The following is a 288,358-nucleotide window of genomic DNA, read 5'->3' as shown; positions in this document are numbered from 1 at the left end:
TCGAACGACAAGTGTCTACGGACTGTGCCGTGGGGACTTAAGGCTTCCCCAGCCTACCGCTTGCCGCCGACAGACACAAGTGTCTACGGTAAAGCGCATCCGTTGATGAACGAGAGGTGGAAACACTTTTGACTACTCCGTCCCACTCCGGATCTTATGGTTAACACGGGTATTACGGCACAAGAATCACTGGCGACATTTGTTGTTTAATCCTAGATGGATATAAACCCTTGCAATGGAACCTCCACTGGTGGAAAAAGGGGCTTTGGTCGCGGTTCGCAACTGCCATTAGTCGCGGTTGCGCAACCGCGACCAAAGTAGCGCGACTAAAGGCCCCCCCTTTAGTCGCGGTTCCTTACGAACCGCGACTAAAGGCCCGTCCACGTGGGCCGCAGGCGAGCGCCAGGGCGGAGGACCTTTAGTCGCGGTTCTTCTGGCCAACCGCGACTAAAGGCCTCCGCAGGGTTTAGGGTTTAGCCCCCCTCCCCCTAAATCTGGTTTCTTTTTAATTTGTATTGTTTTATTTCTTTTGGGTTTTAATTTTGAAGGAGTTTCACATATTGTACGGTACTGTATACATACATGCATATGAATGTACAATTTCAAACAAATTTGAAATTAGAACCAAAAAGAATTCAAGAGGAATATACAATATATATTCAATATCGGATGACCATATACAATATATATTCAATATCGGATGACCATATACAATTTTGAACAAGTTAGTTACAAATTCTGGTGCATATAAAGTTCTACGTCATCGTAATAGTGTTCTCCTCTAGGATCGATGACTTCCCTCGCCAACCATCCAGCTAGTTCCTCTTGAAGTGGTCGGAAGCGAGCTTCTGGACTAAGCGTCTTCCGGAGGTTATTCCTCAGGATGTTGTTCTCACACGTCTGGTCCCGCTCATTGCAGTATCTCCGGATCCTCTCACAAACATAGTATCCACATAGATTGGTCCCCGGTGGCTGAATATCCCCAGTCGTCCGCACTGCCATTTTAAAATGTAGCTCTTTTTTGAATTCACCGAACTTGGTATCTACGAACCGTCTCCAAACCCTACGAGGCAAAGAAAATTAAATAAACAAGAGAGTTATTAATTAGTTACTTGATATTAGGAAATGATGAACGAAATAGGCCGATCGATATAGAGCGCAAATGAATGAAAATAATTACTTTTGCATCATTTTTCTCATGTCGGCCCAAAGCGCCGGATCCATATTCAGAGAGTCGTGGACGAGAACTGAGGAGGTCTGAACTTGAATTACCATAAGAATCCAGTGGAACCTGCGGACACGATACATGCACAGTCATGCATAACTCATCGATTAGCCACATACCATGCATGGAGTAAACAAAAGAGAATGTGCTCAAGACAGAAACACTCACCCAAAATGGTAAGGAAATAGAATATCACTTTTCTGTTGCTGTTTTCTAATAAACCGCCACAGGTCATCCTCCACGTCGGCGGGGTGGTGTTCTAACACATGTGAATTAACGATGTGTGGGTCAATGAACCCAACATCATGGATGTTCCTTATTCGCATTTCCCGCTTCTTCATTCTGCATAATAGCGTACACAACAAGATAGTTAGGACAGTGCAGGCAATGAACGAGATGGGGTAGAAATTAATAAATCACTTACAGAACGTAGCAACTGATGATAGATTTGTCGAGGTCGCGCAGATTGAACAGCTGGAACAATTCACTCAGATGAATTTGTACCCAGTAATGTTTGAAGTGATGCTCATATCTAACTTCCGCATAGATATACTCTTTGGCGTTTTTATGTTTTATGTAACCCTTGTACCAATTTAGCAGACCTAGCATTTGTCGAGGTAGATCCCCTTCCTGCGCAGGCTCGACGAGAGGGCCATTCTTCACATATGTAAATACCCTCATCAAGGCCTAGCAGTGCACGAAGAGTGATACCTAACTCGGCCGCTTGTTCTCTGGCACTCGTTACAGTCAATCCATGTGCTGCCGCAGCTGCTATGATATCGGGGGCATCCGGATCGGCGGCTTGCACTATGAGCGGGGCGATCGATTGTTTACTTTGTTCCCCGAGCTGGGCAACTTCTTTCCCCCTTTCTAATTTTGACTCGGCCTCATCCTTCAAGGCTTTCTTCTCCGCCAACTCTTTCCTGTTCTTGAACGCGAGTGCTTGCCTACGAAGTTCACGTAAATAGTCGTCAGGCAGATTCTTCGCGGCTTGGGACGGTGTGTTCAAAAATGACTTAGCCCACTGCTTTTCCTTGTCAGAATATACTGGCTTGGGCTCGCCCTCTATTTTCTTCTTGACGCTCGCCTTCCATTTCTCTAAATCAGCAGCCGCGCCCGCCTCGACTTCCTCGGCACTACTTTCCCAAGGCCTCGTGGGGAGAGGCTTCAGTGATACCTCCGGTACCTTTGTTTTCTTAGGTACGTAAGGGTCCGGGTTAATAACCCAGGACTGCTTCTGCTTCTTCGCCGGAGGTGGATTGGGGGGCGGTACCGGTGTCTGATCACCCGCCGGACGAGGATCGGGGGCGGCGTCGGCTGACGTGAATGAGGTGTATTAGGTGAAGCACCACCGCCACCGTCACCGCCACCGCCACCGTCACCGCCACCGCCACCGCCACCGTCACCGCCACCGCCACCACCATCACCGTACGGGGGTGGACTTGTTGGCGCCTCGCCTGGAAACTTGATAAATTTCTTCTGCCATAGAATGAACTGGCGCTTGACATCTCCAAGTCTTTTCACCCCTTCAGGTGTAGCAATGTCAATGTCCAGGTTTTCAAACCCTTGGACTATCTCCTCCACCGTGACACGAGCATAGCCATCTTGAATGGGGTTGTTGTGGTGGAGTGCTCCAGGTGGCAAAGCACTGCCGATGGCTACCTTCATGGACATGTTCCCGATAGGATAATACAGATGACATGCTTTCATCTCCTTTATATCGTCCACGGGGTAGCGAGGAGGCTCCGGTGCAGTAATTTGGACCACCAGAGGCTCCGATGCAGTAATTTCTATCGTCGGTGCACCAGCCGGTGAGGCCTCCGTGGAAGCCACGCTGCTTCTTCTCCGCTGCTGGCTTCCGAGATCCATTGGATGATCTTCAGCATGTCGCGCCCGAGCTGCATCTCTTTCGGCTACTAGTACACTCACGGTTTCCTTCAGCACATCCATTTCCGTTACCAACTTCGCCACAACATCTGCATCCCGATCCATCTTTCTCTTACGGCTTCTGTAACCGTACGGGTCATCGTTCTGGGGGAACCCTACTTTCCACGGAATGGGCCCCATGCCTCGTATACGTCCTCCGTGTTCAGGATTCCCGAGGGCTTTTGTCAGGGCGTCGTTCTCTCTGTTGAACCTGATCCTCCCCTCTTGAGCCTCCCTCATTGCCTCAATAAGCTTTTTGGTGGTTGTAATTATTTTGCCCTGGTAAACACACTCCCCTGTCTCCGGGTTCAGCGATCCCCCATGCCCGTACCACCAGCTTTTGGCCCTTGGGTCCCATCCCTCCGTACCTGGACGGATTCCTCGCGCCCTCAGCTCGTTCTCCATCTTCTCCCACTTAGGCTGCCAAAAGCGATACCCTCCTGGCCCCATTTTATGATTGTACTCCTTCTTGGCCGCATTTTCCTTATTTTTTTTCGATAGTTCAAGGAACTGCTCCGATTTCTTTTGCTTCACAAATTCTGGCCAATCATGTTGCAGTTTCTCATATTGTCCTTTGAAATCCGGAGTCTTGCCCTGGTTGACAAAGTCATGGGCTAGATTTTGCTTGTATTTCCGGAATGCGTTGGCCATCCTAGAAAGAGCGAACTGTTTGACTAGCTTGCGCCTCTCCTTGTTTTCCGCAATCTTGTTACCCTCCTCATCGTATTTGCGGTATTCCGGAGGTAGAACGAAATGTTCCATAAGCTTGTTGAAGCAATCTTTTTTCTCTCTTATCGACAAAAGTGAAACCAACACGTGCCTTCTTTGGCTCATTCCACTCCTGGCGGGTGATCGAGACGTTGTCTCTAACAACGGCTCCGCATTGGCTGACAAACTTGGTGGCGTTCTTGCTGGGCTCCAGCGGCCTGCCGGTTGCTTCGTCGACAACATCGATGGTGCATGTTTCTCCTGGTTTCATCGTCTTGGTTGCGCCACGCTTTGACGACGTACTCGATATTTTCGACGATCCGGCCGAGGGCTAAAATAAGAAAGAGAGTCGCGCGCGTTAGTACACACACATTTATTCAAATCAGTTAGTTTGTATCACCATACGCTCAATATGTATATATATATACCTCGGCGCCGGAGGTGGTTGCTACTTCCAATTGAAGATCGTCGTTTATCGACGTTTCTTCGGCATCATCTGCTTTGACGGCGCCCTTCATCTTCACACTCAAGGTTCAGATAAGAAGAGATATCATCTTCTTCTTCTCCGGTCGGCACATATGGAATATCGCCTTTTATGATGCCGAACATATGGTCTTCAGCGTCCGGATCATAGTTGTCCAGAATCGGGTCAGCTCTATCGTCCGCCATATGTCAGTCCTGAAAACATGTAGTCAAAACAAATTAATTAAGTGAAGAAGGGGGGCGGTGGCGGTGGCGAAAGGGCGGTGCCAAAAGGAGGGGGCGAGGAAAGGGTGGGAGAGGGTGTCGCGGTATATGCGGGGTCGCGGTGGCGAAAGGGGGGCGGCGGAAGGTAGGCGCGCGGTGGCGGTGGCGAAAGGGCGGCGGTGGCAAAGCGCGATGGCGGTGCCGTGTGTTCTCCTGTCCCCATTACCCCATCCCTGTTCTTGTGGCTGTGCGGTGGTGGGATTGGCCGACTAGTCCGTCGTTAGCTTATATATGCATGATGCAACCCACCGGACTTCTTTCGTGTCATGGGATTGCCCGTCTCCTCTAACATGTAATTCGTTTTTTGTTGGTTCATCAAACATGTTTATTTGGTTCACCCACTTTAGTTACATATTGTGATGAAACAACAAGTTACATATTGTGATGAAACAACAAGTTTATTTGGTTCACCGCCCACTTTAGTCAAATTTTAGTTTTTTAGTCAAATTTTAGTTTACAATTTTAATTAACAACAAGTTTATTTGGTTCACCGGCCCACTTTAGTCAAATTTTAGTTTTTTAGTCAAATTTTAGTTTACAATTTTAATTAACAACAAGTTTATTTGGTTCACCGGCCGCCCACTTTAGTCAAATTTTAGTTTTTTAGTCAAATTTTAGTTTACAATTTTAATTAACAACAAGTTTATTTGGTTCACCGCCCACTTTAGTCAAATTTTAGTTTTTTAGTCAAATTTTAGTTTACAATTTTAATTAACAACAAGTTAATTCGTTTAAGTCAATTTTTAGTTTTTTTCCAAAATCTTTTGAAGTCAAATTTTAGTTTACAATTTTAGTTAGCAAAAACAAAAAAACAAAAAAAATGAGATCGGGCGGCGCCAGACGTGTGTGGCGGCGCGCCCGCGCCCTCTCTCTCCATGCGGCGGTGGGCGGCGGCGGTTCGAGAGGCGGCGACGTGCAGAGGGTACTGCGGCGGAGTGTATCTTGCGGCGGCGGCGTGTGTGCAGGCGCGTGTGCGGCCGGAGAGTTCGCGCGGCGCGGCGAGTCGACGACGTACGTACGGGGCGCCGGGCGGGGCAGCGAGGTCGCTCGAGGGCGGCGGCGGCTGCGGCCGTTGATGGCGGCGGGCCGGCGAGGGCGGCGACGTGCAGAGAAGCGCGGGGCAGCTCGACGGCGCGTCGAGCGACGGCGAGCGAGGGCGGCGACGTGCGAGAGAAGCTTCACGAGATCGACGGAGAAGACGAAGGCGAACCGCCGTCCGCGGGAGCGCGGTATTTATACCGTCGGGGCTTTAGTCGCGGTTGGGGTTACCAACCGCGACTAAAGGGTACCCTTTAGTCGCGGTTGGTAACCCCAACCGCGACTAAAGCCTTTTTTCGCACCTTTTGCGGTTCATGAAATCGACCTTTAGTCGCGGTTGGCCTGGCCAACCGCGACTAAAGGCTTTTTTTCGAAATTATTTCGTTTCAAAAATGTTGAGAGTACATATAATATATCAAAAAATTCATAAAAATAAAACTAATTCAATTCAAAATGTTAAAAATACAAATTATATATCAAAAAATTAAGAAAAATAAAACTAATTCATTTCAAAAATGTTTAGAATACATATAATATATCAAAAAATTCATAAAAATAAAACTAATTCAATTCAAAATTTTAAAAATACAAATAATACATCAATAAATTCAGAAAAATAAAACTAATTCAATTCAAAATGTTAAAAATACAAATTATATATCAAAAAATTAAGAAAAATAAAACTAATTCATTTCAAAAATGTTTACAATACATATAATATATCAAAAAATTCATAAAAATAAAACTAATTCAATTCAAAATTTTAAAAATACAAATAATACATCAATAAATTCAGAAAAATAAAACTAATTCAATTCAAAATGTTAAAAATACAAATTATACATCAAAAAGTCAAAAAGTAAAACTAATTCAATTCAAATTCTTAAAAATACAAATAATATATCAAAAAATTAAGAAAAATAAAACTAATTCATTTCAAAAATGTTTACAATACATATAATATATCAAAAAATTCATAAAAATAAAACTAATTCAATTCAAAATTTTAAAAATACAAATAATACATCAATAAATTCAGAAAAATAAAACTAATTCAATTCAAAATTTTAAAAATACAAATAATACATCAATAAATTTAGAAAAATAAAACTAATTCAATTCAAAATGTTAAAAATACAAATTATATATCAAAAAATCAAAAAGTAAAACTAATTCAATTCAAATTCTTAAAAATACAAATAATATATCAAAAAAATCAGAAAAATTCTTCCCGCCACTTTCTTCCCGCCACTTTCTTCCCGCCTCTTTCTTCCCGCCACTTTCTTCCCGCCACTTTCTTTCCGCCTCTTTCTTCCCGCCACTTTCTTCCCGCCACTTTCTTCCCGCCTCCTGTCTTCCCGCTCCCATTTTTCCCGCCATTTGTCACTACATATAGGTAGCCCGGCTTGGCCAGCATTATCACATCTCTACAATCTCTCATCACTCTCTCATGGCTTCCACCGCACCCACTCTAACCTACCAGCAGGTGGAGGAGCTTTGCGCCTCGAACTACCCTTGCCCACCGGGCTACCGCGTCCCTTCCGGCTGGAGCCTAAGCGCCGGCGGCGTGCCGGTCCCTCCCGTCCCTCAGGGTACTGCGCGTCGGGCGGCCATCACGAACCACTACTACCTCGACCTCACGCCGGAGCAGCGGATGAATCCCGGCGGCATCCCGATAACCAGCATACTTGGGACGCCTTCTTCATCAATCGGCGTGAGAGGGCGCTTGCCGTATGAGGAGGACGGTCCGCCTCCGGAAACTTCCACGAGGCCGGCCGTCGGCTATGGTGGTACGGCCGGACTCTGCAGAGCGTCATGGACTACATCACGGCCGGCGATATCCCCCGCCTGCGCTACCCTCAGTTCGAGCCACGAGCGCCGCCCGACGACAGCGACGACAGCAGCGACGACGACGCCGGCAACTTAGAAGGCGACGACTACCAGTACAACGGCGGCGGCTATGAAGACTACGAGTATGCATATTATACGCCTAGGCAGGAGTATGACTAAATCACTCCAAATTTCATGTATGCAGGAGTATGACTTAGTCACTCCAAATTTCTTGTATGCAGGAGTATGACTTAGTCACTCCAAATTTCATGTATCATCAGTGCTATCTCGAGTCAATTGAATCATTCGAAAATGGACACCAAACACATCACGGGTAATATAATTCACATGATCCATTCAACAAAGTTTGGTACAATAAATTATTACACATCATTTCTTTCCTTGTGTCCCTGCTTGCTTACGATTGTGCCGTATCCATGGAGCATCCTCATCATTTAACTTAATGCTTGGGTCGGTGTTCACTTTGAAGGGCGGAATTTCAGCAAACATATTATAATCTTCTGACATGTCTGTCTTCTCCTCCACTCCCACGATGTTTCTTTTCCCCGAAAGAACAATGTGGCGCTTTGAATCATCGCATGATGTACTGATCGTTTTCTTATCTTTCCGTTTCCTCGGTTTGCTACTCATGTCCTTCACATAGAAAACCTGAGCGACATCTTTCGCTAGGACGAATGGTTCGTCAAGGTAACCAAGATTGTTGAAATCCACCATTGTCATTCCGTATTGCTGGTCCACCTTTACCCCACCTCTGTTAGCTTGAACCATTTGCAGGAACAAAGGGACCCTAAAGGAGGGTCCATAGTCAAGTTCCCATATCTCCTCTATGTAACCATAATATGTGACCTTTTGCCCATTCTCGGTTGCTGCATCAAAGCGGACACCATTGTTTTGGTTGGTGCTCTTTTTATCTTGGGCGATCGTGTAAAATGTATTCCCATTTATCTCGTACCCTTGGAAAGTCGTTATAGTCGAAGATGGTGTCTTGGCCAACATGTACAGCTGATCTACAACCTTATTGTCACTCATTAAATGTTTTCTCAACCAACTGCCGAAAGTCTCCCTGGGGGCCGTCCTAATCCGGGATTCAGGCTTCCCGGGGTTGTCCGAGCGTAAAATATTCTTGTGTTTCTCAAAGTACGGAGCCACCAAGCTGGAATTGGTCGAACCGTGTGGTGTGCTTCGATCGAGAGAATGGCCGTCCATACATATCATTGATTTCCTTCCGATCGTGCCTTTTCCACTTAGTCTCCCCTCGTGCCGCGATCGAGGAAGACCAATCGGCTTAAGGTCGGGAACAAAGTCAACACAAAACTCAATTACCTCCTCATTTCCATAGCCCTTGGCGATGCTTCCTTACGGCCTAGCACGGTTACGAACATATTTCTTTAATACTCCCATGAACCTCTCGAAGGGGAACATATTGTGTAGAAATACGGGACCGAGAATGGAAATCTCATCGACTAGGTGAACCAGGAGGTGCGTCATAATATTGAAGAAGGATGGCGGGAACACCAACTCGAAGCGACAAGACATTGGATCACATCGTTACGTAACCGTGCTAGAACTTCTGGACGGATTACCTTCTGAGAGATGGCCTAGAGTCATGCACCTAGCTTCACAATGGCTACTCGAACAGCTTTCGGCCGGAGCCCACTCCAAGCAATCGGAAGCAATTGCGTCATAAGCACGTGGCAGTCGTGAGACTTCAGGTTTTGGAACTTTTTCTCCGCCATGTTGATTATTCCCTTTATAATGGACGATAATACTGAAGGGACATTCATACTGCTCGGGCATTCAAAAAAGATGACCTTCTCTTCTTTGGTCGAGAGCGTAGCCGGCACGACCTTGAAACCGTTCCGGATGCCGGTCATCGGGGTCTTTCAAACTTTGCTGGTCCTGCCGTGCTTCCTTTGTATCATTTGACTTCCCATACACGCCCAAGAAGCTTAGGATGTTCACGCAAATATTCTTCGTAACGTGCATCACGTCGATTGCAGAGCGGACTTCTAGGACTTTCCAATATTCTAGCTCCCGAATATAGATTTCTTCTTCCACATGGCTACGTGCCCGTCAGCTCCCTTCGGAACTGATTGTCCGCAGGACCCTTTCCAAAGATGACTTTCAAACCCTTGACCATATCAAATACCTCAGCACCGGTGTGTTGCAGCTTCGGCCGGTGATCTGCCTTGCCGTTGTAATGCTTGCCTTTCTTTCTTCTTGGATGACCTTTCGGAAGAAATCGACGATGCCCAAGGTACACGTTCTTCTTACAATTTGGCAAATGTACACTTTCAGTCTCATGTAAGCGGTGCGTGCATGCATTGTATCCCTTATTTGACAGTCCAGAAAGGTTACTATGAGCAGGCCAATCGTTGATGGTTACTAAAAGCAACGCTCGTAGGTCAAATTCCTCTTCTTTGTGCTCATCCCACACACGGACACCAGGTCTGCCACAACTAATGGCCTTAGGTACACATCGATGTCGTTGCCGGGTTGCTTCGGACCTTGGATGAGCACTGGCATCATAATGAACTTCCGCTTCATGCACAACCAAGGAGGAAGGTTGTAGATGCATAGAGTCACGGGCCAGTACTATGGCTGGAGCTCGCTCGCCAAAAGGATTCATGCCATCCGTACTTAGACCAAATCTTATGTTCCTTGCGTCAGCTGCAAAATCTTTGAACTCTCTGTCGATCTTTCTCCATTGCGTTCCATCTGCGGGGTGTCTCAACTCCCCGTCCGACTTACGGTCCTCTTTGTGCCATCGCAACAACTTGGCATGCTCTTTGTTCCTGAACAGACGTTTCAACCGTGGTATTATAGGAGCATACCACATCACCTTGGCGGGAACCCTCTTCCTGGGTTTCGGCCCTCAACATCGTCACCGGGGTCATCGCCTCGATCTTATAACGCAATGCGGTGCATACCGGGCATTCATTCAAATTCTCGTATTCACCGCGGTAGAGGATGCGATCGTTGATGCATGCATGTATCTTCGTAACCTCTAAACCTAGAGGGCGGACAACCTTCTTTGCTTCGTACGTAGTGGCGGGCAACTCGTTATTCTTTGGAAACATATTCTTCAACATTTTCAGCAAGTTTTCAAATGCCGAGTCAGCTACACCTGCTGTGCCTTCCATCTCAGCAAATCCGGTGTGCAGCCCAGCTTTTTCGGACCATCATCGCATCCGGTACAGCGCCTTCCTGTGATCCTCTAACATGCGATCCAAATTCTCCCTCTCTTTTTCAGTTTCGCAGCGTCTCCGTGCATCAGCAATGGTCCGACCAAGATCATCAACGGGATCATCACGTGCCTCTTCTTCACCTTCCCCTTCACCTTCCCCTTCACCTTCAGCATCCTCCATGAAAGTATCACCGAAATGAGCAAGATAGCTTTCATCGATGAAATCATCCCCTTCTTCATCTTCTTCCATTATAACCCCTCTTTCTCCATGCTTGGTCCAACAATTATAGCTTGGCATGAAACCGTGCCGAAGCAGGTGCATGTGAACATCTCTTGAGGAAGAGTAACCATTCTGATTCTTACATTTAACACATGGACAGATAACAAAACCCCCGCTTGTTCGCATTAGCCACTACGAGGAAATCTTTCAAACCCGCACCGAACTCGCCGGAGAGTCGGTTACCGTACATCCATTGTCGATTCATCTGCATTATTATAATATAAAATATATAATTAACCATCATATGCATTTGTTAAACTAACTAGCTACAAACAATATAAATTAAACAATGAACTACACACACATGCACATTTTATCAACGACACATCAAAGGTTCAAGTTGCTAACCGCGATCGAGGAGGAAAAAATAAATGAGAAAGCTCAAGTGTGGCTCCAACACTTCATATCATGTTTGTTTCATGCTCTTGGGGCATTTCATCAAACACCTTATGTGCATAAGAGGAACCAAAAGCAAACCTAACACCCAGTTGTGAAGCTTGTGAAGAGAATGGCACCAAATGGCTAAGTGTTGGCTGCTGGGTGGGTATATATAGGGGAGGGGCTTTAGTCCCGGTTGGCCTGGCCAACCGCGACTAAAGGCCTTCGGGCACCTTTAGTCGCGGTTGGCCTGGCCAACCGCGACTAAAGACCCCCCACGTGCACCGGCTGGCCACCGAGCGCCCTGGGCCCAGGCCTTTGGTCGCGGTTCGCCACACGAACCGCGACTAAAGACCCCATTAGTCGCGGTTCCTTCACCGTCGCGACTTATGGGGCTTCCCGGAAGCCTGTTTTTCCACCAGTGCTCCACCATATCAACACAATCCATGGTTCCATTGCCCACCACATAGTCATATTCATAGTTATGAAAGTAGTGGTTTTGATTTTTGTGCAATAGTGATAACCATAATACTTTGCAAGTATTTGATAAAAATACTCAAATGACATGAGCAAGTGATGAACTTGCCTGAACACTGCAAAGTTTTGCAGTTGGAAGGTGTGGACTGACCCTTGTCCTCTGTTTCTGAAAAATAGCATCATTGTCCGATAAGGGCAATGGTTAAAGAGGCAATTATGCATGATTCCATTTTTAGGGTTTGTTCCCCCCTTCCGATGTCGTTATTATTTCATGTAAGAGGTTAATACTAAGAATAATTTGAGGATACTCCATTCCAAATAAAATACAACCTTGAAATGTTGTCAAGGTGTTTTTAAAGTCCAAATACATTAATGGACTTAATTTTATTTATAGAAAATTAGGTGTGTGATTTAAATGTTTATTTAAATCATCAAAATAGGACTTATTCATAATTGTCTTTCAAAATTCTCTTTGACATTTTATTTAAATAGAGAATTTTATGCTGATCATTTTTCATATTTTTAAGTTATTTTTAAGAGCTTTTAATAATTTTCTATTGAATTTCAAAGTTTCATACTTTTGTTAAATTGTAAAAGGTCCTTTTTGCCCCTGGGCCCACCTGTCAGGGTGGCCCAGTGGGTTAACCCTAACCCGAGCCGCTCGTCCGGCTCGGTCGGACGCACCCGTCCCCTTCCTCTCACGCACGCGCTAACCCTAACCACTCTGAGCTCTGGCGACACCCGCGTCGCCGCCGCCTTCGCCGATTTTCTCCGGTCAACTCCGGCCATCGCCGGCGGTGAGATGGGTATCAATCGAACCGCTGTTCGACGGCGCTTCGATTGATCCACGTCGATCTGCTTTTCCTCGCCGCCGCCGTTCTTCCCCAACACCCCTGTGACATGGCCGCGGGCGAATCGCCGCGATCTCGTCGTTGCCGACGAGCCTGGCGCCTTGGCGTGGCCGTGTGCCCCGCCGTGGTTGCGCTGGAGTCCCCGCGCCCCGGCGACTGCCTGGCTTGGCCATGGCCTGGCGCCGTCGTTCGCCCGACGTGTGCCGCCGTGCCGCCATGGCCGTGCTTTCCTCCGTTACTGGTAAGCTCGCACCGCCTCCCTACTGCTCTACTGCTTGTTCTTCCTCTCTCCCTTTCCTTCTAAGCTAGCTCTGGCCACGGCTTTCCTCCTTGTGGAGGTCTGCCATGCTGTTGCTGCTGCTCTGCTGCGCTTAGCTCGTTGTATGTGCGTATGTTGCTCTGCTGCCGCCTTGATGCCTATGCTGCTGTGCTGTTCATGTGGCTCTCTGCTCTAGCTAATGCTTGTGCTACTAGGCCTATGCTCCTATTCATGCTAGTTCTTCTTCTGTGCCGCCTCCATACTTGCTCATGAGCAAGCTGTGATGCTCATGGCTTGCCATGTTGCTCCAGTTGTTGTTACTGTGACTGGATAATCATGTTTGGCCCTGGTTTCTTGCCCCTGGCTTGATTGTTGTGATTAATCCTTGCATATTTGCAAGTGCTAGTGCCTCTGGGGCTAGTTCATTGTGTTCAGATTCATAATTATGCTCAATTGAGCATTACTGTTGGCTTATCAGTGTGATTCAGTGATGATTTGATATGTGCCTTGCTTGTATATTATGATCCAGTGGTTCATCAAGCCTTTGATGTGCTTCTGGATACAATTATAAAGTCATTAATTCAGTTATCTAATTATTCAGTTATAACTTGGTTGAATTTCTTCAGTAGCTGGTTAATTCCTGTTGTGGTACTAGGCTATGGCAATCTGTAGCAAGAGCTAGCAAGCTCTGATGATCCTCTGATCATCGTTTGCTTGATAGTTAACTGCTGTGCTCCTTTCTGTGACTCTCTGGGGCTCACTCTGTGCTGTTTATGCATCACACAGGCTTGGCCTGATGTGTGTTGTTGCTTGCTTAAGCATCAATTGATGCCTGCCATGATCCATTTGATCATTTGCAAGACCCTGGTGCATCAATTGCTTGTCTGTTTCATTTATCTGTTTATCCTTGCTTGGTTATATGGATAAATGATGTGAACTGTGATTCAGTGATGATCATTTCAATGAATTTGTTAGGGCTAGTTGGATGACAACCACTGGTTGGTACCCTAGCCCACTACTGAACCCTACTGGGTGATGATGTGGTGGCTTAAGGTTTTGGTTATGGGTTGAGGTGGCCCTGGCAACTCTTTGATGCTGCCATGGGTAGCTCCCCCCTCTCTGTGGCTTGTTGTGGCTTGGTGGGTACATCTCTGGGCAATCCCTGTTGGATTACCAGTGCTCTTTCTTTGTTGACAAACCAGAATAGGCACAAGTGCCTATCTGTCTGATGGTTAGCAAACCATATAGTGCTAGGTGAGTTGGAATGGCTAATTAGGATCAAATCCATGATGGATTTCTCTGGTTATGTCACTGTGTTGACACAACCAATGTTCCCTTGGTTATTTTCCTTCTAGCCTTTGCTTTATTTACTGGCACCAAATGGTTTTGCAACCAAATGATGATACATCCAGGGTTTCCTACCCTTATTTGATTCTGTGATGCATGTGTATGCTTATTGATGAGCAAAGCATGTGTTTGCTCAGGTTCTTTTGTGTATACCTCACTCCAGCTCCTAGAAAATGAGTGTTGGTGTAGAGGATTGCTTCTGTGTTGTTCTTGTGGTTGATTTACTTGCCCTGCTCCTCCTGGTGATCTTGTGGGGCTTGATTCAGTGTTGTGGTGAGTTAGCAGATTGAACAGCAGTGGCTGTTCATGTGTTCTTGAGTTCTTGTGTTCTTACCAATGAAGCCTGTCGATGGATGAAGCAAATGGCTAGGGTTTGGCTCAAAAGGTTATATATGGTGCTCCCTTGCTTCCTCTCGTCGACAAACTCTTGCTTGTCACTTTGGTGACTCACTGTGTGTGTGCTGCATGCACACAGCCCTGTGAGCAGGTTGTGTGTGTGTGTAAGCATGTCTTGTGCACCTGGACCTGGAACTTGACTATGGCTTGGATCAGCTCGGCCACTTTGGTCCTATCTGCTCATTTCATATTTCCATTTGATTTCTAACCTGCCAAGTGGCTATGCCACTTGGCATAACTTCTTTTTGTTGTGATTTTGTGCAGGGATCAACAATTGATCAAAATGGACATGGAGGTCATCAAATCCAAGATCAAGTGAAGATGATCTTGTAGTATTTAGACTAGGATACATCCTTGTATTTTTTTTTTTTTTTTTTTTCAATTTCACCAATTCTTGTAATGTGTTGTAATATTCATTTATTTCCATTATGAATATTGTAAAGACAATGTATCTTGTGTGTTAATCAATAAAGCTCAAAGTTTTCTCTAATGAGCTTTACTTTATTATAATTGTTCATATTGTTTATTATTATTTAATTACTTGATGAATTTCCTCATATTTGAATTATTTGGTTATTATTTAATGTTTGAATTTGAGATTCAAATTCAACATTGGTTTAAATTCAACCATTTCACTTTTCAAGAATTCAATCATGCAACTCTCCCCTCTCTTCTTAAAACCCTAAACTAGTTGAGTGAGATGCAAGTTTGTCGCACTCTCGAAACCCTAACCCTGTAAGGTGTCGAGAGAGAAACTTGTCCCCCTTCGATGTAGTTTTTGTTTAAAAGCGCGAAATTTCCCCAGAATTTACTATGCAATGCACATCCCTTTCTAAAATCTACCCCTCGATCGTCTCTAAACCTGGGACATTACAGCCTTTCCCCCTTAAAGAAAACTTCGTCCCGAAGTTGTGGTTGTAATACCTGAACAATTCGGGGTATGTTTTCCTCAGGTCTTCCTCTTTTTCCCAGGTGGCTTCCCTCTCGGGGTGATGCTTCCATTGTATCTTGCAATACTTGATCGCTTTATTTCTGAGTTGTTTCCAGCTCTCCTCGAGAATCTTGGCTGGCTTCTCGATGTATGTCAAGTCTGGTTGTAACTCGAGCTCATCATGTGATATTGGTTCATCTGGGGTCTTCAAGCATTTCCGGAGTTGTGACACATGGAATACATTGTGAACTTGAGCTAGCCTTCCAGGTAGATCCAATTCAAAGGCTAAACCTCGATTCTGACTCAGTATCTTGAAAGGTCCTATATATCTAGGGCTGAGTTTTCCTTTTACTCCAAACCTCTGGAGTCCTTTCATCGGGCTTACCTTAAGATAAACCATGTCTCCAACTCGTGGCTCCCATGTCCTTCTCTTCTGATCGGCATAACTCTTTTGCCGACTTTGAGCTATCTTAAGCCTGTCTCTGATAATGTCAATGATTTGTTGTTTTTCCTTGACATAATCAGGGTTGAACTCCTTGCTTGCTCCGACTTCATACCAACATATTGGTGATCTACACTTCCTTCCATACAGAGCTTCAAATGGTGCCATCTTGATGCTACTTTGGTAACTATTGTTATATGAAAACTCTGCTAGTGGTAAGTGTTCTTCCCATGATCCTCCGAAGTCTAGGGCACAAGCCCTAAGCATATCCTCTAAAATTTGGTTGGTTCTCTCGGTTTGTCCACCGGTCTGGGGATGATAAGCAGTACTATAATCCAACTTGGATCCTAAAGCTTCGTGAAGCTGCTTCCAGAATGCTGGTGTGAACACGGATCCTCGATCCGATACTATCTTCTTAGGCACTCCATGCTTACTCACGATCTCTTTGATGTAAAGATCGATAAGTTTCTCTCCTTTATCCTGCTGGTTTACCGCTAAGAAGTGTGCACTTTTCGTCAACCGGTCCACGATTACCCATATCATGTCCTTCTTTTTATTAGTCATGGGTAGTCCGGTGATGAAATCCATCCCTATTTCCTCCCATTTCCACTCCGGAATAGGTAAAGGTTGTAACTTCCCTGCTGGACTCTGGTGTTCAGCCTTCACTATCTGGCAAGTATGGCATTCTGCCACATACTGTGCTATCTCCCTCTTCATGTTATTCCACCAGAATAGTTCCTTTAGGTCCATGTACATCTTTGTACTTCCCGGATGTATGGAATATGGTGTTTGATGAGCTTCCCGGAGTATTAATTCCTTAATTTCAGCAATATCCGGAACGCAAATTCTCTTCTGGAACCATAAAGATCCAGATTCTCCGCGATGAAATTCTGATGGTCTTCCCTCATCTATTCTTCTCATCTCTTCTACAATAAATGGATCGTCCAACTGACCCATCATTATTTCATTCTTCAAGTTGACATTCAACTCATCGGCTACTTGCAACGCCGATAATCCTTCATGGGCTTCCTTCTCCCAAAGTTGTATTTGGGCTTGACTTATTTCCTTCCTCAACTCCGGTGATATTTCTTGTTCAACTCCTCCAGTACTCTTTCTACTCAGGGCGTCTGCTACAACATTAGCCTTCCCTGGTGTGTAATTGATTGTCAGGTCATAATCCTTGATCAATTCTAACCATCTTTTCTGTCTCATGTTGAGTTCCTTTTGAGTGAAGAAATATTTGAGGCTTTTATGATCTGTATAGAGCTCACACTTAGCCCCATAGAGAAAATGTCTCCAAGTTTTGAGTGCAAATACTACTGCTGCTAATTCCAAGTCATGTGTTGGATAATTCACTTCATGAGGTCTGAGTTGCCTCGATCCATAAGATATCACTTTCCGATCTTGCATGAGTACGCAACCCAATCCATGTTTGGATGCGTCACAGTACACGGTGTAGTCCTTGCCAACTTCAGGAACCGCTAACACCGGTGCCGTGGTGAGTTTCTCTTTTAGAGTTTGAAAACTCTTTTCACACTCCTCGGACCACACGAATGGTGTGTTCTTCCTTAGCAACTTTGTCATAGGTCCTGCTATCTTAGAGAATCCTTCAATGAATCTCCAATAATATCCTGCCATTCCTAGGAATCCTCGGATTTCCTTGACAGTCTTGGGTGCTTCCCATTCTAGAACTGCTGCTACCTTACTCGGGTTAACAGCTATTCCATCTTTACTGATAACATGACCAAGAAATTCCACTTGATCTAGCCAAAATTCACACTTACTAAGTTTGGCATAAAGTTGATGTTCCCTTAGTGTTTGCAACACTAACCTCAAATGTTCGGCATGTTCTGCCTTGTTCTTGGAGTATATCAGAATATCATCGATAAATACGATGACAAACTTGTCTAAATATGGCATGAAGATCTTATTCATGAGATTCATGAATATTGCTGGGGCATTGGTTAATCCAAAAGGTACTACAAGGTATTCATGGTGTCCATACCTTGAGACAAAGGCAGTTTTCGGAATGTCTTCCTTCTTGATCTTTATCTGGTGATAACCCGATCTTAGATCAATCTTGGAAAAGACTCCCGCGCCTCTCACTTGATCAAATAGATCTTGTATTCTAGGAAGTGGATACTTGTTCTTGATTGTGACGTTGTTCAAATTCCTGTAGTCTCCGCACATCCTTCTTCCTCCATCTCTTTTATCCACGAAGATCACAGGTGATCCCCATGGTGAAACACTCTCTTGAATGAATCCTTTTTGTTCCAAATCATCCAATTGCTCCTTAAGTTCTTTCAACTCCTTGGGCCCCATCTTATATGGTGCTTTGGCAATCGGAGCTGTTCCTGGGATTAGGTCGATAGTGAATTCTATCTCCCTATCTGGTGGCATACCAGGTAATTCCGCAGGAAACACATCCTGGAATTCATTTACTACAGGTATATCTTCTAACTTCACCTCTTTCATGCTATTCAGCTGTAGCTCAACTTCAATCTGTGTATGTTTGTCGCCTTGGTAGATCATTCTACTTCCATCGGGGCTTTTCAAAGACACCGTTTTGTTCACACAGTCGATCAATGCTCCATTAGCTTCTAACCAGTTCATACCAAGAATGACATCAATGTCCTTCATCGGTAAAATGAACAGGTCCGCGTCAAACGCGCACTTATTGATCATAATGACTTGTTTTTGTTTGGCATGGGTTACTACTATCGTTCCCCCCGCAGAAAGTATGGTTATGGGTGTATCTAACTTAGTGCAACTAATCCCATGTTTGGTGATGAATTGTTGAGAAATGAATGATGTAGTTGCACCAAGATCAAAAGTACTTTGCCAGGATGAGTGAGTATCTGGAGCGTACCTATCACCGCCTGGTCAGAGTTGACCACCTCCTCCAGACTGGTACAGTTCAGCTTGCCGAAGGGCTTCTTATTCTTCCAGTTGCCTCCGGTGTTTCCTCCTCGACCTCCACCTCCTCCAGACTGACCTCCTCCGGTATTTCTCTTGGGGCAGTCCTTCAGCATGTGCCCCTCCTGGCGACAACCAAAGCATATAATCCTTGGCTTCTTACAGTCCTTGGCCAAATGCCCTGTGAATCCACAGCTTCTGCAAATAATTTGATTTGCAGTCTGGAACGCTTGGTTCTTCCTACTACCGTAGTAGTTGCTGTTGTTGTTGTTGCTGTATCTGGGCTTGAAACTCAGGCTGGTATTAGGCTTGTTACTAACAAACCTCTTAGGCTCAAACTTGGCCTTTTTCCTCTTCTCCTCCTGTAGTTGCTTGAAATCATCTTCTAGAGTGATGGCTGCATCCACCAACTCTTGAAATTCCGTCGCTCTCATCATACGGAGCTGAACCTTGAACTGGGGACTTAACCCCCTCAGAAATCTCTTTTTCTTCTTGTCCTCGGTGTTGACTTCCTCAACAGCGTACCGGGACAATTTAGAGAACTCCCTGACATAGGTCAGGATTGCCTTGTCCTTCTGCTCGAGACTCTCAAACTCTCGACGCTTCAACTCCACAATACTCTCAGGGACATTGGATTCCCTGAACTTCCTCATGAATTCCTCCCAGGTAAATACCTTTCCAGCCGGGTAAACGGCTACAATATTGTCCCACCATGATGCGGCAGGTCCACACAGCAGATGGGTAGCATAACGAACCTTCTCTTGGTCGTTACATCCAACGGTGTTGAGCTTTCGCTCAGTATCCATCAGCCAATCTTCCGCGTCCATTGGCTCGGGCGCGTATGCGAAAGATATCGGCTTGGTGTTTTGGAAGTCCGCTAATGTGACTCCCGGGTTCTCAGGTCTCTCCACCCTGTGTTGCTGCAACAAATCCTGAAAGAATTTGTTCTGCTGCTCCAGTGTTACACGCTGTCGCTCCTCCACCAGCTGCATGTACTGGATGAAATTTTGCTGCGTCATGGGTGGTGGTGGTGGTGGAAACTGATCTCTGGCTGCACCCTCAGCCTCTTCCTTTTGTTTTGCTTCGCGCTCCATGCGCTGCGCTTCAGTCTCGTTTCCTAACGTTCCCGACATAATCCCCCTAGTTCTGCAACACAAGATGATACTCATAATTACTCCATGCGCAAGTTTTCTGAGCTCAACTTTGTGCACAGAACTAGTCACGCAATGGAAATCAAGAAGCAAATCCAAATCATACAAAACATATACCCTGTATATACATACATAAGTGGTCTTATTACAATACTCAAGTCGATGTGAGTATGCAAACTCACTTATTAAAGTATATGTACAAATTTATACAAATATTACAAACTATAATACACGAGGTACTTGTGTATTATAGCCTCGCCTCCCTTGGTGGACTCTAGTCGATCTTCACTCCCGGTACATCCCAGGCTTCCATCCGGTCGAACGTGTCGTCCTCCTGATAGACCCTGGAACATAAGGTCTCCCCGTTGGCTTGTAATCCGAATCCGATGATGATCCTAGGGAGAAATCAGTATTCACAAACTGATCGTTGAGTGCATCATAGTCCACCCATCGGGTGTACTCTCCTGTAGCCCCACCATAAGGGTTACCAAAACTCATACCCGACTCAACTTGTGTCGGATATCCTCCATCCACTCCTTCATTACTAGGATAGCTGCGGTTCCGGGTTGTTGCGTCATCATTCATCTCTCCATCATAATACACAGAAGTACTATGAGTTCCAGTATCCGATCCCCAACGCCAACCCCTGGAATTCTCGATAGGAGTCTCGGAACGCTGGTTGTTTCCGGATTCCTCTCCGCCTTCGTATCCCCCATAGGAACTACCCAGGTAGTTCCCAGGTGTAGCAGGTGTGGTTTCACGTGCAAGTGGATCAATACTGATGTAGTCACCAGCTGAATAAACTGGTGTGTGCACCATATTCTCCATAGGTTCTTTCCCCCTACTCTCCTCCTTGGGTTCAGTGAATTCCTCAAGCATCGTATCAATTGCTCCTATCAGATGATGATTCAGCTGAAAGAGTAATGATATGAAGTTACGGCTATTATCCATATACTTTGCTGCTGCTATGGGTTTGCGTTTGGCGTATTTGTAGTGGTTGAGCACGGGATCTTCTTCCTCCTGATTGTGAGGAATATGGGAGAACTCGGAATCCATAAGCTCTTTTGTCTTATGTTCCCGTATGTCGGTTATGGCTCTCATAACAGCTATATGGTAAGCTGTATTGGTTGTCCTAGCTTCTCCAGCTGGCATGACTACGCTCATTCCCAAAGATTCGGGAAGTCGCAGTCCTACCCTGCACTTGGCCAACACCGGTCCATCATAGAACATGTACTTCTTTACTGGAATCTGGGGATCGCACCCAAATTCCAGTAACATGGCTCGTAGGATATCAGCAAGTCCTCCTTGGTATTCGTTCAGTGTGGAATCCATAACTTTCACGTTTCTTCCCGGTCGTGAACTTGCCATGTTGGCTGTAGAAATAGAAAGATTATAAGATTAGTAATAATGCATCATAATAGGGATAATAAAGAATTATCGCACTAAAAGATATGATTGTTGTATTCTCAATTGAATATACACCATATTTTTAGAGAATTCTTTACTAATCCTATTTGACTCCTAACGTTTGGTCCCATTTACTAGGTTCCAACCTAAGGTCAAAGCTTTTGCTCTGATACCAACTGTGGTGACCCTGCATACCACTGCATGTTGTAGTATGCCAGTCGTTGATATAACATTCACGAAGTACCATTCCGCAAATGTTACATCCCTCAGAGTAGTACAACAGAACATAGCAGGTCCATAACTCATTCACATATTATTACAAGTAACAAACACATATCGTCTCGGAGCTCCTCTTGGGTCCTAAGAGGATCACTCCTGGGTTCGAGGCGAACCCAACTTAACTTACAATACAAGAGTCTCATTAAACTAAACATTTATTTCATTGAGCAGCTAAATACTAAGAGTTCGGGCTGCTCGGTTACTACTACTCATCAGATATCTCTAGGCTTGTTCTCCTCCGGAAGCCTCCCCGGATCCGTAGACTATGAGATAGTCTACGCCTTCAACTCCTCCTGAGAGGTCTGGTTCCTCATAGCCGATGATCTCGGCTCCTTCATTGCTGTCGTAGTCCTCCTCCAGATGATTCGGACAATCTAAGCATGGGATTTAAGAGTGGTATGAGTACGAGCGTACTCAACAAGTTCATTATAGATAAGAGGTGTTTAATGCACTAGCTACGATATTAGACCAGAAAGTCCAATACAAATGCAAGTTTTGATAAACATTTCTTCAAGAGATTGCTTTTATTTCAAAGAGCTATGTCCGTCAGCCTTCACCGGTTTACTAGAACTTCATGGAGCTCCTTTCCGGCCGCGTTCGCAGTTCCTCAATCCCGGAACAGGGAGTGACAGGTCACAGTTCTTTACACTCTGCAGAGGTGTGTTGCTTTACCCATAAGAGATCTTAACCTTGATGCCAACCGGGCAGCTTTCCCGTCCACACTTCCTTTGGTGTGAGGCCCGGTATAAGGTCTAGCCAATCATGTTCCTCCGCTACCTCGAACACCCACCCGTTGTTGCATGCGCCGACCCTGGGTCCACGTCGGTCCCATTATTCCCGTAATTTCAGGGTGGACCCCGACCACAACAACAGTGCTGGGCTCTACCATACACTCCTACGCCGGTGGCTGCAACCCATCATAGACCGCAATACCGTGGGGAATTAGAATGGGATCCCCACCCTACCGCTTGTTCTTCGAACGACAAGTGTCTACGGACTGTGCCGTGGGGACTTAAGGCTTCCCCAGCCTACCGCTTGCCGCCGACAGACACAAGTGTCTACGGTAAAGCACATCCGTTGATGAACGAGAGGTGGAAACACTTTTGACTACTCCGTCCCACTCCGGATCTTATGGTTAACACGGGTATTACGGCACAAGAATCACTGGCGACATTTGTTGTTTAATCCTAGATGGATATAAACCCTTGCAATGGAACCTCCACCATATCAACACAATCCATGGTTCCATTTCCCACCACATAGTCATATTCATAGTTATGAAAGTAGTGGTTTTGATTTTTGTGCAATAGTGATAACCATAATACTTTGCAAGTAATTTGATAAAAATACTCAAATGACATGAGCAAGTGATGAACTTGCCTGAACACTGCAAAGTTTTGCAGTTGGAAGGTGTGGACTGACCCTTGTCCTCTGTTTCTGAAAAATAGCATCATTGTCCGATAAGGGCAATGGTTAAAGAGGCAATTATGCATGATTCCATTTTTAGGGTTTGTTCCCCCCTTCCGATGTCGTTATTATTTCATGTAAGAGGTTAATACTAAGAATAATTTGAGGATACTCCATTCCAAATAAAATACAACCTTGAAATGTTGTCAAGGTGTTTTTAAAGTCCAAATACATTAATGGACTTAATTTTATTTATAGAAAATTAGGTGTGTGATTTAAATGTTTATTTAAATCATCAAAATAGGACTTATTCATAATTGTCTTTCAAAATTCTCTTTGACATTTTATTTAAATAGAGAATTTTATGCTGATCATTTTTCATATTTTTAAGTTATTTTTAAGAGCTTTTAATAATTTTCTATTGAATTTCAAAGTTTCATACTTTTGTTAAATTGTAAAAGGTCCTTTTTGCCCCTGGGCCCACCTGTCAGGGTGGCCCAGTGGGTTAACCCTAACCCGAGCCGCTCGTCCGGCTCGGTCGGACGCACCCGTCCCCTTCCTCTCACGCACGCGCTAACCCTAACCACTCTGAGCTCTGGCGACACCCGCGTCGCCGCCGCCTTCGCCGATTTTCTCCGGTCAACTCCGGCCATCGCCGGCGGTGAGATGGGTATCAATCGAACCGCCGTTCGACGGCGCTTCGATTGATCCGCGTCGATCTGCTTTTCCTCGCCGCCGCCGTTCTTCCCCAACACCCCTGTGACATGGCCGCGGGCGAATCGCCGCGATCTCGTCGTTGCCGACGAGCCTGGCGCCTTGGCGTGGCCGTGTGCCCCGCCGTGGTTGCGCTGGAGTCCCCGCGCCCGGCGACTGCCTGGCTTGGGCCATGGCCTGGCGCCGTCGTTCGCCCGACGTGTGCCGCCGTGCCGCCATGGCCGTGCTTTCCTCCGTTACTGGTAAGCTCGCACCGCCTCCCTCGCTCTCTTGCTTGTTCTTCCTCTCTCCCTTTCCTTCTAAGCGAGCTCTGGCCCCGGCGTTCCTCCTGGTGGAGGTCTGCCATCTTTATTCTTCGCTCGCCTGCGCTTAGCTCGTTGTATGTGCGTATGTTGCTCTGCTGCCGCCTTGATGCCTATGCTTCTTTGTCTGTTCATGTGTCTCTATGCTCTCGCTAATGCTTGTGCTACTAGGCCTATGCTCCTATTCATGCTAGTTCTTCTCCGGTGCCGCCTCCATACTTGCTCATGAGCAAGCTGTGATGCTCATGGCTTGCCATGTTGCTCCAGTTGTTGTTACTGTGACTGGATAATCATGTTTGGCCCTGGTTTCTTGCCCCTGGCTTGATTGTTGTGATTAATCCTTGCATATTTGCAAGTGCTAGTGCCTCTGGGGCTAGTTCATTGTGTTCAGATTCATGATTATGCTCAATTGAGCATTACTGTTGGCTTATCAGTGTGATTCAGTGATGATTTGATATGTGCCTTGCTTGTATATTATGATCCAGTGGTTCATCAAGCCTTTGATGTGCTTCTGGATACAATTATAAAGTCATTAATTCAGTTATCTAATTATTCAGTTATAACTTGGTTGAATTTCTTCAGTAGCTGGTTAATTCCTGTTGTGGTACTAGGCTATGGCAATCTGTAGCAAGAGCTAGCAAGCTCTGATGATCCTCTGATCATCATTTGCTTGATAGTTAACTGCTGTGCTCCTTTCTGTGACTCTCTGGGGCTCACTCTGTGCTGTTTATGCATCACACAGGCTTGGCCTGATGTGTGCTGTTGCTTGCTTAAGCTTCAATTGATGCCTGCCATGATCCATTTGATCATTTGCAAGACCCTGGTGCATCAATTGCTTGTCTGTTTCATTTATCTGTTTATCCTTGCTTGGTTATATGGATAAATGATGTGAACTGTGATTCAGTGATGATCATTTCAATGAATTTGTTAGGGCTAGTTGGATGACAACCACTGGTTGGTACCCTAGTCCACTACTGAACCCTACTGGGTGATGATGTGGTGGCTTAAGGTTTTGGTTATGGGTTGAGGTGGCCCTGGCAACTCTTTGATGCTGCCATGGGTAGCTCCCCCCTCTCTGTGGCTTGTTGTGGCTTGGTGGGTACATCTCTGGGCAATCCCTGTTGGATTACCAGTGCTCTTTGCTGTTGACAAACCAGAATAGGCACAAGTGCCTATCTGTCTGATGGTTAGCAAACCATATAGTGCTAGGTGAGTTGGAATGGCTAATTAGGATCAAATCCATGATGGATTTCTCTGGTTATGTCACTGTGTTGACACAACCAATGTTCCCTTGGTTATTTTCCTTCTAGCCTTTGCTTTATTTACTGGCACCAAATGGTTTTGCAACCAAATGATGATACATCCAGGGTTTCATACCCTTATTTGATTCTGTGATGCATGTGTATGCTTATTGATGAGCAAAGCATGTGTTTGCTCAGGTTCTTTTGTGTATACCTCACTCCAGCTCCTAGAAAATGAGTGTTGGTGTAGAGGATTGCTTCTGTGTTGTTCTTGTGGTTGATTTACTTGCCCTGCTCCTCCTGGTGATCTTGTGGGGCTTGATTCAGTGTTGTGGTGAGTTAGCAGATTGAACAGCAGTGGCTGTTCATGTGTTCTTGAGTTCTTGTGTTCTTACCAATGAAGCCTGTCGATGGATGAAGCAAATGGCTAGGGTTTGGCTCTGAAAAGGTTATATATGGTGCTCCCTTGCTTCCTCTGGTCGACAGCTCTTGCTTGTCACTTTGGTGACTCACTGTGTGTGTGTGCTGCATGCACACAGCCCTGTGAGCAGGCTGTGTGTGTGTGTAAGCATGTGCTGTGCACCTGGACCTGGAACTTGACTATGGCTTGGATCAGCTCGGCCACTTTGGTCCTATCTGCTAATTTCATATTTCCATTTGATTTCTAACCTGCCAAGTGGCATAGCCACTTGGCATAACTTCTTTTTGTTGTGATTTTGTGCAGGGATCAACAATTGATCAAAATGGACATGGAGGTCATCAAATCCAAGATCAAGTGAAGATGATCTTGTAGTATTTAGACTAGGATACATCCTTGTATTTTTTTTTTTTTTTTTCCATTTCACCAATTCTTGTAATGTGTTGTAATATTCATTTATTTCCATTATGAATATTGTAAAGACAATGTATCTTGTGTGTTAATCAATAAAGCTCAAAGTTTTCTCTAATGAGCTTTACTTTATTATAATTGTTCATATTGTTTATTATTATTTAATTACTTGATGAATTTCCTCATATTTGAATTATTTGGTTATTATTTAATGTTTGAATTTGAGATTCAAATTCAACATTGGTTTAAATTCAACCATTTCACTTTTCAAGAATTCAATCATGCAACTCTCCCCTCTCTTCTTAAAACCCTAAACTAGTTGAGTGAGATGCAAGTTTGTCGCACTCTCGAAACCCTAACTAAGGTGTCGAGAGAGAAACTTGTCCCCCTTCGATGCAGTTTTTGTTTAAAAGCGCGAAATTTCCCCAGAATTTACTATGCAATGCACATCCCTTTCTAAAATCTACCCCTCGATCGTCTCTAAACCTGGGACATTACACCCAACGAGCCGAGCCGCGCGCCGGGCCCGGGATCAACGGCCGGACACCCGGAGCAAGCACTCGGAGGCGGCCGGACCACGCCGCAGCGAGGGGGTCGGGCCTCACACGAGGAGACCCAAGGCCCTCACTGCGAGAACCGCGGAGGCAGCACGGGGCTCCAAGGCAGAGAGGCCCGCGCGACGGAGAGCAACAGCGGCGCGGCGCACCAGGAGGCCGGCCGTCGGTGGCGCCGAGCCCAACGCACGCAGGGGGAGCGCGGCCCCGCAGCAGGAGGCCGGAGTAGGGGCCACACACGCTGAGGAGAGGCCGGCGGAAAAAGGTCAGGCGCCGCCGACGGAGATGGCCTGGCGGCAGGAAGCGCACAGACGAGTAGGAGCGATTTTGGTGGCCAGGATTGGTTGGATTTTGGGAGAGCGACCGGAGGAGACCCCCGCCGCCGCCATCCGCCGATGGACGGCCTCCTCCTCCGGCGGCAGCGAGGGGCTGAGGGGGAGGTGCAGCGACGGTTTTTGGGGGTGGCGCCTCGGAGTCGCCCGAGAGCGACCCGGTGGCGTTAGGGTTTCTCCCGTCCATGCATGCGAATTAACACCCATAGTTCCATGTCACCAAGAATCTTAGGTAGCACCTCTTGCACACAACCGACATCACGAACATCATGGACCAATGCCCCAGTCCTGACTTCAGCAGCCCCCGCCCACCCACGTTCAAAAATTAAATGAACACATCAACGACACACGAAGCCTGCGACCGAAAACACCGAATACACGCCGGCGCCGCAATATCGGAAGAGAAGCAAAAGGCGCCTACGCAATCTGGCCGCCGGTGTTGACGGCGCCGACCCGGATCCCTCCGCGGCCAAGGAGTCGGATCAGCTCCGACCTCCGAGAAACCGGCCGCGCTCGTCGGCACGCCGTCACTTCTTCTCATCGTTGCAGGCGGCAGCAGCCTCGGCGGCTTCGATTCAATCGCCGCCTCCATCCATCTGGATTGGGTACTTTTTTTTTGATTTCGCTCTTTTTGAAAAGAATTTGCAAGCTGCTAGTTGATTCACTCTTTACTGTTTTCTCTAGTTTGAAACCTTCAGATTAGCAGTTATCATTTTTTTCTTATCGACTACTACCGTTAACTCTGTCGCCGCACTGCATACCACATAGGTTCGTTTTGTTTTTCCACATAGTAATAACTTCTGTTTTTGAATTAAGGAGCTCCCGATTTAATCGAAAATGAAACCCATAAACATGCAGTATTTTTTTTTTTGTGATAACACACCCAGGACTTGTAAATCATGAAATTATCAACAACTACCGCGACCAGATCATCTAGGTTCTAGGACTCGGATGGAGAGATCGTCGGAGTGCATGTAAGCGCCGGCGTCGAGCCCAGGCAAGTACCCAGGGTTCCCGGACGGTAAATCCGACTCTGTCTAGGAGAAACAACCGTAATTCTAAAAGGACCATTACAGGCATCATATGGTTTTTTTTAAAACCTCGAAACATAATCTCCTGAGGGAACTCTACCACACTTGTGATCCTCCCATCTTCCAAAACCACTTTTTCAATTGTTTCTCTTAACCTACACCAATTCTTTTGTGCATAAGGTAATAACTCGACATGTCATGCTTTGAACATAATAATATATAACTTGATGTGTCATTGTTTGTTCACGCACCATTTGTCATATTTCTGCTACGTACAGATATAAGAACTCTTTTTAGAGGTAGATATAATAACTTGAGCAGTGTTCTTAACGAAATTTCTTGATGCTAGGCCGCCAGGGACATGGGACTCCTGGAGCTCTTCATCACGGCATGTGTGCCTGTTCTCAACATGCTCTTGGTAACTGGCGTCGGATCATTCCTGGCAACCGACTTTGCTGGGATTCTAGGCAAAGAAGCAAGGAAACATCTGAACTATGTAAGTGGTAGTGACTGTCACAAGTTAAAATGGCAGTATGATCAGCTAACAAATTATTTATCCTTCATGTTTCCGTCGTTATTTCGTTTTAGTAATCTCTCCACTTGTGTCTGGATCATTTGCTTTCCGCAGGTAGTGTTTTATGTATTCAATCCATGCCTTGTCTCCACCTATTTGGCAAAAACAATCACCATGGAAAGCATGGCCAAACTGTAAGTCTCGCTTCTTCGCTTCACCACCTGTTGGGCAAAGTTCGTTGTATTCATGATCTATGGTACAGGTGGTTCATGCCAGTGAATGTCCTCTTCACGTTTATCTTCGGGTTAATCTTCGGTTGGATCGTGATTAAAGTCACCGGAGCCCCACCCAAGTTAAGAGGCCTCATCTTGGGTTGCTGTTCTGCTGGTAAGTGGTAAACTACGGTACCTGTTCTTCCAAATTGTCAGAAATATTAAATACTCTCGCTGTTATGCATGAACATCGTACAATGATTGCACACATTTACTTTTGCAAAATTTATCATGTGGTGGTAGCTTGGGCCTGGGCAGATGCATCCATGTCCGTTGCAACACAGAAGGGTACCCATAGTACTCAACCATTGATGACCACATCTACCCACCTTGCACCATTCCATGACACGAAGTTGAGAGTGTGAGATCATGATACAAGTTCATGGTAACTCATAGAGAAAAATCTAACGTTCTACCGTGATGACAGTTAACCACAGAGATATAAAAGTTATTATGCAAGTTTTCTATTATGTTGTTGTAGAAAAGTAGCTGGTGCGAATTTAAAAATTCCAATCACTGTCTAGACATTTGGAGTTACCTTGGTGAACTGGTCGAACTTGGCCAGCTCCACCTTGAGTACAACCCCTCGTTAGTGTTGCTTCTTTTTCTACGCTGACAGTTCATCGAATTGTTTTGGTTAACTTGGTTGTATAAATGGATGCAGGTAATCTCGGAAATATTTTCCTCATCATCATTCCAGCTCTTTGCAAAGAGAAGGGAAGCCCGTTCGGAGCACCTGATATTTGTCAGACTTACGGACTAGCCTACTCATCACTCTCATTGGCCGTAAGACTAATTGTACACTCTCTGTTTTTTTTTTTCAGTATGTTGTCCACATCAGGTTAGCCTGATCGTGTTTGCTTGTTGAAGAAAATAATACAACTTGTCACTGTCGTTAATGACTTATTTTCTGCAGATTGGTGCGGTATTTCTGTGGACAGGAGCGTATAATATTATCCGTGCAAATTCAGAAGTCACTGAAGGAGACGGCAACTCTCCAACAACTCAAACAAAAGCCTTGGTTTCTGGAAGCACTACGGGTGTGGTTACAGAAGAGAATTATCCGATATTGAGGGATCACGTGGACGAATGCGCTCTCCCATTGATATCCAATACAACAACCAAAACTAAGGTTTCATTTCTTCAAGTTTTTTCTACACGAGTCATACAGTTTATTCATAGTTTTGGCAGCACTCAGGAATCTAGATTTGTATATATATATAGGTACCATTGTCAGAGAGAGCAAAACGAATTGTATCATCAGTTTCTAGCACAGTTGATCTGAAGAAGCTGTTTGCTCCTTCGACTATTTCGGTGGTATGCTAGTTTCAGAAACGACCATTTCCTGCATGGCAGCCTCAGGTTGCAATAGACTAGCACCAACTTTCTTGATTTGGATCGATCCTTTTTGTAGATTGTCGGTTTTATAATTGGAGGAACACCTCTGCTTAGAAATGCTATGATCGGAAAAAGCGCTCCACTTCGTGTCCTTCGCGAGTCGGCTGAACTAATCGGGTAACACATCCACATTTGTTAACATAGTTTCTCTAACATAATTCGTGTGGTTTCAACTTCTAGCCCTTGAGTACTAGATGGTGCTGATGATGTAGATGAGTTGCTTTGTTTGAATCATTTTCGTGGGCCTTTTCCTGCACAGCGGAGGAGCTATTCCATCTGTTACGCTGATCATGGGAGGAAATCTCATAACTGGTAAGCTTTTTTTTTGGGGGGCCTGGAGCAACAGGCTCTGCTTGTATATTCATTTAAAGAAGAGGAATTCTGTACATGTCTAAAAAAGGCAGAGAGACGACCAAAAAAGAAAAGAGAAAAAAAGAGACAAGCGAACAGCCTTCTATTTACAGCAGACAACTGATCATGGGAGGGGATCTCTTCAGTCGTTACCATTGATTTAAGTATATGAAAGGAGCATGTGAAGGGATGAGCTGAAAGTAACGTGGAACATATCTTCCAGGATTGCGAGGAGCCGCGAGCGTCCCGCGGTCGGTGATCGCCGGTGTGGTGGCTGTCAGGTACATTCTGCTCCCCTTGCTTGGCACCGTGCTTGTCAAGGCGGCGGTCCGGTTTGGCATCATCCAGCCAGATCCTCTGTACCAGTTCATCCTCCTATTGCAGTACGCCGTCCCACCCGCCATGAACATCGGTCAGACATCTGGACTCACGTCGCATGGTCGTTTTCTTCCGTTCACAGCAATTTTTCGCCGATTATTTTGACTGGCGATTGGTTTGGCTTCTATTTCAATTTTGTGTTCTGGGTTTACCATTTGCAGGGACAATCACGCAGCTGTTTGGCGTGGGGGAGAGCGAGTGCTCGGTGATCTTCGTGTGGGTGTATGCGCTCGCGTCGGTCGCGGTGACGGTATGGTCCGCGTTCTTCATGTGGACCCTGTCGTGAACCTCTCTCGTGTATTAGTACGTCGATCGGAACCTCTGAAGCTGCGAGATAGAAACGAGAGAAATGCCGGCGAGCCAAGCTGCCGAGCTTAACTGAACACCTACAAGTTGTGGAAGATTTTTGCTTCCGAGCTTAACTGAACACCTAACCGCTGTATATCACGACTAAACTCTAAGTTGCATACAGTTGTTGCTAGGTCGAGGATGATCCAAATTTGAACTTGGGGAGGTTGAGGAGTCCACCTTGTATTACCCCATTAGTGTCTGTATACTCATAAATTCATTGCCATATTCTGCAAAGCCGCTTTTTTTATTCTTTATACACATAGAAATAATATAAAAAAAGGTTTTGCCACCTGATTTGTACTTGGAAATAAGTAGGGCTGCTGTTTGCCATTTAAAATGGAATTTGAGATTTATTGAATCACAAAATTCAAAGAGAACTTGTGTTATCAACCAATACAACCACCTGGTCCACTAGTGAAACACGTATCCCTTGTTGATATCAGGGTTGAAATCGGTTACCTTGTAGCAGTCCATCCTGTCATTTAGAGGGATCATAGTAGCTCCAATTGGGTCGTAAGGGTGACCATTGGAGTGGTATTCCTTAATACGCAGCCGATTTCTTATCGTTTTCATCAGGAATGTGGCCGCTGCCCATTGGAGGACCGCTTGTAGTGTTGAAATAATTCACGAATGTGGTCAATGTTTGTATTAGCAGCATTTAGGGGCAAAGCTTCACTGGGAAATAACCCAAGAATGACAGGGTTTCTAAATCATGTCAGTATAACACCCAATCTCAAGAGTTTGGATCCTGTAGGATGGAGATGTCCATTTTTCATGCAAAGCAAGAGCAGAAAAACTTGGAGTGAACAATAGACTGGGGTGAAGTGCGCCTATTTAGATTCCTAACTCACATTTTGATACTAAAACACCATATTATATTACTTCTCTCTACTAATATAAAAAGACCCAGAGAGTCCCATCCAAACAATCAAGACCGTTCAGATGCCTAGATCCTATGCATCCACCTCCAGCGTATTGGCCAATACGCCGCAGTCCGAGATCCCGAGAAAGGTAGAGATCCAGTGCCATGGTGAGCTCCAGCCTCGCCAACCCCCCGGCCGATTCCACTCCACCGCGGCCTGAGATGACTTCAGCGACGGCTGGGCCACCTCATCCTCCGCCTATGCCATCTTTCGCCCCCATAATGGTGTCACCCTCCTATTCTACGACCACGACTAGATGATTAGCATTCATCTTGGTGGAAATCAGCATGCTGAATCTTGGCATTGGTTTGCTGATTTTACCTGAGCCACCCGTCCAGAGGCCAAGGCTGTGGCGGACGGACGGGGATTCAGTGACTTGTGAACAGCAAGTCACAACGTGCCCGCCCCCCTCCCATCCGGCGTCCACTGGCTATCCAACGGCTGAAACAAAGCAAAGGCAAAGTCTACACGCAGATACTGACCAGCTACAGCGCCTCGCTGCTTTTCCCTCGAGGGCGGGCAACATTGAGACTTTTCGCGGGCCTTCTCGATTCAGCTCGGTCGTTCCCGCCGCGCCGCTGCAGAGGAGAGAAGGGGCCGTCGCGGCGGAGAAGCAGCGCTCCGGCGGGAGAAGTGGAGGGGAGCCGCGCCGCTGCTGGGTTGAGAAGATTTCCTCGCGGCGGAGAAGAAGGGGTCGGCGTGCAGTGCCGCCGCGGAGGACTGCCGGCGCCAAACCAGATGGTCTTCGCGGCGCCCCGGAGGAGGCCAGCGCCACCGCGGCCGTCCTGATGATCTTCAACGCGAAGCCCTGAAGGATCAGTCCGTGGATTCAGTTTTTGAAGCTGGCCACCGAGAGGTAATCTACCAATTTTCTGTACTGTGATTTATATCCGTGAATAGTGTGCAGTCTTGATTTTTAGTTGAATCAAAGAGTAATTTGTTATGTTGATCTGAAATTTTGCAGAATTTGAGTGATAAACTATACATTTGGGTGTTGTCTGTGTTAGTCCAATTTGACTGAATTTGAGTATTCTGCTGTGTGAGAGGGAAGCAATGACAGAACCTGATAAGTGGATACATAAAGTTGGTTTGAGATTCAAAACTCCAGATGATGCTTGGCAGTTTTGGCTAGCATATGGGGGTCGAGCAGGCTTTGATGTGAGGAAAAGAAACACTAATTTGAGCAAAATTGATGGTAAAGCGACTTCATGCAAATATGTTTTTTCCAATGAGGGCGTTCGAAAAAAAGGGCAAACTGATCATGTGCCGAAGCTTTTTAGAGCTGAAACGAGGACAAAGTGTGATGCTCAGATAATTGTTTCATTGGATCAGATGACTGGAAATTATGAAGTCATCAAAGTTGTGCTACAACATAATCACTTACTTCATTTGCCGCAAACCTGACACTTGATGGCATCAAAAAGGAAAATTTCGGAACTTCAAGCTTTTGAAATAAAAACCGCCGATGATGCTGGAATTAAGCCAAAAGCTGCACATGATTTGGCTTGTCTTCAAGTTGGTGGGCCACTAAACCTCACCTACACTTGTCGTGACCATAAAAATCATCTACGGTGCAATCTTTTACTGCTACAAATGAACCAAGCAATGGACAGGAAAATGTTGACCCAAATGTTGTGCAACAAATAACCGATTTTCTGAATGCCGCACAACTAAAGAAAAAGGAGGTTCAATCCAAAAACTCAAAGAGAGCCAAAAGTTGGATTGATAAGTTGCAGAAGGGAAAGCGCAAGTCAACTAAATCTTCAACATCAACAAAAGGAGTAAATGTATGTTGCAATCTACAAATTACTACATGATACTGTCATTCTTGTACACTGTACACTGATTATGTGATTTTTCATTAGCAGAAACAAAAGAAGAATGATGCTCTACAACCTCATGTAGAAGTGAAGAATGATGCTGTACAACCTCATGTAGAAGTGGAGAATGATGGCAGCAAGAAAGGAGCAATTGTGGTGCATGATGAATACAATGTCATTGGTAGTTTTACCCAGCTCTTGACAGCTCCGGGTTGTGATGATGATAGTCTCTATGATGGAAATCTATTCTAGTATAATTGGTATATAGGATTTTGGGGCTAACTTTTGGTAGACTGTGAGTATTTTGGAGACTAACTATAGTTTTTTAGGATAAAGTGTACAAGTGTAATGGCCTACTTTAAGTATGCAAATCATTGTCAATGATAGCACTTCTTGCTACAGATTTGACTGTTAAGGGTTTTCTCCTTCAAATATAATCTCTGTTCAGTTTGAGTTCAGATTTGGTTCAACTAAGCTTTATGTTTACTTCAGTATACGGTTCAGATTTGCTTATTCTTTATTTCAGTTTTACATCATTAACTCGTTTAAATTTTACATAAGTGTTTGTCAGAATGTTAAGACTGAAAACTATCTAAAATACTGAAAACTGCAGTCTGTAGCTTCAGTGTTGGTTCAGATTGGAGCAAACAGCAGTACTGCATTCATCTTTGCCTTTGCTTTGTTTCAGCCGTTGGATGGCCAGTGGACGCCGGATGGGAGGGGGCCGGGCACGTTGTGACTTGCTGTTCACAAGTCACTGAATCCCCGTCCGTGGCGTACTGTCCGTGCCGATTTTTGAATTTACTTTCGCTTTTTTTATGTAGATTTTGTTGTCTCTTATTCCTATTCTCCTATCCGTGCAAATTTGTACACAGAATAATTCCTCTGTTGTATAATTCCTAACCCTAACCAGAAGTTGCCTATGGCAATTTTGGGATTCAGCTCACTCAAATATGGTCCATTTCAGGTATACTTCTCATGGTACCTGTCACTGCCGATCGTGCTAACGATTCCTCAAATTTTGACAACTTGATCAAGTAAATTCACAGGGAAAGTTGGCTGAGAATAAATTTGGAAGGGGTAATCATCTGATGAGTTCTAGACTTCTTTCAGCAGAACAGAAGGAAATGTTTATTTTCCTGCTATTTTCTAACTGTGTGATCTGCATAACCAGTATCAGATAAAGATAAAGTGTGAGCCGAGATCAGGAGAGTTTGCTCGTGATCATAGTTCAGTCTTAGGAAGCCTACTCTCCCAAATAAAATTGTTTTTTTTACGAAAAAAGTGATATCAGCATGTGACGCTCCGTCGGCGTTCCCCCCCAGGATGCTGCACATGGCCGTGACGCTCCGTTCGCGGCGATCACCCCCGGCGGCGTCCCCAAGCACTCAGACATCCGCGTCGGCGCCTGTGGTCGTTTTCTGCACTTTGTCGTTCGGGGCGAGGCGAACGAACTGGCCTACTTCGCCGTCCCGCGCGACATGGCTTCCCCTGGAGTTGTCGGGCTGCGTGGCTTGGCGCACGTGCATCTGGTGTCTGGTGCCGTCGGCATCATCGACCAGATCGTCAGGGCTCCCGGCGTCGCCTCGAGCTTGTCGGTGAACATCCTCGCTGATGCTGTGATCTGCCCCTCGCCTCTGGAGCTGGTGCCACACCGTGGCGCGGTGACCACCTCCTTCGAGCCCGCTGCGGCGGCCAGGAACCTGTCGCCGAAGCTCCGCTCCGCTGCCCGCTCCGGAGATGCTACCAAGCTGAGTGCTGCTGGCGCGGACGTTGATGTCGCTCCCGCCCCGGTGCCGCTCCCTCCCCGTCGACGTGGCCGCCCATCCAAGACGTGCTCCGCCCGCGCCCTGGTCGCCGTCCAGAACACCGCTGGGGTGAAGCGCAGCGCCCACGTGCGCGAACAGGGCGGGCACCTGTTCGAGACCGTCATGGCCGTGATCCGGCTCAAGGCGATGAAATCTGGGGGTGGCGGCGACGCCCCTTCAGCCTCCGTCCCGCCTCCGTTCCACACTGATGAGCTCATCTCCATGGCCCGTGCATGCCAGCTCCCTGAAGAGGACGTCCGCGACATTGCGTCCGCGTCCGAGGCGCCGCGCGCCGCGCCATGAGTTGCTTCTCCACCTTGCGTCCCTGTCGTGGTTGCTTCTGCTCCTGTAACGTGCGCCCTCGTAGAGGTGTATAGCGTAGACCCGCACGTTTTGCTATCTATGTTACTGCTCGACGTGGAGCCTGTTCCACTCGCTGCAGTTTTTAGCCCGGCTGTGGAGCCTGTTCCACCCCGGCGTTTGTGTCCCGCTGGTTTGTTCGATTTGTCTGGTCGTGTGTTCTCCACACCTCCCCTCCGTCCCCGTTCGCTACGCCTGGTGCCTACCCCCGTGCGATGGATGTGACCCGCTACCTACAAATCCTCCTCTCCTCCTGGAACGTTCGCGGTTTAAACGACCCCGACAAATGCCTTGATGTGAAGATGAATCTCTCTGCACAACCCCTCCATATAATCTGCCTCCAAGAAACAAAGCTCTCCGCGATCACGCCCCAAACAAGAAGTCGACTAGGTGGACTGGTCCAAGTGAAGAGAAAAAAAAAAGCCATACAGAACTCAAAATATTTTCCGGCGATATTCATTTTCCTGAAGAGGCAGATAAGGTATTAGGCGGCTGTTTGATACCACCAGAAAGACAAAAAAAGGATTCTAAGGAATCAAAAAAAAAAAAGCAAAAATTGGGTCTATGTTCAACGGAAAAAAATTATCAAGAGCAAGGAAAAGTATTTTGTTTCCATTCGCCCTGCAGTCGCATATGAAATGGACGAAGGGAGAAATTTAGCAACACTTTTCCCGCAAGATCTCTTGCAAGAAGAAGATAATCTCCAACTTCGACTTGTCAATTTTATTTCTCATGAAAATAGCAAGTTAACTCAAAGAATTTATCACACAAATAGTCAATTTGTTAGAACTTGCTTAGTAGTGAATTGGGAACAAGAAAAAAAAAGAGAAGGCTGGTGCTTCCCTTGTTGAGGTAAGAGCTCAAATTCCAAATAAAATAATTTGAAATGATTAAAGTAAAGGGTATATTTTACCCTGAAACGGATATCTTTGTATCTTTTTTTTCTTTATTGTTATTTCTAACTCATATTTATGAGATAATAAAATATGGCAAAAGCTATACCAAAAATTGGTTCACGTAAGAAAGTGTGTATTGGTTTACGTAGGAATGCACGTTTTAGTTTACGGAAGAGTGAGCGTAGAATAACAAAAAGGGTTATTCATGTTCAAGCTAGTTTCAACAATACCATTATAACTGTTACAGACCCACAAGGTCGGGTGGTTTTCTGGTCCTCTGCGGGTACTTGTGGATTCAAAAGCTCAAGAAAAGCATCATCTTATGCTGGTCAAAGAACAGCGGTAGATGCTATTCGTACAGTAGGTTTGCAACGAGCAAGTTATGGTAAAGGGTGCTGGTAGTGCAAGAGATGCCGCATTACGAGCCATTGCTAAAAGCGGTGTGCGATTAAGTTGTATACGTGATGTAACACCTATGCCGCATAATGGATGTCGACCGCCTAGTCATTAACCTTTGGATATGCTTGACAAAGGGTACTGTTTATATCATAATCTACATGTAGCGGGTATAGTTTAGTGGTAAAAGTGTGATTCGTTCTATTAATAAATGAATTTGAAATGATATACTTAAGGCATCCTTAAGTTTTTTCTATTCCGATGAAAAGGCGATGACGTTCCTGCCGCTAGGCTTCTCGGCGTTCTCCTTCTTACCGTCCGTCGGCGCGTCCGGGGGCATTATCACTGCCTGGGATCCGCGACAAGTTACTCACCTCTCCGACCGCCAGCTACAATTTTCGCTCTCCTCATCCTTCGAGATTGCGGCTGACGGCACCCGCTTCACTATCAGCAACATCTATGCGCCGTGTGACCGAGAGCGACGCGTCGACTTCCTCACCGAACTACAGTCCCTCTCCGACCTGGACTCCGACCCATGGCTTCTTGTAGGGGACTTCAACATTGCCCGCTACGCAGAAGACAAGAACAATGACAACTTCGACCGGCGCGCTGCTGGATCGCAGATATACCTGGACGAACTCTCTGGATGAACCAACCCTTGTGAGGCTTGATCGCGCTTTAATTAACCTCGCTTGGGGGACCCGTCTCTTCAACTCAACTCTTCAGTCGTTGATTCGCACCACCTCGGATCATGTGCCCCTTATGCTCTCGGCGTGTCGCGCGCGCCGAAAACACAGATCTTCCGGTATGAAAGTCTGGGCTTACTCTCCTGATTACAGGGCCTGTCTGGGCTCGGCCCCAGAACAGGCTGCCGCCCCAGGCCTCCATGCGGCTTTGCAATGCTCTAAAGTGGGTCCGGGCTGAATCCAAGCACTGGGCAAAACAGCGCCGCAAACCTGCCGAAGTCGTCTCCAACTGCAGAAAAGTCCTGAAGCTCCTCGATTTAGTGGAAGAACTTCATCCGCCGTTGGCCCCTGAAAAACTTCTAAGAGAACGCGTCCGTCTGCACCTCTCCCAGGAATACAAAGTCATCAATGTGCCAACACAAAATTCTTCCACGCTTGTGCCTCCACACGCCTACGGAAGAATCAAATCAAAGTTTTACATGATGGTAACAGAGTGCTCTACAACTATTCTAAGAAAGCTGAACTGCTGCGAGACTTCTACATCAATCTTCTTGGCACCTCCACCCCGCCGGTTTGGGGCTTTGACCTGCACGCAGCCATGCATGGCGTTGCGGGGCTGCAGGACCTTGATAAACCTTTCACCTTGCAGGAGGCCAGAGAAGCCGTTTGGGCTAGCCCTGGGTCGGATGGGTTTGGCCCCGCCTGCTTCCGTACTTTCTGGGATATATCAACCCAGACATTATGGCCTTCCTCCACGATTTCTACGACGGAGTGGCCTCCCTTGATGGCCTCAATAGAGCTTTTATTGCTCTGATCCCAACAAAGGACGAGGTGCTCACGGCCAATGGCTTCCATCCCATCTCGCTCCAGAACTGCGTTATGAAAATGGTTACCAAGATCCTCATGACCAGGCTCCAACATTTTATTGAGAGGCTTATTTCCTTTGAGAAGTCAGGATTCGTCAAGGGGCGGAACATAGTCGACAACTTCCTTTATGCTACCGACGTGGTCTAGAGTTGTCACACACGTAAAACACCTGCGGTGGTGCTCAAGCTGGATTTCAAGAAGGCCTTCGATTCAGTCAACTGGGCTGCTCTGGACGCCATCCTCGATGCGCGTGGCATCGGTCCCCTCTTCCGGTCATGGATTACCGCCATTCTTACCACCGGGCGGACTGCGATTCTGCTCAACAGAGTCCCTGGGCGATGGATTTATTGCAAGAACGGACTGCGCCAGGGCGACCCCCTATCCCCGTACCTATACCTCGGCGTCGCTGACTTGCTCCCATGCCTCATCGCCATGGAGGGTGCCGAGGAGCGCCTCTTGCATCCTCTTGTGGACGACCTCCCTTGCCCCGTAATCCAATATGCTGACGACACCCTGCTGATTCTGCAAGCCGAACACTCGCAAGTCCGCCGTCTCAAGGTGATCCTGGATCTCTTCTCTCAGGCGACTGGGCTACACATCAACTTTCACAAGAGCACCTTCGTCCCCGTTGGCGGAGTTCCTAAAGGCCTTGCCTCTGAGCTCGCCGGCATTCTCGGCTGCCCCATCTCGTCCTTCCCCCAAACCTACTTGGGGCTGCCTCTGTCAGACAACAAATTACCTGCTTCGGCCCTGGAATTCCTGTCGGTCAAGATCTCCAAACGCATTCCGGGCTGGCGCACGTCCCTCCTCCCCATTGGGGGGCGTCTCACGCTCACCAATGCGGTTTTGTCCACCCTCCCGTCGTTCGCTATGTCCGTCCTCCCCATCCCGAAGGGTACTCTCGCAAAAATGGACAGCCCCGACGCGCGATGTTCTAGAAAGCGAAGGATAAATGCTATGGGGGCGACTGCCAGGTCGCATGGGACTACGAATGTCGGCTTCGGTCCGAGGGTGGCCTCGGCGTTACTTATCTGGGCCTACATAGACCGCTATCCAGCATGGCCTCCCGCTAAAAGTTCTGCATGGCCTCTTCTCTGGGCGCGACTCCCCCTGGACCAGATGGGTGAAGCGCAGCTACCTTGGCGACCACCCCCAGGCGACTACACCTACTTGGAGGAGCTTTCAGGCGCTTATCCTCCTGTATCGCTCTATTACTCGGGTGGAGCTCCGGGACGGGCACTCAACCTCCCTCTGGCACGATTCCTGGTGCCTCCTAGGTCCCCTCTCTGTGGCCCTCCCAGCAGCTTACTCTCACTGCCGCCGCCCCCTTGCCACTGTTGCTGATGCCCTTGCGGATGGAGGGGTTGATGTCCCCACCACGCACCGGCTGACCACGGCTGCCGTCGGAGAACTGGACTTTCTGCGAGTTTGCCTCTCACGGATCTCCCTCAGCGTGACACCCTACGTCTGTACCATCACCCTTGGCCCCTCTGCCAACTTCAGCACCGGAGACGTTTATAGAGCCCTGCACTCCTCTAGGTGCATCGTCCCTGACCAGGACATCAACTCGGCCTGCTTCGCACCTGATGACGCGTAGAGCACACGCCCGTTGGGAACCCCAAGTGGAAGGTGTGATGCGTACAGCAGCAAGTTTCCCTCAGTAAGAAACCAAGGTTTATCGAACCAGTAGGAGTCAAGGGCCACGTGAAGGTTGTTGGCGGAGGAGTGTAGTGCGGTGCAACACCAGGGATTCCAGCGCCAACGTGGAGCCTGCACAACACAATCAAAATACTTTGCCCCAACGTAACAGTGAGGTTGTCAATCTCACCGGCTTGCTGTAAACAAAGGATTAAATGTATGGTGTGGAAAATGATGTTTGTTTGCAAAGAACAGTAGAGAACAATGATTGCAGTAGATTGTATTCAGATGTAAAAGAATTGACCGGGATCCACAGTTCACTAGTGGTGTCTCTCCAATAAGAAATAGCATGTTGGGTGAACAAATTACAGTTGGGCAATTGACAAAACGAGAGGGCATAACAATGCACATACATATCATGATGACTAATATGATATTTACTTAGGGCATTACGACAAATTACATAGACCTCTATCCAGCATGCATCTATGCCTAAAAAGTCCACCTTCGGGTTAGCATCCGCACCCCTTCCAGTATTAAGTTGCAAACAACAGACAATTGCATTAAGTATGGTGCGTAATGTAATCAACACAAATATCCTTAGACAAAGCATTGATGTTTTATCCCTAGTGGCAACAGCACATCCACAACCTTAGAACTTTCTATCACTGTCCCAGATTCAATGGAGGCATGAACCCACTATCGAGCATAAATACTCCCTCTTGGAGTCACAAGTATCAACTTGGCCAGAGCCTCTACTAGCAACGGAGAGCATGCAAGATCATAAACAACACATATATGATAGATCAATAATCAACTTGACATAGTATTCCATATTCATCGGATCCCAAGAAACACAACATGTAGCATTACAAATAGATGATCTTGATCATGATAGGCAGCTCACAAGATCTAAACATGATAGCACAAGAGGAGAAGACAACCATCTAGCTACTGCTATGGACCCATAGTCCAAGGATGAACTACTCACACATCAGTCCGGAGGCGATCATGGTGATGTAGAGTCCTCCGGGTGATGATTCCCCTCTCCGGAAGGGTGCCGGAGGCGATCTCCTGAATCCCCCGAGATGGGATTGGCGGCGGCGGTGTCTCTGGAACTTTTTTCGTATCGTGGCTCTCGGTAATAGGGTTTTCGCGATGGAGAGTTTAAGAAGGCGAAAGGGCAGAGTCGGGAGGCGCACGAAGGGCCCACACCACAGGCCGGCGCGGGCCCCTCCTTGGCCGCGCTGCCCTGTGGTTTGGCCACATCGTGGCCCCACTTCGTATGCTCTTCGGTCTTCTGGAAGCTCCGTGGAAAAATAAGACCCTGGGCGTTGATTTCGTCCAATTCCGAGAATATTTCCTTTGTAGGATTTCTGAAACCAAAAACAGCACAAAACTAGAACTGGCGCTTCGGCATCTTGTCAATAGGTTAGTGCCGGAAAATGCATAATAATGACATAAAGTGTGTATAAAACATGTGAGTATTGTCATAAAAGTAGCATGGAACATCAGAAATTATAGATACGTTTGAGACGTATCAGCACCGCTCAAAGTTCGCGTTTTCTTCTGGATTTTACGCCTCCAGAAAACCAGAACTCGCTCGCTTCTACACCGCCTCGGCTGTGTGCCCTCCCCCGACTGTCCATTTTGCCCCGGGCATACAGAGGACGTGTCGCACTTGTTCATCTGCTGCCCCCGCCTCCGTCTCCTATGGAGCATCATCTCCCCCTCAGGGAGTCTGCACGCCGGTGCCGACCTACCATCTCTCCTAGATGGCCTCTCCGAAGACCTGCCCCGGATGCACGTAAAGGCACGGAATACCGCCATCCTTGTTCTCCTGTGGTCGGTGTGGAAATATCGGAATAGGATGGTCTTCGATGCGGATCTCATGTCTACTACCCAGGTGGTTGCCATGGTCGTTGCCCACCTCCGCCTGTGGATTGTCCGTGCCTCTACAAAAATCGACATGGCCCCCCTTCTAGCCTGGTGTCAGTCCATCTCCTAGCTTCTCCCTGCTGCCCCTCTCTCCCTCTGTAATATCCCCATGTAATCCCCCCTCCTCCCGTACCTCGGGCGCGGTATGCCGCCCCAGACCCCCAGAGTGCTGAGGTGAGGTTCTCACACTACTGCGGGGATCGCCTTCCCTGTAATCTGTTTGGATTTTTATGGAATATATGAGTTCAGGTGGGCAATCGCCTCCCATTGTTTTCTCAAAAAAATATCAGCATGTGAATGACTTATGGCATATCATTCTTTTTCAAGCTTGTGTTGCTCACAGTGTTTAGTGTCTGATGCGATGTAGTCTCTTTTTGGACTGCTACTTATCTCGGTTTCCGAAAGTTAAAACAGGTCTTTTTAGATTGCTCCACGGGTGTTTAGTGTCTGTTGCTGCACATTTTTATCAGCTCCATGTTTCCACTTGAAACTTACTGATCACTTTGATTCTTAATAAATTAAATAGCTTGGCTGTGAGTTCTTCTTATACAATTGTACTTTGGATGGACTAGTGATACGTCTCAAACGTATCTATAATTTCTTATGTTTCATGCTACTTTTATGACAATACTCACATATTTTATACACACTTTATGTCATTATTATGCATTTTCCGGCACTAACCTATTGACAAGATGCCGAAGAGCCAGTTGCTGTTTTCTGCTGTTTTTGGTTTCAGAAATCCTACAAAGGAAATATTCTCGGAGTTGGACGAAATCAACGCCCAGGGTCTTATTTTTCCACGGAGCTTCCAGAAGACCGAAGAGCATACGAAGTGGGGCCACGAGGTGGCCAGACCATAGGGCGGCGCAACCAGGGAGGGGCCCGCGCCGGCCTATGGTGTGGGCCCCTCGTCAGCCCTCCGACTCTGCCCTTCCGCCTACTTAAACTCTCCGTCGCGAAAACCTATTACCGAGAGCCACGATACGAAAAAAGTTCCAGAGACGCCGCCGCCGCCAATCCCATCTCGGGGGATTCAGGAGATCGCCTCCGGCACCCTACCGGAGAGGGGAATCATCTCCCGGAGGACTCTACATCACCATGATCGCCTCCGGACTGATGTGTGAGTAGTTCATCCTTGGACTATGGGTCCATAGCAGTAGCTAGATGGTTGTCTTCTCCTCATTGTGCTATCATGTTAGATCTTGTGAGCTGCCTATCATGATCAAGATCATATATTTGTAATGCTACATGTTGTGTTTGTTGGGATCCGATGAATATAGAATACTATGTCAAGTTGATTATCAATCTATCATATATGTGTTGTTTATGTTCTTCCATGCTCTCCGTTGCTAATAGAGGCTCTGGCCAAGTTGATACTTGTGACTCCAAGAGGGAGTATTTATGCTCGATAGTGGGTTCATGCCTCCATTGAATGCAGGACAAGGATGTGAAAGTTCTAAGGTTGTGGATGTGCTGTTGCCACTAGGGATAAAACATCGATGCTATGTCTAAGGATATTTGTGTTGATTACATTACGCACCATACTTAATGCAATTGTCTGTTGTTTGCAACTTAATACTGGAAGGGGTGCGGATGCTAACCCGAAGGTGGACTTTTTAGGCATAGATGCATGCTGGATAGCGGTCTATGTACTTTGTCGTAATGCCCTAAGTAAATCTCATAGTAGTCATCATGATATGTATGTGCATTGTTATGCCCTCTCTATTTGTCAATTTCCCAACTGTAATTTGTTCACCCAACATGCTATTTCTTATTGGAGAGACACCACTAGTGAACTATGGACCCCGGTCCATTCTTTTACATCTGAATACAATCTACTGCAATCATTGTTCTTTGCTGCTCTTCGCAAACAAACATCATTTTCCACACCATACGTTTAATCCTTTGTTTACAGCAAGCCGGTGAGATTGACAACCTCACTGTTAAGTTGGGGCAAAGTATTTTGATTGTGTTGTGCAGGTTCCACGTTGGCGCCGGAATCCCTGGTGTTGCGCCGCACAACACTCCATCACCAACAACCTTCACGTGGCCCTTGACTCCTACTGGTTCGATAACCTTGGTTTCTTACTGAGGGAAAACTTGCTGCTGTACGAATCACACCTACCTCTTGGGGTTCCCAACGGACGTGTGCTTCATGCGTTATCAAGCTAAATTTCTGGCGCCGTTGCCGGGGACGTGAAGGAAATTACACCACAGAGATTTCTAACTCCCACGTCAACTGCACGCCAGCAAATAAATTTCTAGCGCCGTTGCCTGGGAGATCAAGACACGCTGCAAGGGGAGTCTCCCACTTCCAATCTCTTTACTTTGTTTTTGTCTTGATTTACTTTATTTTATTTACTGCTTTGTTGCTTTCTCTATATCAAAAATATAAAAAAATTAGTTACTTGTTTTACTTTATTTACTGTCTTGTTTGCGTTCTCTATACTAAAAACACAAAAAAATTAGTTACTTGCATTTACTTTATTTAGTTTGCTTTATTTACTACTGCTAAAATGGGTACTCCTGGGAATACTAAGTTGGGTGACTTCACTAGCACAAATAATAATGATTTCCTATGCACACCTATTGCTCCACCTGCTACTACAGCAGAATTTTTTGAAATTAAACCTGCTTTACTAAATTTTGTTATGAGAGAGCAATTTTCTGGTGTTAGTTCTGATGATGCTGCTGCCCATCTTAATAATTTTGTTGAACTTTGTGAAATGCAAAAGTATAAGGATGTAGATGGTGACATTATAAAATTAAAATTGTTTCCTTTCTCCTTAAGAGGAAGAGCTAAAAATTGGTTGCTATCTTTGCCTAAAAATAGTATTGATTCATGGACTAAATGTAAGGATGCTTTCATTGGTAGATATTATCCTCCTGCTAAAATTATATCTTTGAGAAGTAGCATAATGAATTTTAAGCAATTGGATAATGAGCATGTTGCCCAAGCATGGGAAAGAATGAAATCTTTGGTAAAGAATTGCCCTACCCATGGACTGACTACTTGGATGATCATCCAAACCTTTTATGCAGGATTGAATTTTTCTTCGCGGAACCTATTGGATTCAGCTGCTGGAGGTACTTTTATGTCCATCACCTTAGGCGCTGCAACAAAGCTTCTTGATGATATGATGACCAACTACTCTGAATGGCACACGGAAAGAGCTCCACAAGGTAAGAAGGTAAATTCTGTTGAAGAAACCTCCTCCTTGAGTGATAAGATTGATGCTATTATGTCTATGCTTGTGAATGGTAGATCTAATGTTGATCCTAATAATGTTCCTTTAGCTTCATTGGTTGCTCAAGAAGAGCATGTTGATGTGAACTTCATTAAAAATAATAATTTCAACAACAATGCTTATAGGAATAATTATGGTAACAACTATAGGCCATATCCTTCTAATAATAGTAACGGTTATGGTAATTCTTATGGTAATTCTTACAACAATAATAGGAGTGTACCCCCTGGTCTTGAAGCCATGCTTAAATAATTTATTAGTACACAAACTGCTTTTAACAAATCTGTTGAAGAAAAGCTTGGTAAAATTGATATTCTTGCTTCTAAAGTTGATAGTCTTGCTGCTGATGTTGATCTTTTAAAATTGAAAGTTATGCCTAACGAAATTAAAGATATTAAGTCATTTGCTACAGCAAACGCTATATATCCAAGTTAGAATTAATGAGAATATTAGATTGATGGCTGAATTGCATGCTAGGTGGGAAAAAGAGGAAAAATTTGCTAAAGAGAATAATGTAGCTAAAGTTTGGACTATTGCCACCAATAATAATGTTGATACTTCACATGTTGCTAAAACTCCTACTATCAATAGTAAAATAATTGGTGTTAGCAATGTTTCTACTCCTAATGCAAAGCGTGCAAAACTGCCTGAAATTGCTGAAATTGCCAAAACTGCTGAAACTGCTTGTGATAAAACTGCTGAAATTTTTCAGAATATTGGGGAAAATGATCCCATTGCTGTAGATCATAATGGTTTAGATTTTGATGATTGTCACATCTCTGAAGTTATAAAGTTCTTACAAAAACTTGCTAGAAGTCCCAATGCTAGTGCTATAAATTTGGCCTTTACAAAACATATTACAAATGCTCTCATAAAGCTAGAGAAGATAAACTAAAACTTGAAACTTCTATTCCTAGGAAGTTAGAAGATGGTTGGGAGCTCATCATTAAGATGAAGGTCATTGATTTTAATTGTAATGCTTTATGTGATCTTGGTGCAAGTATTTCTGTTATGCCTAAGAAAATCTATGATATGCTTGACTTGCCACCGTTGAAAAACTGTTATTTAGATGTTAATCTTGCCGATAATGCTATAAAGAAACCTTTGGGGAGGATTGATAATGTTCGCATTATGGTTAACAATAACCTTGTCCCCGTTGATTTTGTTGTCCTTGATATTGAATGCAATGCATCTTGTCCCATTATTTTGGGAAGACCTTTTCTTCGAACTGTTGGTGCTATTATTGATATGAAGGAAGGTAATATTAAGTATCAATTTCCTCTCAAGAAAGGTATGGAATACTTCCCTAGAAAGAGAATGAAGTTACCTTATGATTCTATTATTAGAACAAATTATGATGTTGATGCTTCATCTCTTGATAATACTTGATTCACACTTTCTGCGCCTAGCTGAAAGGCGTTAAAGAAAAGCGCTTATGGGAGACAACCCATTATTTTACTTCTGCACTTTTGTTTTATATTTGAGTCTTGGAAGTTGTTACTACTATAGCAACCTCTCCTTATCTTTATTTTATTGCATTGTTGTGCTAAGTAAAGTCTTTGATAGTAGGGTTGATACTAGATTTGGATTACTGCGCAGAAACAGATTTCTTACTGTCACGAAATTGAGCAGCCCCTTCTGTAGATAATTTAGAAAAATCTGCCAATTTACGTGCGTGTTCCTCAGATATGTACGCAACTTTCATTCAATTTGAGAATTTTCATCTGAGCAAGTTAAGTGCCCCAGAAAAATTCGTCTTTACGTACTGTTCTGTTTTGACAGATTCTGCCTTTTATTTCGCATTGCCTGTTTTGCTATGTTTGATGGATTTCTTTGTTCCATTAACTTTCAGTAGCTTTGTGCAATGTCCCGAAGTGTTAAGAATGATTATGTCACCTCTGAATATGTGAATTTTTGATTATGTACTAACCCTCTAATGAGTTTGTTTTGAGTTTGGTGTGGAGGAAGTTTTCAAGGATCAAGAGAGGAGGATGATACAATATGATCAAGAAGAGTGAAAAGTCTAAGCTTGGGGATGCCCCCGTGGTTCATCCCTGCATATTTTAAGAAGACTCAAGCATCTAAGATTGGGGATGCCCAAGGCGTCCCTTCTTCATTGACAACTTATCATGTCACCTCTAGTGAAACTATATTTTTATTCCGTCACATCTTATGTGCTTTACTTGGAGCGTCTGCATGTTTTTATTTTTGTTTTTGTTTGAATAAAATCGGATCCTAGCATTCTTTGTTTGGGAGAGAGACACGCTCCGCTGTTGCATATGAACACTGGTGTTCTTAGCGTTACTTTTAATGTTCATGGCGAAGGTTGAAACTGCTTCGTTCATTATTTGGTTGGAAACAGAAAATGCTTCATGTGGTAATTGGTATAATGTCTTGAATAATTTGATACTTAGCAATCGTTGTTCTCAAATAGATCATGTTTAAGCTCTTGCATCATGTACTTTGCACCTATTAATGAAGAACTACCATAGAGCTTGTTGAAATTTATTTTGCATGATTGGTCTCTCTAGAGTCTAGATATTTTCTGGTGAGGTGTTTGAACAACAAGGAAGACAGTGTAGAGTCTTATAATGCTTGCAATATGTTCTTATGTAAGTTTTGCTGTACCGGTTCATACTTGTGTTTGCTTCAAACAACCTTGCTAGCCAAAGCCTTGTATTGAGAGGGAATACTTCTCGTGCATCCAAATCCTTGAGCCAAAAACTATGCCATTTGTGTCCACCATACCTACCTACTACATGGTATTTCTCTGCCATTCCAAAGTAAATTACTTGAGTGCTACCTTTAAAATTCCATTTTTTGTATTTGCAATATATAGCTCATGGGAAAATAGCTTAAAAACTATTGTGGTAAAGAATATGTAACTTATGTATCTTATTTCTTATAAGTTGCTTGTTCAGCGGTAACCATGTTTCTGGGGACGCCATCAACTATTACACCTTTGTTGAATATCATGTGAGTTGCTATGCATGTTTGTCTTGTCTGAAGTAAGGGTGATTTATCATGATCAAATGGTTTGAGTATGCATATTGTTAGAGAAGAACATTTGGCCGCTAACTAAAGCCATGAATCATGGTGGAAGTTTCAGTTTGAACATCAATCCTCAATCTCTTATGAGAATATTATCTGTTGTTTAATGCTTATGCATTAAAGAGGAGTCCATTATCTGTTTTCTATGTTGTCCCGGTATGGATGTCCTTAGTTGAGATCTATCAAAAATGAGAAATCAAATGCGATCTATCTCCTTGGACCTTTGTACATCCGGCATAGAGGTACCCCTTTGTACCTTTGTGACACTTGGTTGAAACATATGTTATGCAATGATAATCCATGTAAATCCAAGCTAATTAGGACAAGGTGCGAGCACTATTGGTATTCTATGCATGAGGCTTGCAACTTATAGGATGTCTTATGCATAACACATATGAATTATTACTACCGTTGACAAAATTGTTTCTATGTTTTCAAAATGAAAAGCTCTAGCACAAAAATAGTAATCCATGCTTCTCTCTGCGAAGGGCCATTCTTTTACTTTATGTTGAGTCAGTTTACCTACTTCTTTCTATCTTAGAAGCAAACACTTGTGTCAACTGTGTGCATTGATTCCTACATACTTGCTTATTTGTATTCATCATATTACTTTGTGTTGACAATTATCCATGAGATATACATGTTGAAGTTGAAAGCAACCGCTGAAACTTATATCTTCCTTTGTGTTGCTTCAAAGCTTTCTACTATGAATTTATTGCTTTATGAGTTAACTCTTATGCAAGACTTATTGATGCTTGTCTTGAAAGTACTATTCATGAAAAGTCTTTGCTATATGATTCAGTTGTTTAAATCATTCTCTTTACCATTGCTTCGAATCGCTGCATTCATCTCATATGCTTTACAATAGTATTGATCAAGATTATGATAGCTTGTCACTTCAGAAATTATCTTTGTTATCGTTTACCTACTCGAGGGCGAGTAGGAACTAAGCTTGGGGATGCTTGATACATCTCAAACGTATCTATAATTTCTTATGTTCCATGCTACTTTTATGATGATACTCACATGTTTTATACACACTTTATGTCATTATTATGCATTTTCCGGCACTAACCTATTGACAAGATGCCGAAGAGCCAGTTGCTATTTTCTGCTGTTTTTGGTTTCAGAAATCCTACAAAGGAAATATTCTCGGAATTGGATGAAATCAACGCCCAGGGTCTTATTTTTCCACGGAGCTTCCAGAAGACCGAAGAGCATACGAAGTGGGGCCACGAGGTGGCCAGACCATAGGGCGGCGCGGCCAGGGAGGGGCCCGCGCCGGCCTATGGTCTGGGCCCCTCGTCAGCCCTCCGACTCTGCCCTTCCGCCTACTTAAACTCTCCGTCACGAAAACCCTATTACCGAGAGCCACGATACGGAAATAGTTCCAGAGACACCGCCGCCGCCAATCCCATCTCGGGGGATTCAGGAGATCGCCTCCGGCACCCTGCCGGAGAGGGGAATCATCTCCCGGAGGACTCTACATCACCATGATCGCCTCCGGACTGATGTGTGAGTAGTTCATCCTTGGACTATGGGTCCATAGTAGTAGCTAGATGGTTGTCTTCTCCTCATTGTGCTATGATGTTAGATCTTGTGAGCTGCCTATCATGATCAAGATTATCTATTTGTAATGCTACATGTTGTGTTTGTTGGGATCCGATGAATATGGAATACTATGTCAAGTTGATTATCAATCTATCATATATGTGTTGTTTATGTTCTGGCATGCTCTCCGTTGCTAGTAGAGGCTCTGGCCAAGTTGATACTTGTGACTCCAAGAGGGAGTATTTATGCTCGATAGTGGGTTCATGCCTCCATTGAATGCAGGACAAAGGATGTGAAAGTTCTAAGGTTGTGGATGTGCTGTTTCCACTAGGGATAAAACATCGATGCTTTGTCTAAGGATATTTGTGTTGATTACATTACGCACCATACTTAATGCAATTGTCTGTTGTTTGCAACTTAATACTGGAAGGGGTGCGGATGCTAACCCGAAGGTGGACTTTTTAGGCATAGATGCATGCTGGATAGCGGTCTATGTACTTTGTCGTAATGCCTTAAGTAAATCTCATAGTAGTCATCATGATATGTATGTGCATTGTTATGCCCTCTCTATTTGTCAATTGCCCAACTGTAATTTGTTCACCCAACATGTTATTTCTTATTGGAGAGACACCACTAGTGAACTGTGGACTCCGGTCCATTCTTTTACATCTGAATACAATCTACTGCAATCATTGTTCTCTGCTGCTTTTCGCAAACAAACATCATTTTTTCACACCATACGTTTAATCCTTTGTTTACATCATGCCGGTGAGATTGACAACCTCATTGTTAAGTTGGGGCAAAGTATTTTGATTGTGTTGTGCAGGTTCCACGTTGGCGCCGGAATCCCTAGTGTTGCGCCGCACTACACTCCGTCACCAACAACCTTCACGTGGCCCTTGACTCCTACTGGTTCGATAACCTTGGTTTCTTACTGAGGGAAAACTTGCTGCTGTACGCATCATGATACGTCTCCAACGTATCCATAATTTCTGATGTTCCATGCTTGTTTTACGACAATACCTACATGTTTTGCTCACACTTTATAATGTTTTTATGCGTTTTCCGGAACTAACCTATTAACAAGATTCCAAAGTGCCAGTTCCTGTTTTCTGCTGTTTTTGGTTCCAGAAAGGCTGTTCGGGCAATATTCTCGGAATTCGACAAAACAAATACCCAGTATCTTATTTTTCCCGGAAGACCCCAGAACACCGAAGGAGAGTCGGAGGCGGGCCAGGGGGCCACCACACGCCAGGGCCATGCGGGCTCCACCCTGGCCGCGCCGGCCTATGGGGAGGAGGACCCAGGCGCCCTCCTGCGCCGCCTCTTCGCCTATATAAGCCCTTTCGACCTAAAAACGAGACACCAATTGACGAAACTCCAGAAAGACTCCAGGGGCGCCGCCGCCATCGCAAAACTCCAATTCGGGGGGACGGAATCTCTGTTCCGGCACCCTGCCGGGACGGGGAAGTGCCCCCGGAAGCCATCTCCATCGACGCCACCGCCTCCATCATGCTCCGTGAGTAGTTCCCCCATGGACTACGGGTTCTAGCAGTAGCTAGTTGGTACTCTCTATCCCATGTACTTCAATACAATGGTCTCATGAGCTGCCTTACATGATTGAGATCCATCTGATGTAATCGGTGTTGTGTTTGTTGGGATCCGATGGATGATACATTATGATTAGTCTATCTATAAAGTTTGTGAAGTTATTGTTGCTGCAATCTTGTTATGCTTAATGCTTGTAACTAGGGCCCGAGTGGCATGATCTTAGATTTAAGCTCTATAATTATTGCTTAGATTGTATCTACAAGTTGTTTGCACATATTGCTGTCCGGAACCCGAGGCCCCAAAGTGACAGAAATTGGGACAACCGGAGGGGAAGGCTGTGATATGAGGATCACATGTTTTCACCAAGTGTTAATGCTTTGCTCCGGTGCTCTATTAAAAGGAGTACCTTAATAGCCAGTAGATTCCCTTGAGGCCCGGCTGCCACTGGCTGGTAGGACAAAAGATGTCATGCAAGTTTCTCATTGCGAGCACGTATGACTATATATGGAAAACATGCCTAAATGATTAATAATCTTGATGTTCTGTCTTAATGCTATTTCAATCCTATCAATTGCCCAACTGTAATTTGTTCACCCAACACTTGTCACTTGTTATTGGAGAGTTACCACTAGTGTAGATCGCTGGGAACCCCGGTCCATCTCTCATCATCATATTCTCGTTCTATATGTCATTGGAAGTAGTATCAACTATTTTCTGGTGCCATTGCTCCTGTGTTACTGCTACTGCTGCTGTGTTACTGTTACTATTGCTCTCATATTACTGCTGCTTTCACATCACCCCTGTTACTAGTGCTTTTCCAGGTGCAGCTGAATTTACAACTCAGTTGTTAAGGCTTATAAGTATTCTTTACCTCCCCTTGTGTCGAATCAATAAATTTGGGTTTTACTTCCCGCGAAGACTGTTGCGATCCCCTATACTTGTGGGTTATCACACCACACCTTCCTCTTGGGGTTCCCAACGGACGTGTGCTTCACGCGTTATCAACTAGCACAGTACCCGTGCGTTGCTACGAATAGATTTGAGTACATGTATATCGAAAATAGTTTGGTAGTGGTGTTTTGGCACGCGAAAGCATATACTCCTTTTATTTTGAAATGCTTGTTACACATACTTTGATATTGGAAAAAATTGAAAAGGAAAATTCGCACGGAATTCTTCACGTGCTACGTGCTGACAAAGTTATTTCATGAAAAATCAATTTATCGTGTGACGTGTGTAAAAACGAAAAAAATCAATGCTAAATATAAGGCTTTTTAGAAGATAAATTTTCTTTTTCTTACATAGATCACAAAAAATATTGGTTCCTCGCAGAACTTCACGAACACACTTATATTGTGGAGATGTACATGTAGAACGTTTTGTCAAAATTTTCGACATTTTGAAATATAAATTTTTACACATACCTTGTGACATAGGCATCCCCAATGGGCCTGCCGAAGTTGGTACCCGAGGTTTACTGAAGGCCCACGACTCGATGGATATGAAGATTCGGAAGCCCAAGTTAGTATTGAGGAAAGCTAGAGTTGTATTAGGAAAGATATATTTGTAATCTTGCGGGATGGGTTGGAAACCCTCCCGGACTCTATAACTTGTGTATTATGAATCCCTCGACTCCACCTCCTATATAAGGGGGAGTCGAGGGACAAAAGAGCATCGATTCATTGTTTCACGCAACCCTAGTTTTCACATCGTCGAGCACTTTTCGGCTGAAACCTTCGAGATTTACTTGCCCTCTACTTCCGACTAAAACCCTAGTCTACAATCTGTAGGCATTGATAAGTTAATCCCTTGTCAATTGGTGCCGTCTGTGGGAATTAGAGGTGTCAAGGATCTGATCTCGATGGCACATTCAAGATCGTCGACTTCGTCAACTGCAAGCAACGTGATGGACAGAGGTAAACAGATCGAAACTGGTCTAGTTGATTTTGTTCCTCACCCGCCCTCCCATTTGGATGCATATGCGTATCTGGAGGAGCCCATGGAGATGACGTTCGGAAAGTTCCACTTCCGCGTCGAGAAAGAAGGAGTGTATCGTCTCGAAGTTCCGATCTCGTCTGGATTATCAGCGGTTGATGACGCGTCAAGCACACGTCCGTTGGGAACCCCAAGAGGAAGGTGTGATGCGTACAGCAGCAAGTTTTCCCTCAGTAAGAAACCAAGGTTTATCGAACCAGTAGGAGCCAAGAAGCACGTTGAAGGTTGATGGCGGCGGAGTGTAGTGCGGCGCAACACCAGGGATTCCGGCGCCAACGTGGAACCTGCACAACACAACCAAATTACTTTGCCCCAACATCGTGAGGTTGTCAATCTCACCGGCTTGCTGTAACAAAGGATTAGATGTATAGTGTGGATGATGATGTTTGCAGAGAACAGTAAGAACGAGTATTGCAGTAGATTGTATTTGATGTAAAGAATGAACCAGGGTCCACAGTTCACTAGTGGTGTCTCTCCGATAAGATATTGCATGTTGGGTGAACAAATTACAGTTGGGCAATTGACAAATAAAGATGGCATGACAATGCACATACATATTATGATGAATAGTGTGAAATTCAATTGGGCATTATGACAAAGTACATAGACCGCTATCCAGCATGCATCTATGCCTAAAAAGTCCACCTTCAGGTTATCATCCGAACCCCTTCCAGTATTAAGTTGCAAACAACAGACAATTGCATTAAGTATGGTGCGTAATGTAATCAACACAAATATCCTTAGACAAAGCATTGATGTTTTATCCCTAGTGGCAATAGCACATCCACAACCTTAGAACTTTCTATCACTGTCCCAGATTTAATGGAGGCATGAACCCACTATCGAGCATAAATACTCCCTCTTGGAGTTACAAGTAACGACTTGGCCAGAGCCTCTACTAATAACGGAGAGCATGCAAGATCATAAACAACACATAGATGATAGATTGATAATCAACATAACATAGCATTCTATATTCATCGGATCCCAACAAACGCAACATGTAGCATTACAAATAGATGATCTTGATCATGTTAGGCAGCTCACAAGATCGAACAATGATAGCACAATGAGGAGAAGACGACCATCTAGCTACTGCTATGGACCCATAGTCCAGGGGTGAACTACTCACACATCACTCCGGAGGCGACCATGGCGATAAAGAGTCCTCTGGGAGATGATTCCCCTCTCCGGGTGCCGGAGGCAACCTCCTGAATCCCCCGAGATGGGATTGGCGGCGGCGTCTCTGGAAGGTTTTCCGTATCGTGGCTCTCGGTACTGGGGTATTCGCGACGAAGGCTTTAAGTAGGCGGAAGGGCGGAGTCAGAGGGCTGACGAGGGGGCCACACGCTAGGGCCGCGCGGGCCCCCCTTGGGCCGCGCCGCCCTAGTGTGGCGGTGCCTCGTCGCCCCACTTTGTTTCCCTTTCGGTCTTCTGGAAGCTTCGTGGAAAAATAAGCCCCTGGGCGTTGATTTCGTCCAATTCCGAGAATATTTCCTTACTAGGATTTCTGAAACCAAAAACAGCAGAAAACAGCAACTGGCTCTTCGGCATCTTGTTAATAGGTTAGTGCCGGAAAATGCATAAATATGAGATAAAGTATGTATAAAACATGTAGGTATTGTCATAAAACAAGCATGGAACATAACAAATTATCGATACGTTGGAGACGTATCAGCATCCCCAAGCTTAGTTCCTACTCGTCCCCGAGTAGGTAAACGATAACAAAGATAATTTCTGAAGTGACATGCTATCACAATCTTGATCAATACTATTGTAAGCACATGTAATGAATGCAGCGATTCGAAGCATGGTAAATACAATGGTTAAACAACTGAATCATATAGCAAAGACTTTTCATGAATAGTACTTTCAAGACAAGCATCAATAAGTCTTGCATAAGAGTTAACTTATAAAGCAATAAATTCATAGTAAAGGCATTGAAGCAACACAAAGGAAGATTAAGTTTCAGCGGTTGCTTTCAACTTGTAACATGTATATCTCATGGATAATTGTTAATGCAAAGTAATATGATGAATGCAAATATGCAAACATGTAAGAATCAATGCACAGTTAACACAAGTATTTGCTTCTGAGATGGAAGAAGTAGGTAAACTGACTCAACATAAAAGTAAAAGCATGGCCCTTCGCAGAGGGAAGCATGGATTGCTATATTTGTGCTAGAGATTTTATTTTGAAAACATAAAGAGAGCATAAAAGTAAAGTTTTGAGAGGTGTTTGTTGTTGTCAACGAATGGTAATGGGCACTCTAACCCCCTTGCCAGACAGACTTTCAAAGAGCGGCTCCCATGAAAGATTTTTATTTTTGGGTGGCACTCCTTCCAACCTTTGCTTTCACAAACCATGGCTAACCGAATCCTCGGGTGCCTGCCAACAATCTCATACCATGAAGGAGTGCCATTTTATTTTAGTTTTATTTAGATGACACTCCTCCCCACCTTTGCTTTCTCAAGCCATGGCTAACCGAATCCTCGGGTGCCGTCCAACAATCACATACCATGGAGGAGTGTCTATTTTTTTGTAAAATTATGAAGGTTAATTAATTTGGGGCTGGGAACCCCATTGCCAGCTCTTTTTGCAAAATTATTGGATAAGCGGATGAAGCCACTAGTCCATTGGTGAAAGTTGCCCAACAAGATTGAAAGATAAACACCACATACTTCCTCATGAGCTATAAAACATTGACACAAATAAGGGATGATAAATTTTGAATTGTTTAAAGGTAGCACTCAAGCAATTTACTTTGGAATGGCAGAAAATACCATGTAGTAGGCAGGTATGGTGGACACAAATGGCATAGTTTTTGGCTCAAGGATTTTGGATGCACGAGAAGTATTCCCTCTCAATACAAGGCTTAGGCTAGCAAGGTTGTTTGAAGCAAACACAAGTATGAACCGGTACAGCAAAACTCACATAAAAACATATTGCAAGCATTATAAGACTCTACACTGTCCTCCTTGTTGCTCAAACCCTTACTAGAAAATATCTAGACTTTAGAGAGACCAATCATGCAAACCAAATTTTAGCAAGCTCTATGTATTTCTTCACTAATAAGTGCAAAGTATATAATGCAAGAGCTTAAACATGAGCACAACAATTGCCAAGTATCACATTATCCAAGACATTATACCAATTACCACATGTAGCATTTTCTGTTTCCAACCATATAACAATTAACGAAGCAGTTTCAACCCTCGCCATGAACATTAAGAATAAAGCTAAGAACATATATGTTCATATGCAACAGCGGAGCGTGTCTCTCTCCCACATAATGAATGCTAGGATCCAGTTTTATTCAAACAAAACAAAAACATAAACATAAAGACGCTCCAAGTAAAGCACATAAGATGTGATGGAATAAAAATATAGTTTCACTAGAGGAACCTGATAATGTTGTCGATGAAGAAGGGGATGCCTTGGGAATCCCCAAGCTTAGATGCTTGAGTCTTCTTGAAATATGCAGGGATGAACCACGGGGGCATCCCCAAGCTTAGAGCTTTCACTCTCCTTGATCATATTGTATCATCCTCCTCTCTTCATCCTTGAAAACTTCCTCCACACCAAACTCAAAACAACTCATTAGAGGGTTAGTGCATAATCAAAATTCACATGTTCAGAGGTGACATAATCATTATTAACACTTCTGGACATTGCACAAAGCTACTGAAAGTTAATGGAATAAAGAAATCTATCAAGCATAGCAAAACAGGCAATGCGAAATAAAAGGCAGAATCTGTCAAAACAGAACAGTCCGTAAAGACGAATTTTTTAGGTGCACCAGACTTGCTCAAATGAAAATGCTCACATTAAATGAAAGTTGCGTACATATCTGAGGATTACTCAAGTAAATTGGAAGATTTTTCTGAGTTACCTACAGAGAACCCTGCCCAAATTCGTGACAGTAAGAAATCTGTTTCTGCGCAGTAATCCAAATCTAGTATGAACCTTACTATCAAAGACTTTACTTGGCACAACAATGCAATAAAATAAAGATAAGGAGAGGTTGATACAGTAGTAACAACTTCCAAGACTCAAATATAAAATAAAAGTGCAGAAGTAAAATCATGGGTTGTCTCCCATAAGCGCTTTTCTTTAACGCCTTTCAGCTAGGCACAGAAAGTGTGAATCAAGTGTTATCAAGAGACGAAGCATCAACATCATAATTTGTTCTAATGATAGAATCAAAAGGTAACTTCATTCTCTTTCTAGGGAAGTGTTCCATACCTTTCTTGAAAGGAAATCGATATTTAATATTACCTTCCTTCATATCAATAATAGCACCAACTGTTCGAAGAAAAGGTCTTCCCAATATGATGGGACAAGATGCATTGCATTCAATATCCAACACAACAAAATCAACGGGGACAAGATTATTGTTAACCGTAATGCGAACATTAACAATCCTCCCCAAAGGTTTCTTTGTAGAGTTATCAGCAAGATTAACATCCAAATAACAATTTTTCAATGGTGGCAAGTCAAGCATATTATAGATTTTCCTAGGCATAACGGAAATACTTGCACCAAGATCACATAAAGCATTACAATCAAAATCATTGACCTTCATCTTAATGATGGGCTCCCAACCATCTTCTAACTTCCTAGGAATAGAAGTTTCACGATTTAGTTTCTCTTCTCTAGCTTTTATGAGAGCATTTGTAATATGTTTCGTAAAGGCCAAATTTATAGCACTAGCATTAGGACTTTTAGCAAGTTTTTGTAAGAACTTTATAACTTCAGAGATGTGACAATCATCAAAATCTAAACCATTATGATCTAAAGCAATGGGATCATTGTCCCCAACATTGGAAAAAAATTCAGCAGTTTTATCACAAGTAGTTTCAGCAGTTTTACAATCTCAGGAAGTTTTGCAAGCTTTACATTAGGAGTAGAAACATTGCCAACACCAATTATTTTACCATTTATAGTAGGAGGTGTAGCAACATGTGAAGCATTAGCATTACTAGTGGTGGTAATAGTCCAAACTTTAGCTATATTATTATCTTTAGCATTTTCTTCTTTTTCCCACCTAGCACGCAATTCAGCCATCAATCTAATATTCTCATTAATTCTAACTTGGATGGCGTTTGCTATAGCAAATAACTTAATATCTTTATTTTCATTAGGCATAACTTTAGATTTCAAAAGATCAACATCAGCAGCAAGACTATCAACTTTAGAAGCAAGTATATTAATTTACCAAGCTTTTCTTCAACAGATTTGTTAAAAGTAGTTTGTGTACTAATAAATTCTTTAAGCATGGCTTCAAGTCCAGGGGGTGTATTCCTATTATTGTTGTAAGAATTCCCATAAGAATTACCATAACCATTACTATTATTATAAGGATATGACCTATAGTTGTTACTAGAATTATTCTGATAAGCATTGTTGTTGAAATTATTATTTTTAATGAAGTTAACATCAACATGTTCTTCTTGGGCAACCAATGAAGCTAACGGAACATTATTAGGATCAACATTAGTCCTACCATTTACAAGCATAGACATAATAGCATCAATCTTATCACTCAAGGAAGAGGTTTCTTCAACAGAATTTACCTTCTTACCTTGTGGAGCTCTTTCCGTGTGCCATTCAGAGTAATTAATCATCATATTATCAAGAAGCTTTGTTGCGGCGCCTAGAGTGATGGACATAAAAGTACCTCCAGCAGCCGAATCCAATAAGTTCCACGAAGAAAAATTCAGTCCTGCATAAAAGGTTTGGATGATCATCCAAGTAGTCAGTCCATGGGTTGGGCAATTTTTAACCAAAGATTTCATGCTTTCCCATGCTTGAGCAACATGCTCATTATCCAATTGCTTAAAATTCATTATGCTACTTCTCAAAGACATAATTTTAGCAGGAGGATAATATCTACCAATGAAAGCATCCTTACATTTAGTCCATGAATCAATACTATTCTTAGGCAAAGATAGCAACCAATCTTTAGCTCTTCCTCTTAATGAGAAAGGAAACAGTTTTAATTTTATAATGTCACCATCTACATCCTTATACTTTGGCATTTCACATAGTTCAACAAAATTATTAAGATGGGCAGCAGCATCATCAGAACTAACACCAGAAAATTGCTCTCTCATAACAAGATTTAGTAAAGCAGGTTTAATTTCAAAAAATTATGTTGTAGTAGCAGGTGGAGCAATAGGTGTTCATAAGAAATCATTATTATTTGTGTTTGTGAAGTCACACAACTTAGTATTTTCAGGAGTACCCATTTTAACAATAGTAAATAAAGCAAACTAGATAAAGTAAATGCAAGTAACTATTTTTTTTGTTTTTAATATGGAGAACGCAAACGAGATAGTAAATAAAGTAAAGCAAGTAACTAATTTTTTTTGTATTTTGATATAATGCAGCAAACAAAGCAGTAAATAAAATAAAGCAAGACAAAAACAAAGTAAAGTGATTGGAAGTGGAGACTCCCCTTGCAGCGTGTCTTGATCTCCCCGGCAACGGCACCAGAAAACAGTCTTGATGACGCGTCAAGCACACGTCCGTTGGGAACCCCAAGAGGAAGGTGTGTTGCGTACAGCAGCAAGTTTTTCCTCAGTAAGAAACCAAGGTTTATCGAACCAGTAGGAGCCAAGAAGCACGTTGAAGGTTGATGGCGGCGGAGTGTAGTGCGGCGCAACACTAGGGATTCCGGCGCCAACGTGGAACCTGCACAACACAACCAAATTACTTTGCCCCAACGTGACAGTGAGGTTGTCAATCTCACCGGCTTGCTGTAACAAAGAATTAGATGTATAGTGTGGATGATGATGTTTGTAGAGAACAGTAAGAACGAGTATTGCAGTAGATTGTATTCGATGTAAAGAATGGACCGGGGTCCACAGTTCACTAGTGGTGTCTCTCCGATAAGATATAGCATGTTGGGTGAACAAATTACATTTTGGAAATTGACAAATAAAGATGGCATGACAATGCACATACATATTATGATGAGTAGTGTGAAATTCAATTGGGCATTACGACAAAGTACATAGACCGCTATCCAGCATGCATCTATGCCTAAAAAGTCCACCTTCAGGTTATCATCCGAACCCCTTCCAGTATTAAGTTGCAAACAACAGACAATTGCATTAAGTATGGTGCGTAATGTAATCAACACAAATATCCTTAGACAAAGCATTGATGCTTTATCCCTAGTGGCAACAACACATCCACAACCTTAGAACTTTCTGTCACTGTCCCAGATTTAATGGAGGCATGAACCCACTATCGAGCATAAATACTCCCTCTTGGAGTTACAAGTAACGACTTGGCCAGAGCCTCTACTAATAACGGAGAGCATGCAAGATCATAAACAACACATAGATGATATATTGATAATCAACATAACATAGCATTCTATATTCATCGGATCCCAACAAACGCAACATGTAGCATTACAAATAGATGATCTTGATCATGTTAGGCAGCTCACAAGATCGAACAATGATAGCACAATGAGGAGAAGACGACTATCTAGCTACTGCTATGGACCCATAGTCCAGGGGTGAACTACTCGCACATCACTCCGGAGGTGACCATGGCGGTGAAGTGTCCTCCGGGAGATGATTCCCCTCTCCGGCAGGGTGCCAGAGGCGATCTCCTGAATCCCCCGAGATGAGATTGGCGGCGGCGGCGTCTCTGGAAGGTTTTCCGTATCGTGGCTTCGGTACTGGGGTATTCGCGACGAAGGCTTTAAGTAGGCGGAAGGGCGAAGTCAGAGGGCTGACGAGGGGGCCACACGCTAGGGCCGCGCGGCCCCCTTGGGCCGCGCCGCCCTAGTGTGGCGGCGCCTCGTTGCCCCACTTCGTTTCCCTTTCGGTCTTCTAGAAGCTTCGTGGAAAAATAAGCCCCTGGGCGTTGATTTCGTCCAATTCCGAGAATATTTTCTTACTAGGATTTCTGAAACCAAAAACAGCAGAAAACAACAACTGGCTCTTCGGCATCTTGTTAATAGGTTAGTGCCGGAAAATGCATAAATATGACGTAAAGTATGTATAAAACATGTACATATTGTCATAAAACAAGCATGGAACATAAGAAATTATCGATACGTTGGAGACGTATCAGCGGTCGATCCCGATTTTTCGAGTTCCACATCGTCAATCGAGTCAGGCGACGAGGAGATTTCGTCGCCGCACTTCATCAGCACTATGGCAAGTGAAAAACTCGCCAAGATCTTCAGCGACATGTCTTTCGAGTCATCTGCGGACTCCGATATAAGCGATGACTCGAGCAACATCGACAGCTTCAACTTCATCGACAGATCCACAATTGTTGGAGAGGTCTTCACCAATCTCTATGATCGTGTCACCAAACCCAACAAGGTTCAGTATCCAAAAATATCATCAGATTTATGCCATCGGAGAACCAAGTCGCGATCAGGAGGAAACATCAGAGTCTTTCGACGATGTGGAAAATCCATACGTCGATCCCGCTGACATTAGGCATGGTTTAGGCACTAAATATGTCGGGCCTACACCGCGTTTAAGGGTTCAACTTCCACAAGAAGCGTGGGATAGAGCCGCAAGAGCTATGGATGGTACAGAACCAATGACTACAACTGCTACGTCGGAAGAATTGCAAGCGTACCAATATAGACTCGCCCGCGTTGGAAGAGAATTGGAAAAACAGACAGCTGCTCTAAATAGAAGAAGGGAGGTAGCTTCCGCGTCAAGCAGGCGAGGGGCGGAGTTAAGCCGACATTCAGGAACTTCGGGAGATAGTCACAGAGAAGCTCGAAATAGAGCAAGATCTCGGCTGCAAAACATACATGAGGCTGATAGGGAGAATCTGGTCCAAAACCTCGACATGTCCTTTATGTCGATAGATACGAGGGGGAATATTATCCCTAAGATACCGAAAGCTGGGTATATGGCGACACAAGCTTTCATTCTCGCATCCAAGCCACCTCCCGGAGATCCAAGAGAAGCATTGTATAATATGGCCATGGCAGGAGTCGGAGCCATGGGAACGGCGTTTGTAAATTCACCTCCCGAAGGAGCAACAAGGCAAAATAGTCCACGACCTACTGCAGCAGCACCAGGCCCCGAGAGAACAAGTGGAGCAAGAGACACATCAGCACAAGCACGGGTGGACAGAGCACGACAAAATAGAAGGGAACATCGGCATTCCCCAGAGATAGATGACGAGGATATGTGTGGGCTCCCGTGCTTTACAAGGAGGGTCCGGAAAACTCGAGTTCCTTCAGGGTTTAAATTACCCGATAATTTCAAAAAATTCGACGGCCTGCAAGATCCAGAGGATTGGCTAGTTGATTATCCCGAGACGGTGAAGCTGATAGGAGGAACCAGAGCAACAACCATGCAGAGCATTCAAGTACATCTGAGAGGAGCCGTGCGATCTTGGATAAAGAAGCTTTCGCCAGGTTCCATCGACAGCTGGGACAGTTTTGAGGACGTGTTCGTCAAGAATTTTCGATCCACCTGTAAAAAACCCGCATCACTAGAAGAGTTGAGATCGTGTCGACAAAAGCATGATGAATCAATGAAAAAGTACATCCAAAGGTGGAACATTAAAAACTCGGCAGAGAATATATCTGACGAAAGAGCGATAGATGCGTTCATAGCAGGAATTCGACGAGGAGACTTTGTCGAAGACTTGGGGAGAACCAACCCAAGGACAGTATCAGCATTGATGGAGATAGCAAACAGGTGGGCAGAAGGAGAGGATGTTTTTCACAATAAGCGGCACAGGTCGCCCGAAGAGGACCGCAACCGAAATTTTCAAAATAGACGACGATTTCCTCGGCAGTTCTCGAGTTATGATGCTCCTGGCCAAATATCGGATGGTTTCCGAGGAAATACCGGAGGAGGCAATAGAGATGAATATCAAAGGAGTAGCGAGCAATGAGGCGACAATAGAGATGACTCCCGAAATAACAGGCAAAATAGTGGACCAAGGTTCTAGAGACCTTTCGTGTCTCCCGAGGATATGATGAACGGGCCGTGTCAAATGCATTTTTATCTCGACAGCAATGGGAAGAGACAGTCAGGACATCTGCAGAAGGACTGTCGAAATTTTCAAGCAATGTTGAGGTTCCCGGGGCAAGCCAATGCTCAAGCAACAAATAGAAATCCCCAAGGGCCCAGGAGCGAGATCCACTTGCCACCTCCTCCCGCAATTACGGACGAAAATCAGCACCAGCTCAGAATAGCGGCAGCACCACACCCACCTCCATATGTCGATCCCAATTCCAACGGTGCGGTCTCAATGATTCAGAAGGTTAGGCCGTTCAATAGAGCTCAGAAAGTAATCTCGCGACAAGTGTTCATGGCAGAAAAGATGCCTCCACCAACGATTGAGTACCTGAATTGGTCGGGACAGGACATTGGCTTCACAATAGCGGATCACCCGCACCTCGACCAGGGCAGTCAGCACTTATCTTACCAGCAGTAATTGCAGGATTCGACGTATCTCGTGTATTCATAGATGGAGGCAGCAGTCTAAACCTTATGTACGCAGATACACTAAGGAAGATGAACATATCCCTAGCAAATCTGAAACCAACTGACACACATTTCCACGGTATCACGCCAGAGAAGCTGAGTTATCCGTTGGGGAAGATCAATCTCGACGTTCAGTTCGGGACCCGTGAAAATTACAGAATAGAAAGGCTGGAGTTTGAAGTCGTGGATTTCCCGTTGCAATATCACGCCTTGTTGGGACGACCAGCGTATGCCAGGTTTATGGCGGTACCACACTACACGTACCTGTTGTGGAGGTTACCTCGACCCAAAGGACCAATTACAGTCAAAGGAAGTTTTGCGTTAGCCGATAAATGCGACAAAGATTTTCATCGACTGTCAGAAACTTTCGGGATGCAAGTAGAATACATGGCGTCAAGGCTTACGACTGATTATGATGTGTTTCCAGATGTAGGAAGGCCTCTCAGGGAGCCAACCTTTAACACTACCAAAGATTCCAAGGAGGTGCAGATTCACCCGACAGATCCAAAGAAAACGATGTCCATCGCGACAGACATGGACCTCGCATAGGAAAGCGCGCTCGTCGAGTTCCTCCGTGAGCACTGGAAAATCTTCGCATGGTGTCCAACTGACATGCCAGGAGTACCCAGGTAACTTGCCGAGCACCACCTAAACTTGGATCCAATAGCGAGACCAATTAAACAACCTTTGCGGCGTTTTTCGGAACCAAACCGCAAAGCTATGCTGTCAGAGATTGATCGACTCAGAGAAGCTGGTTTTATTAAAGAGCTGCATACAGAGGCCACGTGGGTAGCTAACCCAGTGCTGGTCCCGAAGAAAAACACGAAAGTCCTTCGCATGTGTGTCGACTTTACGTGTCTCAACAAACATTGTCCAAAGGATCACTTTCCCCTCCCAAGGATCGACCAAATCATCGACTCCACGGCAGGGTGTGAACGTCTTTCCTTCTTGGACGCATATTCTGGTTATAACCAGATCAGACTAAAAGAAGAGGATGAGGTCAAGACAACGTTCATTACACCTTATGGTGTGTTTAGCTACAAAACATTGCCTTTTGGTCTGAAAAACGCGGGAGCAACATATTAGCAGATGATGCAGAAGTGCTTGGCAACACAGATTGGAAAAAAACGTACAAGTGTACATTGACGATGTCGTCATAACATCAAAAAAGGGGACAACATTGATCGAGTACTTAAAGGAAACTTTCGACAACCTTGACAAGTTTTGCGTCAAGCTGAACCCGACGAAGTGTTCTTTCGGCGTCCCTGCAGGAGAACTTCTCGGGTTCCTAGTCTCAGCAAGAGGAATCGAGGCCAATCCAGAAAAAATTCAAGCTATTGTAACAATGAGGAAGCCAACAAAGTTAAAAGAAATACAATAATTAAGCGAGTCGCAGCTTTAAGCAGATTCGTTGCCAGGCTGGGAGAAAAGGCGTTACCGTTCTATGCTTTGATTAAGCAAGGAGAGAAGTTCCAGTGGAATGAAGAAGCAGACAGAGCTTTCGAGTATCTCAAACGCACAATTTCGACACCACCAATCTTGGTGGCGCCTAAGGAGAAGGAACCCCTCTTGTTATACATTGCAGCCACACCTCAGGTGGTCAGCACAGCGCTTGTAGTCGAAAGAGAGGAAGAAGGAAAACTCCATGGAGTACAGAGGCCGGTATATTTCATCAGTGAAGTTTTATCGCCTTCAAAACAGCGGTATCCGCAGTACCAGAAGCTAGCATATGGAGTGTTTACGACTGCAAGAAAATTGCGGCACTATTTTTCGGCGCATCCGATAATAGTGGTCAACGAGGCACCTTTATCCAATATACTAAACAATCCAGAGGCTATGGGTAGTGTCTCCCTTTTGGGAATAGAGCTTTCTCCTCGGGACATCACGTTTGAAAAAAGAAAAGCAATAAAGTCGCAAATTCTACCAGATTTCATCACAGAGTGGATGGAGCTACAAAATACAGGACCCCCGGATTTATCGTGAACCTGGACTATGAACTTCGACGGGTTCAAGAGATTAGAGAGAGCTGGAGCAGGCGTGGTACTAATATCACCTGAAGGCGACAAATTAAAGTATGTCTTACGGATGACATTTCCAAACGCGTCTAACAATGAGGCAGAATACGAAGCTCTTATACACGGGATGAAGATGGCGAAGGCTTGTGGTGCAACTCGACTAAAAATATTTGGCGATTCACAATTGGTGGCTCAGCAAATCATGAACCAATGTGATGCAGTCAATGATAGTATGGTCGCATACAAAGAAGTGTACAACGAGCTAGAGAAGCTGTTTGATGGATGCGAAGTAAATCACATCAGTAGGCTGAGCAATGATGAAGCCGATGTTCTTGCAAACATTGGGTCGCAGTGTCTCGCGATTCCACCAGGCGTGTTTTGGGAAGAGATATCCGAGAGATCTACAAAACCGAAGAAAGCGCAGAAGAAACAGAAGGACGAGAAACCCTAGGGGGCTACAAAAGAAGCACTAGAAGAAGAAGAGGAACATGACCTAGTAATGATGGTGCAAATTCCATGGATGCAAGCATACATATCATACATCCTAAGGAAAGAAATACCCGACGACCCAGTTGAAGCAAGGCGAGTTATTAGACGATCTAAAGCCTTTACTGTGGTCAAAGGGGAGTTGTACAAGTGAAGTATTTCGGGAGTGTTACAAAGGTGCGTCACACCCGGAGAAGGAAGGCTAATTCTGAAGGATGTACACCAAGGAATATGTGGTCATCATGCAAGCAGTCGAGCTATCGCGGCCAAAGTTTTCAGAGCAGGATTTTATTGGTTGACAGCAATCGAAGATGCGAAGGAGATAGTTCGAACTTACGATGCGTGCCAGAGATTTGCCGCAAAACCTCATTCTCCGGCAGCAGAGTTCATGCCAATACCGTTGTCTTGGCCCTTTGCTCAATGGGGTCTCGATATGGTGGGAAAGTTACACAAGGCCTCGCCAGGAGGATACGAGTATATGCTCGTCGCTGTCGACAAATTCACCAAGTGGATAGAAGCAAAGCCGATAAACTCACCAGACGGAGCGTCGACAATCAAGTTCGTGAAAAGCATTGTTTTTCGGTTTGGAGTACCTCATAGCATCGTCACGGACAATGGCAGTAATTTCACATCCAAGGAATTCAAGGCATACTGTGCAGAGGTGGGCATCAAACTGCACTTCGCGTCAGTTGCGCACCCGCAGACCAATGGTCAAGTCGAGAAAGCCAATAGTATCATATGCAATGGTATCAAGAAGCGCTTGTTAGGACCATTGGAAAAAGCTCGACATACTTGGCCAGAGGAGTTGCCGAGTGTGTTATGGAGTATTCGAAAAAAACCAAATACAACGACACAGGAGACTCCATTTTTTCTGGTCCATGGAGCTGAGGCAGTACTGCCGATAGAAATAGAGCATGATTCTCCAAGAGTAACGGAATACGATGAAGAGGCATCAAGAAAAGCATTGGAGGATGATGTTGATTCACTTGATGAAGCTCGAGATGAAGTGTTATCACGGGTCGCTAAGTACCAGCAGGATCTGAAAAACTACCACAGTCAACGATTGAGGCCAAGATCCTTTCAGGTAGGGGACTTAGTTCTTCGGCTCAGACAAAAAAGCCATGAAAAACTCGAGCCGCCGTGGCTTGGTCCTTACATTGTCACGGAAGTAATCGAAGGAGGAGCATACAGAATCAAGGACAAGAAGACAGGAGTTGCCGAGCCAAATCCTTGGAACGTGGCGCAACTCAGGCGTTTTTACGCCTAGAGTCGAAATATAGTCCTCCTTGTAAAAATACAATGTACTGAAACGCCCGCGAGTTTTCAGACGCACTCTTTTCCTTTTAGGGCACCGAGTGGGGCTGAAAGGTTTTTAATGAGGCGGGCTCGCGGTGCTGCATTATAGTAAAAGATATTGGTGACATGCATCTATTTTCGTCGACAGGCTCGGGGGCTCATACCCGTAAATATAGTATACTCAATAAAATTTATTTGCCTTGGTTTAACCTCGCAAACACAATAAAGAAATTAGCCACCGAAACACTCTGGGGCTAGGGAAAAGAATATATATATATATATATATATATATATATATATATATATATATATATATCTGTCTTACAACATACATACAGAAAGTTATAATTTTCTTTCGACAACATAAGCTATTTACTGAAAAAATAAACTCAGTCATGTCCTAAAAGGTCGTCAATGTTTACTCTATCTTCTTCAGCAGAGGCACCCAGAAAATCAGCGTAATGGCCATCTGCAAAAAAGTCGGCATCCATCCGAAGAAGGTCGCCAATTATCTCTTAAGCTACTGGGGTAACCACTGCATCGATTTATCGACACCTCTTCGCTGTTGCCTCAGCTTGGTATGGACAGTTTCCACCACCTTGGTCATATCAAGTTTGGAGTGGCAGATCTGAAGCATAATAAGGGCAAACCTGGCGCCAGCTACCAGTTGAGCTCTTACAAAACCATGGATTTTGTGTGAGTCCTTAAATTTCTCCATCAACTCAGGAAGGACCTTTGGCTGAACATTCCGAGGGAACATAGAATTGTAAATCATGGATAAAGTTTTGGTACAAAGCTCAAGGAATTCACGAACTTGGCATGAGCGGTCCTGGAATCTGACAATTTGTCGGGTACGCTCCGGGGTAGCCCAGAAAAGAGAGCCATGGTCAAGTGCCAGATTAACAAGGAAATTTGACCTTGTGTCCACCCGTTGATCTTCGGCAGCAGCGTCTAGAAAGGGACCTATTTGGTGACAGCACAAGAATTACAAAGGAGAAAACAAGGAAAAAACAGAGGAAGTTTAGGTTTAAGAAGTATACCTTCCAGTTCCAAACTTGCTTCAGTCATCAACTCGAGCATAAAATTCTCTCGGGAGGTAGCCTGTGCAGCTTCAGCTACGACGGTTTCTTTTGCAGCTATAGCCTCCTGAGCCTGCTGTAGCGCAACTTTCTCCTTCTCTGATGATTTTCGAGACTGATCCATTATTATAAGTGCCTGCTTCTTCATATACTGAAGCTGTTGACGGAGTTCTTCCAAGTCTTGTGCTGAACCCTTACTCGAGGAATCTTCAATAAATTCATCATCAATAGGCGTTTTCTTCGAGTAGGAGGAAGCAGGAAAAGCATCGGAAGGACGAGGAGTTGAAGTGTAGTTATCAAATATCAACTGGAAATAAAATTTTCGACATCAATCATCAACCAAAATAGATTTCCATTGATTTTCAAAGTATTTACATGGCTATTACAAAAGGAGGGTTCCTAATGAACTAATAGGGTAGTTGTCGCCAAAGCTACTATGGCGACATCATCAAAAGAGAAACAAAACAAAAGAGAAGGCAAGGCAAGGTGGTCTACTTGACCTCCGGCTTCGATGAACTAGGAGCAGGAGTTGGCTTACATCCGAGGTAGGCGAGGATTTTCTTTGAGTTTGGCTTGGCAGCCTTAATCAACAACTGCCACCTCTTCGTTTCCATCTCCTTCGTATCGCCAACTCTCGCCCAGTCGACATCTTGTTGGTTGTCAGCAACTAAGGCGATAGTGCCTTCAACACCAACTTTCAAACCTTCTTGGCGAAGTTTGAGCCCAAGATCTTCTTGAGAATTGAAGCACTTGGCGAGAGCAGTAAAAGTCGTGGTTTCTTCCTTCTTCGTGAAGAAGTAGGGAAAAAGCCGCGACAGACCTGTTCTGGCTTCGGCAAGGCCTTCGCGTGCCTCATCTTCATGGATCTCATGGAGGAAAAGCGCGTTGAGAAGGCGATCACCTTCAGAATTTTCCAGATCATAATCTTGCTGCGTTTTCCCTAAATGAGTAAGAAGAAGTTTGTCAAGAAAAAGCGAGCAAAGACAAATATGATGACCCGAAGCCCAAGGATCTGAGTACTTACTAACAAAACGTCGACTCTGCGACTCCAAGCGAGTAAGGATTTCTTTTTCACGAGAAGACTGTTGAGCTATGTTGTCGCTCAAAGAAGTTTCCGCGTCATGAAGTCTTTGCCGAAGATCTTCGACAGCGGCAGCATCTGCTTCAGCTTTCTTGCGAGCTCTTTCGCTTTGCTCCAATTTACGAGCAAGAGCATCAGCGCGCTTGTTGGCTTCCGCAAGATTTGCTGGTAAAACAATCGATAGTAGTAAATGTCATGACAAAAGAATGGTGGGGAGGTCATTTATCAGAAGAAGCAGCAAAAATAGTACCTTCAAGCTTTTTAGCATGATCGCGATACCCGATGAATCGGGTACCGAGACGAATAAATTCCTTCATCAAAGGCTGCAAAGAAAAATAGAGCAAGAAAAATCAGCATATGAAGCGCAAAGTTCGACAGCAACAAAAGAAAAAGGGAGAAGCAAAAAACAGAGGAGAGTCGAAAGCATTGAAATATTCGGAAGAAGTGAATAACTTACATCATCCATTGAAGGAGTCGTGGAACTACCAATTATCAAGGTAGGCTCCTTGGCCGGCTCAACCCTAGCCCTCTTTGGCGAAGGGGCACGGGGGCTTGCAACTGGAGTTGGTTGCTCCATGTTTTGCTGAGGAGGCGAGGTTTCATCCCCATCAGGCTGAGCTTCAGAGACAACTAAAGTACGCGACGTACTCGTTCGAGCAGTCGCGTCAATAGGTGGATTTTCATCCTCGTCACCACTACAATAAAAAAAGGCGACAGGATAAGAAACAACATAGACAAAATATTGAGAGCAAAAACAAAGAGCAGCAATAACTTATGAGCAGGAGATGCGCCGGCTTTGGAGGCGCCAGAATCGGCGACTTCGTCCCTTTTCCTCTTGTTCCTTGGAGAAACAGCAGAGGGGAGGGAGTGTGTCGATGCGGTAGCCTCAGAGTCGACTTCTTCTTCAGAGGAAGCCGCAGATTTCTGAGAACCCGCGACTTCACTCTCAGGGCGAGAAGTACCCTGGTTGTCGTCAGTGACAACAGTCTGTTCTTCGACTTCTCCAACTTCAGGAAGAGGAGGAAGAGAAGCTAGAACTGGGTGGTTCTGCAAAAACAAGGAGTGTCGACAAAAAGTTACGCAAAGGACGCCAGCAAAATAGTAGTCGACAAATACTAAAAAATCGAGAGGACAAGATAGTAGTTGAGGGAAAAATTACCTCGGGGAGGGCGTTGGTGCCACTATATGGCTCGACGTGGCAAGAGGATGGAATAGTATCCTTCTTGCTGAGCGATGAAATTCTTCGGATCAGTTTCTCCAAGTCCTTCACAGGAAGGTCTTTGGAGAGCCTGTCAACATCTTCTTCACCAGCATACAACCAAAGGGGATTTTTGCGAGCTTGTAAAGGTTGCACTCTAATCCTAAGGAAGTAGGCTGTGATCTGTATACCCGACAATTCCTTGCCACGGGTGTTTTGAAGCTCATGGATACGAGACATTAGTGCCTCTGTCGCCGTTTTTTCTTCTTCGGTGGCTTCAACGTCCAAGGATCGGCGGCGAAGAATCTTGGCACCTCCATCGAAAGGAGCAAATTTGTACTCCACCGAGTCGGAGCTTTCTTCGTGCACGTAGAGCTACCTTTTGCGCCACCCCTGGACGGAGTCGGGGAATTTGACGTCGAAATACTCGACATCAGGGCGAACGCAAATGACAACGCCGCCTATGTTGTAGGCGACGTTGTGGGAGCCATTGCGGCGGAGGCAGACGATGCGCTTCCACAGAGCCCAATTAGGATGGACTCCGAGGAAGCATTCACAGAGGGTAATGAAAATCGAGACGTGGAGGATGGAGTTGGGCGTTAGCTGGTGCAGCTGCAGCCCGTAAACAAAGAGGAGACCGCAGAGGAACTCGTGAATAGGGGGAGAAAGGCCGCGAATAAGGTGGTCAACGAAACTGACCCGATATTCAATTGGAGGCGATGGATAGCTTTCCTCCTTGGGGAAGCGCAGTCCGTTGTCCTTCTTCGTGAACCCGAGCTTCTTCAGCAGGTTCATGTCTTGGTTGGAGATTTTGGATCTCTCCCACTCCAGATCTTCAGCTGCCATCTTCGACTCCGGGGTGCTGTGTCTAGTGAGCCGTGCGCGCGGTGGCATCAACAATGGCGTAGGAGAAAAGTGCGAGCGTGGTTGAGCTCAAGAAGTGTGGGGCGCAATGGAGGATTTTGGCAGAGGAAAGCAGAGGAGCGGCGCGAGCGAAAGGGCGAACGGAGGAAGAAGAAGACCTTAAATAGGGGTGCGGCGAATCGACGCACCGTTGGATGGAAAAAATGTGAGATGGATGATGTACACGTGGATAAGGGGTAACAATGTAATTTCACTATGAAGGAAAGGAACATGCGCTACAGTGCGTGCGCCAGGAAAAGTGGAGGACGTGTGTCCCCCACTTGCACGACGTGTCAACTTGATAAGAATTTTGGGCCCGCAAGACAGAGAGAGAGCGGTAACTCGCGTCTTCCCGATACAGTGATCGTGGCTATCGTCAGCAATGATGTCACCTTGGCAAGAGAAAATCTCGGCCGTGAAGATTCATAAAAATGGCGGTAGTAGAAGATTATTGATTATTTCGAGAGCCTTTGGTCAAATACAAGTTTTTGATCAAATGCTCGGGGGCTACTTTGGAAAAATGAAAAACTCGAGTATGACAAAATAGAAGTGGCGAGAGCCTATGATCAAACACAAGCATTTGCTCATAGCCTCGGGGGCTACTCCCATCGGGAGCGCTGGTCGCGCACCCGATAGATATGAAAACTTTGAGAAAGAAGGAAAATATAGCAGCATAAGGCGTTGAGCCTACAACCAAGCACAAGTCCTTGGCTGTAGCCTCGGGGGCTACTCCCATCGGGAACGCTGTTCGCGTGCCCGATGAAATTACAAAAAGAAGTGAGAATATTTCGAGTTATACAAATAACTCTACATATACTCCCATTGGGAAGGCAAGATAAGTCATCCATTTGACTCAATAAAATGTGTTATTCCATCAGCCGAAAAAGCACTCGACAATATATTCTCAGAGCGCCAAAGTCGCGAATAATCTCTGAATGCCGCAAAACTTTGCGAAGGTAAGACCCCAGATCCGTTCTGAGCGGCGTGGCACTGTCTCTGACGGCGGTTTGCTACTTTTTTCTGTATCAACATATACGAAGAAAAATCCTAATGGACGCGTTAGGTACCCGATAAAATATGACTGGGACTCGATAGATGGTAAGACCTTAAGCGGCACCTGTCGAAGTTTACACCAATATCCCGAGATCATGTCCAGGGACGTGATCTTGAAGTAGGTTTTTGCGGATTGCCACTAGAGCAGTTAACTAGTACCTGATCCGTCAGATGAACTAGCCCCAACTACCATTATCCCTGTACAATATATAATTGCGTATCCAAAGATATGTGATAAATTCGACAGAGTTATTGAATGACTATAAAGTTGGAGATTTTCCCTGATTCTTCGATTCAAGCAAAATCTCGGGGGTTACTAACATAGGCATCCCCAATGGACCTGCCGAAGTTGGTACCCGAGGTTTACTGAAGGCCCACGACTCGATGGATATGAAGATTCGGAAGCCCAAGTTAGTATTGAGGAAAGCTAGAGTTGTATTAGGAAAGATATATTTGTAATCTTGCGGGATGGGTTGGAAACCCTCCCGGACTCTGTAACTTGTGTATTATGAATCCCTCGACTCCACCTCCTATATAAGGGGGAGTCGAGGGACAAAGAGAGCATCGATTTATTGTTTCACGCAACCCTAGTTTCCACATCGTCGAGCACTTTTCGACTGAAACCTTCGAGATCTACTTGCCCTCTACTTCCGACTAAAACCCTATTCTACAATCTGTAGGCATTGATAAGTTAATCCCTTGTCACCTTGTTTCCCAATATTGCATTGAGGTAAAAAAATCCAGCCAAAAATGTCACTCCTTTTTTTTTGAGAATTTCCGCTACTAACTCTGTGAAAAAAAGTAAAGAAAGTTTGAGCCCATATGAAATTATAGCAGAGGCGAGTTGCTGCTAATTTCATTCCTGCAACCTAGTCCATTCTTCCTCCGCGTGCTAATCTTTCACCAAATCTCAGCCTAACGCGAGGGGCATGTTCCATGGGGTCACGATGCGCTTCAGCTCCTTCGCAGTGGGCGGCGGTCTCGACGCTTCGGGCGCTAGTCGCGGGTCTGTACCATAGTTGCAGGGTTCGGGATCGCTGCCGCGTTCCGCGATCCTGGGTCGATCGATCCGGATCGGGATCGGGAACGCGCCTGGATCGCTGGAATTCGTTTTTGGATCGCGATCCTGTTCATCCCGTTCGTCTTCCCATATTAGCGACCCTAGAATATGGTAGGCCCATTAAAAATAATGCGTAAAAACGGTAATTCCAAGCGTCATATTTAGGCTTATTAATAATCTTGATTCTGCTCCTCTTTTCCGGGGTCATCGACCCAAATCAAAGTGGATCGCGATCCACGATCCAACTTCGCGTACCAAAGATGTGTACCCCCGAGCGATCCTTATTCGATGGCTTGTCGAACCTCATTCCGCGACCCCGTTCCGCGATCCGAGCGTTCCGGATCGTCGGCAACTATGGTCTGTACTATGTTTCTTCCATGCATTACCATTATAGCGGTTTTATTTCATGATTTCCGAGGGACTAAACTAAAAAATGACTGGCGTACCAGACCGATCCGAATGAGATCTAAGGTCCCTGCGAGGCTGCAGCCAGATGGAACACCGTGCGTCCATGCCCACGCCTTGCCACGTATTGACTGCGGTCACGGTTGCAACCATCGGACCGGTGAGATAGGTGATGACTTTTCCGGAGATGCCTTGAACACAAATAGTTCCGTGATCTCCCTGCATTCAGTTTGTACTGCCACCAATCTCGAAAACCTTTTGAACCGTGGTATCGTGTCCTACAGATGACGAAGAGGGCGGATGGCCGCCGGCCGGAAGAGCGCCGCGATACCGAACAGACCCGGTGGTCCACGACAGTCACCGCCTTCTCTCCTGCCAAGGCCATAGTCGATTTCTTTGCCGCTGCCTGCTCGCTCTCCATGTTTGGAGTCTGCCGGCAACACAAGTACAGAGGTCAAGGAGTTATCCATCCGTGTGAGTGTGCTAGCCTGCCTGTTGTGTGCGCCGCTGTCCACACGTCATCATAGGTTCCTGAATCGAGGCGTGCTGATGGCGCTTGCTACTGGTCGCGTACGCGCGGGTGGTTTGGCGCTGGTGCAGCCGCCGATGGAGAGAAGGAAGGGGACAGGCGGGGTAGAGCAAATTTTTGTAGAGAACCGTTTTTTAACTTGGCGGTGGCACATGATGTAATTTCAGCGAAATATAGGGGCAAAATCTGACGGATGATGGAACCCCTTTTTTTTTGCTACGGATTGACCACGTCAAACCATTAAGTTCATGTTCTCTATTTCAACCTGTGTCTCATTCATGTCGCCTACGCATTAGGCAATATATTTGCAAATTTTATAATTCCATGATTTATCTCTTGAAAAAATGAGAAAGAGGATTGGATGTCCGTAATTACTCTCGCAGAGTATCAACTTAATTCAACTAATAATTCTTAATTTTTAACTATAAAGATTTTAGCACATTAATTCAACTACAAAAATAGTGGTGAGCCAATATACAAACTATTGCGTGTTGTAACTTGAAGGGGTGCAATATTGGAATCATTTGTTGGCCTTTGGCAAATTCAAAGGCAGAACAAGCTTAACTCATTACAGTTCAAAAAAAAAAAGTTTAACTCATTACTTTGCACCAAAGCTATTTGCTAGTATATTAACCCCCTTGAAGTCCATAACATAGGTCATTGCAACGATGCGTTGTTATCGCTTAAAGAGTAATGGGATCCCTCCATGTACCTACAACGTACTGACGAGAGAAACACCAAGCACGCCTTCAGACCTGGCTCGATCTACATCCACTTCCGAATCTTCTCAATCTTACACTGTAAGCTATTCTTTCATGGGCGTAGCACCGGGCAATTAATTTTTATTTTTACTTGGCAGCGGATAGGACCTAGGGAAGTAGAGTTGGCTTTCAGAACCAAACAAGCACGAAACCAGCGGAGCTGAATCCACTCGGAGACACTGTCTCCTTCTCGTTGTGGACATCCTGACATCCTCGCTCCCGGCTGAACTCGGGATGGCCTGGACAGCACGTTGTTTCCCTACAGACGAGTTAAACACGTACAAAAGAACTCTTAACATATATATGCATGCATATAGGAGCTTAAATACTGATTTTTTTTTGCAAAAAACATAAGGTATTTATTGCATACCCATGAATAGTTCTAGCTCCGCCCCTGCTGCCACCGCATTTGTGGAGGAGACGCAGTTGGCCTCAGGGAAGGACGTGGAGGTTGTCTCATGAATCAGGGAAGGAGAGAGTGGTTGGTACAGCCTACAGCGTTGTTCATCTTTTCCCTTGGAACCACCATCGAGCAGAGGCTGCTGCTGATGCAAGAGGACGACCCGCACAGGTATCAGGACAGATCCTCCACGCCGCATCTCCGACAGTTACCTGACTCCACGACTGCTGGCTCCGGTAGCTCCTGCCGCTTCATACTCTCCATCCGCCTCTCCAATGGCCCCACGATCGGGCGCGCTCCCCAAGCCCTTGAGGAGGCCTCAGATACCGGGCATAGGTTTCATGGTTGTACCCTATGGTTCAGTGCAGCCATGGTCTCTGACATCGGTGATGGCAGGCGGAGTCAACGGCAAGAGGTCGGAGAGACGACGACGGCGGCTGGAGCGGGTGGCGGCAGCCAAATCCGGAGGAAGCGGGGGCAGATTATTGTCCACGGAAGGTAATCACGGGAGGGGCTTGAACCGTTTTTTCACTCGTGGGTGGCAGCGGTGGGTAATTTGGAATAACTTTAGGGGTAGTTTAAAGTTGGACGGACGACCGAGGGAGAAACCCTTTTGCTTTTATTATTAGGTACTAGCAAAAGGGCCCGTGCGTTGCATCGGAAGAAAATAAGATTAATATACAGGTGTGTTCTAAAGGAGAAAAACACTTGATTTTATTCATGTCTTATTGTGACCGATGATTTTATTACCTAACTATATGTTTTTATTGGATCAACTATCAAGCACTAATCAAATCAACACCAGCATTGGGAAATGAATCAAAAACAAAAGGGGAAATAATAATTAACTAATTTACTCTTGTGCCCAGCACTTGGGAACCTGAATCAAAAACATATCACCAATCAGCTCTTGTACGTGGCATCGTACATTTGTACTTACCAAACCATCAGAAGACTACGGAATAAATAATAATACAAAGATTAAAGAGTTCTAGAAGAAATCTAAAGCATGCAAAGAAGCGTGAGAGCAGCTCGGCTAGGAAATCCCTGACCCAAAACTTTAAGATTTTCTTGATAGTTGGTATAAATTCGTGTCTCCAGTGACAGCAGATTCGTGTGCTTAAAAAAATTTCGCATGTTCTGCATCACCATCTTGAAACTTGTAACTTTCAAGGAGCTCATACCAAACTCAGATGGTAATTGCATATTTGCATTGTGATTAAACCTCCAGTGCAACTTAAGCTAATGCAATGGATTTCTGCTGAAACTACTCAACACAAAAACTCAATCACTAACTCCATGTAAACATTCACCAAACAGTAACATGGTGGCAGAAGTGCAGATTCAGACAAACATGGTGATCGAATTTTGTCCCATCGCTGAGGTTATGCAGCACGAACATGAAAAGCCCTAGCGAACATACAAAAACTACGATTCCACCAACTGCGTGCATTTTCTACTTTGTGTGCCAAAAAGGTATATAGCCTGTAGGGACGGAGGAGGGAGTATTAAAAATATGGACCGCGCAGACCAGATCAATTGACTCAAGACATCTCATCTATGCCATTTTTTCCGCACAAAGCAGCCCAAAACTATTGCCAAATACCTTTCGCATCTAAATCAAAATCTTCTCTTACCTTGTAGTAGGAGCTAAGTAGGGGCGTGTTAAAATCAAATCGTACAAACTGGATATCAAATCTAGGACACGCACATAGATGCAGAATAGAAAAGCAAAACAATACTCCAGATCGATACTATACTGAATCAGAGAAAAGCAATACAAGCACTCAAGCACTGACAGACCGAGGCAACCAGAGCTGAACAAATGCCGCTTCAGCAGGTGAGCAGGGTGGACACCGCATGGCCGGGGCAGTTGCTGTGGATCAACACGGCTTAGGGTCTCCAGGATATTGTGCAGGCACACCCGCATCGCCGCGGAGTCGTCGGCGCTGGTCGCTCCAGGCGCCAGATCGATCTCGCGGGAGAACTTGACATCCATGAGCAGGGTGGGCTGGACCATGGCGTCGTGCCCACCGCCGGCGCTGAAACATTACCTCCCCCTCGCCGTCGGCACTTGTACAGGCCTCGGCTGTCTCGCCAGTGACGTGCGGCAGTGCGCCAAGATTTTTTCAAACAAAAAAAAATCCACCATGATGAGCCTCGGAAGAACCCGGGTCTCCGCTCCCGATCTAGTCGATCCCCGAGCTGGAGAGCCTAGGTCAAGGGCGATGAAATCTCCAAGCGGCTTCACCGTCACGGCACTCAACCTCAGCCTCCGCTGCCTCGCCGTTGACATGCGGCGCTGCACGAGGCGGTGCTGCAGCTTTGGGTCAGCCATGGCAAGGGTGGCTCTCATGGCATGGCCGGCAGTGCAAAGGAAAGCTGGTACTGGAGAATTTTTCCCGTACCGAACCGCTCCGATCCGATTTTAGGAAATACGAATTATGAAGGCCGCTTCCTTACGATTGACAAAAACTACTTCAATCCGCTTTATTTTTATCGACGTGCGCAGGAAAGCAGGCCAATCTTGAGTTAAACAACCTTGTCGCCGGCCATGGCAAATCCGCTGGCCTGACGCCGTCCCTTGTCCTACATCTTTATTGTAGTAGTCGAATTGAGGATTGTGCGATACAGTAGGATGATTGGTTATTTGAGGAGGCTCGATCGATCGGTTCCAACCGAACTCCCGAGGCTCCTTACTCGGCACGGTTCAGCGGGGGACGAAAGCGCATTTAGGTTGGACGAAAGCGCATAATGACGGACCAAATCAAGAAAACGTTAGCTTCTTTATTATTAGGTATAGATAGATAACAAACTCAAAGCTCATCACAGAAATGCTATGAAAATTTTCAGGTAGGAGGTATTGTTTTTCGCGAAAGCAAAAGACTTGCGTTTCGATGCATTGATAGATAGAAACAAAGGTTATATGTACATGTTCATGAGAGGACGAACACCCCGCACTACAACTCGACCCAAGAAAGGAGACCTAGTCTAAGGGAGGATCTGGCGGACACCCCGGGCTCCCACGTTCGCCCACTATTGCGCTTCGGTCTTGATGTCGCAGAGCAGGGAAGGCACTGAAGGCTGTGCGTTGTCAAAGATCGCAGCATTCCGGTGCTTCCAGATCCACCATGCCGTGAGCATGATTATCGAAGATGTACCTTTACGCAACTGGCGAGGGGCGGTACGCACCACCTGCGACCACCACTCCACAAAGTCCCCCTCCGAAGGAGGTCCAGAGGTGGATCGGATCCACGAGAGGACCTCGAACCAGACCGTCCTGGAGAATGAGCAGCCAATGAGTAGGTGCATCATAGTCTCCTCGGATTGGTCACACATCGGGCATTTGGGCGCATGTGGGAGACCACGTCGCGCCAGCCTCTCACCCGTCCAGCACCTGTCGAGGCAGGCCAACCATATGAAGAATTTCACCATAGGGGGCGCCCAGGATCTCTAGTTCAGCTCCCATGAATGTGAGGTGATCCTCCCATGAAAGAGGGCCTCATAGCAAGAATGGGAGGTGTACTGGCCATCCGTCGTCCAAACCCAAGTCATCGTGTCCTGTTCCTCCGAAAGCTGGACATCCCTCAGCCTGCTCCATAATTGCACATATTGCCATAGTGCAAGGGCACTAGGTGCTCCAACTATGTCGGGGATCCAAGTGCGGTCTACCAGTGCCTGACGCACCGTACGCACCTTCCTGCGCCATTTAGGGACCAGCGCGTACACCTCCGGCATCATCTCCTTGATGGAACGACCGCCCAACCATCGGTCCCCCCAGAAGAGAGCGGACTCTCCATTGCCAACCCTCATCGAGGTGGAGGCCGCAAAGATGTCCAACTCCGCCTTCGAGAACTGCATGTCCAGCCCACGCCACGGACGCAGGGGGTCAGTGCGCATCCTCCACAGCCAGCGCACTCTAAGGCTTATGGCCATACGTGCCAGGTCGGGGATTCCCAGCCCGCCTAGATGCAACGGTCGACACACCCTTGCCCAGTTCACGTGGCAGTGACCTCGATTGGCCTCTGCCCGGGCCACCAAGAGGAACCCTCGCAGGATCTTGTTAATCTGCTTCAGAGTCTTTTTTGTTCAGGGCCAGAACCGTTAGCTGGTGCAACGGGATTGCCGCCAACACGGCTCGGATCAGCGCCAAACGTCCGGCTTGCGGCATCAAGGATGCCCGCCACGTCGGCAGCTTGTCAGCTAGCCTGTCCACAAGCAGCTGGAAGGTCTCGGCCGACAGACGCCTTGTAGACAGGGGAATACCCAACTACTTCATAGGGAAAGGCGCTAGCTGGCAATCCATGTGCACCGCAGCAGCCCCAGCCTCCTCCTCCGAACACGCAATCGGGGACACTCAGCATTTAGCGAAGTTGGTGCATAAGTCTGAGGCCTGTCCGAATAGCTCCAGGATGTCGTGGACCGCACTCAACTCTGACTCGTCTGGGTGACAGAAGATCACCACATCATCCGCATAAAGCGACACAGAGGTCGCCAGGTCCCGCCGCGCCAACCGTCGCAGCACACCCAACTCAGATGCCTTGGCGAGCACCTTGTTGAGCGATTTCATCACTAGGACAAACAACGATGGCGACAGGGGGTCCCCCTGTCTCAGTCCCCTCCGATGCCAGATCGGGGGTCCTGGCTCGCTGTTAAGCAGCACCCGAGTACTAGCCGTGGCCAGCAGCAGAGAGACAAGCTCTCGGAACCTCGGGCCAAACCCTAGCTTCTGGAGAACCTCCATGAGGAAACCCCAGGACACCGAGTCAAAGGCCCGAGCAATATCTAGCTTCAGCATCACCCTCGGCTCCTTCTCTCTGTGCAGGAAGCGAGCTGTCTGCTGGACCAACATGAAGTTGTCGTGGATGCATCTTTTGCGGATGAAGGCGCATTGGTTGCGGTCCACCAGCGACTCCATCCGAGGGGCCAGCCTAGTAGCCAAGATCTTCGCCACCAGCTTGGCAAAGATGTGGATAAGACTTATCGGCCTATAATCACCTAGCGCCGTAGCGTCCGCGCGCTTGGGCAGCAACACCATCAAAGCCTGGTTAAGGCCTTGGAATCCGCGCCCACACATCGTGTAAAGCTTGTCAAAAGCCGCCATGAAGTCAGCCTTGACCACTCCCCAGCATTTCTGCAGGAATTCAACCGTGAACCCGTTGGGGCCGGGAGCTTTGCCTGGCGGCAGGTGCTTGATCACCTCCCAAACCTCCTCTTCCGTGAACGCCACCTCGAGCTCGGATAGATCCTCTGGAATGACATCCAGAAAATCTATGTCCAGCGAGTGTGCCCTTGCCACCGAGGTGCCGAGTAGGCCCTCAAAGTGTGCGAAGGTAGCTTCAGCCATGGCCGCATGGTCGGAAACAACCGCGTTATCCACCCTCAAAATGTGGATCACGTTCTTCTGGCGCCTGTTTTTTTGAGGTTAAACAGTGGGAAAGGCTCCCACTGCAAATTTTTTATATATATAAAGCAGACTGTACAAGCATATTTACAAAAAGGAAGAAGAAAAGAAGAAGAAGAAAGAAACAAAAAACTACACTACAGAGGCTAACCAAGAATCATAACAAGCTTTGTGTTTCTTTTTCATCCTATGAGCAAGGAGCTTGAGTTCTTCCATGTAAATAGATTTCCATCCTTGAAAACTTGCACTCTGCCCTCTGAAGATCTTGTTGTTTCGTGTCATCCATAGTGCCCAGGAAGCCAAGATAATAATTTCCATCGAGAAAGGTAGCTTTAAAGAATCTTTTAAATTCTGGAAGGCTTCATTTACAGAGAGGTTTCTTTGTCGACTAGGGCAGATAAAGTTCCAGCATTCCTCTGCAAAAGGGCATGTCCAAAAGAGGTGTTGCAGGGTTCTTCTCTATTACATTCCAAGGTTGCACAGTTATAAGATTGCAAGACCATTTTCTTCCTCCCAATTAGATTTCTAGTATTGAGTCTATCATTAAGCAGCAACCAGAAGAAAAACTTATGCCTTGCTTGGCAAGATGATTTCCAAAGCCATGAGAGGAGAGGGACTGCTGGTTGAAATCCAATTAGAGCTTTGTATGCTTTTTGAGAAGAAAAATCAGAATTTCCCCAAATGTAGGACCAGGTATCTTTTACATCTGAGAGCACTCTCTCCATAGCATCTGGCGTGTGTAGGCCGCATGCTGGTGGAAAAAGGCCGTGTTGGCGTCCCCCTCCCGCAGCCATGCGATCTTTGCCCGCTGGCGAGCCATCGTCCGCTCAAGCGAGGCCAACCCTAAGTAGATCTGCTTAAGATGTGCCCGGAGTCGATGTTCATCGGGTGTGAGCTATCGGGATTCCATGGCTATGTCCAACCTCAGCACCACCTCCCGGGCGCTATCATTAGCTGCAGTTTGATAGATCCATCCTTTTTGTCGCTCCAGCTCATGAGCCGGCGCGTTGTGAGTTTCAATTTAGCAGTGAGCCGCCTGAAGGGGTCAGTGTCCCCCTGGACCACCTCCCAGGCGCTCTGAACCACCTCATCGAACCCGTCAAGGCGCAGCCAGAAGCGCTCGAACTGGAACCTTTTCCACCCTCCCAACTGTGTGGTGCAGTCAAGGAGGAGGGGGCAGTGATCAGCCACAACCGTCGCCAAGCAGCGCAGACTGCAGCTACTATGGAGTTCCTCCCAAGCCACCGTGGCAAATACCCGGTCAAGCTGAACGAGAGTAGGGGTTTCGCGTTCATTCGACCAAGTGTAGCGTCGGCCATGCATGTAGATCTCCTTCAGCTCACAGTCGTTCAGGAAGCGACGGAATCGTACCATCATCCTACGGTTAAGGTTACCGTTGTTCTTGTCCTCAGCCCGGTAGATCATGTTGAGGTCCCCGCAGAGGGCCCAAGGCCCCTGGTGGATTCTGCGGACATCACGTAGCTCATCCAGGAAGGCGATCTTATCAGCCTCAGCCTGTGGTCCGTAGACGCAGGTCAGCCACCACCATGGTTCCCCCCCCCCCCCAGGGGCGTCACCCTCGCAGTGATGCTACTAGCACCTATGTGGGCACTGTCGACAAATAGTGCATGTAGAGACATCTAACTTATATGCTAAAGACGCTTAATATCATCTCTACACGAGCGTAAGGTCCGTTAGGTAAAGCGTCTTAGAAACGTCTTGTTATGCATCGTCACAAGATATGTAGAGACGCTACGTGAGCGTGTTTAGTAGGCATTGAGACGCTGATAAAGCATCTTTAGAGTTGTATAGACATTTTATTAGATGCCCATACACATCGTCTCTACTCATGTGTTGAGCCGCTTTATTGCGTCTTAAATAACTGGAATGCGTGTTCGTTTTTTCATATTTTTTCTTTTTTATTTGGTACTGTCGATAATAATTACTAATTGCAATCTAGTATACAACTCACCGTTAGAAAAAAATCTTTATTTGTTAAGATCAAATGTATTTTACAGCCAAACTGTAGATCTATTACAAAGGGAAGATCAGACTCGACTGGATAAAATTCACTTAAATCCTGAATGCATTGTCCACCTAGTTGGCATCTATCTACCTATAAGATCTTGTATACAGTTAATAGTACATGAGCTTGCAAGCCACCATATTAACTTCTCCTTAGATATCCATCCACGACTTGAGAGGGCATGGTTTTGCATCAGAAGATAATAAACTTGATGAAACTGGAACTTTCACATCCATAACAGATATTTCAACTAGCTGCATGTCCAGTCCAGATGGCACGATACTGCCAGGGCTATATTTTGTTGGTTCATCCTCTCCCTCTTTGCTGTAGAGCACATATTCATGATATGTCGCGCAAACTGCAAAGAGAATTAATGGATTATACTAAACAACAAGGCGACACTGATCTTTGAAAATTGAGATTCACAGTGGTATGAAGATCTAGACCAAGGATTGGGCAAGGCAGGGTGGGGGTGTGATATTTTATTTACCTGATGAACAATATTATGGTAAAAGTGACTGAATTTCACGGCACAAAGAAGGCTTCCCCTAAAACCGCCGAAAGGATATTTTTGTTGTCCAACTTCAAAAAGCATCTGAAATGGTTGCCCTGTACAGAAAGTGAAATCAAAGTACGAGTAGATTAACTAGAACACTTCATTAGTAAGTCTCACTTTTGGATAGGCACACCAATAAGAGAAATTTACTATGTAGTATATGAGTATATACATTTGAAGAGTAAATATTGTTTTGAACATGCATTACATCATTTTCTGGAAACTAGTGACTCCTGAGAACTGTGGTTTGCTACCTTGTAAATTTTTGTTCTCTCCTCAAATAGAGCAAAGTTTAAAAAGGCTCCTATCAAACCATCAACATATCCTGCACTGGCTAAACAAGACAAATGGATTATACCGAAAGAATATGGAATTGCGTAGATATATTCCCACGCTCAACGACCAAGCATTAACACAGCAGCACCGAAGTATTTTACTATTAGAGGCAGTATCCATAACAAAGGAACACCATCTCTTCACTTCGATATTTTAGCTTGTTTTTTGCACAGCTCATATCTACAGGAAAAAAAAAATTAGTAAACAATATGCAAACATGATTCAAATTTATGGTAATAGTTATAGATCTTAACTAATACAGAGGGGCGAAGCATGTCCATCTACATCTAATAGAATCTCACTTGCGGGAGAGTGACAAACCTTGCCAAGCACTGATGTACATCATCATCAGCTAATAATTGATGCACAATCAAATTAAATCAAAAAATTCTAACACAGCCTGCAATACATATAGCATAGTCAGAGTTCACGAGCGGGGGATAAATCTGATGGAGGTTTGGTACCTCGTGACATCATTTAGAATTTCGCTCAGTAAAAAACTTCAGAAAAATAGCAGTCTAACAAAAATTTAAGCCCAACCTGATGCCATGTTGTAGCAGTTAACCGGAAACAGAAACACATTTATCTATGTAAAACTATCAAACACCTTATCTGTATGCATATAGTATGGAAGGCAAACGGTGATCTAACCTGAGGATGTATCCTTGCGTGAACTAGAATTCTGCAGGCTGCACAAATAAGCGCGCGGGGCCTTCACGAAGGAGAGGAGTTCGTCTCTAGCCACCGCGGGAGCGCCCTGAACGCTGGTGTGGGTGGAGAGATTGCCGGCTCCTGACCTGTATGTCCTTGGAAAGAGAGGGTCGAGGTTGCAGAGGTGATGCCGACGAGTGAACTAGGGATACCGGAAGAGAGGGGGGCGGCGTGGAGGAGCGGGAGGAAGAGCCGGCGGCGCTCTGAAGATCGGCGGCGCAAAAGAGGTCGCCGCGTGTGGATGGGACACGCCGGCGTGAATATATTTTCCCATCTCAGATCAGATTTGGTGGGATGAGGCGTGAGTTTCTTTCTCCAGGGTAGCAAACTATTAGGGTTACTAATCCTGGGGTACAGAAAACATGCGACGATTTGTCGATCGTCTCAAATAACGTCTCTTCGTGCCAACTGGTTCTGAAATTTAAGACGAATACGAAAACGTCCTAGTTAGAGCGTCCCTAGGTGGCATTTTTCTTGTAGTGCCATAATCATCCCACCCCGAGTATCGGTCGCCGGCAAGCAGAAGTAAGCATCAAAATCCGCACCAAGCGCTTCCATAACAATGGTAGGGGTTACAACCGCAAGTTTTGTTTCCTGGATACAGACGATAGATGCACCCATGGTGCCTACCACACTCCTAACAGCCGTACGTCTTGCACAATCATTGAGGCCTCGCACATTGGACATCATAATCTTAGGTTCGTATAACATTGGACCGACTACAAGACACACCCTAGATAGCGGACATCGGGGTCAAGCCTCCATGAGGCGACCACCCGACATCCCCAGCATCGGCGGAGAGCAGCCTCTGATCGTGGAGAGCGTCCATCCGTAGAACTCATCGATCGCCTCAATCATGTCGTCTGTCAAGGGGAGCTCGTACATCTTGTAGTAAGCTTCTAGGGCAGCCATCGACGGCGCCTCATCTCCAGTGAGTAGTCCAAGCTTGAGCATCAGGTTCCGCACCGCCTTCATCTCAGTGTTCATCCCTCTCGGTTGCTTTGCAATCCTCGAGCTCCATCGTGGTTGGAAGTTCAGCTCCACCAACCGTCGCCTGACAGTAGGGGTTTGTAGGATGGCATCCGAGCGCGATTTCGCAGCTTCAAGGAATTCCCCAAGCGTCCTTGGTCGCGCCAATGTCACCGGTACCCTAGGCACCAGTGTTTGTCGCGTTCTCTGAAACACCAGTGGTGGCGAGGCAAAGCGGCATACATACGGAGAGGTGATGCAAGGGGCTGGTGCCGTGCAGTCCTCCTCTACGGTGCGCTGTGGGCCCGGATCCGCCATTATCTCTTCATCCACTTCGTCGTCGTCGACCTCCAAATCCTTCCCTCCGTAAGCATCAGCCAACATAGGCGATAGAGTTAGGATTTTGCATTGTAGCACAGCATGTGAAGGGGACCCATTCTCGTCCTGGGCCAGGGGCCCGTCGTCCGCAGCTGCAAGAGGTGGGTTGTCGAAGGCGACAAGGCCCAGAAGTGGCCTGGGGATGAATGGCCCAGCCAGTTCTTCCAGCGTTGGTCTTTGGACAGAATGGGCCCCGTCTCCCGCCCGGTGGCGAGCAAAGACGCGGGAGAATCTCCAAACGGAACCAAAAGTCCACCAGCCCGGAACCTTCTGACGCTGGTCCCACCACCTGTCACGACGTTTGAAACCGCCGCCGATTTTGAACCGGCCACGTCCACCAGTGCCTGGCTTTCCTCTGGCCCCACCATGATATGTAGCCGGTAGCCTTGGAACGGTCATTGACCGCGACCAGGCCCACCAGCTGGAGCATCGGTGCATGGACCGGTGGGTCCACCACCGTCCGCGTCGGCGTGCGGACCGGTGTCACCGTGCCCATGGCGCTAGAAGCGGCCGACGCCTGTGTGTCCATGGCCATGACGGCGGCGCTCCTTGCGGCCATTGTCCGCTCCGTCGCGGGGCCAGCGGTGGTCTCCAGCTCCTTCCTCACGTTGGTGATACCCACATCCGGAGCATGCTCCTCCATGGCGCCAACGATCAGCACTGGGGCTCACCTCCCATCCTCAGCTTGCTCGGTCACGGCGCCAACGGCGGCCTCCCCTCGTCCAACCACGGCACCATCGGCGGCCTCCCCATCCTCAGCCACAGTGCCAGAGGCTTGTGCAGCAGCGCGTGCCCGCAGCTCGCGCACCTTGTGCCCTCCCCGTCTCCTCCTCTTGGCATGGCGCGACGGCGCGGTCACTGGCTCGCCCACGACGGCCCCAGAGGACAGGAGCCTCGTGGTGCCACCACGACTCCCACCACCTTGTCCGGAGGACGCGGAAGCTCCGCCAATGCTGCCTCCGCCCCTCCCTGGTAGGTCATCAGGCATCGCACGTGTGTAGTTGTACTGGCGCTGGGTCGGCCACGCTGGCGTTCCTCCATCTCCATCCTCAGCACGGCCGGTGGTGTTGTCGCGAGGGGCAGCCCGGCGGAAGTCGACGGTGGTGGTCACATGGATGATCAGCGGGTACGCAAGAGTGTTAATGTGTGGCGGCACAACCGCCTGCGCCGGCGCCGCCATGTCTTCGAGCGACGGTGGTACATCCGGCTCCACGACGTGAAGATCCACCTCCTTTGGAATCAACGCGGGGTCGAGGCACCATGCCGATAGATGATAGGTGCCCATGTCCGCGCGGCTCCTCGTGAGCGGATGCAACTGCTCCACCCATGCCGCCGGCGCCAGGATCGCCTCCGCCATCACCAAGTTCCATGCGTTGGCTGGCACCCCCTCCACTTCGATCTCTACGTGCACGCAGAGGCCGCCGGACGCCGCGTGCGTGCGGCGCGCCTATGGCCTGAGCAGCAGCCGGAAAAATGGCGACGCTATGACCTCGTCTGCTAGCACCCTATCGCGGTCTTCCCTCCGGGCGAAGAAGATGAGGAATTCTTCTGGGCGATGGCAATGCACCGAGAAACTCCCCTTCGGCAGCCAATGTGTGGTGACCCGGCATACCACTGCATGGTGTAGTATGCAAGTCTGATATAACACCAATGAAACACCGTTCCACTAGTATTATATCGCTCAGAGTGGTACAGCAGAAACATATGCGGGTCCAAGGCATGTCTATAGAATTACAACATCGACTCTGTTACATAAGATCATCACAACCTCCTACTTTACAATGAGGTAAAACTGCAAATAAACTCTAGAAGAACGACTCGTAGTCTAGTCTTATCACGAACGCTATTTGTAGAGTATTTCACTAACTATAGAGGCTAAGAATAGATTCTAGCTAAATAGGAGCTAGGTTTAGGAAACTAGTTCCCTTCTATGGCTAAACTAGGTTTTCTCCTTGTTGGGTGTGGTATCTGACTCTTCTGACAGGGTCCTGTCTCATGAAGTAGTTGTTGACTCCTCGGCCTTCGAGTTGTACTGTAGATCCTCCTTTGTGGCCTCCATATCTAAGCAGGGGATTTAAGAGTGGGATGAGTACGAGCGTACTCAACAAGTTCATTATAGGAAAGAGGTGTTTAATGCACTAGCTACGGCATTAGACCAGAAAGTCTAATACCAATGTAGGTTTTCATAATCATTTCTTCAAAAGGTTGCTTTTATTCAGAAGAACTATGTCCGTCAGCCTTCACCGGTTTACTAGAACTTCATGGAGCTCCTTTCCGGCCGCGTTCGTAGTTCCATATCCCGGAACGGGGAGTGACAGGTCACGGTTCTTTACACTCTGCAGAGGTGTGTTGCTTTACCCATAAGAGATCTTAACCTTGGTGCCAACCGGGCAGCTTTCCCGTCCACACTTCCTATGGTGTGAGGCTCGGTATAAGGTCTAGCCAATCATGTTCCTCCGCTACCTCGAACACCCACCCTTTGTTGCATGCCCCGACCCTGGGTCCTCGCCGGTCCCATTATTCCCATAGATTTCAGGGTGGACCCCGACCACGACGACAGTCTGGGATCGAACCAAACTCCTCCGCCGGTAGCTGCAACCCATCCTAGAACGCAATACCGTGGGGACTTAGGACTCCCCAGCCTCACCATCTTGCTCCTTCGGGCGACAAGTGTACTACGGACAATGCCGTGGGGACTTAGGACTCCCCAGCCTCACCAGCTTGCCCCCTTGGATTACAAGTGTACTACGGTAAAGCGCGTCCGTTGATGAACGAGAGGTGGAAACACTTTTGACTACTCCGTCCCACTCCGGATCTTATGGTTAACACGGTTATTACGGCAGAAGAATCACTGGACGACATTTGTTGTTTAGTCCTAGATGGATATAAACCCTTGCAATGGAACCTCCGCCATATCAACACAATCCATGGTTCCATTGCCAACCACATAGTCATATTCATAGTTATGAAAATAGTGGTTTTGGTTTTTATGCAATAGTGATAACCATAGTACTTTGCAAGTAATTTGATAAAGATACTCAAATGACATGAGCAAGTGATGAACTTGCCTTTCTTGACTGCAAGATTATGCAGGCAAGGTCTTCGATACGCAATAACTCCAAATTCTGAAATAGCATCATCGTCCGGTAAGGACGATGTTTAAAAGATTGGCAAGAATGCAATAATGCATAAGTATGAGATGCAATCATTCTAAGCGTGACCTAACCCCGATGATTTAGGATTAGTGAGTTGTAATGATTGGTTCAGGGTGTGTTGCAATTTTAGAGTGATTCACAAACAAGGTTCTTATTCAGGGTTGTGTTGTTTTAGAATCATAAGCAAGTGGTAAAATGCATAGTAACAATCATACACACCAGGGAATAGTAGTTGTATAATAAGTAAAGAGCAGTTGTCAATTTTAAGTCCTATAATGCATGGTTGATGATTATTTAGTATATAATTCAAAAGAATAAATTTTGAAGAACACGTTCTTTAATGAAGAACAAGTATGATAATTAGGTTTGTGGGGTTCTATGGTTTTCGATGGTTCTAATTGGTTTCTGGAGTAAGTAGTAGATGGATCCTAACAAGGTTGGATTCATCAACACCAAGGGCTTGTAAGGTTGAGTTAAGCCTAGGCATCTTGAGCAATTTATTATAAATAGTTGCTATCAAGGTTGGTATACCTTGCTGGTGATAGCTGGTTATTGGCTATAGGTCCTATTAGGCAGGATTGATGATGATTCCTTATTTTCTTCAAAAGAATAACCTTTGAAGAACATACTTCTTAAATAATAAGAAGTATTACAATTAAGGTTGAGGTTATCTTGTATTAGCCATTGGATCTCTAAGTAGAGAATAGTTGGTTCCTAAATAGGATGGTTCATAAGTATCTCACACTAGTAGGGTTTAGTGGAACAGGGTTATGTAAAGTAAAATAGTAGGTATGGTTGCTGTTAGGGTTTATCACAATAGTGTGATGCTATATAGGAATGAATAAGGATGATGGCTTTGATAATAGGATCTAGGGTTTACACTTGGTTGGCCCTACTTGATTATTTAGGTCTGATGAAGATGAACACATGGGATACCCATATATTAGTGATAGGTCTTCTACATTTTATGTGGCCAAGACAAGCTCTTAGTTGCTACTATGGTTCTATGCTTTGAAAGAAGGTACCATGATCACATGTTCTAACCTAGGGTTTAGGTTAGAAGTAATTTAGGGTTCACATGTAATAATGGAACTAGGGTTCCTAATGGAGTTAGGGTTTTAGGATTACACATGAAATGATAGGGTTGTAACATCATTTCATAAGGAATTAGGGTTTTCTATTTACCCTATGGTTTTATGATTAATAACTTCATGGTAAAATTGAAGTTATTAGTAACTTGGAAATAAAATAATATTGAATTTGGCATTTTATTATTTTTAAATAATTAATAATTTAGGGTAAATATTAATTAGGGTTTACATCTCTCTAATAATGATTTAATAGAATAACAAATAAAGAAAACTTAGTTTTAATGTTTCTTTATTTGTTTACTGATTTTTATCTAATTGGGACACTTTTCTTAATTACTGAATTTTAATTGCATTTTGAATAAAAGAAAAGACTTAATTATTATGTTTAAAACAATTAAATTTTTATTAAAAATGAAAATTCCAAATTATATTTTTATTGGCTAGAATTTACTTTTATAAGAATTTTGATGTCTTATTTTTATTTTTCTGAGTTAATATGGATTTTCTAGATTTATTTAAAGTTACAGTAATTTATGAATCTGAAATAGAAACTAAAATTTACTAAACACACCCGGGCTAGTGTTACCCAGGACACAGACAGGTGGGGTCGTGTCCACCTCATCTGCCACGCAGGATTTGACCGAGTCAAAATCACTGGCGTGGAGATGGACACGGTGGCCGGCGGGCAGACGGGGTTGGCGCCGGCGATTCGGCGCTCCCGCGCCCGAGCTGAGGTGCGGGTGGAGTACGCCGCGCTATGCTGAGCATTTGGGTGGCGGCGCCTCCTCCCATTGGTCACCGGAATAGCTCCGGCGAGCACATACCGCGGCGGCGGATGCAGCTAAACGGCGCGGCGAAGCTACGGTGTATAATCGACCGAGGCGAGCATGCGAGAAGCTTCAGCGGCTCACCAGGAGTACGCAGGGCTTGACGGCATGGTCGGGGATGGCCTGAGTCGCCGGAATCGACATCTCCGGCCGATGGAAATGGCGAGCTCGGTGAGGGTGTTGCAGAGGGCTTCGGCTTGATTCTTTGCGTAGGCTGAGCAAGAAGAGCACGACGGTGACGATGGTGGTAACGGCGAGGCTGGGGGTGGTCTCCATCGACGACGATTGGAGACGGCCGGGATGAACTAGGGTTGCGGTTTGGGGAAAAATGAGGCAGAGAGAGAGGAAAAATGGAGGCTAGGGTTTCGGCCAACTATTTATACGGTCCTCACGGTCGACGGTGGTCGCGGAAGTCCATCTTGGCGGCCGGGACGTGGAGCTCGCCGGCGCCGTGGCACTCTCCCGTGCTCCCAGAGACGAAGGAGACGGAGTTGATCTCGTCCACTTCGTTTTTATCCGAAGCGAAGGGGTAAGTGGTCTTGGGCCGATTCTAGTATTGGGCTATGGCTTGGGCTGCTGAGCAGGCTGCTGCTGGTGGGTTGGTGCTGGGCTGCCGTGGCCTGCCCAGGTAAGCACCCCTCTTCTCTCTTATTTTCTTTTCTGTTTTCTTTTTCTTTTTCTCTTTTTAGTTTTGCTTATTTGAACTTTGTTATTTTTGCAGGCTTCACAACTGGGTTAATTTCATCAAGTTATAGAACAAGGATTATTACACCATTCTTTCTATTTATAACAAGTATTTTATATTTGATTGCATTTCATACTGGTTGGCTTATTTAAAATAGCAATTAAACATGAGTTTATATTTTCATTTTATTTTCCTTTTTCTTATGAATCCAATACTTTGGAATGATTAGATTTGATACTTTGAACTCAAAGTATTTCAGAGATTGTTATTAGGGCTTGGTTTCTATTTTTAGGATTTTGTCACTTGCATAAGATTTTATGTGAGCACTGGTTTGTTAAGATCATGTAGGTTTAATTATAGCCCTATTTCAAGGTTAGCACTATTATTGTATTTTACTAGTACCTTGAAATACTTGGAGTAATTCTACTCTCATCATGGTTTGATCTTGGTTAATAGGTTAAGTGGTTGATCACCATACATATGGTTTTAATTATAAAGTGTAGCACAAGATTTTGCTTATGTTCAAGAATTGAAGCATAAGATTTATTTGATGTGCAAATCTAGGGTTCCAATGCTATTTAACTAATGACACATGGGTTGAATCTTAATTGTGGTTTAGGTTTTATTTGTGATCACCCAAGTGATACACAAACTAGGGTTGAGATTTAATTCTGGGTTGTAGAGATGAGATGACACCATATTGCATGTTAGGGTTTAATCTCCCCTAACTATGATAAGGTGGTTGCTTACTTAACATTTTATGTGCTTCCCTAATTACTAAGGATTTGAGAATTGGTTTTATCTTCTACCAATTAACTTCGATTATTATCCTCAATTTATCATTAAAGTAACTACATTGGTTATAGTTCTTTTTATGGTTAACTTTGGTCATATGGATGGATGGTTTCTCACTATATTAAGTATGGAGTTTGACTCTTAGGTTTTCTTATGTTTCTTAGGTGAAGAATAAGTGGAATGTAGATGTGGTAGGATTCTACTTATGATCACCAAGTGATTCACAAGTAAAGGTTGGGATATAAGCCTAGATTTGATTACTAGTGATCTCCCTATAATTTCATGTGGAAATGGGATCTACTTATACTAGTAGGGTTTAACTTATCCTCACATACCTCAAGTTCTTAGGGTTTATGATCATTCACCAATTTATAATGATCAAGGTTTGGCTTCCTAAAGTATCTCTTATGAAATGAGTTTCTCACTTCTATGATCAAGCATTGTCTTGATCAACTAGGGTATAGTACTTCTATTTCACTTTCTAGGATGGAACTTCTATGGTTGTCTCATTAGTTTATATCCCAGGAGAATGCCTGAGATATTCTGCTAGGGTTCTACTCCAACAATGATGATATGGTCATCTGGTTATAAGAATAGTTCTCTCCCTCAAATCCAGGTGTTGCGTCAACTATCTTGAGTGTAACCCCATAGCTTGAGTTCTCTCATATAGGAATGGTTTATTCTATGGTTTATGGTATACTCCTAATATTTACTTAGGTATCGAGGCTAAGATTCCACTTGGTTAACTTAGTTGGATTAGTCTCCTCCCTATTTCATCAACTCATGGATATTATCTTATCCAGTTGGATATTTGGTTATCTCACCCCTCCAAGATGAATTGGTTTACAAATCTAATACCTTAGTTCAAAGGTTTTCCCTGATTCTTTATTAAGTAAGGCTAGAGTTAGTATGATTGGTCTCTCTCATTTGGGAAGGTCTTTAATACTAACCTAAGGTTAGGCTCCATAGAGATTGATGTGATCATCAATGTCTATGTTAAATATAAATGGTTTATCTCTCTAGGAATTGTCTTGGATAATATCCTAGGGTTTCTCTTAGAGATGATGATTTGAATACTTAGATGTATATCCAAGGTTTTGCTCCAGGTTTGTTAATGCTTCTCTAATAATTATAATAGAACTCTCACCTCACTGGGTTTGATGCTTAACTATTTGGAATAGAGAACAATGTGTATTTCTAGAGTTGATCTCCTTGTCATGTTTCCAAGAATGAAGTGAAATGGATACCATGAGGTTCATGGTAAGATCAAGGATTAGTTTAAGACATGGAAAAGATAAGTGAAGAATAGTTTCTGCATTCATTGTTACTTGATTTACAAGTAGATGTATGTTCATATGTTATAGCGAGGAATATCATGTTGTGATCTTTAATAAGATCAAGTAGTTGATCATTGATTAATATGTTATTGTGTTTGTTGAAATTCCATTTGCTCTAATCCTTTAGATCAAATCATCTCTTCCCAAAACAAGGTTTTAACAAAGTCACATTGAGGTTTATAGCACTTGACTTGATGAGCTACTTCAATTCCACCAAGGTCAAGTGAAACATTAGTTACTGTGAATGTTTTACTTTAAAGCGCGAAAATTCCCCAGATTTTCTATGCATGAATGCAGTGCACACATCTGTTTCCTCTATTTTTGTAACCCCAATACCTGGGATATTACAGTCTCTACCCCTTAAACTAAACTTCGTCCTCGAAGTTTGATCTCTCTCACGTTTCGGAGTGTGAATCTGACTTGTGCAGACTAAATCTTTTCTCGAACTCCATGGTGATCTTACTGGATATAATTGAATATATCCCTTGTCCAGATTATTCCTGGAATCCATTAGGGTTTCTCTCTGAACATTAGTTTCTTATTCCAGTTCTATGATTTTTTTCTCTGGAATCTAATAATACCTGTCTCTGAGCCATGGCTTCTAACTTTAATTATTTGATTTCTTTCAACCCTATAGTCTTGTTTCCTTTCTCATTGAAGAATCAATGATGGGTCTTCTTCTTGTCCTGACAGTCTTAATTGAGGACTAATTGGATAACATTCTCCTATTTGATAAAATAGGTCTTTGTTTTCCCTTACTACCAAAACTGCAATAATGGTACTTGGTAAGGTACTGACCATGGAAATGGTCATGATGGTTTATTTTCCTAAGAATGGATTAGACTCATTTAGTCCATCCCATCATGGTTTATAGTTGATACCTACAACTATTTTGGGTTATTTAGGTTCCATGAAAGGAATCATTCTATTAGTCTTTGGTATTGGTATATTCTATCTTCTTCGGTCTTTGGCCTTTTTGGGCTGTATTTGGTCTATAGTATTTCCTTCATCCAACTTCATTAAACTTAGCTTACTTGAGCTTCCGTACTTCTGAGTAAATCTTACTCACTTTCTCAAGTTATAGTCCACTTCTTACTTCCTCGAGGTATGAACCTCGGCTTCTGGTCTGACATCTTTCTGAAAATAGTGCTCGATAATCTTATGAAAATAAGATCGAACTTCCTCTTGGTTCAGACCTTCTGCTTCTATCTTGCTCAAAATATTGAGTTATTGTACATCCAACTCAATCTTTACTCTACCCCTTAGAGTTTTCTTATGGTCTTCAGCTCCTATTCTTCCAATCATTGGAATTATGGTTAAAATTTTGGTCTAGGTCTAGCTTATGGTTTGTATTCTTCTAAGATCTTGCGAAGAATATCTGTGGTATATCCACTCAATTTGTGGACATCCAATGTGAATCCTTCGACTAAACGATTATAGGTCATTGTTATTTGGCTAACAAAATTTTATTTGTTCACAACTTCTTGGTACAAATAATCCAATGGTGGACTACTTGATACCAATTGTGGCTATTTGTTATCTAAAAAGGTACTCTATTATAGGTTTTGATCAACTGGACGAGACATCTTCTACCTTATCTCGGAATATTGATCCTATACCACAACTGTGGTCTTCTGATTCCAACTATGGTCTTCTTATCTCTGCTATGGTTTCATATATCATCTTCCTTCATTCAGGGTTTATTTTGCAAGAAAACCACTAGCTGACACTATGAATATAGTATCCTAAGTGATTTCCCATGCATTCCCTCTTCTATTATGACTATGGTTCTGCTTGAGCTTCACCATAATCACCAGATTTCTCACTTTCATGCTTCTTCCGTACTAAAGTACTCCTCTGTTGAGGCTAAGCATGAGTTTTTATTGGTACTTCCTTCCAAAGATTGTGGTTGCTTCCCACAACTTTACTTCCTTTTTCTGATGCAACTTTATCTTGTCTTCGGAATCTTCCAGAATTCGTCACTTCCTCACACGTTTACCATTACCCTCTAGATCTGTAACATCAAGTAAGAACTTGATATTGCAACATGCATTTGCATATCAAAGTCAAACTTCATGTATGGATCTAGTCAAACAATGAAAATCCAATAAAATCCAAGAAGATTCAGCTTTGTGCATATAATACACACCATCATAAGCCTGAATATAATAGTTGAGTAAGACATCTCTAAACATCAGGCTCTGATGTGTAGTATATAACACCACATAAGATAGGTTTGTATCGTGATACTTGGCATGAATATATGGAAGTCTACTATTTGTCTCAACCTTTACCTTAATTGCACAGTTGCAATAAGATAAACTTGAAACAAAGTGGTCTAGGGAGTTAAGGTTAACCTAATTTTCTCTGGAAATACAACTTAACTTCCATTTTGTTGAGGACTATCTCACATGATATGTCTAGGTTGTAACATGGCTACTCTATACACATAACTATTGGAATATAGTTGCTATATTTCCAAGTATTTCTACCATAAGACTATGGTCATGATGTGCTTGGCACACTTCCCATGGTTTTGAAACACAACTCTTGCACTATTAGTGAACACCTGACTTCTTATTGTACTCCTCCTAAGTATTTATGATGTTCTAGTCCATCACATAATGATTCTCAGGTGAATCATATATGATTAACAACTCTACCTTATAAGTCGACATATATTATTCTTATCACTCTTCCTTACTTCCCATGATTGAATCATCATGGTTTATACTACCTCGTATAACTTATATTCATCCCTTACTATCAGTTGTTTTACAAGTTTGGATAATTTACTTACCCATTACTTGTATTGGTTTACACCTTCTAATAGGATAATTTTCTTATACACCTATCTTCATTATTTGGTATTACTTCTAGTACAGGTCTGAAAAAATCTTATTTAACTATAACATGTGTTGGTACACATCTTCCAATAGGATATCTTCCTTATGGTTGTATCCTCTCTTTGGACTACCATGTATTGTATACCAACTGTGATCTACTCGTCTATTGTTTTAAGGACTTAATGATGTGCTACATGTTTGGGATTAGCTGACTAACTTTACTTTATCTTGGTAAGCTAGGTAAGAAATGTTGACTCAAGTGTGTCAGGATTATTCTCAAATGAATATCCATCTCAAGTCATAAGAATAATTTGGTTTACCTAGGACAACTTCCTATAGACACTAACAATCCTATAGGTCTCCTTTAAAGGGTTTTAATCCTAGGGTCAAAGCATTGGCTCTGATACCAACTGTGGTGACCCGGCATACCACTGCATGGTGTAGTACGCAAGTCTGATATAACACCAATGAAACACCGTTCCACTAGTATTATATCGCTCCGAGTGGTACAACAGAAACATATGCGGGTCCAAGGCATGTCTATAGAATTACAACATCGACTCTGTTACATAAGATCATCACAACCTCCTACTTTACAATGAGGTAAAATTGCAAATAAACTCCAGAAGAACGACTCGTAGTCTAGTCTTATCACGAACGCTATTTGTAGAGTATTTCACTAACTATAGAGGCTAAGAATAGATTCTAGCTAAATAGGAGCTAGGTTTAGGAAACTAGTTCCCTTCTATGGCTAAACTAGGTTTTCTCCTTGTTGGGTGTGGTATCTGACTCTTCTGACAAGGTCCTGTCTCATGAAGTAGTTGTTGACTCCTCGGCCTTCGAGTTGTACTGTAGATCCTCCTTTGTGGCCTCCATATCTAAGCAGAGGATTTAAGAGTGGGATGAGTACGAGCGTACTCAACAAGTTCATTATAGGAAAGAGGTGTTTAATGCACTAGCTACGGCATTAGACCAGAAAGTCTAATACCAATGCAGGTTTTCATAATCATTTCTTCAAAAGGTTGCTTTTATTCAGAAGAACTATGTCCGTCAGCCTTCACCGGTTTACTAGAACTTCATGGAGCTCCTTTCCGGCGCGTTCGTAGTTCCATATCCCGGAACAGGGAGTGACAGGTCACGGTTCTTTACACTCTGCAGAGGTGTGTTGCTTTACCCATAAGAGATCTTAACCTTGGTGCCAACCGGGCAGCTTTCCCGTCCACACTTCCTATGGTGTGAGGCCCGGTATAAGGTCTAGCCAATCATGTTCCTCCGCTACCTCGAACACCCACCCTTTGTTGCATGCCCTGACCCTGGGTCCTCGCCGGTCCCATTATTCCCATAGATTTCAGGGTGGACACCGACTGATACGTCTCCAACGTATCGATAATTTCTTATGTTCCATGCCACATTATTGATGTTATCTACATGTTTTATGCACACTTTATGTCATATTCGTGCATTTTCTGGAACTAACCTATTAACAAGATGCCGAAGTGCCGATTCTTTGTTTTTCTGTTTTTGGTTTCAGAAATCCTAGTAACGAAATATTCTCGGAATTGGACGAAATCAACGCCCAGGGTCCTATTTTGCCACGAAGCTTCCAGAAGACCGAAGAGGAGACGAAGTGGGGCCACGAGGCACCCAAACCCTAGGGCAGCGCGGCCCAGGCCCTGGCCGCGCCGACCTGTGGTGTGGGGCCCTCGTGCCCCCTCCTGACTTGCCCTTCCGCCTACTTAAAGCCTCCGTCGCGAAACCCCCAGTACCAAGAGCCACGATACGGAAAACCCATCGAGCCGCCGCCGCCGCCAATCCCATCTCGGGGGATTCAGGAGATCGCCTCCGGCACCCTGCCGGAGAGGGGATTCATCTCCCGGAGGACTCTACGCCGCCATGGTCGCCTCCGGAGTGATGTGTGAGTAGTCTACCCCTGGACTATGGGTCCATAGCAGTAGCTAGATGGTTGTCTTCTCCCCATTGTGCTTCATTGTCGGATCTTGTGAGCTGCCTAACATGATCAAGATCATCTATCTGTAATTCTATATGTTGCGTTTGTTGGGATCCGATGAATAGAGAATACTTGTTATGTTGATTATCAAAGTTATGTCTATGTGTTGTTTATGATCTTGCATGCTCTCCGTTATTAGTAGATGCTCTGGCCAAGTTGATGCTAGTAACTCCAAGAGGGAGTATTTATGCTCGATAGTGGGTTCATGTCTCCATGAATCTGGAGGAGTGACAAGAACCACTAAGGTTACGGATGTGCTGTTGCCACTAGGGATAAAACATTGGTGCTATGTTCAAGGATGTAGTCACTGATTACATTACGCGCAATACTTAATGCAATTGTCTGTTGTTAGCAACTTAATACTGGAGGGGGTTCGGATGATAACCTGAAGGTGGACTTTTTAGGCATAGATGCATGCTGGATAGCGGTCTATGTACTTTGTCGTAATGCCCAATTAAATCTCACAATACTCATCATAATATGTATGTGCATGGTCATGCCCTCTTTATTTGTCAATTGCCCAACTGTAATTTGTTCACCCAACATGCTGTTTATCTTATGGGAGAGACACCTCTAGTGAACTGTGGACCCCGGTCCAATTCTCTATACTGAAATACAATCTCGTAATATCTTTGTTCTATTGTTTTCTGCAAACAATCATCATCCACACTATACATCTAATCCTTTGTTACAGCAAGCCGGTGAGATTGACAACCTCACTGTTTCGTTGGGGCAAAGTACTTTGGTTGTGTTGTGCAGGTTCCACGTTGGCGCCGGAATCCCTGGTGTTGCGCCGCACTACATCCCGCCGCCATCAACCTTCAACGTGCTTCTTGGCTCCTCCTGGTTCGATAAACCTTGGTTTCTTTCTGAGGGAAAACTTGCTGCTGTGCGCATCATACCTTCCTCTTGGGGTTCCCAACGAACGTGTGAGTTACACGCCGTCAAGCTCTTTTTCTGGCGCCGTTGCCGGGGAACTGAAGAAAAGCTACACCACAGAGAATTGCCTCCCACGGCAATAGCTCTTTTTCTGGCGCCGTTGCCGGGGAGATCAAGACACGCTGCAAGGGGAGTCTCCACTTCCCAATCTCTTTACTTTGTTTTTGTCTTGCTTTGTTTTATTTACTACTTTGTTTGCTGCACTAAATCAAAATACAAAAAAAATTAGTTGCTAGTTTTACTTTATTTCCTATCTTGTTTGCTATATCAAAAACACAAAAAAATTAGTTACTTGCATTTACTTTATCTAGTTTGCTTTATTTACTGTTGCTAAAATGGCTACCGCTGAAAATACTAAGTTGTGTGACTTCACAACCACAAATAATAATGATTTCTTATGTACACCTATTGCTCCACCTGCTACTACAGCAGAATTCTTTGAAATTAAACCTGCTTTTTACTGAATCTTGTTATGCGAGAGCAATTTTCTGGTGTTAGTTCTGATGATGCTGCTGCCCATCTCAATAATTTTGTTGAACTATGTGAAATGCAAAAGTATAAAGATGTAGATGGTGACATTATAAAATTAAAATTGTTCCCTTTCTCATTAAGAGGAAGAGCTAAAGATTGGTTGCTATCTCTGCCTAAGAATAGTATTGATTCATGGACTAAATGCAAGGATGCTTTTATTGGTAGATATTATCCCCTGCTAAAATTATATCTTTGAGGAGTAGCATAATGAATTTTAAACAATTAGATACTGAACATGTTGCTTAAGCTTGGGAAAGAATGAAATCTCTGGTTAAAAATTGCCCAACACATGGACTGACTACTTGGATGATCATCCAAACCTTCTATGCAGGACTAAATTTTTCTTCGCGGAATTTATTGGATTCAGCTGCTGGAGGTACCTTTATGTCCATCACTCTTGGTGAAGCAACAAAGCTTCTTGATAATATGATGATCAACTACTCTGAATGGCACACGGAAAGAGCTCCACAAGGTAAGAAGGTAAATTCTGTCGAAGAAACCTCTTCCTTGAGTGATAAGATTGATGCTATTATGTCTATGCTTGTGAATGATAGGATTAATGTTGATCCTAATAATGTTCCGTTAGCCTCACTGGTTGCTCAAAATTCTAGGCCATATCCTGCTAATGGTAACTTTTATGGTAGATATGTTTCACCTAATGAGGAAAGGATGTTAGAAATTGAAAGATCTACCAAGAGTTTTATGCAATCACAATATGAGCAAAATAAATTGTTTACTAAAACTATAAATGAACAATCTACCTTGTTGAAGAATATAGGAAATCAACTTGAAAATCTGAATATGGAAATTTCTGGGTTACAAACTAAACTTGCAAATGCTGAAAACCGAATCTCATACATGTCTGCGTCACAATCTTCTTTAATTAATAAAATGGCTGCTAAACCTGAGGATATTGAAAATAAAATTGTTACTACAGCAAATGCCATCCAAGTTAGAATTAATGAGAATATAAGATTAATGGCTGAACTGCGTGCTAGGTGGGATAGAGAAGAAAATGAAAAACTAGCTAAAGAGAAGAATGTAGCTAAAGTTTGGACTATTACCACCACTAGTAATGCTAATGCTACATATGTTGCTGCACCTCCTACTATTAATAATAAAAGAATTGGTGTTAGCAATGTTTCCACTTCTAATGCAAAGCGAGAAACTGCTCGAAATTGCTAAAACTCGCCGAAATCGCTGTGATAAAACTGCTGAAATTTTTTCCAACATTGGGGATGATGATCCCATTGATTTAGATTATAATGGTTTGAATTTTGATGATTGCAACATCTCTGAAGTTATAAAGTTCTTGCAAAAACTTGCTAAAAGTCCTAATGCTGGTGCTATAAATTTGGCTTTCACGCAACATATTACAAATGCTCTCATAAAAGCTAGAGAAGAGAAACTAGAGCGCGAAGCCTCTATTCCTAGAAAACTAGAGGATGGTTGGGAGCCCATCATTAAGATGAAGGTTAAAGATTTTGATTGTAATGCCTTATGTGATCTTGGTGCAAGTATTTCCGTTATGCCTAAGAAAATTTATAATATGCTTGACTTGCCACCGCTGAAAAATTGTTATTTGGATGTTAATCTTGCTGATCATTCTACAAAGAAACCTTTGGGGAAAGTTGATAATATTCGCATTACCGTTAACAATAACCTTGTCCCCGTTGATTTTGTTGTCTTGGATATTGAATGCAATGCATCTTGTCCCATCATATTGGGAAGACCTTTTCTTCGAACTGTTGGTGCTACTATTGATATGAAGGAAGGTAATATAAAATATCAATTTCCTCTCAAGAAAGGTATGGAACACTTCCCTAGAAAGAGAATGAAGTTACCTTTTGATTCTATTATTAGAACAAATTATGATGTTGATGCTTCGTCTCTTGATAATACTTGATGCACACTTTCTGCGCCTAGCTGAAAGACGTTAAAGAAAAGCGCTTATGGGAGACAACCCATGGTTTTTACCTACAGTACTTTGTTTTTATTTTGTGTCTTGGAAGTTTTTTACTACTGTAGCAACCTCTCCTTATCTTAGTTTTATGTTTTGTTGTGCCAAGTAAAGTCTTTGATAGAAAAGTTCATACTAGATTTGGATTACTGCGCAGTTTCAGATTTCTTTGCTGTCACGAATTCCGACCTGCCTCCCTGTAGGTAGCTCAGAAAAATATGCCAATTTACGTGCGTGGTCCTCAGATATGTACACAACTTTCATTAAATTTGGGCATTTTCATTTGAGCAAGTCTGGTGCCATTTTAAAATTCGTCAATACGAACTGTTCTGTTTTGACAGATTCTGCCTTTTATTTCGCATTGCCTCTTTTGCTATGTTGGATGAATTTCTTTGATCCATTAATGTCCAGTAGCTTTATGCAATATCCAGAAGTGTTAAGAATGATTATGTCACCTCTGAACATGTTAATTTTTATTGTGCACTAACCCTCTAATGAGTTGTTTCGAGTTTGGTGTGGAGGAAGTTTTCAAGGATCAAGAGAGGAGTATGATGCAACATGATCAAGGAGAGTGAAAGCTCTAAGCTTGGGGATGCCCCGGTGGTTCACCCCTGCATATATCAAGAAGACTCAAGCGTCTAAGCTTGGGGATGCCCAAGGCATCCCCTTCTTCATCGACAACATTATCAGGTTCCTCCCCTGAAACTATATTTTTATTCCATCACATCTTATGTGCTTTGCTTGGAGCGTCGGTTTGTTTTTGTTTTGTTTGAATAAAATGGATCCTAGCATTCACTTTATGGGAGAGAGACACGCTCCGCTGTAGCATATGGACAAGTATGTCCTTAGGCTCTACTCATAGTATTCATGGTGCAGTTTCTTCTTCGTTAACTTGTTATATGGTTGGAATTGGAAAATGATACATGTAGTAATTGTTATAAATGTCTTGGGTAATGTGATACTTGGCAATTGTTGTGCTCATGTTTAAGCTCTTGCATCATATACTTTGCACCCATTAATGAAGAAATACATAGAGCATGCTAAATTTGGTTTGCATATTTGGTCTCTCTAAGGTCTAGATAATTTCTAGTATTGAGTTTTGAACAACAAGGAAGACGATGTAGATTCTTATAATGTTTACAATGTGTCTTTTATGTGAGTTTTGCTGCACCGGTTCATCCTTGTGTTTGTTTCAAATAACCTTGCTAGCCTAAGCCTTGTATCGAGAGGGAATACTTCTCATGCATCCAAAATACTTGAGCCAACCACTATGCCATTTGTGTCCACCATACCTACCTACTACATGGTATTTCTCCGCCATTCCAAAGTAAATTGCTTGAGTGCTACCTTTAAAATTCCATCATTCACCTTTGCAATATATAGCTCATGGGACAAATAGCTTAAAAACTATTGTGGTATTGAATATGTACTTATGCACTTTATCTCTTATTAAGTTGCTTGTTGTGCGATAACCATGTTCACTGGGGACGCCATCAACTATTCTTTGTTGAATATCATGTGAGTTGCTATGCATGTTCGTCTTGTCTGAAGTAAGAGAGATCTACCACCTTATGGTTAAGCATGCATATTGTTAGAGAAGAACATTGGGCCGCTAACTAAAGCCATGATCCATGGTGGAAGTTTCAGTTTTGGACATATATTCTCAATCTCATATGAGAAAATTATTAATTGTTGTTACATGCTTATGCATAAAAGAGGAGTCCATTATCTGTTGTCTATGTTGTCCCGGTATGGATGTCTAAGTTGAGAATAATCAATAGCGAGAAATCCAATGCGAGCTTTCTCCTTAGACCTTTGTACAGGCGGCATAGAGGTACCCCTTTGTGACACTTGGTTAAAACATGTGCATTGTGATGATCCGGTAGGCCAAGCTAATTAGGACAAGGTGCGGGCACTATTAGTATACTATGCATGAGGCTTGCAACTTGTAAGATATAATTTACATGATACATATGCTTTATTACTACCGTTGACAAAATTGTTTCATGTTTTCAAAATCAAAGCTCTAGCACAAATATAGCAATCGATGCTTTTCCTCTATGGAGGACCATTCTTTTACTTTCATTGTTGAGTCAGTTCACCTATTTCTCTCCACCTCAAGAAGCAAACACTTGTGTGAACTGTGCATTGATTCCTACATATTTGCATATTGCACTTATTATATTACTCTATGTTGACAATATCCATGAGATATACATGTTACAAGTTGAAAGCAACCGCTGAAACTTAATCTTCCTTTGTGTTGCTTCAATGCCTTTACTTTGAATTATTGCTTTATGAGTTAACTCTTATGCAAGACTTATTGATGCTTGTCTTGAAGTGCTATTCATGAAAAGTCTTTGCTATATGATTCACTTGTTTACTCATGTCATATACATTGTTTTGATCGCTGCATTCGCTACATATGCTTTACAAATAGTATGATCAAGGTTATGATGGCATGTCACTCCAGAAATTATCTTTGTTATCGTTTTACCTGCTCGGGACGAGCAGAACTAAGCTTGGGGATGCTGATACGTCTCCAACGTATCGATAATTTCTTATGTTCCATGCCACATTATTGATGTTATCTACATGTTTTATGCACACTTTATGTCATATTCGTGCATTTTCTGGAACTAACCTATTAACAAGATGCCGAAGTGCCGATTCTTTGTTTTCTGCTGTTTTTGGTTTCAGAAATCCTAGTAACGAAATATTCTCGGAATTGGACGAAATCAACGCCCAGGGTCCTATTTTGCCATGAAGCTTCCAGAAGACCGAAGAGGAGACGAAGTGGGGCCACGAGGCGCCCAAACCCTAGGGCGGCGCGGCCCAGGCCCTGGCCGCGCCGACCTGTGGTGTGGGGCCCTCGTGCCCCCTCCTGACTTGCCCTTCCGCCTACTTAAAGCCTCCGTCGCGAAACCCCCAGTACCGAGAGCCACGATACGGAAAACCTTACTGAGCCGCCGCCGCCGCCAATCCCATCTCGGGGGATTCAGGAGATCGCCTCCGGCACCCTGCCGGAGAGGGGATTCATCTCCCGGAGGACTCTACGCCGCCATGGTCGCCTCCGGAGTGATGTGTGAGTAGTCTACCCCTGGACTATGGGTCCATAGCAGTAGCTAGATGGTTGTCTTCTCCCCATTGTGCTTCATTGTCGGATCTTGTGAGCTGCCTAACATGATCAAGATCATCTATCTGTAATTCTATATGTTGCGTTTGTTGGGATCCGATGAATAGAGAATACTTGTTATGTTGATTATCAAAGTTATGTCTATGTGTTGTTTATGATCTTGCATGCTCTCCGTTATTAGTAGATGCTCTGGCCAAGTTGATGCTAGTAACTCCAAGAGGGAGTATTTATGCTCGATAGTGGGTTCATGTCTCCGTGAATCTGGAGGAGTGACAAGAACCACTAAGGTTACGGATGTGCTGTTGCCACTAGGGATAAAACATTGGTGCTATGTTCAAGGATGTAGTCACTGATTACATTATGCGCAATACTTAATGCAATTGTCTGTTGTTAGCAACTTAATACTGGAGGGGGTTCGGATGATAACCTGAAGGTGGACTTTTTAGGCATAGATGCATGCTGGATAACGGTCTATGTACTTTGTCGTAATGCCCAATTAAATCTCACAATACTCATCATAATATGTATGTGCATGGTCATGCCCTCTTTATTTGTCAATTGTCCAACTGTAATTTGTTCACCCAACATGCTGTTTATCTTATGGGAGAGACACCTCTAGTGAACTGTGGACCCCGGTCCAATTCTCTATACTGAAATACAATCTACTGCAATCTTTGTTCTCTTGTTTTCTGCAAACAATCATCATCCACACTATACATCTAATCCTTTGTTACAGCAAGCCGGTGAGATTGACAACCTCACTGTTTCGTTGGGGCAAAGTACTTTGGTTGTGTTGTGCAGGTTCCACGTTGGCGCCGGAATCCCTGGTGTTGCGCCGCACTACATCCCGCCGCCATCAACCTTCAACGTGCTTCTTGGCTCCTCCTGGTTCGATAAACCTTGGTTTCTTTCTGAGGGAAAACTTGCTGCTGTGCGCATCATACCTTCCTCTTGGGGTTCCCAACGAACGTGTGAGTTACACGCCATCACCGACCACGACGACAGTCTGGGATCGAACCAAACTCCTTCGCCGGTAGCTGCAACCCATCCTAAACCGCAATACCGTGGGGACTTAGGACTCCCCAGCCTCACCATCTTGCTCCTTCGGGCGACAAGTGTACTACGGACAATGCCGTGGGGACTTAGGACTCCCCAGCCTCACCAGCTTGCCCCCTTGGATTACAAGTGTACTACGGTAAAGCGCGTCCGTTGATGAACGAGAGGTGGAAACACTTTTGACTACTCCGTCCCACTCCGAATCTTATGGTTAACACGGTTATTACGGCACAAGAATCACTGGACGACATTTGTTGTTTAGTCCTAGATGGATATAAACCCTTGCAATGGAACCTCCACCATATCAACACAATCCATGGTTCCATTGCCAACCACATAGTCATATTCATAGTTATGAAAATAGTGGTTTTGGTTTTTATGCAATAGTGATAACCATAGTACTTTGCAAGTAATTTGATAAAGATACTCAAATGACATGAGCAAGTGATGAACTTGCCTTTCTTGACTGCAAGATTATGCAGGCATGGTCTTCGATACGCAATAACTCCAAATTCTGAAATAGCATCATCGTCCGGTAAGGACGATGTTTAAAAGATTGGCAAGAATGCAATAATGCATAAGTATGAGATGGAATCGTTCTAAGCGTGACCTAACCCCGATGATTTAGGATTAGTGAGTTGTAATGATTGGTTCAGGGTGTGTTGCACTTTTAGAGTGATTCACAAACAAGGTTCTTATTCAGGGTTGTGTTGTTTTAGAATCATAAGCAAGTGGTAAAATGCATAGTAACAATCATACACACCAGGGAATAGTAGTTGTATAATAAGTAAAGAGCAGTTGTCAATTTTAAGTCCTATAATGCATGGTTGATGATTATTTAGTATATAATTCAAAAGAATAACTTTTGAAGAACATGTTCTTTAATGAAGAACAAGTATGATAATTAGGTTTGTGGGGTTCTATGGTTTTCGATGGTTCTAATTAGTTGCTAGAGTAAGTAGTAGATGGATCCTAACAAGGTTGGATTCATCAACACCAAGGGCTTGTAAGGTTGAGTTAAGCCTAGGCATCTTGAGCAATTTATTATAAATAGTTGCTATCAAGGTTGGTATACCTTGCTGGTGATAGCTGGTTATTGGCTATAGGTCCTATTAGGCAGGATTGATGATGATTCCTTATTTTCTTCAAAAGAATAACCTTTGAAGAACATACTTCTTAAATAATAAGAAGTATTACAATTAAGGTTGAGGTTATCTTGTATTAGCCATTGGATCTCTAAGTAGAGAATAGTTGGTTCCTAAATAGGATGGTTTATAAGTATCTCACACTAGTAGGGTTTAGTGGAACAGGGTTATGTAAAGTAAAATAGTAGGTATGGTTGCTGTTAGGGTTTATCACAATGGTGTGATGCTATATAGGAATGAATAAGGATGATGGCTTTGATAATAGGATCTAGGGTTTACACTTGGTTGGCCCTACTTGATTATTTAGGTCTGATGAAGATGAACACGTGGGATACCCATATATTAGTGATAGGTCTTCTACATTTTATGTGGCCAAGACAAGCTCTTAGTTGCTACTATGGTTCTATGCTTTGAAAGAAGGTACCATGATCACATGTTCTAACCTAGGGTTTAGGTTAGAAGTAATTTAGGGTTCACATGTAATAATGGAACTAGGGTTCCTAATGGAGTTAGGGTTTTAGGATTACACATGAAATGATAGGGTTGTAACATCATTTCATAAGGAATTAGGGTTTGCTATTTACCCTATGGTTTTATGATTAATAACTTCATGGTAAAATTGAAGTTATTAGTAACTTGGAAATAAAATAATATTGAATTTCGCATTTTATTATTTTTAAATAATTAATAATTTAGGGTAAATATTAATTAGGGTTTACATCTCTCTAATAATGATTTAATAGAATAACAAATAAAGAAAACTTAGTTTTAATGTTTCTTTATTTGTTTACTGATTTTTATCTAATTGGGACACTTTTCTTAATTACTGAATTTTAATTGCATTTTGAATAAAAGAAAAGACTTAATTATTATGTTTAAAACAATTAAATTTTTATTAAAAATGAAAATTCCAAATTATATTTTTATTGGATAGAATTTACTTTTATAAGAATTTTGATGTCTTATTTTTATTTTTCTGAGTTAATATGGATTTTCTAGATTTATTAAAGTTACAGTAATTTATGAATCTGAAATAGAAACTAAAATTTACTAAACACACCCGGGCTAGTGTTACCCAGGGACACAGACAGGTGGGGTCGTGTCCACCTCATCTGCCATGCAGGATTTGACCGAGTCAAAATCACTGGCGTGGAGATGGACACGGTGGCCGGCGGGCAGACGGGGTTGGCGCCGGCGATTCGGCGCTCCCGCGCCCGAGCTGAGGTGCGGGTGGAGTACGCCGCGCTATGCTGAGCATTTGGGTGGCGGCGCCTCCTCCCATTGGTCACCGGAATAGCTCCGGCGAGCACATACCGCGGCGGCGGATGCAGCTAAACGGCGCGGCGAAGCTACGGTGTATAATCGACCGAGGCGAGCATGCGAGAAGCTTCAGCGGCTCACCAGGAGTACGCAGGGCTTGACGGCGTGGTCGGGGATGGCCTGAGTCGCCGGAATCGACATCTCCGGCCGACGGAAATGGCGAGCTCGGTGAGGGCGTTGCAGAGGGCTTCGGCTTGATTCTTTGCGTAGGCTAAGCAAGAAGAGCACGATGGTGATGATGGTGGTAACGGCGAGGCTGGGGGTGGTCTCCATCGACGACGATTGGAGACGGCCGGGATGAACTAGGGTTGCGGTTTGGGGAAAAATGAGGCAGAGAGAGAGGAAAAATGGAGGCTAGGGTTTCGGCCAAGTATTTATACGGTCCTCACGGTCGACGGTGGTCGCGGAAGTCCATCTTGGCGGCCGGGACGTGGAGCTCGCCGGCGCCGTGGCACTCTCCCGTGCTCCCAGAGACGAAGGAGACGGAGTTGATCTCGTCCACTTCGTTTTTATCCGAAGCGAAGGGGTAAGTGGTCTTGGGCCGATTCTGGTGTTGGGCTATGGCTTGGGCTGCTGAGCAGGCTGCTGCTGGTGGGTTGGTGCTGGGCTGCCGTGGCCTGCCCAGGTAAGCACCCCTCTTCTCTCTTATTTTCTTTTCTGTTTTCTTTTTCTTTTTCTCTTTTTAGTTTTGCTTATTTGAACTTTGTTATTTTTGCAGGCTTCACAACTGGGTTAATTTCATCAAGTTATAGAACAAGGATTATTACACCATTCTTTCTATTTATAACAAGTATTTTATATTTGATTGCATTTCATACTGGTTGGCTTATTTAAAATAGCAATTAAACATGAGTTTATATTTTCATTTTATTTTCCTTTTTCTTATGAATCCAATACTTTGGAATGATTAGATTTGATACTTTGAACTCAAAGTATTTCAGAGATTGTTATTAGGGCTTGGTTTCTATTTTTAGGATTTTGTCACTTGCATAAGATTTTATGTGAGCACTGGTTTGTTAAGATCATGTAGGTTTAATTATAGCCCTATTTCAAGGTTAGCACTATTATTGTATTTTACTAGTACCTTGAAATACTTGGAGTAATTCTACTCTCATCATGGTTTGATCTTGGTTAATAGGTTAAGTGGTTGATCACCATACATATGGTTTTAATTATAAAGTGTAGCACAAGATTTTGCTTATGTTCAAGAATTGAAGCATAAGATTTATTTGATGTGCAAATCTAGGGTTCCAATGCTATTTAACTAATGACACATGGGTTGAATCTTAATTGTGGTTTAGGTTTTATTTGTGATCACCCAAGTGATACACAAACTAGGGTTGAGATTTAATTCTGGGTTGTAGAGATGAGATGACACCATATTGCATGCTAGGGTTTAATCTCCCCTAACTATGATAAGGCGGTTGCTTACTTAACATTTTATGTGCTTCCCTAATTACTAAGGATTTGAGAATTGGTTTTATCTTCTACCAATTAACTTCTATTATTATCCTCAATTTATCATTAAAGTAACTACATTGGTTATAGTTCTTTTTATGGTTAACTTTGGTCATATGGATGGATGGTTTCTCACTATATTAAATATGGAGTTTGACTCTTAGGTTTTCTTATGTTTCTTAGGTGAAGAATAAGTGGAATGTAGATGTGGTAGGATTCTACTTATGATCACCAAGTGATTCACAAGTAAAGGTTGGGATATAAGCCTAGATTTGATTACTAGTGATCTCCCTATAATTTCATGTGGAAATGGGATCTACTTATACTAGTAGGGTTTAACTTATCCTCACATACCTCAAGTTCTTAGGGTTTATGATCATTCACCAATTTATAATGATCAAGGTTTGGCTTCCTAAAGTATCTCTTATGAAATGAGTTTCTCAATTCTATGATCAAGCATTGTCTTGATCAACTAGGGTATAGTACTTCTATTTCACTTTCTAGGATGGAACTTCTATCACTACAAGAAAAGTTCTGATAGACAACGTCTCAAAATCGTCCGCTAAGAGGTATTTTTCGTCGCCTATGGGCCTAACCCGACGATATGGGTTCTGTTGTGGAAACTGCGTCAGTCAAAGTCCTACGACGATTTTTTCGGTCCGTCGCGCTTGGGCGCCCTTCCACCACGGAAAATCGGACCGTTGCCCAAGTGTTTCCGGGAGCCCGTTGACTGCTGACGTCATGCAAACTGACACGTGGCAGACGCCGTTAACTGGCAGTTAACGGCGTTAACCGGCTGAAACCTCGTGGTAGATGGTAGGCCCACACGAGGCCTGCCACGTCTTAAGCGGGCCGGCCCATTAAGTTTACGGGCCGGGCCAGCTGACTTAGTTTGACCGGTCAACTATATAGCTGGGCTGGTCCATTAGTTACGTGGGCCGGGCCTAACCTCTAAAGTTGACTGGTCAAAACTTTAATGGGCCGGCCCACTAAGCATGTGGGCCGGGCCGAATGCACTCGTTTGACCGGTCAACAGGCAAAAGGGCCGGCCCACAAGACATGTGGGACCCACTTTCCTGGTATCGGGCCGGCCCATTTACAAATTGGGGTCCACATTAAGGCAACTGGGCCGGCCCAAGAAGTTATTGGGCCGGCCCAATTAGCATGTGGGTCCCACTTTCCTGCTATCGGGCCGGCCCATTTAGTACGTGGGGTCCACATTTGATCAAATGGGCTGGCCCAACAAGCCAGTGGGCCGGGCCAAAAGCACCGGTGGGTCCCACTTTCCTGTTAAAGGGCCAGCCCATTTAGTATGTGGGGTCCACCATATAGCAAGTGGGCCGGCCCAACAAGATAGTGGGCCGGGCCAAAAACACAGGTGGGTCCCACTTTCCTGTTAAAGGGCTGGCCCATTTAGTATGTGGGGTCCACCATATAGCAAGTGGGCCGGCCCAAGAAGATAGTGGGCCGAGCCAAAACACTGGTGGGTCCCGCTTTCCTGTTAAAGGGCCGGCCCATTTAGTATGTGGGGTCCACCGTATAGCAAGTGGGCCGGCCCAACATGCTAGTGGGCCGGGCCAAAACACAGGTGGGTCCCACTTTCCTGTTAAGGTTCCGGCCCATTTAGTATGTGGGGTCCACCATATAGCAAGTGGGCCGGCCCACCACGCTAGTGGGCCGGGCCAAAAACACAGGTGGGTCCCACTTTCGTCTTAAAGGGCCGGCCCGTTTAGTATGTGGGGACCACCACAAAAGCAATTGGGCTGGCCCAACTAGTTAGTGGGCCGGCCCAGTAGTGGGTGGGGTCCACCTTAAAGCAAGTGGGCCGGCCCAATAAAAGTGTGGGGTCCACAAGAATCAAGTGGGCTGGCCCAATAAGTAAGTGGGCCAGCCCGTTTAGTTGCTGTTTATATGCCGGCGTAAAAGGCGCTTTAGGATTTTGCGGGCCGGCACGTATGTGATTTCGCTTAATTGGGCCGTCTAAGGGATAGGAATTCGTGATTTAGATACTGAGAATATTTACGCAGCATTGATTTCTGTCGGATAGCCTCACTTACCACAAGCACCAAAGAAAAAATGCGCGAAAGAACTATAAAAACTAACTAAATATTACATCAGCTGCAAGGCTTTGAAAAAATATTACAGAACCCAGAGAAATTGAATGGTAATTAAACCTAGCAATACAATGAAGCGATCCGGCAATCTTTTAAGTTGTCCATGCAGCACCTATATCTGAAACAAAGACATTACAAGTTAAGACAACAACAATGGAAACGCAAAGACACTGCAATATTGTTTGCCAAAGAATTTGGAACTCATCATTTCGTCGTTATAACAAGATCATTGTAATGCGCACAATAAGCAAACAAAGAGTGCATGCCGCATACCAACAGCCAATATAACAGAGCATGTTAGAATGAAACAGCAGACTTACTCATCGCCGAGTCCCATGCAAACCAACATGTTCAGGGAGTACAAAGTTGGCATGAACAACATAGTAGCAAAGCTATAAATTTTGTAACAACGATCGAGCAAGATGAAGTTATGATGGCTACATCTACAGAGCAGTGAATGTAAACCAAAAATAGAAGTTACGATGGCAAAAGCTAAAGAGGAGGGAATGTGAACCAACATGTGCCAAGTGCAATTACTTCATTTTGGCCGTGAACTAAATAATACTCCTGAACTTATAGTGAAGGGGATGCAAATCAAGATGTTTCGGGATATAAACTTGTAATGAGCAACACATAGAGGATAGTTAATGCTGGAGCTTAGGATGGACCAGATACAGAATATAGTGGGATCACCTGTGAACTTGTATAAGAGGGAATGCAAACCAATATGTTCAGCTTTCCATATTTGAGCGTCATGCCAAGTCAGAGAAACAAGTCAATAATGCAGCTTTTGAAGAACAAGATGGCACGCAAAATTATTATCTAGTAGAATGACAAGTTTATTTGTACTACAAAGCTAGATAGCAGAGTGATAGCATGCCAAACTAAGTCCTTACTTTGTTAGCTTACAATGAACTAGATACAAAACAATGGCATCACCTGTAGTACAGGGAATGCAAGCCAACATGTTCATGGAGTAAAAAATTGGCACAAACAACATAGTAGCAGGCCATAATTTTTGTAACAACGACTGAGCAAGATAAAGTTATGATGGCTAGATATACAGAGCAGGGAATGTAAACCAAATATAGAAGTTACGATGCCAAAAGCTATAGAGCAGGGAATGCGAACCAACATATGCAATTACTTAAAATTGGCCATGAACTAAATAATAGCAGGATGTTACTATAATACCTATAATTTTTGTAACAACGACTGAGCAAGATAGAAGTTATGATGGCTACATCTACAGAGCAGGGAATGCAAACCAAAATGTTCAATCGCTTAAAGTTAGCAATGAAGTAGAAAATAGCAACGTGTTACGGTCATAGCTAGGAATGAACTAAAAGAGCTTCGGACAAACAAGCATCCGAACCCGAACATGGCGCTAAAACAAGGGACTTACATTAGGAGAAGCACTCTGTGGGAGTCACAGCAGATCTTCCTGGGGTTGATAGATCCGGTGATGAAGTACGCTACATGTGCTACTTGGGGTTGGAGAGACGGCCATTACACTTCATGATTACTCATCTCATCTGCAAAAACGTAACGACGCGTCGTTAGCACAAACAGGTTCCCCAAGATTAAACAAGAACTTGCGGGCAAGCAATAGAAAAGCGACAAGAGAAGAGTTTAGATCATGCAAGGCGCCGGTGAAGCAGATCCGGTTCATGCACAGCGGTGTCGGTGAGCAAGATACGATGCGGTGGACGACGGATCCGGCGAAGCGGCTCCGGTGGGGTGGACGATACCGCAGCTGAAGCGACTGCGGTAGACTGCTGGATGAGCATATGGTTTCGAGGTTCGGTGGGGATGATCCGGTCCGGTTGATGACGGCGTCGATGAAGCGGCTCCGGCAGGCAGCCGGATGACGAGGATCGCGAGGGCTCGGGTAGGCCAGGGAAGTCCGGCGGGGATGTTCCGGTGCGGTGGTCGTGGAGGTGGGAGAGAGGGACTTGGGAAGTTCCGGTGGGTGGTCTGAAGGAAATGTATTTTTTTGGGAGGGTTTCCGGGCTAGGGAGGTGGTGATCCAAAAAATGACGGGCAGACCCCCCCACCAACCGACTTTGCTGCCATCTCCACAGGGGTAGAATGGGAATTTGGAAGCGTGTGAAATTTTTGTATTTTGTGGGCGGGAAGTTTTGCCGCTATGAGATTTTGAATTTGTCCACCGTCCAAGTATAATGATAAAAAATTGTGAGACCGTACTAGTACCTCTGTTCATGGCCGAGTGCAAAATCAAATCATCATCACGTTGAAAATTTGTTACCAACTTACCATGATCATGATCTACCTCTGAAAATGGGCACATCCACTAAAACTTGCAAAGTATAATGATACAAATTTGTGAGACCGTACTAGTACTTATGTTCAAGGTCGAGTGCAACATCAAATCATCATTACATTGAAAATTGTGTTACCATGATCATGATATTTCTCTGAATTTGGCGCATCCGCTAAATCTCGCAAAGGATAATGATAAAAAAATGTGAGATTGTACTAGTTCTTATGTTCAAGGCCGAGTACAAGATCAAATCATCATCACGTTGAAATTTGTTACAATGATCATGACATATCTCTAAAATTGATGCATCCGCTAAATCTTGCACGTGGCGCATCTCGGTGCAGAGCAACAGGTCGGTGCTATCAAGGTTGAGGCGTCGGTAGCGTCATCGGGCTCTTCTCTCTTGATAGATCTTCTACATGGCGCGGCGCACCACCCGCCGATAAGCAGTCACATGTGAGACCGAGGTGGAGACGTCCCCGGCATCCTCGAGGCGCGGCCGCCCTTCTACGAGCCAGCGTCGACTCAAGGTATGAATCCATGTGGTGCCTTAGATTTATTGTTCTTCTCTTATGATTATTTTGAGCCGAACATGTGTGCTCTTTCTCTGAATATATTGCTTGAAAAGCTTACCAAGTTACTTAAATTCACTTCGTTCTTAATCTTGCGAGCTAATATTGTTATTTTAATGAACGGTGGTGCGCGCAAGCAGAATTATTTGTGGGTGTGTTGAGCTGTTAGGCATAAGTCGAAATCCTCATCTAAACGAGGCCTCATCTTAACACATAAAAAAGGTGTTCAATCTCGCCCACAATACCCTCTTCTTTCCTCTCCCTTTATTGGAACTTGTTTTGCAGACAAGGAAAGTGGCACGTGTAATGTGAGTAAAACCCTCTTAGCCAAAATCATCTACGAGCAAGATTTTCTATATTGTAGATGCCCCAATTGACTCTCATCCCCAAAGTAGTTTTTTTATGTCAGTATAGGCTTCTTTACTGGATGTATACTATCGTACATGGCATGCATTTGCCTAATGAGCAGCATTGTATTGCTATTCTAGCCAACCTGATCGATATGTCAAGCTTCATGCACGAGATGCCATGTTTAATTTACTCCCTCGCTCTGATCCATATTTCTTGATGTGAAATGAATGTGAATCGGAGGACGTACTTTTCTTAGATAGTACTATATCATTTCAAAAAAAGTACTACTACATCACAAATGCATCAAAAGAGTACTACATCACAAGACCACCACGGTTGTACTAGTAGAGTTTAATGCTGAACTTCCAAAGGGATTAAGATTACACATATGAACTTTAAACATGACCAGGAGCATGAGGGCCAGCAGCAGGGGCGTTGACGTGGAGCAAGCTAGGCCAGACGTAATTCGGGAGGACGAGGCCAGATGATGCGTGCTTGGCCGTGGTTGCGTGGCGGTGTTTCCCCTATGTACTTAGGCCTACACCCATCGCATGTTGGATCAGCCGTGGATGTCCTTCTAGAGAAATTTGCCACATAATGGGCAAAATAGCTCCCCGCGCATGCAGAAACGAATTTCACCACCCTTCAGCCGCTTGAGAACATAGCGGCTTTTCCGGTCCCTGCGCACCTTGTTGTTGTCCATGTCATCAGAATACTCCTATGAATTATTAAGTACTACATAATCAGGTTTTTTATGACAGATCGAATAAATACTCCACTAACATAATCAAACCTTAGAAACCCTAAAATTAAATGTGTAGAACAAGTAAATGGCAGAAGAAATCGTAATAAATCATGAGAAACCCGATGAACAACCATGAACATAAGCCACAACAATTGCAAGTCCACTAAGTATGAACACATAAATTGATTATATGACTACATGGCAGATTAGTCGAAATTAAACTAGAATCTGATCTTACGAATCGTAGAATCAATTACATCTACAAGAACAAGGTAGGATATCAAATCAATCAAGAACCAGGCTCGTGCAAACCATGTGAACATCAATATGACACAAAGAGGGTTGGGACAGTTTCGGTAAAAGAGAAGTACCTCCTCGTCATCACCCTCAACATCCTCCTGGAACTGAACGTTTGGGCCAAAATCGTCGTAGGGGTCGAGGTTCGCGTCCAGCATCGGGCCTAGGAAGACCTCGCCGTGGTGGCCTGCAACGCCGTGCACATCTTCGGCGGGATAAACAACATTGGTATCCACCTTCTGCTCGTCGGCCAGGACGCCCGTTTCGACCGAGGTCGAAGAACCAGACAAGCAGAGGAGACGAGCGGCATGGGTGCCCGGTGAAGCCTCACCCGTCGTGACGGCCAGGACGCCCATTTCGACCGAGGTCGAAGAATCCGACAAGCAGAGGAGACGAGCGGCCTGGGTGCCCGGTGAAGCCTCACCCACCGCGACGGCCACTACCGTAGAGGCATCCTCTGCGTGGGCGGTCGCCTATTGCTCCGCCTCGCATGCAATACCTATCTTCATGCTGCTGCGGTTGGAAACGGGAAAGTCGATGCCTCAGAGGTGCGGTGAGTGGATGGGGGGTTTTCACAGTGTGGGGGAGGCAAGTTGGGGGAGTGGAGAGGACGAGCTCGCGAGAGATGATGAGGCCGATTATGTTATAGCCTCTGACTCTTTGTATCCAGTAGTGGACGCGTGAAGTCATGCATGTACTCGACTTTCCACTTTCTGGGAGACGTGTACGAAACTTTTTTTGGGACCATTTAACTTCATGTGGGACTCATGTATACCAATACTTCCAAACGTCATAAGTAATTCAAAATCATTCAGAATAATATGAGACCTTAACATTTTATTTTTTGTGTCAGATATTGTCTATGAAAAATAACATCCTTCAAAAAATAAATCCCCTATGCCAATCCGATCATGCCCGTCTACTCCAACTAGCTTCCTCGAGTAATTTGTCACCTTACATTCTTAAAATGAACCAAAATTTGGCACAGGGGTGCATCATCACATGGAAAATGATGTTACCATTCTGTCTTCCCATTTTTTTTGAATTTTTCAAAATTGTCATGCCCTAACGGAAAAAATGTACTCCTTCTAAGAAGCATGTATCAGAATGGCATTACCAAAACCTAGGGGTGGGGTGGGGGAGGGGGCACATGGTGGTGTGATGATACATCACATTTGGACCACACAACACCATTTGGACCAACCAAAAAAAAACCACCCTACACAAACCCTGGTCAAAACTAGTTTGACCAATATTACAAAAGTTGTACGGAGTACATAATTCGTAGAAACCGTCGTAAATATACGAAGCATTCAGGAGTCCCCAAAGTCGGTGACTTTGAGTCACTTACAACCGTGGTCCACATATCAGTCACCCAAAGTCATGGCAAAGTCAGCTTGGCAAAGTCACCGACAGACAAAGCAAGCAAAGGAATGCACAACTCCATAGCACCGAAAGACATCTCACAGAAAAGGCTAGTACTACCTTTTCTTCCCGGATAAGCAAAAATAGCTGATCGGTACTGACGAAATGCACCAGGTCCACAATGTACTCCAGCTATATAAGTGAAGCATGCCTACCACTGAAGAGGAAATTCAAGATTCCACCAGATCCCCATATCACTCTTTTGCATAAAACACGGACATATCTTTTGCACAATTCACCACTTGTTGGTCTAATCTATCGCAGCTTCCATCGCTTGGTCATCCAATTAACGATTTAACGGATTAGAAAAATAAGCGGTGGAATTAGAAGTACTAGTAGCGAAATGTGCAAAATATACCGTCCTTCCCGAGGGGTTTGTCCGTAAGAGGGCCGGATGACAATGTCCCGGGTGCATCCAGAAACGAGAGGGGTAGTTTCTAATACATGTAAGAAATTATTTTACAAAAAGGTACATATTAAGTAGTACAACTATTAGTACAGTACTACTATTTCGAGGGAAAATGCCATGTCGTGTGACCTCTAATCAATGAGTAGAAGTTGTAGGTGCGCATAACATGCATTGCTGAAAGCTGGTTCCGCTGGAATTTGAGCTCAGCCGGGGCGGATTCTGCGAAGTTCGCCCGACGTCACTCATGTATCCCACCAAACTGCTCACTTCTTTCAATGTCTCTTCTCTTTCACTGCAGCTCTCCAACATCAGGTGCATCAACTTATCTTGTGCCTTCTCGCCTCTCGAGAAGGGCAAGGATGGCGATGTCGACATATTCAAGGTTCAACTTTTGGAGCTGTACTTTATCCCGAAGAACGATTTTGTACTCTATATCAGACTTGTCTCTTTCGAGGCACACAGTCTTGAGTATGCTGCTGGCTTTCTCCGCTGATGCAATGTTCCTCTCTTTCTGCTTAATCAGCTCGTTCTTCAACATATCGCGCTCATTGCGAAGGCTGCAAATGAGCTCCACAAGAGTTTTCGAATTCTTCTTCTTGGCAGCCAAATCGTCTCGGAGGCGATCACACTCTAAGCTGAGCTCCTCATTTTTTTCCATCAAGATGGCGACAGTGGTGTCGATAGTCGGCGCCGCTTCCTTCAGGGCGAAATCATCGGTAGCAAGTAAGCGCAAAGGAAGAAGAAGAAGATAACTACACAGTGCTTGGTGCTACCTCATTTCGCCGGGGTAGGGCCGGGTTGAAATCATCGGACGACGATGATTCCTTGGTCGTGGAAGTTGGTGCAGTACGGGCGTCGTTGGAACTTCCAACCCTTTAAGATGTATAACCATAGAGACTCTTAAAGAGCTTGAGCCCGGGCAAGAAGAAACGAAAGTACATGGCGAAGGAAACTAACCCGGTGAGCACAGCACGGACGCGTTTCGGCGACGGCGGCAGCGGCGGCGACGGCGAGCCCACTTGGTTTCTGGAACCGTCTCTCGAAATTTCGAGCCGGCGTTTTTTATCCGCGTACTTGACCGCCGGCGACCTGAAGTTTGAACACATTAATTGCTGGAGGAGAGAGCGACGAAAGAAACAAAAGTACATGGCGAAGGAAACTAACCCGGTGAGCACAGCACGGACGCGTTTTGGCGGCGGCGGCGGCGACGGCGAGCCCACTTGGTTTCTGGAAGCGTCTCTCGAAATTTCGAGCCGGCGTTTTTTCTCCGCGTACTTGACCGCCGACGACCTGAATTTTGAAGACATTGCTGGAGGAGAGAGCGACGAACAAATTTTTGTTAGGTGGAGAGAGGAAGAAAGTGAATGGAACGAGAGAGTTTAGCGTTTTGCCCTTATAGTCATAGTCTCTAACCGTGACGCGGGAATGTTGGTCGTCGGCGTTTAATGGTCTCCCGCGTGGAAACCGAGGCGGCCACGAGGCAGCGGCTGGCCATGCGGCGTCCAGTCGCCTACGCCGCCGTAAATGAGGGTAGTTGCCTACCACCACCAGGTGACATGCACCTTTTGCATGTCACCGTGTGACATGCGGCCTAAATTCAAATTTAAAACATTGCGAAAAAAATCATGCATCCGGTGACATGCCCATGGCATGCCACCGATGAAGAGTTCCGTGCCATGCACTCTGGCACTCTGCGCCGTCTTGGATCAGAAAATGAGCGAAGAACGAGGATGAGGCACTAGTTCAAATTTAGGATGAAGTTTAAGTTTTATTTTGGTTTAAATTAGATTAGAGGGAGTAGTACTCTTACTTTATTACTCGTACTTGTGTTAATGTAGTAGTATTATTATGGTGGTGTACTTGCGTTCATGTACTTGTTTCAGCTGTTTTGGTGAAGGAGACATGCATCACCTTTTTTGGTGATGTATCTAGTCGTCATGTAGCCCTTGTCAAATTCCTCTGATATACTGATGGGAGGGCTTGTTCACCCCATACTGATGGGAGCCCTTGTCAAATCGTAATCATAGCCAAAAGGCACATTTTTTCCCGATATTACTCGATGCTTAAGGCGCGGGTGGTTGTGGTTCGATTATCTCCCTAATTTGCACCTGCTTTCCCGTTTCCACTAGTCGAAAGTCGAAACCTGGCCACATTAACCCAAGATCCTGAAGCCGCCGCCTCAACCCTAGCCGCCTCCAGTTCTTCCTCCTCCATAGATTGGTTCCCCCTCCTCCGGTTGGCTTCGCCGGCGTCAGGAGGAGTGGGGAACCCGATCTATGCGTGGAGTTTCGAATAAAAGTATTGTTTTCATTAGATTATATTAGATTATGTTAGGATTTTGGTAGCCGCCTTCTTGTTGGTTTCCCCTCAATGGAGATGGCATCGTCTGCAATAAGTGATCTTCGGCCTTTCGTTCGGCGACGAGATCTTCTTCCCGGCGTCAATGGTGGTCTTGAACGATCACAATTTTCTAGGTATGGGCCTTTGGATCTTACTTCGCCAGATCGATTTTGGATCTTTTGTCTTTGTTGCCGTGGGGAGGATTATCCTCGCAGTTTTTGTCCCGGCTGCTACGTCCTCGACAATGGTGATTCGTACTCTCGGCTCTCCATCGACGATGACAAAGCTAGTCGGTTATTATTCCCTGATATACTGGTGTTGGTACTCTTGCCGATGTTGTATGACTGCTTTAATGGTTGCGTGCGTGCATGTAGCTTTGGCATTGCGGCTCAAAAAATCATGGGAGAACTTTCATCGGTATCTACAGGTCTATGGTTAGTTATCTATTTTTGGCTGCCTTCGGAAAAGTACAAGATTGTGTTCTGGAAGAAGAAAAAATTGAAGACCTCGAAGATTTGTTACTATCTTTTAGACTTTATTTTGTAATCGTTGGAGTCAGTTCATGTATCTCTACCATGTACTATTTGTTGCTATGAATATATGTGGTATTGATTGTCAAAAAAAAACCAAGATCCTGAAAAACTGTTGGTCTATCCCGAGAAACGAGGAGGTTTAAGGAAACGAGGAGTCCAGCGCGTGCGGAAGGAGCTTTAATCGTGCGAGCATGCAGGGGCAAAATGAGGAAACTAGCGATTACTTTCTCTCCTGCCAGTCTTATACCTTAATAAATGGGCAAACTGAGCACGTTGTAGCTAATCCTTTTATTAATTATAAGCAGCTATATTAGTCAATAAGATTGCCTTATGTTTTTCCTCAGTTTTTGCCAAGCCCTTATTTGTAACCCGCAGAAGGAGCTCGGACGGGAGGATTCCAGTTTAGTTGACCGTTCCGTGCTGACGTGTGGGGCTAGTAGAAAGGGACCGCGTGGGACAGGACGAGACCGCGTTTGGTTGTACGTGAGCAGGAGCTGGGTTCTGTCTCTCTCGGCGCGAATTGGCATTTTTAAGAGCACCTTTTCCCCCTCTGTCTCTTTGTCTTTATTAACCAAATTAGTATCAAATCTAGAGAAGCTTGCATTTCTGTCTTTCTTCAATTATTTGTGCCTTTTGGCCCTCGTTGTTTGCCCAATATGGCAGCAAATCTAGTACTCCCTCTGGTCCATATGTATGTAGTTAAATCTAGAAGCAAATCTCCAGGGTAATGTACGCCAAATTCACAGTCATAGTAAATCTAGAAAACATAGTAGGGCCAACAAAATATAGTAGAATAGGGATCCCTCCCTAGATAATAAGCCGCATACACAGTAGCCAACATAGTAACAGGTTCGAGGTTCTTCACAACACCATCATACTAACAACATAACAACAAGGGATCCCTAGCTAACAACAAAATAGAAGCTGCTTTGCAGCAGCAGCACACGTCCAGGACTCCGCCTACCCCATCTGCCTCTGCCTCCACTTGTTGCTCCCCTTGGGAGCCTTGGGCTTGAGTGGAGGCATGCGCCCGACGGAGATCTGCACCCGCTGGACGCTGCGGAGGTGCATGCCGAGCGCCTTGTGCTTGGCGCGGAAGGAGTAGGGGTTCACCGACGCGCCGACCTTGGGGAAGATGTTGCCGATGTTCTCGGCATGCGTGAGGAGGCAGTTGAAGTCAGTGCCGCCGAGTCTCCTAGTGCAGAAGGGGCACCTGTAGACACCCTTGGCGACGTCGAGGTAGGAGACGTACTGGCCGACCTGCAGCCTCCGCAAAGACTCGGCGAGTCTTGGTGTGATGGTCCTCGTCGTCGCTGCCGACGTCGCTGCCAGACACCTGATCCATATCAAACTGGAACTTGAGTGAAGGAGTTGCAACGATGTCTAACGTACATGATAACAAAGTAAGGAAAAACAGAGCCAGCCTCAGTTAGAGTGGAGACGATTATATGTCTACAGGGATGGTGTTAGCGAACCAAAGCTCATGCACAACAGATTTGTACACAGCAATGGTTCGCTAAACCCACTCTGTAAAAATTTGTGCCCAACGGTTCCAGATCTGAATTTGAACAGATTCCAGATTATTTGCAAAATTAAACGGTTTATATCTTTTGACTCGTGCATAAAATAACTGATTGAGATCCCATGATTACTTGCATAAATTAACTGATTGAGATCTCATTATTACTTGCATAAATTAACCGAACGGCCGAACTCCAAATCTTCGACGAAATCAAGAAGGGGTCAAAGCAAAATGGAATAAAATCGGCGCAAATATTAACCCAATACTCATCCATCTACAGATCGGCACTAATAGTTACTTGGGAACCAGCAAAAATAGGGTTCAAAGAGGAATGGGGAACAAAAAAAGGGAGCAAACCATAGTTACCTCGTTCCATGGGTCGTCCATGCAGGTGTCGTAGGGGTTCGGAGGCGGGATGTACGGCACCTCCTCATAGGGGTCCCTTCCCGGCGGGATCCGACCGCCACCGGCGGCGGCGACGGCCGTTGAGGGGACGGCATCGAAGAGGGAGGCGTCGCGCTTGGAGCCGACGGCGTCATGGACGATGGGATTCGCATTCTCCTTGCACATCATCTCGCCGGCAGAGAGGGAGAGGGTTTTTCTCTTTGGAGAAGATGATGATGGGACGTGAGAGGAGGCGTTGCATCAGCTAGTGAGAGAGACAGAGAGAGTGCGAGGAGGCGTCTATAAAGGCGAGGGGTGGTTAATGTGACCCGCGTCCTACGCGTCCACCATTTAACGTCTGCACGTCTTGGGCTTACGTAACGCGACACGCGTCCACGATTGCACGTCTTCGACTTCGCACCGCGACTCGCGTCGCACCCGTCAACAATTGCACGTCTTCCACTTCTGCACCGCAACACGCGTACTCGAGTCTAACCCTGGAAATTTAGATATACTCTCGAGTCTTATACCGTAGCATTTTTTCTCGTGCTCGGTTTTCCCATTGAGTACTAATACCGGCTAGTGCAATATACTCGCTTTTACCTCAAGTGCCTGGTCAACAGAGAGTCAACAAATGGGATTAACTAGTTAAATGAGTCAACAAATGGGATTATCAGTTCGTTTTCACGTGTTAAACTTGTCTAAATATTGGTCAAACCTAGGATTTGACCAAGATTCAAATGGGCAGAAAATAAAAAAAAACAGAAAAATGAAAAACCAAAGCACATAGTCTTCTTATGTCATATAGTAGGCATTAAAGGTGATAAACAAGGTCTAGACATATTCAAACCATACAAATCATGTATCTACCCCCTAACCCCTAAACTCTGTCTTATGAAGTCAAGCATGAAGAGAAGTGGTTTTGGGTTTCAAACATGGAAATTTCAAAAACCTCCCAAAAACTTCATTTTAGAGTGACTAAGAATGATACATGCTTCCCTTTTCATTTTCATGTTTTAAACTTGTTTAAATCTTGGTCAAACCTAGGATTTGACCAAGATTCAAATGGGCATCAAAATTTAATAAAATCAGAAAAATGAAAAACCAAAGCACATAGTTTTCTTATGCCATATAGTAAGCATTCAAGTTGATAAACAAGGTCTATACATATTTAAACCAGACAAATCATGTATCTATACCCCTAAACCTTAAACTCTGTCTTATGAAGTCTAGCATGAAGAGAAGTCGTTTTGGGTTTCAAACATGGAAATTTCAAGAACATCCCAAAAGCTTCATTTTAGTGTGACTAAGAAGGATCAAGGCTTAGCTTTCATTTTCATGTTTTAAACTTGTTTAAATCCTGGTCAAATATAGGTTTGACCAAGATTCAAATGGGCATAAAATAGAAAAATAGAAAAATGAAAAACCAAAGCACATAGTCTTCTTATGTCATATAGTAAGCATTAAAGTTGATAAACAAGGTCTAGACTTATTCAAACTAGACAAATCATGTATCTATCCGCAAACCCCTAAACTCTATCTTATGAAGTCAAGCATGAAGAGAAGTGCATGGTTTTGGGTTTCAAACATGGAAATTTCAAAAAACTCCCAAAAAATTCATTTTAGAGTGACTAAGAAGGATACATGCTTCCCTTTTCATTTTCATGTTATATACTTGTTTAAATCTTGGTCAAACCTAGGATTTTACCAAGATTCAAATGTGCATCAAAATTCCAAAAAAATCAGAAAAATGAAAAAACAAAGCACGTAGTTTTCTTATGTCATATAGTAAGCATTAAAGTTGATAAACAAGGTCTAGACATATTCAAACAAGAAAAATCATGTGTCTACCCCTAACCCTAAACTCTGTCTTATGTAGTCAAGCATGAAGAGAAGTGCTTTTGGGTTTCAAACATGGAAATTTCAAAAACCACCCAAAAGCTTTATTTTAGAGTGACTAAGAAGGATCCATGCTTATCTTTTCATTTTCATATTTTAAACTTGTTTAAATCATTGTCAAACCTAGGATTTGACCAAGATTCAAATGGGCATAAAATTAAAAAAATCAGAAAAATGAAAAACTAAAGCACATAGTCTTCTTATGTCATATATATAGTAAGCATTTAAAAGATGATAAATAAGGTCTAGACAATTCAAATAATACAAATCATGTATCTACCCCTAACCCTAAACTCTATCTTATGAAGTCAAGCATGAAGAGAAGTGGTTTTTGGTTTCAAACACGAAAATTTCAAAAACCTCCCAAAAGCTTCATTTTAATTAGACTAACTTATTAATTATGAAGGATCCAGGATTGATTACATTTTCATTGTCATGTTTTAAACTTGTTTAAATCTTGGTCAAACCTGGGATTTGACCAAGATTCGAATGGGCATAAAAATTAAGAAAAAAATCGTAAGAATGAAAAACCAAAGCACATAGCCTTCTTATGTCATATAGTAAGCATTCAAATTGATAAACAAGGTCTAGACATGTTCAAACCAGAAAAATCATGTATCTACCCCGAACCCTAAACTATGTCTTATGAAGTCAAGCATGCATGAAGAGAAGTGGTTTTGTGTTTCAAACATGAAAATTTCAAAAACCTCCCAAAAGCTTCATTTTAGAGCGACTAATAAGGATCGATAGCACCTTTTCATTTTCATATTTTTACTTATTTGAATCTTGGTCAAATCCAAGGTTTGACCAAGATTTAAACAAGTTTAAAACATGAAAATGAAATGGGAAGTGTGTATCCTTCTTAGTCAGTCTAAAATGAAGCTTTTGGGATGTTCTTGAAATTTCCATGTTTGAAACCCAAAACCACTTAAGACAGAGTTTTTGGTTAGGTGTAGATACATGATTTTTCTTGTTTGAATATGTCTAGACCTTGTTTATCAACTTGAATGCTTATGACATAAGAAGGCTATATATGTTCTTTGGTTTTCCATTTTTTTTTCATTTTTATGCCCATTTAAATATTGGACAAATCCTAGGTTTGACCAAGGTTTAATCAAGTTTAAAACATGACAATGAAAAGGTAAGCATGAATCCTTTCTTAGTCACTCTAAAATGAAGGTACTTGAAATTTTTATGTTTGAAACACAAAACCCCAGTTCTCTTCATATGTTTGACTTCATAAGAGAGAGTTTAGGGTTAGGGGTAGATATGATACATGATATTTCTGGTTTGAATATGTCTAGACCTTGTTTATCAACTTGAATGCTTACTATATGACATAAGAAGGCTATATATGTGCTTTGGTTTTTCATTTTTTTTTTATTTTTTTTGAATTTTTACGCCCGTTTGAATCTTGGTCAAATCCTAGGTTTGCCAAGGTTAAAACAAGTTTAAAACATGGCAATGAAAAGGTAAGCATTGATCCTTCTTAGTCACTCTAAAATGAAGCTTTTGGGAGGTTTGTGAAATTTCCATGTTTGAAACCCAAAATCACTTCTCCTCATACTTAACTTCATAAGACAGAGTTTGGGGTTAGGGGGTAGATACATGTTTTGTGTGGTTTGAATATGTCTAGACCTTGTTTATCAACTTGAATGCTTACTATATGACATAAGAATACTATGTGCTTTGGTTTTTCATTTTTCTGATTTTTTAATTGTTAAACCCATTTGAATCTTGGTCAAATCCTAGGTTTGAGCAAGATTTAAACAAGTTTAATACATGAAAATGGAAAGCTAAGCATGAATCAATTCTTAGTCACTCTAAAAATCTTTCGGTCTGCAGAAGAGTCGAATCTGCAATCAGTAGTTACAAAAGCGACCCACCTTAGGGATGGATAATAAGACTTGGGCAATATAAACGTTGATACTTACTTTGTGATACTAAAATATATGTATCTAGACATATTTCAGTTGTAGATACATCCATTTTAACATCAAGTAATATGGATCGGAGGACTAGCTAAAGAACAATGAGAGGCAGTGTTTCTCTCCCCCAGCCTACTTGGCGGAGTGGCCCTCCATCAGGACGTACAGGTGGTGATTCCGCTTCTCTCGTTGGAATTCCTTATCCCCCAGCCTACTCGGCGACGTGCGCTCCTCAGTGACCTGCGCGAGGGCGCCTCGGCGACCTACGCAAAGGTGGCTGGACTCGGAGCGCATCGACTTCCTTCTGCGGTGCCTGGATTGGATCGACCATCCCGCGCTTGTCCTCCACCATATTGTTTTTCTTCAAGATGCTGTCATCCATCATCTTCTTCACCGCATCATGTTGGGTGTTGAGGCTCCCGTTGAGAGCTTGAATGCACCTGTTTGATAGCTCGACGTTTTCTTCGCGAAGAAAGCCGCACTCGATCTTAAGCATCAAATTCTCGCCCTTGAGCTTCTTGATGACAGAGTTCGTTTCCTCACTTGATGGAACGCTCACATCATGCAGCTTGCCCCGGCCGGTGACCTCGTCCTTCAAAGTATCGACATCATCGCGAAAGTTGGAGGCGAGTTCCACGAGAGTTTTAAGCTCATCTCTGAAACACGCCGATGCTTCCTGCATGGCAATATCATCGCATCAAACAAAGTGACGAGAGGAAGACGAAAATGTCCAATCAGTGGTAACCTCTAAGCGCAGGAGACAGGGGTTGAAGTCGTCACGAGAAGATGTCAGGGTGCGTCGTGGGGCACTGAGATATGTATAAAAAGGATTAATACGGAATAAAGAGTTGGGACCTCCGGGCCAGGAAGAATCAAGAAACATGGCGATGGAAACCAACCAGGAATCTTCGACCGCACGACTGACGCCGTTCCGAGACGAGCGCAAAGCAGGGCCTTCATTTTCTGGCGGGCCCTTTCTCGCGGCCAGCATCTGGATAGACCGCCGGCGGGAACTCTCCGCGTCCTTGGTCAACACTAGATGGTGCTTCTTCAAGCGAGATGGTGGCCTTGACTTCGGAGGCATCGCTGGAAGTGGAAGGAGACTGGAAGTGAAGCAAGAAGGGGATGGAAGAAGTACTCCCCCCTATTAAAACCAGACAACCGTCTACTGCCCTTGCTTCGAGCAACCTGGTCCGCCCATCCTAAATCAACGGCCGAGAGGGGGCTCCCTTGCGAACTGAGATCCAGTGACTTTACCCAACAGAAGTTACCATGAACTTTACCTATACGAGCCATCAGGTTAAGATCCAACGAACATGGTCGATCTAAAATTTGAAATTAAAATTTATGTAGCTCAGAAAAAAACAGAAAAACTTTACATTAAGACGTATTCTCGGAAAGTTCCAGTCCATTTAAAATATTAGTTTAGTTTAAGTTCGAAATTTGGATCAACCGCGAGCGTTGGATCTTGATCGAATGGCTCACGTGTGTAAAGTCGCATGGTGACTTCTCTTAGTGAAGTCACTGGATCTCAGTCCGCGAAGGGTCAGGACGCGGGAGCAGAAGCAAATGAATCGAGAGCGGTCCGGAGTATCCTGTCCGTCCACCGTAAATCAACGGGACAGAGCGGCTACCTTCTCTTCGAAGGCTCTGGCGCGCAACCCGAGGAATGGACATCTGTCGGCTAGTATAGAATTTTATAGCACGCCATTAATCGAGCTAGCAGTACTGTACTACTGGAGTACAACTCTGATGGACGTCTGATACGTCTCCGACGTATCGATAATTTCTTATGTTCCATGCCACATTATTGATGTTATCTACATGTTTTATGCACACTTTATGTCATATTCGTGCATTTTCTGGAACTAACCTATTAACAAGATGCCGAAGTGCCGATTCTTTGTTTCTGCTGTTTTTGGTTTCAGAAATCCTAGTAACGAAATATTCTCGGAATTGGACGAAATCAACGCCCAGGGTCCTATTTTTCCACGAAGCTTCCAGAAGTCCGAAGAGGAGACGAAGAGGGGCCACGAGGGGGCCACACCCTAGGGCGGTGCGGCCCCCCCCTTGGCTGCGCGGCCCTGTGGTGTGGGGCCCCCGTGCCGCCTCTTGACCTGCCCTTCCGCCTACAAATAGCCTCCGTCGCGAAACCCCCAGTACCGAGAGCCACGATACGGAAAACCTTCCAGAGACGCCGCCGCCGCCGATCCCATCTCGGGGGATCCAGGAGATCGCCTCCGGCACCCTGCCGGAGAGGGGAATCATCTCCCGGAGGACTCTACGCCGCCATGGTCGCCTCCGGAGTGATGTGTGAGTAGTCTACCCCTGGACTATGGGTCCATAGCAGTAGCTAGATGGTTGTCTTCTCCCCATTGTGCTATCATTGTCGGATCTTGTGAGCTGCCTAGCATGATCAAGATCATCTATCTGTAATTCTATATGTTGCGTTTGTTGGGATCCGATGAATAGAGAATACTTGTTATGTTGATTATCAAAGTTATATCTATGTGTTGTTTATGATCTTGCATGCTCTCCGTTACTAGTAGATGCTCTGGCCAAGTAGATGCTTGTAACTCCAAGAGGGAGTATTTATGCTCGATAGTGGGTTCATGCCTGCATTGACACCTGGGACAGTTACAGAAAGTTCTAAGGTTGTGTTGTGCTGTTGCCACTAGGGATAAAACATTGATGCTATGTCTAAGGATGTAGTTGTTGATTACATTACGCACCATACTTAATGCAATTGTCTGTTGCTTTGCAACTTAATACTGGAGGGGGTTCGTATGATAACCTGAAGGTGGACTTTTTAGGCATAGATGCAGTTGGATGGCGGTCTATGTACTTTGTCGTAATGCCCAATTAAATCTCACTATACTCATCATGATATGTATGTGCATGGTCATGCCCTCTTTATTTGTCAATTGCCCAACTGTAATTTGTTCACCCAACATGCTGTTTATCTTATGGGAGAGACACCTCTAGTGAACTGTGGACCCCGGTCCAATTCTCTTTACTGAAATACAATCTACTGCAATACTTGTTCTACTGTTTTCTGCAAACAATCATCTTCCACACAATACGGTTAATCCTTTGTTACAGCAAGCCGGTGAGATTGACAACCTCACTGTTTCGTTGGGGCAAAGTACTTTGGTTGTGTTGTGCAGGTTCCACGTTGGCGACGGAATCCCTGGTGTTGCGCCGCACTACATCCCGCCGCCATCAACCTTCAACGTGCTTCTTGGCTCCTACTGGTTCGATAACCTTGGTTTCATACTGAGGGAAACTTGCCGCTGTACGCATCACACCTTCCTCTTGGGGTTCCCAACGGACGCGTGTTGAACGCGTATCAAGCAGCTTTTTCTGGCACCGTTGCCGGGGAGATCAAGACACGCTGCAAGGGGAGTCTCCACTTCTCAATCTCTTTACTTTGTTTTTGTCTTGCTTAGTTTTATTTACTACTTTGTTTGCTGCACTAAATCAAAATACAAAAAATTAGTTGCTAGTTTTACTTTATTTGCTATCTTGTTTGCTATATCAAAAACACAAAAAATTAGTTACTTGCATTTACTTTATCTAGTTTGCTTTATTTACTGTTGCAAAAATGGCCAACCCTGAAAATACTAAGTTGTGTGATTTCACAACTACAAATAATAATGATTTCTTATGCACACCTATTGCTCCACCTGCTACTACAGCAGAATTCTTTGAAATTAAACCTGCTTTACTAAATTTTGTTATGCGAGAGCAATTTTCTGGTGTTAGTTCTGATGATGCTGCTGCCCATCTCAATAATTTTGTTGAATTATGTGAAATGCAAAAGTATAAGGATGTAGATGGTGACATTATAAAATTAAAATTGTTCCCTTTCTCATTAAGAGGAAGAGCTAAAGATTGGTTGCTATCTCTGCCTAAGAATAGTATTGATTCATGGACTAAATGCAAGGATGCTTTTATTGGTAGATATTATCCCCCTGCTAAAATTATATCTTTGAGGAGTAGCATAATGAATTTTAAACAATTAGATACTGAACATGTTGCTCAAGCTTGGGAAAGAATGAAATCTTTGGTTAAAAATTGCCCAACCCATGGACTGACTACTTGGATGATCATCCAAACCTTCTATGCAGGACTAAATTTTTCTTCACGGAATTTATTGGATTCAGCTGCTGGAGGTACCTTTATGTCCATCACTCTTGGTGAAGCAACAAAGCTTCTTGATAATATGATGATCAACTACTCTGAATGGCACACGGAAAGAGCTCCACAAGGTAAGAAGGTAAATTCTGTCGAAGAAACCTCTTCCTTGAGTGATAAGATTGATGCTATTATGTCTATGCTTGTGAATGATAGGACTAATATTGATCCTAATAATGTTCCATTAGCTTCATTGGTTGCACAAGAAGAACATGTTGATGTGAACTTCATTAAAAATAATAATTTCAACAACAATGCTTACCGGAACAATTCTAGTAACAACTATAGGCCATATCCTTATAATAATGGCAATGGCTATGGTAATTCTTATGGGAATTCTTACAACAATAATAGGAATTCACCCCCTGGACTTGAAGCCATGTTTATAGAATTTATTAGTACACAAACTGCTTTTAACAAATCTGTTGAAGAAAAGCTTCGGAAAATTGATATACTTGCTTCTAAAGTCGATAGTCTTGCTGCTGATGTTGATCTTTTGAAATCGAAAGTTTTGCCTAATGAAAATCATCATAACAAAATTGTTACTACAGCAAATGCCATCCAAGTTAGAATTAATGAGAATATAAGATTAATGGCTGAACTGCGTGCTAGGTGGGATAGAGAAGAAAATGAAAAACTAGCTAAAGAGAAGAATGTAGCTAAAGTTTGGACCATTACCACCACTAGTAATGCTAATGCTACACATGTTGCTGCACCTCCTACTATTAATAATAAAAGAATTGGTGTTAGCAATGTTTCCACTTCTAATGCAAAGCGAGAAACCGCTGAAATGCTAAAATCGCTGAAACCGCTTCGTGATAAAGCTGCTGAAATTTTTTCCAACATTGGGGATGATGATCCCATTGCTTTAGATTATAATGGTTTGAATTTTGATGATTGCCACATCTCTGAAGTTATAAAGTTCTTGCAAAAACTTGCTAAAAGTCCTAATGCTAGTGCTATAAATTTGGCTTTCACGCAACATATTACAAACGCTCTCATAAAAGCTAGAGAAGAGAAACTAGAGCGCGAAGCCTCTATTCCTAAAAAGCTAGAGGATGGTTGGGAGCCCATCATTAAGATGAAGGTTAAAGATTTTGATTGTAATGCTTTATGTGATCTTGGTGCAAGTATTTCTGTTATGCCTAAGAAAATTTATAATATGCTTGACTTGCCACCGCTGAAAAATTGTTATTTGGATGTTAATCTTGCTGATCATTCTACAAAGAAACCTTTGGGGAAAGTTGATAATGTTCGCATTACCATTAACAATAACCTTGTCTCCGTTGATTTTGTTGTCTTGGATATTGAATGCAATGCATCTTGTCCCATTATATTGGGAAGACCTTTTCTTCGAATTGTTGGTGCTATCATTGATATGAAGGAAGGTAATATTAAATATCAATTTCCTCTCAAGAAAGGTATGGAACACTTCCCTAGAAAGAGAATGAAGTTACCTTTTGATTCTATTATTAGAACACATTATGATGTTGACACTTCGTCTCTTGATAATACTTGATACACACTTTCTGCGCCTAGCTGAAAGGCGTTAAAGAAAAGCGCTTATGGGAGACAACCCATGTTTTTACCTACAGTACTTTGTTTTTATTTTGTGTCTTGGAAGTTGTTTACTACTGTAGCAACCTCTCCTTATCTTAGTTTAGTGTTTTGTTGTGCCAAGTAAAGTCTTTGATAGAAAAGTAAGTACTAGATTTGGATTACTGCGCAGTTCCAGATTTCTTTGCAATCACGAATCTGGGTCTACCTCCCTGTAGGTAGCTCAGAAAATTAAGCCAATTTACGTGCATGATCCTCAGATATGTACGCAACTTTCATTAAATTTGGGCATTTTCATTTGAGCAAGTCTGGTGCCATTTTAAAATTCGTCAATACAAACTGTTCTGTTTTGACAGATTCTGCCTTTTATTTCGCATTGCCTCTTTTGCTATGTTGGATGAATTTCTTTGATCCATTAATGTCCAGTAGCTTTATGCAATGTCCAGAAGTGTTAAGAATGATTGTGTCACCTCTGAATATGTTAATTTTTATTGTGCACTAACCCTCTAATGAGTTGTTTCGAGTTTGGTGTGGAGGAAGTTTTCAAGGATCAAGAGAGGAGTATGATGCAACATGATCAAGGAGAGTGAAAGCTCTAAGCTTGCGGATGCCCCGGTGGTTCACCCCTGCATATTCTAAGAAGACTCAAGCGTCTAAGCTTGGGTATGCCCAAGGCATTCCCTTCTTCATCGACAACATTATCAGGTTCCTCCCCTGAAACTATATTTTTATTCCATCACATCTTATGTGCTTTGCTTGGAGCGTCGGTTTGTTTTTGTTTTTTTTGTTTTGTTTGAATAAAATGGATCCTAGCATTCACTTTATGGGAGAGAGACACGCTCCGCTGTAGCATATGGACAAGTATGTCCTTGGTTTCTACTCATAGTATTCATGGCGAAGTTTCTCCTTCGTTAAATTGTTATATGGTTGGAATTGGAAAATGATACATGTAGTAATTGCTATAAATGTCTTGGGTAATGTGATACTTGGCAATTGTTGTGCTCATGATTAAGCTCTTGCATCATATGCTTTGCACCCATTAATGAAGAAATACATAGAGCATGCTAAAATTTGGCTTGCATATTTGGTCTCTCTAAGGTCTAGATAATTTCTAGTATTGAGTTTGAACAACAAGGAAGACGGTGTAGAGTCTTATAATGTTTTCAATATGTCTTTTATGTGAGTTTTGCTGCACCGGTTCATCCTTGTGTTTGTTTCAAATAAGCCTTGCTAGCCTAAACCCTGTATCGAGAGGGAATACTTCTCATGCATCCAAATACTTGAGCCAACTACTATGCCATTTGTGTCCACCATACCTACCTACTACATGGTATTTTCCGCCATTCCAAAGTAAATTGCTTGAGTGCTACCTTTAAAATTCCATCATTCACCTTTGCAATATATAGCTCATGGGACAAATAGCTTAAAAACTATTGTGGTATTGAATATGTACTTATGCACTTTATCTCTTATTAAGTTGCTTGTTGTGCGATAACCATGTTCACTGGGGACGCCATCAACTACTCTTTGTTGAATTTCATGTGAGTTGCTATGCATGTCCGTCTTGTCTGAAGTAAGAGAGATCTACCACCTTATGGTTAAGCATGCATATTGTTAGAGAAGAACATTGGGCCGCTAACTAAAGCCATGATCCATGGTGGAAGTTTCAGTTTTGGACATATATCCTCAATCTCAAATGAGAAAATTATTAATTGTTGTTTCATGCTTATGCATAAAAGAGGAGTCCATTATCTGTTGTCTATGTTGTCCCGGTATGGATATCTAAGTTGAAGAATAATCAATAGCGAGAAATCCAATGCGAGCTTTCTCCTTAGACCTTTGTACAGGCGGCATAGAGGTACCCCTTTGTGACACTTGGTAAAAACATGTGCATTGTGATGATCCGATAGTCCAAGCTAATTAGGACAAGGTGCGGGCACTATTAGTACACTATGCATGAGGCTTGCAACTTATAAGATATAATTTACATGATACATATGCTTTATTACTACCGTTGACAAAATTGTTTCATGTTTTCAAAACCAAAGCTCTAGCACAAATATAGCAATCGATGCTTTTCCTCTATGAGGACCATTCTTTTACTTTCAATGTTGAGTCAGTTCACCTATTTCTCTCCACCTCAAGAAGCAAACACTTGTGTGAACTGTGCATTGATTCCTACATACTTGCTTATTGCACTTATTATATTACTCTATGTTGACAATATCCATGAGAAATACATGTTATGAGTTGAAAGCAACTGCTGAAACTTAATCTTCTTTTGTGTTGCTTCAATGCTTTTACTATGAATTATTGCTTTATGAGTTAACTCTTATGCAAGACTTATTGATGCTTGTCTTGAAGTGCTATTCATGAAAAGTCTTTGCTATATGATTCACTTGTTTACTCATGTCATATACATTGTTTTGATCGCTGCATTCACTACATATGCTTTACAAATAGTATGATCAAGATTATGATGGCATGTCACTCCAGAAATTATCTGTGTTATCGTTTTACCTGCTCGGGACGAGCAGAACTAAGCTTGGGGATGCTGATACGTCTCCGACGTATCGATAATTTCTTATGTTCCATGCCACATTATTGATGTTATCTACATGTTTTATGCACACTTTATGTCATATTCGTGCATTTTCTGGAACTAACCTATTAACAAGATGCCGAAGTGCCAGATTGTCAAGTTTTCTGCTGTTTTTGGTTTCAGAAATCCTAGTAACGAAATATTCTCGGAATTGGACGAAATCAACGCCCAGGGTTCTATTTTGCCACGAAGCTTCCAGAAGTCCGAAGAGGAGACGAAGAGGGGCCACGAGGGGGCCACACCCTAGGGCGGCGCGGCCCCCCCCTTAGCCGCGCGGCCCTGTGGTGTGGGGCCCCCGTGCCGCCTCTTGACCTTCCCTTCCGCCTACAAATAGCCTCCGTCGCGAAACCCCCAGTACCGAGAGCCACGATACGGAAAACCTTCCAGAGACGCCGCCACCGCCGATCCCATCTCGGGGGATCCAGGAGATCGCCTCCAGCACCCTGCCGGAGAGGGGAATCATCTCCCGGAGGACTCTACGCCGCCATGGTCGCCTCCGGAGTGATGTGTGAGTAGTCTACCCCTGGACTATGGGTCCATAGCAGTAGCTAGATGGTTGTCTTCTCCCCATTGTGCTATCATTGTCGGATCTTGTGAGCTGCCTAACATGATCAAGATCATCTATCTGTAATTCTATATGTTGCGTTTGTTGGGATCCGATGAATAGAGAATACTTGTTATGTTGATTATCAAAGTTATATCTATGTGTTGTTTATGATCTTGCATGCTCTCCGTTACTAGTAGATGCTCTGGCCAAGTAGATGCTTGTAACTCCAAGAGGGAGTATTTATGCTCGATAGTGGGTTCATGCCTGCATTGACACACGGGACAAGTGATGAAAGTTCTAAGGTTGTGTTGTGCTGTTGCCACTAGGGATAAAACATTGATGCTATGTCTAAGGATGTAGTTGTTGATTACATTACGCACCATACTTAATGCAATTGTCTGTTGCTTTGCAACTTAATACTGGAGGGGGTTCGGATGATAACCTGAAGGTGGACTTTTTAGGCATAGATGCAGTTGGATGGCGGTCTATGTACTTTGTCGTAATGCCCAATTAAATCTCACTATACTCATCATGATATGTATGTGCATGGTCATGCCCTCTTTATTTGTCAATTGCCCAACTGTAATTTGTTCACCCAACATGCTGTTTATCTTATGGGAGAGACACCTCTAGTGAACTGTGGACCCCGGTCCAATTCTCTTTACTGAAATACAATCTACTGCAATACTTGTTCTACTGTTTTCTGCAAACAATCATCTTCCACACAATACGGTTAATCCTTTTTTACAGCAAGCCGGTGAGATTGACAACCTCACTGTTTCGTTGGGGAAAAGTACTTTGGTTGTGTTGTGCAGGTTCCACGTTGGCGCCGGAATCCCTGGTGTTGCGCCGCACTACATCCCGCCGCCATCAACCTTCAACATGCTTCTTGGCTCCTACTGGTTCGATAACCTTGGTTTCATACTGAGGGAAACTTGCCGCTGTACGCATCACACCTTCCTCTTGGGGTTCCCAACGGACGTGTGTTGAACGCGTATCAACGTCCAAAGCTCTGAATAGTCAGGGGAAACAATGAATGCGAGCCAGGGTAGTACAGTACTACTGTAGTAGTGAAGCAATGGGGATTATCTGGAGCAAGTACGGAGTACCGAGTACAGTACTACAAAAGTGCTGTTCGTTGTTTTCGCAGTTCATTTTAGCGTAACGTCCACGTTGTTGTCGAACCAGCTGTTAGATTTTGGGTAATTATTGTTAAGTTGCTGCTTCTTAATTAAAATTTATCAAAGTCATGTACTAGACTAGATCGATTTGTGAGAACATCCCAAAAGCTTCATTCATTTTAGAATGACTAAGAAGGATCCATTCTTACCTTTTCTTTTCATGTTTTAAACTTGTTTAAACCTTGGTCAAACCTAGGATTTGACCAAGATTTAAATGGGCATAAAAATTCAGAAAAAATCAAAAAATGAAAAACCAAAGCACATATATAGCCTTCTTATGTCATATAGTAAGCACTGGAGTTGATAAAAACTCTGTCTTATGAAGTCAAACATATGAAGAGAACTGGTTTTGGGTTTCAAACATGGAAATTTCACAAACCTCCCAAAAGCTTCATTCTACAGTGACTAAGAAGGATCCATGCTTACCTTTTTCATTTTCAATTTCTTAACTTGTTTAAATCTTGGTCAAACCTAGGATTTGACCAAGATTCAAATGGGTATGACAATTCAAAAAAAAATGGAAAAAAACCAAAGAACATAGTCTTTTGATGTCATATAGTAAGCATTCAAGTTGATAAACAAGGTCTAGACATATTCAAACCAAACAAATCATGTATCTACCCCCTAACCCTAAACTCTGCCTTATGAAGTCAAGCATGAAGAGAAGTGATTTTGGGTTTCAAACATGGAAATTTCAAAAACCTTCCAAAAGCTTCATTTTAGAGTGACTAAGAAGGATCCATGCTTACCTTTTCATTGCCATGTTTTAAACTTGTTTTAACCTTGGTCAAACCTAGGATTTGACCAAGATTCAAATGGGAGTAAAAATTCAGAAAAATTCAAAAAAAATGAAAAACCAAAGCACATATATAGCCTTCTTATGTCATATAGTAAGCATTCAAGTTGATAAACAAGGTCTAGACATATTCAAAGCAGAAATATCATGTATCATATCTACCCCTAACCCTAAACTCTGTCTTATGAAGTCAAACATATGAAGAGAACTGGGGTTTTGGGTTTCAAACATAAAATTTTCAAGTACCTTCATTTTAGAGTGAGTAAGGAAGGATTCATGCTTACCGTTTCATTTTCATGTTTTAAACTTGTTTAAACCTAGGATTTAACCAAGATTTAAATAGGCATAAAAAAATCGAAAGAAATCAAAAAATGAAAAACCAAAGCACATATATATAGCCTTCTTATATCATATAGTAAAAAATTCAAGTTGATAAACAAGGTCTAGGCATATTCAAACAAGAAAAATCATGTATCTACACCTAACCATAAACTCTGTCTTAAGTGGTTTTGGGTTTCAAACATGGAAATTTCACAAACCTCCCAAAAGCTTCATTTTACAGTGACTAAGGAGGATCCATGCTTACCTTTTGGATTAAACGTTTGAAACCAAAAACCACTTCTCTTCATGCATGCTTGACTTCATAAGACAGAGTTTAGCTAGGGTTAGGGGGTAGATACATGATTTCCTGGTTTGAATATGTCTAGACCTTGTTTATCAACTTAATTGATTGCTTACTATATGACATAAGAAGACTACGTGCCTTGGTTTTCATTTTTTTGTTTTTTTTGAATTTTATGCTCATATATTTGAATCTTGGTCAAATCTTAGGTTTGACCAAGATTTAAACAAGTTTAAAACATGAAAATGAAAAGGGAAGCATGTATCCTTCTTAGTCACTCTAAAATGAAGCTTTTGGGATGTTCTTGAAATTTCCATGTTTGAAACCCAAAACGACTTCTCTTCATGCTAGACTTCATAAGATCAACAGGGGGTAGATACATGATTTGTCTGGTTTGGATATACCTAGACCTCGTTTAACTTGAATGCATACGATATGACATAAGAAGACTACGTGCTTTTGTTTTTCATTATTCTGATTTTTTTGAATTTTGTGCCCACCCATTTGTATCTTGGTCAAATCCTAGGCTTGATAATGATTTAAACAAGATTAAAATATGAAAATGCAAAGGTAAGCATGGATCCTTCTTAGTCACTCTAAAATGAAGCTTTTGGGAGGTTTTTCAAATTTCCATGTTTGAAACCCAAAACCACTTCTCTTCATATGCTTGACTTCATAAGACAGAGTTCAGGGGTTAGGGGGTATAGATACATGATTTGTCTAGTTTGAATATGTCTAGACCTTGTTTATCAACTTTAATGCATACTATATCACATAAGAAAACTATTTGCTTTGGTTTTCTTTTTTCTGACTTTTTTTTTCAATTTTGATGCCCATTTGAATCTTGTCAAATCCTAGGTTTGACCAAGATAATTTAAACAAGCTTAAAACATGAATATGAAAAGGGGAGCATGTATCCTTCTTAGTCACTCTAAAATGTAGTTTTTGGGAGGTTTTTGAAATTTCCATGTTTGAAACCCAAAACCACTTCTCTTCACATGCTTGACTTCATAAGACAGAGTTTAGGGGTTAGGGGTATAGATACATGATTTGTCTGGTTTAATATGTCTAGACCTTGTTTATCAACTTTAATGCTTACTATATGACATAAGAAGACTATGTGATTTGATTTTTCATTTTTCTGTTTTTTATTTTTCTGCCCATTTGAATCTTGGTCAAATCCTAGGTTTGACCAAGATTTAGACAAGTTTAACACGTAAATGAGTTAACTTGGATTTCCTACCCTTGAATCCATAGGAAACTTTGTTCTAATGCACTATTATAATCAATCGAGTTTTTACACCAACAGGTCTGTCACTTACGTGTGGTGCCCACGCTTGAGGTCCCACACTTCAGTGAGCACAAGTCACGTGCAATAGGTACGCAAACTCCCAGCCATCTTCTTTGTCAAGAGAAGACGCATCAGGATGCGTATTGGAAGTCTGTGGGTCCTTCTGGATCCTTCTGTTGTCCCTCTCACAAAAAAAACAAATCTCTCTCATTCTCGGCCTCGCTCGACTCGCTCGCTCGCTCGCTCGCTCGCACCTCCTGCTCACTGACAAACCCTGCACAAAAGTCAACATCATCACCCGAAAAAGGGGAGACACCATAATGCTCTCCCTTCTTCTCTCCTACCGAGTGATCCCTCTTCCTCCGAGTTTCACTCGACGGGCAAACACCCATGTGCTGCATAGTGGAGTAATAAAAAGGTAGTACTCGTAGAAAAATCGATATACGAATTTGTAATAAAATAGGTTAAACTAGGGTTTTGCCCAGTTCTACAGATCAAGGGTTCAAAAAAATCCAACTACGGGGTTCGAACAACACGATTCTAATCCAAGATTTTTTTCGACCTAGGTCACCCAAATGGCCTCAAACTATAGGGTTAGCATCTAGTGCAGTATGTGTGAAAATGTATGCACTATGTGTGCTATAACTTGTATGTCTTTCATATTTGAACCAAATTTGAATAAGTTTGAAATATTTGAAAAGGGGCTTTTGGCTTAAACGTTTGAAACCAAAAACCACTTCTCTTCATGCATGCTTGACTTCATAAGACAGAGTTTTGCTAGGGTTAGGGGGTAGATGCATGATTTTCCTGGTTTGAATATGTCTAGACCTTGTTTATCAACTTAATTGAATGCTTACTATATGACATAAGAATACTATGTGACTTGTTTTTTATTTTTTGATTTTTTTAAAATTTTATGCCCATTTGAATCTTGGTCAAATCCTAGGTTTGAACATGGTTTAAACAAGTTTAAATCATGAATATGAAAAATTAAGCATCTATATATCCTTCTTACTCACTCCAAAATGTAGCTCTTGGGAGGGTTTTTCGAAATTTCCATGTTTGAAACCAAAACCACTTCTCTTCATGCATGCTTGACTTCATAAGACAGAGTTTAGGGTTAGGGGTAGATATATACATGATTTTCTGGTTTGAATATGTCTAGGCCTTGTTTATCAACTTGAATGCTTACTATATATATATGACATAAGAATGTTATGTCCTTTGTTTTTTCATTCTTTTGATTTTTTATGAATTTCCATGCCCATTTGAATCTTTTGGTCAAATCCTAGAGGTTTGACCAAGATTGAAACAAGTTTAAAACATGAAAATGAAAAGGGAAGCTTGTATATCCTTCTTAGTCACTCTAAAATGAAGTTTTTGGGAGGTTTTTGAAATTTCCATGTTTGAAACCCAAAACCACTTCTCTTCATGCTAGACTTCATAAGACAATTTAATTAGGGGTTAGGGGGTAGATACATGATTTGTCTGGTTTGAATATGTCCAAACCTTGCTTGTTTATCAACTTTAATGCTTACTATATGACATAAGAATGCTTACCATATGTTTGAATTTTAAAAGCATATAGTCTTCTTATGTCATATAGTAAGCATTCAAAAGTTTTTCTTTGAGAGAGTAGCATGCATGCATTCAAAAGTTGATAAATAAGATTTGTACATATTCAAACCAGACAAATCATGTATCTACACCCCTAACCCTAAACTCTGTCTTATGAAGTCAAGCATGAAGAGAAGTGCTTTTGGGTTTCAAACATGGAAATTTCACAAACCTCCCAAAAGCTTCATTTTACAGTGACTAATTAAGAAGGATCCAGGCTTACCTTTTCATTTTCATTTTTTAAACTGCTTGTTTAAATCTTGATCAAACCTAGGATTTGACCAAGATTCAAATGGGCATAAAAAATCAGGAAAAATGAAAAAATGAAAAAACAAAGCACATATATAGCCTTCTTATGTCATATATATAGTAAGAGCATTCAATTAAGTTGATAATTTTAAACAAGGTCTATACATATTCAAACCAGAAAAAAGCATGTATCTACCCATGCATATATATATAACCCTATACTTTTGTCTTATGAAGACGTCAAGGATGAAGAGAAGTGGATTTGGGTTTCAAACATGGAAATTTCAAAAACCTCCCAAAACATGTATATATCTACCCCTAAACCCTAATCTTTGTCTTATGAAGCCAAGCATATGAAGAGAAGTGATTTTGGGTTTCAAACATGGAAACTTCAAAAACCTCCCAAAAGCTTCATTTTAGAGAGACTAAGAATGATCCATGCTTACCTTTTCATTGCCATGTTTTAAACTTGTTTTAACCTTGGTCAAACCTAGGATTTGACCAAGATTCAAATGGGAGTAAAAATTCAGAAAAATTCAAAAAAAAATGAAAAACCAAAGCACATATATAGCCTTCTTATGTCATATAGTAAGCATTCAAGTTGATAAACAAGGTCTAGACATATTCAAAGCAGAAATATCATGTATCATATCTACCCCTAACCCTAAACTCTGTCTTATGAAGTCAAACATATGAAGAGAACTGGGTATTTGGGTTTCAAACATAAAATTTTCAAGTACCTTCATTTTAGAGTGAGTAAGGAAGGATTCATGCTTACCGTTTCATTTTCATGTTTTAAACTTGTTTAAACCTAGGATTTGACCAAGATTTAAATAGGCATAAAAAATTCAAAAGAAATCAAAAAATGAAAAACCAAAGCACATATATATAGCCTTCTTATATCATACAGTAAAAAATTCAAGTTGATAAACAAGGTCTAGACATATTCAAACAAGAAAAATCATGTATCTACACCTAACCATAAACTCTGTCTTAAGTGATGGTTTTGGGTTTCAAACATGGAAATTTCACAAACCTCCCAAAAGCTTCATTTTATAGTGACTAAGGAGGATCCATGCTTACCTTTTGGATTAAACGTTTGAAACCAAAAACCACTTCTCTTCATGCATGCTTGACTTCATAAGACAGAGTTTAGCTAGGGTTAGGGGGTAGATACATGATTTCCTGGTTTGAATATGTCTAGACCTTGTTTATCAACTTAATTAATTGATTGCTTACTATATGACATAAGAAGACTACGTGCCTTGGTTTTCATTTTTTTGTTTTTTTTTGAATTTTATGCTCATATATTTGAATCTTGGTCAAATCTTAGGTTTGACCAAGATTTAAACAAGTTTAAAACATGAAAATGAAAAGGGAAGCATGTATCCTTCTTAGTCACTCTAAAATGAAGCTTTTGGGATGTTCTTGAAATTTCCATGTTTGAAACCCAAAACGACTTCTCTTCATGCTAGACTTCATAAGATCAACAGGGGCTAGATACATGATTTGTCTGGTTTGGATATACCTAGACCTCGTTTAACTTGAATGCATACGATATGACATAAGAAGACTACGTGCTTTTGTTTTTCATTATTCTGATTTTTTTGAATTTTGTGCCCACCCATTTGTATCTTGGTCAAATCCTAGGCTTGATAATGATTTAAACAAGATTAAAATATGAAAATGCAAAGGTAAGCATGGATCCTTCTTAGTCACTCTAAAATGAAGCTTTTGGGAGCAAAACCACTTCTCTTCATATGCTTGACTTCATAAGACGGAGTTTAGGTGTTAGGGTGTATAGATACATGATTTGTCTAGTTTGAATATGTCTAGACCTTGTTTATCAACTTAATTGGCTTACTATATGACATAAGAAAACTATTTGCTTTGGTTTTTCTTTTTCCTGATTTTTTTCAATTTTGATGCCCATTTGAATCTTGTCAAATCCTAGGTTTGACCGAGATAATTTAAACAAGCTTAAAACATGAATATGAAAAGGGAAGCATGTGTCCTTCTTTGTCACTCTAAAATGAAGTTTTTGGGAGGTTTTTCAAATTTCCATGTTTGAAACTCAAAACCACTTCTCTTCATATGCTTGACTTCATAAGACAGAGTTCAGGGGTTAGGGGGTATAGATACATGATTTGTCTAGTTTGAATATGTCTAGACCTTGTTTATCAACTTTAATGCATACTATATCACATAAGAAAACTATTTTCTTTGGTTTTCTTTTTTCTGACTTTTTTTTTCAATTTTGATGCCGATTTGAATCTTGTCAAATCCTAGGTTTGACCAAGATAATTTAAACAAGCTTAAAACATGAATATGAAAAGGGGAGCATGTATCCTTCTTAGTCACTCTAAAATGTAGTTTTTGGGAGGTTTTTGAAATTTCCATGTTTGAAACCCAAAACCACTTCTCTTCACATGCTTGACTTCATAAGACAGAGTTTAGGGGTTAGTGGTATAGATACATGATTTGTCTGGTTTAATATGTCTAGACCTTGTTTATCAACTTTAATGCTTACTATATGACATAAGAAGACTATGTGATTTGATTTTTCATTTTTCTGTTTTTTATTTTTCTGCCCATTTGAATCTTGGTCAAATCCTAGGTTTGACCAAGATTTAGACAAGTTTAACACGTAAATGAGTTAACTTGGATTTCCTACCCTTGAATCCATAGGAAACTTTGTTCTAATGCACTATTATAATCAATCGAGTTTTTACACCAACAGGTCTGTCACTTACGTGTGGTGCCCACGCTTGAGGTCCCACACTTCAGTGAGCACAAGTCACGTGCAATAGGTACGCAAACTCCCAGCCATCTTCTTTGTCAAGAGAAGACGCATCAGGATGCGTATTGGAAGTCTGTGGGTCCTTCTGGATCCTTCCGTTGTCCCTCTCACAAAAAAAACAAATCTCTCTCATTCTCGGCCTCGCTCGACTCGCTCGCTCGCACCTCCTGCTCACTGACAAACCCTGCACAAAAGTCAACATCATCACCCGAAAAAGGGGAGACACCATAATGCTCTCCCTTCTTCTCTCCTTCCGAGTGATCCCTCTTCCTCCGAGTTTCACTCGACGGGCAAACACCCATGTGCTGCATAGTGGAGTAATAAAAAGGTAGTACTCGTAGAAAAATCGATATACGAATCTGTAATTAAATAGGTTAAACTAGGGTTTTGCCCAGTTCTACAGATCAAGGGTTCAAAAAAATCCAACTACGGGGTTCGAACAACACGATTCTAATCCAAGAATTTTTTCGACCTAGGTCACCCAAATGGCCTCAAACTATAGGGTTAGCATCTAGTGCAGTATGTGTGAAAATGTATGCACTATGTGTGCTATAACTTGTATGTCTTTCATATTTGAACCAAATTTGAATAAGTTTGAAATATTTGAAAAGGGGCTTTTGGCTTAAACGTTTGAAACCAAAAACCACTTCTCTTCATGCATGCTTGACTTCATAAGATAGAGTTTAGCTAGGGTTAGGGGGTAGATGTATGATTTTCCTAGTTTGAATATGTCTAGACCTTGTTTATCAACTTAATTGAATGCTTACTATATGACATAAGAATACTATGTGCCTTGTTTTTTTATTTTTTGATTTTTTTAAAATTTTATGCCCATTTGAATCTTGGTCAAATCCTAGGTTTGAACATGTTTTAAACAAGTTTAAATCATGAATATGAAAAATTAAGCATCTATATATCCTTCTTACTCACTCCAAAATGTAGCTCTTGGGAGGGTTTTTCGAAATTTCCATGTTTGAAACCAAAACCACTTCTCTTCATGCATGCTTGACTTCATAAGACAGAGTTTAGGGTTGTTAGGGGTAGATATATACATGATTTTCTGGTTTGAATATGTCTAGGCCTTGTTTATCAACTTGAATGCTTACTATATATATATATGACATAAGAATGTTATGTCCTTTGTTTTTTCATTCTTTTGATTTTTTATGAATTTCCATGCCCATTTGAATCTTTTGGTCAAATCCTAGAGGTTTGACCAAGATTGAAACAAGTTTAAAACATGAAAATGAAAAGGGAAGCTTGTATCCTTCTTAGTCACTCTAAAATGAAGTTTTTGGGAGGTTTTTGAAATTTCCATGTTTGAAACCCAAAACCACTTCTCTTCATGCTAGACTTCATAAGACAATTTAATTAGGGGTTAGGGGGTAGATACATGATTTGTCTGGTTTGAATATGTCCAAACCTTGCTTGTTTATCAACTTTAATGCTTACTATATGACATAAGAATGCTTACCATATGTTTGAATTTTAAAAGCATATAGTCTTCTTATGTCATATAGTAAGCATTCAAAAGTTTTTCTTTGAGAGAGTAGCATGCATTCAAAAGTTGATAAATAAGATTTGTACATATTCAAACCAGACAAATCATGTATCTACACCCCCTAACCCTAAACTCTTTCTTATGAAGTCAAGCATGAAGAGAAGTGCTTTTGGGTTTCAAACATGGAAATTTCACAAACCTCCCAAAAGCTTCATTTTACAGTGACTAATTAAGAAGGATCCAGGCTTACCTTTTCATTTTCATTTTTTAAACTGCTTGTTTAAATCTTGATCAAACCTTGGATTTGACCAAGATTCAAATGGGCATAAAAATCAGGAAAAAATGAAAAAATGAAAAAACAAAGCACATATATAGCCTTCTTATGTCATATATATAGTAAGCATTCAATTAAGTTGATAATTTTAAACAAGGTCTATACATATTCAAACCAGAAAAAGCATGTATCTACCCATGCATATATATATAACCCTATACTTTTGTCTTATGAAGACGTCAAGGATGAAGAGAAGTGGATTTGGGTTTCAAACATGGAAATTTCAAAAACCTCCCAAAACATGTATATATCTACCCCTAAACCCTAATCTTTGTCTTGTGAAGCCAAGCATATGAAGAGAAGTGATTTTGGGTTTCAAACATGGAAACTTCAAAAACCTCCCAAAAGCTTCATTTTAGAGAGACTAAGAATGATCCATGCTTACCTTTTCATTGCCATGTTTTAAACTTGTTTTAACCTTGGTCAAACCTAGGATTTGACCAAGATTCAAATGGGAGTAAAATTCAGAAAAATTCAAAAAAATGAAAAACCAAAGCACATATATAGCCTTCTTATGTCATATAGTAAGCATTCAAGTTGATAAACAAGGTCTAGACATATTCAAAGCAGAAATATCATGTATCATATCTACCCCTAACCCTAAACTCTATCTTATGAAGTCAAACATATGAAGAGAACTGGGGTTTTGGGTTTCAAACATAAAATTTTCAAGTACCTTCATTTTAGAGTGAGTAAGGAAGGATTCATGCTTACCGTTTCATTTTCATGTTTTAAACTTGTTTAAACCTAGGATTTGACCAAGATTTAAATAGGCATAAAAAATTAGAAAGAAATCAAAAAATGAAAAACCAAAGCACATATATATAGCCTTCTTATATCATATAGTAAAAATTCAAGTTGATAAACAAGGTCTAGACATATTCAAACAAGAAAAATCATGTATCTACACCTAACCATAAACTCTGTCTTAAGTGGTTTTGGGTTTCAACCATGGAAATTTCACAAACCTCCCAAAAGCTTCATTTTACAGTGACTAAGGAGGATCCATGCTTACCTTTTGGCTTAAACGTTTGAAACCAATAACCACTTCTCTTCATGCATGCTTGACTTCATAAGACAGAGTTTAGCTAGGGTACGTTAGGGGGTGTAGATACATGATTTTCCTGGTTTGAATATGTCTAGACCTTGTTTATCAACTTAATTGATTGCTTACTATATGACATAAGAAGACTACGTGCCTTGGTTTTCATTTTTTTGTTTTTTTTGAATTTTATGCTCATATATTTGAATCTTGGTGAAATCCTAGGTTTGACCAAGATTTAAACAAGTTTAAAACATGAAAATGAAAAGGGAAGCATGTATCCTTCTTAGTCACTCTAAAATGAAGCTTTTGGGATGTTCTTGAAATTTCCATGTTTGAAACCCAAAACGACTTCTCCTTCATGCTAGACTTCATAAGATCAACACGGGGTAGATACATGATTTGTCTGGTTTGGATATACCTAGACCTCGTTTAACTTGAATGCATACGATATGACATAAGAAGACTACGTGCTTTTGTTTTTCATTATTCTGATTTTTTTGAATTTTGTGCCCACCCATTTGTATCTTGGTCAAATCCTAGGCTTGATAATGATTTAAACAAGATTAAAATATGAAAATGCAAAGGTAAGCATGGATCCTTCTTAGTCACTCTAAAATGAAGCTTTTGGGAGCAAAACCACTTCTCTTCATATGCTTGACTTCATAAGACGGAGTTTAGGGGTTAGGGTGTATAGATACATGATTTGTCTAGTTTGAATATGTCTAGACCTTGTTTATCAACTTAATTGGCTTACTATATGACATAAGAAAACTATTTGCTTTGGTTTTTCTTTTTCCTGATTTTTTTCAATTTTGATGCCCATTTGAATCTTGTCAAATCCTAGGTTTGACCGAGATAATTTAAACAAGCTTAAAACATGAATATGAAAAGGGAAGCATGTATCCTTCTTTGTCACTCTAAAATGAAGTTTTTGGGAGGTTTTTCAAATTTCCATGTTTGAAACCCAAAACCACTTCTCTTCATATGCTTGACTTCATAAGACAGAGTTCAGGGGTTAGGGGGTATAGATACATGATTTGTCTAGTTTGAATATGTCTAGACCTTGTTTATCAACTTTAATGCATACTATATCACATAAGAAAACTATTTGCTTTGGTTTTCTTTTTTCTGACTTTTTTTTCAATTTTGATGCCCATTTGAATCTTGTCAAATCCTAGGTTTGACCAAGATAATTTAAACAAGCTTAAAACATGAATATGAAAAGGGGAGCATGTATCCTTCTTAGTCACTCTAAAATGTAGTTTTTGGGAGGTTTTTGAAATTTCCATGTTTGAAACCCAAAACCACTTCTCTTCACATGCTTGACTTCATAAGACAGAGTTTAGGGGTTAGGGGTATAGATACATGATTTGTCTGGTTTAATATGTCTAGACCTTGTTTATCAACTTTAATGCTTACTATATGACATAAGAAGACTATGTGATTTGATTTTTCATTTTTCTGTTTTTTATTTTTCTGCCCATTTGAATCTTGGTCAAATCCTAGGTTTGACCAAGATTTAGACAAGTTTAACACGTAAATGAGTTAACTTGGATTTCCTACCCTTGAATCCATAGGAAACTTTGTTCTAATGCACTATTATAATCAATCGAGTTATTACACCAACAGGTCTGTCACTTACGTGTGGTGCCCACGCTTGAGGTCCCACACTTCAGTGAGCACAAGTCACGTGCAATAGGTACGCAAACTCCCAGCCATCTTCTTTGTCAAGAGAAGACGCATCAGGATGCGTATTGGAAGTCTGTGGGTCCTTCTGGATCCTTCCGTTGTCCCTCTCACAAAAAAAACAAATCTCTCTCATTCTCGGCCTCGCTCGACTCGCTCGCTCACTCGCTCGCACCTCCTGCTCACTGACAAACCCTGCACAAAAGTCAACATCATCACCCGAAAAAGGGGAGACACCATAATGCTCTCCCTTCTTCTCTCCTTCCGAGTGATCCCTCTTCCTCCGAGTTTCACTCGACGGGCAAACACCCATGTGCTGCATAGTGGAGTAATAAAAAGGTAGTACTCGTAGAAAAATTGATATACGAATCTGTAATTAAATAGGTTAAACTAGGGTTTTGCCCAGTTCTACAGATCAAGGGTTCAAAAAAATCCAACTACGGGGTTCGAACAACATGATTCTAATCCAAGAATTTTTTCGACCTAGGTCACCCAAATGGCCTCAAACTATAGGGTTAGCATCTAGTGCAGTATGTGTGAAAATGTATGCACTATGTGTGCTATAACTTGTATGTCTTTCATATTTGAACCAAATTTGAATAAGTTTGAAATATTTGAAAAGGGGCTTTTGGCTTAAACGTTTGAAACCAAAAACCACTTCTCTTCATGCATGCTTGACTTCATAAGACAGAGTTTAGCTAGGGTTAGGGGTAGATGCATGATTTTCCTGGTTTGAATATGTCTAGACCTTGTTTATCAACTTAATTGAATGCTTACTATATGACATAAGAATACTATGTGCCTTGTTTTTTTATTTTTTTATTTTTTTAAAATTTTATGCCCATTTGAATCTTGGTCAAATCCTAGGTTTGAACATGGTTTAAACAAGTTTAAATCATGAATATGAAAAATTAAGCATCTATATATCCTTCTTAGTCACTCCAAAATGTAGCTCGATCTTGGGAGGGTTTTCGAAATTTCCATGTTTGAAACCAAAAACCACTTCCCTTCATGCATGCTTGACTTCATAAGACAGAATTTAGGGTTAGGGGTAGATATATACATTATTTTCTGGTTTGAATATGTCTAAACCTTGTTTATCAACTTGAATGCTTACTATATATATATGACATAATAATTTTATGTCCTTTGGTTTTTCATTCTTTTGATTTTTTATGAATTTCCATGCCCATTTGAATCTTTTGGTCAAATCCTAGAGGTTTGACCAAGATTTAAACAAGTTTAAAACATGAAAATGAAAAGGGAAGCTTGTATATCCTTCTTAGTCACTCTAAAATGAAGTTTTTGGGAGGTTTTTGAAATTTCCATGTTTGAAACCCAAAACCACTTCTCTTCATGCTAGACTTCATAAGACAATTTAATTAGGGGTTAGGGGGTAGATACATGATTTGCCTGGTTTGAATATGTCCAAACCTTGCTTGTTTATCAACTTGAATGCTTACTATATGACATAAGAATGCTTACCATATGTTTGAATTTTAAAAGCATATAGTCTTCTTATGTCATATAGTAAGCATTCAAAAGTTTTTCTTTGAGAGAGTAGCATGCATTCAAAAGTTGATAAATAAGATTTGGACATATTCAAACCAGACAAATCATGTATCTACACCCCCTAACCCTAAACTCTGTCTTATGAAGTCAAGCATGAAGAGAAGTGCTTTTGGGTTTCAAACATGGAAATTTCACAAACCTCCCAAAAGCTTCATTTTACAGTGACTAAGAAGGATCCAGGCATACCTTTTCATTTTCATGTTTTAAACTTGTTTAAATCTTGGTCAAACCTAGGATTTGACCAAGATTTAAATGGGCATAAAAAATCAGAAAAAAACAGAAAAAATGAAAAACCAAAGAACATAGCCTTCTTATGTCATATAGTAAGCATTCAAGTTGATAAACAAGGTCTAGACATATTCAAACCAGAAAATCATGTATCTACCCCTAACCCTAAACTCGTCTTACGAAGTCAAGCATGAAGAGAAGTGGTTTTGGGTTTCAAACATGGAAATTTCAAAAACCTCGCGAAAGCTTCATTTTAGAGTGACTAAGAAGGATCCATGCTTACCTATTCATTTTCATGTTTTAAACTTGTTTAAACCTTGATAAAACCCGGAATTTTACCTATTTAATCATAGATTCATAGGTCGATTTTTTACTTTTTTATTATTACTATGCAGCACATGTGTGTTTGCCCGTCCAGTGAAACTCGGAGGAAGAGGGATCACACGGAAGGAGAAGAAGGGATAGCAGTCACGGGGCCCCTCTTATTATTTATGGTGTATATCTTTTTTCTGGTGATGTTGACTGTTGTGCAGCGTTTGTCAGTGCGCATGAGGTGCGAGGCTGCGAGCGAGCGAGTCGAGCGAGGCCGAGAATGAGAGAGATGTTTTTTTCTTTTTCTTTTCCGTGAGAGGGACAAATGTAGGATCCGAGAGACGACTTCCACTACGCATCCTGGTGCGCGTCTTCTCATGACAAAGAAGATGGCTGGGAGTTTGCGTACCTACTATAGTACTACTACACAAGAAACATATACATGTCAAACTTTTCAATCATGACCCACATGCATTTTATGTATATATTCACAACTTTTAATGCATGCATGAAAACTCAGCAAAATATGTGCATTTTGGGTTGTCGCACATAAATGTGCTTTTACTTGTCTGCCACCAATCCAATTTTCATGTGAGGGGGAAACATGACACACGATGGACATTTCCAATATTTCACGAATTAATTATCTCAATTTGCATCCATATATATATGCGCCTGGTTACTGAAAGATCGAACCAAAGGTGAACTTGAAACATTTTCATTTTCATGTTTTAAACTTGTTTAAATCTTGGTCAACCCTTGGATTTGACCAAGATTCATAAAAAATTCAAAAACATAGTCTTCTTATGTCATACAGTCAACATTCAAGTTGATAAAACAAGATCTAAACATATTAAAAGAAGAATCATGTATCTACCCCCTAACCCTAAACTCTGTCTTTTGAAGTCAAACATGAAGATACGTGGTTTTGGGTTTACAAGATGGAAATTTCAAAAACCTCCGAAAAGCTTAATTTTGGAGTGACTAAGAAGGATACATGCTTACTTTTTCATTTTCATGTATTAAACTTGTTTAAAGCTTGGTCAAACCTAGCTAGCTAGGATTTGACCAAGATTCAAGTGCGCATAAAAAATTCGAAAAAACCCCCAAAAATGAAAAACCATAACACATAGTCTTCTTTGCGTCACATATATTGTAAGCATTCAAGTGTTGATAAACAATATCTAGACATATCAAACAAGAAAAATCATGTATCTATAACCCTAACCCTAAATTTGTCTTATGAAGTCAAGCATGAAGAGAAGTGGTTTGGGTTTTCAAACATGGAAATTTCGAAAACCGCGCAAAAGCTTCATTTCGGACTGACTAAGAAGGATCCATGCTTACCTTTTCATTTTCATGTTTTAAACTTGTTTAAATTCTTGTTCAAACCTAGGATTTGACCAAGATTCAAATGGGCATAAAAACAATCGAAAAATCAAAAATGAAAAACCAAAGCACATAGTCTTCTTATGTCACATAGTAAGCCATTCAACTTGATAACAAGGTCTAGACCTATTTAAACCAGAAAAATCATGTATCTACCCCTAACCCTAAACTCATCTGTCTTATGAAGTCAAGCATGAAGAGAAGTGGTTTTGGGTTTCAAACATAGACATTTCAAAAGCCTCCCAAAAGCTTCATTTTGGAGTGACTAAGAAGGATCCATGCTTAATTTTTCATTTTAATGTTTTAAACTTGTTTAAATCTTGGTTAAACCTATGATTTGACCAAAATTTGATTCGGCATAAAAATTCAAAACAAATCAAATAAATGAAAAACCAATGCACATAGTACATCTTCTTATGTCATATACTAAGCATTCAAGTTGATAAGCCAGGTCTAGACATATTCAAACTAGAAAAATCATGTATCTACCGCTAACCCTAAACTCGATTTGTCTTATGAAGTCAATCATGAAGAGGTGTTTTGGGTTTCAGACATGGAAATTTCAAAACCTTCCAAAAGCTTCATTTTGAAGTTACTAATTAAGAAGGATCACTACAAGAAAAGTTTGGCAACTTTTCTTGTAGTGGATCCAGGCTTAATTTTTCATTTTCATGTTTTAAATTTTGGTCAAACCTAGGATTTGACCAAGATACAAATGGGCATAAAAATTCAGGGTAGCATCATACCCCCCTCCTTCCCGCGTAGAAAAAGTGTTAGGTGAGTAGTAGAATGGCATGACCAACAAGTTTCAAGTAAATTTTTTAATATGACCAAAATATACCAATTGATAGATGTGTTAACTTGGCTTCATGGGTGTGTGACCTAAGATTGAGCCATGGTACATTTTGCCAACAAAGTAGCAATTGAGTTGGCTTTCTACCTTAGTAGGCGTGCATTGGAAGGATGCATTATGCCGGCAAAGTTTTCAAACGTTCAAACTTTTTCGGTTTCTCATACAGTATTTGGCTCCTTGAGAAGCATTGATGTGATCATATAAGGTTATGCAAAACTTCGCCTTTCCCGTACTTACCCGAGCACTCGACACCCCTCGTCCCATGGCGACTCCTCCAGCCATAGCCCCGTGCACCCAGGCTCCACGACTCAGCCTCGGAGGGGTGTGCGCTAAAAGCTCGCAAATGTCTATGTGCCATTGGTGTGCGATGAAGCAGGCGGCTCTGTGTCTTGCTGTGGCTAGACTCCTGGCGCCCTTTGATCTAGGAGAGGGAGAGGAGGGAGGGGGGTCCCATGAAGCGGCGGTGGCCCAGGTATCGGCGGCAGCCCAGCAGCAGCGGCAAAGTGGGCTGGTCGGAGCATAGGCATGCGCCGGGGCGAACCTCGCCGGGTGAGGATGCTTCCATTGTGAAGAAGCACTTGCCATCCAGGGCTTCGGGTTCGCCAACAAACTCAGCGCCTCGGTCCATGGCGTTGCCGTCGTGGGGACGTCGGGGGCGGCGGCGACGTGCTGCAGCCCCAGCCTTTAGTGGGGACCAAAGTGCGACCGACCACATCACGGCCTCGGCAGCATTGGGGATGCCGATGGGCATCCAATGCCACACACAGATTTGGGAGGTTCTGGCCGGGCCGAGTTCCAAACTTCCATCATCGGAGCCGAGGGCTTGGTACTTCAAATTCCGAATCAGGCAATCCTTCGACCCCAATCAGCTTCTCGTACGTGGTCCAAATCCGAGATATCTTGGCGGCAGCTATGCTGGTTAAGCTTAGCCGGACAGCGGCAATCGACGATCTGCAAAACCTAGATGCCTTCCGAGGATTTGCAGCAGCCGTCAATGCACTCGTGGAGGCATCGCATGCTGGTAGCAGCGGCGAATGCGGGTATGTTGTTTTACTCCCTTTGTATGCTTTTGTCATAAAAATCAATTTGCTAATTCTCATTCGATTGAAAATTAGACCCATTCACCATCAACTCTCAAACAGTGGACACTAGTAATATGTAGAACTAGAAATTACACAAGATTTCTGTACTCCTAGTACTATTACTTCGACGCTACATGTTGTTTACACGAGGAAATTGCACAAACTACCCCTTATTGCTGCCTTCGTTGCGTAAAACACTTTTTTAAACTGTAATTTTTTTCCGCACAAACCACCAACTATCGTGTTCTGTTGCAGGGAGGTTCAAATTGAGGATTGAGCTGTTTAAGAGCAAATCAGATGATCGGGGACCACCAACTACTATAGTTTTAATTGCAAATAGAATCGATTTTGCAAAATTATGAAACGCACATAACGTTTGAATTACTACAATTTTTTTGAAGGTTTGATATTTTCATCATTTTTGTGTGAATCTTACACCAAGTAACACAACTTTCGGACGGAATACAAAATATTTTCAAACTTCCTAGATTTGATAGCTCAAATATTTTTAATTACTAGTTTTTCAGTATTTTAAAAAGTCGAAACACTATATTTTGGCTGAATGTTAGAAAATATATTTCATGATTATCCCATATTAGTTAAGAAGTACATAAACTAGTAGTAGTAATAAAGAACAGAGGGAGTTTATGGAGATACATCCATTAAGGGCATGTTAGTGTGTGTTGGTGTATTACTTATGCCTTCTTTGGTTAATACACTTCTCAAGTGATCCCCGCAACCCCTCTATTCTTGCCTAGAATACAAAAACTCCCCATCAAAGTATTAGTGCATTTTTTGGATGAGTATTCGAGAGGATTGGGTGAACACCAAGGATTTGCATAGGAAATTGGTACAATTGAATCCTTGGCTGTTTGATTTGTAGGATTGTTTCCGATAGGAATTTTTCCTAAGGATTTCTTTGCACAGATTCCATAGAAAATTAAACATCTACTCATGCCTCTTTTTAAGAATGCTTTACTTTTCCTATGGTGGAATCAAACAAAGTTTGGATTCTATGAATTCCTATAGGATTGGAGTGGACATGACATTGCAATCCTACATTTCCCTATTCCTACATCTTTCGGTAGGCATTTGCCTAGAATAAATAACCATGTGTATTACGGAGTAGCAATAAAATATAGGTTTATTTCTCTAAAGCATCTTGCACTGTACTAGTACATGGCTTAAGAGACAATATTTTTACCATTTTTTTTGCGAGAAGACAATATTATTACCATAGTTACTAAGTACATTTTATTGGATGATGAAGTGATAGCCCTCATCAATGCATTGTGAATTATTAGGGCATGGGTCGCACGTGATTTACGAGTACACCGCACGATCGAGAGCCGCCGTCCCTCTTTGCTTTCTACCGATGCGGCGGAGCTCCTCCCCACACCCACGAATAACTGAAAGCCACAACTGCTGGGGAAAAGTCTTGCGCCGAGAAAATCTACAACCGTGGTTGAGTACATGTGTTTCTTAAGATACGAGTGCTCCAATGCATTTTTTTCTTTCCTTTTACTAATTTACCTTGAAAATCCCGCACGTCCACTTATTTGTGGACGGAGGGAGTATCACGCCAAGAGGAAGTAGGACAATAGTGGGCGCTTATAGCCCGCCTACGTGGTACTTTTGCCAGCTGTTGGCTCTTCTATTGTTCTTGCTCTAAAGAAACCCCGATTGTGAAAGGCCAAGGCGTACTTCTTTTGGTCACGCAAAATTCAAAATATTGCCATGGACATTGAATTGACATGACAACACATAGCTTGGGATGTCCAAATTTGCACGTTAGACCAGTGACTTGTTCTTCACCTTTTCAGAGGGAACAGTGACTTTTTATTATGGGTCTATACACTTTCCAAGAAATAGGAGGAGATGCTGTAGAGTGTAGAGGAGCGAAGTCAAGCGCCCCGCCCCCACCTGCCCTATTTCGGTTCACCTCCATCGTCTACCTCCGCCCCCGCCCGCATCAATCGACCACCTTCCATAGCACGCGCCAGTGCCGCCGCCATGCAGCTTTAGAATCAATTCCACCGCCCAGTTTGAGAGCCTCCGTTCTTCATCTTCCCCGCCCCGCCATCGAACCCAAATTAAACTCCAATCAGTTGAACCCAAACCTCATAGACCCACCCCCTGCCCTGCGATGGCGGCATCCCACACGGAAAATGATGACTCCGAACTGGTTCCGACGGACTTTTCCGAAGGTCCCCTTGAAGAACTCGTAACAAGATGCGACGTCATCACCGCCGCGAGCCTCGTCGGTTCGTCCAAACTATTTTTCGACTCTGCAAATGATAGTGCAACTCTATCTTTTTCTCTCCCGTTTGGCCTGCCATGTGTTCTTCATTCTCACCCGACGAAGGTAGCACGGGATTGCAAGCTGACGCCACTGGACAGGTTCTCCTCCGACGCTGTGATGCCAGACGGTACGGGTAAGCAGTGGGTAGGTGCCAATGGAGATTGGGTTGACATGGTTGACACTGGCTTTCCTGCTTGCAAATGGAAACTTGTCAACGTCTACACTCGCCGTGAAATTCCTCTCCCTGTGCCGTTTGAAACCACCCACATTCCAAATATATACCACCACAACCTTCGTGCTATTATATTTCACAAGATATATATTTGCCAAGTTCCCACAAATTTCTTTGGGGGGTACAAAAATTTCTCTCTTGTTGCTGTTTTTGACATCGAGTTGCCCTCCTTTGCGGCGAAGATTCTGGATGGACAGTTCTTACGAGCCCAAGTCCCACATCTTTTACAATTACAGCGATGCAATTCTCCACAATGGGCTTGTGTTTGCCACAACTCATACCGGCACCGTTCACGCATGGAATCCTCAAGAAGTCGGTAATTTTCCTCCGGACGTAGTGTATGATGAGCTTCATTATTGATGGCTGTAAAGATAATTTTAATGCACAAACTTATTAATTTTCGAACCTGACTGATCTGACTTGGAGGCTTGGGGCATATTTGCTTCGGATGAAATTTCATTGGTATTTAGACTTTTTATTCGAGATGATTACCATAGAAAAAATTGAGGATTGTATAATTAGGAGTTTTATTCTCAGATTGAATTATGTTGGATTTTGACCTCTACTTGAACTTCTTGAAATGAATCCTTTGGTTTCCCATGTGATGTACTCAAATACACCAATATGCTGTATTATTGAATGGAAATGCCATTATATCATCCCATCTGAATCCTAATGCGTTTTCCCAATTCATACGTTTTCAGATTTGTGCAAACCAAACATACCCTTCTTAACAGTAATTTCGTTTTCAAGCAGGTCCTCCGCTGATCGTAGAGCCACCGCCCATTGTGTTTGAATGGCGGTGTGCACTTGATGATGCTCTTGGCCATGATCACGAGGTCGATTATGGCATGTGGTGGTTAGCAAGATCTATAGATGGTTCTAGACTTCTTCTGATCCATACACTGGGCATTGCTGATGAAAGGGAATATTCTGTAAAGTTTGCCATATCGCTTAGATCGTCGTGTTCATCATGGTCACACTGTTGGCAACTATGCTTCTGGGTTTGGTTGCCTGGTGTTCACGAAGGACACTAGTAAGTTAAATGAAGGTATTCCATGGGAAAAGATTGATGACCTTGGAGAATATTCTCTTTTCCTTGGAGTGAACTATCCGATTATGCTGCCATTAGGCGGTGCAGATGTTGTCCCAGGATGTCTGACGAGAAGAAATTGTGTGTACACCTTGCCGAATGAAGCATGGCTTCGCAATTCGCAGCTGCCTGAAATATGCCGATTCAGTCTGAATCGTGAAGATTGCGCCGTTCGTTTCCAAACCAACGCCTTGGAGAAAACATGCAAAACAAAAAAAGATAGGTACCTGGTAAAGACACCGCTTTGGTTCATCCCAAACTTCGCCAACGCCCCGGATTGGAACAAGTGTGATGTTTAATTCTGAAACAGGGCTGCAGCCATTGTAGCTACCGATAGTATGTAATTTCATAGCTAATGAACGAGGCAATTGTGGTCTACTAATTACAACCTGTTTTGTAAAGAGGTGGTCTATAAGTATACCCCTCTCTTCATTGATGCATTTGTGGTCTACATGATGGTACTCTTAAATATATTGGTGTGGCTCCTCAACACATAATGTGGGGGTATTATTGTGTTAAAGTTGAAGGCTTGATCAACTATAGGTTCACTTCTCTAGTTACATTACTAGGTACTCCGGTTGGCTATGTTGTGATGAACACATTGTGTTCTGTTGTTCGGTGAAGACAAAAGTAGAACTATGGTATGCTTATGTTTAAGAGCAAGCGAGGGTTTAGCTTGAGATGTTAAAATTCAGATTTGAACTATTTTTTGATATGGAAATTTGAAATATATATGGTACTGTATATGATTATGTATAACAACAAGCGACGAAAGGGCTGATGCTCCTATTCCTTGTCGGCGGGAGGACTATGTGTGCGGCGACTTGAGCCAAATTAGAAGGCCATAGCTATGTTGATTGGTCCTTGAAGTTGGAGGGGCTAGGATTTCGGATGAGCGGAGTGGGGTAGTTGTTGCTCATGGAACAAAAGTCCTTAAAATAGTAATGTTAGTATATAGGAGTACAAGGTATATACTTGTACTATTTTAGTACTATAATAAGTATATCGGGTTCATCAAAAAGAATTATCTCGGGTTCACAACCACGTGGGGTCAAGGTGAGGGAAAGTTGGTCAATACCTCTTACCGCTATATCCCCGCCCCAAGTTCTAATGCGCAAGTGCTGTTATTTTTTTAAAGGGAAATAGTGGTTCCTCTCCCCCGGAAACATGCCCCGCATCTCCACCTCCTAGTATCGTAGTACTACTACTGCATCTTCTCCAAAAAAAAACCCTCTTCTGTCTCTTTCTCCCGTTCACCCCTCTCTCCCTTGCATTAGATTACCGACTCCAATGAAGCAGAAGCGTAAGGTTGAGGAGATTCCTGATTGCTACCACCAGTCCATGGGGTGGGGCAACCTCCACTACCCACTGGTGGAGAACATAGCCGAGCGGGCGGATATCCTCAGCACTGGTCGCCTCGCTCGAGGCATGATCGGCATGCGGCATGCCATCCGCGGAGCGCATAAGGTTCCGTTCGGTTTACCGAGCCTGCTCCATCGCGACCCCGAGACATGGCCGACGACCGCGACAATACCGTAAGAGTATTTATTTATTTACTCATCTCGTTTCAGCTTGTGTTTTTCAATCAACTTTTTTATTGCCAAACATCATGCATGAATTTAGACTCAACATCATCACCTGATTTGGGAGTACTGTAAGGTTTGCTGCCTTCACTATGCACATGTACTCTTCGGAATTGCTTTATTTATCCATTACATCTGTGCTTCAGTTCTGCACAATCCGCTCTTCATTCTGTCGAATACCTTGCATGCATAGACAATTTTGAAACAAATCCTATTTGCAGGGCATTCACGCGTTGCTGATGCCATTAGACAAGCCGACAGTTCCAGCATTTATCCATACCAAGGAGGAACTGGATGGACATGGACCCATGCACCGGGTGGGTTGTAACGGTGATCGGGTGGCATTTGTCCAAAGAGGACGGGCACTTGACGATCCGCAACATATACATATCAGATACTATTATACCTCTTCCATCTCTGCAAGATGCAGGAATTTCTTTGGGCCCTACTAGTGAATGGTGGCATGGCAGCCCACCATTCCTGTTCAAATACAAAATAGATAAAAGTTTGGAACTGCTCAAAGTACGGATCGTCAAGAGGCCGTACAAAGATGATCTAGCAGGGCCATGGCATTACGAGGTAATCGTTGTATTTGACGAATTGATCGCTATCCTACAAGCGCCCCTAGAAAAGGAGTGGAATATCCTGAGAAACCCTGAATTCTTTGATAGAAACAGCTATGTCGATGCCATGGGCATTCCTGGATATGGTACAAGTTCACACCTACATCGTGTATACGCAGTTACATATCCGTATGGAGATGTTCTGGTTTGGGAACCATATACCTGTGGTGAGTCTTTGTTTTATGTCTTAACTAGTAAATGGCATGCTGGACATGTTGGACCAATTACGATTCGCAATATCGATGTATAAAAGTTGCGTTCTAAATGTTGTTCAAACTTTCAATACAACTAATAATTTGGTTATACCATCAAAATAAGTGTGAGCATACAGTTTATAAATATGAACAAAAATTTAGAACCTTTCTTAATCACTATCAAGTGGGACGTGTGATATCGGTGTGAGACTGCTCTGATTTTTCTTCACAATGGAAACATGACGGTTCTAGAAAGCATTGGACACTGGTGTGGTATTTTTCACGCGAATACCTCTAATCCCAACCGTTAGATTTTGGACACCAACAGTTGGAATTGCTGCTACATGTCTTGTTAAAAACTGGTGCCTTATAGTAGTAGAAAATAGAAGATAGAAGAGAAGAGATAATTTTCAGTGTAGTTCCTACTTGCTGCATTGTGGTTGATCTTTGTGCATTGCAGGGACACATGCAGCCCCGCGTCTCATTGACGGCCCTGTCATTGAAGATGAAGAAGCAGAAGTGGCTGCAATTTTCGCTCAAATCGAGGGAGATGCTGTCATGGAAGATGATGAAGCAAATGTGGCTCAAGGCGATGGAGGTGCCGATGAAGATAATGATGCTGATGAAGAAGAATTAGAAGAAGAAGAATTAGAAGAAGACGAATTCGATGATGAAGAATTAGATGATGAAGAATTAGATGATGATGGTGATAATCATAATTATGAAGATGAAGATGTATTTCTTGGATTTTCTGACCAGCGCACTTGGTTCCTGGCACCAATGAGAGCAGAGTCCATTACTGGTGAATCTGATCTCGCGTGGATTCAGGTTAAAGGTTATCGGCCCATCCTCGGTCCTTCAATATTACATATGGGTAACAAGCTGAGGTCTTATCCTTTGGTACGGTGCTACGTTTTCTTGAGATCTGCCCATACCTTGGACCCTGTAGAAGAGGCAAGGTGGGAAAGATTGAACAATTTGAAGGGGCGTTCTTTATTTCTTGGACTCAATCACCCAATTTTCATGCTACCCCCGCCAATCGACGCAGAGGCTGCAGAACCAGATTTCCAATTGTTCAAACTTGACTGTGTTTTTGCTACCCACAATCGCGCCCGTGATACATGGATACGTCCAAGGCCAAATTGGTGCAGAATGCACGTCAATGGAGGTCCTGCCATAGGCTCAAGATTGCAGTACAAAAAAGAGAAGATTGAACATAGAGCCGAAGCACCCATGTGGTTCGTCCCAACACTTCCACCTGTTTTTCATTGAGAAATAAGAGACAGATGGTGACCTTATTTTATAGAGAAAACATAGTGTTCGTGAACTTAACCTCATGAACATTCGCTGTTCGGTTTTTGCTGAAATCAAAATTTTGCAGAGATGAAGTCTTTGTTTGAATCCCGTGCTGAACATATTTTTCACAAATTAGCTACCCGTATTGTGATGAATACATGCTGGTTTGTTGTTTGGTGCAGTAGCAGACATGAAGATCTTTGTCCTGAATACCACAATGGACATCTTTTTTTTCTTCAAAAATTAGCTAAGCTCACGCTATTAGGCGCAAATGCCTAATAAGAGATTTGGTGCTCTTGGGCACCAGTGCTCCTGCTATTTTAGAAAAAATAAAAAATATATTTATTTGTTCAAAAAATTAGAAAAAAAATCATGGAGTAGCTAATGAATTGTCCCATAAACGTGCAAAATTTCAGTTTCAAATACAAAAAATTCTGGGCTACACAAAAGTAACAAACGTGTGGATCTGGGTATGCATATTTTAAATCTCCAAATTTCAACAGATTTTGTCTTTTTTGTGTAGTCTACAATATAAAGAATGTCATATTAAAATTTTACACGCTTGTAGGTTACTTTATTTATTATGTCTACATTCATTTTCAGATTTTTTTGAAACAAATATGTATGATATTTGATTTTTTTTAAAACACCAGGAGCACCGTGCCCATTAGCCAAAGACACTTTTCGCAAATGCCTTCAATAAAGGAACGGATGGTGACCTTATTTTATAGAGAAACCATAGTGTTTGTGAACTTAAAGTCATGAACACACGCTGTTCGGTTTTTGGTGAAATCAAAATTTAGCAGAGATGAAGATCTTTGTTTGAATCCCGTGATGAACACATTTTTCCTAAATTAGCTACTAGTATTGTGATGAATACATGCCGGTCTGTTTTTCGGTGGAGTAGCAGACATGCAGGGGATCGAAAGAAACGGCAAAGTAGCCAGAAATCAGGGGTCAAATATAAATTCGAGAAAGGAAACGTTTATTCAACGGTCGACATGTGGGACGTATCTTGCAGCCGCGGCCTCAACATTTATCATTCAGAGAGGATGACATGTGGGACCCACGAACCAGCATCGTTCTCGACGTTTCTCAAAGGGGGCAGGAGATCGAAAGAAAAAGGCAAGTAGCTCGAAATCAGGTGTCCAAAAAATCCAAGAAAGGAAAGGTTTATCGCACAAAGAGGCTGACATATTGTACCCAGTTTGCAGCAGCGTCATCAATGTTTCAAAGGCGGTGGAGTTCGAAAGAAAAAGGCAAATAGCCAGAAATTAGGGGTCAAAAATAAATCCAGCAAAGGAAACTTTTATCGTACAAAGAGGCTGACATGTGGGACCCAGCCAGCAGCGTCCTCAACGTTTCTAAGGTGGCAGGCAATGGAAAAAAGGCAAATAGCCAGAAATTAGGGGTCAAAAATAAATACAACAATAGAAACTCTTATTGTTCATAGAGGCTGACATGTTGGACCCATGAGCCAGCAGGGCCCTCAACGTTTCAAAGGCGTCACGGGATCAAAAGAAAAGAACCAAGTAGTCATTAATTAGGTGTCAAAAATAAATCCAAGAAAGTAAATGTTTTACTTTTCATAGAGGCTGTCATATGGGCCCCATTAGCCAGCAGCGTCCTCAACGTTTCTAAGGCGGCTGGGGATCGAAAAAAAAAGCGAAGTAGCCATTAATTAGGGGTCAACAATAAATCCAAGAAAAGAAATGTTTATTGTTCTTGGAGGCTGACATGTGGGAGCTATGCGCCAGCAGCGTCCTCATCGTTTCAAAGGCGGTCGGGGATCCAAAGAAAAAGGCAAATAGCCAGAAATCAGGGGTAAAAAAAATCCAAGAAAAGAAATATTATTGTTCATAGAGGCTGGCATGTGGGACCCATGAGCCAGCAGCGTCCACAATTTCAAAGGCGGCACAGGATCGAAAGAAAAAGGCAAGTGACCAAAAATCAGGGGGTAAAAAATCCAAGAAAAAAACTTTATTGTACATAGAGGATGACATGTGGGTCCCATGAGCCAACAACTTACTCGACGTTTCAGAGGGCCGAGGCGGAATGAGATCGAAAGAAAAAGGAAAGTGACCAAATATCAGGAGCAAAAAATAATCCATGAAAAGAAACTTTCATTGTACATAGAGGATGACATAGGGTCCCATGTTGTAGCAAATGTCTGAACGGTTCAAAGACGGCATGAGATCGAAAGAAAAAGGCAAGTGACCAAATATCAGGAGCCAAAAATAATCCAAGAAAAGAAACTTTTATTGTACCTTTGAGAGTCGGCATGAGATTGAAAGAAAAAGGCAAGTGACCAAATATCAGGAGCCAAAAACCTAGAAAAGAAACTTTTATTGTACATAGAGTATGACATGCGGGTCCCATGACGCTGCAGCATCCTCAACGTTTCCAAGGCGGCAGGGGATCAAATGAAAAGGAAATAGCCAAAAAGCAGAGGGTGAAAAAAATCGAAGAAAAGAAACTTTTATTGTTCATAGTGGATGACATGTGGGACCCATGAGGCAGCAGCATCCTCAACGTTTCCAAGCAGCAGGGGATCGAAAGAAAAAGGAAATAGCCAAAAATCAGAGCGTGAAAAATAATCCAAGAAAAGAAACTTTTATTTTACATAGAGGATGACATGTGGGTCCCATTTTGCAGCAGCGGTCTCAACGTTTCAAATGCGGCTTGAGATCAAAAGAAAACGAAAGTAGCCCGAAATTAGGGGGAATAAAACTCCAAGAAAAGAAAGTTTTTTGTACATAGAGGATGACATACGGGTCCCAAGGCGGCAGGGGAACAAAAGAAAAAGGAAATAGCCAAAAATCAGAGGGGTGAAAAAAAATCCAAGAAAAAAGAAACTTTTAGAGTTCATAGTTCATAGAGGATGACATGCGGGTCCCATGAGGCAGCAGCGTCCTCAACGTTTCCAAGGCGGCACACAGGACCAAAAGAAAAAGGATGTACCCCTGCTGGGCCTTTTGATCAAAAAATAATCCAAGATAAGGAAGATATAAATTGGGGCTGCCTGGCCATCTGGGCCTTCTAACCTGCTGGACGTCTTTTGACTCGTACAATTTCAGCCCACTCCAAAACAAGAAAGTCCTATGCTTCGCAAAAACAAAACAAAAACAAGGAGATTCATATTAGTTCGTTTATGTAAAAATAAAGATTTAATTTATCCGTTTGCAATAGCTCAGAGCGAAATACACTTTTTATTGTCTGCAAAATAATCAAGATATCACATGTTTCTTGTACGGGGAGGCTGACATCGGGACCCATGAGCCAGCAGCGTCGTCAAAGTTTTAAAGGCGGCAGGGGATCGAAAGAAAAAATAAATCAAAAATCAGTTGGTAAAAAAATCGAAGAAAAGAAACATTTATCGTTCTGAGAGGATGACATGCGGGACCCATGTGGCAGCAGCATCCTCAACGTTTCCAAGGCAGCACGGGATCCAAAAAAAAGGCAAAATAGCCAGAAATTAGGGGTCAAAATAACTCCAAGAAAAGAAAGGTTTATCGTCCATAGAGGCTGACATGTGGGACCCATTAGCGAGCAGATTCTTCAACGTTCAAAGGCGGCAGGGGATCAAAAGAAAAAGGAAGTAGCCAGAAATTAGGGGTAAAAATAACTCCAACAATGGAAACTTTTATTGTTCATAGAGGATGACATGCGGGACCCATGAGCCAGCAGCTTCCTCAACGTTTCAAAGGCGGCATGGGATCGAAAGAAAAAGGCAAGTGACCAAATATCAGGAGCCAAAAAAATCCAAGAAAAGAAAGTTTTATAGTACATAGAGGATGACATGCGGGTCCCATTTTGCAGCAGCTGTATCACCGTTTGAGAGGCGGCAGGGGATCGAAAGAAAAAGGCAAGTGACCAAATATGAGGTGCCAAAAATAATCAAAGAAAAGAAAGTTTTCAACGTTTCAAAGGCGGCAGGGGATCAAAAGAAAAAGGAAGTAGCCAGAAATTAGGGGTCAAAAATAACTCCAAGAAAGGAAACTTTTATTGTTCATAGAGGATGACATGCGGGACCCAAGCGCCAGCAGCTTCCTCAACGTTTCAAAGGCGGCATGAGATCGAAAGAAAAAGGCAGGTGACCAAATATCAGGACCCGAAAATAATCCAAGAAAAGAAATTTACTGTACATAGAGGATGACATGTGGGACCCATTTTGCACAGGACCAAAAGAAAAATGAAGTAGCCAGAAATCAGGGGGTGAAAAAAATCCAAGAAAAGAAAGATTTCAATTGGGCTGCATCTGGACATCTGGGCCTTCGAACTATCCTGCTGGGCCTTTTGACTCGTACAATTTCAGCCCACTCCAAAACAGGAAAGTTCGGTTTTTTCTCAAAAAAAACAGGAAAGTCCTATGCTTCGCAAAAACAAAAAACAAGGACACTCAACATATAAGTTTGTTTATGTAAAAATGAAGATTTAATTTATCCGTTTGCAATAGCTCAGAGCGAAATACACTGTTTATTGTCTGGAAAATAATCAAGATATCACATGTTTCTTGTACGGGGAGGCTGACATCGGGGACCCATGAGCCAGCAGCGTCGTCAACGTTTCAAAGGCGGCAGGCGATCGAAAATAAAATAAAAAACTAAAAATCAGTTGGTAAAAAAATCCAAGAAAATAAAACATTTATCGTTCTGAGAGGATGACATGCGGGACCCATGAAGCAGCAGCATCCCAACGTTTCCAAGGTGGCAGGGGATCAAAAGAAAAAAAAGGAAATAGCCAGAAATTAATTAGGGGTAAAAAATAAATCCACCAAAGGAAACTTTTATTGTTCATAGAGGATGACATGTGGGACCGACCTGCCAACAGCGTCCTCATCGTTTCAAAGGGGGCAGGGGATCAAAAGAAAAAGGCAAATAGCCAGAAATTAGGGGTCAAAAATAACTCCAAGAAAGGAAACTTTTATTGTTCGTAGAGGATGACATGGGGGACCCATGAGCCAGCAGCTTACTCAACGTTTCAAAGGCGGCATGAGATCGAAAGAAAAAAACGCAAGTGACCAAATATGAGGTGCCAAAAATAATCCAAGATTTATTGTACATAGAGGATGACATGCGGGTCCCATTTTGCAGCAGCGGTCTCAATGTTTGAAATGCGGCTTGAGATCAAAAGAAAAAGAAAGTAGCTAGAAATTAGGGGGTCAAAAAAAAATCCAAGAAAAGAAAGTTGATGGACATAGAGGTTGACATGCGGGTCCCATGTGCCAGCAGCTTACTCAACGTTTCAAAGGGGCCAGGGGATCAAAAGTAAAAGGCAAATAGCCAAAAATCAGAGGGTGAAAAAAAAATCCAAGAAAACAAACTTTTATAGCACATAGAGGATGACATGCGGGTCCCATGAGCCAGCAGGTTCCTCAACGTTTCAAACGTGGCATGATATCGAAAGAAAAAGGCAAGTGACGAAATATCAGGAGCCAAAAATAATTCAAGAAAAGAAACTTGATTGTACTTAGAGGATGACATGCGGGTCCCATGTGTAAGCAGCTTACTCAACGTTTCCAAGGTGGCAGGGCATCAAAAGAAAAAAGGAAATAGACAAAAATTAGAGAGTGAAAAAAAACCATAGAAAATAAACTTTTATAGCACATAGAGGATGACATGCGGGTCCCATGAGCCAGCAGGTTCCTCAAAGTTTCAAACGTGGCATGAGATCGAAAGAAAAAAACGCAAGTGACCAAATATCAGGAGCCAAAAATAATCCAAGAAAAGAAAGTTTTATAGTACATAGAGGATGACATGCGGGTCCCATTTAGCACCAGGTTCCTCAACGTTTCAAACGTGGCATGAGATCGAAAGAAAAAGGCAAGTGACCAAATATCAGGAGCCAAAAATAATTCAAGAAAAGAAACTTGATTGTACATAGAGGATGACATGCGGGTCCCAATTAGCAGCAGCGGTATCACCGTTTGAGAGGCTGCACGGGATCGAAACAAAAGGCAAGTGACCAAATATCAGGAGCCAAAAATAATCCAAGAAAAGAAATTTTATTGTACGTAGAGGATGACATGCGGGTCCCATTTTGCAGCAGCGGTCTCAACGTTTCCAAGGCGGCACAGAACCAAAAGAAAAATGAAGTAGCCAGAAATCAGGGGGTGAAAAAAATCCAAGAAGAAAGATTTCAATTGGGCTGCATCTGGACATCTGGGCTTTCGAACTATCCTGCTTGGCCTTTTGACTCGTACAATTTCAGCCCACTCCAAAACAGGAAAGTTCAGAATTTTCTAAAAAAACAGGAAAGTCCTATGCTTCGCAAAGACAAAAAAACAAGGAGATTCAACATATAAGTTTGTTTATGTAAAAATAAATATTTAATTATCCGTTTGAAATAGTTCAAAGCGCAATACATTATTTATTGTCTGCAAAATAATCAAGATATCATATGTTTCTTGTACGGGGAGGCTGACATCGGGGACCCATGAGCCAACAGCGTCGTCAACGTTTTAAAGGCGGCAGGGGATGGAAAGAAAAAATAAACCAAAAATCTGTTGGTAAAAAATCCAAGAAAAGAAACATTTTCGTTCTGAGAGGATGACATGCGGGACCCATGAGGCAGCAGCATCCTCAGCGTTTATTGTTCATAGAGGTTGACATGTGGGACCCGTGAGCCAGCGGCGTCCTCAACGTTTTAAAGGCTGCACGTGATTGAAAGAAAAAATAAGCCAAAAATCGTTTGGTCAACAAAATCCAAGAAAATAAACATTTACCGTTCTGAGAGGATGACATGCGGGACCCATGAGGCAGCAGCATCCTCAACGATTCCAAGGCGGCAGGGGAAATATCCAGAAATTAATTAGGGGTTCAAAATAAATCCATCAAAGGAAACATTTATTGTTCATAGAGGATGACATGTGGGACCGACCTGTCAACAGCGTCCTCATCGTTTCAGAGGGGGCAGGAGATCAAAAGAAAAAGGCAAATAGCCAGAAATTAGGGGTAAAAAATAACTCCAAGAAAGGAAACTTTTATTGTTCGTAGAGGATGACATGCGGGACCCATGAGCCAGCAGCTTACTCAACGTTTCAAAGGCGGCATGAGATCGAAAGAAAAAGGCAAGTGACAAAATATCAGGAGCAAAAGATAATCCAAGAAAAGAAACTTTATTGTACATAGAGGATGACATGTGGGTCCCATTTTGCAGCAGCGGTCTCAATGTTTGTAATGCGGCTTGAGATCAAAAGAAAAAGAAAGTTGCTAGTAATTAGGGGGTGAAAAAAAATCCAAGAAAAGAAAGTTGATGGACATAGAGGATGACATGCGGGTCCCTTGAGCCAACAGCTTACTCAACGTTTCAAAGGGGGCAGGGGATCAAAAGAAAAAGGCAAGCCAAAAATCAGAGGGTGAAAAAAAATCCAACAAAGGAAACTTTTATAGCACATAGAGGATGACATGCGGGTCCCATGCGCCAGCAGGTTCCTCAACGTTTCAAATGTGGCATGAGATCGAAAGAAAAAGGCAAGTGCCCAAATATGAGGTGCCAAAAAAACTCCAAGAAAAGAAAGTTGATTGCTCATAGAGGATGACATGCGGGTCCCATTTAGCTGCAGCGGTCTCACTGTTTGAGCGGCGGCAGGGGATCGAAAGAAAAAGGCAAGTGAACGAATATGAGGTGCCAAAAATAATCCAAGAAAAAAAAGTTTTATAGTACATAGAGGATGACATGCGGGTCCCATTTAGCAGCAGCGGTATCACCATTTGAGAGGCGGCAGGGGATCAAAAGAAAAAAGAAATTGCCAAAAATCAGAGGGTGAAAAAAAACCAAGAAAATGAACTTTTATAGTACATAGAGGATGACATGCGGGTCCCATGAGCCTGCAGGTTCCTCAACGTTTCAAACGTGGCATGAGATCGAAAGAAAAAAGGCAAGTGAAAAAAATATGAGGAGCCAAAAATAATTCAAGAAAAGAAAGTTTTATAGTACATAGAGGATGACATGCGGGTCCCATTTAGCAGCAGCGGTATCACCGTTTGAGAGGCGGCAGGGGATCGAAAGAAAAAGGTAAGTGACCAAATATGAGGTGCCAAAAATAATTCAAGAAAAGAAAGTTTTATAGTACATAGAGGATGACATGCGGGTCCCAGTTAGCAGCAGCGGTATCACCGTTTGAGAGGCGGCAGGGGATCGAAAGAAAAAGGCAAGTGACCAAATATGAGGTGCCAAAAAAAATTCCAAGAAAAGAAAGTTTTATAGTACATAGAGGATGACATGCGGGTCCCATTTAGCAGCAGCGGTATCACCGTTTGAGAGGCGGCAGGGGATCGAAAGAAAAAGGCAAGTGACCAAATATGAGGTGCCAAAAAAAATCCAAGAAAAGAAAGTTTTATAGTACATAGAAGATGACATGCGGGTCCCATTTAGCAGCAGCGGTATCACCGTTTGAGAGGCGGCAGGGGATCGAAAAAAAAAAGGCAAGTGACCAAATATGAGGTGCCAAAAAAAACTCCAAGAAAAGAAAGTTGATTGCACATAGAGGATGACATGCGGGTCCCATTTAGCAGCAGCGGTCTCAACGTTTCCAAGGCGGCAAGGGATCAAAAGAAAAAGGAAGTAGCCAGAAATCAGGGGGTCAAAAAAAATCCAAGAATATAAAGAATTTTGGTTCATAGAGGATGACATGCGGGACCCATGATCCTGCATCGTAAACGGCTCGATCGGAGAACGTTGAACGAGATGGCGCGATCGAGAAAAAAAACAATGCCAGAGAGGCTGCCATCTGGGCCCTACATCCCTCGGCGGTGCGGATTTGCGTTGACTCGGCCGGCGAACCCGAGATTTCGAGATGCACCACGTCCCGGGCCACCATACGCGACGTTTTGGCCGCTTTCGTCGGGCTAGGTGGCCTCAAAAACGAGAAAAAAAAAGTTTTGACATGCACCACGGAGGGACCCAAAATCGTCGGCCATGGTACACCAGCAACCACGACGCGACTTCAACTTCGTCGGCCATGGCAACTTTTCTTGTAGTGTATGGTTGTCTCATTAGTTTATATCCCAGGAGAATGCCTGAGATATTCTGCTAGGGTTCTAATCCAACAATGATGATATGGTCATCTGGTTATAAGAATAGTTCTCTCCCTCAAATCCAGGTGTTGCCTCAACTATCTTGAGTGTAACCCCATAGCTTGAGTTCTCTCATATAGGAATGGTTTATTCTATGGTTTATGGTATACTCCTAATATTTACTTAGGTATCGAGGCTAAGATTCCACTTGGTTAACTTAGTTGGATTAGTCTCCTCCCTATTTCATCAACTCATGGATATTATCTTATCCAGTTGGATATTTGGTTATCTCACCCCTCCAAGATGAATTGGTTTACAAATCTAATACTTTAGTTCAAAGGTTTTCCCTGATTCTTTATTAAGTAAGGCTAGAGTTAGTATGATTGGTCTCTCTCATTTGGGAAGGTCTTTAATACTAACCTAAGGTTAGGCTCCATAGAGATTGATGTGATCATCAATGTCTATGTTAAATATAAATGGTTTATCTCTCTAGGAATTGTCTTGGATAATATCCTAGGGTTTCTCTTAGAGATGATGATTTGAATACTTAGATGTATATCCAAGGTTTTGCTCCAGGTTTGTTAATGCTTCTCTAATAATTATAATAGAACTCTCACCTCACTGGGTTTGATGCTTAACTATTTGGAATAGAGAACAATGTGTATTTCTAGAGTTGATCTCCTTGTCATGTTTCCAAGAATGAAGTGAAATGGATACCATGAGGTTCATGGTAAGATCAAGGATTAGTTTAAGACATGGAAAAGATAAGTGAAGAATAGTTTCTTCATTCATTGTTACTTGATTTACAAGTAGATGTATGTTCATATGTTATAGCGAGGAATATCATATTGTGATCATTAATAAGATCAAGTAGTTGATCATTGATTAATATGTTATTGTGTTTGTTGAAATTCCATTTGCTCTAATCCTTTAGATCAAATCATCTCTTCCCAAAACAAGGTTTTAACAAAGTCACATTGAGGTTTATAGCGCTTGACTTGATGAGCTACTTCAATTCCACCAAGGTCAAGTCAAACTTCAGTTACTGTGACTGTTTTACTTTAAAGCGCGAAAATTCCCCAGATTTTCTATGCATGAATGCAATGCACACATCTGTTTCCTCTATTTTTGTAACCCCAATACCTGGGATATTACACAATGGACATCTTCCGGCGCCATGGCCACCTCCTCCGTGGTGACTGCGCGGCGAACGCCAACAATCAACGCGAGCAGGGCCTTGGCGAGTGCGTCCTCCGCGTCATCGATCTCTGCCGTCCGTGGAAGCACGCATGCAGCTCATGTGGGACGTCGTGCGAGCTCGCCGCACACCACCGGCGCGCAGCGCCAAGGGAGCAACTTGCTCATCAGCGCCACGGCGCGGCCTGGGCAACTCCTCCGCGCGACGAGCTAGCGGCAGCACCGGAGCGATGGAACGGTCGCCTACAGGCACAGGCGCCACCACCCGAACCCCTCTTGCAGCTTCGACCACTCCTCTATGTTGCTGCGCGTCGCGGCGCCCCTCGGCAGCCCTCGGTGGCGGAGCGTCCCTCCTCGGCGCAGTCATGTGCGGCGCTGCAGCCCGGCGCGGCATCAACCCTGGGCGGGGCCTCCGCCCGACGCGGCGCCATCATCCGCCAATCCGACCCACCCTGTGTGGCGCCATGGCGAGACGGTGGCTCTCTGGCATCCCGGTGGACCACCGGCGCCCTCGTCCACGCGGAGGCCACGACCTCCATCGTTCACCCGCTTGCGTGCCGGCTCTACGGCGTTCCCCGGCGATGAACCTGGCCGCGGTGGGCGGGGAAGTGCACACTCCCGCACCATGTGCCCTACCTCTCCACAGTGCAAGCACACCGGGCCGACGATGCAGTCGGCGGCGCGGAGGCCCGGCGGTGTGCAGAGGAGGCAGAGACCATGAAACTCATCATAGGCGCCGACGACGCGTTCGGGCCGCACCGCCCTCGTCGCCACCTTCCTCCCCGCACGCCGGCCATGGGCGCGCTTGCGCGTCACGTGCGAGGGCTCCTCCCACTGATTGTCTTCTTCGTCGTCGATGGGGTCGTCCGAGTCGTCAAGGTCGTCAAAGGCGACGCCTTCCTCTTCCTCCTCCCGGAAGATCTCAGATCTTACCACCTTGCGCTTCCTTGAAGATTCCGGCCGGTCGACGGGCACCTCCCGCCCGCCACCGAGCCCCCCGGGCTGCGACCGCGGAGTTTCCTCTGTGTCCGACCCGCGGCCGCCACGCCACCTATCCTCGCGCCCGTGCGGGCCCAACGCCGGCGGCGGGGACGGGGACGGTGATGGAGCGGTCGTTGACGCCATGGACCGGGGGATGCCCTCAGCACTCTCGCAGCGCTCCCCTCTCGCTGCGCTCCCCTCTCTGTCACACGCCTCCAAAGCTTGTCATGATCCTATCAATCAAGTAGGAGGTATTGTCACCAGATGCAGTTACTTTTCCTGGATAGACGAAGCAAAAATTTGTGTGCCAACTTCCAAGAGCACTTCATTACAGGATATATAACCAACGGGCAAAACAAAGGTAATTAACAAAAACCGCTGCAGTGAGTATGCTAATTATTGTTTTTCATTTCAGATACAAAATTATTTAGGCCAAGAAATAAAATGTTTAGTCAATCTCTCAAGCTTCTGAATATGTGGTACCGGGCCTAATTTTTCTTAGGTACAGAAAGTGTTAACAAGCCTCATTTTGCTGTGGAATTCCCTCTCATCAGCCAGTTGTAAAGGTTGTAAATATTCAAAGGATGGATGGGAGAATAAGACGTTAAATTTTCCCTATACATGAGTTCATGTACCGTATATCACATATAGACAAGGTTCAGGTGTTGTGAATCCTATTGAAATATTTCACATGGTACTGCTTACTTCTCAATCATATATTATTTTTTAGTTACTTAGCCGCTAGCTTTCCTTAAATTTAGAGACCAGTTGGAATAAGCACAAATTCCAAGTATACAACCCATGCCATAATTATTTTTTATTACATGAAACACTTGAGATGAGATGGGGCTGGGTAGCCGCTTGCTTTGATTAATGCTTTGTAAAGTCATTTGTGCATTTGTTGACCTTTGCAGTTTGGGTTCAGTATGAATATGAAATGGAACAACTATTGTTGCTTGGCTGATTCCACTAGTGGAAAACAGGTCATTTGTGGCGGGTCGTAAGGGCCTTTTGTCGCGGGCGGCCATCCGCGACAACGAAGGCGCGACAAAAGGTCGACGTTTTGTCGCGGGTCACTTACGACTCGCGACATATGGTCCACCACGTGGCAGGCGCGGGGCGCGCAGGGCACAGCCCCTTTTGTCGCGGTCCGTAGCACCACCCGCGACAAAAAGACCTCGACGTGGCGCGCGCAGAACGCTGCTGCTTTAGGGTTTGAGGGCAGCACCACCCCCCCCCCCCCCCCCCGCCAGCGCCCCCCTTTTATTTCATCTTTTCATTTCAAAATAAAAGTTACATATATTTATACGCTACTACAAGTTGTACACGTTTATATATAGATCGAGCAAACAAATATTGGAAGCAAAAGTCGATCTATTCGTAGATTCCCCTTACACATATACATGGAGCTCACGACTACCGGGACAAAAGCCCGTCGTCTATTCGAACTAATACATATACATGGAGCTCCCTACTACCGACGCCTCTTTGGACTAAACCGGCCCTTGTCGTCTATTACTTCTGTCAACAGAAATGCCGCCAGTTTCTCCGTAATTCCTAGTACGTGTTCCTGTGGTTGGAGGGTCTCCCGCATGTAGTCGACCTATATAGGAAAATGAGATGAATATGATTGTATCAATCTTGATAACGAAGTATTGACGATAGTAAATTAAAGTTGTGAATGTTATTGCTTACGTTAAATCTATTATTGTTGAGCTGCTCAGTGGTTAACATGCGAATGGACTCGCAAACGTAGTATCCACATAGATTCATCCCCTGTGGCTGCTGCGCGCACGGTACAATAGTAAATGTTAGCTTTTCTGCGAAGTGCTGACCCGTAATAACCTCCTTGAAAGATGTCCAAACCCTGGCAGGCAAAATAATGATAGAATTAATATTATGGATGATTAATTGATGTCTCACGAAAGATATAGCGTGACAATGATTGAAATTACCTCTGGAGAATCTCCTGCAAGTCGCGGAACCCGTCCAGGCCACTATTCAATGGGTCGCTTACTTCAGCAATTCCCTTATCAACTTTAATGTTTAGCAGATTCCAGTGTAAACTGCACATGTTTATATAGACGTCATGAATTAGACTTAACATCGAGTAAGAAAAACTGAATGTGCACAATAGATCAGTAAGATTCTCACCTGTAGTTGTAAGGAAAGAGTATTGAATCACAGAAACTTTGCTCCACTATAAACCTCGTTAGGTTTTCCACCGTTTCTTCGATATTATTCTTTACGGTTTCATGATGTACTTTATCTGGGTCAACAAACCCAACATTGTACACCTTATTATGGCTGCATTCAACCATCTTCATTCTGCATAAGAGAACACATATGATATAATGAGTATATGCAATGAACAGGAACAACTGAATGAACGTGAACTTATATGTAGTTAACAACTTACAAGCAGTAGCAACTCATTAGAGATTTGTCGAGGGCGTCTAAATTGAATGACTGGCAGAGTTCATTCATCTCCATATGGATCTGGTCCCTTCGGAAGTAATAATCTCCTGGGATATCCGCCACGATGAAATTTGTGTTCTCATTGCACGCATTAAGGTACCACTGATGCAAATTCCGCATATGCGTTGGCAGTTTATGCAGCCTCTCTTTGCTGACCAAGTCGGCCCCGTAGACAAATTTACGAGCTATATCAGCCCTAGGTACTGCATCGGAGAACATCATGTCCTCCACGGTCATGCCAATTTGAGCCGCTAGCGTCGCAGCTTCGTCCATATCGAAAGGACCAAGTTCCTGGTACGCCAAGGGAACTTGCAACACTTTGAGTGGTGGGAGCGATTGTTTGGCTTGTGCTCCAAGCTGGGAAACTTCCTTTCCTTTTTCTGCATGCTGTCGCATGCTTGGCCTTGAGGGGTGCACTTATTGAACTTGATTTCTTCCCGGCTACACTTCTTGCTGATGATTTGCTCGTGCTAGCATTATCCTTCTTCTTACCAGCACTATCCTTCTTGTCCTCAATTACCTTCGCAAGTGCGCGTGTATAGTCATCCTTCCTCTCGTGTAAGCCATATTGCGATGGTGTGTTCAGAAAACTAAGAGCATATGCCTTTTGCTTCTCTGTGTATGGTGCTGGGGCCTTGGGTTTCTCCTTATAAAAAAATAAAGTTCTTGAAATGTTACTAAGAGCAGGTGCTGGCGCGTAGTTGACGTGGGAGTTAGAAATCTTGTTCCTTCACGTCCCCGGCAACGGCGCCAGAAAATCTGCTTGATACGCGTACAGCACGCGTCCGTTGGGAACCCCAAGAGGAAGGTGTGATGCGTACAGCGGCAAGTTTTCCCTCAGTAAGAAACCAAGGTTTATCGAACCAGTAGGAGCCAAGAAGCACAATGAAGGTTGATGGCGGCGAGATGTAGTGCGGCGCAACACCAGGGATTCCAGCGTCAACGTGGAACCTGCACAACACAACCAAAGTACTTTGCCCCAACGTAACAGTGAGGTTGTCAATCTCACCGGCTTTCTGTAACATAGCATCGATGTTTTATCCCTAGTGGCAACATCACATCCACAACCTTAGAACTTTCTGTCACTGTCTCAGATTTAATGGAGGCATGAACCCACTATCGAGCATAAATACTCCCTCTTGGAGTTAAGAGTAAAAACTTGGCTAGAGCCTCTACTAATAACGGAGAGCATGCAAGATCATAAACAACACATAGATAATAGATTGATAATCAACATAGCATAGTATTCTCTATCCATCGGATCCCAACAAACACAACATATAGCATTACAGATAGATGATCTTGATCATGTTAGGCAGCTCACAAGATCCGACAATGAAGCATAATTAGGAGAAGACGACCATCTAGCTACTGCTATGGACCCATAGTCCAGGGGTGAACTACTCACTCATCACTCCGGAGGCGACCATGGCGGTGTAGAGTCCTCCGGGAGATGATTCCCCTCTCCGGCAGGGTGCCGGAGGCGATCTCCTGAATCCCCCGAGATGGGATTGGCGGCGGCGGCGTCTCTGGAAGGTTTTCCGTATCGTGGCTCTCGGTACTGGGGGTTTCGCGACGAAGGCTTTAAGTAGGCGGAGGAGATAGGTCAGGGGCCACACGAGGGCCCCACACGCTAGGTCGGCGCAGCCAAGGGCCAGGCCGCGCCGCCCTGCTGTGTCGCCACCTCGTGGCCCCACTTCGTATCATCTTCGGTCTTCTGGAAGATTCGTGTGAAAATAGGCCCCTGGGCGTTGATTTCGTCCAATTCCGAGAATATTTCCTTACTAGGATTTCTGAAACCAAAAACAGCATAAAACAACAACTGGCTCTTCGGCATCTCATTAATAGGTTAGTGCCGGAAAATGCATAAATATGACATAAAGTATGTATAAAACATGTAGATATCATCAATAATGTGGCATGGAACATAAGAAATTATCGATACGTCGGAGACGTATCAGCATCCCCAAGCTTAGTTCCTGCTCGTCCCGAGCAGGTAAACGATAACAAAGATAATTTCTGGAGTGACATGCCATCATAACCTTGATCATACTATTGTAAGCATATGTAATGAATGCAGAGATCAAAACAATGGTAAATGACATGAGTAAACAATTGAATCATATAGCAAAGACTTTTCATGAATAGTACTTCAAGACAAGCATCAATAAGTCTTGCATAAGAGTTAACTCATAAAGCAATAATTCAAAGTAGAGGTATTGAAGCAACACAAAGGAAGATTAAGTTTCAGCGGTTGCTTTCAACTTGTAACATGTATATCTCATGGATAGTTGTCAATGCAAAGTAATATAACAATGCAATATGCAAGTATGTAGAAATCAATGCACAGTTCACACAAGTGTTTGCTTCTTGAGATGGAGAGAAATAGGTGAACTGACTCAACATAAAAGTAAAAGAAGGGCCCTTCGCAGAGGGAAGCATTGATTGCTATATTTGTGCTAGAGATTTGGTATTGAAAACATATAGAGATCAGGTTGCAAACGGTGCGGGACATCCCGCTGGGCCGCTACGCCGCCCGGCAAAGAAGGCCTGCGCGACGCCGCTGAGCAGGCCGTGTCGTTCCGAGCGGGCCGAAGCGGTTCCACCGCGTTATCCACCAGCCATCCCGCAGAACCGCTTTGTCCCGCAAAAGACAGATCTGACGAGATCGATCGTGTGTTTCTGAAAAGGGAAGTCTCTTTGTACAGCCTTTTCTAGTATATGTAGCGGTGGTACAGTGTACCTAGCACGTATTTAATTTTAGAAACCTCTATTGGTACGCGCGAGCTTAGGACATCTGACCGATATAAGGGCATCTCCAACGGGGCGACCCATCCCGCACCCGTACGTCCGGATGGGTCGAGCCGAACAAAAATACGGCCCAACGCAGGGACGCACCGCAAAAGCGGATGGCTGCGCCGTTCGGAACGATGCAAACCCGGCCCAAATCTGGGCTGGGTTTGCGTGGCCGCTGATGGCACGCGACGTCCTCGCGTGTCCGCTTGGTCCACGTGGCTGGCCCACATGTCGGTGCCCCAGTTCTATTAAATGTGGACTGGGGAGGGAGACTGTCCCTATCCACCAGTCCCCACTATCCATTCCGGCCGCACGCGCGAGCCCGAAGCTTCCGCGCCGCCCCGACACAAACACACAAAGCGACGTTTGATCGAAAATTGGTCCGCATCCCAGCCAGCGATCCGACGTAAAAATGTTGACGAGTTGACCTAAACTATGATGGCCATACTACTCGTCATCATGTGGCCTAATATGTCGGGGTTACTCACAGTCACTCGGTCTACTGGCCGCAGGCGTGCCCTCACGACCCGGCCCTGTCAGGGTTCCTTCGACGGCGAGCGGCCATGCGGGCAGTGAAGCCCTCCCGGTGGTCCATGGAGGCGGACGCATGCTCCAACCGGTGGCATGCCTTCCCCTTGGCCAGAGCAGCGTCCCAACGGGCTCTGGCCGCCATGCCTCTGTCGATGTCTCCGTCGCTCTGGTCGCCTCCAAATCAGCCTGGTAGCGGACCATGTCCCTCGCCACCATGGCCTCCGCCCCCAACACGGCCGAGGCAACCTCCTCCAGCTCCCAAACATGTTTGACTTGCTCTCCAAGTGAACAAGCCCCTGGAAGATCCGCAATCAACATTGAGAAAGTGAAAGTGAGGAAATAAAATAAAAAAGAAAGTGAAGAGCAGCCTGAAGTAGGGGAGAAGAAAAGGGAAATCAAGACCTATGTAGAACCGCCACCTCGCCGCGTGAAAAAAGGTCTCTAAAAACCAAGATCCATCCTCGCCGTCGCGCTGACATCAATTTTATTTTTCTTCCATGTTACATCCCCCTCTCTTCTATCTCCCGAATGATCCGAATTAAGGTTTTGGTTTTGGATCAAATTGGTTCAGTATCTCTTCCGCTCTTTTTCCTTAATACTTTGACAATGTACTGATAAGTCTATACAAGATCCATACTGCTAGTCCGAAATATGTTTGTATTTTTCTCAAAAATATTGATTGCATTGCTCGAGAAAATTGGTCCACGAGCGGTAACTGGACAGCGAGCTGAGCTGAATAAAATGGATGTCCGTCAAGGATTTTTTTTCGCTGCTTTGGTTCACCCTTCGTGAGCGTACTGCGATGAGCCGAGCTAGCTAGGACTTCCGATCGGTCGGCCAGCTAGCTAGCTAGTTGCTACTCTAAGCGAGCATGCGGGCAGACGCGGGATGACGCGGCGTGCCGCAAGGTCCCGCGCGCGCCAACTCCAGCGGTCGGTAGCAGAAAGCCGCGAGTGTCCCGCAGACCTGGCGCGGTCCCGCGTCGCTCTGTAGCGGGCAGCCGCGACCCGCCCCGCTTGCAACCTGATATAGAGAGCATAAAAGTAAAATTTTGAGAGGTGTTTGTTGTTGTCAACGAATGGTAGTGGGCACTCTAACCCCCTTTCCAGACAAACCTTCAAAGAGCGGCTCCCATTTTATTTTTATTTTTGGGTGGCACTCCTTCCAACCTTTCTTTCACAAATCATGTGTAATGTCCCAGGTTTAGAGACGATCGAGGGGTAGATTCTAGAAAGGGATGTGCATTGCATTGTAAATTACGGGGAAATTTCGCGCTTTTAAAACAAAACTGCATCGAAGGGGAACAGGTTTCTCTCTCGACATCCTACAGGGTTAGGGTTTCGGGAGTGCGATGAACTTGTTCTTACTTATCTAGATTAGGGTTTTGAGAAAAGGGAAGAAATATTGCATTGCAATGTTAAGTTGCATGATTGAATTAAAATTTAAGTTGCATGATTGAATTCAAACCAAATTTGAATTTGAATTTCAAATGCAAACATCAAATGGATATCACATAATTCAAATTTGAGTTAATTTCATAAACAATTATCATTAATCAAGATTATAAATAATACAACAATTATATAAAGCTCAATAAGGAAAATGGGAGCTTTATTGATCACCACACACAATACAATGTCATTTACAATATCCAGAAATGCAATATGAAATATTACAACATATTACATGAATTGGAATAAATAGAAATAAGCAAAATAAAGAAGATTACAATTTAAATGGAATTCCTAAACTACAATTTGATCTTCACTTGATCATCATCTTGAAACCTGCACACAACAAAGCAAAGAAAATAGTTATGCCAAGTGGCATTGCCACTTGGCAGGTTAGCAAAGAAATGAAACAGAGAGGATATGAACAAAGATCAGCCGAGCTGATCCTCTCCAAGACCATGTGCAAAGCATCTGGCTTGCACACACACACTGCCTGCTCACCAGGCACTGTGCATGTACAACAGCACACACACACAACCAGGAGAGTCACCAAATTGGTGCCAGGCCAAGCTGTCGACCAGAGGAGCCAACAAAGGTTCATATAAAACCTTTTCACAGCCAGAAACCCTAGCAGCTCATCGGCAGAATCTCCAAAGAGTAAGAACACCAAGAACAGCAAGAACAGGAAGAACAGCCAGAGCTGTTCAACCTGTCCAAAATCCACCACAGAACCAAACCAAGATCACAAGCTCACAAGGAGGAGCAGGACAAGCACCAGTTCATCACTGAAGCAATCCTCTACACCAACCCCATTTCTAGGAGCTGGAGTGAGGTATACACAAAGCATCATGAGCAAGCATCTGTCTTGCTCATAAATAAGCATATGCATCAATCACACACAAGCAAAAGGGTGTGAGTACCCTGTTTGTATCATCATTTGGCTACCAGCCATATGATGCAAGCAAAATAAGGGTACAACCATTAGGAATGGATCCAAGGGAACACTGATCAAGCCAATAGAATTAAAAGTGACTTAACCAGGGAAATCCAGCAAGGAACTAATCCCTATCTAGCTACCCAGATTCACCTAGCAACACACAACTAGCTAAGCCATCAGATTATTGGACAGTTATCTGTCCAGTATGATTTCAACATCAAATAACCTAGCAGCCTATGAAAGACTACCAGGATTAGTGCACAGAAGCATCCAACAGGGGTAGGAGCAACCATTTCTAGCAGACAAAGCCTGCTAGGGTCACAACAGCTACCTAGCCACACAAGAAAGTCACAAAAGCAGTATATCATTACCCAGAAGGGTTCAAATGGAGCTAGGGTTCCCAATAAATGATTGGCATCCCTCTAGCTCAATCTTATTAATTGTAAGATGATCATTACTGATGAACAGTTCACATCATTTATCTATTTAGCCAAGCAAGGAATTACAGATAAATGAAACAGACAAGTAACCAAGCACTAACATCTTGCCAGTGACCCAATGGCTCACTGCAAGCATCCGATGATGCTTGAGCAAGCATTAACACTCACTAGCACAAGTGCATGTGTCACACAGACACCAGGATAAGCACCAGATAAGCACATGCAATGAGTAAGCATGTAAGCTACAAGCAAGTGGTGATCAATTGATCACCAGAGCCTGCTAGAGCATGCCACTGCATGCTAGAATCAATTAATGGCATCACATAGGAATTATATGAATTAAGCAGCCACGGTTAGCAACAATTGCATCACAGGCTAACACATAAACCAATTTAATAATTGTATCCAGAAGCATATCATCAAGGAATTGATGTATATGGTCAACAATTAAGCAAGGCCAAGCCTACCATGAGCCAGAACTCAATAATCACCACACAAACAACATTCTCTCTTGCTAAACAGCAAGAATCACTCACAGTAATGAACTAAGGGAGGCAGAGCATATCACAGCACAAGCCAGTAAGCAACACCAATGGCTAGTGATGCTCAGATGAGCATCTAGACAAATTATAGCAGGTGTAAACCCAAGGGTGAGCAGAGACTAGAAACAAAGGAAGCACAAGCCATAGTAAGCTTTGCACACGAGCATAGACTAGGGCAAGCATGGCAGTAGCAGCATAGCAAGCAGCATACGCATAGCAGTAGAGCAAGCACATTAGCTAGAAGCCATAGCACAGGTAGGCAGCAGGAGTGAGACAGCCGTAGCTCAGCTAGGAGGAGGAGTAGTGGAAGAAGAAAGAGAAGAAGCCACTTACAGGCGAAGCAGAGACGCGCAACCTTGGCGGCACGGCGGCACACGCCGGGCTAACGGCGGCGCCAGGCCAAGCCGGGCCAGGCCACCACCTCGCCGCAACGCCAGCTTCATCACGGTGGCGCCACGGCGCCAGGGACGCCGGTGAATGATGTCTACTTCCCCCTCCTTTTCCTGTAGACAGTGTTGGGCCTCCAAGAGCAGAGGTTTGTAGAACAGCAGCAAGTTTTCCCTTAAGTGGATCACCCAAGGTTTATCGAACTCAGGGAGGAAGAGGTCAAAGATATCCCTCTCATGCAACCCTGCAACCACAAAGCAAGAAGTCTCTTGTGTCCCCAACACACCTAATAGGTGCACTAGTTCGGCGAAGAGATAGTGAAATACAGGTGGTATGAATATATATAAGCAGCAGCAACGGTGCCAGAAAATAGCTTGCTGGCGTGTAGTTGATGGTGGTAGTATTGCAAAGAAATGTGTAACTTGCAAAGAAAAACGGTAAACAAGTAGCGATAGCGATATTTAGGAACAAGGCCTAGGGATTACACTTTCACTAGTGGACACTCTCAACATTGATCACATAATGTATAGATAAATGCATACTCTACACTCTTGTTGGATGATGAACACATTGCGTAGGATTACACGAACCCTCAATGCCGGAGTTAACAAGCTCCACAATTAGATGTTCATATTTAAGTAACCTTATAGTGTAAGATAGATCAAAAGACTAAACCAAGTACTAACATAGCATGCACACTGTCACCTTCATGCATATGTAGGAGGAATAGATCACATCAATACTATCATAGCAATAGTTAACTTCATAATCTACGAGAGATCATGATCATAGCATAAACCAAGTACTAACACGGATGCACACACTGTCACCATTACATCGTGCAGGAGGAATAGAACTACTTTAATAACATTGCTAGAGTAGCACATAGATAAATTGTGATACAAACACATTGCAATCATAAAGAGATATAAATAAGCACCTCACTATGCCATTCATCAGTGAATAAGTATTCTGTGAAATATAGCCTAAGAGACCCACACGGTGCACACACTGTCACCTTTACACACGTGGGACAAGGAGTCTCCGGAGATCACATAAGTAAAACTCACTTGACTAGCATAATGACATCTAGATTACAAGCATCATCATATGAATCTCAATCATGTAGGGCAGCTCATGAGATTATTGTATTGAAGTACATAGGAGAGAGATGAACCACATAGCTACAGGTACAGCCCCGAGCCTCGATGGAGAACTACTCCCTCCTCATGGGAGCAGCAGCGGTGATGCAGATGGCGGTGGAGATGGCAGCGGTGTCGATGGAGAAGCCTTCCGGGGGCACTTCCCCGTTCCGGCAGCGTGCCGGAACAGAGACTCCTGTCCCCCAGATCTTGGCCTCGTGATGGCGGCGGCTCTGGAAGGTTTCTGTGGGTTTCGTCCAACGTATCAGGGTTTTCGCGACGGAGGCTTTAAATAGGCGAAGAGGCGGCGCAGGAGGGTCGAAGGGGTGCCCACACCATAGGGTGGCGCGGGCCCCCCCTGGCCGAGCCGACCTAGGGTTTGGTGGGCCTGTGCCCCCTCCCTGGTGGCTCTCGGGTGTTCTGGATGCTTCCGGGTAAAATAGGAACCTGGGCGTTGATTTCGTCCAATTCCGAGAATATTTCGTTACTAGGATTTCTGAAACCAAAAACAGCAGAAAACAGGAACTGGCACTTCGGCATCTTGTTAATAGGTTAGTTCCAGAAAATGCATGAATATGACATAAAGTGTGCATAAAACATGTAGATATCATCAATAATGTGGCATGGAACATAAGAAATTATCGATACGTCGGAGACGTATCAGCATCCCCAAGCTTAGTTCTGCTCGTCCCGAGCAGGTAAAACGATAACACAGATAATTTCTGGAGTGACATGCCATCATAACCTTGATCATACTATTTGTAAAGCATATGTAGTGAATGCAGCGATCAAAACAATGTATATGACATGAGAAAACAACTGAATCATAAAGCAAAGACTTTTCATGAATAGTACTTTCAAGACAAGCATCAATAAGTCTTGCATAAGAGTTACTCATAAAGCAATAAATTCTTAGTAAAGGTATTGAAGCAACACAATGGAAGATTAAGTTTCAGCGGTTGCTTTCAACTTACAACATGCATATCTCATGGATAATTGTCAACATAGAGTAATATAACAAGTGCAATATGCAAATATGTAGGAATCAATGCACAGTTCACACAAGTGTTTGCTTCTTGAGGTGGAGAGAAATAGGTGAACTGACTCAACAATAAAAGTAAAAGAATGGTCCTCCATAGAGGAAAAGCATCGATTGCTATATTTGTGCTAGAGCTTTGATTTTGAAAACATGAAACAATTTTGTCAACGGTAGTAATAAAGCATATGTATCATGTAAATTATATCTTACAAGTTGAAAGCCTCATGCATAGTATACTAATAGTGCCCGCACCTTGTCCTAATTAGCTTGGACTACCGGATCATCGCAATGCACATGTTTTAACCAAGTGTCACAAAGGGGTACCTCTATGCCGCCTGTACAAAGGTCTAAGGAGAAAGCTCGCATTGGATTTCTCGCCATTGATTATTCTCAACTTAGACATCCATACCGGGACAACATAGACAACAGATAATGGACTCCTCTTTTATGCATAAGCATATAGCAACAATTAATAATTTTCTCATATGAGATTGAGGATATATGTCCAAAACTGAAACTTCCACCATGGATCATGGCTTTAGTTAGCGGCCCAATGTTCTTCTCTGACAATATGCATGCTTAACCATAAGGTGGTAGATCTCTCTTACTTCAGACAAGACGAACATGCATAGCAACTCACATGAAATTCAAGAAAGAGTAGTTGATGGCGTCCCCAGTGAACATGGTTATCGCACAACAAGCAACTTAATAAGAGATAAAGTGCATAAGTACATATTCAATACCACAATAGTTTTTAAGCTATTTGTCCCATGAGCTATATATTGCAAAGGTGAATGATGGAATTTTAAAGGTAGCACTCAAGCAATTTACTTTGGAATGGCGGAGAAATACCATGTAGTAGGTAGGTATGGTGGACACAAATGGCATAGTGGTTGGCTCAAGTATTTGGATGCATGAGAAGTATTCCCTCTCGATACAAGGCTTAGGCTAGCAAGGTTATTTGAAACAAACACAAGGATGAACCGGTGCAGCAAAACTCACATAAAAGACATATTGTAAACATTATAAGACTCTACACCGTCTTCCTTGTTGTTCAAACTCAATACTAGAAATTATCTAGACCTTAGAGAAACCAAATATGCAAACCAAATTTTAGCATGCTCTATGTATTTCTTCATTAATGGGCGCAAAATATATGATGCAAGAGCTTAAACATGAGCACAACAATTGCCAAGTATCACATTATCCAAGACATTTTAGCAAATTACTACATGTAGCATTTTCCAATTCCAACCATATAACAATTTAACGAAGAAGAAACTTCGCCATGAATACTAAAAGCTAAGAACACATGTGTTCATATGAACCAGCGGAGCGTGTCTCTCTCCCACACAAGCATTTATTCAAACAAAAACAAAAACAAAAGCACACAAACGCTCCAAGTAAAGCACATAAGATGTGACCGAATAGAAATATAGTTTCAAGAGAAGGAACCTGATAATTTGTCGATGAAGAAGGGGATGCCTTGGGCATCCCCAAGCTTAGACGCTTGAGTCTTCTTGAAATATGCAGGGATGAACCACCGGGGCATCCCCAAGCTTAGACTTTTCACTCTTCTTGATCGTAGTATATCATCCTCCTCTCTTGACCCTTGAAAACTTCCTTCACACCAAACTTCTCATAAACTTCATTAGAGGGGTTAGTACATAATTAAAAACTCACATGTTCAGAGGTGACACAATCATTCTTAACACTTCTGGACATTGCTCAAAGCTACTGGAAGGTAATGGAACAAAGAAATCCACCCAACACAGCGAAAGAAGCAATGCGAAATAAAAGGCAGAATCTGTCAAAACAGAACAGTCCGTAAAGAAGAATTTCTAATAAATACTTCCGTTGCTCAAATCAGAAAACTCAAAACTAATGAAAGTTGCGTACATATCTGAGGAACACGCACGTAAATTGGCATATTTTTCTGATTTTTCTACAGAGAAAACAGCCCAGATTCGTGACAGATAGAAATCTGTTTCTGCGCAGAAATCCAAATCTAGTATCAACCTTCGATTAGAGGCTTCACTTGGCACAACAAAACACAAAACTAAGATAAGGAGAGGTTGCTACAGTAGTAAACAACTTCCAAGACACAAATATAAAACAAAATACTGTAGCAAAATAACACATGGGTTATCTCCCAAGAAGTTCTTTCTTTATAGCCGTTAAGATGGGCTCAGCAGTTTTAATGATGCACTCGCAAGAAATAGTATTTGAAGCAAAAGAGAGCATCCAGAGGCAAATTCAAAACACATTTAAGTCTAACATGCTTCCTATGCATAGGAATCTTGTAAATAAACAAGTTCATGAAGAGCAAAGTAACAAGCATAGGAAGATAAAACAAGTGTAGCCTCAAAAATTTCAGCACATAAAGAGGTGTTTTAGTAACATGAAAATTTCTACAACCATATTTTCCTCTCTCATAATAACTTTCAGTAGCATCATGAGCAAACTCAACAATATAACTATCAAGTGAAACATTCTTATCATGAGTCTCATGCATAAACTTATTACTCTCCACATAAGCATAATCAATTTTATTAGTTGTAGTGGGAGCAAATTCAACAAAGTAGCTATCATTATTCTTCTCATCAAGTGTAAGAGGCATATTGTAATCATAATCAAATTCACTCTCCATAACAGGCGGTACCAAAAGACCACTATCATTATAATCATCATAAATAGGAGGCAAAGTATCATCAAAGAAAATTTTCTCCTCAATGCTTGGGGGACTAAAAAGATCATGATCATCAAAACCAGCTTCCCCAAGCTTAGAATTTTCCATATTATTATCAACAATGGTGTTCAAAGCGTTCATACTAATATTACTACCAGCATGCAAATAAGATTCCATAGGTTTTTTAATTTTCACATCGAACAATCCATGTTTTAAATCAGGAAATAGAATAAGAAGCTCATTCTTGTCCATTATGCCAAACTAGTGTAAACAAGAAACAAAAAGATACAATTGCAGGATCTAAAGGAAATAGCTTTGAGTACTTACGACGCCGGAAAATAGCTTGGTAGCCGAGGTCCGGAGTGTGAGTACCTTTTACCTTTCCTCCCCGGCAACGGCGCCAGAAAATAGCTTGATGTCTACTTCCCCCTCCTTTTCCTGTAGACAGTGTTGGGCCTCCAAGAGCAGAGGTTTGTAGAACAGCAGCAAGTTTTCCCTTAAGTGGATCACCCAAGGTTTATCGAACTCAGGGAGGAAGAGGTCAAAGATATACCTCTCATGCAACCCTGCAACCACAAAGCAAGAAGTCTCTTGTGTCCCCAACACACCTAATAGGTGCACTAGTTCGGCGAAGAGATAGTGAAATACAGGTGGTATGAATATATATAAGCAGCAGCAACGGTGCCAGAAAATAGCTTGCTGGCGTGTAGTTGATGGTGGTAGTATTGCAGTAGTAGTAACGCAGTAAAACAGTAAACAAGTAGCAATAGCAGTATTTAGGAACAAGGCCTAGGGATTACACTTTCACTAGTGGACACTCTCAACATTGATCACATAACAGAATAGATAAATGCATACTCTACACTCTTGTTGGATGATGAACACATTGCGTAGGATTACACGAACCCTCAATGCCGGAGTTAACAAGCTCCACAATTAGATGTTCATATTTAAGTAACCTTATAGTGTAAGATAGATCAAAAGACTAAACCAAGTACTAACATAGCATGCACACTGTCACCTTCATGCATATGTAGGAGGAATAGATCACATCAATACTATCATAGCAATAGTTAACTTCATAATCTACGAGAGATCATGATCATAGCATAAACCAAGTACTAACACGGATGCACACACTGTCACCATTACATCGTGCAGGAGGAATAGAACTACTTTAATAACATTGCTAGAGTAGCACATAGATAAATTGTGATACAAACACATTGCAATCATAAAGAGATATAAATAAGCACCTCACTATGCCATTCATCAGTGAATAAGTATTCTGTGAAATATAGCCTAAGAGACCCACACGGTGCACACACTGTCACCTTTACACACGTGGGACAAGGAGTCTCCGGAGATCACATAAGTAAAACTCACTTGACTAGCATAATGACATCTAGATTACAAGCATCATCATATGAATCTCAATCATGTAGGGCAGCTCATGAGATTATTGTATTGAAGTACATAGGAGAGAGATGAACCACATAGCTACCGGTACAGCCCCGAGCCTCGATGGAGAACTACTCCCTCCTAATGGGAGCAGCAGCGGTGATGAAGATGGTGGTGGAGATGGCAGCGGTGTCGGTGGAGAAGCCTTCCGGGGGCACTTCCCCGTTCCGGCAGCGTGCCGGAACAGAGACTCCTGTCCCCCAGATCTTGGCCTCGTGATGGCGGCGGCTCTGGAAGGTTTCTGTGGGTTTCGTCCAACGTATCAGGGTTTTCGCGACGGAGGATTTAAATAGGCGAAGAGTTGGCGCAGGAGGGTCGAAGGGGTGCCCACACCATAGGGTGGCGCGGGCCCCCCTGGCCACGCCGGCCTAGGGTTTGGTGGGCCTGTGCCCCCTCCCTGGTGGCTCTCGGGTGTTCTCGATGCTTCCGGGTAAAATAGGAACCTGGGCGTTGATTTCGTCCAATTCCGAGAATATTTCGTTACTAGGATTTCTGAAACCAAAAACAGCAGAAAACAGGAACTGGCACTTCGGCATCTTGTTAATAGGTTAGTTCCAGAAAATGCACGAATATGACATAAAGTGTGCATAAAACATGTAGATATCATCAATAATGTGGCATGGAACATAAGAAATTATCGATACGTCGGAGACGTATCAGTGAACGGCGGATCTTCACGAATCCAGACGATTGAGGCGCAGCAGGGTTGGGGGCGAGCAGGAACAGCGGCGAAAGCCAAATCGACGCGGACCCAAAGGTGCGCCGTCGAGCGGCGGCTCGATTGGTACCGATCTCGCCGGCGGGGAGGGCCGGTGTTGGTCGGATTGATGCGGCGGCGGCGAGGCGACCGCAACGTCGCGAGAGGGCATGGGGGATTAGGGTTCTGCGCGAGGAAGAAAGGGGAGAGTGGGCCGACCGAGCCCAAGTGTGGCTCGGGTTAGGGTTAACCCACTGGGCCACCCTGACAGGTGGGCCCAGGGGTAAATATGACATTTCACATTTTCAAATAAACCAGAAACTTTGAAAATTAATAGAAAATGATTCAAAGCTCTAAAAAATAAATAAAAATATGAAAATTGATCAGCATAAAATTCTCTGTCTAAATAAAATATCAAAGAGAATTTTTGAAGACAACTAAGAATAAATCTTAATTTGATGATTGAAATAATCATTTAAATCACACATAATATTTTTAATAATGAAAATAAGTCCATAAATGTCTTTGGATTTTAAAAAACACCTTGACAACATTTCAAGGTTGTATTTACCCTAAAAAGAGTATCTCCAAATCTATCTCAGTATTAACCTCTTACATGAAATAATAATGTCATCGGAAGGGGGGAACAAACCCTAAAACTTGAATCATGCATAATTGCTTCTTTAACCATTGCCCTTATCGGACAATGATGCTATTTTTCAGAAACAGAGGACAAGGGTCAGTCCACACCATCCAACTGCAAAACTTTGCAGTGTTCAGGCAAGTTCATCACTTGCTCATGTCATTCGAGTATTTCTATCAAAATACTTGCAAAGTACTATGGTTATCACTATTGCATAAAAACCAAAACCACTAATTTCATAACTATGAATATGACTATGTGGTGGGCAATGGAACCATGGATTGTGTTGATATGGTGGAGGTTCCATTGCAAGGGTTTATATCCATCTAGGATTAACAACAAATGTCGTCCAGTGATTCTTGTGCCGTAATACCCGTGTTAACCATAAGATCCGGATTGGGACGGAGTAGTCAAAAGTGTTTCCACCTCTCGTTCATCAACGGATGCGCTTTACCGTAGACACTTGTATCTGTCAGGGCAAGCGGTTGGCTGGGGAAGCCTTAAGTCCCCACGGCATAGTCCGTAGACACTTGTCGCTCGAAGAACAAGCGGTTGGCTGGGGAAGCCTTAAGTCCCCACGGTATTGCGGTCTAGGATGGGTTGCAGCTACCGGCGAAGGAGTTTGGTTCGATCCCAGAATGTCGTCGTGGTCGGGGTCCACCCTGAAATATATGGGAATAATGGGACCGGCGAGGACCCAGGGTCGGGGCATGCAACAAAGGGTGGGTGTTCGAGGTAGCGGAGGAACATGATTGGCTAGACCTTATACCGGGCCTCACACCATAGGAAGTGTGGACGGGAAAGCTGCCCGGTTGGCACCAAGGTTAAGATCTCTTATGGGTAAAGCAACACACCTCTGCAGAGTGTAAAGAACCATGACCTGTCACTCCCTGTTCCGAGATATGGAACTACGAACGCGGCCGGAAAGGAGCTCCATGAAGTTTTAGTAAACCGGTGAAGGCTGACGGACATAGCTCTTTGAAATAAAAGCAATCTCTTGAAGAAATTTTATAAAAACCTGCATTGGTATTAGACTTTCTGGTCTAATATCGTAGCTAGTGCATTAAACACCTCTTATATATAATGAACTTGTTGAGTACGCTCGTACTCATCCCACTCTTAAATCCCTTGCTTAGATTGTCTTAATCGTCTGGAGGAGGACTACGACAACCCTGAAGGAGCCGAGATCATCGGCTATGAAGAACCAGACCTCTCTGAAGGTAGTGAAGGCGTAGACTACCTCATAGTCTACGGAACCGGGGAGGCTTCCGGAGGAGATCAAGCCTAGAAGTATCGAGTAGTAGTAGTAGCCGAGTAGCGCGAACTCTTAATACTTAGCTGCTCGAGAGAATAAATGTATAACTTAGTGAAACTTCTATATTGTAAGTTAAGTTGGGTTCGCCTCGAACCCAGGAGTATCCCTCTTAGGACCCAAGAGGAGCTCCGAGGCGATATGTGTATGATGCTTGTAATAATAAATGAATGAGATATGTACCTGCTATGTTCTGTTGTACTACTCTGAGGGATGTAATATTTGCGGAATGGTACTTCGTGAATGTTATATCAACGACTGGCATACTACAACATGCAGTGGTATGCAGGGTCACCACAGTTGGTATCAGAGCAAAAGCTTTGACCTTAGGTTGGAAACTAGTAAATGGGACCGAACGTTAGGAGTCAAATAGGACTAGTAAAGAATTCTCTAAAAATATGGTGTATATTCAATTGAGAATACAACAATCATATCTTTTAGTGCGATAATTCTTTATTATCTCTATTATGATGCATTATTACTAATCTTATATTCTTTCTATTTCTACAGCCAACAATGGCAAGTTCACGTCCGGGACGAAACGTGAAAGTGATGGATTCAACACTGAGTGAATATGAAGGAGGACTTGCAGATATTCTACGTGCCATGTTACTTGAATTTGGGTGTGATCCCCAGATCCAAGTAAAGAAATACATGTACTATGATGGTACTGTATTGGCAAAGTGTAGGGTAGGGCTGCGACTTCCCGAATTTTTGGGAATGAGCGTAGTAATGCCAGCAGGTGAGGCCAGAACTATCAACACAGCCTACCATATGGCCGTTACGAGAGCCATAACCGATATTCGGGAGCATAAGACGAAAGAGCTTATGGGTTATTCTGAATTCACACACATTCCTCATGTGGAGGAGGAAGATGATCCCATGCTTAACCACTTCAAATATGCAAAACGCAAACCAGCAGAAGCTGCAAAATATATGGACAATAGCCGCAACTTACTATCATTGTTATTTTAGTCGAACCGTCATTTGACGGGAGCAATTGATACAATGCTAGAGGAGTTTACTGAACCCAAGGAGGAGACTAGGGGGAAAGAACCTATGGAGAATGAGGTGCACACACCAGTTTACTCAGCTGGTGACTATATTCGTATTGACCACCCTAAACGAGAAACTACACCCGTTACACCTGGGAACTATTTTAGTAGTTCCTATAGAGGATATGAGCGTGGAGAGGAATCCGGAAACAATCAGCGTTCCGAGACTCCTATAGAAAACTCCACGGATTGGCGTTGGGGGTCTGATACTGGAACTCATAGTACTTCAGTGTATTACGACGGGGAGATGAATGAGGACGCCACGACCCAGCACCAGAGTTATCCGTGGACTGGGGAAGAAGTTGGAGGGTATCCGACACAGGTTGAATCGGATACGAATGTAGTAAATACCTATGGTGGAGGTACAGGGGAGTACACCCGATGGGTGGATTATGATGCACTGAATGACCAGTTCGTGAACACTGATTTCTCTCTAGGATCATCATCTGATTCCGACTACCAGCCGACGGGGAGACCTTATGTTCCAGGTTCTGTCAGGAGGACGACACGTTCGACCGGATGGAAGCCTGGGATGTACCGGGAGTGAAGATCAACTAAAGACCACCAAGGGAAGCAAGACTACAATACACAAGTACCACGTGTACTATAGTGTGTAATATTTGTAGAAGTTTGTACATATACTTTAATAAGTGAGTTTGCATACTCACATCGACTTGAGTATTGTAATAAGACCACTTAGGTATGTAAATACATGGTATATGTTTTGTATGATTTGGATTTGCTTCTTGATTTCCATTGCGTGACTAGTTCTGTGCACAAAGTTGAGCTCAGAAAACTTGCGCATGGAGTAATTATGAGTATCATCTTGTGTTGCAGAACTAGGGGGTTATGTCGGGACTAGTAGGAGAGGAGACAGAAGCGCAACGCATGGAGCGCGAGGCGAAACAGAAGGAAGAGGCTGACGAAGCAGCCAGGAATCAGTTTCCACCACCACCACCACCCATGACGCAGCAGAATTTCGTCCAGTACATGCAGATGGTGGAAGAAAGACAACGTGTAACGTTGGAGCAGCAGAATAAATTCTTCCAGGAGCTGCTGCAACAGAACAGGGTGGAGAGACCCGAGAATCAGGGAGTCACATTATCAGACTTCCAGAACACCAAGCCTATATCTTTCGCATACGCGCCCGAGCCAATGGACGTGGAGGATTGGCTTATGGACACCGAGCGAAAGCTCAATACTGTTGGTTGCAACGACCAGGAGAAGGTCCGTTATGCTACACACTTGTTGTGTGGACCTGCCGCATCATGGTGGGACAATATCGTAGCCGTTTATCCGGCTGGAAAAGTATTCACCTGGGAGGAGTTTGCGAGAAAGTTCAGGGAATCCAATGTCCCTGAAAGTATTGTGGAACTGAAGCGTCGAGAATTTGAAAGTCTCGAGCAGAAGGATAAAGCTATCCTGACTTATGTCAGGGAGTTTTCAAAATTGTCCCGGTACGCTGTTGAGGAGGTCAACACCGAGGACAAGAAAAAGAAGAGGTTCTTGCGGGGATTAAGTCCCCAGTTCAAGGTACAGCTCCGAATGATGAGAGCGACAGAATTCCAAGAGTTGGTGGATGCAGCCATCACTCTTGAAGATGACTTCAAACAGCTGCAGGAAGAGAACAGGAAAAAGGCTAAATTTGAGCCTAAGAGGTTTGTCAGCAACAAGCCAAATACCATCTTGAGTTTCAAGCCAAGGTACAATAACAACAACAACAACAACAACAGCAACTACTACAATAGCAGGAGGAACCAAGCGTTTCAGACTGCCAATCCCATGGTTTGCGAAGCTGTGGACTTCCAGGGCATTTTGCCAAGGATTGTAGAAAGCCAAGGATAATATGCTTTGGATGTCGCCAAGAGGGGCACATGCTGAAGGACTGCCCCAAGAAAAATACTGGAGGAGGTCAGTCAGGAGGAGGAGGAAGCCGAGGAGGAAATAATGGAGGGAACTGGAGGAACAAGAAACCCTTTGGCAAATTGAACTGCACCAGCCTGGAGGAGGTGGTCAACTCCGATCAGGCGGTGATAGGTACGCTCCAGATACTCACTCATCCTGGCAAAGTACTTTTTGATACTGGTGCAAATACATCATTCATTTCTCAGCAATTCATCATCAAACATGGGATTAGTTGCACTAAGTTAGATACACCCATAACTATACTTTCCGCGGGGGGAACGATAGTAGTAACCCATACCAAACAAAAACAAGTCATTATGATCAATAAGTGCGCGTCCGAAGCAGACCTGTTCATTTTACCGATGAAGGACATTGATGCCATTCTTGGTATGAACTGGTTAGAAGCTAATTGAGCATTGATCGACTGTGTGAACAAGACTGTGTCTTTGAAAAGCCCCGATGGAAGTAGAATGATCTACCAAGGAGACAAGCATACACAGATCGAAGTCGAACTACAGTTGAACAGCATGAAGGAGGTGAAGTTGGAAGATATACCAGTAGTAAATGAATTCCAGGATGTGTTTCCTAAGGAATTACCTAGAATGCCACCAGATAGGGAGATAGAATTCACTATCGACCTAATTCCAGGAACAACTCCGATTGCTAAAGCACCATATAAGATGGGGCCTAAGGAATTGAAAGAACTTAAGGAGCAATTGGATGACTTGGAACAGAAAGGATTCATACAGGAGAGTGTTTCACCATGGGGATCACCTGTGATCTTCGTTGATAAAAGAGATGGAGGTAGAAGGATGTGCGGAGATTACAGGAATTTGAACAAGGTCACAATCAAGAACAAGTATCCACTTCCAAGAATACAAGATCTATTCGATCAAGTTAGAGGCGCGGGAGTCTTTTCCAAAATTGATCTAAGATCCGGTTATCACCAGATAAAGATCAAGAAGGAAGGCTTTCCGAAAACCGCCTTTGTCTCAAGGTATGGACATCATGAATACCTTGTAGTGCCTTTTGGATTAACCAATGCCCCAGCAATTTTCATGAATCTCATGAATAAGATTTTCATGCCATATCTAGACAAGTTTGTCATCGTATTCATTGATGATATCTTGATCTATTCCAAAGACAAAGCAGAACATGCTGAACATCTGAGGTTAGTGTTGCAAACACTAAGAGAACATCAACTCTATGCCAAATTCAGCAAGTGTGAATTTTGGCTAGATGAAGTGGAATTTCTTGGTCATGTCATTAGCAAAGATGGAATAGCTATTAACCCGAGCAAGGTAGCAGCAGTTTTAGAATGGGAAGCACCCAAGACTGTCAAGGAAATCCGAGGATTCCTAGGAATGGCAGGATATTATCGGAGATTCATTGAAGGAATCTCCAAAATAGCAGGACCAATGACGAAGCTGTTAAGAAAGAACACACCATTCGTGTGGTCAGAGGAGTGTGAGAAGAGTTTTCAAACTCTGAAAGAGAAACTCACCACCGCACCGGTGTTAGCAGTTCCTGAAGTTGGCAAGGACTACACCGTGTACTGTGACGCATCCAAGCATGGATTGGGTTGCGTACTCATGCAAGATCGGAAAGTAATATCTTATGGATCGAGGCAACTCAGACCTCATGAAGTGAACTATCCAACACATGACTTGGAATTAGCAGCAGTTGTATTTGCACTCAAGACTTGGAGACATTTTCTCTATGGAGCCAAGTGTGAGCTCTATATGGATCATAAGAGTCTCAAGTACTTCTTCACTCAAAAGGAACTCAATATGAGGCAGAAAAGATGGCTTGAACTGATCAAGGATTATGATTTGACCATCAATTATACTCCAGGAAAGGCCAATGTTGTAGCAGATGCCTTGAGTAGGAAGAGCACCGGAGGAGTGGAACAAGAGTTATCACCGGAGTTGAGGAAGGAAATAAGTCAAGCCCAGATACAACTTTGGGAGAAAGAAGCTCATGAAGGACTATCGGCTTTACAAGTAGCCGATGAGCTAAATGTTAACTTGAAGAATGAGATAATGATGGGTCAGTTGGACGATCCATTCATCGTGGAGGAGATGAGAAGGATAGATGAAGGAAGACCATCAGAATTTCACCGCGGAGAATCGGGATCATTATGGTTCCAGAAGAGGATTTGTGTTCCGGATATTGCTGAAATCAAGGAAGTAATACTCCGGGAAGCCCATCAAACACCATATTCCATTCATCCGGGAAGTACAAAGATGTACATGGATCTAAATGAGCTATTCTGGTGGAACAACATCAAGAGAGAAATAGCACAGTATGTGGTAGAATGCCATACCTTCCAAAGGGTAAAAGCTGAACACCTGAGTCCGGCAGGAAAGTTACAACCTTTACCCATTCCAGAATGGAAATGGGAGGAGATAGGAATGGATTTCATCACCGGACTACCCATGACCAATAAAAAGAAGGACATGATATGGGTAATCGTGGACCGGTTGACGAAAAGTGCACACTTCTTAGCAGTAAATCAGCAGGATAAAGGAGAGAAACTCATCGATCTTTACATCAAAGAGATCGTGAATAAACATGGAGTGCCTAAAAAGATCGTGTCGGATCGAGGATCCGTGTTCACGTCAGCATTTTGGAAGCAACTACACGAAGCCTTAGGATCCAAGTTGGATTATAGTACCGCCTATCATCCTCAGACAGGTGGACAAACGGAAAGAACTAATCAGATCCTAGAGGATATGCTTAGGGCTTGTGCTCTAGACTTCGGAGGATCATGGGAGGAGCACTTGCCACTAGCAGAGTTTTCATACAATAATAGTTATCAAAGCAGCATCAAGATGGCACCATTTGAAGCTTTATACGGAAGGAAGTGTAGATCACCGATATGTTGGTATGAAGCTGGAGCAAGCAAAGAGTTCAATCCTGATTATGTCAAGGAAAAGCAACAAATCATTGACATCGTAAGAGATAGGTTGAAGATAGCTCAAAGTCGGCAAAAGAGTTATGCCGATCAGAAAAGAAGAACATGGGAGCCACAAGTTGGAGACATGGTATATCTCAAGGTGAGCCCGATGAAAGGACTTCAGAGATTTGGAGTAAAGGGAAAGTTAAGCCCTAGGTACATCAGACCTTTCAAGATTCTGAGTCAAAACCGAGGGTTAGCCTTTGAATTGGAACTACCGGGAAGGTTATCTCAAGTTCACAACGTATTCCATGTGTCGCAACTCAGAAAGTGTTTGAAGACCCCAGATGAGCCAGTATCACATGAAGAGCTCGAGTTGCAACCAGACTTGACCTACATCGAGAAGCCAGCGAAGATTCTCGAAGAGAACTGGAAACAACTCAGGAACCGAGCCATAAAATACTGCAAGATACAATGGAAGCATCATCCCGAGAGGGAAGCCACCTGGGAAAAGGAGGAAGACCTGAGGAAAACATACCCCGAACTCTTCAGGTATTACAACCACAACTTCGGGACGAAGTTTTCTTTAAGGGGGAAAGGCTGTAATGTCCCAGGTTTAGAGACGATCGAGGGGTAGATTCTAGAAAGGGATGTGCATTGCATTGTAAATTACGGGGAAATTTCGCGCTTTTAAAACAAAACTGCATCGAAGGGGAACAGGTTTCTCTCTCGACATCCTACAGGGTTAGGGTTTTGGGAGTGCGATGAACTTGTTCTTACTTAATTAGATTAGGGTTTTGAGAAGAGGGAAGAGATATTGCATTGCAATGTTAAGTTGCATGATTGAATTAAAAGTTAAGTTGCATGATTGAATTCAAACCAAATTTGAATTTGAATTTCAAATGCAAACATCAAATGGACATCACATAGTTCAAATTTGAGTTAATTTCATAAACAATTATCATTAATCAAGATTATAAATAATACAACAATTATATAAAGCTCAATAAGGAAAATGGGAGCTTTATTGATCACCACACACAATACAATGTCATTTACAATATCCAGAAATGCAATATGAAATATTACAACATATTACATGAATTGGAATAAATAGAAATAAGCAAAATAAAGAAGATTACAATTTAAATGGAATTCCTAAACTACAACTTGATCTTCACTTGATCATCATCTTGAAACCTGCACACAACAAAGCAAAGAAAATAGTTATGCCAAGTGGCATTGCCACTTGGCAGGTTAGCAAAGAAATGAAACAGAGAGGATATGAACAAAGATCAGTCGAGCTGATCCTCTCCAAGACCATGTGCAAAGCATCTGGCTTGCACACACACACTGCCTGCTCACCAGGCACTGTGCATGTACAACAGCACACACACACAACCAGGAGAGTCACCAAATTGGTGCCAGGCCAAGCTGTCGACCAGAGGAGCCAACAAAGGTTCATATAAAACCTTTTCACAGCCAGAAACCCTAGCAGCTCATCGACAGAATCTCCAAAGAGTAAGAACACCAAGAACAACAAGAATAGGAAGAACAGCCAGAGCTGTTCAACCTGTCCAAAATCCACCACAGAACCAAACCAAGATCACAAGCTCACAAGGAGGAGCAGGACAAGCACCAGTTCATCACTGAAGCAATCCTCTACACCAACCCCATTTCTAGGAGCTGGAGTGAGGTATACACAAAGCATCATGAGCAAGCATCTGTCTTGCTCATAAATAAGCATATGCATCAATCACACACAAGCAAAAGGGTGTGAGTACCCTGTTTGTATCATCATTTGGCTACCAGCCATATGATGCAAGCAAAATAAGGGTACAACCATTAGGAATGGATCCAAGGGAACACTGATCAAGCCAATAGAATTAAAAGTGACTTAACCAGGGAAATCCAGCAAGGAACTAATCCCTATCTAGCTACCCAGATTCACCTAGCAACACACAACTAGCTAAGCCATCAGATTATTGGACAGTTATCTCATTCGATGATTTCAACATCAAATAACCTAGCAGCCTATGAAAGACTACCAGGATTAGTGCACAGAAGCATCCAACAGGGGTAGGAGCAACCATTTCTAGCAGACAAAGCCTGCTAGGGTCACAACAGCTACCTAGCCACACAAGAAAGTCACAAAAGCAGTATATCATTACCCAGAAGGGTTCAAATGGAGCTAGGGTTCCCAATAAATGATTGGCATCCCTCTAGCTCAATCTTATTAATTGTAAGATGATCATTACTGATGAACAGTTCACATCATTTATCTATTTAGCCAAGCAAGGAATTACAGATAAATGAAACAGACAAGTAACCAAGCACTAACATCTTGCCAGTGACCCAATGGCTCACTGCAAGCATCCGATGATGCTTGAGCAAGCATTAACACTCACTAGCACAAGTGCATGTGTCACACAGACACCAGGATAAGCACCAGATAAGCACAGGCAATGAGTAAGCATGTAAGCCACAAGCAAGTGGTGATCAACTGATCACCAGAGCCTGCTAGAGCATGCCACTGCATGCTAGAATCAATTAATGGCATCACATAGGAATTATATGAATTAAGCAGCCACAGTTAGCAACAATTGCATCACAGGCTAACACATAAACCAATTTAATAATTGTATCCAGAAGCATATCATCAAGGAATTGATGTATATGGTCAACAATTAAGCAAGGCCAAGCCTACCATGAGCCAGAACTCAATAATCACCACACAAACAACATTCTCTCTTGCTAAACAGCAAGAATCACTCACAGTAATGAACTAAGGGGGGCAGAGCATATCACAACACAAGCCAGTAAGCAACACCAATGGCTAGTGATGCTCAGATGAGCATCTAGACAAATTATAGCAGGTGTAAACCCAAGGGTGAGCAGAGACTAGAAACAAAGGAAGCACAAGCCACAGTAAGCTTTGCACACGAGCATAGACTAGGGCAAGCATGACAGTAGCAGCATAGCAAGCAGCATACACATAGCAGTCGAGCAAGCACATTAGCTAGAAGCCATAGCACAGGTAGGCAGCAGCAGTGAGACAGCCGTAGCTCAGCTAGGAGGAGGAGTAGTGGAAGAAGAAAGAGAAGAAGCCACTTACAGGCGAAGCAGAGACGCGCAACCTTGGCGGCACGGTGGCACACGCCGGGCTAACGGCGGCGCCAGGCCAAGCCGGGCCAGGCCACCACCTCGCCGCAACGCCAGCTTAATCACGGCGGCGCCACGGCGCCAGGGACGCCGGTGAACGGCGGATCTTCACGGATCCAGGCGATTGAGGCGCAGCAGGGTTGGGGGCGAGCAGGAACGGCGGCGAAAGCCAAATCGACGCGGACCCAAAGGTGCACCGTCGAGCGGCGGCTCGATTGGTACCGACCTCGCCGGCGGGGAGGGCCGGTGGCGGTCGGATTGATGCGGCGGCGGCGAGGCGACCGCAACGTCGCGAGAGGGCAAGGGGGATTAGGGTTCTGCGCAAGGAAGAAAGGGGCGAGTGGGCCGACCGAGCCCAAGTGTGACTCGGGTTAGGGTTAACCCACTAGGCCACCCTGACAGGTGGGCCCAGGGGTAAATATGACATTTCACATTTTCAAATAAACCAGAAACTTTGAAAATTAATAGAAAATGATTCAAAGCTCTAAAAAAATAAATAAAAATATGAAAATTGATCAGCATAAAATTCTCTATCTAAATAAAATATCAAAGAGAATTTTTGAAGACAACTAAGAATAAATCTTAATTTGATGATTGAAATAATCATTTAAATCACACATAATATTTTTAATAATGAAAATAAGTCCATAAATGTCTTTGGATTTTAAAAAACACCTTGACAACATTTCAAGGTTGTATTTACCCTAAACAGAGTATCTCCAAATCTATCTTAGTATTAACCGCTTGCATGAAATAATAATGTCATCGGAAGGGGGAACAAACCCTAAAACTGGAATCATGCATAATTGCTTCTTTAACCATTGCCCTTATCGGACAATGATGCTATTTTTCAGAAACAGAGGACAAGGGTCAGTCCACACCATCCAATTGCAAAACTTTGTAGTGTTCAGGCAAGTTCATCACTTCCTCATGTCATTTGAGTATTTCTATCAAATTACTTGCAAAGTACTATGGTTATCACTATTGCATAAAAACCAAAACCACTACTTTCATAACTATGAATATGACTATGTGGTGGGCAATGGAACCATGGATTGTGTTGATATGGTGGAGGTTCCATTGCAAGGGTTTATATCCATCTAGGATTAACAACAAATGTCGTCCAGTGATTCTTGTGCCGTAATACCCGTGTTAACCATAAGACCCGGAGTGGGACGGAGTAGTCAAAAGTGTTTCCACCTCTCGTTCATCAACGGATGCGCTTTACCGTAGACACTTGTATCTGTCAGGGCAAGCGGTTGGCTGGGGAAGCCTTAAGTCCCCACGGCATAGTCCGTAGACACTTGTCGCTCGAAGAACAAGCGGTTGGCTGGGGAAGCCTTAAGTCCCCACGGTATTGCGGTCTAGGATGGGTTGCAGCTACCGGTGAAGGAGTTTGGTTCGATCCCAGACTGTCGTCGTGGTCGGGGTCCACCCTGAAATATATGGGAACAATGGGACTGGCGAGGACCCAGGGTCGGGGCATGCAACAAAGGGTGGGTGTTCGAGGTAGCGGAGGAACATGATTGGCTAGACCTTATACCGGGCCTCACACCATAGGAAGTGTGGACGGGAAAGCTGCCTGGTTGGCACCAAGGTTAAGATCTCTTATGGGTAAAGCAACACACCTCTGCAGAGTGTAAAGAACCGTGACCTGTCACTCCCTCTTCCGGGATATGGAACTACGAACGCGGCCGGAAAGGAGCTCCATGAAGTTCTAGTAAACCGGTGAAGGCTGACGGACATAGCTCTTTGAAATAAAAGCAATCTCTTGAAGAAATGTTTATAAAAACCTGCATTGGTATTAGACTTTCTGGTCTAATATCGTAGCTAGTGCATTAAACACCTCTTATCTATAATGAACTTGTTGAGTACGCTCGTACTCATCCCACTCTTAAATCCCTTGCTTAGATTGTCTTAATCGTCTGGAGGAGGACTACGACAACCCTGAAGGAGCCGAGATCATCGGCTATGAAGAACCAGACCTTTCTGGAGGTATTGAAGGCGTAGACTACCTCATAGTCTACGGAACCGGGGAGGCTTCCGGAGGAGATCAAGCCTAGAAGCATCGAGTAGTAGTAGTAGCCGAGTAGCGCGAACTCTTAATACTTAGCTGCTCGAGAGAATAAATGTATAACTTAGTGAAACTTCTATATTGTAAGTTAAGTTGGGTTCGCCTCGAACCCAGGAGTATCCCTCTTAGGACCCAAGAGGAGCTCCGAGGCGATATGTGTATGATGCTTGTAATAATAAATGAATGAGATATGGACCTGCTATGTTCTGTTGTACTACTCTGAGGGGTGTAATATTTGCGGAATGGTACTTCGTGAATGTTATATCAACGACTGGCATACTACAACATGCAGTGGTATGCAGGGTCACCACACCATGGCTAACCGAATCCTCGGGTGCCTGCCAACAATCTCATACCATGAAGGAGTGCCTTTTTATTTTAGTTTTATTATGATGACACTCCTCCCCACCTTTGCTTTCTCAAGCCATGGCTAACCGAATCCTTCGGGTGCCGTCCAACAATCACATACCATGGAGGAGTGTCTATTTTTTTGTCAATTAATTTGGGTCTGGGAATCCCATTGCCAGCTCTTTTTGCAAAATTATTGGATAAGCGGATGAAGCCACTAGTCCATTGGTGAAAGTTGCCCAACAAGAATGAAAGATAAACACCACATACTTCCTCATGAGCTATAAAACATTGACACAAATCAGAGGTGATAAATTTTGAATTGTTTAAAGGTAGCACTCAAGCAATTTACTTTGGAATGGCGGAGAAATACCATGTAGTAGGTAGGTATGGTGGACACAAATGGCATAGTGGTTGGCTCAAGGATTTTGGATGCATGAGAAGTATTCCCTCTCGATACAAGGCTTAGGCTAGCAAGGTTTATTTGAAACAAACACAAGGATGAAGCGGTGCAGCAAAACTCACATAAAAGACAAATTGTAAACATTATAAGACTCTACACCGTCTTCCTTGTTGTTCAAACTCTATACTAGAAATTATCTAGACCTTAGATAGACCAATTATGCAAACCAAATTTTAGCAAGCTCTATGTATTTCTTCATTAATGGGTGCAAAGTATATGATGCAAGAGCTTAAACATGAGCACAACTGATGAGGACATCCCTACTACACCACTACCTCCGTCATTGATAAATGAAGATGAACCTGTTGTGGAGCTCAAGTCCAATGAAGTTCGGATTGGACCAATTACAAGGGCTCGTGCGAAGCTACTTAAACAACAGGTGAACTTGTTTCTAAACGGTACTTTGACTGATGAGAACTTTATACTGCCTAAGTCCTATTACTTATGTATCATCAGGTATCAAGAGGACACGAGCATCGCACGAGGAGGAGAGGAGCAGCTGGACATGAAGACGGACGTCAAGATGGACGTGAAGCTGGACATGGAGCTGGACATGAAGATATCTCCTGGACGCACGAGGGAGGAGCGGGAGGCATGCGCGAGAGGAGAAGAAGACGTCCAGGCCGGTCCAAGACCGGTCCGACGCCGCCAGACCGGCCAACCCGGTCACGAACCCGATCGACGCGCCAACCGGACGAGATTTATCGTACCGGATGAAAACCGGAAAACCTCGCAACTATCCGGTTGCCGCCCGGTTGACCGGACCCCAGACCGGCCGACCCGGTTGCCGCCCGGTTGACCGGACCCCAGACCGGCCGATCCGGTCCCTGGCCCGGTTGACCGGATTCCAGACCGGACTTGTCCGAGTCTGTCTCGACCAGATCTATTTTGGGTCGGTTATTTTTGTATCTTTTCGACCAGAACTCGTCCCGGACGCCTATATAAGTGCCTAAGACGCCCCCCTAGCTGCTTTGACCACGTTTAAGATAAACCCTAGTTCTTAGTTGTTTGCTCTAGCAAAACTATTGAATCCCTACACCATATTGCTTGATATTGTGTAGATCCTAAAAAAGTCTTGTGTGATCTGCTGTTCCATTGGGAATTAGACGGTTGCAACTTACCGCTTCGTGGTCGGCGGCTACGTGCGCAAGTGTGTGGAGTTGCGAATATCTTGCAGGGTTGAGAGCTGTTGCATTGGCGACAGGGACCAATCGAGAGATCTCGTTGCGTCATACAAGTTATCTTCCACTTCATCGTCGTGTATCTCCGCTGCCATCACCCCGTGATCATCATCACCACCGTTGCTTACTGAGAAGATCGGGACACCCCTTATCATCTTGGTATCAGATTTCCAGTTTTCCTCGGTAAGCCATCCACAATCCACCCCATAGTTGAGTTGTGAGTGTTTTCCTATCCAGAAAAAGCCATAAAAAATTAGGGTTAGGGTTTGCCATAGCCTTAGATTGCACTAATTTCAAGTTTTATTTGCTTTTCGTAGTTGTTTTTGCGTATCTTTTCTTTCCATCTAGTCTTTTAGGGTTTGAGTTTTCTCTATCCTCTTGTGTTACTTTATCAAGTGGTGTCAGTTTTTGTTACTCCGAGTCCACATAGCGTACAGTGTGCTTGTTCCCAACCATAGACACAGCCTTTCAATATGAAGTGACTAGGAACTTCCCCAGAAGAGACTAGTTTTACCGCTCGACAGGCTGCTCGTTAGGTTATCGGTGCTTGGCATATTTCTGTTGGCCGTGTTATCAAGGAGTTGTGTCAGAAAATCAAAAAAAAAAATAGAGTAAATTGAAAAGAAGCAAAAAGAGCTACGTCGCTGCGTGTGTTATACAAATAGAAAATCCCAAAAAGACAAGTGAAGTGCTAGTTGATTCAAGTGAAGGCCTAAGTTTACTTTACTGCACCTGTAGTTGAGCAATCTTGTGCCTGTCTCGTTGAGCTTTGCTAGTGTCTCTCGTGTGCATTACAACCTTTTCCACATATAATTGCATTGCCCCATTATATCGCCTTGTGTGAGTATCATTGGTTGTCTACGGTCAGCGCTAGAGCTTGTTATTGGTGCAAATAGGTAGCCTACCTACAGCCCCACATATACCCTGCTTTGTCATGTGATTTGTTCTTATACCCTTGATATTCGCTTCGCTACATCCGTGTACTAGTTGTTACTACAAGTGGTAAGCAACACTAATTTACTTTGGAACGGTAAGATCTCCTTTTCTTATCAGTTTTGAGTGAGTTGTGAGAGTACCACCATATATTTTTGATTTAGTGCACTAATCTACTAACAATGTCTGCTAGGGATCATAGAATTGTTAACCAGGAAAACAAGAGTGCTGCAGATATCATCACATGGAGGGAGTATGAGGCTCTTCGTAATGAGATGCGACGTGAATTCCGCGCTCAGGACGATGTGCTTAATGGGAAGATAGATGAGATTTCCCAAAATCTGGATGCTACTCATGTGACCGTCACTACAATGCAAGATCAAATGACGGATGTACAACGTAATCTTGCTGATTTGCGCTTAGCTGTTGAGAATTTGACCACGCAACAACAACAAGAAGATGACGATGATCCTGAGCTTCAAGATGACGCACACAATGCTCGTGATGCGCCACGTGGTAATCGTCCTCGCGGTTGGGTTCCACTTGGCCGCAATGGTCGTGGACAAGATGAAGAAGATGGTTTGGGTAAGCCCAAATTTACTATACCCAAGTTTGAAGGAGGAGCTGATGTTGAAGAATACCTCACTTGGGAGCTCAATATTGAGAAGTTGTGGAGCTTACATCCACATTATACTGACGATCGGAAGATCAAGCTTGCTTCTTCAGAATTTGATGGCTATGCTTTGCGTTGGTGGGATGCTTTTGTTCGTAACCGTGCAGAGGATTGTGAGCAGCCTATACGCACATGGCATGCCATGAAGGAGGCGATGACTTCTCGCTTTGTGCCTACAAATTACTTGCGGAATATATATGATAAGCTGACTCTTTTAAGACAAGGTGTGAAGACTGTGGATGAATACTACATGGAGATGGAGATGCTATGCAGCGTGGCCGTGTCCGTGAGTCTCTTGAGATGACAATGCAGCGTTTCCTCAACGGTTTGAAGTATGACATCAAAGGCATTGTTCGTCACTACAGCTACACCAATATGAATCAATTGTTACATCATGCAAGAGAAGCTGAATCATAGTTGGCTGACGAATCAAAGATCAAAGGTCGTTCTACAGGAGCTAGGCGTTTCACACCCCGCGCGGCCCCATCTATGGCGCCGGCGCCTTCGACGCGCTCCGCCCCTCCGCCTAGTAAGTCGGTCTCCAATGTGTCTAACACAAAGAAGTCCGAATCTGCTCCAAGTACAAGTGGCTCTAATGTGTCTACTGCGCGTAACCGTGATATGGTTTTTCATACATGTGGTGGCAAGGGTCACTTCAAGAGAGATTGTCCTAACCGCAAAGTCATGGTTATCAATGAGGACAATGAGTATGAGACTGGAGATGATGTTGATCCTAATGCTCCAGAAGATGATGACTATGACACCGATGATGAAGATGCATACCCGTCTGATGCTCGCACCATTGTTGTGTCGCAGCGTGCTCTTAATGTGTTACCTAGTGCATCTACTCAGCGCTGCAATTTGTTCCAAACAAAGGCTTTAGTTGGTCCTGACAAGGCTTGCAAGGTCATTATTGATGGCGGGAGTTGCCGCAATTTAGCAAGCAAGGAGTTGTGTACCAAGCTGAAGTTGAAGTATCTACCGCACCCGCATCCATACTATATTCAGTGGTTGAGCGACAATGGTGAGATGAAGGTAAACCACATGGTGCGTGTTGAGTTTGCTATTGGACCGTATAAGGATTGCATTGATTTTGATGTCGTTCCTATGACGGTGTGTCACCTACTATTGGGTCGGCCTTGGCTCTATGACCGTTCTGTGCAACACAATGGCCGTGCCAATACATATCACTTGGAGTTCAAGGGCAAGAAAATCAATTTACAGCCTATGACACCACTGCAAATTGTCAATGAGTCTCGTCAGAAAGTTGAAGTCAATTTGGAGGATGCTTCTTTAGATAGACGAGAGAATTGTAATGTTGTGAGTGATATAACGAAAAGTGAGAGAGTGAATTCCTTAGTCTCATTAGCCACCAAAGAAGACATGAGAGAATTTAGTGAGGATCCTATGGCCATGCCTCTTGTGCTTTTGTACAGGGGTACGGTTTTGGTTTCTAACGACATGACCCCTCTTCCTCTTGGTGTTTCTAATGTTTTGTAGGAATTTGGCGACGTGTTTCCGGATGAGGTACCCGCAGGACTTTCACCATTGCGAGGTATTGAGCATCAAATCGACTTGATTCCCGGAGCTTCGCTACCCAATCGGGCACCATATAGAACGAACCCCGAAGAGACGAAGGAGATACAGAAGCAAGTACAAGCGCTACTCGACAAAGGTTATATACGCATAAGCCTTAGTCCTTGTGCTGTTCCTGTTATTCTTGTTCCTAAGAAAGATGGTACATAGCGTATGTGCGTAGATTGTAGAGCTATAAACAATATCACTATTCGATATCGTCACCCTATTCCCCGTTTAGAGGATATGCTAGATGAATTGAGTGGTGCTGCTGTGTTCTCTAAAATTGATTTGCGTAGTGGTTATCATCAAATTAGGATGAAAGAAGGGGATGAGTGGAAAACTGCCTTTAAAACAAAATTTGGTTTATATGAGTGGTTAGTAATGCCTTTTGGTTTGACTAATGCACCTAGCACTTTCATGAGACTGATGAACCATGTTTTGTGTGATTTTATTGGCAAATTTGTGGTTGTGTACTTTGATGACATATTAATTTACAGCCGCACTGAATCTGATCATATTATACATATTCGACATGTTTTGCAAGTGTTGCATGATAGTAAACTTTATGGTAATCTTGAGAAGTGCACATTTTGCAAAGATAAGGTCATATTTCTGGGTTATGTTGTCTCTAAGCATGGAGTAGAGGTAGATGTGTCTAAAATTGAAGCTATTCAAAATTGGCCTACTCCCATGAATGTGAGTCAAGTTAGAAGTTTTCATGGTCTAGCTGGGTTTTATCGCCGTTTTGTGCCCAATTTTTCTACTATTGCTGCACCTTTGAATGAATTGACTAAAAAGGGTGTTGCATTTATGTGGGGCGTTGCCCAAGATCATGCTTTTGATGAACTGAAACGATTGTTAACTTCTGCACCGTTGCTTGCACTTCCTGATTTCAATAAACAATTTGAGATTGAATGTGATGCTAGTGGTATTGGAATTGGTGGTGTGTTGATGCAAGAGGGTCGCCCAATTGCATATTTTTCTGAAAAACTTTCTGGTGCTAAGTTGAACTATCCAATATATGATAAAGAATTGTATGCTTTAATTAGAGTTCTTGAGGTTTGGCAACATTATTTGTGGCAAAAAGAATTTATCATACATTCTGATCATGAAGCTTTGAAATATCTGAAAGCCCAATCTACTTTGCATAGGCGTCTTGCTAAGTGAGTTGAGTTCATTGAGTCTTTTCCGTACATTATTAAGCATAAGAAGGGAAAAGATAATATTGTTGCTGATGCTCTATCTAGGAAGAATATGCTATTAACTCAACTTGATGTTAAAATTCCTGGTTTAGAGGTGTTATGTGATTTGTATGCTACTGATCATGATTTTGCTGAACCATATTGCTTATGTGCTCTTGGTAAAGCATGGGAAAAATATCACATACATGATGGGTTCTTGTTTAGAGCTAACAAACTATGTGTTCCAGAATCGTCCGTGCGTTTGCTCTAATTGCAGGAAACACATGCTGGAGGTTTGATGGGTCACTTTGGGCGTGAGAAGACGCTACTCATGCTCGCTGATCATTTTTATTAGCCAAAGATGAGGCGGGATGTGGACAGGTATGTGAAGAGGTGCATTACTTGCAACAAGTCCAAGTCCAAGCTGAAGCCTCACGGTTTGTATACTCCATTACCGGCACCTACTACACCTTGGGAAGATATTAGTATGGATTTTGTGTTGGGTTTGCCGCGTACTAAAAGAGGCCATGATTCTATATTTGTGGTAGTTGATAGATTTTCTAAAATGTCTCACTTTATTGCCTGCCACAAAAGCGACGATGCGTCGCATATTGCTAACCTGTTTTTCAGGGAGATTGTTCGTCTACATGGAGTCCCGAAGACTATTTTTTCTGATCGTGATGTGAAGTTCATGAGCTACTTCTGGAAGACACTTTGGGGAAAGCTTGGGACAAAGCTACTGTTTAGTACTACTTGTCATCCCCAAACTGATGGTCAAACTGAGGTGGTGAATCGAACCTTGTCACAACTGTTGAGATCCATGATCAAGAAGAACCTGAAGGAGTGGGAAGAGTGTTTGCCGCATGTGGAGTTTGCTTACAACAGGGCGGTACATTCTACCACGGAGCTATGTCCTTTTGAGGTGGTGTATGGTTTCAAACCCATTACTCCACTTGACTTGTTGCCTTTGCCCATACATGAGAGAGTTAATATGGAGGCATCCAAGAGGGCAGATTTTGTGCGAAAGATCCATGTGAAGACTAAAGAGTTGATAGAGAAGAAAGGCAAGAGCAATGCTGCAAGGATGAATAAGAAGCGCAAAGAGATGTTGTTCAAGCCTGGTGATATGGTCTGGGTACATTTTCGCAAGGATAGGTTCCCGAAGCTGTGGAAGTCTAAGTTGAAGCCTCGTGGTGCTGGTCCTTACAAAGTGCTTGCCAAGATCAATGATAATGCATACTCGATAGATCTTCCAGTTGATGAGTTTGGTGTCAGTAATTCTTTCAATGTTGCTGATTTGACACCATATGACGGAGAAGACCTTGGAGCGTCGGGGTCGACGCCTTTTGAAGGGGGGAGATGATGAGGACATCCCTACTACACCACTACCTCCGTCATTGATAAATGAAGATGGACCTGCTGTGGAGCTCAAGTCCAATGAAGTTCGGATTGGACCAATTACAAGGGCTCGTGCGAAGCTACTTAAACAACAGGTGAACTTGTTTCTAAGCGGTACTTTGATTGATGAGAACTTTATACTGCCTAAGTCCTATTACTTATGTATCATCAGGTATCAAGAGGAGACGAGCATCGCACGAGGAGGAGAGGAGCAGCTGGACATGAAGACGGACGTCAAGATGGACGTGAAGCTGGACATGGAGCTGGACATGAAGATATCTCATGGACGCGCGAGGGAGGAGCGGGAGGCATGCGCGAGAGGAGAAGAAGACGTCCAGGCCGGTCCAGCACCCGGTCCGACCGGCCGCCAGACCGGCCAACCCGGTCACAGACCCGATCGACCGGGCGCCAACCGGACGAGATTTATCGTACCGGATGAAAACCGGAAAACCTCGTAACTATCCGGTTGCCGCCCGGTTGATCAGACCCCAGACCGGCCGACCCGGTTGCCGCCCGGTTGACCGGACCCCAGACCGGCCGATCCGGTCCCTGGCCCGGTTGACCGGATTCCAGACCGGACTTGTCCGAGTGTGTCTCGACCAGATCTATTCTGGGTCGGTTATTTTTGTATCTTTTCGACCAGAACTCGTCCCGGACGCCTATATAAGTGCCCAGGATGCCCCCTAGCTGCTTTAGACCACGTTTAAGATAAACCCTAGTTCTTAGTTGTTTGCTCTAGCAAAACTATTGAATCCCTACACCATATTGCTTGATATTGTGTAGATCCTGAAAAAGTCTTGTGTGATCTGCTGTTCCATTGGGAATTAGACGGTTGCAACTTACCGCTTCGTGGTCGGCGGCTACGTGCGCAAGTGTGTGGAGTTGCGAATATCTTGCAGGGTTGAGAGCTGTTGCATTGGCGACATGGACCAATCGAGAGATCTCGTTGCGTCATACAAGTTATCTTCCACTTCATCGTCGTGTATCTCCGCTGCCATCACCCCGTGATCATCATCACCACCGTTGCTTACTGAGAAGATCGGGACACCCCTTATCAACAACAATTTCCAAGTATCACATTATCCAAGACATTTTACCAATTACTACATGTATCATTTTCCGTTTCCAACCATATAACAATTTAACGAAGAAGATTAAACCTTCGCCATGAATACTATGAGTAAAGCCTAAGGACATATTTGTCCATATGCAACAGCGGAGCGTGTCTCTCTCCCACACAATGAATGCTAGGATCCATTTTATTCAAACAAAACAAAAACAAAAACAAACCGACGCTCCAAGCAAAGTACATAAGATGTGATGGAATAAAAATATAGTTTCACTAGAGGAACCTGATAATGTTGTTGATGAAGAAGGGGATGCCTTGGGCATCCCCAAGCTTAGATGCTTGAGTCTTCTTGAAATATGCAGGGGTGAACCACCGGGGCATCCCCAAGCTTAGAGCTTTCACTCTCCTTGATCATGTTGTATCATCTCCCTCTCTTGATCCTTGAAAACTTCCTCCACACCAAACTTAAAACAACTCATTAGAGGGTTAGTGCACAATTAAAATTTACATGTTCAGAGGTTACATAATCATTCTTAACACTTCTGGACATTGCACAAAGCTACTGAAAGTTAATAGAATCGAAAAATCCATCAAGCATAGCAAAACAGGCAATGTGAAATAAAAGGCAGAATCTGTCAAAACAGAACAGTTCGTAACGACGAATTTCTAAGAGGCACCAGACTTGCTCAAATGAAAATGCTCAAATTTAATGAAAGTTGCGTACATATCTGAGGATCACTCACGTAAATTGGCATAATTTTCTGAGTTACCTACAGAGAATTAGGCCCAGATTCGTGACAGCAAAGAAATCTGTTTCTGCGCAGTAATCCAAATCTAGTATGAACCTTACTATCAACGACTTTACTTGGCACAACAATGCACAAAACTAAGATAAGGAGAGGTTGCTACAGTAGTAACAACTTCCTAGACTCAAATATAAAATAAAAGTACTATAGTAAAAACATGGGTTGTCTCCCATAAGCGCTTTTCTTTAACGCCTTTCAGCTAGGCGCAGAAAGTGTGTATCAAGTGTTATCAAGAGATGATGCATCTACAGCGGGGTTTGGAGTTTTCTCAACCATGCATTGTATTTTGGATACATAAGTTTCAGCGGCTCCCTTTTCATTAGTCTTGGGCTTGCTACTCTCATCAAACAAATTTTCAGGAACAAGCCAAGCATAATTATCGTCTAGAGCTTCATGCATTGCTAGGAGCTTACAAGGTATTGGTGCTTTAATCTCCCCACCATCATTAACATTATTAGTGTACTTAATTCTATCCATATCCATCTTTTCAAGTGTTCTTTTAAAATCGGTGGTCATACCAAGCCTTTCATGCTTACTAAAAACTTTTCTAGCTTCTTTGGCTATATCCTCAAATTCTCGCACTAGGACTTTTAGAACAAAATCTCTCTTCTCTCCCCTCTCCATATCAGAAAGTGTAAGAAACATGTGTTGTATCATCATGCGTACCAAATAAATAGAGGCATCTTCATAAGTAGGGACAGCTTTTGCAAGGGGTATATCTTTAAGATCTTCGTGCATACTAACATGGGTGAAAAATTCTTCTATATTATCTCTTCCAATTATAGACCCTTGCCCTACCGGTATATCTTTTACAGTAAAATTAAAAGGAAACATGATGAAATAAGTAAAGCAAATGCAAGTAACTAATTTTTTGTGTTTTTAATATGGAGAATGCAAACAAGAAAGTAAATAAAGTAAAGCTAGCAACTATTTTTTTTGTGTTTTGTTTTAGTGCAGCAAACAAAGTACTAAATAAAAGTAAAGCAAGACAAAAACAAAGTAAAGAGATTGGAATGTGGAGACTCCCCTTGCAGCGTGTCTTGATCTCCCCGGCAACGGCGCCAGAAAATCTTGTTGCCGCGTAGTTGACGTGGGAGTTAGAAATCTTGTTCCTTCACGTCCCCGGCAACGGCGCCAGAAAATCTGCTTGATACGCGTACAGCACGCGTCCGTTGGGAACCCCAAGAGGAAGGTGTGATGCGTACAGCGGCAAGTTTTCCTCGCAAGAAACCAAGGTTTATCGAACCAGTAGGAGCCAAGAAGCACGTTGAAGGTTGATGGCGGCGAGATGTAGTGCGGCGCAACACCAGGGATTCCGGCGCCAACGTGGAACCTGCACAACACAACCAAAGTACTTTACCCCAACGTAACAGTGAGGTTGTCAATCTCACCGGCTTGCTGTAACAAAGGATTAGATGTATAGTGTGGATGATGATTGTTTGCAGAAAACAGTAGAACAAGTATTGCAGTAGATTGTATTCGATGTAAAAGAATGGACCGGGGTCCACAGTTCACTAGAGGTGTCTCTCCCATAAGATAAATAGCATGTTGGGTGAACAAATTACAGTTGGGCAATTGACAAATAAAGAGGGCATGACCATGCACATACATGATATGATGAATAATGTGAGATTTAATTGGGCATTACGATAAAGTACATAGACCGCTATCCAGCATGCATCTATGCCTAAAATGTCCACCTTCAGGTTATCATCCGAACCCCTTCCAGTATTAAGTTGCAAACAACAGACAATTGCATTAAGTATGGTGCGTAATGTAATCAATAACTGCATCCTCGGACATAGCATCAATGTTTTATCCCTAGTGGCAACAGCACATACACAACCTTAGAACTTTCTGTCACTGTCCCAGATTTAATGGAGGCATGAACCCACTATCGAGCATAAATACTCCCTCTTGGAGTTAAGAGTAAAAACTTGGCTAGAGCCTCTACTAATAACGGAGAGCATGCAAGATCATAAACAACACATAGATAATAGATTGATAATCAACATAGCATAGTATTCTCTATCCATCGGATCCCAACAAACACAACATATAGCATTACAGATAGATGATCTTGATTATGTTAGGCAGCTCACAAGATCCGACAATGAAGCATAATTAGGAGAAGACGACCATCTAGATAGTGCTATGGACCCATAGTCCAGGGGTGAACTACTCACTCATCACTCCGGAGGCGGCCATGGCGGTGTAGAGTCCTCCGGGAGATGATTCCCCTCTCCGGCAGGGTGCCGGAGGCGATCTCCTGAATCCCCCGAGATGGGATTGGTGGCGGCGGCGTCTCTGGAAGGTTTTCCGTATCGTGGCTCTCGGTACTGGGGGTTTCGCGACGAAGGCTTTAAGTAGGCGGAGGAGATAGGTCAGGGGGCCACACGAGGGCCCCACACGCTAGGTCGGCGCGGCCAAGGGCCAGGCCGCGCCGCCCTGCTGTGTCGCCACCTCGTGGCCCCACTTCGTATCATCTTCGGTCTTCTAGAAGCTTCGTGTGAAAATAGGCCCCTGGGCGTTCATTTCGTCCAATTCCGAGAATATTTCCTTACTAGGATTTCTGAAACAAAAAACAGCAGAAAACAACAACTGGCTCTTCGGCATCTCGTTAATAGGTTAGTACCGGAAAATGCATAAATATGACATAAAGTATGTATAAAACATGTATATATCATCAATAATGTGGCATGGAACATAAGAAATTATCGATACGTCGGAGACGTATCAGCAGGCCAATCATTGATGGCTACGAATAGCAACGCTCGTAGGTGAAATTCTTGTTCGGTGTGCTCATCCCACACACGTACACCTGGTTTGGCCCACGACTCCAGAATTTCATCAACTAATGGCCTTAGGTACACATCAATGTCGTTGCCGGGTTGCTTTGGGCCTTGGATAAGCACTGGCATCATAATGAACTTCCGCTTCATGCACAACCAAGGAGGAAGGTTGTAGATACATAGAGTCACGGGCCAGGTGCTGTGACTGCAGCTCTGCTCCCCAAAAGGATTCATGCCATCTGTACTTAGACCAAACCATAAGTTCCTTGCCTCACCTGCAAAATCCGGGAACTCTCTCCCGATGTTTCTCCACTGCCGACCATCAGCGGGGTGCCTCAACATCGCGTCTTTCTTACGTTCTTCCATGTGCCATCGCAACAACTTGACATGCTCTTTGTTTCTGAACAAACGTTTCAACCGTGGTATTATGGGAGCATACCACATCACCTTCGCAGGAACCCTCTTCCTGGGTGGCTCGCCCTCAACATCACCAGGGTCGTCTTTTCTGATCTTATACCGCAATGCACCGCATATCAGACATTTATTCAAATTCTCGTACTTCTCACCGCGGTAGAGGATACAGTCATTAATGCATGCATGCATGTATCTTCTGCACATCTAATCCTAGAGGGCAGACAAACTTCTTTGCTTCATACGTACTGACGGGCAATTCGTTATTTTTTGGAAATAGCTTCTTTAATATTATCATCAATTTTTCAAATCCTGAGTCAGTCACACCGACCTCTGCCTTCCATTTCAACAATTCCAATATGCTACTCAGCTTTCTCTGCCCATCTTCACAACCTGGGTAAAACAATTTGTGGTGGTCCTCTAACATCTTGTCGAACTGCAACCTCTCCTTATCCGTGCCACAGTCTCTTCTTGCATCAGAAATGGCCCGACGAAGATCATCATCAACAGGATCATCTGCTGCCTGTTCTTCACCTCCTTCTTCTTCATTGTCTTCCATTGCGATATCATCGCATTCCGAGAACATAGATCGGTACTGGTCATCGTTATCTTCTTCTTCGTCGCCGTCTTCCATCATAACCCCTTCTTCCGTGCTTGGTCCAAACATTATAGCTGGACATGAATCCAAACCGAAGCAGGTGGCTCTTAATGTCTCTTGAGCAAGAGTAATCCTTCTCGTTCTTACATTTCAGATATGGACAACACATAAAACCTTGCTTCAACTTGTTGGCCTCGGCCACAAGCAGGAAAGAATTCACGCCCTCTCTGAAAGCGGGAGCACATCGGTTACCGTTCATCAATGGATGACTCATCTGCATCATAAGTACTTTTATGTATCAGATGCAATCACCTTGCTAAAATTAGTATTATACGAATTATGTATACGAGAAAATAGTTGCTAACCTTTTAGGATCAAAATGAGAAGAAATCTTATCAAATAAAATCAAGTGACATTCCTCACAAGCATTTCATCAAACACCTCTTGTGCACATGAAGAAAAAAAGAGGTAGCATAACCCCCACCTTTCACCACCAAGGGAAAAAAATGTAGGGAGATGGGGGGGCTGGCTGTGTATATATAGGCATGGCCCTTTTGTCGCGGGCCGTATTACGACCCGCGACAAAAGGGGTGCCGGCAGGAGGCGCCAAAGCTCAGACCCCTTTTTTCGCGGGTTGTGATACGGCCCGCGACAAAATGGCGCGACAAAAGGCCCGGCTTGCTCCAAATGGTTCCGGGGCGACGTGGCCACGCCATTTGTCGCGGGTGCAATCGCGCCCGCGACAAAAGGCTCCCACGAAAGCCCTGTTTTCTACTAGTGTTCCTTTAACTACTTTTTTCATAAATGATATGTTTTTCTCTTTCATTTTTTGTTATTTTGTTATAATCTTTACTAATGTCATTGGATTTTTTTGATTCAAGTTTATGTTGTATTTAATATCAGTTCATCCATACAGACTGGTAGGCTATAACTTAATTTCAGCAATAATATCATGCATTCATAGTTTATTTTGGACTTCGTATGCTGGGTATAGTTGTAGGATCTTGGTACTTGGGGTTCCAGATATCTTATATGCGTCTCCCTGAACCAATTTAATGAATTAAGTTGTGATTGAAGTGGTCAAAATATACTGTAACTGTGGCATTATTTCGTTCAACTTATTTTTTCAGTAGTCCCGCATAATGACATTTGATACCTCCTATATATTTTCTATATTGGATAGAAGAGTATAAAATCTGAACATGCTCTCAGACTTGCAACAAGTAATGGGAGGTCAGAGTGAAAAAAGTTGGCAGTAAGAAGGATGATACACCGCTGAAAACTTTGAAGCTTCAGGCTAATCTTCACGTGACGCTGAATGATCCCTCCTTTCATGTTGTTTTGGTCTGAGGCGTGACGCTTCTACGATAAGAATATTTTTATGGTAGGTAACTGGATGTGCAACAAAATTCAAGTCTGGATATTATTTGTACAACTTATACTACATATATGTCACCTCACGTGTAGAATCCTAGATTTTCTGACCCATCACTTGTTTTTAAAGTGCAAGGAAGCAAAATAATGATAAGCATGCACTACTGTTGGAAGAAGTTCAGCTGAAACTGCTGGACCGGGTGATTGGAACTATTGGTAAGGTCCCTTCCACTTTCTCTTCTAGATAATTTTTGGATGAATACAAGCTGCTATTTTCGGATTAATAATACCATTGTGTTACCTGATCCATCCCCTCTTAGAGCTGTGATCGTGCAGCTGTACATGACTCACAACAGAGCTCTTACTTTGGAGACTTAAGTTCATCAACATGTATTTTCCAAATATTTGCTCAGTTCTTACTTTTTGATATTTGATTCTTGTATAATATAGATTTAACCATCATTCGGTGTGTTTTCCTGATATATGATCACTTCCCTTATTCAATATATGAGTACATTTACTTTTTGTCTATTTCACCTATGTTTTTTTAACAAGAGGAAGTGTTTGGAATGCTTCGGTATCTTTTTGTGACTTGGTACTCATGCATTTGAATTTTGCGTGTTCTGATGTTAGCATGTGAAGAACCTAAACGTGTAGTCTTGGAAATTAGGTTTTTGGCTGGAGAGATACAAGGGAGGGAATACAACTCACACTTACGCAAGTGCTCTAGTGATACTACTTTTCATCCAGAATGGTGGGTTCTTCGTCTTCATGGGTAATGTGCTTGGCGAAAGACGCGGGCGTTGTCCAACTCCTTGCGGGTCTTGTACAGCATGAAGTCCAGGTATGCAACATAGTGGTTCATCTCCGGGTGCGGTGGCATGGTTATTGGTCTTCCCATGGGGTCATATCTTGGGTAGTAAAAGAAGCGAGTGTTCTTTATCTTGTTCACATTCTGTCCACACAGACGGGCAAGTGCTTCCTGCATGGCTTGGGCTATCCCTTCCTTCCAAGTGTTTCCCCTTACAGAAAACCATATGGTTTGCCAAATTGGGGCTCCCAGCTTTCCTCTCAGATCTGCAGTAACTTCCCACTGAGGTTGTCTTCCCGACTGATTATTGATGGGTACTCAAAGAACTCGGGATACGGGCGTCCTAGATATTCAGCTAGCTGCTCCAAATCCTTCTCGAACATTAGGTCTCCTCCGTGACCAAGCTGATAGAACTCAGAGTGGTACTCCATCTGTGAGCAATTAGGATGAGTAAGTTAATGGTGATCAAGTGTGCAAAATTTTAGGTAGAATTACAAGGAAAAGTAGAGCATTGATTTCTCTTTTTGAAAAGATCTCCAGGATAAGAGTTAGAATAAGTTTTCATAAATATTCACTTCCTTTGTTTTGAAACTAAGTTTTTCAGACGTACATTCTAACTAGGGCCTCCTAAGGTCAAACAATGGCTCTGATACCAACTTGTCAACACCCGGATTTTTAATTCCAGATGCCTATTATGCCATACATCGCAATCCCAGGAATATTGTTTTTGCGAGACATAATAGATTGATATCACAGAACATCATTCATCACGAACCATAATAGTCTTACATCAAGGGATCACATGATCCCGTCTCACAATAATAGTTGTTCTAATGATCAATTACAAAACACACAGCGGAAGAAACGTAGTAGCGGTCCATCTGTTCCACAGGCAACATTTGACGTCAGGAGTAGTCCTAGTTATCATAGACGTCCTGCTGTCCATCCTCCTGGTACTGGTTCTGCTCTTCATAGTCTGACCATTTGAATAGCCAGGGACAAAGCCATGAGTACTTTAAAGTACTCGCAAACTAATACTAATAGAAGAATTAATAGCTCTAATCATGGTTCTAAGCTTCTAGGTTCATTTGCACAAAGCCAGTTTTATTTCATAAACACTTTAATAGTCAAAGACTCTTTATTTGTCAAAAAGATTACTCGAGTGGGAATATTAGTGTCATTCCCACAACTCCTTTTGTGGTCAAGTCAAAGTCACAATTCAGGTTCAAGTCACAAGTCACCATTCACGTTTTGAAAAGTTCTGATGACGGAACAGTATGGCCTTTCCAACTGTCCATGACCGCGACGCGGCTATTTGAATAGTTTTACACTCTGCAGAGGTCGTACACTTGTGCCACAATAATTGCAATAATCCGTCAGGGGTAACTGGCCCTGATTTATCACACTCAGTGTGCGGACTACCAATCATAACCTTTCATTTACATAGCCTTGTACAGGCACCTCTCCCTATGAGTTTGGCCTCCCAGCCATGGAAAACCGCCATCCTGGGAACTGCAAAGGGCTTGGGTCGGACATTCACCTCATTTCACGTCATTTTATTTTCAACGGAGGCAGCCTCGGCATAACCCCTATGACACTTGTTCAGAGGGAACCCATACTAACATACATAAGTTTCCAGTTAAGCCCTACCCAGATTCAGGTATTGCGGGGATACTTAAAAATTGGAATGGTATCACATCCGAACCCAACCATCAGTTTTTGTCAAAGAGTCACATTGTTCACCAAAGTTCATATTCACCTTCAAAACTTTCAATAGAATGACTCATCATTCCAAGGTTTTCAAAGTCATTTGATTTACAAGTTCCCATCTAGATTAGTCAATTTTAGCTTTAGCACTAGCAACTAATCATGAGGGGTGCTAACTAAGTTTTTGCTCTATAGGCTAAGTTTGAAACTCTTGTAGTATTCTATCTCTAGACCAATATCAATTATAAGAGAAAGCTTTGGTAAACAAAGTAAATGATTGCAAGATAAAACTTGGGCTTGGATAAATCCTTAAACAAAAGAATATTGCAAGGGTGGCTTACTCTAGTAAAGCTTGCATTGGTAATAGCTTGCCTTGGTTGGTGTATTGATCAAAGTATTCCTCTTCTTCTTCGTAGAAGACCTCCTCCTCCTCGTAGCCTTCGGTACTAGCGTCTATAAACGGATCTGAGGTAACAATCACCAATCAATACTTAAGGGGACTACTTAGCCTTAACGGCTCACTCAAGATGATCTATCATCATCACAATCATTACTTAACAACAACTAGGGTTTTCTAATTAGTGTTAGGAAAATAATTTCCTCTCATTGAACATTACTAAGATTTAATATCCTCAAATAATAAGTATGAGATCATGTTGACCAAGGTCACCACCTCATATTTATCCATTTGGGAAAATGATTTAAATGAGATACTTCATCTCATACAATTTTCATACTACTTTGGAAAATGATTTAATATTCTCAAGTAATAACATATGGGGTCATGAAGACTAAGGTCATCACCTCACATTGAATTACTTGGAAAGGTGATTTAAATGAGATGCTACATCTCATAGAATTTAAATACTATCTTATATTTACTAATTGGAGACTCCCATCAAGCCACCACGCTAATCCTAGAAGTTATAAAATTTTATCCGTCAGATTGATCTTAAATTCATTTACAAGCGTTGGATGTCGTGCTGTCCCCCGCGCGAAGCCACTCCTCCCGATAGAAAAAAAAAACCTTCTAATAATTGACCATCCCCACCACGCCCGGTCGAGAGCCACAATGAGATCGATCTACTATTCCAAAAGCGAACGTGGAAGCAATCTACTATTTCTAGGAGGACAAGAGATGCGACACTACGGGAGAAACTCCATGTGCCGACGGCCAGCCCATGTGCCGACGGCCAAATGTCGGGGCCGTCGGCACAGAGGCCCTCGTCGACCGGCGACGGAGCTGACCGTCGGCGCACGGTCACCGTCGGCACACTGCTGTCTACACCGACGGTCACCGTCGGCGCAAACCGGACCGTCGGCACAGAAAGTTGGCGCCCGAAGGTCACCGTCGGCACAGCCACGGCCGTCGGTACACGCGCAGACAGGCGGGCCCAGCCGTTAGGCTGTCACGGCGCCGTCTACACTGTGCCGACGGTAGCCCACGGCGCAACGGCGGCCGTCGGCACAGGGACTGGAAACTGGGTCCCCCTTCTGCTGTGCCGACGGTCACCCACGGCACAAACCAGGCCGTCGGCACAGCCAATTATGCACATTTTTTTCTTTTTCTATTTTTTTTGCATCAAAGAGATAATTATTACCTATATAATTATTAATCCCAATCATTTTTTTTGTTTATTTATTTCTCACTGCTATTTTGGCGAACCCCTTTGCGGGAAACCTATATATATGTATAAGGGCGGTATAGAACCCCTTCGCCAGAAATCGAACCTCGGAGGGGGTGAATGGCCCACACACGATACAAAATACTTAAGACCCACACACGATACAAAATACTTAAATAACTAGACTCACACACATACCAAAGCGCTTACAGAACTAGACCCACACACGAACCGAAACAGTTAAAGAACTACACCCACACAGAGGAAGCAAAACACTTAAAGAAACTATACCCACACACATGAACCAAAACACTTAAAGAACTAGACCCACACACAAACCAAAGCATTTAAAGAACTACACCCACACACGAACAAAGCACTTAACACTGGGTCGACACACACATATTAATCAGAGAAGTCGAAATCTTCATCCTCGCTGGGGGTGTCCTCTGAAGCGGTGGTTGTGAGGTTCCACAACCACCATTCATCATTCTCCCCCCATGTCGACGCCTCTCCTTTGGCGTACTCTGCTTCAACCTCGGCCTTCCTCTGCCGCTTTCCCGCCCTCCTCTCTCTCCTGTACGTCTGCTTCTCCTTCCAGAATGCGCGCGTTGCCTCGACGTCTCCGGGATGGTCTCTGCGCCACTGTGCCATGAACTGCTCGTCCGCCTCGGTGGTATCAATCCGCCGCTGGCCAGCCCTGTACCGCCGCGCTTCACCCTGTGAGCGAAGTAGTGGCTCAGTAGAGAGACTCTGAGCTTCCGTCAGAGACCTGACCTCCGGGAAGTTCATTTCGTGGCGCGGCCAGCCAAACCTCCAAGCCGCAACGTCGTATGCGCGGGCAGCAGCCTCCTTCGTGTGGAAGGTGCCGAGCCACACACGCGTACCACCGGCGGTGATTTCAGCCGCGAAATGTCCCGCAGGCCGCAGGCGAACGCCGATGAAGCCCGTGTTGCTACGGCGACGAGGAGCCATCTCAGCGGCAGCTCAGCTCAGAGGATTTTGTGGTTCTATTGGATGAGAGAAGTGATGAAGGGAGAAATGTTGCTGGTGCTGTTAGTGGAGAAGCCATGGCTATATATAGGCCGACGAGGGGCTGAAACGGCGGGAAAACATGGCGGGAGAGAATGGGCGGGAAACGGTGGGCGGGAAAAAAGGGCGGGAGAGAAGCAGCGGGAAAGGGTGGGTGGGAAAAAAGGGCGGGAGAGAAGGAGCGGGAAAGGGTGGGCGGTAAAAAGGGCGGGAGAGAAGCAGCGGGAAAAGGGTGGGCGGGAAAAAAGGGCGGGGAGAGATTCTGCATGTATAGGGGCGAACTCCCTCGGAGGTGAACCGTAGAGAACCTTGGGATCATATGGGATGATACTTGTTTCCACATGTACCTATGACCTAAGCAAGCTCAAACGTAGGCATACGCCCACCGGGGGACCCCCGATGGGATGCAGTCAAAGGGGTAGACGACGCGGTCCAACGTAACTAGGGTTTCGTCGAAATCGAGCATCGGACCTAGGGAATGGCCCCAAAAGTTGTGTGTGTCCACATGGCATGCACAAAAGTGATTTGAGATGGTTCTATATCCAATGCTACCCCCTCCGGTGTGCCCGGCTCGGACATGGGGTTCCTACACTTAGGCGGATCTCGCATGTATAGGGGGAACTCCTCGGAGGTGAACCGGAGAGAACCTTGGGATCATAGGGTATGATCCTTGTTTCCACATGTACCTATGACCTAACCAAGCTCAAACGTAGGCATACGCCCACCGGACCCCGATGGGATGCGATCAAAGGGGTAGACGGCGCGGTCAACAGAACTAGGGTTTCGTCAGAAATCGAGCATCGGACCTAGGGAATGGCCCCAAAAGTTGTGTGTGTCCACATGGCATGCACAAAAGTGATTTGAGATGGTTCTATATCCAATGCTACCCCCTCCGGGTGTGCCCGGCTTCTCGGACATGGGGTTCCTACACTTAGGCAGATTCTGCATGTATAGGGGGGAACTCCCTCGGAGGTGAACCGTAGAGAACCTTGGGATCATATGGGGTGATACTTGTTTCCACATGTACCCTATGACCTAAGCAAGCTCAAACGTAGGCATACGCCCACCGGGGGACCCCCGATGGGATGCAGTCAAAGGGGTAGACGGCGCGGTCAACAGAACTAGGGTTTCGTCAGAAATCGAGCATCGGACCTAGGGAATGGCCCCAAAAGTTGTGTGTGTCCACATGGCATGCACAAAAGTGATTTGAGATGGTTCTATATCCAATGCTACCCCCTCCGGGTGTGCCCGGCTTCTCGGACATGGGGTTCCTACACTTAGGCAGATTCTGCATGTATAGGGGGGAACTCCCTCGGAGGTGAACCGGAGAGAACCTTGGGATCATAGGGTATGATCCTTGTTTCCACATGTACCTATGACCTAACCAAGCTCAAACGTAGGCATACGCCCACCGGGGGACCCCCGATGGGATGCAGTCAAAGGGGTAGACGGCGCGGTCAACAGAACTAGGGTTTCGTCAGAAATCGAGCATCGGACCTAGGGAATGGACCCAAAAGTTGTGTGTGTCCACATGGCATGCACAAAAGTGATTTGAGATGGTTCTATATCCAATGCTACCCCCTCCGGGTGTGCCGGCTTCTCGGACATGGGGTTCCTACACTTAGGCGGTCTGCATGTATAGGGGGAACTCCCTCGGAGGTGAACCGGAGAGAACCTTGGGATCATAGGGTATGATCCTTGTTTCCACATGTACCTATGACCTAACCAAGCTCAAACGTAGGCATACGCCCACCGGGGGACCCCCGATGGGATGCAGTCAAAGGGGTAGACGGCGCGGTCAACAGAACCCTCGGAGGTGAACCGGAGAGAACCTTGGGATCATATGGGATGATACTTGTTTCCACATGTACCTATGACCTAAGCAAGCTCAAACGTAGGCATACGCCCACCGGGGGACCCCCGATGGGATGCGATCAAAAGGGGTAGACGGCGCGGTCAACGTAACTAGGGTTTCGTCAGAAATCGAGCATCGGACCTAGGGAATGGCCCCAAAAGTTGTGTGTGTCCACATGGCATGCACAAAAGTGATTTGAGATGGTTCTATATCCAATGCTACCCCCTCCGGGTGTGCCCGGCTTCTCGGACATGGGGTTCCTACACTTAGGCAGATTCTGCATGTATAGGGGGGAACTCCCTCGGAGGTGAACCGGAGAGAACCTTGGGATCATAGGGTATGATCCTTGTTTCCACATGTACCTATGACCTAACCAAGCTCAAACGTAGGCATACGCCCACCGGGGGACCCCCGATGGGATGCAGTCAAAGGGGTAGACGGCGCGGTCAACAGAACTAGGGTTTCGTCAGAAATCGAGCATCGGACCTAGGGAATGGCCCCAAAAGTTGTGTGTGTCCACATGGCATGCACAAAAGTGATTTGAGATGGTTCTATATCCAATGCTACCCCTCCGGGTGTGCCCGGCTTCTCGGACATGGGGTTCCTACACTTAGGCAGATTCTGCATGTATAGGGGGGAACTCCCTCGGAGGTGAACCGGAGAGAACCTTGGGATCATATGGGGTGATACTTGTTTCCACATGTACCCTATGACCTAAGCAAGCTCAAACGTAGGCATACGCCCACCGGGGGACCCCCGATGGGATGCAGTCAAAGGGGTAGATGGCGCGGTCAACAGAACTAGGGTTTCGTCAGAAATCGAGCATCGGACCTAGGGAATGGCCCCAAAAGTTGTGTGTGTCCACATGGCATGCACAAAAGTGATTTGAGATGGTTCTATATCCAATGCTACCCCCTCCGGGTATGCCCGGCTTCTCGGACATGGGGTTCCTACACTTAGGCAGATTCTGCATGTATAGGGGGGAACTCCCTCGGAGGTGAACCGGAGAGAACCTTGGGATCATATGGGATGATCCTTGTTTCCACATGTACCTATGACCTAAGCAAGCTCAAACGTAGGCATACGCCCACCGGGGGACCCCCGATGGGATGCGATCAAAGGGGTAGACAGGCGCGGTCAACGAGACTAGGGTTTCGTCGGAAATCGAGCATCGGACCTAGGGAATGGCCCCAAAAGTTGTGTGTGTCCACATGGCATGCACAAAAGTGATTTGAGATGGTTCTATATCCAATGCTACCCCCACCGGTGTGCCGGCTTCTCGGACATGGGGTTCCTACACTTAGGCGGTCTGCATGTATAGGGGGGAACTCCCTCGGAGGTGAACCGGAGAGAACCTTGGGATCATAGGGTATGATCCTTGTTTCCACATGTACCTATGACCTAACCAAGCTCAAACGTAGGCATACGCCCACCGGGGGAACCCCGATGGGATGCAGTCAAAGGGGTAGACGGCGCGGTCAACAGAACTAGGGTTTCGTCAGAAATCGAGCATCGGATCTAGGGAATGGCCCCAAAACTTGTGTGTGTCCACATGGCATGCACAAAAGTGATTTGTGATGGTTCTACATCCAATGGTACCCCCCCGGGTGTGTCCGACTTCTCGGACAGGGGGTTCCTACACTTAGGCAGATTCTGCATGTATAGAGGGGATCTCCCTCGGAGGTGAACCGGAGAGAACCTTGGGATCATATGGGATGATACTTGTTTCCACATGTACCTATGACCTAAGCAAGCTCAAACGTAGGCATACGCCCAGAGGACCCCCGATGGGGTGCGATCAAAGGGGTAGACGGCGCGGTCAACGGAACTAGGGTTTCGTCGAAATCGAGCATCGGACCTAGGGAATGGCCCCAAAAGTTGTGTGTGTCCACATGGCATTCACAAAAGTGATTTGAGATGGTTCTATATCCAATGCTACCCCCTCCGGGTGTGCCCGGCTTCTCGGACATGGGGTTCCTACACTTAGGCGGTCTGCATGTATAGGGGGAACTCCTCGGAGGTGAACCGGAGAGAACCTTGGGATCAGAGGGTATGATCCTTGTTTCCACATGTACCTATGACCTAACCAAGCTCAAACGTAGGCATACGCCCACCGGGGACCCCGATGGGATGCGATCAAAGGGTAGACGGCGCGGTCAACGTAACTAGGGTTTCGTCGGAAATCGAGCATCGGACCTAGGGAATGGCCCCAAAAGTTGTGTGTGTCCACATGGCATGCACAAAAGTGATTTGAGATGGTTCTATATCCAATGCTACCCCCTCCGGGTGTGCCGCTTCTCGGACATGGGGTTCCTACACTTAGGCGGTCTGCATGTATAGGGGGAACTCCCTCGGAGGTGAACCGGAGAGAACCTTGGGATCATAGGGTATGATCCTTGTTTCCACATGTACCTATGACCTAACCAAGCTCAAACGTAGGCATACGCCCACCGGGGACCCCAGATGGGATGCGATCAAGGGGGTAGACGGCGCGGTCAACAGAACCCTCGGAGGTGAACCGGAGAGAACCTTGGGATCATATGGGATGATACTTGTTTCCACATGTACCTATGACCTAAGCAAGCTCAAACGTAGGCATACGCCCACCGGGGGACCCCCGATGGGATGCAGTCAAAGGGGTAGACGTCGCGGTCAACAGAACTAGGGTTTCGTCAGAAATCGAGCATCGGACCTAGGGAATGGCCCCAAAAGTTGTGTGTGTCCACATGGCATGCACAAAAGTGATTTGAGATGGTTCTATATCCAATGCTACCCCCTCCGGGTGTGCACTGCTTCTCTGACATGCGGTTCCTACACTTAGGCGGTCTGCATGTATAGGGGAACTCCTCGGAGGTGAACCGGAGAGAACCTTGGGATCATAGGGTATGATCCTTGTTTCCACATGTACCTATGACCTAACCAAGCTCAAACGTAGGCATACGCCCACCGGGGACCCCGATGGGATGCGATCAAAGGGGTAGACGGCGCGGTCAACAGTAACTAGGGTTTCGTCGTAAATCGAGCATCGGACCTAGGGAATGGCCCCAAAAGTTGTGTGTGTCCACATGGCATGCACAAAAGTGATTTGAGATGGTTCTATATCCAATGCTACCCCCTCCGGGTGTGCCCGGCTTCTCGGACATGGGGTTCCTACACTTAGGCAGATTCTGCATGTATAGGGGGGAACTCCCTCGGAGGTGAACCGTAGAGAACCTTGGGATCATATGGGGTGATACTTGTTTCCACATGTACCCTATGACCTAAGCAAGCTCAAACGTAGGCATACGCCCACCGGGGGACCCCCGATGGGATGCAGTCAAAGGGGTAGATGGCGCGGTCAACAGAACTAGGGTTTCGTCAGAAATCGAGCATCGGACCTAGGGAATGGCCCCAAAAGTTGTGTGTGTCCACATGGCATGCACAAAAGTGATTTGAGATGGTTCTATATCCAATGCTACCCCCCCGGGTATGCCCGGCTTCTCGGACATGGGGTTCCTACACTTAGGCGGTCTGCATGTATAGGGGGAACTCCCTCGGAGGTGAACCGGAGAGAACCTTGGGATCATATGGGATGATCCTTGTTTCCACATGTACCTATGACCTAAGCAAGCTCAAACGTAGGCATACGCCCACCGGGGACCCCGATGGGATGCGATCAAAGGGGTAGACGGCGCGGTCCAACGAGACTAGGGTTTCGTCAGAAATCGAGCATCGGACCTAGGGAATGGCCCCAAAAGTTGTGTGTGTCCACATGGCATGCACAAAAGTGATTTGAGATGGTTCTATATCCAATGCTACCCCCTCCGGGTGTGCCCGGCTTCTCGGACATGGGGTTCCTACACTTAGGCAGATTCTGCATGTATAGGGGGGAACTCCCTCGGAGGTGAACCGGAGAGAACCTTGGGATCATAGGGTATGATCCTTGTTTCCACATGTACCTATGACCTAACCAAGCTCAAACGTAGGCATACGCCCACCAGGGGACCCCCGATGGGATGCAGTCAAAGGGGTAGACGGCGCGGTCAACAGAACTAGGGTTTCGTCAGAAATCGAGCATCGGATCTAGGGAATGGCCCCAAAACTTGTGTGTGTCCACATGGCATGCACAAAAGTGATTTGTGATGGTTCTACATCCAATGGTACCCCCCCGGGTGTGTCCGACTTCTCGGACAGGGGGTTCCTACACTTAGGCAGATTCTGCATGTATAGAGGGGATCTCCCTCGGAGGTGAACCGGAGAGAACCTTGGGATCATATGGGATGATACTTGTTTCCACATGTACCTATGACCTAAGCAAGCTCAAACGTAGGCATACGCCCACCGGGGGACCCCCGATGGGGTGCAGTCAAAGGGGTAGACGGCGCGGTCAACGTAACTAGGGTTTCGTCGAAATCGAGCATCGGACCTAGGGAATGGCCCCAAAAGTTGTGTGTGTCCACATGGCATGCACAAAAGTGATTTGAGATGGTTCTATATCCAATGCTACCCCCTCCGGGTGTGCCGGCTTCTCGGACATGGGGTTCCTACACTTAGGCGGTCTGCATGTATAGGGGGGAACTCCCTCGGAGGTGAACCGGAGAGAACCTTGGGATCAGAGGGTATGATCCTTGTTTCCACATGTACCTATGACCTAACCAAGCTCAAACGTAGGCATACGCCCACCGGGGGACCCCCGATGGGATGCAGTCAAAGGGGTAGACGGCGCGGTCAACAGAACTAGGGTTTCGTCAGAAATCGAGCATCGGACCTAGGGAATGGCCCCAAAAGTTGTGTGTGTACACATGGCATGCACAAAAGTGATTTGAGATGGTTCTATATCCAATGCTACCCCCTCACGGGTGTGCCGCTTCTCGGACATGGGGTTCCTACACTTAGGCGGTCTGCATGTATAGGGGGGAACTCCCTCGGAGGTGAACCGGAGAGAACCTTGGGATCATAGGGTATGATCCTTGTTTCCACATGTACCTATGACCTAACCAAGCTCAAACGTAGGCATACGCCCACCGGGGGACCCCCGATGGGATGCAGTCAAAGGGGTAGACGACGCGGTCAACAGAACTAGGGTTTCGTCAGAAATCGAGCATCGGACCTAGGGAATGGCCCCAAAAGTTGTGTGTGTCCACATGGCATGCACAAAAGTGATTTGAGATGGTTCTATATCCAATGCTACCCCCTCCGGGTGTGCCCGGCTTCTCGGACATGGGGTTCCTACACTTAGGCAGATTCTGCATGTATAGGGGGGAACTCCCTCGGAGGTGAACCGGAGAGAACCTTGGGATCATAGGGTATGATCCTTGTTTCCACATGTACCTATGACCTAACCAAGCTCAAACGTAGGCATACGCCCACCGGGGGACCCCCGATGGGATGCAGTCAAAGGGGTAGACGGCGCGGTCAACAGAACTAGGGTTTCGTCAGAAATCGAGCATCGGACCTAGGGAATGGCCCCAAAAGTTGTGTGTGTCCACATGGCATGCACAAAAGTGATTTGAGATGGTTCTATATCCAATGCTACCCCCTCCGGGTGTGACCGGCTTCTCGGACATGGGGTTCCTAAACTTAGGCAGATTCTGCATGTATAGGGGGGAACTCCCTCGGAGGTGAACCGGAGAGAACCTTGGGATCATAGGGTATGATCCTTGTTTCCACATGTACCTATGACCTAACCAAGCTCAAACGTAGGCATACACCCACCGGGGGACCCCCGATGGGATGCAGTCAAAGGGGTAGACGGCGCGGTCAACAGAACTAGGGTTTCGTCGGAAATCGAGCATCGGACCTAGGGAATGGCCCCAAAAGTTGTGTGTGTCCACATGGCATGCACAAAAGTGATTTGAGATGGTTCTATATCCAATGCTACCCCCTCCGGGTGTGCCGGCTTCTCGGACATGGGGTTCCTACACTTAGGCGGATTACGCATGTATAGGGGGAACTCCTCGGAGGTGAACCGGAGAGAACCTTGGGATCATATGGTATGATCCTTGTTTCCACATGTACCTATGACCTAACCAAGCTCAAAAGTAGGCATACACCCACCGGGGGACCCCCGATGGGATGCAGTCAAAGGGGTAGACGGCGCGGTCAACAGAACTAGGGTTTCGTCAGAAATCGAGCATCGGACCTAGGGAATGGCCCCAAAAGTTGTGTGTGTCCACATGGCATGCACAAAAGTGATTTGAGATGGTTCTATATCCAATGCTACCCTCCGGGTGTGCCCGGCTTCTCGGACATGGGGTTCCTACACTTAGGCAGATTCTGCATGTATAGGGGGGAACTCCCTCGGAGGTGAACCGTAGAGAACCTTGGGATCATATGGGATGATACTTGTTTCCACATGTACCTATGACCTAAGCAAGCTCAAACGTAGGCATACGCCCACCGGGGGAACCCCGATGGGATGCAGTCAAAGGGGTAGACGACGCGGTCAACAGAACTAGGGTTTCGTCAGAAATCGAGCATCGGACCTAGGGAATGGCCCCAAAAGTTGTGTGTGTCCACATGGCATGCACAAAAGTGATTTGAGATGGTTCTATATCCAATGCTACCCCCTCCGGGTGTGCCCGGCTTCTCGGACATGGGGTTCCTACACTTAGGCAGATTCTGCATGTATAGGGGGGAACTCTCTCGGAGGTGAACCGGAGAGAACCTTGGGATCATAGGGTATGATCCTTGTTTCCACATGTACCTATGACCTAAGCAAACTCAAACGTAGGCATACGCCCACCGGGGACCCCGATGGGATGCGATCAAAGGGGTAGACGGCGCGGTCAACGTAACTAGGGTTTCGTCGAAATCGAGCATCGGACCTAGGGAATGGCCCCAAAAGTTGTGTGTGTCCACATGGCATGCACAAAAGTGATTTGAGATGGTTCTATATCCAATGCTACCCCCTCCGGGTGTGCCCGGCTTCTCGGACATGGGGTTCCTACACTTAGGCGGTCTGCATGTATAGGGGGAACTCCTCGGAGGTGAACCGGAGAGAACCTTGGGATCATAGGGTATGATCCTTGTTTCCACATGTACCTATGACCTAACCAAGCTCAAACGTAGGCATACGCCCACCGGGGACCCCGATGGGATGCGATCAAAAGGGGTAGACGGCGCGGTCAACGTAACTAGGGTTTCGTCGTAAATCGAGCATCGGACCTAGGGAATGGACCCAAAAGTTGTGTGTGTCCACATGGCATGCACAAAAGTGATTTGAGATGGTTCTATATCCAATGCTACCCACTCCGGGTGTGCCTGGCTTCTCGGACATGGGGTTCCTACACTTAGGCGGTCTGCATGTATAGGGGGAACTCCCTCGGAGGTGAACCGGAGAGAACCTTGGGATCATAGGGTATGATCCTTGTTTCCACATGTACCTATGACCTAACCAAGCTCAAACGTAGGCATACACCCACCGGGGGACCCCCGATGGGATGCAGTCAAAGGGTAGACGGCGCGGTCAACAGAACTAGGGTTTCGTCAGAAATCGAGCATCAGACCTAGGGAATGGCCCCAAAAGTTGTGTGTGTCCACATGGCATGCACAAAAGTGATTTGAGATGGTTCTATATCCAATGCTACCCCCTCCGGGTGTGCCCGGCTTCTCGGACATGGGGTTCCTACACTTAGGCGGTCTGCATGTATAGGGGGAACTCCTCGGAGGTGAACCGTAGAGAACCTTGGGATCATATGGGATGATACTTGTTTCCACATGTACCTATGACCTAAGCAAGCTCAAACGTAGGCATACGCCCACCGGGACCCCGATGGGATGCGATCAAAGGGGTAGACGACGCGGTCAACGTAACTAGGGTTTCGTCAGAAATCGAGCATCGGACCTAGGGAATGGCCCCAAAAGTTGTGTGTGTCCACATGGCATGCACAAAAGTGATTTGAGATGGTTCTATATCCAATGCTACCCCCTCCGGGTGTGCCCGGCTTCTCGGACATGGGGTTCCTACACTTAGGCAGATTCTGCATGTATAGGGGGGAACTCCCTCGGAGGTGAACCGGAGAGAACCTTGTGATCATAGGGTATGATCCTTGTTTCCACATGTACCTATGACCTAAGAAAGCTCAAACGTAGGCATACGCCCACCGGGGGACCCCCGATGGGATGCAGTCAAAGGGGTAGATGGCGCGGTCAACAGAACTAGGGTTTCGTCAGAAATCGAGCATCGGACCTAGGGAATGGCCCCAAAAGTTGTGTGTGTCCACATGGCATGCACAAAAGTGATTTGAGATGGTTCTATATCCAATGCTACCCCCTCCGGGTGTGCCCGGCTTCTCGGACATGGGGTTCCTACACTTAGGCGGGTCTGCATGTATAGGGGAACTCCTCGGAGGTGAACCGGAGAGAACCTTGGGATCATAGGGTATGATCCTTGTTTCCACATGTACCTATGACCTAACCAAGCTCAAACGTAGGCATACACCCACCGGGACCCCCGATGGGATGCGATCAAAGGGGTAGACAGGCGCGGTCAACGTAACTAGGGTTTCGTCGTAAATCGAGCATCGGACCTAGGGAATGGCCCCAAAAGTTGTGTGTGTCCACATGGCATGCACAAAAGTGATTTGAGATGGTTCTATATCCAATGCTACCCCCTCCGGGTGTGCCCGGCTTCTCGGACATGGGGTTCCTACACTTAGGCAGATTCTGCATGTATAGGGGGGAACTCCCTCGGAGGTGAACCGGAGAGAACCTTGGGATCATATGGTATGATCCTTGTTTCCACATGTACCTATGACCTAACCAAGCTCAAAAGTAGGCATACACCCACCGGGGGACCCCCGATGGGATGCAGTCAAAGGGGTAGACGGCGCGGTCAACAGAACTAGGGTTTCGTCAGAAATCGAGCATCGGACCTAGGGAATGGCCCCAAAAGTTGTGTGTGTCCACATGGCATGCACAAAAGTGATTTGAGATGGTTCTATATCCAATGCTACCCCCTCCGGGTGTGCCCGGCTTCTCGGACATGGGGTTCCTACACTTAGGCAGATTCTGCATGTATAGGGGGGAACTCCCTCGGAGGTGAACCGTAGAGAACCTTGGGATCATATGGGATGATACTTGTTTCCACATGTACCTATGACCTAAGCAAGCTCAAACGTAGGCATACGCCCACCGGGGGACCCCCGATGGGATGCGATCAAAGGGGTAGGCAGCGCGGTCCAACGGAACTAGGGTTTCGACATAATTGGAGCATCGTACATAGGAATGGCCCCAAAAGTTGTGTGTGTCCACATGGCATGCACAAAAGTGATTTGAGATGGTTCTATATCCAATGCTACCCCCTCCGGGTGTGCCCGGCTTCTCGGACATGGGGTTCCTACACTTAGGCAGATTCTGCATGTATAGGGGGGAACTCTCTCGGAGGTGAACCGGAGAGAACCTTGGGATCATAGGGTATGATCCTTGTTTCCACATGTACCTATGACCTAAGCAAACTCAAACGTAGGCATACGCCCACCGGGGGACCCCCGATGGGATGCAGTCAAAGGGGTAGACGGCGCGGTCAACAGAACTAGGGTTTCGTCAGAAATCGAGCATCGGACCTAGGGAATGGCCCCAAAAGTTGTGTGTGTCCACATGGCATGCACAAAAGTGATTTGAGATGGTTCTATATCCAATGCTACCCCCTCCGGTGTGCCGGCTTCTCGGACATGGGGTTCCTACACTTAGGCAGATTCTGCATGTATAGGGGGGAACTCCCTCGGAGGTGAACCGGAGAGAACCTTGGGATCATAGGGTATGATCCTTGTTTCCACATGTACCTATGACCTAACCAAGCTCAAACGTAGGCATACGCCCACCGGGGGACCCCCGATGGGATGCAGTCAAAGGGGTAGACGGCGCGGTCAACAGAACTAGGGTTTCGTCAGAAATCGAGCATCGGACCTAGGGAATGGACCCAAAAGTTGTGTGTGTCCACATGGCATGCACAAAAGTGATTTGAGATGGTTCTATATCCAATGCTACCCCCTCCGGGTGTGCCCGGCTTCTCGGACATGGGGTTCCTACACTTAGGCGGTCTGCATGTATAGGGGGAACTCCCTCGGAGGTGAACCGGAGAGAACCTTGGGATCATAGGGTATGATCCTTGTTTCCACATGTACCTATGACCTAACCAAGCTCAAACGTAGGCATACACCCACCGGGGGACCCCCGATGGGATGCAGTCAAAGGGTAGACGGCGCGGTCAACAGAACTAGGGTTTCGTCAGAAATCGAGCATCGGACCTAGGGAATGGCCCCAAAAGTTGTGTGTGTCCACATGGCATGCACAAAAGTGATTTGAGATGGTTCTATATCCAATGCTACCCCCTCCGGGTGTGCCCGGCTTCTAGGACAAGGCTTTCCTACACTTAGGCGGTCTGCATGTATAGGGGGAACTCCTCGGAGGTGAACCGTAGAGAACCTTGGGATCATATGGGATGATACTTGTTTCCACATGTACCTATGACCTAAGCAAGCTCAAACGTAGGCATACGCCCACCGGGGACCCCGATGGGATGCGATCAAAGGGGTAGACGACGCGGTCCAACGGAACTAGGGTTTCGTCAGAAATCGAGCATCGGACCTAGGGAATGGCCCCAAAAGTTGTGTGTGTCCACATGGCATGCACAAAAGTGATTTGAGATGGTTCTATATCCAATGCTACCCCCTCCGGGTGTGCCCGGCTTCTCGGACATGGGGTTCCTACACTTAGGCGGGTCTCGCATGTATAGGGGGAACTCCCTCGGAGGTGAACCGGAGAGAACCTTGGGATCATAGGGTATGATCCTTGTTTCCACATGTACCTATGACCTAAGAAAGCTCAAACGTAGGCATACGCCCACCGGGGGACCCCCGATGGGATGCAGTCAAAGGGGTAGATGGCGCGGTCAACAGAACTAGGGTTTCGTCAGAAATCGAGCATCGGACCTAGGGAATGGCCCCAAAAGTTGTGTGTGTCCACATGGCATGCACAAAAGTGATTTGAGATGGTTCTATATCCAATGCTACCCCTCCGGTGTGCCGGCTTCTCGGACATGGGGTTCCTACACTTAGGCGGAATACGGATGTATAGGGGGGAACTCCCTCGGAGGTGAACCGGAGAGAACCTTGGGATCATAGGGTATGATCCTTGTTTCCACATGTACCTATGACCTAACCAAGCTCAAACGTAGGCATACGCCCACCGGGGGAACCCCGATGGGATGCAGTCGAAGGGGTAGACGGCGCGGTCAACAGAACCCTCGGAGGTGAACCGGAGAGAACCTTGGGATCATATGGGATGATACTTGTTTCCACATGTACCTATGACCTAAGCAAGCTCAAACGTAGGCATACGCCCACCGGGGGAACCCCGATGGGATGCAGTCAAAGGGGTAGACGGCGCGGTCAACAGAACTAGGGTTTCGTCAGAAATCGAGCATCGGACCTAGGGAATGGCCCCAAAAGTTGTGTGTGTCCACATGGCATGCACAAAAGTGATTTGAGATGGTTCTATATCCAATGCTACCCCCTCCGGGTGTGCCCGGCGTCTCGGACACGGGGTTCCGACACATACGCAGCTGCTGCATGTCTAGGGGGGACCTCCCTCGGAGGTGAACCGGAGAGAACCTTGGGATCATAGGGTACGATCCTTGTTTCCACATGTACCTATGACCTAACCAAGCTCAAACGTAGGCATACACCCACCGGGGACCCCGATGGGATGCGATCAAAGGGGTAGACGGCGCGGTCAACGAGAACTAGGGTTTCGTCGAAATCGAGCATCGGACCTAGGGAATGGCCCCAAAAGTTGTGTGTGTCCACATGGCATGCACAAAAGTGATTTGAGATGGTTCTATATCCAATGCTACCCCCTCCGGGGGTGCCGGCTTCTCGGACATGGGGTTCCTACACTTAGGCGGGTCTGCATGTATAGGGGGGAACTCCCTCGGAGGTGAACCGGAGAGAACCTTGGGATCATAGGGTATGATCCTTGTTTCCACATGTACCTATGACCTAACCAAGCTCAAACGTAGGCATACACCCACCGGGGGACCCCCGATGGGATGCAGTCAAAGGGGTAGACGGCGCGGTCAACAGAACTAGGGTTTCGTCAGAAATCGAGCATCGGACCTAGGGAATGGCCCCAAAAGTTGTGTGTGTCCACATGGCATGCACAAAAGTGATTTGAGATGGTTCTATATCCAATGCTACCCCCTCCGGGTGTGCCCGGCTTCTCGGACATGGGGTTCCTACACTTAGGCGGTCTCGCATGTATAGGGGGAACTCCCTCGGAGGTGAACCGTAGAGAACCTTGGGATCATATGGGATGATACTTGTTTCCACATGTACCTATGACCTAAGCAAGCTCAAACGTAGGCATACGCCCACCGGGGGACCCCCGATGGGATGCAGTCAAAGGGGTAGACGGCGCGGTCAACAGAACTAGGGTTTCGTCAGAAATCGAGCATCGGACCTAGGGAATGGCCCCAAAAGTTGTGTGTGTCCACATGGCATGCACAAAAGTGATTTGAGATGGTTCTATATCCAATGCTACCCCCTCCGGGTGTGCCCGGCTTCTCGGACATGGGGTTCCTACACTTAGGCAGATTCTGCATGTATAGGGGGGAACTCCCTCGGAGGTGAACCGGAGAGAACCTTGGGATCATATGGGATGATACTTGTTTCCACATGTACCTATGACCTAAGCAAGCTCAAACGTAGGCATACGCCCACCGGGGGACCCCCGATGGGATGCAGTCAAAGGGGTAGACGGCGCGGTCAACTGAACTAGGGTTTCGTCAGAAATCGAGCATCGGACCTAGGGAATGGCCCCAAAAGTTGTGTGTGTCCACATGGCATGCACAAAAGTGATTTGAGATGGTTCTATATCCAATGCTACCCCCTCCGGGTGTGCCCGGCTTCTCGGACATGGGGTTCCTACACTTAGGCGGTCTCGCATGTATAGGGGGGAACTCCCTCGGAGGTGAACCGGAGAGAACCTTGGGATCATAGGGTATGATCCTTGTTTCCACATGTACCTATGACCTAACCAAGCTCAAACGTAGGCATACGCCCACCGGGGGACCCCCGATGGGATGCAGTCAAAGGGGTAGACGGCGCGGTCAACAGAACTAGGGTTTCGTCAGAAATCGAGCATCGGACCTAGGGAATGGCCCCAAAACTTGTGTGTGTCCACATGGCATGCACAAAAGTGATTTAAGATGGTTCTATATCCAATGCTACCCCCTCCGGGTGTGCCCGGCTTCTCGGACATGGGGTTCCTAACTTCCTACACTTATTGTTTAGGGTTAGGGTTAGGGTTATGATTTGAGATGATCTATTCTATTCTTATTTTTTGTAGTAAATAGTGACAATATTTATTTAAAAAAATAAAAAGGAAAATAAAAAATAAAATAAAAAAATAAAAAAAACTGCACCTGTCTTAGACGGTCACCGTCGGCCCTATCACCATCGGCACAGGTGGGTCGACCATAATGGTCAGACCCACCAACGCGCGCCCCACACACACACGCAGAGACACCCACCGCATCCACTCGACCACCCACCGCCGCCGCCACCCACCGCCACCCGCCGCCGCGCCATCCCCGCCGCCGCCGCTCCGGCCCCGCGCGCCGCTCGCCGCGCCCCAGCAGCGCGCCGCCGCTGCCCAGCGCCGCCGCCGTCCCCGTACCACCGCCCCGCCGCCGCTGCTTGCCGCCCTGCCCAGCGCCGCCGCCTTCCCTCCCGGCGCCGCCGCCTGCTTGCAGCCCGCCGCCATCCTCCCGACCGCCGCCCTGCCCCGCGCCGCCGCCTTCCTCCCGGCCGCCGTCGCCCTGCCCCGCAGCCCGCCGGCCATGGTAAGGTTCTTACCTTTTTTTTTTTTAGCTTTTTAGTATTTGCAATTAGCTAGGTAATTTGAAATGTAAATAATTTGAAAGAAACATGTAAAGAATTTGGAAATTGAAATGAAGTAAAATAGAATTTGCAAATTGAAATTGAAATTGTAATGTAAATTTGCAAATTGAAATTGAAATGAAGTAAAGAATTGAAATAGAATTGTAATTGTAAATTTGCAAATTGAAATAGAACTTGCAAATTGAAATTGAAATTGAAATGAAGTAAAGAATTTGGAAATTGAAATTGAAATTGTAATGTAAATTGAAATGAAAATGAAGGAATAGAAATGGAAATTGAAGTGAAATAAATTAGAATTTTGTAGAAATGCATTTGTTTTATGAATTGATGAATTTGCATTGACAAATTTTTATTATTTTAACTAGGTCCAGTAGTGAGCATCCCGCGTGACGATCCCGGATCTTGCGGCGCATCTCTACGACCGTCGACATCGCCGGTTGTTCGACTACTTCCTCTACAGCCGAGGGTGTGCTGAATTGCCGACTCCCCCTCCGCATTTTTTATGTCATTAGATTTCATTTCTCCGTCAAGTCGCGTAACCTAGGTGTCAATTCCCGTCCGCAAGCGTTACGCGGATAAATATGCATTAGTGGTCAGCATATTTTGAACCGTAACGCTTGTGGCATTTACGGGACAGTCGCCGGACCCGTAGTTGGGTACGTTTTCCATGTTCTGCTCGGGTGCGAGACAGGATTTCGTCGCGCCTCCTGTTGTTCTCCGGATGCACATCCTCTCGGCTTTTTGCCGAGACGTGTATCGGGAGAGCAGCGGGAGGTGTCGCTGGCCGAAATTCTGTCTCGCACCCGAGCAACGTGGAGAACGTGCCAACTACGGGTCCGGGGTCGCTAGGAGCCCACCTAGTAGAGATGTAGGTTGATGCACGCGTTTTCGCCGGTAGAAAAGTAAAAATATGATGCATTCAATTTCATGCTACTATTTGTTGTTTGTCACGCAATAAAGCAGGATGGCTGATAATGAGTGGATGTACAGTGGCCGTGTTAGTTCGACTCAAGTGACAGATGAATGGAAATGGAAGACCGATTTGTTAGTGAAGGAGTTAGCTCGTGGTTCGAAGGGGATTGTTCGTCCCCGTTGCCCTTGCAATGTCTGCAGGAGGCGTCATCCTAAGGATATTCTAGAGATGACTAAACACCTTTGGTGGAATGGGTATATGCGTGACTACGACCCGCCGGTCGACTTTTCTCGGCACGAACGTGATAGAGGTGAGGTGATGCGGCAGCGGATCGATGGCAATGAGAACGATGGCATCTTAAACTTGCTAGATGATCTTCGGGATGCTGACATGCCAGAGTTACCATGGGACGAACAGTCCCGAATCCGGAGGAACCGCCTGAACCGGAGGGACCGCCACAACCGGAGGAACTTCCAGAGGAGGAACCTGAGCCAACCGCGAGGGCCTTCATTGATATGATGGCCTCAGCTAGGAGGCCTCTATACCCGGGTGCAAAAATGTCTCAACTTGATGGCATCACGCAGTTGCTAGCCGACAAGTGCATGTTTGAGAGTACTCGAGCATCCTTTGAAAAGACTCTGAGCACAGTAGGTAACATGTTGCCTGAAGGTCATTGCTTGCCCAAGACCATGTACGAAACGAAGAAAATCTTGAAAGCATTGAAAATGGATTATGTAACATATGATGTCTGTCCAAAACTTTGCCTTTTGTTTTGGAAAGACTATGCGGATGACAAGTATCTTGTGCCAAGTGTGGTCACTCTAGGTATCATGAGGTAGATGTAGGCAATGGTCGTAAGAGGCGGACAAAAGTAGCCATAAAGATTCTTCGTTATCTCCCATTCATCAAAAGAATCCAGCGGCTTTACATGTTCGAGGAGACTGCCAAGCAGATGACATGGCATAAGACCGGGATAAGATTGCAAGACGAGAAGAAACGGGTACCCATGGTACATCCATTGGTCAATCATGGAAGCACTTCGATGAAAAGCACCCAAATGAGGCAAGTGAGGCTCGGAATGTTAGAATTGCGATAGCAACCGATGGATTCAACCCATATGGTATGTCGACTGCCGCGTACAGCTGCTGGCCCGTGTTTGTTATTCCGCTCAATCTCCCTCCCGGAGTCGTAATGCAAAGGAAGAACATATTCTTGTCGATGATCCTTCCAGGGCCTGAATATCCAGGGAAGAAATTGAGTGTCTTAATGCAACCACTTGTGGATGATTTGCACCACTCGTGGCATCACGGTACATTGACATACGACCGAGCATCAAAGAGAAACTTCATCATGAAAGTTTGGTTCCACTATTCGATGCATGACCTACCCGGGTACGCCCTATTCTGTGGGCATAGTACAGCTGGTAAGTTTCCATGCCCGATGTGCGAGCACGAACTAGAATTCAGGCACCTAAAAGCTGGACACAAATATGTTGCCTTTGACAAACACCGCAAGTTCCTCGATCCAGGGCATCGGTTCAGATCGACAAGAAAAACTTCACGAAAGGCGTAGTTGTGCTTGAACATAAAGAAATACCAAAGTTCAATGGTGCAAGCTGTTGATCTTTGAGCTACGTGCTCTCCCGGCCTAGTAAGGAACCCGGCCACCAATTTGAGGGATATGGTAAAACGCACAACCGGACTCACATAGCAGGCATAATGAGCTCGAGTATTACAAGGACCTTGAACTTCCCCATAATATCGATATGATGCACACCGAAAAGAATTGTGGGAGGCATTCCTTAACACCTCTTTGCAACATACCAGGCAACTCAAGGGATAACGTGTCAGCGAGAGTCGATATTGAGGAGATATGTGACAGGGTGGCTCTACACATGCAGCCTCCTGAGGGCAATCGAAAAGGTTGGTTAAAGCCGCATGCCAAGTACTGTCTTGATAGCGCCGACAAGAAGGAGGCATTTACGTGGCTCAAATATGACGTGATGTTCCCTGATGGTTATTGTTCGAATATGAGTAAGGGAGTCAATATTGCTACGGGAAAAATAAACGGGCTCAAGAGTCACGACTATCATATATGGATTGAGCGGCTGATGCCGGTGATGCTTCGAGGTATCTCCCCGATCATGTCCGGCGAGTGCTTGCGGAGGTGAGCCATTTTTTCCGCACGGTCTGTGCTAAGCGGATATGTACCGAGGTGATTGAGAAGGCTGCAGCGGCAAGTGCCGGGACATGCTATGCAAGTTAGAGATGATATTCCCCCGGGCTTCTTCACTCCGATGTTACATCTCATCGTGCATCTCGCCAACGAGGCACTCTTGGGGGGACCGGTGCGATATCGTTGGCGATTTTGTATTGAGAGGGAGTTCAAATATATTCGGTACAAATGTGGAAACAAAAATAAGATTGAAGCATGCATAGCTGAGGCAACTCTCCTCCATGAGATGGCGACGCCACGACAATGTACTATGCCAATGATGTGCCCACTAAGCATAACCCGGTCGCTCGGTACAATTCCGATGAGCCCAACCGTGACCCAAAGCTCTTGCTCTTCAAATATCCCGGTGGCAAGGCCGGTGCCTCAAAAGTGGAGAACATTTCGCCAGAAGAGAAGGATTGCATAATGCTTTACGTGCTTATGAACATGGAGGAAGTGGTCGATTTCATGAGGTAAAATGATGAACCAATTACTTTGCAACCAGTAACTTGGTTTTGGTCTAATACGTATTTTCTCCTTTCAGCCAATTCCATGATGAAATGTGGTCAGGAAGAAATGGTCCCACTCCCACGCAGTGGTACACTCTTCTGAAATAGGGTGCCCCGCCCTTAAATAAAAGCTTCGTGAACTGGTTCCATGAAAAAGTAATTTCTCAAATGTTCCTCTTACTTTGCAATCCGTGACTTGTCTTATTACACGTAACTAATGCACAAAATAATCTGAACTGAACTTGTAGGGAGCTGATCCCAACGTTGAGATGACGAGATGAGTTGAGATGCGTTTCCTGTGGTTTTAACCGTAGAGTCCATACGCATGAGAAGTATGATGTAAATGGGTATCGCTTCCATACGGAGTTTCACCGTAAGAACCGGCCTAATGCAAAAACAATAAATCTTTGGGGTCTACACCCGCGGAGCCGATGATCTTGATTACTATGGAAGGTTACAAAAGGTATACGAGTTGACGTTCAACAACGCAAACATAGAACTCAAGCTCTTTGTGTTCAAATGCCACTGGTTTGACCCACACGGTGGAATGAGAAGCACCCCTTCCATTGGTTTAGTTGAAGTTAGGCCTACAACCACCTACAGCGGATCCGACGTCTATGTTGTGGCTCACCAAACCAAGCAAGTTTATTATTTGTCCTACCCATGTCAGAATGAGGAACTCATGGGCTGGGAAGTCGTGTTCAGTGTATCGCCACATGGTAAGCTACCCATCCCCTCCAGGGACGATTACAACAACATTGACCCGGTAACATATGAGGGAATTTTCTATCAAGAGGAAGAGCAGTTCGGGGCTCTTCAAATAGACATAGGTCTTCAGGATCTCCACAACGATGTACAAATGCGTGGTGAGACCGTGGTGGACCTGAAGGACATAGCTATGCTCACCAAGCGCCATGCGAACAAAGACAACATTGTCGAGACTCAACCGAACCCAATGCCGACCATGAATACTCATATGATACTGATTTTGATAGTGAGGCTGAGAACCCAATGCCTAGAGATGAGAGTGGTGATGAATGGTGAGGGTCTTTTATGCTTAGTACCTACATTATCATTATGCTTAATACATACATTTGTCATTATGCTTAGTACCTACATTATCATTATGCTTAATACATACATTTGTCATTATGCTTAATACCTACATTTTCATTATGCTTAGTACCTATATTTGTCATTATGCTTATTAATTTTCAACATGCTTATTAATTATTTTCTCTTTTCTTATGCAGGTAATTGCCCAATATGAGCGGACGGAAGGCATCATCGAGCTCCTTGCTTGATCAGATGCATCAGCGGAAGCCAGGGCCGGGTGCTTCCAGACGGAGTGGAAGACCCATTGTTCCCACCCGGGGTTACGAAGACGCAGACGGAGGACGGGGAGGACGAGGGGAGGACGAGGGGAGGACGAGCTGGAGGACGAGGGAGGACGAGCTGGAGGACGAGGGGGAATGCACAGCTCCTTCTAGCCGACATTCCCTCTCTCCGCTCGGTGGCTTCACAGTCTATGGACGAGGAGGAGGACACTAGGGAGGAGGAGGAGGACACTAGGGAGGAGGAGGAGGAGTCTAGGGACGAGGAGGCTTCGACGGAGATGGCTCCGAAGAAGTTGCGGATTCGTGGGGAAGCGCAGGTTCCCGATGAGAGTAAGGAACCTGCTACGGAGGATGAGAAGTGGCTCCTTGTCCCAGGAAAGATAGAGTAAGTAGTAAGGTGATTTCATTTTCGTTATGACACTTAGCATTTTCTAATGTTTGATAATTGTGCAGGAATTTCACATACACGGGGAAGAATGTCCGCGTGCCAGGGAGTCTGATTGGAGCTGCTATTAGGAAGTACTGGCCGGGGATGTACACTCCGGTCCTTGGGGGCGAGTCCAAGCTAGCCTACACTTGGGAAGACTTTGAGATAGCGCCTTACCCTGGCTTTACTTCCGCCGCCGACGCCGTGATCAAGAAGTTTTGGGTACGTAATGCATACTCTTTGGGTTTCGTTCATATGTAGTTGATAACCCCACCGTGATAACTCATGCCTCTCACACTTTCTGTTATGCTTGATTGCAGCGCAATTATAGGGTGGCGGCGAGCATAAGGAGAGGGCGGACGTGGTGCTCCGTAACATGTGTCGGAAGTTGACACGGCAGCGGTGGTACAACCAGAGGATCACGTGCATCGGCCACTTCTATGCTTTGAGCGGGCGTAAGGTACACAAAGCCTGAGATTGTGCAGGGACTCGCCCCGGCTATGACGATAGATGACTTCATGTCGGTAAGTAATTGTCAATGTGATTCTATGTACCGCGGCTAACTTGCAACTATATTGTTTGTTCTTCAAATGAGTTTTGATTTTGCAGGTTGTACCACATTGGGCTGATAATAATAAGAGGGCCGCCTTCATGGAGTTGGTCAAGAATTGGGTCGGCGAAAACCCCGATTTCAAGGCCGTGAGCGACCGGAACAAGGCCAACCGTGGGAATCAGGGAACACACACTGCGGGGAGTAGCAGCACCGATCGCTATCGGGAGCGTCTGGTACATATAAAAATGGAACAAGCTGCATTTTTTTGATTTTCGATGATATGCATAACATTTGTTTTGTGATGCAGGGAAGAAGCTCGGGAGGGAACTTGGTGAGATGGAAGCGTGGACGCACATGAAGCTGGTGACGCCCCGTCCGAACGAGCCTCGGCCCGCGCACGAGATGTACTACGGCAAGGCCAAAGAGAACAAGGAAAGATCTTTGCGAGGAGTACGCCAAGCTCCATCCAGAGGTGGAGGACCCTATGACCGAGCCGGTCGACGAGGTGGCGATGATGCTTTGGCGGGGTCCGGCCAGCCGCATGGACGTCCCTGCCTTCTTTGGGGGTTTCAAGCCTCAGAGGAACTTCACGCAGATCAAGGCTACCCTCCCCTCCGGCAGCTACGCTACCTCCTCGCGGACTACATGCCGTTCTCGGGTAGAGGTAGATGTAAGTCATCCACACTTTCATCCTCTGTTTTGACTCTTGTTCCTGAATGGCTATGTTGATGAGACGCATTATTTCTGAAATTGTAGACTCAGCTCGAGGAGGCCTATGCAGTAGCTTACGAGGAGTATCTCGAGAAGATTAAGGAGCATGACCTTGTGAAAGATGCCTATGTCCAGTGGACGAGCAACCAGATGGCGGTAAGTTTCAATCTCTATGGTTGCAAAACATAATAAGTCCCCATGTTTGAATCTGAGCTATCTCTCCCGTTTCTTGCAGAGTTTCACTCGGTTCATGATGACTGGAGTGCGAGAGGAACCACTCCCAGAGCCACCTCATCCGGGGCCGACGCCAGTGTTCCCGTCCAAGGAGGAGTTCTATATCATGTACAAGCGTCAGCGTCAGTTGACCCCGGTAAGTTGCTAACTTGGCTAAGTTGCTAACTTGGTGTGACATGGCTAAGTTGCTAACTCCCTCCAACATGTAGGGATTGGGAGAATCCGGGAACGACACTCCTTGTGGTACGCCGATGCACCCCGGTCGCCATTCTCCTGGTGCTTCTGCCGAACCTCGGCATTTTTCTGGTTCCGGTGGCTCTCGTCGTGGTTCTACCTCCCCGAGCACCGTTGAAATACAGCGGCCTCACTTCACCCACTCGGAGCTAGATCGTCTGTAGCTAGATCGTCACTCGGGTGGTGCACCACCATAGTTTCTACATTGTACTAGCACATGATGACACGCTCCATCTTTGTAGTGGATCCGGTGTATGTACCATGGTCTTGTATGCTATATTTGTGCTATTTGTGAGATTTGATGCTATATTTGTGAGATTTGGTGCTATACGGTGATATCTTTGTGCTATATGGTGCTATATATGTTACTGGATATTCAATCTTATAATATGTGCATTTTGTGCGATTTTCTGAGCAAATGAGGCCAAATTGGCAAAAATCAGAAAAAAACTGGGCCAGCTGTGCCGACGGTGTCACCGTCGGCACAGGCCCGTAGCTGTGCCAAATGGCAGGGTCTGTGCCGACGGTGACGCCGGCCCAGTTTCGCGCGCTTTTCCAGTTCGAATAGTCACCGTTTTGCCGCAAGTTCTGGAAAAAAAAAAGGAAAACTGTGCACCGTCGGCACAGCTGGGGACGTTGACGGCGCCGGCGTGACGGCTGGTTGGCTCTGCCGACGATGGGGCGGCCGACGGCCACCGTCCAGCCGTCGGCGTACGACTGTGCCGACGGTGACCTGCTGTGCCGACGGTGCGCGCGCAGACCCCGACGCCTGCTATGCCGACGGGGAGACGCCGACGGTGACCGTCGGCAGAGCCTGTGCCGACGGTGAACCTTATTGTGCCGACGGTGCGGGGCCGTCGGTGTAGCCGGTCATCAGATCACGCGCCATGGTGGTGGCAACTAGCGGCCAAAGTTGAGCCGTCTCTAACGCCTGGTGCAGCGCTGAACGGTCTCTCTCTACTTGGCTGACTTGAAAATAATATCGGTAATCTCATGGTCCTAATGTGATCTCCTATTTCCAATTAGTCAGATGGTGAGCTATGACTTGCAGGTCGTACGTCACGGTGGTGGCGCAGCTAGGCCAGAGTTTGGACGTCTCCGATGTCTTCCGCTTGAACAGTGGCTAACAACTGGGAAGTGCTATCTCTAATCTCAAGTATATAATATGATCTCATTTTTCCAGTTAATCAAATCATAAGTTGCTGGGCCGATATCAGCTAATCACATGAGATGCTAACTCCAGCCCCACAATATGAGTACTATTGTCTATAAAAGAATGTCGTAAATTTATCAAAATTCGAATATATACCATGTGGATACATCAAAATTTAGACAAATTTAAAATATTATTTCATAGACGAAAAAGTATATAACACGAGTCCATCACGCTTTCTTAATTCTCTATGTAGTAGTCCATCGTCCTGGTAAGATTTTACTCTATGTTGGTCTCCTCTGTACCTCACCCGTACCTCACCCGTCAAAGTAATGTGAGTTGTTCTGTTATGTTATCTCTGCTTGAGAAACATAGTGAAAGAACCTTCAGGTCAGAGCATTGCATCGTATTGATGCTGATAGATCTCCCAAAAATGTGTCAGCCTAATCAACTTTATTATTAAATTTAAATTTTAATATCTTGCTCTCACTTTAGTTCCCGGTCGCTACAAATTAAGAGAGGTGCCAATGGCTACATCGATAGAATTGACACTATTGGCGCAACTTCAGTCCGTTGAGAGCTAATTTGCCTTTAGTATATGCAGTTCCCATGCTCCTTTTTGTTGGCTTTGAGTACCTAGCTAGGGTAGTACTGTATTTTCTTTCTAATTCCAGCTTTGATACTACAGTATCATAGCTCTAATCTGATAGTGATAAATATTCTTGCAAGAACCAGGTTGGCGTGTTTCCCAAGCTGAGAGGCTCTGCTATAGAAACTTCATCTCCTCAATTTGACGCCATGGAAGAAAGGTTGTGAGGGGCAGATCACCCACAAGTCATATACTATTTCAAAGTGAAACATTGACATCACTAGCAACCACATGATTGTTGTTATTCTAATAATTCTTTGTTTGTTCACTTCCAGAACTGCGATTATTGAATTGCTATTGATATAACTTCTTTTCGTCCATCATTTGTGTTACAGGTTCAAGTAAGTATTCGCCCATTCATATCAACTTCAAATTTTATAATACCAACTTCAGAAAGATCAGGTGGCTACATACCAATGATCTTTAGATGAAATAAGTAAAGTATATTTTACTATCTTATATCTTATATCTTATATCTTATTATTTACTAATTGGAGACTCTCATTAAGGCTCCTCGGTAATCCTAGAAAATAACTCTTAATTGTCCGTCCGGTTGACCCTTTGCCTATGTAAATTCGTTGGATGAATTAACATGGGAGTTCCTCGCCCCCACGCAATAGTCTCTTTGGATAATTGCAATTAGCTGCCGAACAATTAAGAAAAACTCATTCGTTATCTCTCCCGTCCCATAGGCACGCTCGCTCGCGAGCCCTAGAGCCGCCGCCTCCCGGAGTCTTCTCTCCATGCTCCTTCTGCTCCAGCCTCGAATAGTTCAGTTCATGGAGGATGGCGTATATCCGTATGTGAACCAGCTGCTGCTCGGTCTGATGATTTGTTGATGAGCCGGACAAGATTGTGTAATGAGTACCGATGAGAATTTGAGGCAAACAAAGCGGACGTAATCGCCGGTAAGGCTGTGGAGTGCATCGATGATTTCCTGCCAACACTACGCAGACAATTAAGTAAGCCCGCGTCCTTATAATCACTGCTTTGTGTTATAGATCGTTGAATTTATCAAGAAAGTTCTACAAATTGGCTTGCGTATGATACTCTGATGTATACCAGAAATACTATTCTTGGACTGAACAGTTTGTTGAACCCATCAACAGATTTTATGTCTGATGTATATCAATTCTGAGCGGAAGGAAGGGAACAAGATTTGATCTGCATAGCCTTAAGTGACAACACATATCTTCGGTAGGTTGCATTCCCTGCATCATCGAGTCAAACATTGGAGAAGTGCACTTGAGGCTTGCTTACTTTCATGTTTAAAGGAGGCTTTACGTTTTTTTTCATGTTACCTTATTCGTTAGTACTGTTGCTATCCAAAATAATTAAGCTAGATGCATGGAGTACTCAAGTTGTCCAAGATTTGATTTAGATGGTTTCCCATTTTATAGCAAAACAAGGCTGACCGGTGATGTTTACACGTGAACCCTCTCAGGAAGCTGTAAGTATGTAACTAATCTACTTTTTCTAGGTTCGATTTTAGCCATATGAACGTATGTGCAAGTTTGGTATTTAGCGTTTAGAGCTAACGTATATAGAGAAAAGAATGTGCAGATTTCAGGTATGACCTATCAACCAGTCATTTATATGCTTTTGATAAGCTACAGTAGTGAGCTGTTAGATTGATGATGGATTCGTCACTTAATATTAGTTACTATATCGATTTTCACAAAATAGTTTATACCTATGACTCACATATGGATATTACAGGTGTATGCACTGACAGAATTACTTATCCTGCTGGAAATATGACTGTAATCAAGCCCATGGCATCATAGTCACAATCTCCTACAGAGAAGTTCCTCTGATATGAGCCTTATCCTGTAATCATGTACTCATAATTTCTTTCATTTGTGTCAGTAGATTAGAAGGTAGCGCTGTTTGTGATTGGATTTGTTGCCACGGCAATGGTTTTTCTGGACACTCTTGCGTATGGAGGTATATCTGCCGCCTTCAATGTCATTCACAAATAATATGCATCTATTCCGAGAAATATACTAATTCATTATGTTTGTAATTATTTCTTAAGTTGGATACTATCCCTTTTCTCCAACCATACTTGACTACTTTTTATTAGTCGCCGTATCATTTAATTTTACTGAAAATTAATGCTATAATAGGGATACAAAGAAGAAACTTTTCTTGCTCATATGACATGACCAGGTTGTATTTGTAAGAAGGTTTGCTACCATATGCCTAAAGACTAAAGGAATTATCGATTTCAGATTCAGGCGTGGAGTTTGCTAGAGACTTCTCCGTTTGTCTGAATCCTATGAACATATATGAAAATGACCATTATATGATGTTAAACATCCATCGTCATTAGCTCCAAATATATTATGGAGGGTATATCCTTCTGCTGTATTAGTATATTATTGTACATCTTTCTACAATTATCAATTATTTACCTGAACTGTTTTTCTTTCGAAAGTAACGTTGACATATTAAGTTATAACATGCATTTAACTACAATCTAGAGAGATGGTGGACAGAAGCGAGGAAGAGGCTCCGGAGGGAGGACAGGAGATATTTCGATACGCTCGTCTTGCTGGTTGCCTGGACACTTTGGAAACAAAGGAATGCTCGTGTTTTCGGGAACATTGAGAGGCAACTATCCACGGAGCAGATCATAGATACAATTATTGAGGAGCTCAGCCTCTGGAGAGTTGCGAGGGGAGGGGAGTGGAGAGTCATGTTGCGAGAGTAGTTGTGTAGTTTGTATCGGTGGTGTGCGTGGGTTAGCCGCGGGCAGATGTTCGCATCCCCCGTTGGTTTCTTGTAATTTGTTCTGCTCCCTTCTATAAAGATTCGGCACGCCTTTCGCGTGTCCGCGAAAAAAAACTACAATCTCTATACACTGTGTCAATGTTGACAATTCTATAAACTGTGTCAACAATGTAAAATATTGGAAGATCTATAAGCCTCTCAGTTAACTGAAAGAGTATATGAATGCCAGTTCAATATATATTGGTTAAAAATACAATAACATAAGAGTTGATATGAAGATAGAACACAATTATTGTGTCCCTATAAAATATGTCTAACATTGAATACCACTAAGCATCATTGACCATCAATAAGCTTAGGATGCACTATATACTAGAATTTGTACATGCCAAATTTTAGAGCAACATATATCCATCTACGTGACATAAAATATGTAGCCCGTGCGATGCACGGGTTGCTGACTAGTTTTTGAAATAATTTAAATGAGCTAGAAATAGCCACATAGCCTTTATTTGAATCTAGCCCATCATCATATGAAACAACCATGTCATATTTTTGCATATTCAAAAATAGGGTTTGAAAAGTGAATTATGAGATATGGAATCATCTCAAAATTCTTTATGGTTGATTTTATAAAAATGTTTGAAATCTGAAAACCTACTGCCTTGTTATTTTTGTTGCAAGTGTTCTATAGTGAAACAAAGGTTGAGACCAGCGGGGTTGGTTAGGGAATTTCAAAAGCATTCCAGAAATATAAAATTCCTCAATTTTGGCTCAGTAGATTTTGTTCTATTGATTTTTTAATCGGGCACCAGTATTATATTTCAGCTAAAAAGATTAATTTGAATTTGAACTAAACGGGTTAGGCGGGAAAGCTAAACGGGCCAGAGAGGGGGTAGCTGGGCTGGCCCAGATGAGCTACCACGTGGGACGCGAGTGGCCTGACAGCGGGGTCCACTCGTCAGCCTCGATTTAACTTCACCGAACGGGTACACAACGGCTGCCGTTGGATTAATGTCAACACCCGGATTTTTAAGTCCAGATGCCTATTATGGCATACATCGCAATTCCAGAAATATTGTTGTTGCGAGACATAATAGTTGAATATCATATGTCATCATTCATTACATCCATAGTCGTCTTATAAATAGAGATCACATGATCCAATATTACACAAATAGTTGATCTAATGATCAACGAACATATTACATGGTGGAAGCGTAACGAAAGTGGACTATCTAATCCACAGGCCAACATCTGACGTCAGAAGATTCCCTAATTGTCGTAGGCGTCCTGCTGGTCGTCATCTTCATACTGATGTTCGGCTTCGTAGTCTGGCCATTTGAATAGCGAGGGACAAAGCCGTGAGTACTTTCAAGCACTCGCAAACTAATACTAAAGTAAGTACTAATATTTCTATTGAGAGTGTTCAAAGCTCTAGGGTTGTTTGCATAAAGCCAATTTTAGTTTATAAACCTTTTTGTAAACAACTTCCCATGTGCTAACTAACTCAAGTGGGAACATTAGTGTCATTCCCACAACTCTGTTGTGATTCAAAGTCAAAGTCACCTTTCAAATTCAAATTCACAAGTCACCATTCATATTTTTAGAAAAGTTCTGATGACGGAACAGTATGGCCTTCCCAACTGTCCATGACCGCGGACGCGGCTATCCGAATAGGTTAAACTCTGCGGAGGTTGTACACTTGTGCCACAACAATTGCAATAGTTCGGCAGGGGTAACTGACCCTGATTTATCGTACACAGTACGCGAACTATCAATCCTAACCTTTCATTTACATACCCTAGTATAGGCACCTCTCCCCATGAGCTTGGCCTCCCGGTGATAGCCAACTGTTATCCCGGGAACTGCACAGGGCTTGGCCGTACAATTCACCTCAATTCACGTCAATTCACTTTCAATGGAGGCAGCCTCGGCATAACCCCTATGACGCTTGTTCAGAGGGAACCCATACTAAAATACATAAGTTTCCAGCTAAGCCTTACCCAAATTCAGGTATTGTGGGGGTACTTGTAAAATTGGAATGGTATCGCATCCGAAACGAACCATCAGTTTTTGTAAAGTCACCATGTCATTCACAGGTCATATTCACCTTCAAAATCTTTCAATAGAATGACTCATCATTCTAAGGTTTTCAAAGTCATTTCACAAACACATGTTCCCATCTAGAGTAGTCATTTTTAATTTAGCACTAGCATCTAAGTATGAGGGGTGCTAAGTAATTTGCTTTGCTTCTAGGCTAACTTTGATACTCTTGTACTAATCCAATACTAACCAAGTGAATCATAAATCAAAAAGTACTTTGATAAAACAAAAGCAATAAAGCTTGTAAAGTAAAAACTTGGAAATAGGATTATTAACATAAAGTAAAAGGGGTGATGCCTTGCTCATGGTGAGTTTTGCACTTCGCAAGAGTATTATCTTGCCTTGGTTGGGGAATTGGTCAAAGTGGTCTTCTTCTCCTTGGAAGTAGACCTCCTCCTCTTGATAGTCTCCGGTACTAGCGTCTATAAACGAATACGAGGATACAATCACCAAACAACACTTAAGTAGTCTTAATTAGCCTTAATGGCTCACACAAATGATCTAGCATCACTACTTAAAATTTATTCCAAAATTATGCTAGGGTTTGCTTACTTAGTATTAGGAAAATAATTTCCTCTCATTGAAATTGGAATTAGGGTTCCTATGTAGTTCTTTGGAGAAATAATTTCCTCTCATTGAATCTTCTTCAGATTTAATCTCCTCAAATAACCATGTATGATCACATGTTGACCAAGGTCAACACTTCGCTCTTATAATTTGAGAAAAATGATTTAAATGAGATTCATCATCTCATGTGATTTAAATAAACATTGTAATTTAAATACTATTTTGATTTAAGTTCCCCAAGTGAGCAAGTATGAGCCTAAGCAATAGAGGTCATCACATTACTTCACAACACTTGAGAAAATGATTTAAATGATGTGCTTCACCTCATAGATTTAAATTCCTAATTTTTGAAATGGTTTAAATGGGCTAGTTATTGACTACATAGCCAATATTTTGCTTCTAGCCCATGATCATGTACAGAACCCATATGATATTTTTGCGTAGTAAATTAGAGTTTGTGAAATGTGAATTATGAGAGGTGGAATCACCTCAAAATTCAAAAGGGTTGATTTTTAAGATTTATTTGAATACTGAAAAGTCTCTTGTTGTTATTTTTTCTACTCAAAATCTACACAAGCTATGAGGTTAAATCCAGTGGGGTTGGTTAGATCATTTCATAAGCTTTCCAGATCATTTCGAATCACTCCATTTGGGTTTGTAGATTTGAAACTATTCAATTTATAGCAAAGCACCAGTTTTAAAATTCTCTGAAACAATTTAATTTGAAAATTGCTAAATGGGCTAGGCGGGAAAAGGAATGGGCCGAATTGGTTTGAAACAGAGAAAAACCAGCCCAGTAATGTTTTGGGTTAGCTGACAATGGGTCCCAGTGGTCAGTGACTCTATTTTACCGAAACGGTACCTTTCAACGGAAGCCGTCGGATTAGATCGAGGATCTACGGCTGTGCGTCGTCGGGGAGAAGGAGTTGCTGCCGCGGCGGAGGTAGGGGGTCGGCGGCGAGCTGGAGCTCCGGCGAGGGGCGGTGCTGATGCTAGAGGACGTTGTCGACGATGAGGAGTTGACTGGTACCGGCGGCGGAGCTTGAGGTGGACGGAATCGCAGGATTGTACTGTGGCGGACTCCGGCGATCGACGGAGCAATTGGAGCTCTCTATGGCGTAATCGAAGTGGAGAAGAGGTTGAGGAGGTCGAGGAGAAGGAGGGGAGCAGAAATGGTGTGGAGGAGGAAGTGCGGGAGGGGCGCTATTTATAGCTGCGCAAGTGCTGCGAGGGTGCCGTGGAGGGTCGCCGACGGTGTCGTCGTTCCAGGGAGGTGAAGGGGCAAGGGATGGGCGCGTCGTGTAGGCGACGTCGAGGCGGAGCTGACGCGCGTCGTGGCGCTGAAAACGGAGCAGGATAGCCTCGTCGTCGTCCAGGGTACTGTGGCGGACGGTCGTCGTCTGTGATGATGGCGATAGTTCTCCGGCGTCCACTTGGGGATGTCTAGGAGATATAGGGTACCGTGGTGCGTGCGTAGGAGAGAGGAGAGGGCGAGGCGGGGTCAGCGTTGATGGGAACGAGCGACGTACTGGCGCGCTCCGGAACATCACCGTGCGCGTCCATGCCGATCCTGGCAGGTGCTGGGCGTGTCTGGGCGCGTCGGTTCCTGGCCAGTGCCGACGTCTCCTCGACTCAGAGCGTGCACGGTCGTGGTCAGCAAGGTCAGGTCAAGCTCAAGGACAGGGTGGCCTGGATGGGTGAGGAGGGAGTGATGGCATGGTGGTGGCATTCCATGCCACGGCATGGTCATGCCACGGTCATGGAGGGCCAGTGCAAAGGTTGCAGGGGCTTGGAATGGTGCCCAGAGGTGTGGTGGAGTTCAAGAGCAGCAGAGGAGGGCCAGGGTTGGACTTGGTCCAAACAAAAACTCAGCATGGGCACAAATCTAGTTACTGCCTGCAATGTGTTTGTAATAATGGCCGCATGAAGATTTTTGTCAAATTTTGGAAATCTTTTTGGTGGATCTCATTCATATAAATAGAGAGGTAGAATGGTGGTGGTGGTGGTCAATTTGATGCAGGTTTGCAAGATTTCAAAATGGGGGTTGATCTTCTCTTTGTTTCAATGTCTCCTCTTGTCAATTCATTTCTGGTCAACCTGGTCAAAGTCAGCACTGGTGGTCAACAACAAAGTGGTTCATCTTGACATGGTCTTGGATGAGGTGGCAAGTGTTGACCAAGGTTGGTTTAAGAAAAGTCAAAGCCAGGGGTGCAAAGTGGTGAAGATATTATAAAGTGGTCGTATGACCATTATCACATGTAAGTTGGATTTGCAATTTTCTTTGATTTGATTCTGGTTTCTTTGATGCATTTGAGTTGGTAATTGATAACAAAGTGTTTCACAACCAAGGGAGCAAGCAATGGTGGCCTTGATTGGAGTTTTGCAAAATTGGCTAAAGTGTATGTGAGTGAAAATGGAATTTTCTCACCATTTCATTTCTCTCCATTTGATTTGATTTTTCTTGACTCCAAAGTGATTCTTATTAGTTTAGGAACATTTCAAAACCATTGAAACCATTCCAAAAGGTCTATCTCAAAGATTTGCAAAAATGGCCATAACACATAAGATGTGATATGTCAATTTTCCTTATTCTTGTAATTGGTTCCCCTTGCTTTACTTGGGCAGGGTTGAGGGTCAATTTAGTGTTAGATTAGGTTTAGAGATGGTGTCACACCATTTGGGTAATGTATAAATGCATAGGTCAAGGTTTGGGTAAATTGGCTATGTGTCACATATGCCTCTATGCATATGTTGCATTTGATTTTTAATTTGACTTGGCTTGACCCAATTGATGTTGTTGAGTGTTGAAATGGTATAGAGGAGTGATCCAACCCTTCACAACAAGTCTTAGGGTCAAGATCCTCAAATTCACAAATTTTCTATTTTCTCTCATATGCCTCTATGGCATTTTTAATTTCTTTTTATTTTCTTTGGTTTCACTTTGGATTTGGTTTGATAAGTACTAGGTAAGGTCTATGAAGGTTTTCCAATCCTCAAAACCAAGTAGAAAGGCCTAGGGTAAAGTTTCACAAAAATAGCCATAAGCACATAGGCCTTTTCTTATTTAAATTCCTTTTTATTTTATTTTAACTTGGATGGTCAAAAGAGGGGGGAGGTTTAGGGTTTAAGATTATTTCAAATACTAATTAAACAAGCAATCATGGCAATAGTACAAGAATTAAACAAGACCACTATGTATCAAACTAAACTTAAGAAAAGTTTTTGTTGGTTCCAAAATTTGGAAAAAGGGAAATTCATTTGTTTTGTTTTTGAAATTTTTGGGATGTTACAAACCCTTCCCCCTTAAACAAATCTCGTCCCGAGATTTTAAGAAAAGTTAGGTTCCTAAGAGAGATTGAGCAATTTGATTAACAGGAAAACATACTTGGCATGGCCTGGGTGCTTCCTGGGCTTCAGTGGCAGTCATGTGGTAGAGACGGCCGTTGTTGTTGTTCTGGTTCCTTCTTCCTGCAAAGCGGCGCTGTTGCTGGGCAGGTGCAGCACTATTGGCGGCAATCTTGGCAAGCTTCTTGGGGCACTCATTGGAGTAGTGACCCACAACTCCACATTCATAGCAGTTGATGGTGGATTTGTCTTTGGGGTTGACGGGAACAACGTTACTTCCAGTGACTAGGGCAGTATTAGGGTGGTTGTTGTTACCATTGGGATGGTTGTTGTTGTTGTTGTTGTTGGTGGTGTTGTGGTTGTTGTTGTTGTTGCGGTTGTTATTGGTGTTGCGGTTGTTATTGTTGTTGTTGCTTGGGCGGTAAGTCTGAGCTGGGGGCTTGTTGTATCTTGAGGCAAATCCTCCAGTTGAGTTGTTGCGGTACTTCTGGGCGTTGTTGGGTCCATTTTGGTTCATCATTCTTCTCTTGCGGTTCTCGTTGGCTTGATGCAGCTTTCCTTCCATCTGTATGGCTGAGTCCACCAGGGCTTCCAAGTCAGCGAACGGAATGTTCACTAACACAGTTTGCATCTCATCGTGCAAATTGCTCGTTAAATCTCTCCTTCCTTTTCTCGTTGGTGTCGGTCTCATCCGGGGCGTACCTTGACAGAGTAAGAAACCTGTTGCGGTATTCCACCACGGACATTCTTCCTTGCTTGAGTTCGCGGAACTCGTCTCTCATCTTCTTGATCAGTCCTTGGGGCACATGGTACTTGCTAAACTTCAGCTTGAAGTCTTCCCAGGTCATCATCTGTCCTGCATTCATGGCACGGGTGCTGGTCCACCAAGCTCTTGCGGGTCCTGCTAAGTAGTGCATGGCAAACAACACTTTCTCTGCAGCTTCAACTCCCGCAACTTCGAGGTTGTTCTCCATTGTCTGGAGCCAGTCATCAGCATCTAGGGGTTCTTCAGTCTTGTTGAATATTGGAGGGTTGGTGTTCTGGAAGTTTTTGAGCTTAGATCCTGGGTGATCATGATGGCCCTGATTGTTGTTGGCAAGCTGTTGAAGTGCTGCAAGGTTGGCTTGGCGTTCAGCTCGTTCAGCTTCCCTATCTTCCAGCATGGTTTGCAACATCTGCATCATGGCCTCTTGACTTGCGCTACGAGTGGGAGGGGCCATCTGAACAGTGGGGTAGATGATAATATAAGAGGGAAATTTCTATGGTTTGTTTTGCTAAAGTTTAAAAAGTTCACAACTTGAAAATTTTGAGTAGTGTTGCGGGGGTAAAACCAACAACACTTTTTCATTCATACCAAACATCACACATTACAAATCTAACACACCGTTGGTTTGAAGAACCATTCATTCGCTCTACGATACAAGGGGAATCCTGAAACAAATCACACCTACGAAAGTGTTTTTAAAGATACTACTCTTCAGGGGGGATTCTTCGTCTTCACGGTAATGTGCTTGGCGAAAGGCGAGGGCGTTGTTCAACTCCTTGCGGGTCTTGTACATCATGAAGTCCAGGTGTGCTACATAATGGTTCATCTCCGGGTGCGGGGGCATGGTTATTGGTCTTCCCAGGGGATCATGTCTTGGGTAGTAAATGAAGCGGGTATTCTTGAGCTTGTTCATGTTCTGTCCGCACAGACGGGCAATTGCTTCTTGCATGGCTCTGACTAGTCCTTCCTTCCAAGTGTTTCCCGTTATAGAAAACCATATGGTTTTCCAGATTGGGGCTCCAAGATTTCTTCGTAGATCTGCAGAAACTTCCCACCGGGGTGGTCCTCCCAACTGATTTTTGAGGGGTGTTCCGAAGAACTCGGGATACGGGCGTCCTAGATATTCCACTAGTTGCTTCAAATCCTTTTCGAACATCAGTTCTCCTCCGTGACCAAGCTGATAGCACTCCCATTTGTACTCCATCATGAACAAGGAGGAGGAGTATGTTAGAGAAGTAGTCCGATGTGCAAAATTTTATGTAGGATGGCAAGGAAAAGTAGAGCATGACTTTCTTATTTTGAAAAAGATCTCAAGGATAAGAGTGAGAATAAGTTTTTCACAAATATTCACTTCTTTGGTTTTGAAACTAAGTTTTGCAGACGTCCATTCTAACTAGGGTCTCCTAAGGTCAAACAATGGCTCTGATACCAACTTGTCAACACCCGGATTTTTAAGTCCAGATGCCTATTATGTCATACATCGCAATCCCATGAATATTGTTGTTGCGAGACATAATAGTTGAATATCATAAGTCATCATTCATTACATCCATAGTCGTCTTACAAATAGAGATCACATGATCCAATATTACACAAATAGTTGATCTAATGATCAACGAACATATTACATGGCGGAAGCATAACGGAAGTGGACTATCTAATCCACCGGCCAACGTCTGACGTCAGAAGATTCCCTAGTTGTCGTAGGCGTCCTGCTGGTCGTCATCTTCATACTGATGTTCGGCTTCGTAGTCTGGCCATTTGAATAGCCAGGGACAAAGCCGTGAGTACTTTCAAGCACTCGCAAACTAATTCTAAAGTAAGTAATAATATTTCTATTGAGAGTGTTCTAAGCTCTAGGGTTGTTTGCATAAAGCCAATTTTAGTTTATAAACCTTTTTGTAAACAACTTCCCATGTGCTAACTAACTCAAGTGGGAACATTAGTGTCATTCCCACAACTCTGTTGTGATTCAAAGTCAAAGTCACCTTTCAAATTCAAATTCACAAGTCACCATTCATATTTTTAGAAAAGTTCTGATGACGGAACAGTATGGCCTTCCCAACTGTCCATGACCGCGGACGAGGCTATCCGAATAGGTTAAACTCTGCAGAGGTTTTTTTTTGACACAAAAAACAGTAGGGAAAGGCTCCCTACTGTGTCATTTTCTATTAAATAATGGAGTGAATATTTACAATGGTTAATCACTTATTACATGCTCATAGGGTGTCAATCCATGATTGCATCCCTTCCTTAAGACTAGGCTTAGCTCTATGCATAGTTAGAGTAAAAGTGGTTCTAAATTTGCTAATACATCTCTGAATATTTGGCGAATTCCCATTGAATATAGCATCATTCCGTTGGTCCCAAATACTCCAACATCCTATGATCATTATTTCCATAAAGAACTCCAGGTACATTCTTCTTTTGGCATCATTCATCATCTGATAGAGATCCAGATCAACATTCCATTCTATACCAAGAGCCCACCAGAAGCTTTGACTAAAGGTACATTCAAAGAATAAGTGTATATTTGTTTCCTCAGGGCAAGTCTCACATAAGATGCAATCAGAAAACTCCACATAAAAGTGCTTGTGCTTCATCATCTCCTTCGTGTTGAGTCTACCATTGAGTAAGAGCCAAGCAAAGAATTTATGTCTAGGGATGTTACAAGTTTTCCATATGGAAGTGATGCAATCTGGTGGTGAGTGATTGCCAATAAGTTCCTTGTAAACCTTCTTTGTAGAAAAATTACTGCCCCAATTGAAAGACCAAATATCATCCATTGCTGTAATGCTTAAGTCCAGTAATTCCTGTTCCAAATTGTGTAATTCTTCATGAGCAATAGTGCTGAGGGGAAGATGGAACATATCATATATATTTTCATTAGTAACTTCAACTGCCTTTTGGATTTTGATCTTTTGATTCTTAGCAAATGAGTGAAGATGGGTATATATGTCCTGCCTGATATCATTATTCCAACTGTCCTTCCATAGGATTACTGATTTTCCATTGTTTATATCCACATTTGTCATCTCCTTGTATTTATCCTGAAAAGTCAAACAGTCTCTCCACCAAAAGGATGCCTTTGTATTGATTGTTTGTGGAGTACCTCTGTTTTCATAGTAAGCATGCCATATCAATTTGACCCAAGGGATGTCTGCATTGTTATAGAATTTGTGAAGGTTTTTCATGAGAAGGGCCTGATTCTGTATTCTGAGGTTTAAGATTCCTAGTCCTCCTTGATCTTTTGGTTTGCACATCATGTCCCAACTTGCTAAGCATTTTCCTTGAATTTTATTTTCCCTGTCAGACCAAAGAAACTGCCTTCCACTCTTTTCAAAGTGAACAAATATAGTAACTGGTACTTTAAATGAGCACATTGCATACATAGGTAGAGATTGAATCACTGAGTTTAATAATGTAAGCTTTCCAGTATAAGATAGTAGTGATGAAATTCCAGATAGCTTCTTATCAATTCTTGATACCATAGGCATAAGGTCAGATACTGATGGCCTTGTTGTACCAAGAGGTAGCCCCAAATATGTAAAGGGCAAACTCTCAACCTTGCATCCAAATATATTTGCCAGTTCAGTAGCTCTTGCATTATCAATATTGATAGGCACAAGGGTAGTCTTGTGATAATTCACATGTAGTCCAGTGGATGCACTGAATATTTGCAGAATATTCTTCAAGTGAATGAGTTGGTTATTATCAGCTGGCATAATCATAAGTGTATCATCTGCATATTGGACTATAGGAAATTTCTGTCCAAAATCATCAGCAAGTGGGAGATTAATAATTCCATTCTGCCATGCATCATTGATTGCACTTTGTAACAAATCTGCAGTGTTGACAAATAAAATAGGTGATAGGGGATCCCCCTGTCTCACACCTCTTTTGCAAATAATTTTCTTCCCTGGTACCCCATTTAACAATACTGATGTAGATGCTGAGTGCAAAATGTTGGATACAAGTTTGACCCATTTTTGTCCAAAACCTCTTGCTCTCAACATGCTAATAACTGCATTATATCCACCTTATCAAAAGCCTTCTCAAAGTCAATTTTGAGTATAATGATGGGTCTCTTGGATAAATGACATATATGAAGGTACTCAAAAGTCCAACCAAGACAATCCTGAATATTCCTCCCTTTGATAAATCCATACTGGTTCTGATGAACTAAAGAAATAATCTCCTTCTGCATTCTATTAGCCATAACCTTTGTAATAATTTTCAGAGGAAGACTAACCAGGGATATTGGTCTAAAATCATTCATATTCTCAGGGTCTGCAACTTTAGGTATAAGAGTGATAAAGCCAGTGTTGATACTTTCCAGGTTGATTTTCTCATTATAAAAATCATCAATCAGTTTATAGAAGTCCTCTTTAATAATTTGCCAACATCTCTTCATGAATTTTCCATTAAAACCATCAGGCCCTGGGGCTTTATCAGTGGGAAACTCCTTTATAACATCATCAATTTCCTCCCTAGTGAAAGGGGTATCCAAATGTGTCAAGTCCCTTGGATGGATAATATTTTGAAGGTTGATGTGCATTTGTGCATTTTCACTGACTCCCAATCTTTCCTTGTATGATTCCCAAATGATTGCAGCTTTATGATCATGATTGTACACTACTGACCCATCAACAACTTTAATGGAGGTAATCAAATTTCTTCTATAGCTCTTAGTTGCAATAGTGTGAAAGTATCTTGTGTTTTCATCTCCCAAGGTGGCCCATCTGATTTTTGCTCTATTCTTCCAATATATTCTTTTTGCCTCCAGTAATTTCCTTGTATGATTATTCAAAATTCTCTGAAAATTTTTCTCCACAGTAGATAACCTTCTTTGATCCTCCAATCCATCCAGAAGAGCTAGAGTATAGTTACACTTGGTAATGATTTTAGTCAAATTAGAGAAACTTCTGCTCCATTTCTTCAGCCCAACTCTAAGCTTCTTGAGTTTGCCATTTAACATAAGTGCAGAATCATTTCTATAAGCAGCTGTTTCCCAATTGACTTTCACAATATCTAGAAATCCTTCAAACTCAATCCAATAGTCTTCAAATCTGAACAGGTTTGTTCTTGGAATATCAGTACCAATTTGCACATGTATAGGAATATGATCAGACCCCATTCTTGAGAGTGGATAGGACAAAGTATTGGGAAATTCAGATGTCCATGAGGCAGAAGTAAACACCCAATCAAGTTTTTCCAAGAGTGGATTCTGCTGCATATTGCTCCATGTATAAGATCTTCCTTTTAGTGGTATCTCTTCAAGATCATGAACTTGTATGACAGTGTTGAAAAGTAACATATTGTTTGAGTCTCCTCCACTCCTATTCCTATCCCCTGGATTTCTGATTAAATTGAAATCACCCATAAGCATCCAGTAGTGGTAATCAGAAGAATCTAGATCTGCCATCCAATTAAAGAAATCCTCTCTATTTTCATTGTGAGCAGGTCCATAGATGTTGGTTAGATGCCAGATTTTGCCAGACATTCTACATTTGAGTTTCACAGTAACTTGAAAAATGCTTTGAGAAATAATTGTGCCCTCAAATAGATTCCCATTCCATATTGTAATAATGCTACCAGAGCTACCAATTGAGGGAGTGAAAGCATATTTATTGAACTTCTTGTGACAAAAGTTCCTCAGATATGATAATTCAAAATGCTCCCTTTTTGTTTCTTGTAAGCAAATGATATTGCAGTTGCATTCCTCAACTCTTTGTTTGATATCATCCCACCTTTCTTGAGAATTAATCCCCCTAATATTCCAGTTTAATATATTCCATGAGATACTCATTTAATAAACTCTTCTGTGTGATATAAACAGTCCAGTGGCAGCATAACTAACCACTCATAAACCATATTCTTCACAGATAAAATCCCTTTCAAATAGTAATCATACACAGCAGAACAGACTGTCATAAACAAGATACCATCACAGATCATAAATACTGTGCATATATGCCTCATCATACACCATAAATCATTATTACTGCCATGACAAGAGCAAGAGCAACTCATAGAAATATTAATAATAACCATAGCATAGATATCCATTATTACAGGACCAAAATAAGTATCATCACTGCCTCCACATAAATGTCTGAAAGCATCACCAAATATGACAAAAGAGTTGTCACATATTACAAAAGTATTGTCCTCCATTAATGAAGAACAGCTAAAGCATGATAATAAGCTAGGGATAACTAGGTTGTATGACAGACAACCCAACTGATCAGGATTAAGGTGGCAATACATTTAGCCACTCTTGGCAAGAAGTTTTTCATCAGTCACCTCACTAGGAGGGATCTGGCACTGGTCCACTGCAATGTTCTGAACAATCTTGATGGGTAGCTCTGGAGGAGGAGGGGCAGTCCTATCAATAATCTCCACATCAAATTCAGAGTTGAGATTTTTCTTAGCAACCTTTGCAGATGTCTTTCTCTTCTATTTTTCCTTTCCCTTGTCTTTTCCTTTTCTAGCTTCATTCTGCTGCTCTTTCTCAAGCTCCCTTGCCATTGCTACATCTGCAGCTTCTTTATCCTTGTAACCAGCAGAGATAACAAAAATTCTTCTACTGCGCCTAACTTCCTTGACATCCACAGGGGCTTGCTCATTTTTCCTCTTACCAACAGGAGTATCCATAACAGTGTTGTTGCTCTCATACATGACATCAGACATAGCCACATCAGGTATTTCCTCAGAAGGAAGAATCTGTGAAGGTGGAACAGCAGAAGTAGTGGCCTGACTATCATAAATCTCAGATATGATGACAGAGGATTTATTAGCAGGAGTCTGCTGTGCAGTGTACACTGTGACAACACACTTTCTCTCTGAATATTCTTCAGCAGTAACATCAATCATCTGGATTCTAGCTCCAGTAACATTATCATTACCAAGTTTGCCCAATGCATCAGGGAAAACACTAAGAACCTCTGTGAGCATGGTATGGTAGGCTGCAAGAGCATCAACTGCCTCCACAGCAGGCTCAATGTCCTGGTTATGACTGTTCTGACTGTTCTGCACAGAGGCTTGGGGAGGGGTGTGTACCATGGGTTCTCCATCAGCAGCTGGAGCAGCATTACCACCAGGTGCAACATTTCCTAGATTTGGTGCAACATTATCCTGCATATCATTGTTCTCATGAACCAGATCATCCCAAATACCACCAAAAGGAATGTTTGGTAATGGATGAGGGTTCCCTCCATCAGGTGGCAGAGGATCTTCATCACCACCAAGTCCTCCAATGAGCTTGGCTTGCAGAATATAATTGACCACAGTCCAAGAGTGACCATGGCCCTCATCACTAGTATTCTGACACAACACCAGACTGATAGGGACCTCCAGGAGATCAGGAACTCTAACCTTCACTAGGATTCTAGCTCTGTTTGATCCATCACGATTCCAAACCAAAAAAATTTCCAAATTCACTGACAGATTCCTTGATCTTTTCAACATGCCATGCCTCTTGGGGGTAATTAACCATCATAAGCCAAACATCATGAGTAAAAGTGCAATTTCTATGATTCAGACCATGGTCCTGGGGAATAACCCTTAATATGCTATCACCAATGAAGAAAGGACTACGATCTATCGCAGCATCTCTAGAACAGGTGTCAGAGAACTGAACTAATGCCGCACCCATAGCTGACCTTGTCATCTGACGGACGTGGTAACCCTGGTTGTTGAGGAAGCCACGGATGAGAGCAGCGTCACCACTGAACTGAGCAGGGTCGGATTCAGGTTCGAGGACGACGATTGCCCAGTCGTCACAGTTGAGCAGCGGCGTGTTGGTGAAGACGTGAAAAGCCCTGCGTCGACGATGAACACAATGCGGCACAATGTCCGCACCAGGAGGGAGATGAGGGTGAGGGTCGCATGGGTAGTTCGCCATCAGGCCACCGTCGTCAGGACGGGGGCAGCAGGTGGGTGGAGTCAGCGGAGGTGGTGGAGGTGGTGGCGATGGTGGCAGTGCAGCAGATGCAAAAGGGTTGGGAGGCGGAGCGGCAGAGGAAGGGGCAGGGGATAGTTGTGTCTCTTTCCCAGGTGGTTTAGATTTAATGCGAAAAATCAGATTTAATGCAGAGGTTGTACACTTGTGCCACAACAATTGCAATAGTTCGTCAGGGGTAACTGGCCCTGATTTATCGTACGCAGTACGCGAACTATCAATCCTAACCTTTCATTTACATACCCTAGTATAGGCACCTCTCCCCATGAGCTTGGCCTCCCGGTGATAGCCAACTGTTATCCCGGGAACTGCACAGGGCTTGGCCGTATAATTCACCTCAATTCACGTCAATTCACTTTCAATGGAGGCAGCCTCGGCATAACCCCTATGACGCTTGTTCAGAGGGAACCCATACTAAAATACATAAGTTTCCAGCTAAGCCTTACCCAAATTCAGGTATTGTGGGGGTACTTGTAAAATTGGAATGGTATCGCATCCGAAACCAACCATCAGTTTTTGTAAAGTCACCATGTCATTCACAGGTCATATTCACCTTCAAAATCTTTCAATAGAATGACTCATCATTCCAAGGTTTTCAAAGTCATTTCGCAAACACATGTTCCCATCTAGAGTAGTCATTTTTAATTTAGCACTAGCATCTAAGTATGAGGGGTGCTAAGTAATTTGCTTTGCTTCTAGGCTAACTTTGATACTCGTGTACTAATCCAATACTAACCAAGTGAATCATAAATCAAAAAGTACTTTGATAAAACAAAAGCAATAAAGCTTGTAAAGTAAAAACTTGGAAATAGGATTATTAACATAAAGTAAAAGGGGTGATGCCTTGCTCATGGTGAGTTTTGCACTTCGCAAGAGTATTATCTTGCATTGGTTGGGGAATTGGTCAAAGTGGTCTTCTTCTCCTTGGAAGTAGACCTCCTCCTCTTGATAGTCTCCGGTACTAGCGTCTATAAACGAATACGAGGATACAATCACCAAACAACACTTAAGTAGTCTTAATTAGCCTTGATGGCTCACACAAATGATCTAGCATCACTACTTAACATTTATTCCAAAATTATGCTAGGGTTTCCTTACTTAGTATTAGGAAAATAATTTCCTCTCATTGAAATTGGAATTAGGGTTCCTATGTAGTTCTTTGGAGAAATAATTTCCTCTCATTGAATCTTCTTAAGATTTAATCTCCTCAAATAACCATGTATGATCACATGTTGACCAAGGTTAACACTGCACACTTATCATTTGAGAAAAATGATTTAAATGAGATTCATCATCTCATGTGATTTAAATAACCATTGTAATTTAAATACTATTTTGATTTAAGTTCCCCAAGTGAGCAAGTATGAGCCTAAGCAATAGAGGTCATCACATTACTTCACAACACTTGAGAAAATGATTTAAATGAGGTGCTTCACCTCATAGATTTAAATTCCTAATTTTTGAAATGGTTTAAATGGGCTAGTTATTGACTACATAGCACATATTTTGCTTCTAGCCCATGATCATGTACAGAACCCATATGGTATTTTTGCATAGTAAATTAGAGTTTGTGAAATGTGAATTATGAGAGGTGGAATCACCTCAAAATTCAAAAGGTTTGATTTTTAAGATTTATTTGAATACTGAAAAGTCTCTGAATTGTTATTTTTGCTATTCAAAATCTACACAAGCTATGAGGTTAAATCCAGTGGGGTTGATTAGATCATTTCATAAGCTTTCCGGATCATTTCGAATCACTCAATTTGGGTTTGTAGATTTGAAACTATTCAATTTATAGCAAAGCACCAGTATTGAAATTCTCTGAAACAATTTAATTTGAAAATTGCTAAATGGGCTAAGCGGGAAAAGGAATGGGCCGAATTGGTTTGAAACAGAGAAAAACCAGCCCAGTAACGTTTTGGGCCAGCTGACAATGGGTCCCAGTGGTCAGTGACTCTATTTTACTGAAACGGTACCTTTTTCAACGGAAGCCGTCGGATTAGATCGAGGATCTATGGCTGTGCGTCGTCGTCGTCGTCGGGGAGAAGGAGTTGCTGCCGCGGCGGAGGTAGGGGGTCGGCGGCGAGCTGGAGCTCCGGCGAGGGGCAGCGCTGATGCTAGAGGACGTTGTCGACGACGAGGAGTTGACTGGTTCCGGCGGCGGAGCTTGAGGTGGACGGAATCGCGGGATTGTACTGTGGCGGACTCCGGCGATCGACGGAGCAATTGGAGCTCTCTATGGCGTAATCGAAGTGGAGAAGAGGTTTAGAAGGTCGAGGAGATGGAGGGGAGCAGAAATGGTGTGGAGGAGGAAGTGCGGGAGGGGCGCTATTTATAGCTGCGCAAGTGCTACGAGGGTGCCGTGGAGGGTCGCCGATGGCGTCGTCGTTCCAGGGCGGTGAAGGGGCAAGAGATGGGCGTGTCGTGTAGGCGACGTCGAGGCGGTGCTGACGCGCGTCGTGGCGCTGAAAACGAAGCAGGATAGCGTCGTCGTCGTCCAGGGTACTGTGGCGGACGGTCGTCGTCCGTGACGACGGCGATAGTGCTCCGGCGCCCACTTGGGGATGTCTAGGAGATAGAGGGTACCATGGTGCATGCGTAGGAGAGAGGAGAGGGCGAGGCGGAGTCAGCGTTGATGGGAACGAGCGACGTACTGGCGCACTCCGGAACGTCACCGTGCTCATCCATGCCGATCCTGGCAGGTGCTGGGCGTGTCTGGGCGCGTCGGTTCCTGGCCAGTGCCGACGTCTCCTCGACTCAGAGCATGCACGATCATGATCAGCAAGGTCAGGTCAAGCTCAAGGACCGGTGGCGTGGCCTGGATGGGAGAGGAGGGAGTGATGGCATGGTGGTGGCATGCCATGCCACGGCATGGTCATGCCACGTTCATGGAGGTCCAATGCAAAGGTTGCAGGGGCTTAGACTGGTGCCAAGAGGTGTGGTGGAGTTCCAGAGAAGCAGAGGAGGGCCAGGGTTGGACTTGGTTCAAACAAAAACTCAGCATGGGCACAAATCTGGTTACTGCCTGCAAGGTGTTTGTAATAATGGCCGCATGAAGATTTTTGTCAAATTTTGGAAATCTTTTTGGTGGATATCATTCATATAAATAGAGAGGTAGAATGGTGGTGGTGGTGGTCAATTTGATGCAGGTTTGCAAGATTTCAAAATGGGGGTTGATCTTCTCTTTGTTTCAATGTCTCCTCTTGTCAATTCATTTCTGGTCAACCTGGTCAAAGTCAGCACTGGTTGTCAACAGCAAAGTGGTTCATCTTGACATGGTCTTGGATGAGGTGGCAAGTGTTGACCAATGTTGGTTTAAGAAAAGTCAAAGCCAGGGGTGCAAAGTGGTGAAGATATTACAAAGTGGTCATATGACCATTATCACATGTAAGTTGGATTTGCAATTTTCTTTGATTTGATTCTGGTTTCTTTGATGGATTTGAGTTGGTAATTGATAACAAAGTGTTTCACAACCAAGGGAGCAAGCAATGGTGGCCTTGATTGGAGTTTTGCAAAATTGGCTAAAGTGTATGTGAGTGAAAATGGAATTTTCTCACCATTTCATTTCTCTCCATTTTATTTGATTTTTCTTGACTCCAAAGTGATTCTTATTAGTTTAGGAACATTTCCAAACCATTGAAACCATTCCAAAAGGTCTAGCTCAAAGATTTGCAAAAATGGCCATAACACATAAGAGGTGATATGTCAATTTTCCTTATTCTTGTAATTTGTTCCCCTTGCTTTACTTGGGCAAGGTTGAGGGTCAATTTAGTGTTAGATTAGGTTTAGAGATGGTGTCACACCATTTGGGTAAGGTATAAATGCATAGGTCAAGGTTTGGGTAAATTGGCTATGTGTCACATATGCCTCTATGCATATGTTGCATTTGATTTTTAATTTGACTTGGCTTGACCCAATTGATGTTGTTGAGTGTTGAAATGGTATAGAGGAGTGATCCAACCCTTCACAACAAGTTTTAGGGTCAAGATCCTCAAATTCACAAATTTGCTATTTGCTCTCATATGCCTCTATGGCATTTTTAGTTTCTTTTTATTTTCTTTTGTTTCACTTTGGATTTGGTTTGATAAGTACTAGGTAAGGTTTATGAAGGTTTTCCAATCCTCAAAACCATGTAGAAAGGCCTAGGGTAAAGTTTCACAAAAATAGCCATAGGCACATAGGCCTTTTCTTATTTAAATTCCTTTTTATTTTATTTTAACTTGGATGGTAAAAAGAGGGGGGAGGTTTAGGGTTTAAGATTATTTCAAATACTAATTAAACAAGCAATCATGGCAATAGTACAAGAATTAAACAAGACCACTATGTATCAAACTAAACTTAAGAAAAGTTTTTGTTGGTTCCAAAATTTGGAAAAGGGAAATTCATTTGTTTTGTTTTTGAAATTTTTGGGATGTTACAATTAAAAGGAGATCAGACAGTTGTGGTGTCGTCCTCGTCGGAGACGAGCTCCGACGAGCGCAAACCCTAGCCGGCGGCCATGGGGGTCTAGGGAGGGTCCTTACCGTGGTCCAGCGGGGTCGACGAGGCGGGAAAACAGCGGAGGAAGCTCCGGCGAGTCGAAGGAGGGTCGCGGCGGCTCCGGGGAGGCTCGGGAACTTCAGCTCGGTCTTCAGCGTCTCCGGCGGCCTCCGGTGGTGAAATTGGGGCAGTGTGGTAGCTAATTGGGAAGGGTGAGGGTTGAACGGATCGTAGCGAACAAGAGGTGGGGGTGAATGGCGCTACGATAAGTTTTAGTCTTTTTCAAGTTTTATGCAACAGAAGGTAAAGGTGTGACTTTTAGCAATGGGGGTGATCCTACAATGAAGCTAGAGCATGTGCAACAAGTAAAGGAATCAACAAGATAACAAAAGTAAGGAGCGAGACAACTGGGGGGCGCGAGGCGAGTCGAGGTTTGTTTCCCGCAGTTCCCTCCACTAAAGGAGGTACGTCTGCGTTGAGGAAGTGCTAGTCTCACACAAGAGACTAGGCGGCCACACCACGAAGGAAGGCCTCACCCTCTTCCTTGAGAGAGCTCCACGGAGGTGCTCTCCCTCTTCCACTAAGGCACCGGTCGAGGCGGTGATTCATTCACAAGGTTGGGGCGAGCTCCACACACACAAGGATGCTCCCAACACCCTATGGAGCTAGTACATCACCAAGCTAGACTCCATAGCTGCACATCTCTAATGCTCCACCATAGGAACCCATCACCAATGCTCCACCATAGGAACTCTTCCAATGCTCCACCAAGAAACTCTCCAAGGCTCCACCAAGAAACTCTCCAAGGCTCCACCAAAGGAACTCCCCAATGCTCCACCAAAGGAACTCTTCTCCAAGATCCACCAAAGGAACCCTACCACCAAGATCCACTAAGGAATAGCTAGTATTTGTGAAATCTCTCTTGGTAGAACTATAGATCGGGGTCTCCTCCACCTATCCTCAAAATTAGGGAAAGATTGGTTGGAGGGGGAAGGAGATCCACAAGGATTAAGCTCAGCAACAATGGAGGAGAGAGAAGGGGAAGAGATAAAATCGGGTGGGGAAGAAGGGGCCCTTAAATAGGCTCCTCCAAATCCAACCGTTATGTCCAGATTTGGCCTAAGCGGTACTACCGCTTTGGGGTAAGCGGTATTACCGCCCCGAGTTCGAAATCACCCCAGCTCTGGTCAAAGGACACAGAGCGGTACTACCGCCCAAGGTACCGCTCGTGGTACCGCAATAGGGTCCAGACCTTACTGGATCCAGAGCGGTACCAGGGCGGTACCGGAGCGGTACGACCGTAACGCGTTACGGTACGTCTAGCGGGACCTTGAGCGTTTCGACCGCTCGTGTGCGGTACTACCGCCCAGTGCATGCAGGGGTACCGCAACTTGTTCTGGGGACGAATTCAGCGCAGACTCGAGAGCGGTACCGAGGGCGGTACCTATAGGGGTAGCGGTACTACCGCTACAGTGCACGGTAGTACCGGCCTGGCTAAATCTGGTTTTCTTCCCTTTTTCTCTCCAACTTTGTTACCTCGCTAAACACACACAAAACCGGAAAACCTATCAACTACGCTTCAGTCTTCCGATCTTGACGCGTCCGGCGAGGTCACCGTGTACTTGCAAATCTAACAATGATACTCAAGGCACACGGTGAGATTGCTCAAGTGTTGTCATCAAACACACAAAACTTGGGGTATGAATTTTGCTCTTACAATCTCCCCCTTTTTTGTGTTTGATGACAACACAAGAGTTGACAACAACATATGATATTATGATGAGAACATTAGATTTGCAAAAACTAGACGGAGCTTCCCCTACACATGTGCATATCATGAATATGTATTTGAATACAAATGCACATGTTATAGAGACATCACTCCCCCTAGTTTTTACAAACCAAGCACATATGCAACAAAGATAGATGACATGTTCAAGAGGCATATGCACAATATGGAGGCAACATAAGATCATATACGGAGATTTGGGTGAAGTTATCATACCATAGCCTTGAGAATACCCAAACTCACAATAGGATGCCTCCATGGGGTTGTTGATGTAGCCGAGAGACAAGATAAGCAACTAGAACCAAATGGCTACAAATAACAAAGGTCTCCATCCACCTAGGAACTTCTCCCCCTTTGGCATCGGAACACCAAAAAGGAGGGTAACGAAACTAGAGAGATGGAGAAAAAGAACATACAACCAAGCTTGCAAAAATCACGAGAAAACAAGCTAGGAGGAGGTTCTCAAAAACAAGAAGAAGAAAGCAAAGAAGAAAGACAAAACAAGGTCACGAAGAACCGAAAAACCCGCGAAGAGGGGGTGTTGGTGGCCAAAGCCACCGTGTAAGAGTATAGTAGTTGTGAGGTCACGTAGATGTATCTAGGACTCACGGACTACAACTCAACATGAAGCTCATAAGTCACTTAATTAACAAATAGCAAATGTTTTGGATTTCTTTATGCATTATGGGGGGAGTGATAGCTCAATGGATTTAAACCGCACTCCCCCTATGTCCATGCGTACCTTTCATCTAGATATGATGGTAAGATTGGTATGTGCGCACGACGGTCAAGCAAAGCTCGACGGATCAATGATGTTTAGCTCATGCCTCAACTCAATAAAGCGCTTCTCATCCAAGGGCTTCGTGAAGATGTCCGCCAATTGCTCCTTGGTGCCAATATAGGATAATACAATATCTCCGCGAGCAATGTGGTCCCGGATGAAGTGGTTCCGTATCTCGATGTGCTTCGTCTTGCCATGAAGAACCGGATTGTAGGCGATCTTGATTGCGCTCTCATTGTCGCACAAAAGAGGCACCTTGCTATACTCGAGTCCATAGTCCCGCAAGGTTTGCCTCATCCATAAGATTTGAGCACAACTACTCGCCGCAGCAATATACTCGGCTTCCGCGGTGGAGACGGAGACACAATTTTGCTTCTTTGAGGACCAACACACCAAAGATCTTCCAAGAAAGTGACATGCTCCGGAGGTAGACTTCCTATCAATCTTGTCGCCCGCCCAATCGGAGTCGGTGAAACCAGCCAAAGCAAAGTCCGTGTCCCTTGGGTACCATAGTCCGAAGTGTGGGGTATCAACTAAATATCGAAAGATCCTCTTGACCGCCACAAGGTGGCTTTCCTTCGGACTTGCTTGAAACCGTGCACACATACCAACGCTCAACATGATATCCGGGCGAGAGGCACAAAGGTAGAGAAGCGAACCTATCATCGAACGGTAGAGCTTGGTATCCACCGCCTTGCCGCCCTCATCAAGAGTGAGTTGACACTTGAGTTGCATCGGAGTTCCGATCCCCATGGCGTCCTTCATATCAAAGCGCTTGAGCATGTCTTGGAGGTACTTCGCTTGATTGATGAAGGTGCCTTGTCGCATTTGCTTGATCTCGAACCCGAGGAAGTACTTGAGTTCACCCATCATTGACATCTCAAACCTATTTGTCATCAACATAGCAAACTCATCGTTGAATTTGGTGTTAGTAGAGCCAAATATGATGTCATCTACATAGAGTTGGCATACGAAAAGCTCCCCATTGACCTTCTTAGTAAAAAGAGTGGGATCGATTTTCCCCACTTGGAAACCACGGTCTTCAAGCAACTCCTTGAGATGCTCATACCAAGCTCTAGGAGCTTGTTTGAGACCATATAGGGCCTTTTTGAGCTTGAAGACATGGTCCGGAAAATGGGGGTCCTCGAAACCCGGGGGTTGCTTCACATATAGTTCCTCATGTAGAGGACCATTAAGAAAAGCACTCTTAACATCCATTTGTTGCAACTTAAAGCCATGATGTGAGGCAAAGGCCAAAAGGATACGGATGGACTCGAGCCTTGCAACGGGTGCAAAGGTTTCACCAAAGTCCACGCCTTCGATTTGAGAATAGCCTTGTGCCACCAATCTTGCTTTGTTGCGGATGACCGTGCCACTTTCATCTTGCTTGTTCTTGAAGATCCACTTGGTGCCGATAACATTGCGGCAATGATCGGGTCGCTTCATGAGAGTCCATACATCATTCCTCTTGAAGTTGTTGAGTTCCTCTTGCATTGCATTCAACCAATCGGAATCGTTGAGAGCATCATCAACTTTGAGTGGTTCCACCCTAGAGACAAAGGCATGGTGCGCACAAAAGTTTGCTAGTTGCCTCCGAGTGGTGACATTTCTCTTTAGATCACCAATGATGTTTTGCAAGGAATGAGACTTGAGACGCAAGTGTCTTGGAGTAGAATCTTCACGGCGAGTGTCGGCTTGAGGAGATGGTTCTTGTGAGTTCTCTTGGACTTCGTCACGGTTTAGGTCCTCGCCTTGACCTCCATTGTCATTGAAAGAGGCAACATGGTCATGAGATCCGGATGGCTCGGGGGTATAGGGAGTATTATCGTCCATGAAGACTCTCCCCGAACCACTCGGAGAAGAACTTGAAGCTTGACCTTGGTCACTTGATGTTGGGTGTTGAGGTAGACGAGCTTGCGGTGTATGTTGTTCTTGAGCTTGTTGAGGTGAACTTGGACTCGATTGTTGTTGTAGATGTCGAGGTTGATCTTGAGGTTGAGGTTGAACTTGAGGTTGGTATAGAGGTTGGCTTGCATTTGTTAGATCAATGGAAGAAGCTTGGCCTTGTGGTGTAGATGGCTCCACATGGGTGGAACTTGGTCCTTCCCCGGTACTCATAGAAGGTAGTGTTTGAGGTAGGCGAATGCCCAGACTCATCCTTCCTATGGTATCCGGGGAATTGCATCTCCTTTCTCACAAGAAGCACTTCGCTCCTCCAAAGATCTATCATCTTCATCGAACGTCACATCACAAGATTCTACAACACGTCCACTTGACTTGTTGAAGACTCTATAGGCGTGAGAATCCGTAGCATAGCCAACGAAAATTCCTTCTTGAGCTCTTGAATCAAACTTGGATAGGCGTGTGTCCTTGATAAGTATGTAGAATTTGCATCCGAAGACCTTGAAGTATGACACGTTAGGTGACAAGGTATTAACTTGTCAATGCCTACGGGTTGTAGACTAGGGTTTAGTTGGAAGTAGAGGGCAAGTAGATCTCGAAGGTTCAGCCGAAAAGTACTCGACGATTATGAAATTAGGGTTTGAGAAACAATGATTCGATGATTTCTTCGTCCCTCGACTCCCTCTTATATAGGAGGCGGAGCCGAGGGATTCGTGTTGTACAAGTTACAGAGTCCGGGAAGGTTTCTAACTCATCCCGCAAGATTACAAATAACACTTCCTATTACAACTCTAGCTTTCCTTAATAATATCTTGGGCTTCCGAATCTTCTTATTCTTCGGGTAGTGCGCCTTCAGTAAACCCCGGGTACTATCTTCGGCAGGCCCATTTGGGATGCCTATGTCAGTAGCCCCCGAGATTTTGCTTGAATCATAGAGTCAGGGAAAATCTCCACTGTTTATTTTTATTCGACAACTTTAACTTTTCCATATTTCTTCTCATAAACTTCTATATTGTACAGGGATGATGATAGTTGGGGCTAGTTCATCTGACGGATCAGGTACTAGTTAACTGCTCTAGTGGCAATCCGCAAAAACCTACTTCAAGATCACGTCCCTGGACATGATCTCGGGATACTGGTGCAAACTTCGACAGGTGCCGCTTAAGGTCTTACCATTCTGTCGAGTCCCAGTAAAATTTATCGGGTACCTAACGCGTCCGTTAGGATTTTTCTTCTTATCTGTTGATACGGATAAAAGTAGCAGAGCGCAGTCTTTGGCGATGCCACGCCTCACAGAACGGATCTGGGGTCTTACCTTCGCAAATTTGCGGCATTCAGAAATTGATCGCAACTTTGGCGTTCTGAGAATATATTGTCGAGTGCTTATTCGGCTGTTGGAATGGCACATTTTATCGAGTCAAAGATGACTTATATTGCTCTCCCGATGGGAGTATATGCAGAGTTATTTATAACTCGAAATATACTCTTTTGCTCTGCTATCTTTCTTTTTCTCTTTCTTTCTTTCTTTTTTATGATTTCATCGGGTACGCGAGCAGCGTTCCCGATGGGAGTAGCCCCCGAGGCTACAGCCAAGGACTTGTACTTGGTTGTAGGCTCCACACCTTATTCCGCTATATTTTCTTTTATCTCCCGAAGTTTTATAATTTCTCGGGTGCGCGAACAGCGCTCCCGATGGGAGTAGCCCCCGAGGCTATGAACAAATATTTGTATTTGATCATAGGCTCACGTCATTTCTATTTTTTCTTTATTTTTCTTCTTTCCAAAGTAGCCCCCGAGCATTTGATCAAAAACTTGTATTTGATCAAAGGCTCAACATTATTTTTCCATGTCGCCTTTCATGAAGATGTTAAGGCGAATTTTTCCTTCTGCCAAGGTGACGTTATGGCTGACGATAGCCACGATTGCCAGTCAAAAATCGCGAGAAGTCTTCTCCCGCTGCCTTGCGGGCCCAATTTATCCACTATCTTGACATGTCGTGCAAGTGGGGGACACACGTCCTCCGTTTTTTCTGGCGCACATACCGTAACTTCTCCAATGTTAAAATACTTTTTTACCCCTACTTCCACGTGGTTATCATCTGCCACGCATTTTTTCTATCCAACGGTCCGCCGTTTCACCGCACCTCTATATAAGATCTCCTTATTCCTCCTCGAGCACTTCCGCTCACGCCGCACCTCTGCTCTCCTCTGCAAAACCTCCTCCTGCGCTCCTCAATCCCCTAAGCTTATCTTCTCAAAGCTGCATTCCTGCGCCATTGTTGATGCCACCGCGTCGTTTGACCAGGCACAGCACGCCGGAATCATCAATGGCCGCCGTGGATCTGGGAACCGCGGAGTGGGAAAGGTCCAAGATTTCCACCCAGGACATCAATCTGCTGAAGAAGCTGGGGATCAGCAAGAAACCCAACGCGCTGAGCTTCCCTAGCGAGGAAAGCTACCCAACCCCTCCAATGGGGTACCGGGTAAGTTTTGTCGACCACCTCATCTGCGGTCTTTCCGCCCCCATTCATCCTTTTCTCCGCGGACTGCTCTTTATTTACGGTCTGCAACTTCACCACCTCACGCCCAATTCCATCCTTCATATCACCATTTTCATCACCCTCTGCGAGGCCTTCCTTGGCGTCCAGCCTAACTGGGCACTATGGAAGCGCATTTTCTTTTGTCGCCATAATGGCTCTCCCAACATCGCCTAAAATATAGGCGGCGTTGTTATTTCCGTTCGCCTCACCGTCGATTACTTCGACGTCAAACTTCCTGACTCAGTCCAGGGGTGGCGCAAGAAGTGGTTGTACATTCAGGAAGAAAACCACGGATGTGCTGAAGACAACATCCCTCCCTTCGATGGTGCCGAGAAAATCCTTCGCCGCCGCTCCTGGGACGCAGAGGCTACCGAAGAAGAAAAAATAGCGACAGAAGCCCTGATGACTCGCATCCATGAGTTGCAAAATACTCGCGGCAAAGAGTTGTCAGGTATCCAAATCACGGCATATTTTCTTAGGACTAGAGTGCAGCCTCTTCAGGCTCGCAAATACCCTCTCTGGAAATATGCTGGCGACAAGGACGCAGACCGGTTGTCAGCGGATTTAGAGGTCAAGGACTTAGAAAAGCTTGTCCGGAAAATCTCGTCTCTCAGCAAAAAAGATCCTGTCCCTTCTTCTTGCCGTGTAAAACCATTCAGCACCGCCAATCCATTTCCCAAGGTAACCTTTGTCGATTGATTTGTTATTGCTTTGCTATCTTTTTTGTAACTCCTTTTCTGATATCTTCCCCTATATTATTTTTACAGAACCATCCAAACCTTGTCTCGCTTCCTCCTCTTCCTGAAGGTGGAGAAGTCGAGGAAAGGGCCGTTGTCACTGATGACAACCAAGAGGCCCCCTCTTTTGTGAATGAACCCGTGGATTCTCTAAAATCTGCGGGATCTTCTGAAAAGGATGCTGCCTCCGAAGGCACTGCATCGGCACAATCTCCTCCTCCTGCTGTTTCTCCAGGGAACAAGAGGAAAAGGAATGATGCCGAAGATTCCGGCACCTCCAAAGCCGAAGAAGTTGGTCCTTCGCGTCAGAAGGCAACTTATGATCCATATCTTGAATCCCTCATCAGCTCGTAAGTCACTTTTATTTCCCCTTATTTCTGTACTCGAAGATTTTTGTCTTATCTTGCTTTTTATGCTGTCGATTTTTAATCGCAGTGATGATGAGGAAGAAGTACCAATTCTTGATGTGGCTGCTCGAACGAGCACGTCACATACTTTAATTGTTTCGGAGACGCCAGTTGAGGGAGAAGAATCCTCGCCTCCTCAACAAAACGTTGGCGCCACCACTCCTCCTTCAAGCCCTCTTGCCCCTTCACCAAAAAGGACAAGGGTTGAAACAATCCCGGAGCCTACCCTTCAATTGGGTAGCTCCTCCAATTCTCTCTTGGATGATGTAAGTTTTTGGTTTTCTTGTCATTATCTATATTTCCTCTGTTTGCTTTTTCATGCCTTCATATTTTTCCCTTACCGACTTTTTCTCTCTTTGTTCTTCTTTGATAGCCTATGATCAAAGAGCTTGTTCGCATCGGTGCCCAATTCATTGGGTACCGTGAGTATGCCAGCAAGACTGAAGGTAATAACTTTTTTGCTGCCCCTTGTTTATAGCTTCTTGCTCCTATCTTGTCGCCATTTTGATGATTCTTTACTATTTTGACAGAGAAACTTGCAGAGGCCAACAAGCTTGTCGACACGCTTGCTCAAAAACTAGAGCAAAGCGAAACGGCTCGCAAGAAGGCTGAACTTGACGCTAGCCAAGCTAAAGCAGAGGCTGAGAAGGCCAAGGCAAAAGCTGCTGGTGTCGACGATCTGCAAAAGAGACTTGATGATGCCGAAACTGCTTTGAACGAACACAAGGCCGCACAGGCTACTCGTGAAAAGGGGATCATCAAGCGCTTGAACACGCAGAACCGGCGCTTCCTCGGTAATTTTGTCGATCCCTTCTATCTTTCTTAGACTTGCTTTTTCTTACTTGCTATCGACCAACATATATTTTCTGTGGCAGGTCGAACAAACCAAGAATTTGACCTTGAGAATCCCGACAATGATCCTCTCCTTGACGCACTCTCTTATCTGGAGTTTCATGGAACCGAAGTTCGCGAAGGCATGGAGCATGCTGACGCAGGATTATCAAAGTTGTTCCCCTACTTCTTCCCGAAGAAAGAGGAGCCCAAGACTTTTCTTGCCCTTGCCAAGAACTTCAATCCACCGGAGGATCTTGGACTGAAGATGCGCCAGGAGAACATGAAGATTGCTGTCGAGAGCACCGTTGCCTTGGTCGCTGACAGCCAACAAACTGTTGACTGGATGAAAGTTGGCGACACCAAGCAGATAGAACAAACAAAATGGCGGTCGTTGATCAAGGCGGCAAAGCCCAATACGAAGAAATCCTGGCCTATCTCGGGATCAAGCCATCTGCAACTCCTAGCTCATCAAGGCCGGAGGTCTAGTTGAATGCCTCTTCTTTTGCTTTCTCTGTTTCTTTTGTTATTGTTGCCATATTAGCTTTGGCGACAATTATCTTAGTAGTTCTTTTGGAGAACTTTCTTCTGTAATATCCATGTAAATTTCCTGAAGATCAATGAAATTCTACCTTGCACTATCATTGATCCTGAGACTTTCTTTTCCAGTTAATATTTGATAACTACTCCGCCAACCCTTGTTCTGCCGATACTTCACCTGCTTCTTCCTTCTCGAAGAAAATGCTAGTCGATGATATCCTCATCGAAGGTTCTGCAAGCAAACATTTGTCGCAAGATTTGCAAGAACTTCGACAACAGCTTCAATCCATGAAAAAGCAAACTCTGGCAATGATGGAACAATCTCGAAAAGCATCTGAAAGAGAGAAAATTGCCCTCCAACAAGCCAAAGAGGCCATAGCTGCCAAGGATGTTGCTGTGTCGGAAGCTGAAAAGGCCACTGCTCGAGAAAATAGCATGCTCGAGCTAATGTCTGAAGCTAGCACGGATATGCTAGGTATGTTTTTCCAACCTCATACTGCTTCTTTCTTGTTTTACTGTGCCTCCCCTTAAATTTCTTGCCTTGTCGCTTAATAGGCTCTGTTCTTGACGTTGCCGCTGAAGATGAAAGAGTGAATGTCAGAACAAATCTCCTCATCAATCTTTCTCTTAACCATGGTTGTCTGTTTTGGGCCACCCCTGAACGGACCCAGCAAATTGTTAGGTTTCAAGATCGCGCTTGCCAGGTGCGCGAATTTCTCAATTTTTGCACGAGAACCTTGACCCTGGTTTACAAGACTTTATTTCCTTGAGATGAAACTCCAAAAACTCTTCCTGGACTACTGGAGAAATTTAGAGATGCCCCTCGCATTCATAATTTTGTGCGAGCTCAATTGACTGCTGGAGCAAGGTTCGCCATGATTATGATAAACATTTGCCATCCCAAGTTGGACCTGACGAAGATTGTTGCTGATTGCTTGGCCAAAAAATCGCGGCGAAAAAATGATATTGACACAATCAATGACATGGTGACTCCTGTGGCCGAGTCGATGATGGACGAACTTCTTTGGATGGATTCAGAATTCTTCGTCAAGGGGACCTATGCTGAACACAAAACAACCAGAGGTTTATCCATAGATAGTATCTTAGGCCTTGATTGAGCTGTACTATATTGCGAGAAATTATGTCTGTATTGTTTTGATCTCTTTTTGTTCCGAAGAAATTTGTTTATATTGTAAAGTAGCCTATATTGTTGGAGCCCCCGAGCCTCTGGCTGGAGTTTATATTGTTTTGCTATCTCGAAAATTTTTCCTCTTGTCGTAAGAAGATATATTTATTTTTCCATCGATGGGTTACAACCCCCGAGTGTCTTGGTGTTGAAGTTCTATATTTTTCTTGCGAGGTTTTCAGACCAAAGCAATAATATTTTGACGAGTATACTATGTTTATAATTGTTAGCTTCCGATGTTTATATTTGGCGAGGTATTATTGTACCAAGGCGAAATATTTCGGTAAGTCTAGTTTATCTATATTGTATGTATTTTGTAACTTGAAGGCGTTGAGCCCCCGAGCGTGTTGAGGAATAAGAAGTATATCTCCACTATCTTTATTATATTGCAGCACCGCGAGCCCGCCTCATTAAAAACCTTTCCGGCCCCACTCGGTGCCCCGAAAAGGAAAAGAGTGCGTCTGAAAACTCGCGGGCGTTTCAGTACATTGTATTTTTACAAAGGAGGACTATATTTCGACTCTAGGCGTAGAACCGCCTGAGCTGCGCCACGTTCCAGGGGTTTTTCTTGGGAGCCCCCGTCTTCTTGTCCTTGATCCTGTATGCTCCTCCATCGATGACTTCTGTGACGACGTAAGGGCCTAGCCATGGTGATTCGAGCTTTTCAGTACTTTTTTGATTTAACCGTAAGACCAAATCTCCGACCTGGAAAGATCTTGGCCTTAACCGTCGACTGTGGTAGTTTTTGAGGTCCTGCTGTTATTTGGTGACTCGTGAAAGTACTTCGTCTCGAGCTTCATCGAGTGCGTCCATGTCATCCTCCCGAGCTTTTCGTGATGTTTCTTCGTCATACTCTGTTACTCTTGGAGAATCATGCTCTATTTCAATTGGTAATACTGCTTCGGCTCCGTGGACGAGAAAAAACGGAGTTTCTTGTGTCACCGTATTTGGTGTTGTTCGGATGCTCCACAAAACACTTGGCAATTCCTCTGGCCAGGTATGTCGAGCTTTTTCAAGCGGTCCTAGCAGGCGCTTTTTGAGGCCGTTGCAGATGATACCATTGGCTTTCTCGACTTGGCCATTGGTTTGCGGGTGCCCAACTGACGCAAAGTGCAATTTGATGCCTACTTCTGCGCAGAACTCCTTGAATTCCTTGGACGTAAAGTTTGTACTATTATCTGTGACAATGCTATGAGGCACTCCAAACCGAAAAACGAGGCCTTTCACAAACTTTATTGCCGACGCTGCATCTGGTGAATTTATTGGCTTCGCTTCTACCCACTTGGTGAATTTGTCGACAGCGACCAGCAGGTACTCATATCCTCCTGGCGAAGCTTTGTGCAACTTGCCCACCATATCAAGTCCCCATTGGGCAAAGGGCCATGACAATGGTATTGGCGTCAGTTCTGCTGCCGGGGAGTGAGGTTTTGCGGCAAACCTTTGGCACGCGTCGCAGGTTCGTACTATTTCCTTGGCATCCTCAATTGTTGTCAACCAATAAAATCCTGCCCGAAAAATCTTGGCTGCAATGGCTCGACTACTCGCGTGGTGGCCACATATACCTTCGTGCACATCCTTTAGGATTGTCCTTCCTTCCTCGGGTGTGACGCACCTTTGCAGGACCCCTGAAATACTTCGCTTGTATAGCTCCCCTTTGACCACAGTGAAAGCTTTGGATCGTCGAATAACTCGCCTTGCCTCAACTGGATCGTCGGGTATTTCTTTCCTGAGGATATATGATATGTACGCTTGCATCCAAGGAACTTCTACCATCATCACAAGCTCTTGGTCCTCTTCATCCTCCGCAGCTTCTTTGAGGGACGCCGAAACTTTTTCTTCCTTTGCTTTTTTCTGCGACTTCTTCGGCTTTGTGGATCTCTCCGCTATCTCCTACCAAAATACTCCTGGCGGGATTGGGAGGCACTGCGACCCGATGTTTGTGAGAACGTCGGCTTCATCATTGCTCAACCTACTGATGTGGTTTACCTCGCATCCATCGAACAGCTTCTCGAGCTCATTGTACACCTCCTTGTATGCTATCATGCTATCATTGACTGCATCACATTGGTTCATAACTTGCTGAGCCACCAATTGTGAGTTTCCAAAGATTTTTAATCGAGTTGCACCGCAAGCTTTCGCCATTTTCATTCCGTGTATGAGGGCTTCATATTCTGCTTCATTGTTGGATGCGTTAGGGAACGTCATCCGGAGGACGTATTTTAACTTGTCGCCTTCAGGTGATATAAGTATCACTCCTGCGCCAGCTCCTTCTACTCTCTTGGACCCATCAAAGTTCATGGTCCAAGTTCTCGACAAATCTGGGGGTCCCGTGTTTTGCAGCTCCATCCACTCTGCAATGAAATCTGGCAAAACTTGCGACTTGATTGCCTTTCTTTTTTCATACGTGATGTCCCGAGGGGAAAGCTCTATTCCCCAAAGGGAGACACGCCCTGTAGCTTCTGGATTGTTCAGTATATTTGAAAGAGGTGCTTCGTTGACTACTATTATCGGGTGTGCCGAAAAATAGTGGCGCAACTTTCTTGCCGTAGCAATTACTCCATATGCTAGTTTCTGGTACTGCGGGTACCGCTGTTTGGAAGGCGATAAAACTTCACTCATGAAATATACTGGCCTTTGCACTCCATGGAGTTTTCCTTCTTCTTCTCTTTCGACAACTAGCACCGTGCTAACCACTTGGGGTGTGGCTGCAATGTACAGCAGGAGAGGTTCCTTTTCCTTCGGCGCCACCAAGATTGGTGGTGTCGAGATTGTGCATTTCAGATCCTCGAAAGCTCTATCCGCTTCTTCGTTCCACTGGAATTTCTCCCCTTGCTTTATCAGAGCATAAAACGGTAACGCTTTTTCTCCCAGCCTGGCGACGAATCTGCTCAAAGCTGCGACTCGCCCAGTTAGTTGCTGTATTTCTTTTAACTTTGTTGGCTTCCTCATTGTTACGATAGCTTGTATTTTGTCGGGATTTGCTTCAATCCCTCTTGCTGAAACTAGAAACCCCAAAAGTTCTCCTGCTGGGACGCCGAAGGAGCACTTCGTCGGGTTCAGCTTGAGGCAGAATTTGTCGAGGTTGTCAAAGGTTTCCTTGAGATCCTCGATCAGCGTCGCCCCCTTTTTTGACGTTATGACGACATCGTCGATGTATACTTGCACGTTTTTTCCAATCTGTGTCGCCAAACACTTCTGCACCATCCTCTGATATGTTGCTCCCGCGTTTTTCAGACCAAAGGGCATTGTTCTGTAGCAGAAAACGCCGTAAGGTGTGATGAATGCTGTTTTTACTTCATCTTCTTCTTTTAATCTGATCTGGTTATAACCAGAATATGCGTCCAGGAAGGAAAGACGTTCACATCCTGCCGTGGAGTCGATAATTTGATCGATCCTCGGGAGGGGAAAGTGATCCTTTGGACAATGTTTATTGAGACACGTAAAGTCGACACACATGTGAAGGACCTTAGTGTTTTTCTTCGGCACCAACACAGGATTTGCTACCCATGTGGCTTCTGTGTGCAACTCCTTGATAAAACCAGCTTCTCTTAGTCGATCGATTTCTGACAGCATAGCCTTGCGATTTGATTCCGAAAAACGTCGCAAAGGTTGTTTGATTGGTCTCGCTAGTGGATCCAAGTTTAGGTGGTGCTCGGCAAGTTCCCTGGGTACTCCTGGCATGTTAGCTGGACACCATGCGAAGATTTTCCAGTTCTCACGGAGGAACTCGACGAGCGCGCTTTCCTATGCGAGGTCCATGTCGTTTGCGATGGACGTCGTCTTTTTCGGGTCTGTCGGGTGAATCTGCACCTCCTTAGAATTTTTCTCAGTATTGAAAGTTGATTCTTTATTTGGCCTTTCAACGTCTGGCAGCACGTCGTAGTCAGTCATACTCCTTGATGCCAAATACTCAGCTTGCATCCCGAAAGTTTCTGATATCCGATGAAAATCCTTGTCACATTTATCGGCTAAAGCAAAGCTTCCATTGACTGTGATTGGTCCCTTAGGTCCAGGCATCCTCCACAGCAGGTACGTGTAATGTGGTACCGCCATAAATCTAGCATAAGCTGGTCGCCCCAACAGAGCGTGGTACTGTGACGGAAAATCTACGACTTCAAACTCCAATTTCTCGATTCTGTAATTTTCTCGAGTCCCAAACTGAACGTCGAGATTGATCTTCCCCAGCGGATAACTCGGCTTCTCCGGTGTAATACCATGGAACCTCGTGTCCGTTGGTTTCAGGTTTGCTAGGGATATATTCATCTTCCTTAGTGTGTCTGCATACATAAGGTTTAAGCTACTGCCGCCATCTATGAACACGCGAGAGACGTCGAACCCTGCGATGACTGCTGGTAGGATAAGTGCTGACTGCCCTGGTCGAGGAACTTGCTGTGGATGATCTGCTATGGTGAAGCCAATATCTTGCCCTGACCAATTAAGGTACTCAACTGTTGGTGGAGGCATTTTTTCTGCCATGAACACTTGCCGCGAAATTACTTTCTGAGCTCTATTGGATGGCCTTCCCTTCTGAATCATCGAGACCGCTCCATTAGAGTTAGGATCAACGTAGGGCGGCGGTGGAGGTGCTGCCGCTATTCTGAGCTGATGTCGATTGTCGTCTGTAATCGCGGGAGGGGTGGCAAGTGAATCTCACTCCTGGGTTCTCGGAGATTTCTCTGTGCTGCCCGAGCATTAGCATGCTCTGCCCACCTTAACATTGCCTGGAAATTGCGACAATCTTTCTGCAGATGTCCTGACTGTCTTTTTCCGTTGCTATCGAGGAAAAAGTGCATCTGACACGGCCCATTCATCATCTCTTCAGGAGACACGAAAGGCCTCGGGAACCTTGGCCCGCTATTTTTCCTATTGCTTCGAGAGTCATCTCTATTGTCGCCTCGCTGCTCATTGCTTCTCTAATAATCATCTCTATTGTTTCCTCCGGTGTTTGTTCGGAAGACTGCCGAAATTTGTCCTGGAGCATCATAGCTCGGGTACTGCCGGGGAAATCGTCGCCTCGGTTGATAATTTCGACCGCGGTCTTCCTCTGGCGACCTGTGCCGTTTGTTGTGAACAGCATCTTCTCCATCTGCCCATCTGTTTGCTATTTCCATTAACGCGGATAATGTTTTTGGGTTGGTCCTCCCCAAGTCCTCGACAAAATCTCCACGCCTGATTCCTGCGACAAACGCATCTATCGCTCTCTCGTCAAATATATTTTCTGCCAAATTTTTGATGATGTTCCACCTTTGGATATATTTTCTCATTGGCTCTCAACTCCTCTAATGACGCAGGTTTCTTGCACGTGGACCGGAAGTTCTTGACGAACACGTCCTCGAAGCTTTCCCAGCTGTCGATAGATCCTGGAGGAAGTTTCTTTATCCAAGATCGTGCGACTCCACTCAAATGCACCTGGATGCTTTGCATAGCTGTTGCTCTGGTTCCTCCTGTGAGCTTCACCGTCTCGAGATAATCAACTAGCCAATCCTCTGGATCTTGAAGGCCGTCAAATTTTTTGATTATGCACTAACCCTCTGAACATGTGAATTTTTGATTATGCACTAACCCTCTAATGAGTTGTTTTGAGTTTGGTGTGGAGGAAGTTTTCAAGGGTCAAGAGAAGAGGATGATACAATATGATCAAGGAGAGTGAAAGCTCTAAGCTTGGGGATGCCCCGGTGGTTCATCCCTGCATATTTCAAGAAGACTCAAGAATCTAAGCTTGGGGATGCCCAAGGAATCCCCTTCTTCATCGACAAATTATCAGGTTCCTTCTCTTGAAACTATATTTTTATTCGGTCACATCTTATGTACTTTACTTGGAGCGTCTGTTTGCTTTCGTTTTTGTTTTTGTTTGAATAAATGTTTGTGTGGGAGAGAGACACGCTCCGCTGGTTCATATGAACACATGTGTTCTTAGCTTTTAATGTTCATGGCGAAGGTTGAAACTGCTTCGTTAATTGTTATATGGTTGGAAACGGGAAATGCTACATGTAGTAATTGGTATGATGTCTTGAATAACTTGATACTTGGCAATTGTTGTGCTCATGTTTAAGCTCTTGCATCATATACTTTGCACCTATTAGTGAAGAAATACATAGAGCTTGCTAAAATTTGGTTTGCATAATTGGTCTCTCTAAGGTCTAGATAATTTCTAGTAAGGGTCGAACAACAAGGAAGACGGTGTAGAGTCTTATAATGCTTACAATATGTCTTTTATGTGAGTTTTGTTGTACCGGTTCATACTTGAGTTTGTTTCAAATAGCCTTGCTAGCCTAAGCCTTGTATTGAGAGGGAATACTTCTCGTGCATCCAAATCCTTGAGCCAAACACTATGCCATTTGTGTCCACCATACCTACCTACTACATGGTATTTCTCCGCCATTCCAAAGTAAATTGCTTGAGTGCTACCTTTAAACAATTCAAAATTTATCACCTCTGATTTGTGTCAATGTTTTATAGCTCATGAGGAAGTATGTGGTGTTTATCTTTCAATCTTGTTGGGCAACTTTCACCAATGGACTAGTGGCTTCATCCGCTTATCCAATAATTTTGCAAAAAGAGCTGGCAATGGGATTCCCAGTCCCAAATTAATTAACCTTAATAGACACTCCTCCATGGTATGTGATTGTTGGACGGCACCCGAGGATTCGGTTAGCCATGGCTTGAGAAAGCAAAGGTGGGGAGGAGTGTCATCATAATAAAACTAAAATAAAAAGGCACTCCTTCATCGTATGAGATTGTTGGCAGGCACCCGAGGATTCGGTTAGCCATGGTTTGTGAAAGTAAAGGTTGGAAGGAGTGCCACCCAAAAATAAAAATAATTCATGGGAGCCGCTCTTTGAAGGTTTGTCTGGCAAGGGGGTTAGAGTGCCCACTACCATTCATTGACAACAACAAACACCTCTCAAAACTTTACTTTTATGCTCTCTTTATGTTTTCAAAACCAAAGCTCTAGCAAAGACATAGCAATCAATGCTT

At 44.1% G+C, this 288,358-nt stretch overlaps 2 protein-coding genes and 2 long non-coding RNA genes across 9 annotated transcripts; 3 read left to right on the top strand and 1 right to left on the bottom strand.

Moving 5' to 3' along the window:
• Positions 1–27,432: 27,432 nt before the first annotated feature.
• LOC127302122 (protein PIN-LIKES 3) lies at positions 27,433–34,180 on the top strand. Its single transcript, XM_051332479.2, has 12 exons — positions 27,433–27,780; positions 28,556–28,702; positions 28,835–28,914; positions 28,983–29,107; positions 29,657–29,778; positions 29,909–30,124; positions 30,217–30,309; positions 30,407–30,507; positions 30,650–30,702; positions 30,965–31,153; positions 31,281–33,249; positions 33,358–34,180. The coding sequence occupies exons 2-11, from the start codon at positions 28,568–28,570 to the stop codon at positions 31,403–31,405; spliced, it is 1,239 nt and encodes a 412-aa protein (XP_051188439.1). The 5' UTR covers positions 27,433–27,780; positions 28,556–28,567; the 3' UTR covers positions 31,406–33,249; positions 33,358–34,180.
• Positions 34,181–79,765: 45,585 nt separating this feature from the next.
• LOC139831370 (uncharacterized) lies at positions 79,766–219,077 on the top strand. The gene is made up of 4 exons (XR_011746082.1): positions 79,766–79,823; positions 174,666–174,775; positions 218,698–218,869; positions 218,990–219,077. It is a non-coding gene; the product is annotated as an uncharacterized lncRNA (long non-coding RNA).
• LOC127302121 (uncharacterized) lies at positions 84,342–86,371 on the bottom strand. Of its 6 annotated transcripts, none has more exons than XR_011745602.1 (4): positions 85,937–86,371; positions 85,540–85,685; positions 84,884–85,465; positions 84,342–84,751 (listed from the first exon to the last, which is right to left on the bottom strand). It is a non-coding gene; the product is annotated as an uncharacterized lncRNA (long non-coding RNA). The 6 variants fall into 6 exon arrangements; XR_011745601.1 differs by having other exon boundaries at positions 85,607–85,685; positions 85,937–86,369; XR_011745600.1 differs by having other exon boundaries at positions 84,884–85,002; positions 85,204–85,465; positions 85,540–86,365.
• Positions 219,078–246,266: 27,189 nt separating the features above from the next.
• Positions 246,267–247,068, top strand: LOC139831759 (uncharacterized). The gene is made up of 4 exons (XM_071821084.1): positions 246,267–246,395; positions 246,482–246,592; positions 246,672–246,806; positions 246,880–247,068. The coding sequence occupies exons 1-4, from the start codon at positions 246,267–246,269 to the stop codon at positions 247,066–247,068; spliced, it is 564 nt and encodes a 187-aa protein (XP_071677185.1).
• Positions 247,069–288,358: the final 41,290 nt, after the last annotated feature.

This window comes from Lolium perenne, chromosome 5, assembly GCF_019359855.2.
Source record: "Lolium perenne isolate Kyuss_39 chromosome 5, Kyuss_2.0, whole genome shotgun sequence".
Classification (NCBI taxonomy): domain Eukaryota; kingdom Viridiplantae; phylum Streptophyta; class Magnoliopsida; order Poales; family Poaceae; genus Lolium; species Lolium perenne.
Note: the sequence above shows the minus strand (reverse complement) of the source record. Positions and strands in the feature narration are given on the sequence as shown.

What these genes read in the sequence shown, in the direction of transcription:
- LOC127302122 (XM_051332479.2), top strand. Translation starts at nt 28,568, where the DNA reads ATGGGACTCCTGGAGCTCTTCATCACGGCATGTGTGCCTGTTCTCAAC. An exon ending in CAAGGAAACATCTGAACTAT is followed by an intron (nt 28,703 to 28,834) that starts GTAAGTGGTAGT and finishes TGCTTTCCGCAG; the next exon opens with GTAGTGTTTTATGTATTCAA. An exon ending in ATACAACAACCAAAACTAAG is followed by an intron (nt 30,125 to 30,216) that starts GTTTCATTTCTT and finishes ATATATATATAG; the next exon opens with GTACCATTGTCAGAGAGAGC.
- LOC139831759 (XM_071821084.1), top strand. Translation starts at nt 246,267, where the DNA reads ATGGACGTCCCTGCCTTCTTTGGGGGTTTCAAGCCTCAGAGGAACTTC. An exon ending in GTTCTCGGGTAGAGGTAGAT is followed by an intron (nt 246,396 to 246,481) that starts GTAAGTCATCCA and finishes CTGAAATTGTAG; the next exon opens with ACTCAGCTCGAGGAGGCCTA. An exon ending in GGACGAGCAACCAGATGGCG is followed by an intron (nt 246,593 to 246,671) that starts GTAAGTTTCAAT and finishes CGTTTCTTGCAG; the next exon opens with AGTTTCACTCGGTTCATGAT.